We start from the raw sequence: 258,148 nt of genomic DNA, 5'->3' as shown, positions 1-258,148 counted from the left end.
AATAAAATGCATCTAATGATACCCAACACCCCAAGATTGAATGAGCTCAAAAGAAATAACTCATAAACCACTTCGCGTGCTACTTCCCTTCCCTTCTGCTCAGGTTTCTTTCGGGAAACATGAGGCCAGCCACATAACAATAAATCCACAAATAGAAGCAAAATTACCTTCTTTGGGTATGAAGTAGATTATTACAGACTAGATGTGGAGAAAATCCTAGACGATATCAAGGGCCTACCATTTCCTGAGGTCGCTAGATTTTTCCTTGCTTTCTTTTTTTTCTTTTTCTTTTTTTTTTTTTTTGAGGCTCACTATGTTGCTTAGGCTGGAGTGCAGTGGCAGAATCTCAGCTCACTGCAGCTTCGACCTCCTGGGCTTGAGTGATCCTCCCACCTCAGCCTCCTGAGTAGCTACAGGCATGTGCCACCACACCCAGCTAATTTTTGTATTTTTTGGAGAGACAGGGTTTCACCATGTTGCTGGTCTCAAACTCCTGGGTTCTAGAGATCTGCCCACCTTAGCCTCCAAAGTGCTGGGATTGCAGGCATGAGCCAGCGTGCCTGGCAGGATTTTTCTGCTTCAGGACTTCATTCTAGTTGAGGGCACTTGATCCCCAAAAATAATTCTCTCAGCTATTAATAGATGAGTTGAGAATGTCACAGACTTTTCAGACTGAATGGCACTAAGTGCCAGATGTTCTTCATCAGGGTCCTTAGGTAATTTCTAGCCTTTGAACAGGCCTATCTGCGCCAGTGCTTCCCACACCAGTATCACCCCCCTGCTTTGTAGCCAGAGCCCTTTTTCTTTTTTTCATGAAAAGTTTTCTGGTAAAAGGCAGAAAACCTGCTAACCAAATTCTAAAAGAGGGTGTGGCGGCTCATGCCTGTAATCCTAGCACTTTGGGAGGGCCAGGCTGGAGGATCGCCTGAGGCCAGGAGGTTGAGGTTGCAGTGAGCTATGATCGTGGATTGCACCACTGCCCTCCAGCCTGGGTGACAGAGGCAGACCCTGTCTGAAAAAAAAAAAAAAAAAAAAAAAAAAAAAAAAAAAAAAAATTGTATAAGAGCTGGAACACTCAGAGCTGTTTTTCTAACACATCTGATGGCACTCAAATGTGTCATCTCTGAATGGCCCCTTATTGCTGTCAGGCAGGAGCAACTGGCAGCAGCTCACCTACACTCCAAGGCTGGTTGTTTATGACCCACATCTACTTCGACTGGGTGGTACCGGGGTTGTACTGGTGGTTAAATATTTTGAACATCACCCCTGCTTATAACATAAAGTCCAACTCTAAGAAGGGAAGTAGAAAAGAAAACACATTCATTTGGCATCTCTGTGTCAAGCCTGGACTTAATGCTTTCACAGCATTGCCTTTTTTCATTTCCAGAACAGCCCTGGAGGCAGCTACTATCGCCATTACAATAGAGGAAGAAACTTTGTCTCCAACAGATTCAGTTACGTGGCCTACAAGGTCCCTAACAGCCCACCGGCTCCCCCTCCCAACATTGTTTCTACTCTAACCACACTGAGCTTTCGATGGTCCCTGAGTCATAAGCACCTTCATGCCTCCAGTGTTGGAATGTGCTCTCCTCTCTGCCCCTCTGCTTCCTTTTCACCTCACAGATCCCATTCAGCCTTCCATGTCACCCCACTGTGGGAAATAACAGGGCAAAAACAGTCCCATGGGAGTACTGCTATGAATCTTTATGAATTCAGCCATATACTGTGCAATGCAACAAACAAGCAACAGACACAATCAAGCTTGAAACTGCGGGGCAGGGAGAGGGGTGTGTAATGATATGGAAATGATTTTAAGAATTTCCCAATCACTGATAAAGAAGTAAAATACATTATCAGGTGACCAGGCAAGAACACACTTATGACTTGGTCTAAATCTTAAGGAGGACAATTAACTGGGAAGCACAGAGCAACAATGAGTATTAAGAGACAGAGGAACTGATTTAGGGTTGCAATACAAAACTGTACGAATAATTTAAGAGCTATTCAAGGAGAATTTGGAATACAAACTAATTTTGTCTCAGTGCCAAAGTTAACAATCCCACATAAAATTCAATTCCCTATACAGTAGTTCAGCCTTAACAGTACTTTCACTTTCCACAGTTTCAGTTACCCAAAGTCAACTTAAGTCAAAAAATATTAAATGAAAATTCCAAAAATAAACAATTCATAAGTTTTAAATTGTGCCATTATGAGTAGTATAATGACATCTTGTGCTATCTCACTCCTTCCCACCTGGGACATGAATCATCCCTTTGTCCAGAGTATCCACACTGTCTGCACTATCCACCCATTACTCACTTAGCAGCCATCTGAGTTACCAGATCGAAAAAGCACAGTATACGTAGCGATCCGTACTCTGTGTGGTTTCAGGCATCCACTGGAGACTACTGTATGATACAGTGTGGTGGGAGAATAGATTTCACACCCCAATTCTATCAGATGGAGAGGCTGGATCGAAGTCCCCCCAGGTCCTGGCAGCTTCCCCTGATCCACGCTATTTTTAAATGATTCCTGCTTAGTTGCTGAAGGCTAGCAACGTAGACCTCTTTGTTACTGTGTCTCTCTGATAGAAGGGAGTGGGTAAGCCAGAACTGGAGGCAGGGTGGTCAGTTCCTCCTGAAACAGTATCATCAATACTACTGTACTGTAGGAAACCGGAAGGGTGTCTAACCAATTTGCAGGGAGGGGTAAAGGGGATGTCAGAGAAGGCTTCCAGGAGAAAGGAGGAATTAGCCAGGTAAGAGGAACAGAGAAGGGAAAGGGAGTTCCAGGCAGAAGGAACTTGCGCAACCAAAGGCTCAGAGGGAAGGAAGGGAGCCACAAGAAGGTTGGAATGGGGAATACGAGGGTGGAATGTTAAGAGATAAAGAGGGCCAGGTGAGGTGGCTCATGCCTGTAATCCCTGCACTTTAAGAGGCCAAAGTGGGCGGATTGCTTGACCCCAAGAGTTCGAGACCAGCTTGGGCAACATGGCAGAGCCCTGTATCTACCAAAACAAAAACAAATATAAAAATTGGCTGGGGCGTGGTGGCACACATCTATATCAGCTACTCGGGAGGCTGAGGTAGGAGGATCCCTTGAAGCTGGAAATGTGGAGGCTGCAGTGAGCCATGGTTGTACCACTGTTTTCCAGCCTGGGCAACAGAGTGAGACTCTGTCTCACAGACACACACACACACACACACACACACGAGATAAAGAGGGAACATGTTAGAGAAGGTGGTAGGGACAGATCATAAATAGCGTTGCCAGCCATGTTTGGATTCCCCTGAGGGTAACAGGTATCCACAGAAGACTTCTAGTAAGGGAGTGACAGGACCAGACTTGTTCAGTGAATATTGAGAAACCCTACTCCAAATCCAAGACAGAGGAACACAAAGGGTTGCCACAGTGAGGCCTCAGAGAACCCTTCCGAGTTAGCCAGCTCCAAACTGGGAAAATTGAGGTAGGCAGCTTTTGTTGGGTGCCCCACACCCTCTTTTCTTGCTCCCTCTCTGCAGTTGCTCTTTTCCCCTAGGCTGCCCACTAGCTGCCCAGGATCCCCAAGGCAGTATCTTCACCCAGGACTCTGCTTGCTGACCTGCAACAAGCTCCCACCCTCTCAGCCTACTTCCTCACAACCTAACAAGCACTTACCACGGGTAAGGCAGTGTGCTAGGTCCCGTGGGGAGAAAAATGCAAATACGCAATGGTCTCTGCCCTATAAGATCAGGCCCCGTAGCATAGTCAGGGTCCTCACTGACCTGTTTTCTGCTAAGGAGTGCTAGTAAAAGGGCAAAGCCCAAACATTAGGCTATCTTAGGTATTTACCTGTGTCCTGGTTTTGATTCCATCACTTACCTTCTCTGGGGCTGTTTCCTTATAAAGAAAATAAAAGGGTTAGCCTGGCTGGCTGTTTTCCAGTTGGGGCTTCTTGAACACTTCAGTCCTCAGAGGCAGTGCCCAAGAACATTCTTGGTAGTAAGGGTTAACAGAAATCACATACCCAAAGGTGGCAGGGCTTCACACCATCACTCCATAACGAAAGTTTTTATATTGATTTGTTTTTGCGTTAGCTTCTGGCAGGAGTTACTTGGTGCAGTAACACTGCCTATTTCCTGCTGATCAGAATTTCTAGGTGGCAGCCATATAGATCCGATTAATAAAAAAGGCAAATTACTATTTTTACAAAATCATGTTCATTAGACAAAAATATTTCAAGACATGAGGGACAAGGTGATGAAAAGATCGGGAATTATTAAGTTAATAGATAGCTGAAGCTCCCCTCCAACTCTAAAAATCCCACGATTCTAAGCCGATGAAGTATGCTATTATGTTAATTTATTATACTCATCAGGTAACATGATTTTGATACAGAGTCTCACTCTGTTACCCAGGCTGGAGTGCAGTGGCATGATCTCAGCTCACTGCAACCTTCGCCTCCTGGGTTCAAGCAATTTTTGTACCTTAGCCTCCCAGGTAGCTGGGATTACAGGCATGTGCCACCACACCCGACTAATTTTTGTGTTTTTAGTAGAGGCGGGATTTTGTCATGTTGGCCAGGCTGGTCTCGAACCCCTGACCTAAGGTGATCCACCCACCGTGGCCTCCCAAAGTGTTAGGATTACAGGCATGAGCCACCGTGCCCACCCACATAAACATTTTAAAGGGAGGTGTTTGTAATCTAATGATAAGATTAATTGTGAAAATGCATGAATAAATTTGGCGAGATCAGAATTTTGAGATCACTTGTTGAATGACACTGATGACCTCCTTAAAGGGTTGACCCAGTGGCCCTCCTCCCTTAGGCCTGGGACCATTTCAGCCTCAGAAACACCTGTCACTGTTTTGGAAACTTAATTGGCAATACACTTTGGCGGTGCCTTCAATGACATGGAAGCAGGGAGCACCCCCATCACAGACCTTGCCCTCAGAAAGCTTTAGGGAACCCAACACTTTGAGGAGAGTCTTCTTAGATGTTTTCCTCCAAGACTGCAGCTCCTTACCCTTCCTTTCCACTGGTTTTAAATCTAACACCATAGGCAGGTTGAACCAAGGGGAGCACATCCAGACAAGCCCCTTTCCTCTGCCTCCCTCAGGGTCTCTACTTAGCTCTATCATTGTTGTTAGCCCTGACATACACTTCAGGGTTGGCTTGGCAGAGCCTTTTTGGGGAGCAGGGATAGTGTAAGAGGCCAAAAAAACAAAAACAAAAACCCACACTCAACACACATTTCTGTGACCAGATGCAGGGGTGAGGGACCCTGGGGGGTAAGTTCCTCACACACCAAGCGATTCTCCAGTGGACATTGGCTGAGCATTCTATAATTCAAGTCGATTCTGATTCTGACCCTAGCCAGCTGGAGGTAGTGTCAGATTCCATGGGGTAAGGGCTTGATCCCACTAGACTGCTCCTCTTCAGATGCCAATTGCAAGTAATAGATTTCACCTATACTTCTTAGCAGCTATAAACTGGGGCTCCCACTACCCCCTCCTTTGGTCTGATTAATTTGCTGAGAAGGCTCATAGACCTCAAGGAAACATTTACCTGTTTATTATAAAGGATAGTACAAAGGGTACAAATGAACAGCCAGATGAAGAGATGGATAGGGCAAGGTGTCAGGGGTGCAGAGCTTCCATAACCTTTCTGGGCAAGACACCCTCCTGGCATCTCCACATGTTCAGCAACCCTGAAGCTCATCAACTTTTGTTGTTCCAGCATTTATAGAGTTTGATGTCCAGCTCCTCCCCTCCCCCTTTCCTGGAAGTTGAAGGGTGGGGATGAAAGTTCCAATCCTCCAATCACTTGGTCTCTCTGGTGACTGGCCCCAACCTGAGGTTATCTAGGGCCCCCATCCTAAATCACCTCCTTATTATAAACTCAGGTGTTATCAAAGGGACCCATTATGAATAACCCAGGAAATTCAAGGGTTTTAGGGGCTGTGTCAGGAACCAGGGACAAAGCCCAGATATATTTCATATTATAAATAAATAATATGATAGTTAGCTATGTCACACCCTCATCTCAGGAGTCCATGACGGTGGTATAAGATCAAGAAGGTCTTAGCACATCTAGCTCTGAGAAGGCATTGGGAGTGAGGCTTTAAAGTTTCTGCCAAGTGGAAGGATTGGGGGTGGGGGTGGGGGAACAGATCACCTGTTCCCAAATCCTTCAAATAATCTCTTGTTATCAGGGAGATTCTTTGATAACTTTGGCTTCACTCCGCAACTAGAATATTTCATTTAAAGGTCTGAACATTATAAAATCAAAGTATGATACAAACGTTCTTCAAGACGCTTTCAAATTGACCCAAGACATGACATCAACACCTTATACTGCGTTCAAATCTGCTTAATGTCCCTTTGGAAAAGTTTTCTCTTGTCTCTCTCTAAAAGACAACCGCACTTTCCCAAAGCTGTGCTCTTAAGAGTTGGTAAAGGGACAATTTGGTTTACCCAATAATCAGATTAATAAAGGTATACCATTTCTAAGGCACGAGAGCAGGAATCTTAAGCTGAGGTAGCCCTGGGACTAAATATGCCATCCTCTTGCAATCAAGATGGAGAAGACGGCCGAGGTTCAGGGAAAGAGCCCAGTGGAAGAAGCCAACCTAGTGAGAGGAAAACGGGCACCTGGTGAAGGTATCTGCCTCTAAGCTAGGGATGAGGGGACAGGCCTCTCTGCCTAGAGACAGGAGGAGGAAACTGAGGCATTCACACTTTCATGTGACGATCACATTTCCTGCAGAGTGTAGCAGGGCCAGGGAGCGGGAACCAGATGTATAGTCCCACGCCCACCCACTCTCCCCTCCCCTCCCTCCGCGGCCCCGCCTCCAACAAGCCGCTTCCGGTCGCGAGGGGTCGCCTGCGGGCTCCAGCTGCGCCTGAGCAGGAAGGGAGGGTCAGCGCGCCGGCGCAGTGCCGCGGTCACAGGCTGAGTGCCGCGGCGCGATCCTCGCTTCTCTGAGTGTTGGCCCGGGAGGAAGGAAGATGGTGCTGGATCTGGATTTGTTTCGGGTGGATAAAGGAGGGGACCCAGCCCTCATCCGAGAGACGCAGGAGAAGCGCTTCAAGGACCCGGGACTGGTGGACCAGCTGGTGAAGGCAGACAGCGAGTGGCGACGATGTAAGTACCGGGACGGGCGGGTTACCTCCTTGATCCTAAACCCAATTTTCTCTCTCAAATCCAGCCACCGTTCCTGAGGCCACAGCTTCCACCCTTCGTCAGACCCCCTCCCAGGGTAGGGTGGCTTCGAGGTTCTCCCCATCCCCGAAAACACAGCCTAGTAGCCGGGGTCATCCCACTTTCTCCTCCACCCGGGCGGAGCGAGGTCCCTTCCACGCGTGCTCAGTGCCGTTCGCTGCCAGTGTGCGTACGCACGCGCATCGGGAGCTGTCAAGCCTTCCTGTCCCAGGGGTTGCCAGAACATGCCGGGGCGGGAGGTTGTGGGGTCTAGGCGGCTTTCCTAACAGGAATCTTTGCTCCCCCCGAGTCTTTTTCTGATCTTCAGCAAGGCCAGAGTGGTTTTCCTTTGTTTTGATAGGATCAAAGGCTCCTCCTGAGACTGCGTCACTTCTGCAACACAGTAGATTCATTCGGGCGTTGGAGGCCGCTCTTGGCCAAAATAAATGACCCTGAAGCTTTTCGGAAGGCCATCCCCCGACCTATGGGCATACCTTTAAGAATTAGAAAAGTCTTTTCCGTGGTAGATCAAACGTGACGGGGGTGAGGAGGCGAGAAAAAGATTGTAATGACTGAGGCTGTTTAATTGTGATTTGTGGACGTTTTCCTTTAAAGACATTGGCAGAGTTGGGCTAGAACCTGAAACTGCCGGATCTTGGAGTCATATCGGGCATCTTTCATGAAGCTGAATAAAACCGTAGAACCATCTGCCCGTAAATCTCTGCCTATATTAACTGGAGTGGTCGCTGGTTGGGCGGATGCTGTCAAGTACTTTGTCTGATGCAATAGGTCTGCAACCATCTGGGAGCTAGGTTGATGACAGCACACTGCAAAAGCAGCCGCTATCCAAGAGTGTGATGGATTTCTATTAGGAAAATTGATTTTCTCCTGTTTATAAGGATCTTGGATGTCAAAAGAGTATTTGTTTAACTTGAGTTTTGTGCTGATTCTGTGTCTTAGGCCCTCTATTGTAGTAGTTTGATTGTGAGATTCCACACTTGACCTGAAGTTTCGAGTTGCAATGGAATTTAATTTTGCCACATTTTTTGTTTAGGATAAAACTAGCCTGAGCACTGTTCTACTGAATCTGAAGTCAGGAGTATCAGATTTTTGTGTCAGTCCAGCCCTTGGCCAGTGCTAAATGACTTTGAATGTGTTAGCTAGTCTTTTGGGTATAATGTCTACATCTGAGGGATTTGTCCCTTATCTGAAAAGTAGATAAGTGGTGAGTTCTTCAGGGACAAGGATTCAGTTTTATTCATACAGTATATATGTGGATATACATATACACATTTATACATGAAATCCCAGTATCTAGCACTGTACCTGGTCCTTGGTAAGGCCTTGATAAAGGTTTGTTGGAGGTGTGAATATTTTCTGTGTTCAGGGCACTTTACATTCTTTATGAAAAGCAGTTTATGTAGTTTATGTTCTTGTTTTAAAAAACTTAATCCCAAATGTGAAGTCATTTCTTTTCTTTGTTTTGTTTTGTTTTTGAGACGGAGTCTCTCATTGTCACCCAGATTGGAGTGCAGTGGCACCATCTTGGCTCACTGCAACCTCCATCTCCTGGTTTCAAGAGATTATCATGCCTCAGCCTCCAAGTAGCTGGGACTACAGGCATGCACCACCACACCCAGCTAATTTTTTTTTAGTTGAGATGGGGGTTTCACCATGTTGGCCAGGCTGGTCTCTAACTCCTGACCTCAAGTGATCCACCCTCTTCAGCCTCCCAAAGTGCTGGGATTACAGGTGTGAGCCACCATGCCTGGCCAGTAGTTTATTTCCAATACATCTATTAATTTGATTATTTTCTATTTGACAACGCTTTCCAATATTCTCTTTGCATCCAAATGGAATTTATATTTTTTCCCAAGTTCCCAACTGCCCAAGGTAGACACTGGCAGATTTATATCAAGGTTCTTTGACATCTTGAACTTCAGATCAGAGGATGGAGTTCTTCTCTCATTGCCTTGAACAAGGGCTTATAACCAGAGCCACATTAAGAACTCAGATCATGCTCCCTAACACGGTGAAATCCCATCTCTACTAAAAATACAAAAATAATTAGCTGGGCATTATTATGGGGGGCGCCTGTAGTCCCAGCTACTCGGGAGGCTGAGGCAGGAGAATGGCGTGAACCCGGGAGGCAGAGCTCCCTAATTGAGGACACATAGCAAGCTTCACCAAGCCCTCCACTACAACTATACCAATTTGTCTTCCTGTAGACTTAGAAGGTACCACTAGGGTTCCTTGGAGAACACAGGAGTCCAGTATAACTTGGAGTCATAATACCACATTGGAACTTAGAACTCTTGTAACTCCAGGGATTTGAGCTGTGATTTCTTCTTTTTAATTCAGAGTAGCGTAATGATCCTACACTTGGGCATATTTGTCTTGGCCCCACTCCCGAAGCAAATAGATTTCCATGTATCTGGAAATCTGCTGCAAACCCCAAGAATTTTATCCTCCCTCAAAAAGTGCTATCCTGAGTGGTTTTTTTTTTCTTTTTACTGTACATTGAAAATTGAAGTTGTTGTTTCCTGTTTTTTTAATATGAGACAAGGTCTCACTGTGTCACCCAGGCATGATCACAGCTCACTGCAGCCTCAATCTCCCCAGGCTCAGATGATCCTCCTGCCTTAGACTTCTGACTAGCTGAGACTACAGGCACAATGCCACCATGCCTGGCTAATGGGTGTATTTTTTGTAGAGATGAAGTTTTGCCATGTTGCCTAGGCTGGCCTTAAACTCCTGGCCTCAAGCGATCCTCCCACCTCGGCCTCCCAAAATGTTGGGATTACAGGCATGAGTCACCATGCCCAGCCTAAAGCTGTTATTTCCTCATGACCTTTACTGCACATGTTTTAAAACAGGTTCTTATCATTGTTTGCCCCAGCAACTGGAATAGCTTTCTGTCTGCTTTCAATCTTAACCCAGTCTCACCAGGGCATATAATCTTTCTAGAATGCAAATCTGATCATTTTACTTGAAGGCTTAAGTTTTGCAGTGACATACTTCAGAGCAGCACTGTCTGATAGGAATAGAATGTTAGCTTCATGTATACAGATGCTCCTTGACTTAGGATGGGTTTATGTCCCAATAAATCCATCATAAGTTGAAAATATTTTAAGTAAAAAATGCATGTAATACACATACCCTACTGAATATCATAGCTTAGCCAAGCCTACCTTAAATGTGCTCAGAACACTGACGTTAACCTACAGTTGGGAAAAATCATCTTACACAAACCCTATTTTATAATAAAGTGTTGAATATCTCATGTAATTTATTACTATTGATCATAAAGTTTAACCATTATAAGTTGGCGATAGTCTGTAATTGTTAATTTGTTTGTATCTAATCTAAAAAATATAAACAGAAACAGATGAAATTAATTTTAGTAATACATTTTATTTAACCTAGTCTTGTATACCCAAAAGTTTTATATACGTAAATATATATATATATATATATATATATAATTATTATTATTATTTAAGTGTAAAACATACTTTGGAGTTTGACAGCATCTTGTTCTGTTACCCAGGCTGGAATGCAGTGGCATGATCACAGCTCACTGCAGCCTGGACCTCCTGGGCTCAAGTGGTCCTCCCACCTCAACCTTCTAAGTAGCTGGGACCACAGGTGTGCACCACCATGCCCAGCTAATTTTTTAATTTTTTGTAGAGACAGGTCTCACTTTGTTGCCCAGGCTGGCCTCGAATTCCTGGACTCAAGTGATCCTCCCACTTCGACCTCCCACACTGTGGGGATTACAGGTGTGAACCACCACGCCCAGCCCCAAAATTATATTTTCAACATATAATCAATATTTTTAAATTACTGAAACTAGCCCGGCGTGGTGGCTCACCCCTGTAATCCCAGCACTTTGGGAGGCCAAGGCAGGCAGATCACGAGGTCAGGAGATCGAGACCATCCTGGCTAACACGGTGAAATGCCATCTCTACTAAAAATACAAAAATAATTAGCTGGGCATTATTATGGGGGGCGCCTGTAGTCCCAGCTACTCGGGAGGCTGAGGCAGGAGAATGGCGTGAACCCGGGAGGCAGAGCTTGCAGTGAGCCGAGATCACGCCACTGCACTCCAGCTTGGGTGACACAGTGAGACTCTGTCTCCAAAAAAAAAAAATACAAAAATTAGCCAGGCGTGGTGGCGGGTGCCTGTAATCCCAGCTACTTGGGAGGCTGAGGCAGGAGAATTGCTTGAACCCGGAAAGCGGAGGTTGCAGTGAGCTGAGATTGCGCCATTGCACTCCAGCCTGGGGGACAAAGTGAGACTTCGTCTGAAAAAAAAAAAAAATTACTGAAACTACTGAGATATTTTACTTTTTTTTTTTTTTGGGTACAAGTCCTCAAACTCCAAAGTATGTTTTACACTTAAAGCACCACTCTGTTCAGGTGCTCATTTCAAATTTCAAATGCTCATAGTCACATGGTATTAAAAGCTACTATATTGGACAGTACAGCCTTAAAGTATAAAAATCCAAATTTCTGAACACAATTTACAAAGTGCCCCACGCCTTCCTGGCCTCCCGTCTACCACTCTCTGCATAGGGCCTCCCGCTCTTTGCTCTAGCTTATTGCTACTCATAGACTCTTTCACACTTCTGTGACTGTTGCCTCTTCCTGGAATGCTCCTTATCAGGGTGTGCCACTCCCACTTCCATCAGCCCTCTTTGCCACTCAGCTACTGTCATAGTGCCACCTCATTTGTTGAGTGCTCTCCTTATATTGTCTTACAAATCTCTTACAGCATTTATACTATTCCTGTATATACCCTTCAAAAACTTATTTTTATTGACATACATACAGTAAAGTACACAAATCTTAGTGTACAGGTTGATGAGTTTTCTAAATCTATACACCAATGTAACACTCAGATCAAAATATAAGACATTTAGGCCGGGCGCAGTGGCTCACACCTGTAATCCCAGCACTTTGGGAGGCCGAGGCGGGCGGATCATGAGGTCAGGAGATCGAGACCATCCTGGCTAACACGGTGAAACCGCATCTCCACTAAAAATACAAAAAAATTAGCCGGGCGTGGTGGCAGGCGCCTGTAGTCCCAGCTACTTGGGAGGCTGAGGCAGGAGAATGGCGTGAACCCAGGAGGCAGAGCTTGCAGTGAGCCGAGGTCATGCCACTGCAGTCCGGCCTGGGCGACAGAGCGAGACTCCATCTCAAAAAAAAAAAAAAGTATATATATATATGACATTTGCAGCACACCAGCAGATTGCCTTGTGCTACCTACCAGTCAGCCCCTTCTCCAAAAATAATAGTATTCTTACCTCTATCACCATAAATTTCTTTGCCTGATTTTGAACTTCATATAAATGGACTTATGTAGTATATACTTTTGTATATGGCTTCTTTCTTCTTTTTTTTTTTTTTGAGATGGAGTCTTGCTCAGTCGCCCAGGCTGGAGTGCAGTGGTGTGATCTCGGCTCACTGCAAGCTCCGCCTCCCGGGCTCACACCATTCTCCTGCCTCAGCCTCCCGAGTAGCTGGGACGACAGGTGCCCACCACCACGCCTGGTTAATTTTTTTTGTATTTTAGTAGAGACGGGGTTTCACCATGTTAGCCAGGATGGTCTCGATCTCCTGACCTTGTGATCCACCCGCCTTGGCCTCCCAAAGTGCTGGGATTACAGGCGTGAGCCACTGCGCCTGGCATGGCTTCTTTCTTTCAAGATTATGTCTGTAAGATTCATCCATGTTACTAACATGTAGCAGTAGTTGGTTCTTTTCATTGCTATGTAATACTCCATTATGTAAATATGCCAATCAATTCTACTGGCATATTTACTTTATGACATTTGGATAAAATGGGTTGTTACCAGTTGAGGGCATTATGAATAAGCTTCTAGAGACTCTTTTTTAAAAAATGTTTGATTGGCAATTAACAAATTATAGTTGTATATATGTATAGGGTACAATGTAATGTTATGATTTATGAATACAATGTGGAATAATAAAAGCAGCTAATTAACATATCCATCACCTAAAATACTTATATTTTGTGATAAAAACATATGTACATTCTTATGTGTGTCTTTTGGTAGACATTAGCACTCATTTCTGTTGGGTACGTACCAAGGAGTAGAATTGCTGGATCATAGGGTGGGCACATGTTTAGATTTAGTAGATAATACCAAGTAGTTTTCCAAAGTGGTTGTAATGATTGATATTCCCACCAGCAGTATCTAAGAGTTCCAGTTGCTTGGCATTCTTGCCAGTACTTGACATTGGCAGTCCTTTTAATTTAGCCATTCTGGTAGATATATAGTGGTGTCTCATTGTTATTTTAATTTGCATTTTTTTGATGACTAAAGATATTGAGTGCGTTTTCATAGGTTGATGGCATTTGGATAGCCTATTTTGAGAAGTACCTGTTCAAGCCTTTTGACCAATTTTTATTTGTCCTTTTCTTAGTGGTTTGTAGGAATTATTTATATAGTGTGGATAGAAGAATACCTGTCAGCTAGATACCACAGATCTCCTCTCCCATTCTGTGGCTTGCCTTTTCATTCTTGTGATGAGTAGAAGTTCCTAATTTTAATGAAGTCTAATTTATTGACTTTTCTTCTATGATTTGTATATTGTGTTTCCAAAACACAATAGATAAATCACAGAATTTGTATTCTGTTTTGAAAATCATGTTATGTCTTAACCTTCAGAAGACATTCTCCAGTTTTTTTTGTAGACATTTTATTCCTTTACCTTTTACATTTAGGTATAAGATTTACTTAATATTAATTTTGGTGTATTATGTGAGATAGATCAAAATTTTTTTTTTAATGTGGAGAGTCAATTGCTCATGATAAAAATGCAATAAACTGAGAATAGAAGGGAGCTTTCTTAATCCGGTAGTAGATACTTACAAAAAAACCCATAGCTAATTTTTCTTTTCTTTTCTTTTCTTTTTTTTCTTGAGACAGAGTCTCATTCTGTTGCCAGGCTGGAATGCAGTGGCGTGACCTCAGCTCACTGCAGCCTCCGCCTCCCAGGTTCAAGCGATTCTCCTGCCTCAGCCTCCTGAGTAGCTGGGACTACAGGCGCGTGCCACCATGCCCAGCTAATTTTTGTATTTATAGTAGAAACAGGGTTTCACCATGTTGGCCAGGATGGTCTCGATCTCTTGATCTCATGATCCGCCCACCTCGGCCTCCCAAAGTGCTGGTATTACAGGTGTGAGCCACTGCGTCCGGCCACATTTTTCTTAATGATGAAATATTGAATGCTTTCCCCTTGAGGTTAGGAACAAGACAAGTATGTCTGTTATCACCTCTACTAATCAACATCATGCCAAAAGTTCCAGGCAGTATGAATAAGGCAAGAAACAAAAATAAAAGATTGGAATGGAAGAAACTGTCATTATTTGCAGATCACTTGATTGTGTATGCAGAAGCTGAACTATTAAAATTAAATAACTTTAACAAAATAACTGGATACAATACACAGAATCAAAGGTACTTCTATATACAAGTAACAGTTTAGAAGCACCAAGTACATAGAGATATACCTAATAAATAACATTTAAGACTTATACACTGAAAACTACAAAACATTGCTGAGAGAAATTAAAAATAATGAAGGGATATACTATATTCATTGAAACATTCAGCATTGTTACAATATTTGGTTTTGTTTTATTTTCTTTTTGTTTCTTTTCTTTTTCTCTTTTGAGATAGAGTCTTGTTCTGTCACCTAGGCTGGAGTGCAGTGGAACGATCTTGGCTCACTGCAGTCTCTGCCTCCTGGGATCAAGCGATCCTCCCACCTCAGCCTCCCGAGTAGCTGGGAGTACAGGCACACACCACCATGCTCAGCTAATTTTTGTATTTTTTTTTTTTTTTTTTTTGTAAAGGCAGGGTTTTGCCTCATTGCCCAGGCTGGTCTCGAATTCCTGGGCTCAAGCAACCCACCCACTTCAGCCTCCCAAAGTGCTGGAATTACAGGCATGAGCCACCACACCTGGCCTTATTTTCTTTTATGCTCCCAATACCTACTGTGATGCCTTGCAAATAGGAGGGAATCTCAAAACGATTATAGATTTATAGGAAGTTGGAAAAATAGTAGAAAGGTCCTGTTTTCCCCAATGATAACATCTTATATAACTCTAGTACAATATTAAAACCAAGAAATTGACATTGCTACAATCCACAAACCTTATTCAGATTTTGCCAGTTTTACACACGTGTGTGTAGTTCTGTGCAATCTTACCATGTGTAAATTTGTATAACCACTGCCATGCTCAAGATACAGAACTGTTTCATCACCACAAAGATCCTTCTTGCTATCTCTTTGTAGTCTACTCCCTTTGCCCTTTGCCCTCCATCTCACCCCTAGCAACCACTAATCTATTATCCATCTGTATAGTTTTATCAATGTGAATAAGTGAATGAGAAAATAGTGATATCATTTTGCATTGAAGTTTCGTTAAAGAGGTATCAAAGAGGAAAGCTTCTTGGTAAAGCCTTAAAGAATGGCTCTCTAGGTGCTATCTCATTTCTAGTCATCAATTTTGCCTCTTAAAAGCTTGAATTTGGCTGGATGCCATGGCTCACACCTGTAATTCTAGCACTTTGGGAGGCCAAGATGGGTGGATCGCTTGAGCCCAAGAATTTGAGACCAACCTGGGCAACACAGCAGAACCCATCTCTACAAAAATAAAAATAAAAAAATTAGCTGGGTGTGGTGGCACACACCTATAGTCCTAGCTGCCTGGGAGGCTGAGGTGGGAGGATCACCTGAGTCCAGAAGGCAGAGGTTGCAGTAAGCTGAGGTCGTGCCACTGCACTCCAGCCTAGGTGACAGAGTGAGACGCTGTCTCAACAACAAAAAAGCTTGTGCTTGAATTTTATCGTATTGCCCCTAACGTTTAGATTCAAGAGGTCCAAATTTTACTAATCAGAGTTAGACTGATGATCCATGATACCAATATACTAATTTGGGCCAATATATTGACTAGTTAGTGCCTGTCTTCCCCAAAAGGAAACCAAATTATAAGAGACTAAATCATTCTCAAGGCTGCCAGATGAGCATTATATCAAAGTAAAAGGGTAACATTAGCTATTCCTAGCGTGGAGAGGTAGCAATCATGACTGCACTCTTTATAGACTCCTATGCATAGCACCTTTTCCTTAAATGAGTTTTAAGATAATTGGGCAGGTTAGTTACTTGAGTGTCTTCCAAGTTTTTCAGATGTGTTACTCTATAATGGCATCATACAGGTTATGATACTTTTTAATTTTAACCTCAGAATGGTCTTTTCCTTGTCACCAAATGCTGGGGACACCCTATTGTAGTCACCATTGTATGCCAACTACATTTGGGGCTCTAAAGCTCTAAGATTAGGCCGGGCACGGTGGCTCACGCCTGTAATCCCAGCACTTTGGGAGGCCGAGGTCAGGAGTTCAAGACCAGCCTGGCCAACATGGCAAAACCCTGTCTCTTCTAAAAACACAAAAATTAGCCGAGTGTGGTGGTGGGCACCTATAATCCCAGCTACCCGGGAGGTTGTGGCAGGAGAACTGCTTGAACCTGGGAGGCGGAAGTTGCAGTGAGCCGAGATTGCACCACTACACTCCAGCCTGGGCAACAAGAGCGAGACACCGTCCCAAAAAAAAAACAAAAAAAAGCTGTAAGATTTTATAACTTCATGAGGCAGATCCTTCAGCTCTGCCGGCATTTGGGCCTTAACCTGAAATCAGTACTAAGAAGTCAGGATCAGGAGAAGGCAGTATCTTAATTATGGGCATTTCTTTGGTATATTCTTGGATTCTTTATTCCTAGGTAGATTTCGGGCAGACAACTTGAACAAGCTGAAGAACCTATGCAGCAAGACAATCGGAGAGAAAATGAAGGTAAGAGAACTGAATAACAAACAGCCGTGAGAACTTGAGCGGAGATGTTTGATCTTGCTCTTAGCTAATGTTCACAGAAGGTCTAACTCACTGTTTAAGTCTACAAGATGTTCAATTTCTTACCAAAGGGGAAAATATTATTTTAAAAAGATAGGGAGGCAGGGAACTTGGAGGCATTTTCATATACTTTACCACAAGTCCATCTTCTGTGTTCAGGTAAGATTCTTTGTTGTCTAGCCATTTGTTGTCTATTCTGTTCTTATATTAGAAATATAAATTCCACCAGTCATCTTTTTTATGGCAGATTTCAGATTTGTCGTCTCAGTGTAGTTATGCTCCATAATGAAAACTACAGATTCAGAGTTCAAATCTTGCTGTGTTATGTGACTTTTAGGCAAGTTAATGTCTCAGCCTCAGTTTTCTCATCTATAAAATGACAATACTAACACTCACCTATAGAATGGAATTGTTAGAACTTTTTTTTAAAATTTAAATGCCAAGCAATGGTTATGGATAGAACTAAATTTCTTTTAAATGTAGAAAATTTGGCACAATGTCTAGAACATGTAGTTGTTCAGCAATTGTGAGTTATAATGAATGGCAAGTAATGTTACTGGCCTTCATCCAAAAAAAAATCCTTCCTATGCCTGAAAAATGTTATGTTTCAGCTCAGCTTTTGCTTTGGTATCCAGAATAGTTCATGTTTTTAACCTTTCTTCAAAAATACCTGTTTAGCCCCTTAATCATATTACATTACATAGTATAGCTGGGTGCGGTAGCTCACGCCTATAGTCCCAGCACTTTGGGAGGCCAAAGTGGGAAAATTGCTTGAGCTCAGGAGTTCAAGACCAGTCTGCACAACATGGTGAAACCCCATCTCTACAAAAATAAAATGAAACAAAAAAATTAGCCAGGCGTGGCGGCCCGTGCCTGTAGTTCCAGCTACTTAGGAGGCTGAGGTGGGAGGATCACTTGAGGCCAGGAGGTAAAAGTTGCAGTGAGCCAAGATTGCACTACTGAGCTCCAGCCTGGGTTTCCAGTGAAACCCTGTCTCCAAAATAAATAAATAAATTAATTAAATGCACTTTACAATCTAGATAACTTTTAAGTTGTAAACCTCAAAACTAAACAACAACAACAAAAAATTATAGAACTTTGGAACTGTACCAGTAAAGAGCATAAAAAGATGACCTTGGGATTCTAGCACCTTACACTTAACTTCATGGCAGTCGGCATCTTTCTCTTTGACAATATTTTGTTATACTTTCAGCGTGTAACACTTTTAGCTGTGGAAAGTGATATTGATAATCATCGAGTTTCTTTCTGTGGGACTTAGTCATTCGCATACTAGAGGCCCCATAATTATGTTAATTCCCATGCATACTCCTCCTTGGGTGTTCTTTGGGACCTATGTGCAGTCAGTGCCAGCTGGGTATTTTTTGTAGCAAGAAGATGGGATTGTGAGTGTTGTCATTCACAATAACATTCTTAGATCTGATTTTGTTGCTAGCCATGCAGGGAGTGTTCACTCCCACTGCCATTGAAATGGTAATGATAGTGCTTTAATTTGTAGAGCACTTGAAAACACTGAGATACTTTCACAGACATCTCATTTTGGTTTTGATCCTTACTGCAAAGCTGGAGTGCAGATAGTACATTTGTCAGCCTTATTTAATGGGTAAGGGAATCGGCTTAGGAAATTAAAGAGCTTGCTTAAAATCATACTGTAACTTAGTTGCAGAGTCAAACCTTGAGCTCAGAACTTGAATTTGCTGCCCTGAGGGATCATCAAATAGCAAGGGAGCCTGGTAACTATCTTGCGAACATATCACCCTGCCTATGATGCCGTTGCAAAAATCTTGAGATTTAGTCCATTTTTTCCCTACCTCTGTAGTCTGTTCTTATCAAGACTCATTCTGATAGTTTCACATTTTTCCAACTTTTTTTCTTTTTTTTTGAGACAAAGTCTCATTTTGTTGCCCAGGCTGGAGTGCAGTGGCACAATCATGGCTCACTGCAGCCTCAACCTCCTGGGCTCAAGCAGCCCTCCTGCCTCAGCCTCCCTAGTAGCATGCCACCACACTCGGCTAATTTTTTTTTTTTTTTGTAGAGATGGAGTCTCCCTGTGTTGCTACTGCACCTGGCCAGATTTTTCCAACTTTTTAGAGATGATTTTGCTCTGAGTCACTGAAGGGTGTGAGTGGAGTTATGGTTAGAATTTTGATTGTATGAGAATGTGTAATGAACCTAAAGGATTTCCATGCTTTACATTTAGGAGATTTAGTCCTTTTGTTCTTTTCTTTTTTTTTGACACAGTGTCTTGCTTTGTTGCCCAGGCTAGAGTGCAGTGGCATGATCGTAGCTCACTGCAGCCTCCAACTCCTTGGCTCAAGCAGTCCTCCCACCTCAGCCTCTCAAGTAACTAGGACTATAGACACATGTCACTGTGCCTGGCTAATTTTTTAAAAAGTCACCCAGGCTGGAGTACAGTGGCACAAGCATAGCTCACCACAGCCTCTAATACCTGGGCTCAAGCAATCCCCCTGCCTCAGCCTCCCAAGGAGCTGAGACTACAGGTGTACTCCACTATGCCTGGCTAATTTAAAAAAATATATATATATATATATTTATTTATTTATTTATATTTAGATATTTAGATATGGGGTCTCACTCTGCTGCTCAGGCTGGTCTTGAACTCCTGGGCTAAACTGATCCTCCCCTCAGCCTACCATGTAGCTGGGATTACAGTTGCAAGCCACTGTACCTGGCTATACTTTGTTTTATTTATACTCACAAAGCAGATGCTAAATATTCTTATGCAAGTTTTGTTGAAGTCTCATGTATCTTATTATAATGACCTTTGACTAACTTTCTTTAACTCTTTTTTTTTTTTTTTTTGAGACGGAGTCTTACTCTGTCACCCAAGCTGGAGTGCAGTGGTGTGATCTCAGCTCACTGCAACCTCCGCCCCCCCAAGTTCAAGCAAGTCTCCTGCCTCAGCCTCCCGAGTAGTTGGGATTACAGGTGTCTGCTACTGCGCCTGCCTAATTTTTGTATTTTTAGTAGAAACGGGGTTTCACCATCTTGGTCAGGCTGATCTTGAACTCCTGACCTCGTGATCCACCCACCTCAGCCTCCCGAAGTGCTGGGATTACAGGCATGAGCCACCGTGCCCTGCCAACTCTTTTTAATTTAAGAAGAATTTAACTCTTTAAGTGATCTTCTTAAATTCACCTGGTTTTGTGCAAGGATTAGAAATGATGATTTAGCAGAATTATCATACGGAAGGATGAGAAGAGAAACTAGAGAGAATGAAATCCAGCCCTGGTTACACCCCTGCCATTTTGTCAAATTACATTGGTTGTTCTAAACTGAATTCCAGATCTTGTGACTTTTTGTTTGTTTGTTTTCCTTGGCTGTCTGATATTTCATCATTCCATCCATCTTTCCCCCTTAGCCTCAATGCTGGGATTGTTGTTAGCAGGTAGGTAAGAATCTACGCTCGGGGCCGGGTGCAGTGGCTCACGCCTGTAATCCCAGCACTTTGGGAGGCCAAGGTGGGGGATCACTTAAGGCCAGGAGTTTAAGATCACCCTATCCAACACAGTGAAACCCTATCTATTAAAAATACAAAAAAAAAAAAAAAAAAAAAAAAAAGGAAAAAAAATTAGCCAGACGTGGTGGCACACTCCTGTAATCCCAGCTACTTGGGAGGCTGAAGCAGGAGAATCACTTGAAACCGGAAGGCGGAGCTTGCAGTGAGCCCAGGGCACGCAAACGGCACTCTAGCCTGGGTGACAGAGTGAGACTCTGTCAAAAAAAAAAAAAAAGAATCCACACTCAGGTGTGTCTGCTCCAGGGCTTGCTCCTGAGCACTGCACTACCTCTCCAGCGCTTATAGCTCATGAGCATTTCAAATAAATTCTCTTCTGATTCCTATGATGATCTATGTACAGGGAATGACATTCTTCTCATATTCTTCAGGATGTTAATTCTCTGACCCAGACAGATTAATTGATTTTAGGATCAAAAAGCTATTAAGTGGCAGCATAGGGAGGGGCTTGACACTTTGACTTCTGGCTTCCAGTGTACTAATTTTTTTCCTACATGTTGTATCTTTTAGAAAAATTTATGTAAGAAGTTCTGTGATTCATTTATATAATATGTTAATTTGGTGTACACTTTATAAATCAATGCCAGAGATTTTCTTTTATTTATTTGTGTTGGGTTTTTTTCCTTCTTGCAGAAAAAAGAGCCAGTGGGAGATGATGAGTCTGTCCCAGAGAATGTGCTGAGTTTTGATGACCTTACTGCAGACGCGTTAGCTGTAAGTTATAGTTCTTTTCTAAGTTAGGATCTTTGCTATTTTGTCTTAATTTTATTCCTAGACAGCAAGTGCTCTCACTCTGCTCCACACAGCATTGTGACATCCTTTCATTTCTGCTGCTGGGAAATGTCCCCACCCATTCTTGTTATATTCTATATTTGAGTATTTATTAGACAGCAGAGATGGAGACAGATGGAGTGGGAGAGTCAAGGGTAGGAAGAATAGAAAAAGGAAAGGAACTGTGTTTGGTTTATATAACTCCATATTCTACTCTTTGTTACACAAAGGCAAGAAACTTCAATTTACTCTAACACAGTAAATATTCAGTATGCTGGGCAAGAGCCGTAATTTTTGAGTTTTTTAGTCACTGAACCCTTTCTTGAAACCCTTAACATTTAGCAAGAACATAAACCAAAAAAGCAAAGTTGCTGTGCTTGAAGGGCTCGGATTGGGGGCCTGAACCTGCCTGGCCCTACTGCTAAAGCGCTTGCCTCAAAGAAATAAGAGCATAGTTTGAAACAGCTGCAATACAGAATACAAAATATGCTTCAGACAAATCTCTTACTCCTAATAAATTTATAATGTTCCTAGAGAACAGTTAAATGCAGCACATCAATAGAGTGCTAAATTGGTTCAGTCAAGAAAATCAGAAAGTGCAAATTAAGGGAAAGTTCTCATAAGAGAGCGGCAGTACTAAAATTTCTGCAATGTATGGGAACAATAGATAGTGGCCAGAACTATCTATCTCTGCCTCAAGCACCCCCAAAGAAAAATGCCGATGGATTTGTAGGGCAAGACTGTATATATCTGTGTGTGAAATAAATCTCAGTTCTTAAAAGTCTTCGTTTCCAGTTTTTAAAATGCTACCACAAGGGCTATCTTGAGAGCACAACAGGGTTAGGGCAACCGAATCATATTCCTGTGCTGTCCTTGCCTCACTGTCCTGCTTATGGGCCTGGCCTGTTCATCTACAGAACCTGAAAGTCTCACAAATCAAAAAAGTCCGACTCCTTATTGATGAAGCCATCCTGAAGTGTGACGCAGAGCGGATAAAGCTGGAAGCAGAGCGGTTTGAGAACCTCCGAGAGATTGGGAACCTTCTGCACCCTTCTGTGCCCATCAGTAACGATGAGGTTGGTGGCTGTGACGCAGCAGGAGGCTGCCTTAGGTCGCTGCTGTCTCTGCAGGGGTGGGGACAGGAGGAGATCTGTGGAACACTGGCACTGTCTGTCAGAAGCAGGTTCTTTGTATATTCCCCCTGCCCACCAATTGAGAATTGCAGGAGTCAGATCCTTGTCTGATTGGGAAGTAGCAGAGATAGCAGGTAGGAGGAGACTCCTGGCACAGAAATCTCTTCTAAATAGGGCTGCTGTCCTCCACTGCGTGTTGCCCGTGGTAGCAGGCGTCTCGTGGGAGGGATCTGCTAAATCAACCTAACCCCCTCACCCACAGCCTGCTGAGAAGCTGCAGGTTGAAGGGAAATCTGCATGATAAAAGTTTCCTGCTGAGCGGGAGCTTCCCCTGCACAAAGCTGCTCTGAGCCCAGCCTTTGTTCCCTGACACCCCAGCCGTAGCAGGGCCCATCTGTGCCTCTTTCATTCATTCCCTGGTGAACATTAAACTCACTGCAGGCTGGGGTGTGCAGGAGGCTGCAGAGCACAGACCATGAGACGACTCAGGAGGTCAGGGCCCTGAGTCCGCCCTCATGTGGCCCTGGGACCAATGAGAGCCTGGAAAAAAAAAATCTACATTCTCCTCTGCATCCCAGGCGATGTCGATTGTCTGGGAAGGGTTGTCCTTGTGCAGGATTTGAGGGGTAATTTAAAAGGGTAAAAAAAAGAAACAAAAAAACCCCCAAGATAATACTATAGACCTCTTGGAAAATCATCACTCGCAGTTTCATGGCTAGAATCACTTCTCAAACTTTGTAAGTTACTACTTCTCCATTGAGTAGGAAGTTGCCTTCTCTAGTTATGAGACACAGTAGTGTTTGAGTTAAGCGATGACTTCACAAAGCCAAGTTGTTGGTAGAATAAAGTTTGGAAAGATGGAGGTTGTAGAATTAAGAAATCATATATCAGGCTTGGCGCGGTAGCTCACGTCTGTAAACCCAGCACTTTGGGAAGCCTAGCCCAGGAGTTTGAGACCAGCCTAGGCAACATGGCAAAACCCCGTCTCTACAAAAAATGCAAAAATTAGCCAAGCATAGTGTTGCACACCCATCTGTAGTCCCAGCTGAGGCTGAGGCGGGAGGATCACTGGAGTCTGGAAGGTTGAGGCTGCAGTGAGCCAAGATTGTGCCACTGCACTCCAGCCTGGATGACAGCGTAAGACCCTGTCTCCAAAAAAAAAAAAAAAATTTAATTTAAAAATAATAAAATCATATGTCTTGTATCTCTCTTTCTTGCTGTGTTTCCTTAGGATGCGGACAACAAAGTAGAGAGGATTTGGGGTGATTGTACCGTCAGGAAGAAGTACTCTCATGTGGACCTGGTGGTGATGGTAGATGGCTTTGAAGGCGAAAAGGGGGCCGTGGTGGCTGGGAGTCGAGGGTACTTCTTGAAGGTAAGAGCTGGGAACCAGTGAGGATAGGATTATGAAAAAGAAACAACAACAACAAATATATATATATATATATATATATATATATATATATTTTTTTTTTTTTGTGTGTGTTTGTGTGGAGAAACATAATCTACTTAAAGAGGCCCACAAATCTACCAGTTGTACTCGCCTTTCTGCAAATGTATTGGCAATTAGATGCAATTCTCTTTCTAAAGCAAGAGAGGGCTTATCAGGATTCCACAGAACAAAAGCCACTAAGTGGTCCTCCATAATGAATGTCTGTTTTGCTGACTGAATCAGAACAGTCTCTGCCTTTAAGTAGCTCAGTATAATTGGACAGTCAGACAAGTAACAAAGAATCAAAATCCACTGTCATAAGCCCTGTGGTTTGTGTAGGCCCAAAGTGCTTTGAGAACATCAAGATAATTCTCTTAACGGTGTGCCTGGATGATTCACTGGGCTTCAGTGTTCAGAACGAATCTCAAGGTTCAGAATGTCAGTTGCTGGGATCTGTGGTCTTTTATTGGCCTCCTGCTTGCCCCTCGGTAGTCCTGTTCTCTTGGCCCAGGTGCCTTTAGGTGTCAGTTCTAGCTGAACATGATGGTGACAAGACCCAATCAGACAGTACTGTGTCTCTGCTCCTCTAGGGGGTCCTGGTGTTCCTGGAACAGGCTCTCATCCAGTATGCCCTTCGCACCTTAGGAAGTCGGGGCTACATTCCCATTTATACCCCCTTTTTCATGAGGAAGGAGGTCATGCAGGAGGTGGCACAGCTCAGCCAGTTTGATGAAGAACTTTATAAGGTGAGTAGCCTGGGTCAGGTGACAGAATGACTTCTTAAGTTATGTAGCTTAACTTCAGTGATGCAGAGTGGTGCTGTCCAATAGGACTTTCTGCAATGATGGAAACGTTCTCTATCTGTGACTCTTGAGCACTTGAAATGTGGGTGGTGCAACGGAGGAAGCACATTTTTTATTTTAATTAATTTTAACTTAAACATGTAGCTAATGACTACCATATTAGACAGTGAAGCTGCAGAGCCTCTTTTACCTTTCCCTGGGTAATCTGTATGATGTATCTAAATCAAGCATACTTGAACACCATGAGCTTACAAAAGAAGCCCATTCCTTGGGTGCTTGGACAAAAGGAAATTACAGTAGTGGCACTGATCTCCTAGCCCGCTTTCCATGTCCTCCCACTCCTAACCCCAGTCTGGAAGCTTCCACAGGGTGAGACATACTTGCCTTGGGATGGAGGTGGCGTCCAGTTTGTGGCTGTTTCTCAACCATGGACCATGTCAGGGAGAGCCAGACAATTCAAGTCAAGGTTCAGAAGGTCATTCTGATCAACTGGCTCTAACACCAATAACAGCACCCCACTCCGTGTTCAGCACTCAAGATTTCTAGAGCGTCTCTGCTAACAGCTGTCCAATGCAGCAGTGTCTACTATTCATTTGTCCCTCCCTTTCAACTCTTCTGTCAGAAATAGGGACTTAGTTCCTACCGGCTTATTTCCTCTCCAGACAGTGGAGGTAGAGTTAGACAACTGCTGTTGGACTCATCTGATTTATTTAGGGAGATAGTTCAATAATTAGAACGATCTTTCCATTGTTTCTGTTGATGAGGTAAAAGTTAAGTTTTCATTCAAGACGCACTGGGAAACAAAGTGCTCTCCCTAAACCCTGAGCATTAGTATAACCTTGACCTCCTCCCTCTCTTATTTCTTTTAATGAGGGGAGGAGTGTGTTCCTTTACTGACTAAAACCTGTTTTACCTTTTCTTTCTTTTTCTAATTTCAACGCCTAAGATTAGATAATCACTAACAGAACATTAGAAATATCCACTGCAGGTAACACTAGGGAGAAACCTATGTGGAGTATTATGGAAACTGTTAGGTAGCTGGTGCTCCCTGAGTCCTGCAATCTCCATCTCTTATCCAGATGCTTCTTGGACCCACAGGCAGGAAGAATCACAGGTTTCAATAGTGAAGAATTTTGGCTGGCACTTCTTGTCTGATAAAAACCTCAGTTCTGTAAGAATGAATGTAGTGCTGCCTAATAGAACTTTCTGCACTGATGGAAATGTTCTAAGTCTGCATGATCCAGCATAGCAACCATCAGCCATATGTGACTTGAGCACTGAAAATGTGGCTGATGCAACCAAGGAACTAAATTTTAATTTGTTTTTATTTTTTTAAATTAATTTCCTGTATAGAGACAGGGTCTCACTATGTTGCCCAAACTGATTTCAAACTCCTGGGCTTAAGCAATCCACCCGCCTCAGCCTTCCAAACTGTTGGGATTACAGGTGTGCGCCACTATGCCCAGCCTAATTTAATTTAAATAGTCATATGTGGCTGGCTATACCATATTAGGCTGCACAGCCCTAGAGCTTTCGTATGTTGTACGTGAATGGCCCCACAGCGGCTAAATTCCTACTGCCAGGTAGCAAGGTAGTTTTCCAGGCCTCTAAACACCGACCCAGGGGAACCTTTCTTCCTTCCTTTTTTTTTTTTTTTTTTTTTTAATTAAAATGCTGCTACATAACAGAAAATTTAGAAATGGCAGAGGGAATTATCTGCTTTCCCATTGACCTAATATAACAATTGTCATCTTAAAATATTCACTTTGGGATTTTTTTCATATATATGTTGTTTTCACATACTTACAATTGCCATGTACATAAATTGCCTTTTTATTTAGCATTATTTTTAATTTTTATTTTTATTTATTTATTCATTTTTTGAGACAGAGTCTCACTCTGTTGCCCACGCTGGAGTGCAGTGGCACGATCTTGGCTCACTGCAACCTCCGCCTCCTGGGTTCAAGTGATTCTCATGCCTCAGCCTCCCGAGTAGCTGGGATTACAGGCGTCACCACCACACCTGGCTAATTTTTTTTTTTTTTTTTTTTTTTTTTGAGACGGTGTCTCACTCTTTCACCCGGGCTAAAGTGGCATGATCTCAGCTCACTGCAACCTCCACCCACCAAGTTAAAGGGATTATCCTGCCTCAGCCTCCTGAGTAGCTGGGACTACATGCATCCACCACCATGCCTGGCTAATTTTTTTTTTTTGTATTTTTAGTAGAGACGGGGTTTCGCCATTGGCCAGGCTGGTCTCGAGCGCCTGACCTCAGGTGAATCACCCGCCTTGGCCTCCCAAACTGCTAGGATTACAGGCATGAGCCATTGCGCCCGGCCACACCTGGCTAATTTTTGTATGTTTAGTAGAGACAGGGTTTCACCAAGTTGGCCAGGCTAGTCTTGAACTCCTGACCTCAGGTGATCTGCCTGCCTAGGCCTCCCAAAGTGCTGGGATTACAGGCATGAGCCACCGTGCCTGGCTGCCTTTTTATGTGGCATTATATCAAAAGTGTTTTTCTGTGTTACTGCATGGTCTTCATTTTTATGGTTGTATAATATTACATAAATAATGTTACAGTGAACTTTGTCCTGTCTGAACTTTTTTTTTTTTGCATTATTTTCTTCAGCTGAACAGCAAAGTATATTCTTTAAGGATCATAGCCACTAACCTATAAGCACCAAGAAAGCAGAGACTGGTGTCCCTTTTTGCTCCACACTGGTGTTTAGTAAACGCCTCACAAGGATTAATGTATGTGGCTACCAGCACAGGTTTATTGCATACCTGCCAGCATTGACCATTATTCATCATGGATGAGTTTTCTTTATTAGATAAGTGGAAAATAGCTGGGCACAGTGGCTCACGCCTGTAATCCCAGCACTTTGGGAGGCTGAGGCAGGTGGATCACCTGAGGTCAGGAGTTCGAGATCAGCTTGGCCAACATGGTGAAACCTTCTCTCTACTAACAGTACAGAAATTAGCTGAGCGTGGTTGTGCGTGCCTGTAATCCCAGCTACTCAGGACGCTGAGGCGGGAGAGTCTTTTGAATCTGGGAGGTGGAGGTTGCAGTGAGCAGAGATTGTGCCACTGCACTCCAATCTGGGCAACAGAGTGAGGCTCTGTCTCAAAAGAAAAAAAAAGATAAATGGAAAATATTCTTTCCTCTTAATTTACATTTCTTTGATCTCTGTCAGGGGACCCCATTTTGGACTGACCCATTCCTTTATCTTTTTAGTATTCTCTCCCCACTCCCAGGCAGGGATTAAAGGAAATTTTTCCTGCACTATTATTGATCTCTTTCTTGTGATTTCTTATTCTAGCCAAGGTCCTCCCCGCTTCCTCTTAACTGGTATAGCTCCTTCCTTCCACAGGTGATTGGCAAAGGCAGTGAAAAGTCTGATGACAACTCCTATGATGAGAAGTACCTGATTGCCACCTCAGAGCAGCCCATTGCTGCCCTGCACCGGGATGAGTGGCTCCGGCCGGAGGACCTGCCCATCAAGTATGCTGGCCTGTCTACCTGCTTCCGTCAGGAGGTGGGCTCCCATGGCCGTGACACCCGTGGCATCTTCCGAGTCCATCAGTTTGAGAAGGTGAGTAGATGGGTCAGGGTAAGGAGTGGAACTTTCTCTGTCTCCAGAATGGTTAGACGAGAGATAGGATCTGTGTTGCTGAGGCCCATCCTGGCTCCAGCTTTTCCTCTCATTGCTTACCTCTGTATTTCCGGGGAAGTGCATGGTGGAGTGGCGTGGAGTATGGACCCTGAAACCAGGCTGCGGCTTTACCACTCACCAGCTGTGTAACATTGGGCAAAATGCATAAGCCCCCAGTGCTCCATTTCTGCCTTTGTACGAGGAGGATAACAGTAACGGTGCCTGCCTCACCAGGACTATTGTGGCCTATTGTGAGGATTATCCCAGTCAATATATGTAAAGCACTCAGAACAGGGGCTGGCATGCATGTGGGAAGCTCGCACCATAAGCATTTGCCCTTGTGATCCAGTCCCAGTTGCTGGGGGCCCAGCCTTGCCTGCCTCCCAGTGGTGTGGAAACGGGTCTTCATGGCAAGGATGTCTCCCACGTCAGTCCTTTATTCACCCTATACCACTGTCACCGTCTCCTTGGGTCCCTCTCTGCAGATTGAACAGTTTGTGTACTCATCACCCCATGACAACAAGTCATGGGAGATGTTTGAAGAGATGATTACCACCGCAGAGGAGTTCTACCAGTCCCTGGGGATTCCTTACCACATTGTGAATATTGTCTCAGGTATGGGACCCAGCCTCTTCTCAGCCTCCCTTTCCTGCAATCCCAGACGCCACCCTTACCAGCTGAGCTGCCACACAGAGAAACAGCTCACAATTCAACTCATTGCCCACATTAATTAAAATATTACACTCTTCTCACTTGGGAGTATTTGGTGTTAAGAATATCTGGATGTGATTTCACCTCTGGAGACAGGACATGAATTAAAGAATTCTTCAGGCTTGCTAAAGGTTAGCCTTCTGAAATACCATCCCTCCTTCACGAGTTCTAGGGGTTTTTCCTTACAGGTTCTTTGAATCATGCTGCCAGTAAGAAGCTTGACCTGGAGGCCTGGTTTCCGGGCTCAGGAGCCTTCCGTGAGTTGGTCTCCTGTTCTAATTGCACGGACTACCAGGCTCGCCGGCTTCGAATCCGATACGGGCAAACCAAGAAGATGATGGACAAGGTAGATGGCCCCCGGGGAGGTGGGAAGCAGAGCCTTCAGTACACTGCCCATCCATCTTATTTCTCAGCCTTTGGGGTGCACTGGTCCCCAGGATCATGGGAAAATCTGAGCTTCTCAATCTAGACCAAAAAGGGAATCTGAAAATGCCTTCTACTGAGTCAGGACTGAGTTCTTTTAGCTAGAAACCTGAATCTAGCTCTCTTCTATAAGGTAATTCTAGCTTTTCTCTTTCTGGCTTTGTTTTTCTTAACTCCAGAGAAAGAATAATCTCCATTTATCTACACAGAACAAGTTGGAGGCTTCCCTCTTCTCACCCAAGAAGGTCTGGGTTGTAAGCTGCTCTCTTCAAACCCAATTTTCAGGCCCTACTCTTTTCCAAGTCAGGAGCTTGAAAGGGGCAAAAAGGAAAGGCCACAATAGTAGTTTCTTCCTTCCCTCAAAGGGCCCAACTCCTCAGAATACCAGAAGCTACCACTTGTCACTCGTGGAAACATGAGGGATCTTTCTGCAGTTATCTAATAGGCAATAAATACCAAATAATTCAAATTGAGAAAAAAGTTGCTAAGGGGTAGAACCCATCATTTTGATTTGGACAGTTGTGGTTGGGGAAGTCTGGTTGAATGGATGGTTCCTGGCCGTCAGTAAGACCAGATGAGAGTTGAGCTCGACTTCCCCTCTGGGACCCTGTCTTCCCAGGTGGAGTTTGTCCATATGCTCAATGCTACCATGTGCGCCACTACCCGTACCATCTGCGCCATCCTGGAGAACTACCAGACAGAGAAGGGCATCACTGTGCCTGAGAAATTGAAGGAGTTCATGCCGCCAGGTAAAACTCCCAGCTCATCTCATCGTCCTCCTCTTTTCTGTCTTCACACTCTTCTAAACAGCAGGCCCCTTTCAGGATATACCAGGTTTTTTTGTTCAGACACAGCCCCTGAAACTCTGTCTGCCCTCTCGGGCTGGGCAGGGCAGAGGGCTTGGTTGAGAAAGTAGCCAGTGCAGGTATGATATTGAAATGCTGCTAAAATTCAGACTAGGGAAGAAAAGAATAAAGGAAACCGGTGCCTATCAAAGGGACCCCTCTGTTCAAAGGGATCATTGTCTTGTTGAATTCTCCCCAGAGGTCTTAGGGCTTTGACTCGCTGAGAAACAACAGGTCATTTGCTTGGCTCTTCCTTCCCAGGACTGCAAGAACTGATCCCCTTTGTGAAGCCTGCGCCCATTGAGCAGGAGCCATCAAAGAAGCAGAAGAAGCAACATGAGGGCAGCAAAAAGAAAGCGGCAGCAAGAGACGTCACCCTAGAAAACAGGCTGCAGAACATGGAGGTCACCGATGCCTGAACATTCCTGCCTTCCTGTTTGCCGGGCTTTCATTTCTGTCCGCTGAGATCTCAGAGCCTGCCCAACAGCAGGGAAGCCAAGCACCCATTCATCCCCCTGCCCCCATCTGACCGCATAGCTGAGAGGGGAACAGTGCCATGTACCACACAGATGTTCCTGTCTCCTCGCATGGGCATAGGGACCCATCACTGATGACTGATGAAACCATGTAATAAAGCATCTCTGGGGAGGGCTTAGGACTCTTCCTCAGTCTTCTTCCCGGGGCTTGAACCCCGCCTCTGATGGTTCTCCCTGATACACACTTCTGCTTTTCCTTTCAAATTAGGCTGCTCCCTCCAGTTAGCAAGTCACAGAGCCTTTGAACAGGTAAGCAAAGGGAGGGGTACACTTAGAAAAGGCTCAAGGGGAAGGTGGAAAATGGAGTCTGAATCACACAAGCTTGCAGGGCAAGGGCCAGGATCCTCCTTTACAAATATGTTCCTGCTTGAAATCATTGAGGTAGGACTAGCTTAGACACCAGAACTGTTTTAAAAGCCTTCTAGCACTTCTGTTCCCTACGAAGGACTCTGTGGAAAGGGAGAGGCTGTATTTAATCCAGAAGAGCCCCCAGCTTCTATGCCTAGCATGGGTTGGGGACTTATTAACAGCAGTTTCTCTCGTTACAGCCATCCCCACATGGGGAGACCAACGGCATACCAGCTTGCTGCTGCACCTCCAAAGGATTGGGATAGCCAGCAGGGCAGAGGAGAGGAGAAAACGTTGTAGTCCCTTTGTGGAGCTCCCACTGTTGCCCTAATAGCCAGTTCCTTTCTCAGGGGAGGGTGATGTTCAGGCTGTTTATTTACCTGCTGCCTTTCATCTGCAATCTACAAACCCTTTACTTTAATAACAGCTTCTGTTAGTTTAGTGCCTGTCTCCTAGGAGGTTAAAATACTCCCTATAGACGATCTCTTTTATCTTTATGATGGTCCCAGAAGGTAGGGTGGGGACACGATTATATGATTATGCCTGTTCCATCCTTTGGAAGACAGAAATACAAGGACGGTAAGGGAGATGAGACAACGTGGCCTGGTGGAGGTCAGAAGTCCTGACTCCTCGGCAGTGCTTTATGTTTCTTTGGGAGGTTGAGAGCTGGAATGTGAACTGGGCTGTCACTTAGGAGCCTTTATCTCACCTCAGCTTCCTTAGTCCCTGAGCAGCAACTTGGGCCCGTTGGAGCGTGGTACCAAGGAAAGGGGCCATGTGCTCCATTTTCCAACGGGGGCTTGAGATTGATCCTATTAATCTTGCTACTGGAAACCCTGTCAAAACTGAGGTAGGTGCGTGAAGGGGTGACAGTGGCTCTCTTGTCTTGCCTGGCCATGCCAGCTGGGGGCCCACAGGCAGACCCAAGCAGCCTGCCTGGGCTATAGCCCATTGCCCCAGCTCTGGGATAACAAAGCCGGGACAAGGGGACAAAGAGCAAGCTGCTCCCATTTGTAATTCAGAAGGACTAGAAACTCACATTCCTGTGGCCTCAACTATTTGGTTTGAAGAAAGGCAGCGTACACAGTGCGCAGGAGGCTAGTTTTGCCCCACCCCCTATACTATTCCAGAAGCCCACGGGGAACTCTCACAGGACCCTGAACGCCCCTGCTCTGCCTTAGCTCTGTCTTAGAAGTCCCTACAGCTGTCTGCACCACTCCCCATGCCTACCTGCTTAGGCTCCTGGTGCCTGTGACCTTCCTACCAGTAGGAGGCTCTGCTTTTTGCCATGGCCCTGAGAGCTCTGTGGGAGGGCAGAAGCTGGGGCTCTGAGTCCCTGGGGACTCAGCTGACTTACCTGCAGGAGCTGGCTGCCTGGACTCCCAGCTGCTTTGTGCAGAGAGACCCTCCTGCCTTGGGCAGCCCAGCTTCCCCTGCCAGCCTTCCTCCTGCCCGTGTGGGGACTGGTGTAGGAGCCTGGCTAGGAAGACAGCTGTATGGACAAACTGGCCTGTTAGTAGAAAGTAACTATAAGGGACCCCATGCTTCCAGAAGCCAGAGGAGAGGAAGTCGATGGTAGTGAAGGCAAGGATGACTGTGGCTGAGGTCCTCCCCACAGGTCATACCCAAGAGCACAACAGCAGGAGGGCACACACGGTCACCGAGTGCTTACCTTGTGCCAGGCACCATTAGGAGCAGAGTTTACAGAAAGAAGGTAACACAGTTCCTGCTCACAAATAACTGTTGGGAAAGGTGTGGTTCGCCTTCCTTCAGAGAGGGAAAACCAGACACTCTCCCTCCCTGAGGCAGTGGGATGGGGCTGATGCGAGCTTCATTTAGGAGGGGCTTACCCACCTGGAAGCCGAGCAGTTGGGAATCGGCCCAGTAGCCTTGACTCCACCCTGGTAGTTGCCTCCGCATCCCACGCCTGATGCCCTCATCCCTGGCACCTTGACCTGCCCCATCTCCAACCTCAGCTACCCAGGTTACCTCAGTTAGCAAACACCCTCCAGAGGCCTAGTGGAGTGAGTCAGAGCCCTGGGTCCCTCACCAACCCTGGGTTCCCACACCCAGGTATTCAGGGCCCAAGATGCAGGTCTGGGTGCTTTGGGCAGGGAGTGAGGACACACTGGGACCCACAGTCTGGCCTCTCCACCAAGAGAGACAACCATAAGCCAGACTTCTAGAAACTCTAAAGGCTGGTAACTGGGGACCCAATGTAATACCAAGGGAGCTGCCTGCACTCAGTCCAGGCTGGGCAGGGCAGCTCATTAGCCAAACACTGAAACCTCACTCCTGGGAACCAACATTCTCCTAGCCGCCTGTCCTGCTTTTCCTCCCCTGAAGCTTTTCCGGTTTACCCCAGGTCCTGAGAATGCCTCCTCTCCCCAGTCCCCATCCTTCCCCGGGGCGGGGCGGGGGCGGCCCTGGCTGCACTCCCAGGATGAGTCTGACAGGCAGAGCTGGGATGGGCCCCAGACAAATGTGCTGCATGTCGGAGCCTGTGCCGGGATGATGGGCCTGCGCCGCTCCCCCAGTTACCTCCCAACATGGGGTTCCCCACCAGCTCTTCCCAGGTACAAAAGGGGAGTGCATCCTTGCAGCCTGGACTTGGCCAGGTCCTGGTGGGGCTGATGCCTCGGCCTCTGACATTGCCCTTTTAAGAGCCCTCCCCGGCGGGGCCAACCTGTAATCCCAGCACTTTGGGAGGCCTAGGCGGGCGGATCGCCTGAGGTCAGGAGTTCGAGACCAGCCTGGTTAACATGGTGAAACTCCGATTCTACTAAAAATACCAAAAATTAGGCGAGCGTGGTGGCGCGCACCTGTAATCCCAGCTACTCAGGAGGCTGAGGCAGGAGAATCGCTTGAACCCGGGAGGCGTAGGTTGCAGTGAGCTGAGATCGCGCCACTGCATTCCAGCCTGGGTGATAGAGCGAGACTCTGTCTCAAAAAAGTAAAAATTAAAAAAAAAAAGCCCTCCCCATGGGGGTGGGGTGGGGGGTGCTGCAGGCAGGTTCATGTTGCAGAAACCCAGCAATGTGCAGCTCCCCATCCACCTGCCAGGAAAGAAGCCCTGAACTCCAGATCTTTATCTCTCTGGGACCTTCCGGCAGAGATAGGGTGTCCTAGCCACCTCCGAGAGAACCTCTTGTTATGGAGGGGCGGGTCCTCTTCTGCTGCTCTGACTGGCTGATTCACAAGCCCTGCATTTTGGAGATTGGTCCCTGTCCCTCCATGGGACTTGGTTCCCTTCCCCCTACATGAACCTGCTGTCAAAATGGTCTGGGAGTTTATTTTCATTGGGGTGTAAATTGCTGATAAGATGGTGTGACCTTCTGGGACAAGTCGTTTTTAAACCTGAAGAAACTGAAGAATTAAGCTCCCATTTGGAATAGGCTTCATCCTTGCCTCCTTCCATCTTGTCTCAGAGAAAACCTTTTTTTTTTTACTCCTCCAAAACCAGGTCTTGTCTACTTGTGCCCTGGATCTCACCACCATCCTGCGTCCCCTGAGTCCTTGTTCTTGAGCTAGCTCTCTGCTGAACCTCGTCCCACTTCCCCTCAGCCCCGACCTGCTTACATATTCCCCATCTGAAAACAGCCATCCTGCAGTCCTGCCGCTCCTGTCAAATTGCGATCCCATCTGGCTCCTCTCCCTCAAAGATGAATGAACAGTGGACACTTGCAGGCTCTGCTACCTCATTAACATTGCCGGCCCTCCTTCACCCCATTCCCCTCAGAGGGAAGGTGAACTGTTCCAGAGGGAACTGCACGAGGGGACAGGAAGAAGGCCTGAATGGCTGGAGCACGAAGTAAGGGCGATACTGACTGGAGGCTGGAGACGTGGGCAGGGTCAGGAGATGGCACCTGACCCTAATGCTGGCCTCCACCTCCGCTTTCCCTGCTGCTCTGTGACCTCCACATGCAGGGCTCTCAAATCCATTCTCTCTCATCTGAGCATCTCCACCCACCCCCAGCAGACACATTGGGCATCTCCTCTTAGTATTCAGGCACCCCAACACACACCTGAGACTCACCCTGGACAACTCCCTCCTCTTCATCCCCAGGGGCCAGTCTGTTTTGCAGCGCCATTGAGTCTTCATGACTCAGGTCTGCCTCTTTGACAGCCTGCTCCCTGGCCCCAGCACAGGCCCTCTTCCTCCTGGACTATTACAGCGGCCTCCTTGCTAGTCTGTTGGACCTCAGTCCCTTCTTCCGGCGCAGCCTCCTCACTGTGCCAGATTAGCCTGCCAGATGGCACAGCCATGATTATTCCTCCCCTGCCAAAACACTTCAGATGGTTCCCCTCAACTTATAAGGTCCAGACTTCTCAGCTGGAGCCCCAGCTCATCAAAATGTGCCGCCAGTTCAGATTAGCGGCTCTCTGCTCCTTATTCTCACCGCCCCCTTGTCTCCTCCTGTGTTCTGGCAGTGACTGTGTGTTGCACCTCTCCACGCTTGCTCACGCTGTTCCCCCTGCCTGGATGCCTTTTCCTCCTGCCTATTAGTGGAATTCTTCCTTCCTCTTCAAGATAGCTCAAATGCCACTTTCTTTTCTTTTGAGATGGAGTTTCATTCTTGTTGCCCAGCCTGGAGTGCAATGGTGCGATCTCGGCTCACCACAGCCTCCGCCTCCTGGGTTCAAGCAATTCTCCTGCCTCAGCCTCCCAAGTAGCTGAGATTACAGGCATGTGCCATCACGCCTGGATAATTTTATATTTTTAGCAGAGATGGGGTTTCTCCATGTTGGTCAGGCTGGTCTCAAACTCCCGACCTCAGGCGATCCGCCCATCTAGGCCTCCCAAAGTGCTGGGATTATAGGCACGAGCCACCGTGCCCGGGCAAATGTCACCTTCTTTAAAAAGCCCTCCCTAACTCCTCCATCCCCACACAAAAATGTTAGTGACTATTGCTCTGTGACAGCTTTTGTCTCTGTCCAAGGGACTGGCTGTCCCTTGGGGACATAGCTCATCTGTGTACCTCTCACACTTAGCCACCTACCCCTGTGGCTGGAGCATGGCTCTGGCCAGACAGGGCCTCCCTCCTTGGCCTGCTCTGACAGCCTAAACAGCCACATCATTCAGAGGGTGCTTAGGGATTTGCCGCTCGAAGCTCAGCCCCAGGTTCCATCTCTTCCCGCCCTGTGGTCAGAGCCAGTAAGTATTTTCAGCTGGATCTTAGATGGCTTTACATCTTTATGGAATGCTGACCTATTAAGCCACCCTTGACAAAGAACACTGGCACTGTGGGTGGAACCTATCACTAGGATAAAGCATCTAATATCATCTTTTAACAAGCCCCAAAGAAGGTCTATCTCACCGGGCTGGGACATCAAAACCTCTACCCCTGGCTGCAGCAGGCATGGGGAATGCAGTTTTGTGGTTAAAGTGAATGAGTTCAGGGCTGCCCTTAGAACAGCCTAGAGACCCAACTGGCCTACCAGATGGTGGCTCCAGGCATAAAGGGACATGTGGTCACCCCTCTCTTCCATCCATCCATCCATCCATCCATCCTCCATTCATGTATTTATTTTATCTTTTATCTTTTTTTTTTTTTAAGACAGTCTTACTCTGTCACCCAGGCTGGAGTGTAGTGGCATGATCTCGGTTCACTGCAACCTCCACCTCCTGGGTTCAAGTGACTCTCGCATCTCAGCCTCCCAAGTAGCTGGGATTACAGGCGCATGCCACCATGCCCAGCTACTTTTTGTATTTTTTGTAGAGACAGAGTTTTGCCATGTTGGCCAAGCTGGTCTCAAACTCCTGACCTCAAGTGATCCACCTGCCTTGGCCTCCCAAGTTGCTGGGATTACAGGCATGAGCCACCGTGCCCGGCCCATGTATTCATTTTTTGACCAATATTTTCCACGTGCCTACTGTGTGTGTCAGGCCTGTGCTAGGTGCTGGGTGATAGGCATTCAAGACATATGTGTTCTCACTGGTCCTGGAGCTCACTGCCAGTGGGTAAGACATGTTAGTCAAGTAAATACTCTAATTACAAGTTGTCATACGTGCCAGGAAAGTGGGGGCACTTAAGACTGCCATGTTCAACAGCTGGAAGGAAGCCAGCATGTCCAGAACAGAGTGAAAGGGGAGGAGTGAGAAGAGGCTGGGCCACTCCACACTGGACTTTGTGGATAAATATAAGGACGCTGGATTTTATTCAAGGTACAGCAGAGGCCCAGGGCAGGGTTTTCAGAAGGGGAATGACATGCTCGGATCTAAGGCCGTGCAATAGTACCCTGTGAAGGATACCATTAGGTATCCTTTAATCAGATAAATCCAGAATGTGGCACTTCAACAAGAAAACTGGACTCTTCAGTTGATGTCACCAAAAAAGGAAAGAAAGAGAGAGAGAAATTAAAAAAAAAAAAAAAGAGTGACATATGACCAAATGTAATCCACAAACTTGAAAGCAGCAGCTGTCTAAGACCTTTGGGAGACAGTAAGGAATTTGGATTGGACTGGATGTTAGATGATACCAGGAATTCCCCTTCATGTTCCTGGTCGAAGCAGCAGTCCTGTGGGTGTGCAAGAAAGGGAAGAAGGGGAGGCACTTTGAAAATACTGGTCAAAAAATGAATACCTGAAATGAGGAAGGAAGGAAGGAAGGATGGATGGATGGATGGATGGATGGATGGATGGATGGATTGATGACTGGATGGATGGCAGAGAGCGCTGACCAGATGTCTCTTTATACCTGGAGCCACCATCTGGTAGGCCAGCTGGGTCTCTCTGCTACTCTAAGGGCAGCTCTAAACTCATTCACTTTAACCACAAAACTGCATTCCTGGCTGGGCGCAGTGGCTCACACCTGTAATCCCAGCACTTTGGGATGCCAAGGCGGGTGGATCACAAGGTCAAGAGTTCAAGACCAGCCTGGCCAACATAGTGAAACCCCATCTCTACTAAAAATACAAAAAATAGCCGGGCATGGTGATGCATGCCTGTAATCCCAGCTACTTGGGAGGCTGAGGCAGGAGAATCACTTGAACCCGAGAGGCGGAGGTTGTGGTGAGCCGAGATCGTGCCACCGCACTCCAGCCTGGGCAACAGAGCAAGACTCTGTCTCAAAAAAAATTAAAAAAAAAATACTGCATTCCCTGACTCTCAGGAGCTGCCTGTGGAGGGGCCCAGGGCTCAGGCACCTCATTTTCCTCTCATTCTTCAAAAATTGAGAGACATAAAGCAGAGTGTCAACAATTATTGAATCCAGACACCAGACACAGTGGCTCACGTATATGATCCCACTTGAGACCAGGATTTGAGATCAGCTTGTGCAACACAGCAAGACCCCCTCTCTAAAAAAAAAAAAAAAAAAAAAATAGCTGGGCATGGGTGGCCTGCGCCTTTCGTCCCAGCTAGCTATTCAGGAGGCTGAGGTGGGAGGACGGCTTGGGGCTGTTCTCAAGCAGTCGAGGCTGCAGTGAGCTATGATCACACCATTGCACTCCAGCCTGGGCAACAGAGTGAGACCCTGTCTGAAAAAAATAAAATAAAAATTGTTGAATCTAGCAGGAGAATATCTGGGTATTCATTATACCATTACACCATTCTTTTGATTTTTCTGAATGCTTGAAATTTTCCCAAATAAAAACTGGGGGAGATTTTTTAAACCTAAAAAATGTTTATTTGTTTTTAAAAAAAATTACTTTGGCTGCCGAGCAGAGACTGGCTGGGAGGGGAAGTGACCACATGAAGAATCCATAAAATCCTGACTGAGTATCCCCTTCTGTGACAGACCTGAAGTGGGGAACTGAGAAACAACAGAGCCCCCACAAGGAGTGCACCTTCCAGCCTTGAAGAAAGTGGGGAACAGTGGGCGGGGCATGGTAGGCAAGTGTAGACCGAAGGGTGTTCAGGTTTCTGGCCGCCCCCATCCCCCAGTCTGCTGGCTCCTGGTCCCTTCATGCCACCCACCCCACAGTCCAGGAGCTCCAGGAGCCCCCCATGGCCAGGTTCTCTCCTCCTGGTTTCTGTGCCCTTTCTAAAGCAGCACAGAGCCCAGAAATGGGATCGGGTGCCAGAGCCTCTTTCTCTTTCCAGAGAAACTGCCCTGCCCACCCACAGAAGGTCACCATGACTGATCCCATCAGCGGCCTCCCTCCCCACCCCTCCTTCCCAGCAGGCCATTGGTTCCAGAATTTCAGGCCACAAGGATCTGCCCAAGGCAGAGCTCACCTTGTTCTTCCCAATGTGGCCCCTGTCTGCCCCTCCAGTGTGCTGGGCCACAGCAGATCCACCCCAATCTCAGCTCCAGCCAAGCTGATGCTTGCATTTCATTCATTCCTTTCATTCATTCATAGTGTACTGCTTAAGAGAGTGGGCTCTGGGGTTAGATTGCCTAGGTCCAAATCCTAGCTCTTCCATTACTAGCTGTATAATCAAGGAGAAGACACTTAATGTGTAGATTAAGTGACTTAACTGATGAATTCCTCTTCCAAGAATGCTGTTCCTGATTCTTGAAGATGCAGCCCAAGTCCCGTCTCCTCTAGAGGCCCTCTGGGATTTCCTCCACCCTCACTGCTCTCTCCTCTGAATTCCTTTAGCCTTTTCTGTCTCAGTCGCTTCTGGAGCACTTCACCCATGCAACCCTGTTGAGTTGAAAGCCAGGGCCATGCCTTATCCAGGGGGCCCTCAGGAAGCAACCTGAGTAAGGAAATCCCACCAGAGCTAAAGGACAGCCGCAAGGGTAGCCAAGCAGGTTTCCTTCCTTCCCAGAGCCTCCACTGTGAAGTGAGAGGTTTGGACTAGAAGAGCAATAAATTCTCTTTTAACAGACCCCAAGCCCTTGCTGCCCCTTGATAGCACCTAGAAGCTACGCAGAAGGGAGGCCTAAATGTCCTTTACACATAGGAGGGAGGTCCATAGGTTCCTTACAACTGGAAAGCTCCATGAAGCAGGCACCCCTTCCCTGGGGATCAGGGAGGCCTCCACCAGGGCAACCCCTCCCTCATTTGAGACTCTCAGTGATGCATATGAAACTTGGAAATTTCCCTCCTGTTTTGGGAGTTGGAAGTATCTGAGGAAGTGATGGGGAGAGAGCTCTGTCCTGTGCCCCTGGAGGGAGGACTGGGGGGGATTAAGGACTATTTGCCAAACGTGCTTGGGGATGAAGGGAAGGGTTCCTTGGATCCCCCAACCTATCTGCCCTTGGGTGGAAAGGCCACCCACCTGGAGGGGGCTTCTGAGCTCATGCCTTCCCTGGCAACCCCTGCCTCAAGGTGCAAAGCTCCAGAACCACATTCCGTGATCCAGAGCCAGGGCTACTCTTTCCTCCCACCCAGAAAGCTTATTTTAGCAACAAAGGGAGAGAGATGAATGGAGAGCTGCAGCTTCTCCACGGGTTGGCTTGGGCCTTCACCAGAAATGAGAGTCTCATTACCCAACCCCAATTCAAAGGATAATTAACAGATGGTATAATTTCCAAGCATTCTCTGCACCACATGGCTATTAGGTGAAGAACAAAATGCCCACGCAGCCCCTAGATCCTTGCAAACTCCAGAGTCTGAGGAAGTCTGGAGATGCAGAGCCCTGCGGAGGCTGTGTAACCCACGCCTCCATCTCAAGAGCTGCCCTTGGCCTTGCTCAGAGGAAGAAAGCTCCTGTTTGGTCAAAGGGGAGGGCATCTCCTTGAGCCATGGGTCCTCCTCCTACCTACTTCTCTCCATCCTGCCGGGAGCACACTCTAACCCTAATCTTTCTTGCTGTACCCAAGGCCCATCTCCTTTCGTGTTTCCCCAGGGGAAAAGAGAAAAGCTGATTTCTCATCCTTGGCCTCACTGTGTGGTCACACAGACACTCCTTGGGCCTGGGGCTGGGGGATCCTCTGCTGTGACCCAGTGAGAGTGGCACCACTGTGACCGGGGGCAGTGGTAGAAGGGAGCACCTGATCCAGTGCTTTTGAGATGGGTTCCTCCAGACCCTCGAGTTCCACAGAGCAGCCCAGGGATTTCTTGGTTGGGGGAGTGGTGGAGAGGGGCAAGGCCCTGACCCCCTCACTTCAACCCAGCAGCACTACTCATCTGTTCTATATTCTGGCCTTCCACTTCAGATTTCTTTTGAAGAAAAGGATTCTACTGCTAAATAAACATTTGAGAACCATTCACCTTATTCAATCCCCTCATTTTACAAAAAGGGACATTGAGGCACAGAATTTGAACAAGGTCACACAGCTGTGGGGTTGGAGGCTGGCACCCAGGCCTGGGCCTCCCCCCAGGCCAGCTCTCTACCACCTGACTGGGCCCCTGGCTGCTCCAGGATGTAGGGAAGCCTTTTCTGGGTCGCCTGCACGGCTCCTCTCTGGCTCTCCGTGTGGTCCAGCTTCATGTCTGGTGCTCTTGGAGAACCCCTGGAATCCTGCACACCCTCTCAAGTGAAGCTGCCTTGGAGAGGGTCAGGAGCCTGGGTACCAGGTAGGCCTCCTCGGTGGTCACAAAGCTGTGGCGGAAGGAGGGGGTAGCCGCAGGACACGGAGGCAGGAGGGGATGAGAGGCCGCCTCTCTAGACAGGACCTCAGGGGGTCAGTGCAAGCCCCTTGTCTAGGATCCAGGAAGCCTGTGTTAAAGCTAGGCTCCACCGCAGCCGGCCTCTGTATCTGGTGATAGTGTGTTTACACCCCCTGGCTTCCACCCACTCTGATCCTTCTAATTTACCTCCCTGGAAAAGCCCAAGTGGTGTCCAACATGAGGCTGGGATCATTCTTCCAACAGCCCGACCCCAAGGGGCATGCTGGTCAGACCACAGCCTCGCTGGTGGGTTGGGGGTATGGTAGGGAGGGAGTGGGCTCGGTAGCTCATTGTGGGTGCTTCTCTGGGATTTTGGAGGCTTTGTGGTGTTGCTCAGGGCCCTTTTAACTCTGTCTGACCTATGGAAGGGGACAGCAATGAGGGCTCTTATGACTGTCATGAACTGGGAACTTGGCCTCTGAGAGCCCTTAAATGTTTTGGAAACCTCTAGGCATACTTAGGGTACTTCCACCATGATTATCATCAGCTGTGTGGCTTCCGATCGCTAATTCGCACCGGGCATCTGGCGAGGCCGGCCTGGGGAAATTGGGATGGAGGGTCCTGCTGGAGGGAATCCTGGTGCGTCGGCGCGGAGGAGTGCGCTAGGTGGGGCCCACCTCCTCCAGCGCGGCCGGCGTTGCCGCTTTAAGGCGGCCGCGGCGCGAGCAGGTCTATGGTAATGAGCCGCCGCCGCGGCTCTGCAGAGCTCGCCCGCCCGCCCGCCGCGGAGGCGAGGGAGCGCGGGGCTGGGCCCGGGGCCGCGGCGACAGGCAGCAGCCGCGGCGGGGACGCGGGGCGCGAGCGGGCGGCGCGGGACCGTCGGGGGCCGCCGGGGCCGGGCAGGGGTCGGGTCGCGCGGCTACGCGGGCGCAGGTGGGCGATCCCATAGGGGCGGAGGGGACACCCCGGCTCCGGAACCCGGGGCCCGGGAAGGCCAGGGGCGCCGCGGGGCCCGCGGGCGCAGGTGGTGAGTGCCCGGAGCGCAGGTGGAGGCGCGGCGGCAGCCCGCGGTGCTCAGGGTGACCCGGGAGCGGGTCTGGCCCCAGGGGCGGTGGGAGCCCGGGCTCGTCGGAGGGTGCAGCGGGGGGTCCCGCCGAGCCATCCAGACGCAGGCCCCGCGGAGCGCACGGGGAGCCCCCGGGGACTGGCGCCCTGGCCCGGGCATGAGGCGCGGCGGGGCAGGCAGGAGCCGGAGGAGGAGCCGCCGCCGCTGTTGACCCGGCCGCCGGCCGGGAGCTGGGAGAGATGCGGAGCCCGGCCACCGGCGCCCCCCTCCCAACGCCGCCGCCGCCGCCGCTGCCGCCGCCGCTGCTGCCGCTGCTGCTGCTGCTGCTGCTGCTGCCGTCACCACTATTGGGAGACCAAGTGGGGCCCTGTCGTTCTTTGGGGTCCAGGGGACGAGGCTCCTCGGGGGCCTGCGCCCCCATGGGCTGGCTCTGTCCATCCTCAGCGTCGAACCTCTGGCTCTACACTAGCCGCTGCAGGGATGCGGGCACTGAGCTGACTGGCCACCTGGTACCCCACCACGATGGCCTGAGGGTTTGGTGTCCAGAATCCGGGGCCCATATTCCCCTACCACCAGCTCCTGAAGGCTGCCCCTGGAGCTGTCGCCTCCTGGGCATTGGAGGCCACCTTTCCCCACAGGGCAAGCTCACACTGCCCCAGGAGCACCCGTGCTTAAAGGCCCCACGGCTCAGATGCCAGTCCTGCAAGCTGGCACAGGCCCCCGGGCTCAGGGCAGGAGAAGGGTCACCAGAAGAGTCCCTGGGTGGGCGTCGGAAAAGGAATGTAAATACAGCCCCCCAGTTCCAGCCCCCCAGCTACCAGGCCACAGTGCCGGAGAACCAGCCAGCAGGCACCCCTGTTGCATCCCTGAGGGCCATCGACCCGGACGAGGGTGAGGCAGGTCGACTTGAGTACACCATGGATGCCCTCTTTGATAGCCGCTCCAACCAGTTCTTCTCCCTGGACCCAACCACTGGTGCAGTAACCACAGCCGAGGAGCTGGATCGTGAGACCAAGAGCACCCACGTCTTCAGGGTCACGGCGCAGGACCACGGCATGCCCCGACGAAGTGCCCTGGCTACACTCACCATCTTGGTTACTGACACCAATGATCATGACCCTGTGTTTGAGCAGCAGGAGTACAAGGAGAGCCTCAGGGAGAACCTGGAGGTTGGCTATGAGGTGCTCACTGTCAGGGCCACGGATGGTGATGCCCCTCCCAATGCCAATATTCTGTACCGCCTGCTGGAGGGGTCTGGGGGCAGCCCCTCTGAGGTCTTTGAGATTGACCCTCGCTCTGGGGTGATCCGAACCCGTGGCCCTGTGGATCGGGAAGAGGTGGAATCCTACCAGTTGACGGTAGAGGCAAGTGACCAGGGTCGGGACCCGGGTCCTCGGAGTACCACAGCCGCTGTTTTCCTTTCTGTGGAGGATGACAATGATAACGCCCCCCAGTTTAGTGAGAAGCGCTATGTGGTCCAGGTGAGGGAGGATGTGACTCCAGGGGCCCCAGTACTCCGAGTCACAGCCTCAGATCGAGACAAGGGGAGCAATGCCCTGGTGCACTATAGCATCATGAGTGGCAACGCTCGGGGACAGTTTTATCTGGATGCCCAGACTGGAGCTCTGGATGTGGTGAGCCCTCTTGACTATGAGACGACCAAGGAGTACACCCTACGGGTGCGAGCACAAGATGGTGGCCGTCCCCCACTCTCTAATGTCTCTGGCTTGGTGACAGTGCAGGTCCTGGATATCAATGACAATGCCCCCATCTTCGTCAGCACCCCTTTCCAGGCTACTGTCCTGGAGAGCGTCCCCTTAGGCTACCTGGTTCTCCATGTCCAGGCTATCGACGCTGATGCTGGTGACAATGCCCGCCTGGAATACCGCCTTGCTGGGGTGGGACATGACTTCCCCTTCACCATCAACAATGGCACAGGCTGGATCTCTGTGGCTGCTGAACTGGACCGAGAGGAAGTTGATTTCTACAGCTTTGGGGTAGAAGCTCGAGACCATGGCACTCCAGCACTCACTGCCTCTGCCAGTGTCAGCGTGACTGTCCTGGATGTCAATGACAACAATCCAACCTTTACCCAACCAGAGTACACAGTGCGGCTCAATGAGGATGCAGCTGTGGGCACCAGCGTGGTGACGGTGTCAGCTGTGGACCGTGATGCTCATAGTGTCATCACCTACCAGATCACCAGTGGCAATACTCGAAACCGCTTCTCCATCACCAGCCAAAGTGGTGGTGGGCTGGTATCCCTTGCCCTGCCACTGGACTACAAACTTGAGCGGCAGTATGTGTTGGCTGTTACCGCCTCCGATGGCACTCGGCAGGACACGGCACAGATTGTGGTGAATGTCACCGACGCCAACACCCATCGTCCTGTCTTTCAGAGCTCCCACTATACAGTGAATGTTAATGAGGACCGGCCGGCAGGCACCACGGTGGTGCTGATCAGCGCCACGGATGAGGACACAGGTGAGAATGCCCGCATCACCTACTTCATGGAGGACAGCATCCCCCAGTTCCGCATCGATGCAGACACGGGGGCTGTCACCACCCAGGCTGAGCTGGACTACGAAGACCAAGTGTCTTACACCCTGGCCATTACTGCTCGGGACAACGGCATTCCCCAGAAGTCCGACACCACCTACCTGGAGATCCTGGTGAACGACGTGAATGACAATGCCCCTCAGTTCCTGCGAGACTCCTACCAGGGCAGTGTCTATGAGGATGTGCCACCTTTCACTAGCGTCCTGCAGATCTCAGCCACTGATCGTGATTCTGGACTTAATGGCAGGGTCTTCTACACCTTCCAAGGAGGCGACGATGGAGACGGTGACTTTATTGTTGAGTCCACGTCAGGCATCGTGCGAACGCTACGGAGGCTGGATCGAGAGAACGTGGCCCAGTATGTCTTGCGGGCATATGCAGTGGACAAGGGGATGCCCCCAGCCCGCACACCTATGGAAGTGACAGTCACTGTGTTAGATGTGAATGACAATCCCCCTGTCTTTGAGCAGGACGAGTTTGATGTGTTTGTGGAAGAGAACAGCCCCATTGGGCTAGCCGTGGCCCGGGTCACAGCCACTGACCCCGATGAAGGCACCAATGCCCAGATTATGTACCAGATTGTGGAGGGCAACATCCCTGAGGTCTTCCAGCTGGACATCTTCTCTGGGGAGCTGACAGCCCTGGTAGACTTAGACTACGAGGACCGGCCTGAGTACATCCTGGTCATCCAGGCCACGTCGGCACCTCTGGTGAGCCGGGCCACAGTCCATGTCCGCCTCCTTGACCGCAATGACAACCCACCAGTGCTGGGCAACTTTGAGATCCTTTTCAACAACTATGTCACCAACCGCTCAAGCAGCTTCCCTGGGGGTGCCATTGGCCGAGTACCTGCCCATGACCCTGATATCTCAGATAGTCTGACTTACAGCTTTGAGCGGGGAAACGAGCTCAGCCTGGTCCTGCTCAATGCCTCCACGGGTGAGCTGAAGCTAAGTCGCGCACTGGACAACAACCGGCCTCTGGAGGCCATCATGAGCGTGCTGGTGTCAGGTAAGGAAGGGCCCAGGTGGCGCTGGGGTGGGGGTAGCTCGCGGGGAGGGTCTGGGCCGCCACTGGAGGTAGGGCGCGATCCAGGAAGCAGCTACAGACCCACCTCCCTGCCCAGTGCCTGGCACAGAGCGGGAGGGGCAAGAGCCAGCTTGGGAAGAAGCCCCAGGAACCCTGGCGGCTGGTGCAGGCCCCACCTTCTGCCCGGCTGGGCTGGGCTGCTTCGGTTGGCTGCCCCCACTGTCTACCAGCCTGTGACGTGGTCGGGGAAGTGTTGTGAGGCTGCCCCGGCTATGGCTGCCAAGAATTGTGAAAAAAGGCGCGTGGAAGCCTGGGGGGCCAGGAGAGCTGGGGGAAGGGCAGAGAGGACTGTGGCGTAGGAGAGGAGGCGAGGCCGGGGCCCCTTCACCCCCATCAAGATATTCCTGCAGTCTCACACAGCCTTTGGCAGAGCTGGGGACCATGGGAGCACAGGGCTGCCGCCACCCAGGGGTCAGGACCCTGTAGTCCTCTTCTGGCCCCTTTCGCCTCCTGGCTGAGCTGCAGAATCGGCTGACATGGACTTTGTCGAGCGCATTCTTTTCCCTCCAGGCAGAAAGAGCCTGGCCTGGCTCCCCCCTTCAGAGCTCCCACAGGAAGTGAGGCCAGAGCTCATTGTCTGTGCAAACAGACCCCACTTTCAGAGTCCGTGGTTCGGGTCTGGCTTGGAGGGGGGGCTGCAATGAAGCTGGGGGGCAGGCTGAGGGCTCTTGGGCCCCCCTTGCCACCTCACAGGCCGTTCTTAGGGTGCCAGGCCTTCCTTTCCTGCTGGCTGTGACCAGCCCAAGCTCCAGGAATGGAGTGTAGGGACCAGGACAGGCCAGGGGACTGGTGAGCTTTGAGGGCAGAGACCCCAAGGCACCTTATCTGAGGAGAGAACAGAGTCCCAGGGCGTGGGAGCCTGGCCGGAACCCAGGCTGGGGCATTCCTGCTGCTTGGCCAAGCACTCAGCTTACAGACTCCCTGGACAGCAGGACTGGGGGAGGAGAGTTGGAGGGGGTTGGTGACAGTATTCTGTCTTTTTTTATCAGCTGTGGGGAGCCAGAGGTAGCGGCAGGGAGAAGACCACACCCAAATTGCTGAGTGCCTTCCCCAAGCCTGGGAACAACTGAGACCCTCATGAGGGGATGCTGTTAGCTGCACCCCAGGGGTGGGTCAGGTCACGCCCCCTCTAGGCAGCCTTCAAACCCATCAGGGAAGGGAGGAAAAGAAGAGGCTGGCAGGCCCCTACTCCCACCCCAGGGAGTGTGGCCTGAAGGGGAAGGAGGGGTATGCGAGAGTCAGGGCGTGACCTTGCTCAGGGTCCCTGCTGGACAGATGCCTCCCTGCCCCACCCCTCAAAGTAGCCACAGGAGCCAGGAAGCAGGAGCTTTTCAGGACTGTGGCTGAGGTTCCGAGCCTCCTGAGACTTCAGTTTCCCCTCCAGGAGGCGGAAGTGGGAGGCTGGAGCTCCTGTGTCCTCGACTGTGCCTGGGAACTTGAGACAAGTGGGAAGGAGGTGGGAAGGAGGGCCTCTCCCTCTGGTCCTCCACACCCAGCCTGCCTTTGGTGAGTGTGGCCAGACACTGGCAGAGAAGCGCCCCCATTAAGCCTTCAGTCTCCCACCAGGGCAGAGCCCCAGACCTCGGTTCTCTAGTCTAGAGAAGGCTTGGGACAACATCCAGGACGGCTCCTCCTGGCCTCTGGCCCCACCCTCTCCCTTCAGCCCTGACCCTTGGAGGCAGTCACCACGGCAACCCCAAAGTTCAGGGAGGCCGGGGTGAGGGGGAGCTGACTCCCACTGCCCCTTTGTTTTCCTTCTCTTGTTCTTTGTCTCTTCTTTCTTTCCCGCCCCTGCCCATGCGGGGCCCTGCAGCACTGCCTCTCTTCGGTGCCCTCTCACTGCTCCTGTGGCTCTCCAGCTCTCCCACTTGCGCATCGCTGGCTCCTCTCCTGAGGCTTTGTCTTCCCCTGTTTGGTCTCCGTGTTTGTGCCTCCCCTCTCTTCTTCCCTATGGCTGCAGCTGCCCCAGCCTGGGCCGATGGCTCCCCTGGAGGCTGAATTCTCCTCGCCTCTTTCTTCCTCTGCTCAGACACACAGCAGCTCCTGTCCATGGTCTGGGCAGCTCCCAGAACAGCAGAGCCCTCTTGGCCTCCAGCCTCTGCTGGCACATCTGCCAGGGGAAGAGAGACTGGGAGACTAACCGGGACCTGGCACTTTTCCAGGTGTGCCTGGCTAAGCTTGGGGCACAGATGGCATTTCCTGGGGTCAGAGGCCATCCCAGCTCTTTCTTTTCTGTCCAGGAAGACAGCTCAGGCAGCGCACTCCCCACCCCTGTTCCCATCCTGCCTTTGCACCTGAGGGGTGACCTAGGTCAAGGCAGAGGGGGGTGATATAGAAAGGAGGGAGCAGTGGGTTGACTGTTGGGGATGGGGGACAACAGCAGAGGGGGCAGGTGGCCACAGATGGTGGACCAGATGGGAAGCAACAGAGACATGCTGGGAGAGGGGACCAGGCGGGGCCTAAGACAATGGCGGTGGGGGACACAGGGAGAAGTGTTTGTTCCCAGGGCTGAGGGGTGGCAAAGTTTCTCCCGCTCCATGGCCTTGGTTGCCCCCTCTCCGCTCTTAATCAGTTATGGGCACTGTGTGTGGAGTCTTGGGCTGCTTTCTGCCTGGAGGGAATATCCCGTCAAGGAATCATTAGGCAGGTGTACCAGGTATACAAGAGCTCTGTGCCAGCTGAGCACCCTAGTGTGGGGAAGTCTGAAACAGAGAGGAAAGTAGAGCCTGATGACATAAATCTGGGCAGGCTTCCTGGAGCAGGTGAGCTAGGGCAGGTTAGAAGACTCAGAGGACTGTGGGCTGGTGTCTGGGTGGGAAGGAACAGCCTGTGCAGCAGCTTTGAGATGAGAGCAGGAGGAGCAGAAGTGGATGATGACAAGCAGGCTTGCTGGTGAGAGCTGGTGAGAACAAGCAAGTGATGAGGCTGCAGGGTAGGTGGGCAGTGGGCTGAGGACACGGCTGAGATGGGGGTCTGCCTTCAGCCTTCCCGGCTTCAGCTGAGCCACCGCTGGTACAGTCAGCCACCGCAAGTAGGTACAACACAGATGCAGAATTTGTTCCCATGTCCCTTGCCTACTCCCACCCCACCCCAGAAACATGGGCTCCTGCCCCATTACTGCTAGGGTAAGCATTTGCTTTTTATATCTAGTTGGGCTCCCCCTGCTGTGTGGTTTTGTTTGTTTGTTTGTTTGGAACAGAGTCTCCCTCTGTCACCCAGGCTGGAGTACAATGGCGCGATCTCGGCTCACTGCAACCTCTGCCTCCTGGGTTCAAGCAATTCTCCTGCCTCAGCCTCCTGAGTAGCTGGGACCTCCTGAGTAGCTGAGATTACAGGCGCCCACCACCACACCCAACTAATTTTTGTATTTTTATTAGAGACAGGGTTTCACCATGTTGGTCAGTCTGATCTCGAACTCCTGACCTCGTGATCCACCTGCCTCAGCCTCCCAAAGTGCTGGGACTACAGGCATGAGCCACTGCGCCCGGCCCCCCTGCTATGTTTTAAAGTCCATTTATTTTTTATGGAGACTGAATAGATTGTCATCCACATCTCAGTGTTTTCTGAACACCTACCATGTGTAAGGCATTGTAATAAATAAAAATATGAATATGCCAGTAGCTCATCCCTGTAATCCCAGTGCTCTAGAAGGCTGAGATGGAGGATCACTTGAGGCCAGGAATTTGAGACCAGCCTGGACAACATAGCAAGACCCCATCTCTACACGCAAACAAAAATTAGCCAGGCGTAGTTGTGAGCATCTGTGGTCTCAGCTATTTGGGAGGCTGAGGTGGGAGGATCACTTGAGCCCTGGAGTTCGAGGCTACAGTGAGCTATGATAGTGCCACTGCACTCCAGCATAGGCGACAGAGGGTCTGTCTCTTAAAAAAAAAAAAAAAAAGACTATCCCTTATTGCCCTGTAAAGCCATTTCCTCCTTCTCCAGGCCCCCAGCTTTCATTTTTTAGCCAAATAAAATTCATTCCCATGTGTATGTGCATTCAGGTGTGTATGGTATTTCTGGGCTTAGGGTGTGTGGGTGGAGTGAGACACCAGCAAGTGTGTGTTAGTGCTTAGCTGTTTATAAGTGAGTGTGTTGCCTGGGGGCATGGCAGGCATTTGGGTGTAATGCTTGAGCCAAGTGGGTGATGGGCAGCTAGAGGCCCTAGGGCCAGAGAAGAGACTGACTCAGTGGGGCTCTGGGGTCTCAGAGTGGAGAGCTGCCTAGGCCCTTCTATCTCTGCCCTCCAGTCCCCACCCCGACTCACCCTGTCTCCAGCATGGGGCAGTGGGTGATGTTGTCACTGGTTAACGTGGCTCAGCTGGATTTCCTGGGGTGGGGCCCCCCAGGCTACCCACAGCAGCCCAGAGAGTTGGGCAGGAAGAATGCTTTGTGTTGGGTGTTGCCATGGGGATAGCAGGTCTGCGCCCAAGCAGCCATGGGGCTCAGTGGGAGGGGGACTAGGTGGCCCACTGACCCAGTTTACCCCCCCAGCTCCCTGCTGCTGTGGGGGAGTGGAGAACACAGCCATGGTTGTGATTATCGTGGTGTTGAGGTGTAGAGGCTGAGAGGGCAGGAGGACGATTTTTGTGGGTCTCAAGATGCTCTGGGCCCTGTAGAAAAGTATGAAAAAGACAACATAGGGTTCCCGCGCAGGCAGCGCAGACTCTGGGGGAAGGGAGCAGGAGCCCTAGCTTGGGCAGGGAAAGGTACACAAACATTAAGAGGTGTGCCGTGCATCAGCGACAGAAGGTTTTGGGAAAGGATGCAAAGAGAACTACAAATCTCATCCCCTGAGCCCTGAAGGAGTGATTGGCCCACAGGTGACATACCTGGCTCAGCACCCTTATGTCAGTTGGAAAGGAGAGCCTTTCTTGGCGGGTGGTGCAGGAATATGCAAGCTGAATTGCAGCCCTGGCACCTGTGCAGGGTCTTCCTCACGCCCCTGCACGGGTCTGTGGCTTGGTCCCCCACCTCAGGCTGGGTCCTGACTGTGTCCCTCTCCACAGACGGCGTACACAGCGTGACGGCCCAGTGCGCGCTGCGTGTGACCATCATCACCGATGAGATGCTCACCCACAGCATCACGCTGCGCCTGGAGGACATGTCACCCGAGCGCTTCCTGTCGCCACTTCTAGGCCTCTTCATCCAGGCGGTGGCCGCCACGCTGGCCACACCACCGGACCACGTGGTGGTCTTCAACGTACAGCGGGACACCGACGCCCCCGGGGGCCACATCCTCAACGTGAGCCTGTCGGTGGGCCAGCCGCCAGGGCCCGGGGGCGGGCCGCCCTTCCTGCCCTCTGAGGACCTGCAGGAGCGCCTATACCTCAACCGCAGCCTGCTGACGGCCATCTCGGCGCAGCGCGTGCTGCCCTTCGACGACAACATCTGCTTGAGGGAGCCCTGTGAGAACTACATGCGCTGCGTGTCAGTGCTGCGCTTCGACTCCTCCGCGCCCTTCATCGCCTCCTCCTCCGTGCTCTTCCGGCCCATCCACCCCGTCGGGGGGCTGCGCTGTCGCTGCCCGCCCGGCTTCACGGGTGACTACTGTGAGACCGAGGTGGACCTCTGCTACTCGCGGCCCTGTGGCCCCCACGGGCGCTGCCGCAGCCGCGAGGGCGGCTACACCTGCCTCTGTCGTGATGGCTACACGGGTGAGCCAAGGGAGGGGACTCATGGGGCAGCCCTGGAAGGCTGACTCTGTGGTGCAGGCACAAATCAGGACAAATGCTGGCGGCTGCCTCGTTCTCTTCCCAAGTGAGGTGCAGCTACGCTGAGAGGTCATAAATCCGGCCTGCTCCCTGACAGCACCCCACTGAGGAAGGCAGTGCAAGGAGTGCTTCTCCCTGCTGTGCACAGGACACACAGGCAGTGCCATTGCGGGCAGAGCCAGTCGGCCTGGGTTCGTGTATCAGCTTTGCCACTAGTAGCTGTGTGACCTTGAACAAGTTACTTAACCTCTCTGGCCTTCAGTTATTTGAAATGGAGATAATGACCGTACTTAGGTCATAAGTTGGTTGTGAGGATTAATGTAATTAATTTGATACTTGGAAACAGCTGGTGGCATGGAAAGTGTTGGCTTTGATTTAAGGGAACGCTGAGATTGGGTGACTTGCTCCTGGTCTCATCACACTTGCTTTAGAGGTGGGGCTGGGCCTAGAACCTGGTCTCTCTGCCGCTGAGTGAGTTCCCTTTCTGAGCTGCAGCAAGTACTTTTTTACCCAGGCATTAAGGGGAAGACACAGAAGAGCTGGGGGAACTGGAGGGGGTTGAGTTCTAGATGAGGTGCTCCAGAAAACCATTGCACCTGTGTGGGCCTGGGCAGAATGGCTCCACCTCTGCCCAGGTGCTGGTAAAAGAGGGTCCTGGCTAGGTGGCTTCCCTGTTGGCCTGTCAGCCAAGGTCTTTACACATCCTGCTCCCTGGGATGCTCACTGCCTCTGCTCTATGCTCCTGACCCCTCCCTTCAGGCTCCTGCGTCTTCTCAGCACATCCCCTGCTCCCCTTCCCTGTGGGCCCTTCCTTCCTAGATGCCCAGGCTCTGCTCCTTGTCCTCCAGGGCCATGCCCACTGGCTCTGCCAGCAGCCATAGGCAGGCCCCACTCCTTCCCCACTGCATCTTCCTGCCCAGAACTTGCCAGACTTGACTTCTCTCTGCTGCTGCTAGGGGTGGGGGGAAGGGGAGGGTCGGGCTTGGGGGAGGGGAGAGAAGTCTTTGTCCAGGAGGATGGTGGGGGGGTTGGGAGTGGGGGTTAGAGTAGGCGAACAACAGTTTCCATGGAAACAAGAGCCAGTCACTAGGCACAGGAGCTGAGAACCTATCTCTAGAATCTGGGAATGGGGAGGGAGAGAAGGGTGGATTTTCCCATCTGATGTTGGAGTTTTCAGCTCCTCTGTTGAATTCTTGTCTGCTCTCAGAGCTCAGTTTCCCACTCTCAGCATGTCCCAGGTGCACAGAGGTCCTCAGTCTGGACCCCAGGGCTCAAGGTGGGAGTCCTCTGCCCCATTCCTGGGGGCTCCCCAGCTTCTCTCTCTTACTCCTCCATAACCCAGACAAATCTAAGTGGAAGCCTGGTCCCATCCCCAGGGAGGGAAACTGATCTCAGTGCCTGAGAGGGACAAAAGCACCAGTGGGAAGGAGGGAGGAGGGAGGCTCCCAGCCCTCCCGCTCTCCTGCAGGCCCATCTGCTTGTGCACATTTACCCTCTTGGGGGCCAGGACACCCCCAGGCGTGCTTGGTAGCGTGACATCGAAGTCTTCCGGGATCCGGGCCTTACAACCAAGTGTCCCAGCAGGCCTGTGCTTATGAAACCCAAATGGGATAGGGAAGGGGCTGGGAACTCCAAGGAACTTGCAGGGGAGCAGTGCGTGGAGCTGTGGCGAGAGCAGCTCAGTGAGCCAAACAGGGTGCCCACGAAGGGCTGGGGACCATAGGTCTCAGAGAAGATGGCACACGAGAGGAAGTGGGGATGCCTGGGAGGTTTGGGGAGTATTACGCGGGTCACGGGAGGCCATGGGAGCTGTCACTGGGTTGTGGGGGGTCTCAGTTCCCCTCCCGTCCTCAGGTACTTGGTACTCACCTGCCTTTCCTCTTGTCCAGGTGAGCACTGTGAGGTGAGTGCTCGCTCAGGCCGTTGCACCCCGGGTGTCTGCAAGAATGGGGGCACCTGTGTCAACCTGCTGGTGGGCGGTTTCAAGTGTGATTGCCCATCTGGAGACTTCGAGAAGCCCTACTGCCAGGTGACCACGCGCAGCTTCCCCGCCCATTCCTTCATCACCTTTCGTGGCCTGCGCCAACGTTTCCACTTCACCCTGGCCCTCTCGTGAGTGGCTGGGCACTGGGGGTGGGGAGCGGGCCTGGTGGGCGTCTGAGGTGCCTCCTGTTCTGTGGTTGAAGTAAGAGGTCAGGCAGCGAAAGAGTGTGGAGCAGGCTGCTGGCAGAGCCAGGTCTGCTCTTGGAGTTGCCTGTGGTTCTGCCAGCAGGTCTTCCTCCCCTACGCTGGTTAGGTGGTGGGGGTGCTGGCATCCAGGTGGGTACCCCATTCCCTGCCCCCATCCCCAACTCCTGTTCAGGTTTGCCACAAAGGAGCGCGACGGGTTGCTGTTGTACAATGGGCGTTTCAATGAGAAGCATGACTTTGTGGCCCTCGAGGTGATACAGGAGCAGGTCCAGCTCACCTTCTCTGCAGGTGATCACAGTTGCCCCCCATCCTTGCCCATCTTCCAAAGGCCCCAAGTCTTCCAGCCCCTGACCCCAAGCCACATACTCTATCAGCCAAACCTGGGCCCAGCCCCAGCCACTGGCACCCCACACCCTGCCATTCCTAGCCCTCGTCAGGCATCCCAGCTCACCTGGTCCTTTCCCCAGGGGAGTCAACCACCACGGTGTCCCCATTCGTGCCCGGAGGAGTCAGTGATGGCCAGTGGCATACGGTGCAGCTGAAATACTACAATAAGGTGGGTGTGGAGGGCACAGAGGGTTGGGGGTTCTGTTCTTGCCTCAGGTGCTTACCCAGCCCTGAGTGGCATTGCCTCCAGACTTGGGTGGGCTGGTCAGGGCATTTCTGGCTGAGAGGAAGGGAGCAGCTGGGAATGCCCAGCATTCCCACCCCACTGGGCACTGCTCAATGCTCTCTGTTCCACTAGGCAGCCGCAAACTTGGACACTGAGGAAGGTAGTTACATGCATAAACCACGTGAGCACACGTGTGTGTATATGCATGTGTGTACGTGTGTCTGGGCGTGTGGGTGCACACAGAGGCACCCAGTGTGTGCTGGCCATGAACCTAGTGGGCTCCGTACTCAGTGTCCCCCTTCTCTGCTCTTTCCTGTCCACAGCCACTGTTGGGTCAGACAGGGCTCCCGCAGGGCCCATCAGAGCAGAAGGTGGCCGTGGTGACCGTGGATGGCTGTGACACAGGGGTGGCCTTGCGCTTCGGATCTGTCCTGGGCAACTACTCCTGTGCTGCCCAGGGCACCCAGGGTGGCAGCAAGAAGTGAGCAGGGGAAAGGGCCAGGGATGGGGTGAAGTGAGGGCAGGGCCAGGCAGGGAGGGAAGGTGGAGAGGGTGGGCTTTCGGGGTCTCCCTCCCTTTGCCTCTCTTAGCCCCTGCTCAGCCCTGGGGATGGGGTCAAGACTGGGGCATCAGAGCAAGGCCCTGTGGGGCAGTCTGGGAAGGGGGCTGAGTGTTCGACAAGAACAGTTCCAGGTAGGGGTGACCCCCTTCCTGAGCACTGCTCTGCAGGGCCCCTTGGACACCTGCCTACGCCGTTCCTGTCTCTGGCCTGGCGGCAGAGCGAGCGGAGGACCAGAAGCTCCCAGCCCTCCCTTGTGCCACCACCATCTTTGCTCCCCCAGGTCTCTGGATCTGACAGGGCCCCTGCTACTAGGCGGGGTGCCTGACCTGCCTGAGAGCTTCCCAGTCCGAATGCGGCAGTTCGTGGGCTGCATGCGGAACCTGCAGGTGGACAGCCGGCACATAGACATGGCTGACTTCATTGCCAACAATGGCACTGTGCCTGGTATGGGGGCCCGGGGTGGAGCCAGGCTGGGATCCCAGTGCTGAGAGGAGGGGCTGTGCCTGGTGTGAGGATGCCAGAATGGAGGGTCTCAGAGGCCTCTCTAGCTGCCGCCACAGGCTTTCTCTTTACAGCCCCAGCTCAGGTCCACTGAGCCACCTTCTCTCCATTCCAGGCTGCCCTGCCAAGAAGAACGTGTGTGACAGCAACACTTGCCACAATGGGGGCACTTGCGTGAACCAGTGGGACGCGTTCAGCTGCGAGTGCCCCCTGGGCTTCGGGGGCAAGAGCTGCGCCCAGGGTAGGAGGGGTGGCTGTTAGAGGCCACGGCCTGAGTGCCATCAACAGTCTGGGAACTGGCAGGGTTGGGGCAGGCACTGGGCAGGGCTCTGCTGAGCCGGGCTGTGGGTGGAAAAGCGTGTCTGGGCAGAGCCCTGAGAGGGCAACACAGGAGACAAAGGGGCCAGTCAGAGGCAGGCCTGGGCACAGCGTGGGGCGGGCCCAGGGCAGGTACGCACTTTGGAGGGCGGGGCTGATGAGGGGAGTGGGCTCTGCCTCCCATGCAGCCGCCACCGCTGAGCATCAGGCCCCCAGGGCCCTCCGAGGCTCCACCCGTCACAGTCTGCCTTTTCCTGCCTCCCCAGAAATGGCCAATCCACAGCACTTCCTGGGCAGCAGCCTGGTGGCCTGGCATGGCCTCTCGCTGCCCATCTCCCAACCCTGGCACCTCAGCCTCATGTTCCGCACGCGCCAGGCCGACGGTGTCCTGCTGCAGGCCGTCACCAGGGGGCGCAGCACCATCACCCTACAGGTGATGCAGGGAAGGGCGGCTGGCCCTGGCCTGGCCATAGGGCCCTGGTGGCCTCTAGGGGGCTGGACAGAAGTGGCTGGGCAGGTCCTGGGCGGGAGTGGGGACATATAGAGGCCGCAGGATCCGTTGGGAAGGTCAATGCTGCCACCTATTGGGCCTGAGGGAAATAAATACGCTTTCCTCTTTATGGCCTCAGCTGGGCAGCAGGATGGGTTTGGTGGTCCAGAAAGGGGAACTGTGGGCTGGAGAACAGTGATTAAGGCCATCTGCTGACCCTGTTTTCTTTCCTCCTGGTGTCAGCTACAAGAGGGCCACGTGGTGCTGAGCGTGGAGGGCACAGGGCTCCAGGCCTCCTCTCTCCGTCTGGAGCCAGGCCGGGCCAATGACGGTGACTGGCACCATGCACAGCTGGCACTGGGAGCCAGCGGGGGGCCCGGCCATGCCATTCTGTCCTTCGATTATGGGCAGCAGAGAGCAGAGGGCAACCTGGGCCCCCGGCTGCATGGTCTGCACCTGAGCAACATAACAGTGGGCGGAGTACCTGGGCCAGCCGGCGGTGTGGCCCATGGCTTTCGGGGCTGTTTGCAGGTGAGTGTCCTGCCCTGCCCTCCCATCCCCCCCACCACCTGCAGCCCCGCTCCACTGAGGGCAACACTGCTCCTGTCCCTCCCAGGGTGTGCGGGTGAGCGATACGCCGGAGGGGGTTAACAGCCTGGATCCCAGCCGTGGGGAGAGCATCAACGTGGAGCAAGGCTGTAGCCTGCCTGACCCTTGTGACTCAAACCCGTGTCCCGCCAACAGCTATTGCAGCAACGACTGGGACAGCTATTCCTGCAGCTGTGATCCAGGTATGCTAAGAATCCAGGGCAACGGGCAGGTTATCAGGTGCCTGGGGCCACATGCTGGCTCTGCTGTGTGACTTGGGGCATGGAGCATCACATCATCTCTCTGAGTCTTAGTTGCCTACACAACAAAGCCATAGCCAGCTGATAGGACGCTATGTGGAAAGAAACAGATGAAGGGTTTGATGGCAGACGGTGCCAGGGGAGGGTGGGGGAATGAGCCTCTCTGGTCCTTCTGGTCCCAGGTTACTATGGTGACAACTGTACTAATGTGTGTGACCTGAACCCGTGTGAGCACCAGTCTGTGTGTACCCGCAAGCCCAGTGCCCCCCATGGCTATACCTGCGAGTGTCCTCCAAATTACCTTGGGCCATACTGTGAGACCAGGTAAGCAGACCAGGGCTTGTGGCAGCAGGTCCCAGTGGCTGCTGCTCCTCTCTGGTGTGTCCCTCAGAGCCCCGAAAGCCTGGCTGATCCACAGCCAGGGTCAGAAGGGCCACATAGGGCTCACCTAGGTTAGGTGGGAGTGGCAGGGGGAGCTCATGCCTACCTGGGTCCCTCTCTGCAGGATTGACCAGCCTTGTCCCCGTGGCTGGTGGGGTCATCCCACATGTGGCCCATGCAACTGTGATGTCAGCAAAGGCTTTGACCCAGACTGCAACAAGACAAGCGGCGAGTGCCACTGCAAGGTGACAGCCCCAAGCAAGCCTCCACTGTGGCCACTTGGGCCTCTGTCCACATCTCCTGGGCCCTAGAGGGGAGGCTGTAGAGATGGGTCTTCCTGCAGAGCTGAGGGCCTTGTGCCTTTGCTGTCATAGGCAGGGTAGTTGGCTGCTTACCTTCATGTGTCTGAGGCGCAGGGGGACCCTGGGCCAATGTGTAACCCATGAGCTCTGGCCTGGTGTGGTGCTGGTTTGCAGCCTGTTCTGATTCTGTGACATCTCGCTGATGGGCTCAACTCCAAAGCTTTGCTAGTGTTAATTATTTTCAATACTGCTCCTGAGAGGACCTGAGGTCGGGACCCTCTCCACAGGGGCCACAGCTGAGAGGACCCATGAGCATCCTGGGAAGAGAGCCTGGCCAGTGACACCCTTCTTCCCTCCTTTCTCAGGAGAACCACTACCGGCCCCCAGGCAGCCCGACCTGCCTCTTGTGTGACTGCTACCCCACAGGCTCCTTGTCCCGAGTCTGTGACCCTGAGGACGGCCAGTGTCCATGCAAGCCAGGTGTCATCGGGCGTCAATGTGACCGCTGTGACAACCCTTTTGCTGAGGTCACCACCAATGGCTGTGAAGGTGGGGCTCCTGGGATGGGTGGGAAGCCCTCCTCAGAGTGTGTGCTAGGCACCTGCACCCCAGGAAAGCCAGGAAGGGGCTGGTTGCAGGCCTGGGGAGGCCTAGGGAGGGCTGGGGAGCCTGGGCAGGACCGCAGAGGGAGAGCTCCTCCTGGGTGACCATGTGCTCTTCCCCACAGTGAATTACGACAGCTGCCCACGAGCGATTGAGGCTGGGATCTGGTGGCCCCGTACCCGCTTCGGGCTGCCCGCTGCTGCTCCCTGTCCCAAAGGCTCCTTTGGTAGGTGTTGGAGGCCCCGATGTGATATCGAGGACATGGCCTCTGCCGTTAGTGGGATGAGGGCAGGAAGCTCCTGGCTGAAGATCCGGGCACCCCACTTTCTGGCCTCCAGGTCCTGGGATTTCATTTCCCATCTTCCTTGGCTCACATTTCCCCTTCCCCATGTTGCCCAGGTGTGCCTACATCTTGGACTGTTTTGTTTTGTTTTGTTTTGTTTTTCTGAGACAGAGTCTGTCACTGTCACCCAGGCTGGTGTGCAGTGGCGTGATCTCCGCTCACTGCAACCTCCGCCTCCTAGGTTCAAGCAATTTTCCTGCCTCAGCTTCTGGCTGCCACCACACCTGGCTATTTTTTTTTTGTATTTTTAGTAGAGACAGGGTTTTACCATGTTGCTCAGTCTGGTCTCGAACTCCTGACCTCATGATCTGCCTGCCTCAGCCTCCCAAAGTGCTGGGATTACAGGTGTGAGCCACTGCACCCCACCACCTCTTGGACTTTTTTTTTTTTTTTTTTTTGAGATGGAGTTTCGCTCTGTCATCAGGCTACACACAGTGGCATGATCTCAGCTCTCTGCAACCTCCACCTCACGGGTTCAAGCGATTCTCCTGCCTCAGCCTTCTGAGTAGCTGGGACTACAGGCGTGTGCTACCATGCCCAGCTAATTTTTTGTTATTTTTTTAGTAGAGACAGGGTTTCACCATGTTGGCCAGGATGGTCTCAATCTCTTGATCTCGTGATCAGCCCACCTCGGCCTCCCAAAGTGCCGAGATTACAGGCATGAGCCACCGTGCCCAGCCCACATCTTGGACTCTTAACAAAAATGCTGAAAAACCTGCACTGTGCTTGGCATAGGACTGTGCTAGAGATTCAAAGATGAATCATGCAGGGTTCCAATCATCAGCTCACCACCAAGTCCTGGAGTTACGCCACCACAAAGGCAGACAGTCTGGGGAGTAGGGGTGTTGGCTGCTAACCCAGGAGACCCAGTCCAGGATGGGGGCTGGCGCTGGTCCTGGACTGGCGATGAGCAGGTTCATAGGCAAGAAGTGGTGGAGAGCACAAAGTGGTGGCTGGAGACAGGCAGGATGGGGGCTCAAGGAGGTTGTATGCCCTGTTCCCCTAGAGCCCCTGTGTGGATCGATCTTGTGGCGATTTTTGGCCCTGGTGTTCTACATACCTGTCTTCCTGTTTCACCAGGGCCCTTGTTTGCTAGTTGCTGTCCCCGGCCCATGAGGTGCTGGCCTCCAGCAGAACCTCAGCCAGTCACAGGGGCTTCCTGTGTGTCTCCCTGAGGCCAGCCCTCTTGGCTTCCTTCCCCCCAGGGACTGCTGTGCGCCACTGTGATGAGCACAGGGGGTGGCTCCCCCCAAACCTCTTCAACTGCACGTCCATCACCTTCTCAGAACTGAAGGGCTTCGTAAGTGAACCCCCTCATCTCCATCTTTTCCCTCTCCTTCGTCCTGAGTCTCTCTTGCCCCCACTCCCATCTTTGAGAACGCGGATTCTGGAATTCCAGCCTGTGTGTTCCTGGGCTCCCAGCTGGAGAGGCCATCTCTCCCCTCCTGAGGTCCTTTTGCTCCAGAGTTCCTGCCCTCACTCCTGCTCCTCCGCTCCGTCCTGTCTAGGCTGAGCGGCTACAGCGGAATGAGTCAGGCCTAGACTCAGGGCGCTCCCAGCGGCTGGCCCTGCTCCTGCGCAATGCCACGCAGCACACAGCTGGCTACTTCGGCAGCGACGTCAAGGTGGCCTACCAGCTGGCCACGTGGCTGCTGGCCCACGAGAGCGCCCAGCGGGGCTTCGGGCTGTCTGCCACACAGGACGTGCACTTCACTGAGGTGGGGCTTGGAGGATGCAGGGCTGGCTGGTTAGATAGGGGTCATGGTGAGTGAGCCTGCTCATGGCAACCTGGGGGGCAGAGGGGGCCCTCCCATCCACCTACAAGGAGCTCCCTGCTGGCAGGAGGCCTCCATGAAACCCTGTGACCCCTGGCCCAGCCCTCTTCCCAACCCTTATCATAGTAGGATATGTGTGTTGGGGCATGGTCTGACCCAGAGCAGAGGCCTGCCTGTGGTACCATGGGCTGGGAGGAAGCAGTATCTCAGGACATCTGTGTGGGTCCAGGCACAGGGCTGGGAAGCTCTTATGTAGAGAATGAGGAGGAGGGCTTAGGGGCAGAGCATCCAGTGACCTGAGTGGGCAGTGTGATCCAGGAGCATTTCAGGGGAGGCAACAGTGAGCGCAGAGGGTGGGGCCTGGTGGGGAGCGGGGGCTGGCCCGGGCACAGGCCGGGGCTCCATGGTGGGGATGTCAGGTGTGGGCTGTGAGTACACCCCCCGTGACCTTGCCCACCCCAGAATCTGCTGCGGGTGGGCAGCGCCCTCCTGGACGCAGCCAACAAGCGGCACTGGGAGCTGATCCAGCAGACAGAGGGTGGCACCGCCTGGCTGCTCCAGCACTATGAGGCCTATGCCAGCGCCCTGGCCCAGAACATGCGGCACACCTACCTGAGCCCCTTCACCATCGTCACGCCCAACATTGGTGAGGCTGGTGCCTGGGTTGGGGAGGGGTTTGTGGAGGGAGTCCCCGACAAGAGCAGCTGTGGTGGGGTCCTGCCTGCCTCACAGGTCCGATCTGTGACCATCCCCTTCCTTAGTCATCTCCGTAGTGCGCTTGGACAAAGGGAACTTTGCTGGGGCCAAGCTGCCCCGCTACGAGGCCCTGCGTGGGGAGCAGCCCCCGGACCTTGAGACAACAGTCATTCTGCCTGAGTCTGTCTTCAGAGGTCAGTGGTGGCTATGGATTGAGTTGGGAGCTGGACCCCAGTGTCTGTGCAGACTCCACAGAGGGCAGGGCCCAGCTAAGTGTGACAGTGTCCCCTCCCAGAGACGCCCCCGGTGGTCAGGCCCGCAGGCCCCGGAGAAGCCCAGGAGCCAGAGGAGCTGGCACGGCGACAGCGACGGCACCCGGAGCTGAGCCAGGGTGAGGCTGTGGCCAGCGTCATCATCTACCGCACCCTGGCCGGGCTACTGCCCCATAACTATGACCCTGACAAGCGCAGCCTGAGGTCAGTGGCAAGGGGACAGGTGTGGGTAGGGGTGTGGGTCGGGCGGTGAGTGCTGAGGCATGGAGGGGGTCGGGGGCGTCCCCCCAGTCATGTGACTGCCGTGGTGACTGTGCACCTGACTGCCCCACATCAGAGTCCCCAAACGCCCGATCATCAACACACCTGTGGTGAGCATCAGCGTCCATGATGATGAGGAGCTTCTGCCCCGGGCCCTGGACAAGCCCGTCACGGTGCAGTTTCGCCTGCTGGAGACAGAGGAGCGGACCAAGCCCATCTGTGTCTTCTGGAACCATTCGATCCTGTGAGCCTGCACTGCCCTCGCCCCCCAGGCTTTGGGCTGAAAGTCCAGGCCCCTGCATGCCTCACCCTCCTTGTCTCCCTGACCTTGCCTTCCTCACACAGAGTCAGTGGCACAGGTGGCTGGTCAGCCAGAGGCTGTGAAGTCGTCTTCCGCAACGAGAGCCACGTCAGCTGCCAGTGCAACCACATGACGAGCTTCGCTGTGCTCATGGACGTTTCTCGGCGGGAGGTCGGGCCCACAGGGGCAGCTGCAGAGCCGTGGGTGGGCACCCAGGGCACGGGGCTGGGTGCTCAGGTCCTGCCCTTCCTAATTCCCTGGCCCCCTGCCGCCCACTCTGCAGAATGGGGAGATCCTGCCACTGAAGACACTGACATACGTGGCTCTAGGTGTCACCTTGGCTGCCCTTCTGCTCACCTTCTTCTTCCTCACTCTCTTGCGTATCCTGCGCTCCAACCAACACGGCATCCGACGTAACCTGACAGCCGCCCTGGGCCTGGCTCAGCTGGTCTTCCTCCTGGGCATCAACCAGGCTGACCTCCCTGTAAGATGCTCTTACTGCCCAGAAACTGTCCCCACCTTCTCAGGCTCCCTCCCCAGCCCCCACTGGCAAACCCTGCTCCTGCACCATGAACTCTAATAAGGTGCCTAGTGCAGCGCCTGGCCCAGGATTTCCTCTTCTCCAGCTCCCCCGGGATCCCCCAGCACGTGCCTCTGGCCCAGGCTTCCCTGGAAGCAGTTCCCAACACCCAGGCCCTCCTCCCTGCCTGACCCGAAGTTGAGCCTGTGCTCTGGGCGGGTCCCGGTCACTGACCTGCCCTGGCCTGGGCCCTTAGTTTGCCTGCACAGTCATTGCCATCCTGCTGCACTTCCTGTACCTCTGCACCTTTTCCTGGGCTCTGCTGGAGGCCTTGCACCTGTACCGGGCACTCACTGAGGTGCGCGACGTCAACACCGGCCCCATGCGCTTCTACTACATGCTGGGCTGGGGCGTGCCTGCCTTCATCACAGGTACCCCCACCCATTCCCAGCCTTGGAGTCCCACATCCCTGGGTCCACCTTTGTGCCATGTTCTCTCCACCCACATACAGGCCCTGAGGCCCCACATCCCCATGCCCCAGGCCACCTTATTCACAGGTGTCCCTCTGGTTTAACCCAGACTCTGCGGCCGCCACCCAGGCATCACTCCCCTATCCTGGGGAGGATGGCAGGGGCTGATGGTGGGCAGAACCCTTTTCCATGCTTTGTGCCTGGGCCTGTGAGCCCACCTGCCTGCAGCCCTACTTCCGAGGCCCCTCATCACCCCTCCATTGCTCCCGTCTGTATCCATGCTCCAGGGCTAGCCGTGGGCCTGGACCCTGAGGGCTATGGGAACCCTGACTTCTGCTGGCTCTCCATCTATGACACGCTCATCTGGAGTTTTGCTGGCCCGGTGGCCTTTGCCGTCTCGGTGAGTGCTAGCAGGTGGGTTGGGTGTCAGCTGTGGCCCTCCTTTGCTGTCCTCCTGCTGCTGGGGCTGCGTGTCCTCAGGACTCCCTTTAGGAACAGCTGAGGCCACAGGGCCCTGTGGGCTGGGTGGAAGCTGTTTGTCCCCACTGAGCACCCCACGCCCTCTGCCCCTGCCTAGATGAGTGTCTTCCTGTACATCCTGGCGGCCCGGGCCTCCTGTGCTGCCCAGCGGCAGGGCTTTGAGAAGAAAGGTCCTGTGTGAGTATAGGGTTGGGGTGCCTGGGCCGTGGGCAGGCACCAGCATGGGAGGCCTCATGGCCGGACTCATGGCCTGTCCCTATCCCCAGCTCGGGCCTGCAGCCCTCCTTCACCGTCCTCCTGCTGCTGAGCGCCACGTGGCTGCTGGCACTGCTCTCTGTCAACAGCGACACTCTCCTCTTCCACTACCTCTTCGCTACCTGCAATTGCATCCAGGTACCTGGCCCAGCCTGTGGAGAAGGGAGACACCTGGGCTGTGGGTGCCTGAATATGCACAGACCGTTGCTGCCTCTTGCCTGCCAGGGCCCCTTCATCTTCCTCTCCTATGTGGTGCTTAGCAAGGAGGTCCGGAAAGCACTCAAGCTTGCCTGCAGCCGCAAGCCCAGCCCTGACCCTGCTCTGACCACCAAGTCCACCCTGACCTCGGTGAGGGAGTCAGGGGTCTTAGGCGGGTGGTGAAGGGAGGGAGAGGTAGGAGGCCCAGTGAGCCTGTACTTTTGACCCCACTCCCCTTTCTCTTTTCTCCATCCCTTCCTGGAAGGTGGAAGGGGAGGTGAAATGGCATGTTTGGCCTGGGGAGGAGATGTTGGAAAGGGTGTGTAGGATTCTGACTTGAGGGAGATGGGGCTGAGACAGATAATCAGGTAATAAGTGCCTTGCACCTGAGAATCTCTCATGAATTTTAGTAAATTTTCTGTCTCCCAAGGTGCTCTCAAGAGACAATTTCTGGTCTCATCTTTTACAGAGCCATTATATAGTGAGTCCAGGATCCCTGGGGGCATGCAGGGGTAGCACAGCTGTGGCAGAGCTGTAACCACTGCCAGGCCTCAATATGGGGGCAGTAGAGAAGCAGGGCCCCCTCTTTCAGACCGGAGCATGTGGAAGGTGGAACTTAGGGCAAGTTCCCTCCACCCTCCTTCTTCCCAGCCTGGGGCCAGCCATCCCACTCCCCACTTACTGACCTCTCTGTTCCCTGCCTAGTCCTACAACTGCCCTAGCCCCTACGCAGATGGGCGGCTGTACCAGCCCTACGGAGACTCGGCCGGCTCTCTGCACAGCACCAGCCGCTCGGGCAAGAGTCAGCCCAGCTACATCCCCTTCTTGCTGAGGTGAATCCCGGAGGGTGGAGGAGGGGAGGAGGGGCCCATGCATGTTGGACCCAGGCCAGCCAGCCGTTGGGAGTTGGGGAGCACACACTGTGGCTGACATGGGGGCCAGCTTGGATTAGAAGCTGTAAGGGACCCACAGCAGGAACCAAGATCCCACGGGAGAGGAGAGACTGGGACCCTGGGCAAGGGGCCAGGCTGACCCCTCCAGCATGGTCTCATCTTCCTAGGGAGGAGTCCACACTGAACCCTGGCCAAGGGCCCCCTGGCCTGGGGGATCCAGGCAGCCTGTTCCTGGAAGGTCAAGACCAGCAGCATGGTGAGGACCGAAGGCTCCGGCCGCCCAGCGGGGCAGTTGGCTGGCTTTTACTGAAGGTGGGTGGAGGTGGCTGGGCTGGCTGTGATCTCTCCCTGGCCTCCTAGATCCTGACACGGACTCCGACAGTGACCTGTCCTTAGAAGACGACCAGAGTGGCTCCTATGCCTCTACCCACTCATCAGACAGTGAGGAGGAAGAAGAGGAGGAGGAAGAGGAGGCCGCCTTCCCTGGAGAGCAGGGCTGGGATAGCCTGCTGGGGCCTGGAGCAGAGAGACTGCCCCTGCACAGTACTCCCAAGGGTGGGCCAGCACCGGGGCTGTGGCCTTTGGGGCCAGTGGGAGGACAGTGGGCCTGGGGTTCTTGGGAAGCAGGACTGGGGTGGTGGCCTCCTGGCTATCTGCCCTCTGTGGGCCTCATCTACTTCCTTTCCCCACCAGATGGGGGCCCAGGGCCTGGCAAGGCCCCCTGGCCAGGAGACTTTGGGACCACAGCAAAAGAGAGTAGTGGCAACGGGGCCCCTGAGGAGCGGCTGCGGGAGAATGGAGATGCCCTGTCTCGAGAGGGGTCCCTAGGCCCCCTTCCAGGCTCTTCTGCCCAGCCTCACAAAGGTCAGTGGGGCACCCCCAGCTGCCGAGCTCCCCTAGTCAGCAGCCTCATGCCTCACATTCTCCTGTGGCCGCACCTCACAGCCCCGCCCTGGCCCACAGGCATCCTTAAGAAGAAGTGTCTGCCCACCATCAGCGAGAAGAGCAGCCTCCTGCGGCTCCCCCTGGAGCAATGCACAGGGTCTTCCCGGGGCTCCTCCGCCAGTGAGGGCAGCCGGGGCGGCCCCCCTCCCCGCCCACCACCCCGGCAGAGCCTCCAGGAGCAGCTGAACGGGGTCATGCCCATCGCCATGAGCATCAAGGCAGGCACGGTGGATGAGGACTCGTCAGGCTCCGAGTGAGTGTGGCTGGGTGGGCGGGACGGGGTGCAGCCCCACGGAGGCCTCACCTGGGCCCAGAGCTGCCTCTGGGCCTCCCCGGGTGACTCTGGATGGCATTCGGAGGACAAATGGGCAGAACTGGCCCAGCTCCCTTACTATGCCGTGCCCACAAACCATGGTGCCTTGCGGGGCGGGCCACCCCTCCTGGGCTCTACGCGGTGCAGCCCAGCCTAGGGCAGAGTGCGGGAGGATGGGGAGCTGGGGGTGCTTTCCTGTTTCCTTCGTCTGGTGAAAGCTTTCACTCTCTCCTGTTTCAACTAACCCTCTGTCTGCCTTTTCTGCCACTTTCCTTTCCTGCCTCTCCAGATTTCTCTTCTTTAACTTCCTGCATTAACCCTGGGCCGTGGTTCCTACGCCCGAGGCTCCCTTCCCTTCCCCAGCCACACTCATGCCCTGCTCCTGTCTTGTGCTTTATCCTGCCCCGCTCCCCATCGCCTGCCCGCAGCAGCGACGAAACGTCCATCTGAGGAGCCTGGGCCTTGCCGGGAGGGGTACTCACCCCACCTAAGGCCATCTAGTGCCAACTCCCCCCCAACCATTCCCCCCACTGCACTTTGGACCCCTGGGGCCAACATCTCCAAGATAAAGTTTTTCAGAAAAGAGGAAAAAAAGAATTTAAAAAAGGATCTCCACTCTTCATGACTTCAGGGATTCATTTTTTTTATACGCTGGAAATTGACTCCCCTTTCCCTTCCCAAAGAGGATAGGACCTCCCAGGATGCTTCCCAGCCTCTCCTCAGTTTCCCATCTGCTGTGCCTCTCGGAGGAGAGGGACTCCTGGGGGGCCTGCCCCTCATTCGCCATCACCAAAAGGAAAGGACAAAGCCACACGCAGCCAGGGCGTCACACCCTTTGGGCTGCACCCGGGCAGGCGTCAGAACGGTGAGGGCCAGGGCAAAGGGTGTGCCTCGCTCTGCCCGCGCTGCCTCTCCCAGGAACTGGAAAAGCCCTGTCCGGCGAGGGGGCAGAAGGACTCAGCGCCCCTGGACCCCCAAATGCTGCATGAACACATTTTCAGGGGAGCCTGTGCCCCCAGGCGGGGGTCGGGCAGCCCCAGCCCCTCTCCTTTTCCTGGACTCTGGCCGTGTGCGGCAGCCCAGGTGTTTGCTCAGTTGCTGACCCAAAAGTGCTTCATTTTTCCTGCCCGCCCCGCACCCCGGGCAGGCCAGTCATGTGTTAAGTTGCGCTTCTTTGCTGTGGTGTGGGTGGGGGAGGAAGAGTAAACACAGTGCTGGCTCGGCTGCCCTGAGGGTGCTCAATCAAGCACAGGTTTCAAGTCTGGGTTCTGGTGTCCACTCACCCACCCCACCCCCCAAAATCGGACAAATGCTACTTTGTCTAACCTGCTGTGGCCTCTGAGACATGTTCTATTTTTAACCCCTTCTTGGAATTGGCTCTCTTCTTCAAAGGACCAGGTCCTGTTCCTCTTTCTGCCCGACTCCACCCCAGCTCCCTGTGAAGAGAGAGTTAATATATTTGTTTTATTTATTTGCTTTTTGTGTTGGGATGGGTTCGTGTCCAGTCCCGGGGGTCTGATATGGCCATCACAGGCTGGGTGTTCCCAGCAGCCCTGGCTTGGGGGCTTGACGCCCTTCCCCTTGCCCCAGGCCGTCATCTCCCCACCTCTCCTCCCCTCTCCTCAGTTTTGCCGACTGCTTTTCATCTGAGTCACCATTTACTCCGAGCATGTATTCCAGACTTGTCACTGACTTTCCTTCTGGAGCAGGTGGCTAGAAAAAGAGGCTGTGGGCAGGAAAGAAAGGCTCCTGTTTCTCATTTGTGAGGCCGGCCTCTGTCTTTTCTGCCGTGGATTCTCCCCCTGTCTTCTCCCCTCAGCAATTCCTGCAAAGGGTTAAAAATTTAACTGGTTTTTACTACTGATGACTTGATTTAAAAAAATACAAAGATGCTGGATGCTAACTTGATACTAACCATCAGATTGTACAGTTTGGTTGTTGCTGTAAATATGGTAGCGTTTTGTTGTTGTTGTTTTCTCATGCCCCATACTACTGAATAAACTAGTTCTGTGCGGGTACAGCAGTGTCACTGTCCGCTTCTGTGTGGCACCCTGTCCTCCCAGAGAGGAAGGTCTGGTCTCTGGAAAACAAAAGAGCTGGCAGGGCCCAGAAGGCCCCACCGGGAGGTCGGGAGACTCAGACACCACTGGCTGATAAGCCTGTCCCTCGGCCTGTGTCCATGACACTGCTCCCAAATAGCTGGATCAGCACAGAGCCCATTTCCTGGCATTTCCAAGGAAGACATGGTGGGGGAGCAGGAAAGTGTCCTTTTCACCAGGACCAGGCTGCCCCGTGCAGCCTTCCAGCCCAGCCCCTCAGGGCTGAGTCCTAGACAGGGATGAGTTTTCTGGGGCAGAATTCAAGAGGCAGGGAGGGCTGCATTGAGAGGCTGGTTGGAATTGAATGGTGCTCAGTGACTCAGTGCCTCCTAACTACACTGCTCAGGGTTGTTTTTTGTTTTTTTTTCCCATTGGAAAATGAAGCAGCTACTCATACTGAAGCCAAGTGTGTGCTTTGCAACATTACTTCTCATCCTAAGTTTTGTTTTTGTGTGTATATATGATATATATTTAAAAGTATATATGCTTGTCAAATTTAATAGAGACAGGGTCTCACTATGTTGATCAGGCTGGTCTTGAATTCCTAGGCTCAAGTGATCCTCCCACCTTGGCCTCCCAAACTGGGGTCATAGATGTGAGCTACCGCATCCGGCCTAGTTCCAAGTTTTGTGTTTGTCAAAGTTCCATTCAATAAACTAGAAAGGCGGCTGGGCACGGTGGCTCATGCCTGTAATCCCAGCACTTTGGGAGGCCGAGATGATCTCAGATCACCTGAGATCAGGAGTTTGAGACTAGGCTGGGCAATATGGTGAAACTCCGTCTCTACTAAAAATACAAAAAAATTAGCTGGGTGCGGTGGTACATGCCTGTAATCCCAGCTACTCCAGGGGCTGAGACAGGAGAATCACTTGAACCTGGGAGGTGGAGATTGCAGTGAGCTGAGATCGCGCCACTGCACTCCAGCCTAGGTGACAGAGCAGAGACTCCGTCTCAAAACAAACAAAAAAACTAGAAAGGGAGTTAACCTGGGGACAATATAGGGTGATGATTAAGAACACAAACCCTAGCTGGGCACAGTGGTTCACGCCTGCAATCCCAATACTTTGGGAAGCCAAGGCGTGTGGATCACTTGAGGCCAGGAGTTAAGAGACCAGCCTGGCCAACATGGTGAAACCCCTATCTACAAAAATTACAAAAAAAGCCAGCTGTGGTGGTGCATGCCTGTAGTCCCAGCTACTAGGGAGGCTGAGATGGGAGGATGGCTCAAACCCAGGAGGCAGAGGCTGCAGTGAGCCAAGATCGCACCACTGCACTCCAGCCTGGGTAATAGAGCCAGACCTTGTCTCAAAAAAAAAAAAAAAAAAAAAAAAAGGACACAAACCCTGGAACCAGACTGAATGACTTAATCTTTCTGAGCCTTAAGTTTCTCTGCCTGCAAAATGAGGATGATGATAAAAGCATCCACCTAATTGAGCTTTTATGAGGATTAAATGAGTTAACAAATGTAGAGTGCTTGGAACAGTTCACAGTACATAGTAAGAGGCCAGTAAACACCGGCTTTCTGTGTTGTTGCTACTGGGTGCAATGGAAGAGTGCATATACAGAAAAAGTAGAAAGCCAGGCCCAAAGGAGAGGAGACAGGCAGGTGGCTGAACAAGAAGGGCAGCCGTGGCAGGAGGGCCTCCTCCCTGACTGGCACTGCCTACTGAAAGTGCTGCTGAAGCAGGTTTGGAGTGGGAGGAGGTGGGGTGGGGACAAAACTCAAGGCTGACCAAGAGGGTGAACAGGATGTGCCATGCCCTCTCCAGCCGCCAGGTGGCAACAACACATGGGTCTGCAGCTTGTTTTGCCTCTAAGGACCCACCCTGGACATGGCTCCACACAAACATGTCACCTTCCGGCCTCGCGCAGGTGTGTACCTAAGCCTGCTGACCTTCCAGTGTTTCTTGGCCCAGGAGCCACCAACAGGCCCTGCTCACTAGACACCAGTGCAGGGCGCAGCTGGAAGCACACCTGAGGTTTCTTGCCTTACGCCAAATTTCTCCAGAGCTGAATACTCCGTGTCTGTCTGCATACCCCTTCCCTCCCACCGATTCCTGGAATCCCAGAGGCTGCGGAGTTGCTGCAGAACTCAGGGAAAGGTGCATATCTAGGTACTGTCACTGAAGTAGGTGAATGTGCCAGGTGAACCTTGGAATCAGCCACAAAAAGGGGAAAGCAGTGATGGGCCTCTGGCTCCAGGGACAGGGCAAGGACACTTTGGTGCCTAAGTCAGGCATTTATGGCCAAATAGGCATGGGTGGGGGCACCAGCTGGCAGTCCCACTTCTCTTTGCCCACTTACCTGCTGCCTTTCTCAAGTCATGGCCTGGCCTTCAGGGAGGGAAGTTTCCTCAAAACTCAGAAGGAGTTGAATTGGTTCTGATTACTAGAGTTGAAGGCTGCAAAAAAAGGGAGGCCCTACACCAAATCTGTTAAACGTGTCTTTGTTATTCCTTCAACAAACACCATCTTGCACTGGAATATCTTCTGAATAAATAAACTAAATGCTCTGCTACACACAGGTCACAACACTAGGGTACTGCAGAGGTTTCCAGATCCTGATGCTCGCCCCCAAGTCTAACAGGGGAGATGAGGAGAGCACGGGCAACCCCAGTGATGTTAGTTGGAGCGTGACTAGGTGTTCCAGCAGCTCTGGCTGAGGTGATGGGGGAAGATGAACACCACCAAAGGGCCTTCACGTCTCACAGGGAGAGCAAACAAGAAGCTGGTACGTTTCTAGGAGGCTCCATTATTTTGCCAGTAAAGGACATTCAAGTTTAGGATATAAATAAGAATCTACCTAGATCCTAGCTTAATAGCCTCACATACTGTGAATTAAGCTACACTTAACTTTCATCTGGACCTTCCAATGATACATGAGACCTGGGGAAAGGCAGCCTGTCCTTGTCTAATGCCAACAAGGGGAGCAGTCACAGCCTGATGAGCCGGAATCTCAAGGCCCTAGGGCCTATTCAGGCCCCTGCCTAGGAGGCCCATCCTGGCTCCCTGCCTGGAATTAGAGATTTACTCCAAATTTGTTAGAAATTGGAGCAGGGGGCTGGGCGCAGTGGCTCACACCTGTAATCCCAGCACTTTGGGAGGCCGAGGTGGGCGGATCACGTGAGGTCGGGAGTTCAAGACCAATCTGACCAACATGGAGAAACCCCATCTCTACTAAAAATACAAAATTAGCCAGATGTGGTGGCGCATGCCTGTAATCCCAGCTACTCAGAAAGCTGAGGCAGGAGAATCCCTTGAACCCGGGAGGCAGAGATTGCGGTGAGCTGAGATCGTGCCATTGTGCTCCAGCCTGGGCACCAAGAACAAAACTCCGTCTCAAAAAAAAGAAAAAAGAGAGAAATTGGAGCAGGGGCTGGGTGCGGTGGCTCACACCTGTAATCCCAGCACTTTGGGAGGCTGAGGCGGGTGGATCACCTGAGGTTAGGAGTTCGAGACCAGACTGGCCAACATGGTGAAACCCCATCTCTACTAGAAATACAAAAACTTAGCCGGACGTGGGTGGCAGGTGCCTGTAATCTCAGCTACTTGGGAGGCTGAGGCAGGAGAATTGCCTGAACCCAGAAGGTGGAAGTTGCAGTGAGCCCAGATCGCACCATTAAACTCCAGCCTGGGTGACAGAGCAAGATTCTGTCTAAAAAAAAGAAAGAAATAGGAGCAGGATCGACTTCCAGATATACAGAGAATATAAAAATACATTCACTTTATTTTAGAAAAATGAAGACTCGTAGAGTAAGCTTATCACAAACTGGCCTATTAGGAGTCACAGAATTCACAGGAAATAATTTCTGAAGACCAGGTGCCTGCTGCCACCTCTCCAAGCAGGCCAGAGTCCAGTAGAGAATGCGATTCAGGAAGACGGCTCCTCAGAGGGCAGGGAGGTTAGCTACAGAGGCCACTCACATGGAAATGTCCAGTGAACCAATGCCGGGGAAGAAGATAAAATTCTCTGGGGCTGACCACAGCAGTGGGGGTGGATAAAGACAAACCACTTGCCTGTACTTCTCACCTTCTATTTGTTCATTTCACTGCTGGAAGGTGACCTCTTTTCCCCTAATCTTCTTTCAACCCAGAGAGTTTAAGTCTTCTCCAGCTCAATCCTAATCCACCCCATTTCCCATGGTCTCTACTCCTGGGAGACCAGCCCTGGTGGCATCTCTTCCTCCTGTCCCTGGGCCAGAATCTGCTGGAGTCAGGGTCTGCTGGGTAGAGGCGAGTCCAGGTACTGACTGTAGTGGTTTGCTACTGAAGTCTTGCTTGCTGTCCTGATCTCTTTACCTAAAGAGATAGAAGGAATAACTGCTTTAAAATGCCCTTCTTCCTCACGCCCATTTGTCACCCAGCAGAGTTCAAGCTCCTCAGGGTGGGAAGAAATGGGATCCCCCTTCCCCTGCCCCAGGCTCCCCTCCTCTCTCCATCTTTCCATACAAAATTCAGGGCTGATGTGCATAACAGCTTGGAATCCCAGATGATGGTGGGGTAGGGAGACAGGACGGGCAAGGGAGGACCAGACTGACCTGGTAGGTCCTGGGACTGCCACTTTCCTGGGGGGCTGCAGATTGCTGCGAGTGGCACCCATGACAGGAAGATTTAGTCGCTGGGAAACAGGAACTTCATGGGGGTTAACAAAAGAAATGAGTTAGCAGCAAGTTTAACTGACCTTGAAAAGAAATACTGGATGAAGGCAGCGAGTGTGGGATTAGTACTCTCCCCCTGACCATGAGATATTTGAAAACTAAGACTCAGACTCTGTCCAGCCCCATATCCTCTCTGTAACTCAGTCTCCCCATCTTCCAATTGAATTGCAATAAGGATGGCAAAAGTGGTCACTGTTGCCAGCCCTGGGAGGGTGAGGACACGCTGGGCAAGGGCAGGAATTCTTCCTCCTGACCTCTTACCCTTGTGTCCAGTTTCCCGCACTCTGTGTCCTGCAGTGCTTGGTCTTGGAAGCCCTTTTCGAGTTGACAGAGAATCCGGAGGTAGGGCACCTCTGCTAGGTGGCACACTCCGGCTGGTGAGTGGCATTCGGCTGGCAGGCCTGGGGATGGCCGAGGGAATGGGCAGTTGACTGGAAGATTTAGCAGCTGCTCCCTGTGGCCGGGGCAGGCGTTGAGAGTTGCTGGTAGAAGGCTGTGGGGCCAGGACGGATCTGACAGGGGTGGGTGGGCCTGGTGGAGAGGAGTGGAGAAATTTCAGGGTCAATCCCACAAACTCCCCACTCCCACTCACCCGCAACTTGGCTGCTCTGGTCTCCTCACTGGCTGCTGCTCTCCCACTGGGCCCGGCTCTCCCCCGGACTGGGGGGGTCGATCGGGTAAGAGGAGAAGATGCTGGGCTTTTGGGTGCAGGGAACAGATTGCAAGTGGGTGACTCCTGAAACACAAAGAGAGAGAGAAAAAAGACTAGAGTGGAAAAAATATCTGTTCTGTGGCTTAAGGAATTAAGAAATAGAGGTGGAGAGTTGTCTACATCCCAGTAAGGAAGGGTAGAAGTTAGCTGCTAACATCACCGTCACCATCACTATTGCCAATACCATTTATTGAGTTTATTATAGACATTACAGAGCTTATACTCAGACACTGCGGTAAGAGTTTTGGTTCTCTTTTTTCATGGTTCTCATTTAATTCCAACAATTCTAGACGTAGAAATACTATCCCTGTTTTACCAATAAGGAAACCACTCCCTGCCTGCATCATGGCACGCACTATGTCTGGGGCACACCTCCAACTCAACCCTCTCAACTCACCCTCTTCATGTTGGAGGGCCTCTTTCCAGATGTTGCCCGGAGAGCCCTGACTGACCCCTTCCTATCATTGCTCCGGAGTCGAGGCATCAGGCTGCTTGGGGAGGGGGTGCTCCGAGTCAAAGAGTTCACAGTGGGCAGCAGGTCTCGGACAGGACTGTCCTTCAGCACAAAGGTCTCCCGCCGAGGACTGGGCTTCACTCGGCGAGGCCCCAGGCCCTCGCCTGCGCTCTCCCGCTCCTGCAGGGCACACTGCTCCAGCTGAGCGGCCAGCCGGTTGGCCTCATCGAGGATCTCCTCCAGCTTCTCTGGGCTGAGGGGGCCTAGGCTGAGCCTCACACCCTGGGGGGCAGGTGCCACTGCATTTGGGTCACTTCGATGGGAGAGGCCCCGTCGAAGTGGTTTCTCTGGAGTCAACAACACTGTTAGGTCTTCCTCCTCACGGCTGAGACAGGAAACAAACCAGGCATCATGCCCATGCAAAAGGGAACAGGAGATTATGCAAGGGAGACTGCACAAGAGCCCCACAACAGAGCCAGGGACATGACCCTAGGCCCTGATGCCCATGCTGGCTGTGAGATGTGGCCTCTGGGTGATGAGATACCTGGTTCTATGGGGCCTAATAGGCCTTTAGCGTTTACAGACATCAGAAATGATGCCAGGATGGAGATGCAGCAAATCCACTTACCCTTCTTCTTAACACCCTGAAATCTAACTCCAGCTTCTCCCTTCTCTCCCCACTACCAATAGTGTCACAGAGGCCCGAGTCAGCCAGCCGCCCAGCAGCCCCAAGTGCGCCAAATCTTGCTAAATTACCAACCCAAGCCAATAATTCAGCAGTAAGGGGTTTGAGACAAAGAGGTACTGTCAGAGGAAAATAAGTGGGATAAAGAGGCTGGTACCTGTCAGATGGTGACAGCCCCACAAAGTCCAAGGTCTCATCCACAATAAACCTTACATCTGAAGGAGAAAGAAGAATGAAGGCCAGTCAGGGGTCCCTGATGCAGTTCTCCATCGCTGGGTCTCACTCCTCCCTTTCATTCTTCCCTCCCTCCTTTCCTTACCTTCCTCCAAATCCTCCATGTCCAGCCAGCAGGAGCGAGAGTCCAGTTAGATCTGAGCTGGAGAGAAACCACACCTTTCCTCAGGTATCCATTCTGCCCAAGGCTCGCAGCTAGATTCAGGGTGCAAGCCAGGGTCGGGGGTCATGCTGGAGGCAAAGCAAGCGCCCAGGAGTGGCACCTCCCGCACAACTACTCCTGCTACCTCCGGGAATGATACGGAGGGCTCCCCCAACTGCCCAGATTGTCCTGGAGCCGCCCTGCATCCTGGCCTCTCCTCACTGGGGGCGGCCTGCACGCCCCATCTTCCTCCCCGCCACTATCCTCAGGGTTCTGCACTCCCCAAGCCACCTTTCCACTCCCCTGGCATCACACGCAAAGCACACCTCCAGCCCACTCTGTTTCCACTTCCCGCGCCGCCTTGTCTTCCACGCAACAGGCTTTCTCCCGCAACCTAGTCCCGGGAATCAGCTCGGAGGGGGCGGGGATCCTTTCGAATCCCTCAGGCCCCACCTACTCAAGCCACACGCGCACCGTGATTGGTGAATCCTCAGGGGGAGGGGCTGCGGAGCTGCCGACCGGAAGTCAGCCGGTGGGGGCGGGGGGAGAACCGTTCCGAGAAGACCCCATCCCGGGTGGCCCACGCGGAGCCGAGGGTTGAGGCCGCGAGTGCGCGTGCTCGCGGGCCCGGAGACCCTCTTGCCCGTAGGCAGATGGGAGCGGAGCGTGGCTGGCCGGGAGGGAAGGAACGGACCCACGAGTATGGAACTCGCGCCCCGCCCCCCTCCCGCTGCTGGGCCGCGGAGCACCCAGTCTCCAGGACTGTTGTGCTGCCTAACGCGGCCGCTAACCGACGCTCTACGGGAGGAAATTCGTTTTCTTGGGCGCACTCAGTATGCAGGCGCCGCATTGGCCGGGGTTCCTCAGTTGTGGGTTTTTTCCAAGTTAAGGGAGCACCTAAACACTTATTGAGGTTCTCTAAGAAGTACATCCTCCATCGCCTCTTCAAGAACCTGAGGCAGCTGAGGTGCAAAGAAAGCAACGGGCTTTTCACTCAGGCAGGCTTGGGTTCAAGTTCAACCCAAGTTTCGCTTTGGAGGCGGCTTCCTTGAGCATATTTGCCTTCTTCTCACCTCTCTTCGCTTATCTGTGAAAGGAGGATGGTGGTCCTCGCAGTTACGGTGTTAGGAGGATAATTATGAAGGCGTTTTCTACTGTGTGCCCTTAGGGGATTTAGAGGGGGTGTTTGTAAGTAGCCCCCTCTGAACCAAAAGCAGTATTTGTAAAATGCTTAAACCAACTTGTTAGGAGTGTTGTCTCTGTTGTTTCTAAATGTTGCCCGGGCCACCAGTGAACTTGTCAGAGGCTTCAAACCAGAACGACTCCATCTTGAATAGAGGCTGGGTAAAATAAGGTTGAGACCTGGGCTGTATTCCTAGGAGGTTAGGCATTCTAAGTCACAGGATGAGATAGGAGGTTGGCACAAGATACAGGTTACAAAGACCCTGGTGATAAAACAGCATGCGGTGAAGCTGAAGAAGCCAGCCAAAACCTACCGAAACCAAGATGGCGATGAAACTGACCTCTGGTGGTCCTCACTCATTATATGCTAATTATAATGTATTAGCATGCTAAAAGACACTCCAGACAGCACCACCACAGTTTACAAATGCCATGGCAACATCAGGAAATTACCCTACATGGTCTAAAAAGGGGAGGAATTCTTAGTTCCAGGGAGTTGCCTACCCCTTTCCCGGAAAACTCATGAATAATTCATCCCTTGTTTAGCATATAATCAAGAAATAACCATAAAAATGGCCAACCAGCAGCCCCGAGGGCTGCTCTGCCTCTGGAGTAGACATTCTTTATCCCTTTTCTTTCTTAATAAATCTGCTTTCACTTTATGGACTTGCCCTGAATTATTTCCTGTGCAAGGGCCGAGAACCCTCTCTTGGGGTCTGGATCCGGACCCCTTTCTGGTAACAACAGGAGGAGATAGCAGGTCCGCACAAGATACAGGTCACAAAGATCCCTCTAATAAAACGGTGCAGTAAAGAAGCCGGCCAAAATCTGCCAGAAACCAAGATGGTAAAGAAAGTAGGCCAGGCGCGGTGGCTCACGCCTGTAGTCCCAGCACTTTGGGAGGCCGAGGTGGGCGGATCACGAGGTCAGGAGATTGAGACCATCCTGGCAACACGGTGAAACCCCGTCTGTACTAAAAATACAAAAAATTAGCCGGGCGTGGTGGCGGGCGCCTGTAGCCCCAACCACTCGGGAGGCTGAGGCAGGAGAACGGCGTGAACCTGGGAGGCAGAGCTTGCGGTGAGCAGAGATCGCACCACTGCACTCCAGCCCGGGCGACAGAGTGAGACTCCGTCTCAAAAAAAAAGAAAGTGACAGCTGGTCATCCTCACTGCTTATTATATGCTAGTTATAATTCATTAGCATGATAAAAGACACTCCTGCCAGCGTCATGACAGTTTACAAATGCTATGGCAACGTCTATATGGTATAAAAGGAAAAGGCGCCTTCAGTTCCAGGAAATCATGCTCCTTTCCCAGAAAACCTATGAATAATCCACCCCTTGTTTAGCATATAATCAAGAAATAACCATAAAAATAGCCTACCAGCAGCCCTTGGGGCTGCTCTATGGAGTAGCCATTCTTTTATTTCTTTACTTTCTTAATAAATTCACTTTCACTTTACTCTGTGGATACGCCCTGAATTCTTTCTTTTGAAAGATCAAAGAATCCTCACTTGGGGTCTGGATGAATCAAGACCCCTTTCCAGTAATAAACGGAGCTCCTAGAAAGGTTCTGAATAGTGGAAAAGCCCTAATGGAATGGTTGAGGAACTTTCTGGTAAACAGAGCCTGAGCTTTAGTCTCCAGAGTTCATGCCCATTTTTTTGGCCATTTATAGGCTTTCTTGTTTTCTTTCTAGTTTTTGGCTGTGACGTTGAGGTGGTGAGGTCTGTAGGAGTGAGATGTCACTGTAATAAATGCCACCAGAGACCAAGAAGCTGGAAACCAAAAATAAAGTTCTAAACCCCCCAACCAACTGAATGGACTCCTTCTCTCTGACAAGGGCATTCCAGATTTAACCCGGAAAACTAGTTCAGGCCATAATGGAAAGTGGGGGTTGGACACGCCTCATTATACTCTCTGCCCTTTGGGATTCAGGCACAGCTGACCAACATTAACATTAAAACAGAGATCTGGCCAGGGGGCGGTGGCTCACGCCTGTAATCCCAGCACTTTGGGAGGCCGAGGCAGGCAGATCATCTGAGGTCGGGAGTTCGAGACCAGCCTGGCCAACGTGGCGAAACACCGTCTCTACTAAAAATACAAAAAAATTAGCCGGGCATGGTGGTAGGCGCCTGTAATCCCAGCTACTTGGGAGACTGAGGCAGGAGAATCGCTTGAACCCAGGAGGCAGGGGTCGCAGTCAGCCGAGATCACGCCACTGCACTCCAGTCTGGGCGTCAGAGCGAGACACTGTCTGAAAAACAAAAAAACAAACAACAACAACAACACCACCACAAAGATCTTAAGGCTAAGGAAACAGACTTTTTTTTTTTTTTTGAGATGGAGTCTCACTTTGTTGCCCAGGCTGGAGTGCAGTGGTGCAATCTCAGCTCATTGCAACCTCTGCCTCCTGAGTTCAAGCGATTCTCCCGTCTCAGCCTCCCGAGTAGCTGGGATTACAGGCACACGCCACCAAGCCGAGCTAATTTTTGTATTTTTAGTAGAGACGGTGTTTCGCCATGGCCGTGATCTGCCTCGGGTGATCCACCCACCTTGGCCTCCCAAAGTGCTGGGATTACAGGGATGAACCACCATGCTTGGCCAGAAACAGACTTTTTGTAGTAATAATATTACTGGAAAGGGGTCCCAATCCACACCCCAACTGAGGGTTCTTGGATCTCACACAAGAAAGAATTCAAGGCGAGTCCATAAAGTGAAAGCAAGTTGATTAAGAAAGTAAAGGAATAAAGAATGGCTACTCTATAGGCAGAGCAGCCCGAGGGCTGGTGGTTGCCCATTTTTATAATTATTTCTTGATGATATGCTAAACAAGGGGTGGATTATTCATGCCTCCTTTTTTTAGACCATATAGGGTAACTTCTGGATGTTGCCATGGCATTGGTAAACTGTCATGGTGCTAGTGGGAGTGTAGCAGTGAGGTCACTCTCATCATTGTCTTGGTTTTGGTGGGTTTCAGCCGGCTTCTTTACTGCAACCTATTTCATCAGCAAGATTTTTATGACCTGTATCTTGTGCTGACCTCCTTAGGATCTCATCTTGTTACTTAGAATTCCTGTCTGGGAATGCAGCCCAGTAAGTCTCAGCCTTATTTTACCCAGGCCCTATTCAAGATGGAATTGCTCTGGTCCAAACGCCTCTGACAATAAGACGCCAAATTCCAGCCTGATTCTAGTATAGTATCACATGACAGACAGTAGGCCCTGAAAGAAATTATTTTACCTCAAAATATATTTTTCTTTACTTTTTCTTTTTTTAGAAGCAAATGAAGCACAAAACTTATTGTTCTTTTTTTTTTTTCTTTTGTTGTTGTTGTTGTTGAGACAGAGTCTCACTGTGTTGCCCAGGCTGGAGTCCAGTGGCGCGATCTCGGCTGACTGTAAGCTCCACTTCCCGGGTTCGTGCCATTCTCCTGCCTCAGGTGGCTGGGACTACAGGCGCCTGCCACCACGCCTGGCTATTTTTTTGTATTTTTAGTGGAGACGGGGTTTCACCATGTTAGCCAAGATGGTCTCAATCTCCTGACCTCGTGATCCGCCCCCCTTGGCTTCCCAAAGTGCTGGGATTACAGGCATGAGCCACCGCACCCGGCCCACAAAATTTATCGTAAAAGATGCTGCAAATTCACTCATCTGCTCTAAATAACTCCTGTCCTTTGGGATCCGGTTATGGGCAATGTACATGAGACTTCACCAGTGCAATATATATATATTTTCAATAGGTCTTTGGGGAACAGGTGGGGTTTGGTTACATGAATAAGTTCTTTATGGTGATTTCTGAGATTTTGGTGCACCCATCACCCAAGCAGTGTACATTGCACCCAATTTGTAGTCTTTTTTTTTTTTTTTTTTTTTGAGACGGAGTCTCGCTCTGCTGCCCAGGCTGGAGTGCAGTGGCGTGATCTCGGCTCACTGCAAGCTCTGCCTCCTGGGTTCACGCCATTCTCCTGCCTCAGCCTCCCGAGTAGCTGGGACTACAGGTGCCCGCCACCACGCCCGGCTAATTTTTTTTTTGTATTTTTAGTAGAGATGGGGTTTCACCGTGGTCTCGATCTCCTGACCTCGTGATCCGCACGCCTCGGCCTCCCAAAGTGCTGGGATTACAAGCGTGAGCCACCACGCCCGGCCTAATTTGTAGTCTTTTATCCCTCACCCCACCCCACCGTTTCCCCTGAGTCCCCAAAGTCCATTGTATCATTCTTATGCCTTTGTGTTCTCATAACTTAGCTCTTACCAAAATATATTTCTTTGACATATTTTGAAATGGCCCTGCAGAGCTGTCTCTTGTGGGGAAGATCTACATTCTGTAGAGAATTCCCATTCCTTCCCACGTCTTTTCCCTGATCCAGGAGAGAACTAGGAGTCTGGCACCTTTTTAGGTCTGATAAGAGCTCTGAAGTCTGCTACCTGGAGGCTTCACCTGCATAATAAATCCTTGGTCTCCATAACTTTTTATCTTAACCCAGACATTCCTTTCAATTGGTTCCAGGTCTTGGATAATAACTCTTTTAACCAATTGCCAATCAGAAAACCCTTTTTTTTTTTTTTTTTTTTTTTTTTGAGATGGAGTCTCACTCTGTCGCCCAGGCTAGAGTGCAGTGGCGTGATCTAGGCTCACTGCAAGCTCCGCCTCCTGGGTTCACGCCATTCTCCTGCCTCAGCCTCCCAAGTAGCTGTGACTACAGGTGCCCACCACCACACCTGGCTAATTTTTTGTACTTTTAGTAGAGACGGGATTTCACCATGTTAGCCAGGATGGTCTCGATCTCCTGACCTCGTGATCTGCCCTCCTCGGCCTCCCAAAGTGCTGGGATTACAGGCGTGAGCTACTGCGCCCGGCAGAAAACCTTTGAATCTGCCTATGACCTGGAAGCCCCTCCACCCACACTTCAAGTTGCCCGGCATTTCAGGCTGAATCAATGTACATCTCACATGTATTGATTGATGTCTGATGTCTCCCTGAAATGATTAAAACCAAGCCATAGCCCAACCACTTTGGGCACATGTTGTCAGGATCTTCTGGGGCTGTGTCAGGGGACCGTGGTCACTCATACTTGGCTCAGAAGAAATCTCTTCAAATATTTTATAGAGTTTAACTCTTTTCATGGACAGAGCCTATTAGAATTTAGGGTGGGAAGACCCAGAACTTGCAAGTTTATGTGAGGAAGAGCAGAGAGAAGAGGATTGCCTCTTCTGCTAATGAAGATGGAATGTCAGTTGCTTGCAAGATTTAGGGTACATGGAGGGTGGGAAAATCAGAGCCAAGTAGGGCTTCCCTCTCTCCAGGCAAGTAGTAGCAAAGTGGAGATCAGAGGGGAAGAAGCTGTTAATGAACTGCGTTCCTTCTTCCCCTCAGAGCATCCTGAGTAGAGAAACTCAACACTTCATCCATCCTTAGATGAGTAGAGGAGGAAGTTTTAGCAAACTGGAAGTTAATTTCTCCTAAGGAAACTCCACCAATTTATGATTTTTTTTTTTTTTTGAGACAAGAGTTTTGCTCTGTGGCCCAGGCTGGAGTGCAATGGTACGATCTCATTTCATTACAGCTTCCGCCTCCTGGGTTCAAGCAATTCTCCTGCCTCAGCCTCCTGAGTAGCTGGGATTACAGGCATGTGCCACCACACCCGCCTAGTTTTGTATTTTTAGTAGAGACGAGGTTTCAGCATGTTGGTCAGGCTGGTCTCGAAATCCTGACCTCAGATGATCTGCCCACCTCGGCCTCCCAAAGTGTTGGGATTACAGACGTGAGCCACCGTGCCCATCCCAAATTATGATTTTGAAAGCTGTTGCAGTACCAGGAAAAAAAAAAAGGCAACAGAACTACTTTTACCTCCATTAGAAAGACAGCAAAGCCAGAAAGTATAGCTTTCAGGCACGAAAATTCTTCGCCCAGCCAGTAATCTGGGAAATATTGATATTTGTTTTCCTCACCTCAACCCCAAAATGACATGTAGGAATAGGTGTTTAAGTTTTTGGATAAATAATGAATTAATGAAGAAATTCTGGCCAGGCGTGGTGGCTCACGCCTGTAATCCCAGCACTTTGGGAGGCCGAGGCAGGCGGATCACAAGATCAGGAGATCAAGACCATTCTGGCTAACACAGTGAAACCCCATCTCTACTAAAAATACAAAAAATTAGCCGAGTCTGGTGGCACGTGCCTGTAGTCCCAGCTACATGGGAGGCTGAGGCAGGAGAATCGCTTGAACCCGGGAGTTTGAGGTTGCAGTGAGCCAAGATCATGCCACTGCACTCCAGCCTGGGTGACAGAGCGAGACTCTGTCTCAAAAAAAGAAAAAGAGAGAAAAGAAAGAAAGAAAGAAATTCCACCTCTCCCAGCCACATAGTAGGCCTGAACTCAGAAGTCTTCCTTAAGTGTCAGATGCATAAATGAGAACAGTAAGGACTCCAGCGTGCTTCTCCTTCAATGCAGAATGTGGCTGGAGGTTTTGGGCAGTGTAATTTTATTTCTTCACCATGAAATTTGGGAATATATAATCTTTAAGGGATGGCCCTTGAGTAATTCAGGGAACAGCAGAGGGAAGGGGCTGTGAGCTGAGGCCAAAGGTCTGACTTATCCTCAGGGCATCGTAACTGGGGGTATTTCACCCCTTCCTGACCTAGGTCCTGCTTCCACTGGAGGGAGGCCTCTTCGCCATTGTGTACATGGCTGGCTGTCACTGGACTCTGGTCCCTCCCCCAACACTCTCAAGCAGGGGTTCCCTACTAATGATTTACATGGCTATTTTCTCAGTTTCCAAAGGGATAGTATATACCCAGTAACATTCTAATTGCATAGAAATAAGTTAATTTATGACACCAAGGATGCCTTATGGCATGGAGGCTTAATTCTTGTGGAACTTCAGTTGAGGACTGGAATAGATACTTTGCCTCAACTGAAAATAGACCTTTGGTCTGAACAAAAAAGCCGTTCACATTCTGCTCAGCCAAATCACTTCCCCAACCTCCTCAAAACCTTTCCTAATATGTATTGCCTCATGGAAATATTTTCTTTCTTAAACGCATGATTCCAACCCAGACCCTCTACAGTGGGGATTGCCAGATAAAAGGGATGAGGGAAAACAGGAAAGCCTTGGAGTCAGACAGACCTGGTTCAAATCCTAGCTCTGCTGCTTACCAGCTGCATGACTGGGGACAACTTATGAGCTTCAACGTCCTCATTTGTAAAATGAAGATTAAAAGAGATAAAGCACTTAGTTCAGTGCCTGTTGCATAGAAGGTTGTTTCAGTAATCTATGATTATATAGCAAACCACTTCAAAATTTAGTAGCTTGAAACAACAGCCACTATTTATTTGCTCATGATTTTATAATTTGGGCAGGGCTCTCCAGGGGTGATTTGTTTCTACTCTACAAGGTGTTGATTGGGCTTGACTGGGGTTCTAGGGTCCAAGGTGGCCACGTGTGTATGGGGCCATGGTGCTGGCTCTCAGTGGGGATGCTCGGTTGTCTTCCATGTGACCTCTCATAATTTGGTAATCTAGCCTGAGATCCTTTACATGGGAGCTTACTTCTAAGAGCAAAAGCAGAAACTAAGGTACCTCTTAAGGCCCAGGCCTGGACTGGTGCCACATCACTTCTGCTACATTCTTTCTGTTAAAGCAAGTCACATGATTCAAGGGAAGGGGAAATAGACTCCAACTCTTGTTAAGAGGAGCACCATGCTCATACAAAGATAAGAGGAACTGTTATCATCTTCTGCAGATTCTATCACAGAACACCTTCAATATCTTATTTGTCATCAGAATGAAAACAAAGATAATCAAGGGAACTTCACCTTTATTCTTTCCCTGAGTTTAATGAGACACTGCTCCAATTTCTTTGCTTTTTTTTTTTTTTTTTTTTTTTTTTTTTTTTGAGGTGGAGTCTCGCTCTGTCACCCAGGCTGGAGTGCAGTGGCATGATCTCGGCTTACTGCAAGCTCCGCCTCCTGGGTTCAAGCAATTCTCCTCCCTCAGCGTCCTGAGTAGCTGGGATTAGAGGCGCCCGCCACCATACCTGTCCATTTTGTTGTATTTTTAGTAAAGACAGGGCTTTACCGTGTTGGCCAGGCTGGTTTTGAACTCTTAACCTCAAGTGATCCGCCTGCCTCGACCTCACAAAGTGCTGAGATTACGGGCATGAGACGCCATACCCAGCCTAATTTTTGTATTTTTATAGAGATGGGGTTTCACCATGTTGGCGGGGCTTGTCTCGAACTCCTGACCTCAAGTGATCCATCTGCCTTGGCTTCCCAAAATTCTGGGATTACAGGCATGAGCCACATTGCCCAGCCCTCCAATTTCTTGCATATCATTCCAGCCCTCAGTTCTTGGGGCTCTGTCTATAATTAGCTATGTGCATATTTGTGTTCTGCTGTTTGCCTCTTTGTGGTGGATGTGCGTCCTGTTATCCCAACTTAAATTGGAAAGCCCATAGAGGCAGAGAGCAAGTCATCTTCGGCATCTCTTTCCAGCACTTAGTACTGAGGAGGGTTGAATTCAGTTGTGTCGTAGATGTCTAGGGAAAAGGACAGTGTTAGAAACCTCTGTGGAAGAGAATGTGGATGTGGGAAGATAAAGGGGAGTCTTAAGGCCCTGTGGTTCCTTACAGCCTGGCTAAAGGATGGCAACTTTCCAAATGTTTCATAGAAAGTCTCAAATACAGGGACACTTAGGCACTGGGGAACCACATATTTATTTAGATGAATCCAAACCAGACATGGTGCCGAAGCTCCTTGAGGACACAGTCTCACCACTGGCGGGCTTCCTGGAGGCACTGAAAAGAGGGAGCACTTTGTAGCCATGACAGCAAATGGCCAGAGGACACCAGGCTGCTGAGGGCACTGTTGTCACGGTACCTGGCTCTTGTGCCATGAATTCACTTCATTGCTGGGCACTGGCTGTGAGAGAGGGAAAGGAGCAACTAACACGAACACAAGTATCATTAACACAGAGAGGGAGGTGAGGGAGGGAGAGCTGTCTCTGCAAGCCGACTGTCAGAGAGCGCTTTCCTGAGAAGTCTGTACTTGTAACGCATCCCTTTAGGCTTTCATTTGCTACATACCAGTGAGAGCCTTAAATAAATGTCTTATGGGATCAAATTCTTTTCCAATTTCCATCAGCCAGCAGCTACAAGTCAGAGAGGACACTGGGAACTTGTTCTCTTTAGTTCTGTCTCAAACTTCTTTTTCACCTTATGCATCACTTTGTACACAACATAGCTACTGTGAATGACAGAAAATCTAAAAGAGTTGTCAAGTTCTAAATGATGAGCTGAGTTGCCTTTTGCCAATAATGTGCTGCTTGGGACCACACACCTAAAGGTTAAATTATAATTGACATAAATGAGAAGGAGGATTTTCTTCTCTTGGAAGGGCAGGAATCCATAAGCTTCAAAGTAAAAAACAAATATATTAATCCATTTTTTTTTTTTACCATGCTTATGATCCTGAGGTGTTTACTCAGTCAGCAGGAGCAGCCTCCCCTGTCCTTACACACCCCACAGGCATAAGGTGCTGTGACTCTTGTGGGTTCCTGCACTCTGAATTGTTCCCTTGACATCTTTTCCTACAATACCTGCCCAGCTCCCTCCCACAGAACCTCCTTATGATTAGGTGGATGCTGTCACTCTTCTTCAGAGGACCATTCATTAGGTTTAATTCCTACCATCGACTTGAGGAGTGCAGACGTAGAAAGGATATGACAAAAGCAGACTGCATCCAGTATAATTTCTCTCCAGAGGGATGACAGTATTCGCTTTTAAAAATGGTTACAACAGGCTGGGTGCGGTGGCTCACGCCTGTAATCCCAGCACTTTGGGAAGCCAAGGTGGGTGGATCATGAGGTCAGGAGCTCAAGACCATCCTGGTCAACACGGTGAAACCCCGTCTCTACTAAAAAAAAAAAAAAAAAAAAAAAAAAAAAAAAAAAAGCCGGGCATGGTGGCGGGCGCCTGTAGTCCCAGCTACTCTGGAGGCTGAGGCAGGAGAATGGCATGAACCTGGGAGGCAGAGCTTGCAGTGAGCCGAGATAGCACCACTGCACTCTGGCCTGGACGACAAAGTGAGACTGTGTCTCTAAATAAATAAATAAATAAAAATAAAAATAAAAATAAAAATGGTTACAACAGCTGGGCATGTCAGCTCTCACCTGTAATCCCAGCACTTTGGGAGGCCAAGGTGGGTGGATCACTTGAGGTCAGGAGTTCGAGACCAGCCTGGCCAACATGGTGAAACTCCATCACTACTAAAAGTAGAAAAATTAGCCAGGCATGGTGGCGGCCACCTGTAATCCCAGCTACTCGAGAGGCTGAGGCACCAGAATTGCTTGAACCCAGGAGGCAGAGGTTGCAGTGAGCCGAGATGGCACCACTGCACTCCAGCCTGGCCAACAGAGCAAGACATCATCTCAAAAAAAAAAAAAAAAAAGGTTACAACAAAAGCGGCCACCAGTGGATACGTGACCAAAAGGCTCAGGAAATGCACCTCTGTCCCTGACTCAACAACACAGGCCATAAACGGAACTAATCCAGTGAGACATCTTGCCTCTCTTTACTTACCTTTGTCAGAGTACCACGCCTTCTTCGGTGTCCTCAATTAGGAACTGCAATAATTCGGACATTTCTCAGTGTTAACATCTCAGAAATCTCTGAGAAACCTTCTTTCAGAGCATTAGGAATATTCTATTTCAGGTTTTTGGGGAGTCAATGGTGCTAATTAGGTAGTCTATACATAGAGAAGAACAGGACATGTAAGGGCTCATTCATTCTCGATTCATGCAACAAACATTTAGAGTGCCTACTGTGTGTCAGAAACTGGGCTAGACACTGGGGGGACAAAGGCACATAAGACAATGTCCCTACCCTCAAAATGCTTATAATTTAATAGGGAAACATATCTATAAATAGATAATTATAAAACAGTATGTTAAACATAATGATAGAGATCTGAACAGGTCACAGGTATAGATAAGTGATTAAATACTTTAAGGAAGTAGAGAGGATATGCAATATTACCTATAAACAAACCGGAGGGGAAGTGAAATAAAGCCCGACAAACAGCTGCAGCTTTCCTAGGCTGAGTCGGAAGATTGCACAGCATAAAGAAAAATGAGCTGAGCGAGGACCGGGAGACCTGGGCGATTTCCACCAGTGCCAGGTGATCAATTAACTGACACTGGGAATCTTGGGCAAACCAGTTCCCTCCCTGTACTTTCGTCTTCTCTTTTGCAAAATGGAAATAACAATTCTTCCTATATTATTGAATTGTGATGGAGAGAAATGAGATAGTAGATAATTAAAATGTCTCCCTCAATACATCCTGATGATGACAGTGATGAAAGAGTCCAGCGGAGGAACCCCTTCTCCACCTAGGCTTGCGTCTCTGTTCCCTGACTCTTCCACCAGTGGGGAGAGGAGGTGACTGGCACCCTAAGGCACTAGTTCTCCTCTTGCCCTTACCTTTCACATCCACCCGACAGTCCACAGATGCCTCCCCTAGGGGGTTCACCGCCTTGCAGGTATAGATGCCTCCATCAAAGGGACCGGGCTTGCGGATCTCTAAGGAGCAGATTCCCAGGTGAGTCAGGGCTCTGTACTTAGGGTTGCCTTGGATATCCATCTTGTTCTTCAGCCAGATGATCTTGGGCTGGAAGACAAAGATGAGGGAGGCAGCAAGGAGGGGCGAGGGTAAGAACCAATAGTCTTTCTGTGCTCAGTTTCTGGGACTCTGTCTACATAGAGATAATGGCTTTCTGGAAGGCTCCCTGTTCCTTATGTTGTGGGAAGGGGGTTCCCCTTCCAGTACCATCAGCAGTCCCCCAAGCTCCTTCTCTTGGTTGAAAATAGCACCTGAAACTTCACTTTTTTCACCAGTACTTCTGACTGGAAGAAAACTGCTAACTTTTGTTCTGTGCTCTCAGGCAGCCCCTTTATGGATCAGAAGCACTGAGCATCAGGCTCACCTCTTGTGAACCATTTGTATTCTGTTCCCACTGCTGACTTGTGAGTTGCCTCTGTCCCATCTGGTTAGAGAGTAGCTTCTAGAGTGGGCTCTTGATATGCCCCTTCTGAGATGTTATCTCCATGTAGTCTGGCCCAGACTCAAAACCCAAAAGATTCTTGGTACAGGTTGTTAATGGTGTTTATGCTGTGTGTGGAGCATGATGACTAGATTATAAATAGACAGAGAGCCTTGCTCAGGGTTGTGGCCAAAGGCTGAACTCTAGGCAGCTTGCATCTGCACGGCCCTGATGGGATGAGGTATGCATGGGAAGGAGAAACCACCGGGACTCTGTCACTCCTACCAGAGAAACAACTTGAAGCGCATGCCTAATTGCCAGCAGGTCAGTAAGCAACACCTTCATATATGAGAAACAAACATTCAAAAGGAAATGTCATTCTCATCAGTCCGTCTTGGACTCCAAGCACCCCGACTGTTCCTAAATACCGTGCTGTAGAAGAGGCAGATGGCGGTGATGGTAACAGATGTTATGTTACAGTGCTCTGCAACTCAGCTTAGGTTAGGACAGGCAGGAACAAGAAGCAGCTCAGCACAGTGCCCCCCAGAGCCCCCACTCACCCGGGGAGAGGCGCGGACACAGCAGAAGAGCTGGGTATTATAGCCGGTAACTGTAGTGCAGTCGGCCAGAGGCTGGGTAAACTTTGGGGCTTCAGAGAAGTCTCGTTGGGCAAACCCCTTGGTCTTGTAAACAGTAGCTAAGGGCACCAAGAGGGGCTGGGATGTAGCTTTTGAGATCCCAGCCCTCATCGACTCTTTATCCTTAGTATTTTTTTTTTTTTTCTTTTGAGATGGAGTCTCATTCTTTTGCGCAGACTGGAGTGCAGTGGCACAATCTCAGCTCACTGCAACCTCCAACTCCCAAGTTCAAGCAATTCTCCTGCCTTAGCCTCATGAGTAGCTGGGAGTACAGGCGTGCGCCACCATGCCTGTCTAATTTTTGTATTTTTAGTAGAGATGAGGTTTCACCATGTTGGCCAGGCTGGTCTCGAACTCCTGACCTCAGGTGATCCGCCTGCCTTGGCCTCTCAAAGTGCTGGAATTAGAGGCATGAGCCACTGTGCCCGGCCTATCCTTAAGTCTTCCCAGCTCATGGTCCCTGTGCCTCCCTTACCTGCTTTCTGGATGTGGGCGAGGTCCGTGGTGATGGGGGCCGTTTCACTGAGTCCGCACTGGTTTTCAGCAAAGACACGGAAGGCATAGGAGTTGCCGATGATGAGGTCAGAGACGATGCAGCTGGTGCGGTGATAGTGCTCTAGCACCGTGAACCACAGCTGCGGGGCCGAACATGATGCCAGAAATCAGCCACCCCATGTGGAGCTACCAGAGGCCTGTCCCAGCATGCCCTCTTCCACCCTCCTTCCTTCTCAGCTGGCCTCACCCCGGATTTTGTGTCAGCCTTCTGCACCGTGTATCCCAGAAGTGCTGTATTCCCCGTATCTTGGGGAGGTGTCCATTCCAGCGTAGCGTTGAAGCCCCAAACGTCCACCAGCTTAATACTCTGAGGAGGGCCTGGCCTCTCTGAAAGGGCAAAGCCATGGCAGTGGGCGTGGAACATCCCACATGCACTGAAGTCACTTCAGGAGTGCCCTGGCCCGTTTTTCTGCTCAGCTACCCCTCCTGCGCCCACCCTGTGTCCCAGACACGATGTGGGAGCCTTGCCCCAGCTTCCCCAGCTCTCTGAGCTGGCTCCTCTTCAGCCTGGAGAGGGAGTTCCTGAGGACCCCCCCATTTCCCACTTCCCCCACCGTACCAATCACCAGGATGTCAATGGTGGCGGTGGCCTCCAGCCCACCCAGCTGCACACGGAGTTGGTAGCGACCTGAGTCAGCACGTTGGGCTTCTCGGATGAAGAGGATGGAGTCTCGCTCCCCATTCCGCACACTCACACGCCTGGTGTCCAAGGCACAGCCATCATGTGTCCAGATGGCTTGAGGTTTGGGCTTGCCCTGAGGAATGAGGGTAATGCTTTGAGCAGCCCCAAGAGGCTTCCCGACTCTCCCTGCTGCTGTAGGGGTCCTGTCCATCCCAGGTCCACAGGGAGGCTTGACTTGGAGCTGCACATTCCTTGATTTAGAAGTTGGTGGACCCTCCCGGGGGCCTCCTCCTTTCAGCAACAGCCTAAGGATCTTGGGAAAGAGGGATGGCTTTGAGTCTCCCAACCTCTGAGAGCTTAGGTCATGAACACCCGGGGCAGCTGGGACCAATTGAATAGCCACTCAAACTCCCAAGAACCCTTCTAACTGCAAACTCCGAGGCTTCTGCAGACTGAAGGGCATGGATTAGCCTCACACCATCTCATGAGTGCACACCCAGTCCTATCCAAACCCACCTTCAGGAGTGCAGAGGTCATTTGGCCTCAGACTTCTGGTGGTGTGACCCCTTCTATCCAAGGCTGGGAAGATTGCCCCTCTGCTAGCAGGACTCTTGGTATCTGTTTCCAAATCCAAAACCTGCACTGGCCCCACACATGGACCCAGCATGGGGCTGGCATGATCACCTGGAATGGGATCAGTAGGTTCACTGTGTCCCCAACCTTCCGGATGTAGGTCTGCCTCAGGGCCCGAGGTAGCCAGATCTTGGGGTGCTCTGAGTGATGGAAAGAGAGAGAATAGGAGATGGATACTCAGAGAAACTAGATCCTGCATCCAGCTGCCTGCTGTGGGTGAGTAGCCCAGGAATCGGTCACCAAATTAAGCCCTTCTTAGAGTGGAGGGGAAGAGTGCTCCCATCATCCTGCTGGGATTTGGGGATGAGGGGTTGGCTTAAGGAACGCCCTGGGAAACATTAAAGTCTCAGCAGAAGGAACACTGGGGCACGAGTCTGACGGTTCTCTTAATTTGTAACTCTGAAGTGCTGACTTTCCATCATCTGGAGGCATTCCATCCTGTTGGAGGCATTTTTATTTTTCTGTTTGTGTACAGACCAGCCTAGTCTGTGCGGTTTGTCTTTCCACCCTTTTCTACATTTGTCCTTAATACCATTCCTTTTATCAAGGCCACTTTCCATGTCAATCCTGACCTCCCAGTTAGGTGTGGGTCTCAGGAGAATGCTCTCCATTCTGCAGGCAGAGTCAACACCCTGGCCTCTCCAGCCGCCCACGGAGACAACACTGATGTCACTGCAGAGACAGCATGTGTCTGGGTCCCTTCCTCTGCATGGCCACTCTGCTCCGGGGTGCCTGCACGGTCTTCTTCCAGTTTTCCGGGGATCATTTTGTACAGATTCTGGGACAGATTAGGTCTGCCACTCATTTCCCTTTGATCTCACAGGTCTGTCCCAGTGAGAAGTAGAGATTAGATGATGTGTATGGGCTTCCAGGTTGAAGACAGGAGATGCTTAGAAAAGTGCTGAGTGTAGGTTTGGAGAATGACCAGGTGTCATTTCTCTCCTCTTGGGATGCCTCACACTGTCTCAGCTGCCGAAGCACAAATATTCCACCTGCGTTCCCTCAGGGGCCTGGCTGAGACGGACACCATTTTCTGGCCTTTTCCTGGCTGCTGTCTCCTCCTTTCTCAGGCACAGGCAGTCGCCTGGCTGATATTATCTTCAGTAGAATGTGATAGTGCTTCAGTTCCCGACAACCCAGGATTCCTGCCACAGTACATTCTTGGCAGTTGGAAGAACTTCACCCCGGTACATTCCTGTGGCAAACAGCATGACTGCTTGATAGTGGATTCCAGACTCTTTGATAACACACACTTCTGTGAAAATACTTCCCTGAGCATTCACTATGACATATGTATGTTTACTTATAGATGAACTGTTTAAATACGTACATTACATAACACAAACATGTAAGTGACGCAACTGAAACAGAGCTTCTTCTGTGTCCTTCCTCCAGCTCAATCGGCAAGCGTTGTCCAGAGAACCTCACTCCCAGAGTCTCCCCATGATAACCTCAAGGTCGCGAGACCTTCGCAAATGAAGATCAATAGCAATGTACAGTGCACAGGGTCCATTTGATTTCTGCAGTTTCCTTTTGTGCTGTGTGGCTTATGTTTTCACCTAGGCTGTGCCTGTCTTAGACTGCACCTCAGGAATATGTGATGAGGGGACTTGACGGGCCTGAGTGCCCGTCCCCCCTGCCCTGCTCAGGGCTTGACTGCCTCAGCACAGAGGCAGCAGCCCCAGGCGGCTGAGTGACCCTGCTGTGGCTGCCCTCGGCTGGGCTCTGGTGGCTTGGGAGGGGAGGGGCATGAAGAACAGAAGAAGCGTTTGTGTGATGGCCTCCTCTCCTGTGGCCATCTTGGCAAGCAACCAAGGAGTTGAAAATGGGCGGATATGACTTAAGAGTGTTTTGAAAAAGAGGGCCGTACTTGGAAAGGAGGGTCAAAACCTCGTCTTGTCGGGCTTGGTTCCCGACTGTTGGGGGAGGAAATAACCCTTCCTACGTTTGCTGGGGAGAGGGCTGTCCCTGTGCCGCCTGCCTACTGTAAGCACCAGAACAAGGATGCTGGGAGCAAGAGGGCTCCGAGAAAGAAGCCGGTATTCTGGAGACCTCCCGGCTAGCGGTGACGATGTGCCTGGCACCAGAAACTCCTGCCTCCCCATCTAAGACTGTGTGTCTGAAGGACCCATTCTCAGAGCACTAGCTGTGTCTTGCCCACCAGTGTCCACCCAGCACTGAGCACCATAGTCAGGGCTTGGACAGTGGACTGCCCCTGGAGGGAGGAGGCCCACAGGGAAGGTGGGGGCTAGACATACCCAAGAACTGCAAAGTGTTGAGGCGGGAAGAGGAACCCAGGCCTTCACACCCGGCAGAAGTGCCCGCTGAGCCCCGCCCTGCTGATACCTCAGGTAGGGAATGGGCTGTTATGGGTAGCTGTGAGCTGATGTATGTGTTTCCACCTAGTGTTTCTTTTGTTTCTTAGAAAAACACCTTGGACAATGTTAGCATTCTTACACCTGAACTAAAGAGAAAAATGAAAGGAATCGGTTTATGTGGAACATAAGCTAAGGTGGGGGAGTTAGGGGAAGAGGAGCAGACTGGCCCTTGAGATCTAGAGGGGATCCTGGCTGGGCAGAGAGAGTAAGGAAGGAGGCTGCCTGCGAGGGTGGCGGTCTCTCCCTCCCTGGACGGCTCCATTGCCGGTTCTCTGCTTATCAGTGGGTTTCCTGACAAGATGACGAAACTTAAGTCTCTAGAATGGACTCTGAGGATGAGTAGGTGAGGCCTCTGCTCCCAGCAGGCTCCCGGCTCCCTGTGGGAGGGCAGAGGATGGACGTGAGGCTAACTCAGCTGATTACGTGCAGAGGTGGCAGGAGAGAGTGTGACAGCTTCAGATGCCCGGTCAGCAGGTCAACAGCATGCTCTCCAATCACCTTCCAACCCAACCCAGGCGCAATCTGACTCTTTGCTAAGAATGTGAATGCTGGGGCTCATTTGAGGCATCTCTTTTCACACATCCGCAGTCAAGCGAGGTGTAAATTGTACTGACCTTGGGGAGGCATGGCTTCCCCTGATGCCCAAGGTCTTTCTCCTCCTCAGATGACAGGAGGGATGTGAACCAAAGCCTAGGGCCTTTAAGAGCCCAGGTTTTCTAAGAGCAGGTCTGTGAGAGTCACAGTTTGGTTTTCTCCCTTCATAGGGTCTTAGAGAAAAGGCATCTTGAAAAGTCCTTTGAGGGCCTTTGGTTCTGAGTTAGGCTGCTCTCAGTACAATGTTTCTCTCAGACAGAATGCTGTCTAATTCTTTCTCAAAAATTCTTAGAGAAAACTACTACAGGCCGGGTGCGGTGGCTCACGCCTATAATCCCAGCACTTTAGGAGGCTGAGGAGGGTGGATCACCTGAGGTCAGAAGTTCAAGGCCAGCCTGGTCAACATGGTGAAACCCCATCTCTACTAAACATACAAAAATTAGCTGGGTGTGGTGGTGGGCACCTGTAATCCCAGCTACTTGGGAGGCTGAGGCAGGAAAATCTCTTGAACCTGGGAGGCAGAGGTTGCAGTGAGCCGAGATTGCACCACTGTGCTCCAGCTTGGGCAATAAGAGCAAAACTTCGTCTCAAAAAGAAAAAAAAAAAAAAAAACCTATTTCAAGTCCAAAGATCTTGACTTCTGATTAGAAAATTCCTCCTAATACCTACCCTACTTTTATCCTGCTAAAGTTTATGCCTGTTTTACTATTCTATAATTGTTCCTATCCTCTCATAATTCCCTTTTATGGTATCAGTCTTTCTCCAGCAGCTCCCTAGGGACTGTATAGTTCAGACGGATGTTACTATGATCTGGAGAGCCAAGAACCAAGATGGAAGCACTGAAGAAGTGGAGAGGGTGTGTGTGTGTGTTTGTATGAGTGTATATGTATGTGTGTGTGAGTGTATGTGTATGTGTGTGTTTGTGTACATGCATGAATGTGTGTATGGGTGTGTTTACGTGTGTCTGTGTGTGTGTGTGAATGGTGTATGTGTGTGTATGAGAGTGTGTGTGTGAGAGAGAGAGCCTGCATACACACATGCCTATGTGGGTGAAGGGTTACCAAAAGAGGGTGAATGCAGGAGGCTAGCTATGGCTTTGAAACTATCCAGAGGTTTCCAGAAATCCAAGAAGTACCAGGATTTCTTAGAGAAACATTACCAAATGCCTAGGATGTGGCCTTGGTCTACTCAGAAACCTGTCTGGAGGAGTGCAATGGGAAAGGAGTGGAGCAAGAGTGTCACTTTCTTGAAGGCCATGAAACTAAGGTCAGAAAAAATAAAAGGACATAGGAACAGGCAACACTTCTCTGAGGAAAAGACTCCACCCCACCCCATCCCTGTGTTACAGTCGTCCCCCTAGTGCTTGATGGTTTTAGCCCTGGCTCACTGTCTCTCCAACACTGCTCCAGGCATAACTCCTGCTGGTCCCAACACCCATGTTTCCAGTCCCTGTAGGGTCTCTCGCATCTGGCCCACCACTCCTCCAATAACTTTGTCCTCTCCTAATTCAGCCACTGGTCCCTGTGGCCATTCTCTAGACCAAGAGCTACAATCCTTCTATGATCAGAATTACAAGCATCCCACTATCTCATCACCACCTCTATAACAGAGATGGCTAACTGGCCAACAAAATGTATGTTACCCCTTCCATAGTGTAGCTATCTCTGAGAAGTGGCTGCCCGGCCACCTTTTGCTGGATGGCCACGAGACTAGTTTTTGCCAATGAGATGTAAGTGGCAATGGTGAAAATCACTTCTGGTCCCAGGCTTTGAAGAAGTTAGATTTCTATTTTCCTCTTCTGCTAGCTCTACACAGATGATCACGGGCCCTAAGGAATGGCAAAGCCCCAAGATGAAGGAGGCCTGGGTCCCTGAATTACCACATGGAGGAGAAGTATCTGCAGAATACAGTTTTTAGTTCTTACACTAGTGAGAAATAGATGTCTGTCATTCCTGAGACCTATTTGTTTCATTCACTAGTATACCTAATTAATATAATCTTTATCCCTTTAGCTCACTTCCTCTAATGCTCCAACACCAGCAATTCTTTGGCACCACTGAGATCTGTGATCCATTGTCCTACCACCCTCTCACTACCTAGCACCCCTTTCATGTTAGCACTTTCTTCACCACCCAACTTAGATTGCACGGTCATTATTATACTCTCTCTCTTGCACTCACTCAAATCCCTGAGTCCTCTTTGACTTCACTGCACTCTCCTGGCAATACCTAACCCTTGTTAAATAAACTTCCCACTCACTCAGTGCCTGTATCTGCACAGAGTCACAGGACTGGGGGAAAATACAAAATTATGTGGAGTTTAACTTGAGGGCCATTAATAGTGACCACCACCTCCAAGTGGACTCTGACAATTCTACTAGACTTCCCGAGTTCACTCGGTCTCCCATTCTCCTGGGTGACTATTGCACACCTTTCTCTTCTAAAACCTCCTTACCTTCTCCCTCATTCTCATTCCCAGTTGTTGATCTTGCTAGTGTCTAAGGCCCACCTACAGTCTATTCTTAACATGGCCAGCTGGAAAAATCCTTAAGATCTACACTTGGTCCTGTCAGTCCTTACCCCCAGTCCCTGCACTGGCTAGCTGTCTGTCTCGTAGACAAACCAAAGTCTTCACAGCGGCCATGCTACCCCTCGGACCGAAATACTGCCACTGTCTCCCTCCCTGTGCTATAGCCACAATGGCCCCAACCCATAAAGCACACTCCTGCCTCAGGGTCTTTGCAGTTGTTCTCTCTGCGTGGAAAATATTCCCCCAAATATCTGCATGCATTGCTTTCTCACATCCTTTAAGTTGCTGCTCAAATGTCACCTTATTAGTGAGAACTTCACTGAATATTCCATTTGAAGCAGGAAGCCTGCATGCTTCCTACCAGCAGCACGTGCTATCCCCGTCCCTGCATTAGTTTTGGCACAGCATTTCTCACCATCTGACATATTAGATATTTTACTTGTTTATTTATTGTCTAGCTCTCTCCACTAGAATCTAACTTCCATGAGGGCAGTTATTTTTACCTGTTTTGTTCATTTCTGTAATTCTGGCACCTAGAAGAGTGCCTGGCACATCATAGGCACAACCTAAATATTTGTGGAAGGAAGGAGGAGGAAAGGAAGGACGAAAGGAAGGAAGAAAGGTCACTCCTAGGCATGAGATTCAGCTTCCCACGCCTGGAAGACACAGAACAGTTCAGATTGAAAGAGAACACAGAGTCAGTTGGAGTGATGACGCTGAAGTCAGCAGATGGGCTCTTCCTCCTCCATCTCAGGGTCCCATCTTCTCCATGGGAGGGATGCAGCTTGTTCCCCAGCCTCTCCCTGTTTTGGAAGCTCTTCTCTGGCCCCTGCCAAGCTTTGTCTCCAGGACACAGTGCTCAGTGTAGTGCTGAGGACAGACATAGAACTGTTTACCAATGCCGGCCACCTACTCCTGCTTATTTAGCCACGTAGCAGGCTTGCCAAACTAAAAGCTCATTGTTGGCCATTTGCAGTTGGTTTTGATCTTGCAAACTAATTTCTATTTCTGATGCCTGCTCTAGTTCCCATGTTTTCACATGCTTACTGTGATGCTCAGTCCCAGAGCTCTCTGTAAGGAAGAGGAGTTAGGAGGAAGAAAGGCTTTGGAGCTCTCAGGGGGCTTAGGGGTCATCTAGTCCAGGCCCATGGCACCCTGAAGGATCTTTGGTGGGGGTTTGGGGCTCTGCAGGCCCTCTGAACTTTTTTGTGTATTTTTCCTGGGGCAAGAGTCCACAGCTGTCATTAGATTTTCCTAAGGGTCCATATCCACCAAAAGGTTAAGACCCTGATTTAGTTCAACTCCTCAATTTACAGATGAGAAAATAGGAGTGGATTCACTTGCCTAGGGCCACAGAACAAAGATTTAAACTCACGACTTCTTTTTTCCAAGTAGTTAACAGATGCACATATATTTTGCAAAGTATTCAAAGGTGTTCTTATTGCCAGTGACTTCTGGGATACCGCTGGGTTGAGCCACTAGGTGCTAGTGGCCCCGAGGCCTGCAGTGTACAGAGCTACTGCACACAAGAGGCTTTGGGCTGCATTTGTGGGCCGGTGACTAGCAGCTGTCAGGAGCTGGCTGCAGCCAGAGGGGAGAAGCATGGGGGAGATGAGCGCCCTCCCTTGTGGTTTTGGGAAGACCAGTAGAGAGAGCCGAGACGGCAGCAGTCCTGGCTCTCATTCTCCTGCTGCCTGTCACTTATTCTCTGGGCCTTTTAAGGGAAGAAACTGGTTTTCTGCCTCAATCACCCCAGCTTAATATATTTACACTAACTTCTGCTCCCTTCATCTTCAACGGGACAAACTTGGCCAGCTCTCTGCCCTTGACATTCAAATAGTTTCTGGAAACCTGGCCTCTCCCATGAGGATAAGAGGCAGAGAGCATCTGCTACACAACCCTATGGAGGTAGAACGCAGCCTTCACCTCTCACTTGGAAATATTTGATCATTTACTTACATCTTAGTTTGGCCTCTTCCAAGGCACTCTGGATCATCTCAGCAATCCTTTCAACTACCCTGAGAGGTAGATGTTATTAATCACCATTTTACAGAGCGAAAATGGAAACTGAGCAGTCCAGTGACTTGTCCAAGGTCACAGGGCTGTTAGAGGCAGCACTGGGAATTGAGCCTAGAGCTTTGCCTCCAAGTCTGGTACATTTTTTCCCCTGCCTCTTCCTGCCCTAGGAGTCCACGTGTTTCTTGTTTGTGGTCTTTTCATCCTCTTCACTTAAGACTTTCAGGTGAGCGCCACGAAGTGGTTAGCTACAGAGGCCTCAGCCGGGGCATTCCGGGATGGGCGGCAGGAAGCTCGGGGTTGGAATTCGTGCCAACCACCTCCTCACTTGGGAACGCCTCTTTGCTGAGAGGCACACAGAGACCATCGTGAAGGGGAAATCGAATGCTTCTCCCAGGAGAGCTCCACTTCCGTGGAGCTCAGACTCTGAGAGGTCAGGATCTCCTATGGGAGCAGTGGGGGGTTGGAGGAGGTCCTGACCCCGTGGCACTGCCCAGCAGGAGGTCAAGTGTCACTGTGCTGCCCCACTCTTAGCCTCCCCATTGCCATAGCATTTGATTTCCCTGTTCCTTCCGCAGACAGTCACTGTCTCTCACCCCTCAGTCCCTTCCTGACTGGCCATTGGCATATCAGGTCCTCTCAGTCCCTATGACAATTTTTTAAAAGGTAAAAATATAAACAGATCATTTTTAGTCACTGTAAAGTGCCACCAACACCATCACTGACTTCTCAGCTAAAACACAAAAACATAGCCAGGACATTTGAGCAGCAAGTCAGACTCCCTCAAGGACAGGGGATGGGGGCTCCCACGAATGATCTCCAGCCTAAGCACCAATCCTATAAAGTCTTTAGCTCTGCAAAAAACCTGAGGTGCCGTCAGGAAGGTGGGGATGTCTTCCCCAACTCCCACCACCCGGCCTCCCCATCCTCCCCACCTGCCATGGGTCACCTTCTATAGGGGGCAGGAGCTGGGGAGTGGGGCTGTCAGCCCCCTGTCCAGGTGAAGCCTGGGGTGGTTCAGCATCCGCTGGGCTGGCTTCTTTCACCTTCAGCTTGGATCCTGCGGCCACCTCCGGAGATGTGGCTGCCTCCATGCTGGGCCTTCCCAGAGGCTGAGCTCCAGCTCTAGATTTTCACTGCTGGTGATGAGGGAGGGGCTGAGCACCTGCTCCCAGGCTGGCCTCCCGGGTCCCAGCCACAGGGTTACGTAACTGGGCTGGACTTCTCCACTCAGCTACGCCCAGCAGAAAGGCTGAAGTAGGGGCTGGGGGAGAGAGGAGGTTCAGAGAGCAGCCCAGAATAGCCCCTGGAGGAGGACTGAGGTGCCCTGTTATCTCGGGAGAGAGACGACACCCCCCCACAGCACCAGGGAGGGAGAGCTTGAACACAGACCATCCAAAAGGGACCTCTGATTTCTGTCAGGTGGGTTGAGTGACATCTCTGCTCCTGACCTCCAGTTCATCCCGCAGGGCATTCAGTTCCCAAAGAAGGGGCCCGGGATTAGCTGACTCACAGCAATGCCTGAACTGCTCTTTCTCCCTCTGCTCCCACATTCAATGAGTTGTAAAGTCTTATCAACTCGACCTTTACAGGGCCTGTCCCATCCTCCCCCGCTCCCCGGGGGCAGCGGGCACAGTGCAGTGGTAGGTGGAGACTGCACTTGCACTGGCTGCCCGGGCGCCACTTGGGGCTCTGTCACCAACTAGCTGTGTGACTCACAACACCTCACAGTCTCTCTTCAGTCTGTTTCCTCATCTGTAAAATGGAGATAATTATAACCATAGGGTCGTTGTGAGGATTAAAGAGGTAATCTCTGTAAAGTGCTTAGCAGAGTGTAGCTGACTAAGTGCTTGATAAATGTAAACTATTTTTAGGTCAGGCCAGCACTTCCCCCTTTGAGAGCTGTCAATGGCTGCCTTGCCTATGAGATGAAGTACAAACAGAGGGAGAGGCAGCAGTGGTGGAGGGAGGCGAGCTCAGAGACCTGCGTGACTTCTGGCTGTACCACTCACTCACCAGCTGGGACTCTGGGCAAATGGCCGACTCGGAGTCTCAAGTCCCAGTCTATGAAACAAGGGATGATGCCATGATTGTGTTGAGGATAAAATGATACAATCTATAGGAAAGTGGCCAGCTCACAGCAGGTGCTAGTCACATACTACAGGTCCTACATGATTTCCAGATTTAGCAAATCATCTTTCTATACGTGTTGTACATGCCATGGACACTGCCGCCTTCCTATCATACTCCTACCTTCTTATCTCCAGAAGCCAGCATCCCTCTACATTTTAAAATGCTTTAATTTTAGAGCAGTTTTAGAGTCACAGCAAAGTTGAGTGGAAAGTACAGGGTTACCATAGCCCCCTACTCACCCCTGTACTTTTTTCATGGAAAAAAATGGGTGCAGTTGAATGAATGGACTGACTTCTTACTCATTTTTGCCTTCAATTTTGGGGTAATTGGTAAGATCCTAGGAGCCTGTTATCTTGGGGTGACAGAAGCTCAGCCTCTTTGTAACTGGTATAGGGGCTGAGGTCCAGGACAATCTGTTTACTGGGGCCTTGGATGGCCTATGGGGTTGGTTTAGTTGGCAGAAGACTGGGTTTTTGCCATATCAGAACTAGTGTGAAGGTCTTTCTTAACTATTTTTCCTGCATGACCCAGCCAAGGCCCGTAAGTGTGGACAGTCTCCTAGCCAGGAGACCCCAAATACACCCCCTTTTACATAACAAGTAACCCATCTTTTGGTGAGGAAATTGGCCCAGGCTGAGTCTTAGCCCTTTGTTGGAGCGAAGGTGTAAAGAATCAACTTTAAGATGCAGGTTCCTAAGGTTTGTCCATCAGAAAGTCTAATTCAATAGGTCTGGGGTGCTATCCAGAAATCTGCACCTAAAAAAACCAACCTAGTGACTCTGGCGCAGGAAATCTTGGAATACCATGTTAGATAGAATTCCTTCAAATAAAACAATGACCTTAGATAATGTCCTGGGGTAGGAACTCTCCCATCAGATGGTGGCCTCAGGAACAAGGGCTTTGCCCTGTCATCTTCAGACCAAGATGCTGGAGTATTACATGGAATATTGCCCCAGGCTAGCAGGGTAGGATGGTTAACGGTTCCAGACGGGTGGGCAGGAACCTCTCTTAAATGCTTTGCAAGAGAGGAAGGCTGCAACTCTCCAAAGGTCCTTAAATGAAATGGACAAGAAAGGGCCCGTAAGAACAGCAAGAGAAATGTAAGAGGAGCAGATGGGAAGTTACAAAGCTGAACTTCTCAGTGCCGCCAGGGGTCAAACCTGCTCAAAAGAACACAGAATTCAAGGAGTAATTATCTGTTGCTGTGTCCAGAAGGAAGACTGTAGCAACTGAAACCTGTGAAGGTATGTGGGGTGGGTGCCCAGACTTTCTAGGAGGAAGAACAAGAAAGCTGGTTGTACACACACCCACGGGAGGAAGATCTGTATGAGCACTAAGAGCAAGAAAATGAATAACAAGAAAATTAGGTAATTTACGGCTCACATTTTTGTGAGCCATTTTTCTCATAGATGACCGAATACATTTCATGCTATAAATGTACGGTCCTGGCTCTTTAAATGGCTTGTTCTCTGGTTGCTGGAGTCTGATTCTGAAGCTAGAAAACTGGAAAAAGTATATCAACAAATTGTAGCTTAGTCGTTTCAGTAGGTCAGGTAACAAAGTCCAGTCTGTTTTATTTTTAACCCAAATATTCCAAATATACAGAAAATTACCAGTACAAAGTTAAACACGTTCAGATTTATTTACACAATGCTAAAGAAATTTGAGTTTTATTTCCATTTTGTGGAATTTTATTATGGGGTCTGGCTTTAATGTGTAACTGACGTGGGTCACTGAAACTCGATTATCCCACCTCACATGCAATTTTCTGTCCCAAGGGAATAGAAAACTTCGGTTTTTAGGGCACATGCAGTAATGATCTTGATACTGCTTTACACTTTCGTAGGAAGGCAGCTGTCCCACAGCTTGGGGAAGGACCACATGCTCAGAAAGGGAACAAGAGAGAGGGTTGAACAACAGGCACATGGGGACCCTGAGCATTTCTGTGCACGAGGATAAGGAGAGTATGACCAAAACCCTCCTCCCTAGAGGTCCAAACACAGGAGGTGGGCCAAATCATCAGGGAACAGTCAGTCACCTGCTTGTGGCTGAGGGCATGCGGAGGATGAGAACTACATTAAGTATCTGGGGCATAGGAATAAATCATTACCATGTACACTATACAGTTTATATATGTATATATGTACACACACATATATATAAAGGTACAGATTAGTTTATGTTATTCCTTATAAACAAGTACACTTAAGAATGTACTGGTGTGAAGAAATGCATACTGCAAGTTGTTTTGAATTAATGTTCTGACTCCTGTTGTTATAATGCAACCTAACCAAGAAATCAACATGCTCCTGCTATTTCAATGATGCTTCATGAGGGCAAGGCCTGGGCTCTGCTAGGGCAGGATGGTGCTCCTAGAGCTACCTGAGCTGGACAAACCCGTGGCAGATGGAACAGAAAGTCTGCCACCTGCTGACTCTGGCCCTCCTTGTCACTTCATCACACAGCAAATCTTAAAACTTTGGTTTTTTTCGAAGGACATTTAAGTCCATGTTCATTTTCCTGCTTCAGGCAAGATGGTAGCAAAGTTGAAAGCCAAATCCCTTCCTATTTTAGCAGTTCCAAGTATCCTGGATGAATATAGGGGCGAGCGGCTACACTGACAATGAGCAGGATGCACTCTAGGTCATTGTGGACAGGCACGGAGCTCTTGAGAGCACTGCTTAAAGGAAAGAGGGAATTTCTACCTGGATGGTTGGCCTGGAAACTAAATAATGACTAATGCCAGGCCAGCCTTGTTACCCTGGGGTGGGTGTGGATGGCCCTGGGCTCCTCTCCGTATCCTGGTATCGTGACGAGGGCCATGAGAACTAGCTGTGGTTTACAGACTCGATGCAGGAGCTGGAGGTGGCCAGCACATTACCAGCCTGTCAAGGATGAAAGACCAGCTTGGGCATGGAGAGGCCCAGAGGCAAGCCTCAGAGCAAGAGAGAGGAGGTGGGAAGTCCATTCAGAGGCAGATGTAGATTCTAAGTTCCAGTTACGGCTGATCCATGGACTCTCCTGAGCCCGCCCCCAGAACTGCTACAACTCTCCAAAGGCTTTTATTCTTCGAAATAGAGTTGCCATTGAATTAAGAGCCTACAGGACAGACCGGCCTGGTCTGTGGTCTCACTAAAGCCCAATGCCCAATTAGGTCCAGAGAAGAAAGAAGAGTGAGTTCCCTACCTGGATTTAAGAACTCGGACCACTTTGGACTGGTATGTCCAATCTCCCTTATAATGCTAAATTCCACTGCTGAAGCCTCCAGAAATGATCTCTTCTGCTACATCAAGCCTGGGAGTTTACACAATGCTACACTATGTTTTACCTTCAAAGATAATGGTTCTAACATAAGTAGGACAAATTAGAAATCTATTTTTTTAGAAGCTGTAACGGATTTGGGCTGTCTTACTCTCTGGCTGAGGGCATACATTTGTGAGTGAGCAGGTTGATAAAGAAAGCTAACTAGCCAATAATGAGAATGAGCCAGGCTGGCTGTCAGTCTTCAAATCAACGGAGCTAGCCAGCCCGGGGTGGAAACCAGGATGGGGAGGGAGACCCATCAGTGGAGAGTCCACTCCTGCACTCTTGAGCAGTGACCCTCAATGAGGGGAGGGGCAGTTTCTGCAAACATATTTAAAATTCCCATTACTTTTGTTTTCAGCCATGAAAGACAGGAAAATACAATTTTCTGTTCACCAAGGTGGCAAAAAGGTGCTAAATACTGCTTGGAAACAAATGCCACTGATCCCTGTCATAAAGAACAGTGAGTCATCTACAAGAAGGCAGCCCTGCTCAAAGTGGTCAGCACTTGCATGTGTAAAGATTTCCAAGAGTTCTGAAGACAGCCAGCCAGCACTGCTTATCACACACACGGGGACCCTGAACAACTGACTCCATCCCAAGAACACTGTGAGGTTCAAATGACATTATGTGAGTGAAGGTGCTCCGAAAATTTGCCAAGTTCCACAGAAATCCCAGATATCACTAAAAGCAAAGAGCCCTATCGTATATGGTTAGAGAATATTAAGTTTTCTACATCTTAAAACGAGTAAGAGGATTACCAAGTATTGATGCATCTACCCACAGTGAGTACATGCTGGGAGAAAGGTGAGTGGTGTAAGCAGTTCTTTTCTGGGTACCAAATTCACTTTGGGCAGGAGGGAGGGTGGGACAGAGGCTGATGTTTTCATTTGTGAGCTGGTGTATCTTTGGAATTACTTTTAATTTTAAAACCATGCAAAATGAATAAGCAAAAAGACTAGTGCACTCCAGCCCTAACCATAGTATCTTCACAAAAACTGCCTTAACTTTATTTTCTAACTGAAGCTCCCTGACTCATTTAATTCTACTGCAGTTTTAACGTCTCTAAAAGTCTCCATCCACTCTCTCCCTCACTTTCCACGCAGCTGTTAATCCATTCTGGGGAGGAAAGAACTTAGCCATCTGCTCACATTCTGACAAAAGTTAATTTGGCACTTAAAAAAAAAAAAAACACACAAAACTGACTTCCTAGCCACAAAATAAACTAGTAGCAAATGGTATCTACCAAAGAATGTCCCAGTCATAATCATTGGGAGAAACTGTGACCCGCACAGTAGCTACATTAAGACCAAAAACTTTCCATACTATATTTCTATATAGCAAATATTCAAGTTGTATTAAAACTAATTATTGCAGCTTTCCATTACTATATGGCCACCCCAAAATCCACCCAACTACATTCTATAATTTATTTAATTTAGAGAAGTATCAAATGGAAAACTTCTTTTAATCCAAAATAAGAACTTAATGTATCACACAAAGCATCATCTAGACTGGAAGTGTGTTTTCAATTGGTTCCTCCAAAATTTTCATGTCAACAAATTACTTGGCAAAGCCAGAAAAAAGCGGTGAGGAGAGCCTGGTAATAAAATTCTAATTTTTTAAGTCTATAAATCTGAAAAACTCTCTAGTCCTGGTTCCCTGTACAACAGCAACCTAAGAAGCAGCAGATAGGCAGCCATTGTCATGATTTAGCAACGAGCCACACGACAGTTAAGAAGGGAACATGGAAGACTGTGAGGTTCCGTCTTCGGAGGGCCACACTGTGTACCCGACAATCAACTCTAGGGAAGAGATCATTCAGCCTGGGCAGACTTCCAGCTAAGTTTGTACCCTGTCCTTGAGTAAGTCCACTGGCACACGCACAAAGCACAGCTTGAAAGATCTCAGAAGAAGCAAGAGTTTCTCTTTTAATAGGTGCTAAATCTAGTCAATTCTCTGCTGTTCCCTTCTTCCTGCCCCAAGTTAAAAATATTGCCCTGTAAGTTTTCCTGATGTACTGTGTGGGAAGCACATGGTTAAGTTAGTTGCCAAAAGGCAATTAACAAGGGTATTGCCTAATTAAACAAGGAAAAAGAAAAATCACTGTGGTCTGTGGTCTCTGGAAAAAAAAAAAGAGGAAGTGGGATCTGTGTGAGGAGCTGGTATGCAGTGTTCTTGGAGTAGGACTGTCCCCAGATGGAGAAAAGCCGGCCAGGCTGTGCCAGCCTCTGCAGCCTGTTTTCATCTCTACAGCTGTTTCGTCTCGCCAGCAGAGCCCAGGGATGCTACCAAGTACACTGTGAGAGCTGATGCTGGAGTTGGCAGATGCCCTGGGGCAGGCGCCATGCAGAACACACAGAAGTGGGGTTAGTGAAAAGGTCCCTTCGAATTCCATTTCATTTCCCTTAAAAAACAAAAACAAAAGCCCATACTTTGCAAAGAGACAGGACGAGAAATAAGAAGTTAAAGAATTTAAAATGTCCCCCTTTTTCTCGGAGCCAATTGTAAAAAGGTGCTCAGGGTTCCCCACCCCCACCCTGCATTTCTTTAGTGTAGGTCCTTTTGGCTTTGATGGAAGCAGCAGAAACAGAGCTGGGTCCCTCGCAATGGGAAATTTATTTCCCGAAGTTGGAGCCACAGGGAGTGTAAGAGGTACTGTGGTTCCACCATCCATGCTGGGTCCAGCTCCTTTGAAGAGCTATTCCAAGAGGTCCTGAAAAAGACATGCACCATATTACCGACAGACCACAACACTCCTATTTCAAAAGCAATCACCTAGTTTCTGGGCTTGCCAAATCTTATAGTCATTAAGTTGCCTTGGCCCTGGCATATCTTGATCATGAATAGAAGACAGACTTTATTTTCTTGTATTTTTTTTGGGGTGGGGGGGTACTACCATTCAAGAAGAAATAGCCTCACCTCATCTGAGTCATCATGATAACCACTTTTATTAGTGTGGGAGGCTGTGTCCAAAGCATCCACACCATCCACACCATTGGCCTCTGCATGCTGCTGCAGCACAGAGTATCGATGCACCAGGAACCTGTGAACAGAAACCTCCTTAACACTCGGTGGTACACAGCAGGGGTGTGTTTCTTACAGGACTGTGGACTTTCTCAGTTTTATACACTCAGGAACGCATCACAGACACAGAAAGCACAGTCCATGGTTGACATACGAAAAATGTAAGACATGAGAAGATTTGGGCCTGATTTTTCAGGAACAGTACTGCAAGGACCTAGTTTTTGCCAAGAGTAGACTCAGCCATATGCCCTAGATCAGCCTTCTGGCTTGAACTCAGTACCTTGGATTGACTTCTGTGTTCCTTACCTTCCCCCGCAGACATATTTCTTCACAATGAGCACTCCTGCTACGACTGTGACCAGCATCAATCCCACGATGGCCAGGATAATTGGAACAGAATTTGACTTGGAATTCTTGAGAAATTAAAACATAAACACAAAAGTTTTAGGCATGCATATCCTAGGACTGAGGTCAAGGCAGCCACTCATTCTCCTCATCTCTTTGTGAATGATCTGCAGTCCTGATGCGCTTAATGATGGCTCTTTTCCAACCCCCCAAGATTAACCATCTCAGTGTTACCAGGAGAATATTATAGCTAGCAGAGAGTCATCTTAGCTCCAACTGCCTTGAACCTTCAAATTCCGTGGCTTAAATGTCGAAGTTACACTGGAAGCCTGGGCAACTGCCTAGATCAAGTATGACTGCTCCACACTACCACTGTTCACAAGTCTTGGGGCTTAAGGGTGGAGTACGAAAGGGAGACTACTATAACAGTGGGCCGAATGACTCTAGAACAGGGCCATTATCTGGGAAGAAGCTGTGTCAGAAGAACCAGACAGGCCATTATATGACACCAAGATTTATTTGTTTACTTAATTTTTTATATATTGTTACAAATAAGCCTTATCATATCATTGTTTGCATGTGACCTACCTGCTTCTGGGTGGGAAATAGGGAGTGTGTGTTTTCAATGTATCCCAGAGGAGGCGGAGCTGGATTCTAGGACAAGCTGTGTCCCTGTGGGTGGGAGTCCTGTGCAATCACACACACGAACACTCTGAGGAGAGTCACCAGGAGCCCAGGACAAGAGTGCACAGAAGGAGGAACTGGCCCCCTTACCAATACACACACCCACACACTCCTCTCCCATCATCTCCTTAATCCCACCCCTTGTCAGTCCCTCATCCCTTAGAACAGCAGAGAGGAGGGACTGCAGGTGATCCAGCTTGACCTCTCCTATTACGAATTGGGAAACGGGCCTGCTGTTTAGCATCTGAAGTCATGCTGTTGGTCTAGTGTCATTATCAAGAGGTTTCCTCTTTATACATCTCCAATTCCACAGGTAGTTCAGTGCTACAGATTTGGATGCAGCCTCATAACCTTTTTTTTTTTTTTTTTTTTTTAAATTTAGACAGGATCTCACTCTGTCACCCAGGCTGGAGTGCAGTGATACGATCATGGCTCACTGCAGCCTTGACCTCCCAGGCTCAGGCGAGGAAGGGGAGGCAGTCCCTCCTGAGCAGCTGGGACTACAGGCACACACCACCACATCCGGCTAATTTTTGTATTTTTTTTGTAAAGATGGAGTTTCTCCATGTTGCCCAGGCTGGTCTCCAACTCATAGCCTCAACTGATCTGCCCACCTCAGCCTCCCAAAGTGCTGGGACTATACAGGAGTAAGCCACCATGCCCAACAGGTAACTTGCTTCATTTAAATGAAAACCAGCCCATTACCATAGCTCAATTTTTCACTTTGAACATACTTAACATGACTTGGTCAAAGATCCACCCTACCTATTGCCCAGTGCTCTTCTCTTCCACACATGCACAACTCCAGGTTATGGCCCTTCACAGACAACCTTTTTTTTTTGGTACGGAGTCTTGCTCTGTTGCCCAGGTTGGAGTGTAGCAGCACGATCTTGGCTCCCAGGTTCACACGATTCTCCTGCCTCAGCCTCCCGAGTAACTGGGACTACAGGTGTACACCACCACACCCAGCTAATTTTTGTAATTTTAATTTTTGTATTTTTAGTAGAGACAGGGTTTCACCATGTTGGACAGCCTGGTCTTGAACTCCTGACCTCAGTGATCCGCCCGCCTTGGACTTCCAAAGTGCTGGGATTACAGGTGTGAGCCACTGCACCCAGCCCACAGACAACCTTTTTGAGCTTTCCTAAATGACTCTCAGCCTCAGAAATTTCCATAACTGTATGATTTTAAGAATTTTACAGCTTTACAGAATATCATCCCCCGACCCTCAATAAGAAAAGAGCTTTCAGTAGGGTGAGCTTATCACTGGGTTACATGACCCATCCTTCATGCTAACAGCTTCCTGTGTAAAGGGAAGCCTGACAGAAGTAGTTTGACCACTTTGTATCAGCAACAAAACTCTTGATGCTTTAACTTTGATTTTTCTTGGCAGAACACAAAATCCCATTTGTACCTGAAAACTAGACCTATTTTAACATACCTGTTTTTCCGGACTCAAAAAGTTGCTTGTGCATTTCTTTTTCAAGTCTTTTACTTCTCGAACTGGATTTACCCCACCCTGGCATTTGTCCCCTGGAATTTTCCGGTACCTACCAGGCAGAGAAGATTTGGTAACAGAAGATAAGGATGTATTCCTGGGTACCTGCCTATTTCTTGGAAACAAGATTTGAAAAGCTGCCGAAAAGCTTCCCATCCTTACGTCATCTTTCAGGCCTGGGGGGAATGTCCACAGGGATGTTTTGGGGGATATTTTGTGTAGTTTCATGCCTTAAGCAAACTAAGCATCTCTGTCCCCTGCTGTCAGAAACATGCCTGTTCCTTCTACCTAAGAGACTGTGCCAAAGAAATGTGACCCCAAAAAAGCTCATTAACAAGTGGTACAAAATGGGAGAGGGGAAGTTATGAGGGGAGCGAGGTAATGAGGCCCCTCTAGAGCAGCACTGTCCAATATGGTGGCTACTTAAATTAAAATTGATTAAAATGAAAATTTCAGTTCCTCAGTTACACTAGTGTCCACAGCTACGTGTGGCTAGTGACTATCATATTGGGCACAGCAAATTACAGAACACTTCCATCACCAAAGAAAGTCCTATCAGACAGAGCTCTCCCTGGCTGTGCCTAAACTGTGCCAGACGAGCGATGGACATTCATTGTGGATGGGACGCTTCTGTCGTTCTGCCTGTGGGTCCCTCGCCTCTCCTCCCTTCCTGGGGGTGGTGGGCGGGAGGCAGGGGTGCAGGATCTGGCCGAGCTTGTTCTCCTGCCCTCTGCCTCGTGGTGTTGGTGGGGTTGAGTCCTCTGACACCAAGCACCCATGGCTCACCTCCTGTAGTTGACCCTTGAAGGAGGCCTTCACATCCTGCCCCTCCCCAACCCCACCAAAAATAGTGCTCTAAAGTAGGGCTTGGATCTCAGGTGGAGAGAAGAAGCAGCTTTCACTCTGAACAAGAACACCTCATCCATCATGACAAGGGAGAAAAGGCCACCTCACCCATTTGTTGTTAGGTGCTCTTCTCTTCCGTACAGACAAAACTCCAGGTCGTGGCCCTTCAGTTCTGGCTGTTCCACACACTTGGAGTCATTTTCTGGACGGTAGTAGCCAAAATCACTGCAAGAGTCAGCAAATAAAGTACCTTTCAAAGCAGCTGGAAGACTGTAAGTGACTAATAATGAAGGGTTATGTGGGGTAGTGGATGGTTAACATTCCAGTCTTGGGTTGTTAGAAAGTAGCTCAGGAAGTCCTGTGACACCTCTGAAGGAGGTCGATTTAGGAAAACAGACATGGAGAGGGCTTTTTTTTTTTTTTTTTTGAGACGGAGTCCCGCTCTCTCGCCTAGGCTGGAGTGCAGTGGCATGTTCTTGGCTCACTGCAACCTCCGCCTCTGGGTTCAAGCGACTCTCCTGCCTCAGCCTTCTGAGTAGCTGGGATTACAGGTGTGTGCCACCATGCCTGGCTAATTTTTTATTTTTAGTAGAGAGAGGGTTTCACCATGTTGGTCAGGCTGGTCTTGAACTCCTGACCTTGTGATATGCCCACCTCGGCCTCCCAAAGTGCTGGCATTACAGGCGTGAACCACGGTGCCTCGCTAATTTTTGTATTTTCTGTAGACAGGGTTTTGCCATATTGCCCAGCCTGATCTCAAACTCCTGAGCTCAAGAGATCCACCTGCCTCAGCCTCCCAAAGTATTGGGATTACAGGCATGAGTCACTGCGCCCAGCCAGCAATTCTTTTCTTTACCTCCAAATGTCATTATGTTGCCCTTGTGGTACACGGCAAATTTTTCTGTCTTCCCCACTTCTGTTCCTCTTAGCTTCTTAGATAGTCTTTGCCTTCCATGTAAACACCTTTTTCTGTCCTCCATTCCACCCCATCTCTTCATAGTGCCACCCACTGCTCTCCTTTTCCTGTTTACCCCAAAGAAACAATGTCTGCTGACAATCTCCAGGGCTGACTCTATGAGCATCCTTGGTTCCCCTCCTCCGACCTGCCCTGGGGTCTTGCTTCCCTGAGTATGAGGGGAACAATCAATCTCTCCCACTTAGCTGGCAGCATCTCCTTAGCCTGCATGGCTTGACCTTAGAAATTACTTCCTTAACCCACCTCTCCCTTACTACCCACATTTCTCAAAAGAATATTTTTTTACTTGTCCTATTTTACTCATTTATTTTTTCTTCCATGCATTTTGGCTTCAACCCCTTCTGCAACTTTGAAAATAAGTGTCTGGGCTGGGCATGGTGGCTCATGCCTATAATCCTAGCACTTGGGAGGCCGAGGCAGGTGGATTACCTGAAGTCAAGAGTTCAATACCAGCCTGGCCAACATGGTGAAACCCCGTCTCTACCAGAAATACAAAAAATTAGCCGGGTGCAGTGGTGTGTGCCTATAATCCCAGCTACTCAGGAGGCTGAGGCAGAAAAATCGCTTGAACCCGGGAGGTAGAGGTTGCAGTGAGCCGAGATTGCACTACTGTACTCCAGCCTGGGCGACAGAAGGAGACTCCATTTCAAAAAAAAAAAGAAAAGAAAAGAAAAGAAAATGAGTGTCTGCAGTGCCCCCAAGGCTCAATAATCCTCAAATTCAGTGGAGCCCTCTCGGGTCTCATTCCCCCAGACCACCCATTCTGCAGCATCTGACATACTGTTGTGCCCCTGCCCACCTTGGCATTGGTAAAGCTGTACTCATCTGTTTCTCTGCCCTCTGCTGCCCCTGCCACTGCTTGCTCTTCTTTCTTCCTAACCCATAAATGTAGTCTTTTGCTGGGGGCAGGGGGCAGGTATAATGCATTCTCTTACTTTTTCTCTATCTGCTCTCCCTTAGTGATCACAACTCTTTTTGGTTGCACAACTTCCTCTTTGCTCCTCTACCTCTCTTGAGTTCTAATCCTACATTTCAATCCTATATTTCAAATCCTATATTTCTAATCCTATATTTCAAATACATGCTGGATATCCCACCTAAATATGCTGACAAAACCTCAAAGAAATAAGACGTTCAAAATACATCATGTTTTCTCCTTTGTGCCAGGCTCTCCTTATCATTTCCGTATTTGTCCATGACATTACCTTCCTTCCCACTATCTCAGTGGAAAATTTAGCCTGAGGATCCTCCTTCTGGGCCCTAGTTACTTCTTTATCATGACTATTATGACTTCCCCAATGGCCTATCTTCCAGGACACCCTTCCTTGATCATGCTGTTGGTGTCTCTGCTTGCAGCAGTCCACTGGCATTGATGACCTGCTTCTTCCCAGATGCTCATGGTCAAATCCTACCATTTGTCAATGCTCAGCTCTCACACCACCACCTCAACAAGGCCTTCTTTGACCCACTTCCTTTCAGCTCTACATGAAATACTCTCTTCCTTTTCTAAATCCCCATGGCACCTGGCACCTTCTGTTTTGCAACAAATTTTCCATTATCGCTTTTCATTACTTGTGCACAGCTGGTATTCAATGAGTATTTGGGGAATATATGGATGCTGCTTGTATTTCAAGGTTTTTCTGGTAAGTATTTAGGAGAGAGGGTATGGAGAACAAAAGATGCTGAAGATATCACCCTTCAAATAACAGAAGCAAATTTGGGTATGAGTTTTAGGTATTCAATCAGAAATTTCTGGATTTTTGTGAGTACCCTTCTCACTCATAAAGGACCCACTTCCTAAACATGTGGGCTCTGGAGTTGGGATGCCAGTTTCACATCCCAGCTCTGCCACTTCCCACGGGCACATCAGTCATGTCCTCTCTGTTGTGAAGTTAAATGTAAATTGCTTAGGACAGTGCCTAGTATAGAGTTAGTGCTCAATAAATGTTAGCTGCTATCATGATTACTATATTATTATAGAATAGAATATGCTTCCAAGGAATTTGGGGCTTAATGATGGAAGCAAACCTATAAATAGTAATTAAAACATAGTAAGTGCTATAATAGGGGAACTCTGGGGGTCTAGATGAGGGAAAGCCCATCTAGTGGTGATACCTGAGCTAAGTATGAAAGGCTAAGTGGGAAGTCGCCAGACTTGGGGGTGAAGCAGGGACTGTGGAAAGACTTGTCAGGCAGAGGAAGCATCATGTGCAGTGGCATGGAGGTCTGAAGAACCATGGCATTGCTGGAGAAGAGCAGAAGCACAGGTGAAGAGCTTGGCATATTTGGAGTCGAGGATAGGAGAGAACCCTTTAGAGTGTTACAGGTTTATCGATGACCTCCAGCCCTACTGGAACACCAAAAGTGATCCTTACTGAAACAGAGAAGGGAGGACCCTTAATCAGGCCACACACAGGTGTGAGCCATGCAGGAGGAACGACACTGGGTCAGACCTGCATTTTGGTCAGACCTGTATTCTACTGTCACCTGCGATTTGAGAGAACATGATGTAAAGGGCCATGGCTGCTATCTGCCTGCCTTCTTTGTCCAAATCCTTTAGGATCTACTTTTATCTTGTGTCAGTATCTTTTGCAGGTAACAAGTTCCATAAGATTATCATCTGTGATGTGAAGCAGTTCCTCTTATGTGCCCCAAAATTACCTCATTTAAGCTATCCAGGGACTCATGCCCTTATATAATCAACTAACCCAATGCCAGCCAAGTAACTAATCCTTAAGTCTGGATGGTCCTGAACTCTAGGGAGTCCACTTTGATGGCCTCTAAACCTTGATGGGACCATGACTATATTGATGTCACCTCTAGTCTCAGGACCAACCACCATCTCTCTGCCTTGATTCTTGCAGAGGATCCAGAATCTAGTGTCCGCCTGCTGAGCTCATGCTGTCAAGGGGCTTTTTCTTTCTTTCTTTTTTTTTTTTTGTTTGAGACGGGGTCTCGTCATATTGCCCAAGCTGGTCTCAAACTCCTGAGTTTAAGCAATCCACCCGCCTCGGCCTCCCAAAGTGCTGGGATTACAGGCATGAGCCATTGTGCCTGGCCTCAGGCTGTTTTCTAAAGTCCAATTTCCTCTTTGCTCCTCTACCACTTCTTCTGGTGTTTTTGTCTTTTCATTTTCTACGGATTTTTGTTTGTTTTATTCTCTTCTTTCTTACATCACTCCTCTCCTTCACACCACTGTCAACTCAGGATTTCTCAGGTTTGTTGCTGGTTCTGCCCAATAATTAACTGTCTAATATATGTTATCTGTCTCATTATTAACAATTCTGGTTTCCTTTCTCTGTGCCTCAGTTTCCTTGATAAGAAGCAGCAGTTCTCCACTCTTGGGGAAAAGGGTTTCAATTTTTTTTGGGACAAGAGTCTCGCTCTGTCACCCAGGCTGGAGTGCAACGGCATGATCTCAGCTCCCTGCAACCTCTGCCTCCCAGGTTCAAGTGATTCTTGTGTCTCAGCCACCTGAGCAGCTGGGATTATAGGCGTAAGCCACCAAGCCCTGCTAAATTTTTTTGTTGTTGTTGTAGAGTCAGGGTTTCACCATGTTGACCAGGCTGGTCTCGAATTCCTGGCCTCAAGTGACCCGCCTGCCTTGGCATCCCAAAGTGCTGGGATTACAGGTGTGGGCCACCGCACCCGGCTGGATTTCAATATTTGTTAGCCATATAAGAAAACTGTCTTTCACCTCCTCCAACAGGGAAAGGGAGACAGAGAAATCTGAGGAATGCTGATACCAGAGAAAGTCCTCCAGGGAACAGAGGCAGATGGAGGGCTGCTTGGTCACAACATAGTCTCGACCATTCTGACACACGGATGACTTGCGAAGCCGCAGAAACTGTTCTTTGTAGCCCAAAATGCAGCCATCTTCATAATCTTCAGGGTCTGTGGAGTGTGCCAGCCATATGGTATAGTCCTTCTCTTCACCTAAAGGAGAGAAACACTGTTCAGGAAAGTGCACAGCACAGAACCCACCCACGGGAAGCAGCTGCCAGGCTATAGGAAGAACAAGGAGAGGGAAAGTGGGCATGTCTGACTCAACCTATTCCTTCATTTTGGAATTGCAAACAAAAAGTTACACTAGTCTAGAGCCTACTAGCAATCGCATTTCCTCATGCCAAAAGAGTATTCTTTCCATCTCAACATCCATCTGAGCATTAGGAAAAACCCTATTTGTTTTGAAGTGGGAAGCTGGATAGAAAATCTCTCAAGTTACTTCCAAACTAAGAGGCTGCTGCATGTGTCTTGCACATCTACGCCCTCAGTCAGTAGGAGCTGTCAGAGGTAAGCAACCAGATATTCTCCACTCAGGGCCAGGGAGCTCTTTGTTTAGGACAAGATACTAATTAGCCAAGAGCACAGGTTCAATTTCACCATGTGTTCATTGGCTTAAGGCAGAAGGGAAAACATCCTCTTCCTAGACTTCTAGCTCAGTTGACCGGCTCTCAAATGCAGATTGCTGATAAACCTAGTTTCTGGCTTAGTATGTCGTATCATCTACTGGAAAAATGACTCAAAGGCTGTGACCTAAAGACAGTGGATTAGGTTTTACCCTTTGGGATATGAAGACCAGCATAGAGCCTGCTAAAGAGCAGGTGCTTAACAAATCTTTTAATGACATTACACTTTAGGGGTAACTGGAGAACTGCCTGCTGAGGGGAGAACTCCCAAGCCAGCTTCTGTACAGCCTACTGAATGGATTTAGATGACAGCGACCCTCAGGCATTAAATCTATTTGAACGTCTTACGGAAAAGTAAGGTCCAAACCAAGGGTCTGCTCCTTCAGGAGTCACTAAATCAACACGCTGAGGAAATGAGTCCATGACAGTCTTAAAGGACCAAATTCAACTAAAGTGTCTAGAAACGTTAAGTCTTTTATTGTATTATGCCAATACTTAACTACAGGTCATCCTTTTTCCAGTGTGTTTCTTTATCCCCCTTCTTCTTTTGAGACGGAGTCTTGCTCTTGTCGCCCAGGCTGGAGTGCAATGGCATGATCTTGGCTCACTGCAACCTCTTCCTCCAGGGTTCAAATGATTCTCCTGCCTCAGCCTCCCAACTAGCTGGGATTATAGGCACCCGCCACCTCACCTGGCTAATTTTTCTATTTTTAGTAGAGATGGGGTTTTGCCGTGTTGGCCAGGCTGGTCTTGAACTCCTGACCTCGTGATCTGCCTGTCTTGGCCTCCCAAAGTGCTAGGATCACAGGCATGAGCCATCGCGCCCGGCCATTCCCCTTATTTCTTAGTATAATGTCAGCACCTTTGTTTGGCAGTGAGGTTAGGGTTTGCTTGTGACACTTCGTGAACACTGTGCTATGAACATTGTGAATCCTTTTCTGAAGCTATTTTCTGGGCCTTTAATATTGCTTAATGTTGAAATGATAATATTTTGGATATATTAAGTTTATTTTATTAATATCACCTTTCTTTTTACTTTTATAATGTAGCTGACAGAATAATTTAAATGACATATGTGGCCCTCATATTTCTCCTGGACAGTGCTAGCACCAAGGAGGAGGCTGTTTTTCTGATGCCATTCCATTACTTAATCACCCACACAGAACATCTGTCAATCCTCTTTCATATGCATATGCATCTGCTGATTCCAGCTAAAAGAAATTAAACCATATTGATTATTTAGGAAAATGGGCTTACAAGTTTCTGGTGGAAAAGGTCAAAGGAGACACTCACAGTTCCTTTCAAGGATATCTTTAAAATCAATGGTGTAGGAGACCCACTGGCTGGTCAGGAAAGATTCTGTGAAACCCCAAATGCTGATATTCATGGACCTAGCTCCAGGTTCTGAAGCTAGGCCAGTGAAATAGATGGGGTCCCTGGTGAATGTGTAGGTTTGCCAGCATTGACCTTCGTCTGTGGAGAACCTGAAATCACAATTAGAGAAAGATCATGACAGAGGATCAATGTGTACTGGGAATTCAGAAAACCACTCTGGCTTTTTGATCTCAAACCAGACAAAATCCCTTACATTTAGGTGATGGCTTATTGGCTGACAACTATTTTAACTTTTCTTTTTTTTTCTGAGATGCAGTCTCGCTCTGTCACCAGGCTGGAGTCTCGCTCTGACACCAGGCTGGAGTGCAGTGGCGCGATCTCAGCTCACTGCAACCTCTGCCTCCTGGGTTCAAGTGATTCTCATGCCTCGGCCTCCTGAGTAGCTGGGATTACAGGCACGTGCCACCACACCCAGCTAATTTTTGTATTTTTAGTAGAAATGGAGTTTCACATGTTGGTCAGGCTGGTCTTGAACTCCCGACCTCAGGTAGTCTTCCCGCCTTGGCCTCCCAAAGTGCTGGGATTACAGGCGTGAGCCACCGCACCTGGCCAACTATTTTAACTTTAAATGTCTGTGGTTAACAGGATAAGGAAAAGAGATTTGTTCAGAGAGAGTATGAAAGTAAATACCTTTACAGAAATTATTTCAAAGGAAAGATAGGAGAGTGACCCAGGTAAGAACTGGCTTTTAAATTAATAAATTTAAGGCTGGCTGTAGTGGCTCATGCCTGTAATCCCAGAATTTTGGGAGGCTGAGGCAGGTGAATCACCTGAGGTCAGGAGTTCGAGACCAGCCTGACCAACATGACGAAACAAAAAAAAAAACCCCACAAAAATTAGCTGGGTGTGGTGGTGCATGTCTGTAATCCCAGCTGCTCAGGTGACTGAGGCACAAGAATCATTTGAACCTGGGAGGTGGAGGTTGCAGTGAGCCAAGATTGCACCATTGCACTCCAGCCTGGGTGACAAGAGCGAAACTTCATCTCACTAAATAAATAAATAACAATCAAATTATTTTATAAGAACTTATACTTCTTTTTTTTTTTTTTTTTTTTTTGAGACGGGATCTCACTCTGTCACCCAGGCTGGAGTGTAGTGGTATGATCTCAGCTCATTGTGGCCTCGACCTCCTCAGGTGATCCTCCCACCTCGACCTCCCAAGTAGCTGGAACCAAAGGCGTGCACCACCATGCCCAGCTAATTTTTCTTTCTTTTTTTTTTTTTTGTGGAGATAGGGTTTTGTCACATTGCCCAGGCTGGTCTTGAACTCCTGGGCTCAAGCGATCCACCCACCTTGGCCTCTCAAAATGCTGGGATTACAGGTGTGTGCCACTGCACCCAGCTCAGAACTTGTACTTAAGAAGTCATTTTCAATCTAGAGTGCTTGAACACTTCCATAATAATTTTGTAGACAGAAAGAATATATATATATATATATATATATATATATATATATGGTTTTTTTTTTTTGATTGAAATAATATTAGAGACAGGGTCTCCCTATGTTGCCCAGGCTAGTCTTGAACTCCTGGGCTCAAGCAATCCTCCTGCTTTGGCCTCCCAAAATGCTGGGATTACAGGCATGAGCCACTGCGCCCAACCCAGAAAGAATGTTTTTAAGAAGTGACAAGTATGTTACCTAGATGCAGTCAGAAGAAAAAACAATGCCATTTAATCTGAGTTGCCAATTAAAAGCAATCCTTTCTAGAATCTTATCTATAGTTCTGTCAAATGCAAAAATTTGAATTATAGTCTGTAACATCCCCCCAATAAACTGAAGAACATTCCCCCAGTTGCCCTCTATGCAGACAGTGTGTGTGAGATGAGTTCATGCATACTTAATCACATTGATAGGACGGCTGCTGTGCTCAATGGCCACAATGATGCCTCCAGAATCCAGGATGGTGTAATAGTGGGGTCCTTCCAGCATCTTTGTCCAGGAGTAGCCCCCATCATCTGAGATGTACACATCTGGAACCATCACTGAGATGGCATCCCCCACGCTACCTGCAATATAATCCACCATCTCATTAGCACAAATAGGCAATGAAACAGACAGCATTTACTCCAGAGAGAATAATTTTGAATGAATTTATTCTGATTATTTCCCATCAAGCCTCTTTTAGTAGGAAAGAAAACCACCAAAAACTTGGGAGAAGTTGTGTTGCTCTCTCTGATAAAAGTTGATGAAAAACCCAAAGTGTTGTTATAATGTAAGAAATTCTACCAAATGAATGTAAAAGCATCCACAGTGTTTCTTCTCAGAGCGTTCAAAGCCTGCGGCTGAGTTTCAGTGTGCTCAGCCACTGTTCCAGTTGGAGGTGGTGAGTGGGAGGTTCCTTACCATGAGCAATGACAATGCCTACAGCATTCGGCTCTGAGAGTGGGGCCATTGGAACATTCAGTTTCTGGGAGATGCTGTAGGAAGCATGAATATGAAGGCTGCACTGTGAAAAGAAACAAAAGCTTAGATTAGAACCAAAGATAAAGATACAATTTCTTTAATCATTTCACAAAGCCCTTCCAATAAAGCTTTAAGTTAACCTAGACCTAGGTAAAAGTACCATCTTAACTGTTTATTTACTATTTGGGTGTATAGTTCAGTAGTGTTAAGTATATTCACATTGTTGTACAACCACATCTCTAAACTTTTTCATCTTATAAAATTCAATCACCAATTAAGCAACAGTTACCTACTTCTTCCTCCTCCCAGCTCCTGGAAACTACCATTTTACTTTGTGTTTTCTACGATTTTTACCATATTACTTTGTGTTGGCTACTCTAGGTAGCTCAAAAAAGTAGAATCATATAATATTTGTCATTTTGTGTCTGACTTATTTCACTTGGCATAATGTCCTCAAGGCTCATCCATGTTGTATTAATAGCATATGTCAGAATTTCCTCCCTTTTAAAGGCTAAGTATTATTTAAGTGTGTGTGTGTGTGTGTGTGTGTGTGTGTGTGTGTATCTGTATCCACACACACCCCACACTTTATTTACTCATTTATCTGTCAATAGACACAAGTTGCTTCTACCTTTTGGCTATCATGAATAATGTTGCTATGTACACGGTTGTACAAATATCTTTTTGAGAAACTGCTGTCAACTCTTTTGGATGTAAATCCCAGAAGTGGAATTGCTGGATATGATAATCCTATTTTTAATTTTTTTTAGGAACTACTATGCTGTTTTCTGTAGCAGCTGCACCATTTTACATTTTCACCAAAAGTGCACCAGGGCTCCAATTTCTCCATATCCTTGCCAACACTTTTTAAAATAGTAGCCACCCTAATCTGTGTGAGGAGACACCTCATTGTGGTTTTGACTTGCATTTTCCTAATAATTAGTGATGCTGAGCCTCTTTTTATATGCTTGTTAGTCACTTCTATATCGTTTTTGGAGAAATGTCTATTCAAGTTCTTTGCCTATTTTTTATTCAGGCTGTTTGTTTGTTGTTGAGTTGTAGCTCAGTGGCATACTCTTGATTCTGAAATGTACTACAATATCTGGAAGCAAATATTTCCTCATGGGTAACCTGTCTCCGTTTATTTTATTTTTGCATTACATCAAAGCCTCTGACCAATGTTTAAAGGCTGACTCTACACAAATAAACTTGATAAGCACCTGATGTACTTCAGACACAGTACAAGATGTGATGGTGGTTCGAAATAAGATCCAGTCTTGTCTTTAAGAAACTGGTGCCTTAGGCTCCAGGCCCACTCTCATGGACCCAGACAAGTGGACCCCTGCATCAGGCCAGCCCCTGCAGGCTCAGGGTAGGGCCCACCCCTGCACCAGGCTGGCTCCTGCAGATCCACTTACCGGGCTCCAGGTGTTTCACCTGAAGACCCACTTAAAAGGTCCACCCTAGTGGATTCCACTGCCAGGCCTGCCGCAGAGGACCCAGCCTCCAAGCTACCCCCAAAGACCAAGGCACCAGGCCCACCTACCTGCAGAACCTGTCAGTTGCCCCCCAAGAATCTCTGGATGAGCTACCTGGTAAGGGCTTCCCCTGCTGAAGCCATCTGTAAAGGCCTATGTGTGTAAGGGGACACATAGGCTGAAAGTAGAGATCAAAAAAAAAGATATTCCACACAAATGGTAGCCAAAAGAGAGCAGGGGGGGCTATATTTATTTTATTTATTTATTTATTTATTTATTTGAGACGGAGTCTCGCTCTGTCACCCAGGCTGGAGTGCAGTGGTGCCATCTCGGCTCACTGCAAGCTCCACCTCCTGGGTTCATGCCATTCTCCTGCCTCAGCCTCCCAAGTAGCTGGGACTAAAGGTGCCTGCCACCACGCCTGGCTAATTTTTTGTATTTTTAGTAGAGACAGGGTTTCACCATGTTAGCAAGGATGGTCTCGATCTCCTGACCTTGTGATCTGCCCGACTCGGTCTCCCAAAGAGCTGGGATTACAGGCGTGAGCCACCGTGCCCAGCCAGGTGTCTATTTACATCAGACAAAATAGACTTTAAGTAAAAAACTATCACAAGGGATAAAGAAAGTTACCACACAATGATAAAGGTGTCAACTCATCAAGAGCATATAACATTGGTAAATATAAATGCACCCAACATTAGAGCACCTAAATGTATAAAGCAAACATTAACAGAACTGAAGGAAGAGGTAGACAGCAATAAATAATAGTAAGGGACTTCAATACTTACTTTCGACAATAGATAGATCATCCAGACAGAAAACCAGTAAGGAAAGAGCAAACTTGAACAACACCATACAAATGGGCCTAACAAGACATATACAGAACATTCTATCCAACAGCAGCAGAATATACATTCTTTTCAAGTGCACAGAGAATATTCTCCAGGATAGTCCATATGTTAGGCCACAAAACAAGCCTTAACAAACGTAGACTGAAATCACCTCAAGTATCCTTTCCTTTTTTTCTTTTTTTTTTTTGAGACGGAATCCTGCTGTGTCGCCCGGGCTGGAGTGCAGTGGCGTGATCCTGGGCTCAAACAATTCTCTGCCTCAGCCTCCTGAGTAGCTGGGATTACAGATGCCCACTGCCATGCCCAGCTATTGTTTTTGTATTTTTAGTAGAGACCAAGTTGGCCAGGCTGGTCTTCAACTCCTGACCTCGTGATCCACCCACCTCAGCCTCCCAAAGTGCTGGGATTATAGGTGTGAGCCACTGAGCCCAGCCTCAAGTTCTTTTCAACTATAACATTATGAAACTAGAATCGGTAAAAGGAGGAAAACTGGAAAATTCACATGAATGTGGAAATTGAACAACATATTCTTGAACAACCAATGAGTCAAAGGGAAATAAAAAAAAAATCTTGAGACAAATGAAAAGGGAACACAACATACCAAAACTTAAGGGATGCAGCAAAAGCAGTTCTAAGAAGTTTATGGTGATAAATGTCTACATTAAGAAAAAAGAAAAATCTCAAAAATCTTACTTTATACCTCAAGGAACTAGAAAAAGAACAAACTAAGCCCAAAGTTAGCAGAAGGAAGGAAATAGAACAGAAATAACTGAAATAGAAGTTAGAAAAATAATAGGAAAGATCAATGAAACTTAGATTTGTTTTTTTTTTTGACAAGATAAAAAAGTGACAAACTTTTAATTAGAATAAGAAAAAAAGAGAAGACTCAAGTAAAATCAGAAATGTAAGAGGAGACATTACAATTGATAGTACAGAAAAAACAAAGGATCCTAAGAGACTACTATGAACAATTATACATCAACAAATTGGATAATCTAGAAAAAATGGATGAATTTCTAGACACATACAGCTTACCAAGACTGTATCATGAAGAAGAAATAGAAAATCTGAACATACTAATATGAGTAAGGAGGCTCAATCAGTAATCAAAAACCTCCCAACAAGAAAAGCAGGACCTGATGGATTCAATGGTGAATTCTAGCAAACATTCTTCAAAGAAGAATTAAGATCGATCCTTCTCAAACTCTTCCAAAAATTGGAGAAAATGGAACACTTCCAAACTCATTTTATAAGGGTGGTATTACCTTGCTACCAAAACCAGACAAGAACACTAGGAGAAAACAAAATTACAGGTCAATATCTCTGATGAACACAGATGCAAAAATCCTCAACTAAATACTAACAAACTGAATTCAACAGCATATTAAACAGATTATATACCACGATCAAGTAGGATCTATCCGTGGAATGCAAGCATGGTTCAACATATGCAAATCAATAAATGGGATATGCCACATTAACAGAATGAAGAATAGAAATCATATCATCTTGATAGATCCAGAGAAAGCACTTAACAAATTTCAACACCCATTCATGATAAAAACTCTCAATAAATTAGGCATAAAAGGGATATACCGGCCGGGCGCGGTGGCTCACGCTTGTAATCCCAGCACTTTGGGAGGCCGAGGCGGGCGGATCACGAGGTCAGGAGATTGAGACCACAGTGAAACCCCGTCTCTACTAAAAATACAAAAAAATTAGCCGGGCGTGGTGGCGGGCGCCTGTAGTCCCAGCTACTCGGAGAGGCTGAGGCAGGAGAATGGCGTGAACCCAGGAGGCGGAGCTTGCAGTGAGCCGAGATCGGGCCACTGCACTCCAGCCTGGGTGACAGAGCAAGACTCCGTCTCAAAAAAAAAAAAAAAAAAAAAAAAAAAGGGATATACCTCAACATAATAAAGGCTGTATGTGACAAGCCCACAGCTAATATCATACTCAAACAGTCAAAAGCTAAACCTTTTCCTCTAAGATCAGGAATAAGACAAAGATGCCCATTCTCACCACTTCTGTTCATTATAGTAATGGAAGTCCTAGCCAGAGCAATTACACAAGAAGAAGAAATAAAAACAAAAAGCATCCAAACCAGAAAGAAAGAGGTAAAATTGTCTGTCTGCAGGTGACATGAGCTTATATATAAAAATCCTTAATATTTAAAGACTCCACCAAAAATCTGTTAAAACTAATAAATTCAAAAAAATTGCAGAATATAAAATCAACATATAAAAATACAATATACACTAACAACAAACTATCCAAAAAAGAAATCAAGAAAATTCCATCTACAATAGTACAAGAAAAAAACTTAAAAAAAAAACAAAACTTAGGGATAAATTTAACCAAGGAGGTAAAAGACTAAAAACTACAAAACACTGATGAAAGAAACTGAAGATGAGAAAAAAAAAAAGGAAATATATCCTATGTGCCTGGATTAGAATAATTAATATTGTTAAAACATCCATAATACCCAAAGTGATCTACAGATTAAATGTAATGCCTATTATTTTGACTGTCTTTTTTTACTATTATATGGTTATAAATAACCCTTTTTCTGTAACAACACAGAACAATCCAAACACATTACTTAATTCATCAGATGTTTACTGAGTACCTGCTATATTTCAGGCACTGTTTTAGGTACTTAAGGTACATCAAGAACAAAACCACCAGTTGTGGTGGCTCACATCTATAATCCTAGCTGAGAGGCTGAGGTGGTAGGATCACTTGAGGCCAGGAGTTCGAGACTAGCTTGGGCAACATGGTGAAACCCCATCTCTACCAAAAAGTACCAAAATTAGCCAGGTGTGGTAGTACACACCTAGCTACTTGGGAGGTGGGAGGATTGTGTGAGCCCAGGAATTTGAGGCTGCAGTGACCTATGACTATTCCACTGGACCCCAGCCGGGGTGACAGAGTAAGACTCTGCCTCTTAAAAAAAAATTCCAATGGTATTTTTCACAGAAATAGAAAAAATCCTAAAATTTATATGGAACCACAAAAGACCCTGAATAACCAAAGTAATTGTGAGCAAAAAGAACAAAGCTGGGGGTATCATGCTACCTAATTTCAACATATACTATAGAGCTATAGTAATCAAAACAGCATGGTACTGGCATTAAAAACACAAATAGACCAATGGAACAGAGTAGAGCGCACAGAAATAAATCTATGCATTTATTGTCAACTTATCTTTGACAAAGGTGTCAAGAACACACAATGTGAAAAAGCCTCTTAAATAAATGGTGCTGGGAAAACTGAATATCTATATGCAGAAGAATAAATTTCAACTCTTCTTTCTTTCTTTCTTTCTTTTTGAGACGGAGTCTTGCTCTGTCACTAGGCTGGAGTGCAGTGACACGATCTCGGCTCACTGCAACCTCCGCCTCCCAGGTTCAAGCAATTCTCCTGCCTCAGCCTCCCAAGTAGCTGGGACTACAGGTGCACACCACCATACCCAGCTAATTTTTGTATTTTTGGTAGAGACAGGATTTCACCATGTTGGCCAGGATGGTCTCGATCTCCTGACCTCATGATCCGCCCTCCTTGGCCTCCCAAAGTGGTGGGATTACAGGCATGAGCCACCACACCTGGCCTCAATCCTTATTTCATGTCATGTACAAAAATCAACTCAAAATGGATTAGAGACATAAATGTAAGACTTGAAACTGTAAAACTACTAGAAGGAAATATAGGGAAAAAAGCTTCTTGACATTCATCTGGGCAATGGCTTTTTGGATACAACCCTAAAAGCACAGGCAACAAAAAACAAAAACAGACAAATCAGATTGTATCAAACTAAAAAGCTTCTGCAAAGCAAAGGAAACCACCAAAAGAGAGAAGACAGACAGTACACAGAATGGGAGAAAATATTTGCAAACCATACATCTTACAAGGGGTTAATATCCAAACAAATCAGTAGCAAGAAAACAAATAATCCAACTAAAAAATGGGCAAAGGACCTGAACAGCCATTTATCAAAAGAAGACATATAAATGGCCAACAGGAATATGAAAAAATGCCCAACATCACTAATCATGAGGGAAATACAAATAAAAACCACAATGAGATATTATCTCGCCCAAGTTAGAATGGCTATTATCAAAGAGATAAAAGGTAAGTATTGGCAAGGACATGGAAAAAAGGGAACCCTGTACACCGTTGGTGGGAATGTAAACTGGTACAGCCATTATGCAATACAGTAAGAAATTTTCCCAGAAAATGAATACCAGCAGGGTTGAGCATGGTGGCTCATGCCTGTAATCCCAGTACTTTGGGAGGTGGAGGCGGGTGGATCACGAGGTCAGGAGTTCGAGACCAGCCTGACCAACATGGTGAAACCCCGTCACTACTAAAGATACAAAAAATTAGCCGGGCATGGTGGCACGTGCCTGTAATCTCAGTTACTTGGGAGGCTGAGGCAGGAGAATCACCTGAACCCAGGAGGTGGAGGTTGAAGTGAGCCAAGATCGTGCTATTGCACTCCAGCCTTGGTGATAGGGCAAGACTGTGTCTTAAAAAAAAAGAAGAAAAAGAAAATGAAGGACAGAACTACCAGCAATCCCATTTCTGGGTTCATATTCAAGAGAAATGAAATCGGTATGTCCAAAAGATATCTGTGCTCCCATGTCCACTGCAGTATTATTCACAATAGCCAAGTTACAGAATTAACCTAAGCGTCTACAGATGGGTGAATGGATAAAGAAAATGGAATATTATTCAGCCTTAAAAAAGAAGGAAATCCTGTCTTCTGTTGAAAACATGGTGAACCTGGGAGGCATTATGTTAAATAAAATAAGCCCAGCACAGAAAGACAAATACTGCATGATCTCACTTATAAGTGGAATGTAAAAATGTCAAACTCACAGAAGCAGGAGTAGAATGGTGGCTTTTGGGGCTTGGGGTATGGGAAGATGAAGGCCAAAGGGTACACAGTTTCAGTTATACAAGATTAATAAGCTTTAGAGGGAAAATATACATGGTGACTACAGTCTAGAATACTGTATTGTTACTTGAAGTTCGCTAAGAGAATAGATCCTAAATGTTCTCACCACACACACAAAAGATAATTGTGAGGAATGCATATGTTAGTTAGCTTGACTGTGGTAATCATTTCACAATGTATATATATATCAAAACATCACAGTGTACATTGTAAATATACAATTTTTGTCAATTATGCCTCCATAAAGCTGGGGAAAAAAGAAATGAATTGTCAGAAACTAGTTGAGGTATGCAGCCGAATGAAAGTTAATGCTCTAAAAAAGCTTCAAAATGGCTAAAACGATAATAAATATATTATGTATATTTTACTACTATTTTTTTAAAAAAGAAGAGGTTCAAGCAAACTATTAATGAAATGAAGAGGAATGATTAGTTCTAACTGGATCTAAAGTCTCCCAGCTGCCATGCTGACCCCTAACTAATCACCAGCCACTCTGGCCATTGTTTTAATTCAGCAGTTTAGTGAACCACAAATTGTTAGCCCTCAGTTTTGTTCTTCTTTATTTTGACCTTTCCTCAGTTCTTACTTCCGAAATTCTAAGTTAATTTCATTACTCTCATCTCCAAACTTTCCATCTTATGCTGAGGACCCTAATCAAATATGAAACTTCATCATCCAAAAGGCTGGCACTGATCAGAGCACAATGGAAAGGCTGCTGTGCTCTGCACACATTAAACAAACCTCATTCTTGTTTTTTGCTGTAGCATCACATTCACTGTTTTCAGGCTTCCTCAGGTGCGTCCACCTTCCTCCTTGGTCAAAAGTGATCATGGTCTGGATAGAATTATCTGAATGGGAAGAGAATGACATTAAGTCTGATACACTGGAAGTACCTAGTTAGATTCACTTTATCATTGCACAACTCTCTCCTGAGACCGTATAGCACCTGGAGTCCGACAAGCTTGTAACACCTCACAAAACGGCTCATTGTTGGTAACAATGGAGCAGCACTTTAAATATGATATTTGAGGCCAGGTGCAGTGGTTCACGCCTGTAATCCCAGCACTTTGGGAGTCCAAGGCAGGTGGATCACCTGAGGTCAGGAGTTTGAGACCAGCCTGGCCAACATGGTGAAACCCTGACTCTGCCAAAAATACAAAAAATTAGCCGGGTGTGGTGGTGGGGGCCTGTAATCCCAGCTACTCGGGAGGCTGGGACAGGAGAATCACTTGAACCCGGGAGGTGGGGGCTGCAGGGGGCCAAGATCATGCCATTGCACTCTAGCCTGGGCAACAAGAGTGAAACTCTTTCTCAAAAAAAAAAAAAAAAAAAAAAAAAAGATATTTGAAGAAGGTGTCCCACCTGAACAGGACCCAATTAATTCCACAAATTATTTAGGACTGATACTCTTTGAAAAAGATACCTTTTAACTCCTTACCAACATGAACAGGCTGATGTCCATTCTCCTTCCCTGTTTGCTTGCCTGGGAAGTAAAATCTACCACAGGAAGGCATCCTAATCTTTATTCAGACAAGGCCATGACACTAGGCTTGTTTTAGGGACTCTTGAGAGTCAATAAGTGTGCAGAGTTCTGGATTAATAACTGAATTATTGTCTCTCCACTACTCCATATCCTATCTTTCTTATACCTTTCTTTTTTCCCTTGTCTCTTCCCCATTCTTATTTTCAATGATATAAACTGTTGCAGGTTTTAAATTCAGAGATAATATCCTTTGAGTTTTCCTTTATTTTTATTGATTGATTGAGACGGAGTTTCGCTCTTGTTGCCCAGGCTGGAGTGCAATGGCACAATCTCAGCTCACTGCAACCTCTGCCTCCTGGGTTCAAGCAATTTTCCTGCCTCAGCCTCTTGAGTAGATGGGATTACAAGCACCTGCCGCCCGGCTAATGTTTGGTATTTTTAGTAGAGATGGGGTTTCACCATGTTGGTCAGGCTGGTCTCCAATTTCCGACCTCAGGTGATTCACCCGCCTCAGCCTCCCAAAGTGCTGGGATTACAGGCGTGAGCCACTGTGCCTGGGTTCCTTTGAGTTTTCTAAGAAAAAGCAAACAAGAAAGCAAATGAAGGAAAATTCACTTACTCAACAAACATTTACTGAGTGCCTACTATGTGAAAACTCTTTTTTTTTTTTTGAGACAGAGTCTTGCTCTATCACCCAGGCTGGAGCGCAGCGGCACCATCTCGGCTCACTGCAACCTCCGCCTCCTGGGTTCAAGCGATTCTCCTGCCTCAGCCTCCTGAGTAGCTGGGACTACAGGTGCATGCCACCAGGCCTGGCTAATTTGTATTTTTAGTACAGACAGGGTTTCACCGTATTGGCCAGGCTGGTCTCAAACTCCTGACCTCAAGTGTTCCGCTCACTTTGGTCTCCCAAAGTGCTAGGATTACAGGCATGAGCCACCACACCCAGAGTGAAAACTTTTTAAGCCTTTGGTAACGTATCAGTGAACAAAACAGACAAAAAGATATTGTGAAAAATACATTCCGGTAGGGCGAGACAAGCACTAGACATAGTAAATAAGTAAATTATGTAGTATGCTAGAAAATAAGTACTATGGAAAATACTTGTGCAGCTAAAGGTGGATTGATAGTGTGTGTGTGAGGAGGCGAGGGCAAACTGGAATTTAAAATAGGATAGTCAGGGAAGGTCTCATTCAAAAAGTAATACATGAGTACAGACATATCAGCTTTGCGGACATCTGGAGAAACAGAGGGAACTGTCGGTGCAAACTCTAATCTGTGCATGTGCATGTGTACCTGGTGTGTTAAGAACTGGCAGATGGACAGTGTGATGAGAGTAGGGCAGATGGAAAGAGAAGCGCTGGAGGTGAGTCAGGGAGGAAACCGGGAGCCATATCTCCAGGACCTTGTAGGCCACTGCCAGGACTTTACAAAATAAAAACAGAACCTACCTCCTACTGAAAATAAATATATAAATAAAATGACACTTTAAGAGTCTTTGTACTTGAGACTAATGTGTTTATTTGTATAACTGGGCCTAAGGAAAGGTGAGCTCTGTAGAGCCACTGAGTAGAACACAAGAAGAACCCTGGCTGGCTATCGCTATGCACCCTTAACAAGAAGAGCAGGAAGTGGGTCAAATTCAGGCTTATTCTTATAGGCCTACATCTCCCAATATAGAAGACTCATTTTATAACCCAAACAACATAGACTCAAAACATCTTTTTTTCTACTTGCTGTTGCTCTCCTCACTCCTAGTTCTATTTATCATAACTTATTTAAAATAAGGAGCCAGAATTTGCATGGGTTTGGTCTGTCCCTGCTGGACTCTCCTCCTGATCCCTCCCACCCTGGCATCACCCATTGTCTCACCACCACCACCAGGCCAAACCCTCCTGTGACTCTGACACTTTTTTTTTTTTTTTTGAGACGGAGTCTTGCTCTGTCACCCAGGCTGGAGTGCAGTGGCGTGATCTTGGCTCACTGCAAGCTCCGCCTCCCGGGTTTATGCCATTCTCCTGCCTCAGCCTCCCCAGCAGCTGGGACTACAGGTGCCCGCCACCACGCCCAGCTAATTTTTTGTATTTTTAGTAGAGACGGGGTTTCACCGTGTTAGCCAGGATGGTCTCGATCTCCTGACCTTGTGATCCGCCCACCTCGGCCTCCCAAAGTGCTGGGATTACAGGCGTGAGCCACCGCGCCCGGCTACTTTTTTTTTTTTGAGATGCATTCTCACTCTGTTGCCCAGGGTGGAGTGCAGTGGCGCGGTCTTGGCTCACTGCAAGCTCAGCCTCCCGGGTTCACGCCATTCTCCTGCCTCAGCCTCCTCAGTAGCTGGGACTACAGGCGCCCACCACCATGCCCGGCTAATTTTTTGTATTTTTAGTAGAGACAGGGTTTCGCCATGTTAGCCAGGATGGTCTCGATCTCCTGACCTCATGATCCACCTGCCTCAGCCTCCCAAAGTGCTGTGATTACAGGCGTGAGCCACCGCGCCCAGCGACTCTGATACTTTGCATGTGTAGTTCCTTCAGCTGAAAATGCCCTTCCCTCCCCATTCCTGCCTATCATACTTGAGGCTCAGTCTTAAATGTTTTTCAAGTGTGTTCACTGTATGGTTTTGAGTGCAAGGCTGTTTAGTGGTTTATTTGTAGGCTCATTCAGCAAGTATTACTGAACATTTACTATGTGCAAAAATTGTCATAAGCACCAGAGGAGCATCAGTGAACACAACTTTAAAAATCACTGCCATCCATAGGACTCAATTAGAAGCTTCTTCAAAGAAGATATTCACGTGGCCAACGAGCACATAAAAAGTTGTTCAACATCTTTAGTCATTAGAGAAATGCAAATCAAAGCTATAAACGAGATACTACTTCACTCCCATTAGGAGTGCTGTTATAAAAATAAGAGAATATAATGTGTTTGCAATGAAGTAGAGAAATTGGAATCCTTTTGTGTTGCATGTAAAATGGTACAACCATGTGGAAAACCCACTGGTATTTCCTCCAAAAGAGAAACATGGAATTATCATGTGATCCTGCTATTTCACTCCTACATATATCCCCAAAGGAACTGAAAGCACTGACTTAAACAGTTACATGTATAACAATGTTCATGGCAGCATTCGGTATTCATAAGAGCTGAAAATGGAAACAGCCTAAGTGTCCATCAATGGAGGAATAAAAAACAGGCTGGGCATGGTGGCTCACGCCTGGAATCCCAGCACTTTGGGAGGCCAAGGCGGGCAGATCACCTGAGGTCAGGAGTTCGAGACCAACCTGGCCAACATGGTGAAACCCCATCTCTACTAAAAATACAAAAATTAGCCGGGTGTGGTGGCACACACCTGTAAACCCAGCTACTTGGCAGGCTGAGGCAGGAGAATTGCTTGAACTTGGGAGACCGAGGTTGCGGTGAGCTGAGATCATGCCACCGCACTCCAGTCTGGGCAACAGAGCAAGACTCCATCTCAAAAAAAAAAAAAAAAAAGAAAAAACAAAAAACAAAAGGCGCTATACTCAAACAAAGGAATATATTCTAGCCTTAAAAAGCAATAAGTGAAATTCTAAAACATGCTGCAATGTGGTTGAACTTTGAAACAATATGCAAAATGAAAGAGGCCAGACATACAACAACCAATAGTGTATGATTCTGCTTACATGAGCTACCTAGAATAGGCAAATTCATTGAGACATAAAATAGAATGTTGGTTACCAGAGCTGGGTGACTGGGTGGGGAACAAGGAGTGGCTGTGCACCTGGTGCAATTTCTATTTGGGATGACGAAAAAGCTCTGGAAATAGGGGTGATGGTTGCGCAACATTGTGACTATGCTTAATGCTACTGAATTGTACCCTATACAATGTTAAAAACTGCAAATTTTGTTAGACATATTTTGCCACAATAAAAAAAAGGAAACAAAAAAATGTACATGGGTAGGCTTGTTGGCTTGGCAAGCAACATTACTAGGGGACAGGTTCCCCAAAGGCTCAAATCCTACCACATGCAGCTGAAGGCACAGCGCAACACTGCGATGCCGAGACTCACCTTCGGAGAGCACGCTTGTTATGTAGACGCCGCGGAGGGAGGTCACGTTGGTAAAGTCCGTCTCTCCGCCTGTGGTAGTGTAGAGATGTCGGTCCAAAGACTTGGAATAGACAATGCCTCGATCATCTGAGGTAAAGATTGTGCCAAACCCAGTGTCTGAAATAGGCAAACAAACAAAAATACTAAGTCTTGGGTGGAACCAAAGAGAAAAACAATAGTCTAACCACACACGTGATTATCTGCCTGACCAAACACAGTAGCCAATTGTGTCTCTTCATGATGAAGACTCAGACCTGAGAATTAATCAAGGTTTCATACTCAAGATCTTTATGCCCATCTTTAATTCTAGTACCCACCTTAGTGCCTGGAATATGGCAGATGCTAAGTTTGTTGAATAAATTAATCAGATGCTACAGAAAAACGCTTCCCAGATACATTTTGGTGGGAGAGGCCCTGTGTTTAGTTTACATATTTTTAAATCTTTACACTCTAGAACAATGCTTCTCAAACTATCTGTAGTGAAGGATCAATTTGTAAGATTTCCAATATGTCACAAACTGATGCTTTTGTAAAACATAATAAAAACTAATCATTAGAAAATGAAAAGGCAAATAAAATATAAGCCCCTAAGTTTTTTTTTTTTTTGAGACGGAGTCTCACTCTGTCGCCCAGGCTGGAGTGCAGTGGCATGATCTCGGCTCACTGCAAGCTGAAGGCACAGCGCAACTTCCAGGTTCATGCCATTCTCCTGCCTCAGCCTCCTGAGTAGCTGGGACTATAGGCGCCCACCACCATGGCCAGCTAATTTTTTGTATTTTTTGTAGTAGAGATGGGGTTTCACTGTGTTAGCCAGGATGGTCTCGATCTCCTGACCTCGTGATCTGCCCACCTCAGCCTCCCAAAGTGATGGGATTATAGGCATAAGCCACCGCGCCCAGCCATAAGCCCCTAATTTTATCATTAGATCCAACAGACATAAAATTGCTTTGTCGAAAGGCTAGAAGAGTTTCCAAACTCTTGCTCTCAATTTCTGTACTTATCTGGTAACAGAGAGTTTGCAAATCAGTACCAGTCTGCTGACCATTCTTTGAGCAGCTCTGCTCTAGAACACCTGAACATACACATAAGCTACCTTAGAGTACCAAAACAAGTGGCATTTTTAACAGGGGCTACAGATTATCCCTAGGAGAGAATAATCAGTAGGGCACTAATAAATTTCTAGGGGTAAGAGGAAAACTCGACACGTAAAAAGAAAAGCTGCTCAAAGCTTACATCTCTATGCTTTTAAGGGTAAGCCACTAAAAAGCTCTTACCTCCAGGTTCATCTACATGCATGAATACCATGTCATCATTTGCTGCCAGAATAGAATAGAACTGTTCCTGTCCCACGGAGGGGAGCTGGGCCATGCTCCACGTGTCCCCTTGATCTGTTGAAACGTGGATCCTTCTTGTTGTATCCTAGAACATATGTCAATATTTATCTTTCTAATTTTCTGCCAAGATGCCATGGGCAGGGACATGAACAAGAATGTTTTAAATAATTACTATTATCCATTTCTCTACTGGGTACAATTGCTATGAATGAAAGGTCATAGTACCAATTACCAAAGCAATTTCTAGCCTCTAGCAAAGTTCTAGGTAAAGGAACAATCCATTCTATTCTAAGTAAGGCTATCTTGGCTTTCTCTTTGAATTCTTCATTCTGATGTGGCCCTGTAAGATAGTATAGTCTTGGTCTCTGATAGCCCATCTCCTTCAGTAGATCTAAGGATTTGATGAGAACATTATTAGGTTGGCTTTATAGCCATTTGCATACACTCACTCAGATAATTCTTAAAATGATGACTACTGCGTAAAAGGTTGGTCCCTTTCAAACAGTCCTTGCATAATTTAAAGAATTATATAATTAAGGGCCTAAAAAATAGAGATGAAACCCATGTTTGGGAGATCACAAGGGAAGTCAAGATGTAACACGCCTTCTCTCTAAGGAAGTCTCTCAGAATAGCCAGGATGAAGGGAACAGGCATGGGCTGGAAAGAGGCCAAGGAGAGTCAGAAATTACTATAAGGAAACTGATCAGGGAGTATTTGGCTGACGAAGAGAGTCTGTTAAGAAAGCAATTAAAACTTATCTCTCTGATAAATAGCTTAACATCGCTACTAGATACAGTTAGCCTGGGCATGAGAATTAATGTCAGTGTTTCCTTAGATTAAATACTCTCTAAAGTTCAGTGATAAGTACATTTAACTTATTCAACTTATACCAACATGTCTCATTACTTTGAATCTTATTCTCATTACTGTAGGTAGAAACCAGAGTTCAAAAGTACATCGCAAAATTTTAATTCTATAGACAGCATTATACCATATATGCAGTACAGCATAGGAAGCTACCTCTGGAATTTGAGTCTGATTTCCAGCAGGATTCCACTACTGGTTGACCCTAGGTAAGTTACTCAATTTCCTCACCTATAAAACTGAGGTAATACTATTAGCTCACAGGGTTACTGGGAGGATATTACAAAATGGCTCTGGAGAGTTATCTGTACTTACTGCCTACTTCTTCATCTCTAGTTCTCACTGAAGTCACTCCAATCAGCCTTTTAACTTCCAATGAAGTGCTTTTGTCAAGGTCACCAACAACCTCCACTTCGCCAATTCCAGTGGATAATTCTCAGAATGCACCTAACTCAATGGTCCTGATTTCCCTCTTCCTCCTTGATCCCTCCCTCTCAGTCTTCTTTGCTGGATTCTTCTCTTTCCAACCTTTCAGCTGTGGGTGCTTCAGGGCTTGCTCAGTCCTCCCACCTCTTTGCTACCTACTTACTCCTCCAGAAGATATCATCTGGTCACATGGCTTCAAATACCATAGCAATTAGGGAGATTCATATACCCAAATGCTCACTTGACATCTCCATTCAGATATCTAATAGGTGTCTCATACGCAGAACTGAATTCTTTTTTTGTTTTTTTTTTGAGACACAGTCTCACTCTGTTGCCCAGGCTGGAGTGCAGTGGCTCACTGCAATCTCCGCCTCCAGAGTCCAATTAATTCTTGTGCATCAGCCTCCCAAGTAGCTGGGATTACAGGCACGTGCCACCACACTTGGCTAATTTTTTGTATTTTTTAGTAGAGACAGGGTTTCGCCATGTTGGCCAGGCTGCTCTCAAACTCCTGACCTCAAGTGATCTGCTCACCTTAGCCTCCTAAAGGGCTGGGATTACAGTCGTGAGCCACCGTGCCCGGCCCAAAACGGAATTTTTGATTTTTCTCCCACAACCTGCTCCTCCTGCAGTCTTTGCCATCCTAGAAAATGGCACCACCATTCAGGTGCTCAGGATAAAGACTCTTAAAGGTACCCTTGATTCTGCTCATTCTCTCACAACCCACATCAAATCCATCAGCAAGTCCTATTAGCAATATGTTTAAAAATATATCCACAGTCTCACCACCTGCCCCCTTATCCAGTGCCAAGAGCCTAGCCAAGCTACCACCTCCCCAGCTTGGACTCCTGAGAGAGCTCCCGGCGCTCCCGCTGCTTCTGCATGTGCCCCTGTTAGGCTGTTCTGCGCACACCTATTCTTCAAAAGAGAAGCCAAATCTCAGCATACCCCTGCTCACAACCCTCTCACAGCTCCCAACACAGGAAGAGTAAGGCCCACATACTAATTGTGATCTACAAAGGCCGCATAAGGTCTGGCCAGGCCCCCTCTGGCCCCACTTTGGACTATTATTCTCTGTGCTCCCCCCATACTGCCCTTCTCCCCTTTGCTTGATCGGGCATGCTCCAGCCTGAGGGTCTCCGCACTGGCTGTGCCTCATCCTACTCTCCTCCCAGATGGCCACATGGTCATGTTCTTGTTTCACTTAGGTCTCAGAGAGCCCATCCTAAACACTCTGTCTAAAAGAGACTGACTCCTGACACTTTCTGTTTTCTTACTGTTTTAGATTTCTTCATAGCTTTATTACCTGATACACACACACGCACACACACACACACATTTATATTTATTTATGACACAGGGTCTTGTGCTGTTACCCAGGCTGGAGTGCAGTGGCATGATCACAGCTCACTGCAGCCTCAACCTCCCCAGGCTCAGGCGATCCGCCCACCTCAGCCTCCCAAGTAGCTGAGACTACAGGCACACGCCACCATGCCTGGCTAATTTTCTTATTTTTTGTAGAGACAGGGTTTTGTCATGTTGCCCAGGCTGATCTTGAATTCCTGGGCTCAAGGGATCCACCCGCCTCAGCCTCCCAAAGTCCTGAGATTACAAGCATGAGCCACTACCCCCAGCCTTCATATTTATTTTTTGAGTATTTATTTTCTCCCTTAAACATAAGTTCTGAGAGCAGGAAATTCATCTGTTTTGTTCACTGCCATATTCCTGGGACTTAGAATAGTACCTAGCATATAGTACGCACTCAATTAATGTTATCTAATTGTATTTTCATTCTTGGATAATGAGCAAGAGATTGCTTTCTACAGATGTCCATGTCTGAGTAATGCCCAAACACTGGATCAAAATATCCTGGCCGGGCGCAGTGGCTCACGCCTATAATCCCAGCACTTTGGGAGGCTGAAGCAGGGGGATCACCTGAGCTCAGGAGTTCAAGACCAGCCCGGCCAACATGGCAAAACCCATCTCTACTAAAAATACAAAAATTATCCGGGTATGGTGGTGCACACCTATAGTCCCACTTACTTGGGAGGTTGAGGCAGGTGAATTGCTTTAATCTGGGAGGCGGAGGTTGCAGTGAGCCGAGATCGCGTCACTGCACTCCAGCCTAGGCAACAGAGCGAGACTTTGTTTCAAAAAAAAAAAAAATCCCCAAAATGATACCAGAATTCACATGGTGACAGAAGGCCAAAGTGCAGAGTAGCCTATCAGTCAATCAGCCTTTGCAAAAAGAATCACCCCTAACACTCACAGTGGTACTAAATATAGCAAAAAGACAAGAAACTCTGTCAGTGCCAAGTAATAAAGAGAATCTATATGAGAGATATCTGCAGAAATATCAGACCCCAAAGGGGAGAGGGCAATACCTACCTTATCAGCCATCACAGAGGCAAAAAGGAAACGTCCCCCAAGACCAAATGAGTAGATTTTCACGCCAATAGTTTTGAAGCTTTTTCCCAAGTCTGAAGTTCTCCATAATTCCAGAGCCCCAAGGTCAGCTTCTTAAGCAAGACAAAATATTAATTAAAATTTCACTTACTGGTGAGCCTAGTTCAAAGCAGTTGTTTTAGAATCAGTCTTAATTTTATAGCTAAAGCATTTTAAATACTATGCATGTTAATCAAGTGACAACATAAAATGCGATACAGCGGCCAGGCACGGTGGCTCACGCCTGTAATCCCAGCACTTTGGGAGGCTGAGGCGGGCAGATCACGAGGTCAGGAGCTAGAGACCATCCTGGCTAACACCGTGAAACCCCATCTCTACTAAAAATACAAAAAAATTTAGCCAGGCATGGTGGTGGGCACCTGTAGTCCCAGCTACTCAGGAGGCTGAGGCAGGAGAATGGCGTGAACCCAAGACGCAGAGTTTGCAGTGAGTGAAGATCGCACCACTGCACTCCAGGCTGGGTGACAGAGCAAGACTCCATCTCATAAAAAAAAAAAAAAAAAAAAAAAGTGATACAGCATTAGATATAGGAAATTTATATTTGTGTTTTATTTTATACATTTCAGATTTTATGCTCGATGGAAAGGTAAGAGATTACTTAATTCCAATACAGTGTTTCATAAAAACATCAAAGCCACAGCAGACAGGTGCGGTGGTTCACTCCTGTAATCCCAGCACTTTGGGAGGCCGAGCCGGGTGGATCACGAGGTCAGGAGTTCGAGACCACACTGGCTAACACGGTGAAACCCCATCTCTACTAGAAATACAAAAAAATTTAGCCGGGCGCGGTGGTGGGCGCCTGTAGTCCCAGCTACGTGGGAGGCTGAGGCAGGAGAATGGTGTGAACCCAGGAGGCGGAGCTTGCAGTGAGCGGAGATGGCGCCACTGCACTCTAGCCTGGGGGACAGAGCCAGACTCTGTCTCAAAAAAAAAAAAAAAAAAAAAAAGCCACAGCCACATGCTGCTTTACTTTCTTCATGGCACAGTTTGGAATTATCTTATCCTATTTTAAATTGTCTTGAGTTTTCTTTTCTTTTTTTTTTGAGACAGAGTCTCGCTCTCTCACCCAGGCTGGAGTGCAGTGGCGCGATCTCGGCTCACTGCAAGCTCCGCCTCCCGGGTTCACACCATTCTCCTGCCTCAGCCTCTCCGAGTAGCTGGGACTACAGGCGCCCGCCACCACGCCCGGCTAATTTTTTGTATTTTTAGTAGAGACGGGGTTTCACCGTGGTCTCGATCTCCTGACCTCGTGATCCACCCGCCTCGGCCTCCCAAAGTGCTGGGATTACAAGCGTGAGCCACCGCGCCCGGCCGAGTTTTCTTTTCTTTTAAGAGCTGGGGGTCTTGCCACATTGCCCAAGCTGTCCTTGAACTTCTGGGCTCAAGCAATCCTGCTGTCTCGGCCTCCCAAGTTGCTGGGACTACAGGCATGCAACCATCATGCCCAGCTGGAGTTTTGGTTTTCTTGAATTTACATTCCATGAGGGCAGGCCTTGGGTGTTTTGTTCTCTCCATCCTTAGAATAGTGTTTAGCATATGAGCAGGTGCTCAAATATCTGTTGAATGAGTAAATGAAAGATTTTGCTTTCTGTTTTGAAATTGTGTCATAGTTTGGGAAGCCAGTTGCTTCTGCAAACACAAACACAACCCTTGCTTTCCTGTAGAAATAACCATGCATTTCAATTTGCTATTGTCTGTAGCATAATATTTGCTTTACATAAATACATTGCCAAGATTAAATATTGCCTCTACGTATAGCCTATATTTTTACTTGATCTGGGTAGTGTAGTAATTTGGTTTTACTTTCAAGATTTTAATAACCACTAACAGCTTTCTTTAGCTATTACAATTTCAGGAGAATGGAGGGATCTTTTATGTTTCCACCTTGCACAACCCAGAAAATTCTACCATGAATGGACAACAGGACACTATTTTCTGGGACTAAAATATACTTACTGCAGGAGCCATTTGCATAGGTGGTAAAGAAGATGGTGCTGTCTGATCCCCTACAATGAGGCAAAAATGGGGAAAAGAAATGGTTTAAGACTGCTGAAGGACTATGTTGACCTTACTCACAAACTTCCTAGCAGGTCTAACAAGCTTCATTCACAGGCACCGACAAGCACCACTTCTCAGGTGCTGAGCCCTGGTCCTTCACAGCTCTGCCTGTCAAGCTCCCCACTGCCTGGCCCACGTGTTCTCTACAGTCCACCACTTCTCTACGTGAACTCTTTCAGGCAGTCATGCTGGTCTACTCACCCTCTCCACATTTGCCTCTGACATTTTTGATCGTCACAACTGGGGGGTGGGTGGGGGAGTTGTTACTGGCATCTAGCAGGTACAGGCCAGGGATGCTGCTACACATTTTATGATGCACAGTACGGTCCTCCACAATAAAGAATTCTTTGATCCAAAATGTCATTAGTGCTGAGGTTGAGAAACTCTGTTTTAGAGCACTGTACCGTCTGCACAGCCACTTGGCATGCACTTGCCTCCTGTTTTTTATTTTACTTGCATAGTATATGCCTTACTTTTCCTACTATATAGATTAGCTTCTTCAGGGCAGGTACTATACTTTGCTGATTCCCTTCAGAATCTAGTTCAATGCTTTGTATGAGTTAAATAATTTAGTTCTTCCATCTCAAATAGACAACTAGGTCAGAGGTTGAATTATTTAAAATGTAAACTGGAAAGGGAGTTTGCAGGGAACTAGATTCAGACCCTCCTGGCACTTACTGGATTACAACCAAACAAAGGTGTTGGTTTTGAGCATGTTCTTTCAGAACTTTCGGTTGTAAATTCCTAGAAACTAGAGATCTAAAAAGGTGAGTAAACAGCAGCAGCCTGGTTATTCAAATTTATACACTAAACAAAAAAAAAACATGTTACAAAAGTAAAAACCTTGCATAGGATACAAAACAAAATCCTATTTTAAAATAACCTTTTAGTTTTAAAGATAAGGTTTTATTTATTTAAGTGACAGAGTCTTGCTCTGTCACCTAGTTTGAAGTGCAATGGTGCAATCACAGCTCACTGCAGCCTGGAACTCCTCAGCTCAAGCGATCCTCCCATCTCATTCTCTTGAGTAACGAGGACTACAGGTGTGCATCACCATGCTTGGCTTTTTTTTCTTTTCATCAATTTTTTGTAGAGACGGGGTCTCACTATGTTGCCCAGGCTGGTCTTGAATTCCCGGTCTCAAGCGATCCTTCCATCTCAGCCTCCCAAAGTGCTTGGATTATGGGTATGAGCCACTGCACTTGGCTAAAGATGAGTTTTAATGATTAAAATTTAACAAAAATTAGCCAAGTGTATGCCTGTAGTTCCAGCTACTGGGAAGGCTGAAGTGCAAGGATCACTTGAGCCCAGGAGGCAGAGGCTGCAGTGGGCAGAGATTGTGCCACTACATCCCAGTCTGGGTGACAGAGCCAGGCCTTATCTTAAAAAAAAAAAAAAAAAATTACACATGACCTACATGTTTTAGTTCCATCAGGAGTGAAACAATTTAACTTAGTTATCTTAAAAATTACTTCTGCCTGGCGCAGTGGCTCACGCCCTATAATCCCAGAACTTTTGGGAGGCTGAGGTGGGTGGATCATGAGGTCAGGAGTTTGAGACCAGCTTGGCCAACATGGTGAAACCCCGTCTCTACTAAAAATACAAAAGTTAGCTGGGTGTGGTGGCACACACCTGTAATCCCAGCTACTCAGGAGGCTGAGGCAGGAGAATCACTTGAACCTGGGAGGTGGAGACTGCAGTGAGCCGAGATTGCACCACAGCACCCCAGCCTGGGCAACAGAGCAAGACTCTGTCTCAAGAAAAAAAAAATTACTTCATTCCTGATAAAACTGTATAAGGTACAAACACAATTCATCAGAATACATAAAATGAAAGCAAATGTGGCATGTGTACCAGAGTGGTGCTATAAAAACTTCATTAAAAAAACATTTCTGGGGCTAGGCATGGTAGCCCATATCTATAATTCCAGTACTCTGGGAGGCTGAGGAGGACGGATTGCTTTAGCGCAGGAGTTTGAGACCAGCCTGGGAAACACAGTGAGACCCCCTATCTCTACAAAATAAAAATACAAAAATTAGCTAGGCATGGTGGCACATGCCTGTAGTCCCAGCTACTTGGGAGGCTGAGGCAGAAAGATCGCTTAAGTCCAGGAGGTCAAGGCTGCTGTAAGCCATGACTGTGCCACTGTACTCTAGCCTGGACAAAAGAGCAATACCCTATCTCAAGAACAAGGAAGATTTCTAGAAAAGGCCTACTTTATTTAAGCAATATATTTAATATTTTAATTAATCTTGGTAGACGTATTTCAAATCTGTATTCTACATTTTCCTGATTCCTAGAGTACAGGAAACTCTTGGGATTGTGGGTCATCATCGTGAACATCAATTCTATCAAACTATAACACAGTGTTCCCATTAGAAATTACTAACGCAGGTGTACTTTCTTGATCTAGCACTAAATAACTTCATACTGTTTATTCTCTAAGTTTTTGTCTGCTCTTTTAGAGTAATTCCACCTCCTTCCAGTTCTCAGGCTGTAATTCTAATGCTGTTACGTGCTTATTGCAGCAGTTACATATCCCACCTCTGGAACCAATCTGCTATAAACTGGGATTCACAAATTAGCTGAAATTAGTCAAAGGGAAAGGAGAAAGAGGCTGTAAACAACATTCTGAGCCTAATCAGATTTTGGAGGCATGAAGCCTCTTAATTCAATTCTTGCTTAGCCATCCCCACATTCTCCAAATAAGCCTCCTTTCACAAAAGGAAAAAACTAAAGCCCAGAAAGGTTGAGCCCCTGACTAGCAGCAGAGTGAGGACAGAACAAAGGTGACAAGACTCCCAAGTAAGAGCTCCCTCCATTCCATCCTCTTTAAGCAGGCACCCGGAGGGGCAGGGAATCTCTCCGAGGAAAGTGAATGAGTTTTGGTGCGCAATGTGACTTCAGGAGTCTGGAAGCTCTTTCAGCTTTCTTCCTGATTCCTTGCCATGTTCTACATGACTGAAATGGAACTCTAGACAAGAGGGTAAATCTGGGCATGGAGAAGCATTTAAATCCCTAAATTAAAGCTATATTTTATTGTATTTTAATTGATGTCACCATTCATAAAGAATGAACCCTGGGCAGGCAGCAGCAACTCAGTCACATGCCTTGTTTTATACTTTGTGTTCTAACATTTAAGTGAGACTAAGTCTTCTTTTCCAGCAGAATGACAAGGTCCTCCAGGTCAAGGCCTGTGTCATACTCCTCTCCAATACCTCTTACGGCACCCTGAAGAGTACTTGGCACGCAGTACGTGCTCAATATTCATTCAAGTGATTTTTGACAGCACTATCAGGAAGGGTTTAGGGCTCTGCACAGATGGAGTCTTCTGTTACTCACCATTTGGCCAAACATACTGCTTTGTGGATTTCTTCCCATTTTCCCCCAAAATTCTTGGACACCCACAGGCCATTCTGAAAGATTATAAATGACTTATCAAAATTCTAGCTTTATCCTGTGCAGTTGCTTGTATGACCTTTAATATTTCATATCCAATCACTCAGGACAGGAAAAACACACACTGAAGCTCCATCAGAGCTGCCCGAGCTCCACAGACGCACATACGGTTTATCTGGGCCCTTTTGGGGTCTTGGAAGTTCAGAATAACAAATGGGTATGAAGTACCTATTATGTGCCAGGCACTGTACCAGATGTTGCACTGGGGATACAAAGATGAATAAGATACACTCCCTGCTGAGAGAAGGGGCTCAAAGTTTAACAAGAGGCATAGATAAGAAGAAAGTTCAACACTATGCAGAGTAATAAAATATGGTCTAGTGTAGAAGTGAGGAGAGGAGGAACATTGCATCAGAGATAGTTTCCTGAAGAAGACAGGTGCACTGAGTTTTAAATGATGAGCAGTGAGACCAAAAGAAGGCAAACAGGGAGATGAGGTGTTGCTGCACAAAGAGAGACTAGTATTAGCAAAGGCAAGGAGGTCATAAACCCTGCAGTGTGTGCAGGGAGCTAAAAGCCATCAGGCATTACTAGAGTGCAAATTCCAAGGTAAGCAAATGAGGAACTAATGCTAGGCAGAAAGGTGAGGCCAGCTCACAGAGAGCCTTCCTTCTGTGCCATGGTAAGGACTCTAGGGTTTACTGCATATGAGGTGCTCTCAGGAGGAATGTGTGCTAAGCAGGAGGATGACACACTCCATTTCACTTTCTTAGGTGGAGTACTTGGATGAGAATGGGAAGGATGGATCTCAGAGGGTCCAGACTAGAGGCAAGGAAAAGCAGTGAATGACTGCCACATTAGTTCGGTAAGAGCTAATGAGATCTCGAACACTGGCCATGAGGAACACGCTCTGCACGAATTTAGAAGCTAGCATAGTAGAACTGGATGACTTTTCCTGCAGGGCAGGATGAGAGGTAGGGGTGTTTGTGTGCGTGTGTGTGTGTGTGTGTGTGTGTGTGTGTGTGTGTGTGTATGCGCGCGCATGCGCACGCGTGTAAGTTGGTCACTAGTTTCCTGGTTGGGGTATAGGATGCATTGTGATATCATTAACTAGTATAAGGATTAAGGGAAGAAGATCAGGTCTGAGAGAAGAGTAGGGAGGAAGCTCAGTTTTAAATTGATTTAAGGTGCTTGTGGAACATCCAGCTAGAGATATTCAGGGGGCAGCAAGACAGGAATATGATGCATTAGGGGAAAGCCAGGGCTAGAGATAAGGATTTGAAAATCTTATACATTATAGGTGGTGGTAGTTAAATGGTAAGAGTGGAAGAGACTGCTCAGTGAAATGAGGAGTAGGCATTTAAGGGTAGGCTGAAAGGAGGTTAAGGAAGATACTAAGAAGGAATAGCTAGAAAGCTAGAAGAACTAAAAGGAATAATGTCACAGAAACCAAACAATTAGAGTTCTCAGAAGGAGGGATTGGCCAATAGTTTGAAATGTAGCAGAGACTTAACAAAATTCTGACTGACAACATTACACCAGCAATGTGAGCTTACTGAGCTCCGCCTCAGTGGAGATGGGACAGAGATGTCCTAGTCTAGCTGAAATTAAATGTAACTTATTTAGGCAGAATTTATGTTCAGTCCTCCTGTACTCTCACCCACCATTCTCCTCTAACTTTTTCTCTCCTGGTAATACTCACATCCTAGCATTTCTAATTTACCTAATTCTACTTATAAAGACAAGGCAGAATTTGATACCACCTATTTGCACTTTAGTACAAATCGGTCCCTCTTCTCCATCCCAATTATATGTACTTCAGACTTACCCTTAAATGGAAGAAATTTCAGGTACAGAAGTAGAGTGTATCTGTCTCTTCCTGAGGACAGTGCTGTTTTAATAACCTTGAGACACTTGGTAAGGAAGATGCAGTAGTCAAAGGGGAGCTCTATGGGTCTGTTCGTTCCTAGCGAGGGCTCCTTGCTCCCTTGTAGTGCTTTCAGCTTAAGCTGCTGGAGGCCAATTTCCAGGAATTGTTGTTCTAAGATCTGAAGCTTACTCCCCAGCAAGCTAGTTTCCTTCCCCTGGCCTCCACTGCTAAGCATAACTCTTAGGCCAGACACAGTGGCTCACGCCTGTAATCCCAGCACTTTGGGAGGCCGAGGCGGGCAGATCATCTGAGATCAGGAGTTCGAGACCAGCCTGGCCAACGTGGTGAAACCCTGTCTCTACTAAAAATACAAAAAAATTAGCTGGGCCTGGTGGCACATGCCTGTAATCTCGGCTACTCTGGAGGCTGAGGCAGGAGAAGCACTTGTACCCGGGAGGCGGAGGTTGCAGTGAGACCAGATTGCGCCATTGCACTCCAGCCTGGGCAAGAAGAGCAAAACTCTGTGTCAAAGAAAAAAACAAAAACAAAAAAAAAACATAACTCTGGCCCTCCTGGAGCCCCTCAGCCTCACTTCTGCTCAAAAATCTCCCCACAGAAAGCCCAGAACCCAGATCTCTCTTCCAGTGCCCTTCGTCCTCCTATGTCACTCTTTGCTCAGCCTGACTAGTTCACAGTTGATGATCTAGTTTCGGACCCCAAAACAGTCAGTACAGCAATGACTCTCAAACTTTGGTGCTCAGGCTCAGCTGGGGAGCCTGTTAAAAATATTAGCCACCACACAACAGAAGTCATTGATTATATCTGGGTTTGGGCAAAGGGATGTGCCTCTTGAACTAGTTCCTCAGGTGTTTCTATCTGATGAGAGAAGGCCATAAAAATGTAAAGTATAATTCTGATTATTATAGTCTAGCAACTCAGCCACTTTGGGCCCTTAACCACAGTAAAGGAGACTGGTCCTCCAGGAAAGGAGAAGCTGAATGTGTTCCTCAGAGAACTTTGAGAAGAGAAGTGGGAGGGTTAGGGAAACACACTGGTTTCTGGGGTAAGTATAGGAACATGGTAGGGAGAGCAGGGATTTAAGACTTTGGATATTTAATACATGAGTGTCAAAGATAGAAATCAGTATGTTTTATAAACTGAGGACCTAACAAAAAAGAAAAAAATTAGAAACATGTTGTTTGATCATAGAAAAGGAACAATGACAACATCAGGAGTTTGACAATTTATGCTTGTCCCTTGTAGCACAAGAATGATTAAATTAAACTGTTTTCTAGTTCATTACTCCAATACCATACATTTAGTCACTTAAAAAAATTACAATGACAACTAGGCATCATACTTACCTGGAATAGATAGCACGTGGAAATTGTGTCCTTTACCAAATAGGAAAAAACATTAAAAAAATACATACTTCATGCCATAAGGAGACTCTAGAAAGAAGTCCAATATTAAAAGCATTCCTAAAGGATCCTTCTAAGACAGTACATTTGAGACTATAAAATGCAAACCATGTTCAACTGGACTTACTTCAGTGCTGAGAGCTAAAAGATAGTCAGAATTCTGAGGGCTATACATCATCTGAGTGAGAGGATGAAAAGGGAGATCTGTTTGCACAAAGTTCTTCGCAAAATCTGATGATCTGAAGATTCTTCCTCCACGACTTCCTCCAGACACCTCTGCTGTTAATACCACCTGACAGGAAGAGGAAAGATCTGATTCAGGGTATGATATTATCTATGCAAGCACAGGAGTTTTTACATCATTTTCACCAGACATTAGTTAAGAAATTTTAGTTCTAGAAGTAAGAAGAATTATAAAAACTGATTAGTTGTTCCACTCTACTCTTTGGGTCTTATTCTTATCAAAAAATAACACCCTGAACTGAGCTGGGACATCGTATCTGTGGGTTTAAGCCTAGATTAGGCTGAGATTAGTTTTCCAAAAGACTAAAATGTTGTCATAGGGTATATACATTGTAATGTTAAGCAACTGCTGCATAATTATTAAGGGCTTTGGTGCACCTTGGGCAGGGAACAAAAACAAATAAATCTGTGTGCTCAGAGTTCCATTCTTATATGATCAATATTAAATTGTGTTTAAGGCAGGCACAGTGGCTCATGCCTGTAATCCCAGCACTTCAGGGGGCTGAGGTGGGTGGATTGCTTGAGCCCAGGAGTTCAAGACCAGCCTGAGCAACATGGCAAAACCCTCTACAAAAAATACTAAAATTACCCAGGAGTGGTGGCAAGAGCCTGTAGACCCAGCTACTCAAGTGACTGAGGTGGGAGGATCCCTTGGGCCTGGAAGGTCAAGGCTGCAGTGAGCCGTAACGGTATCACTGCACTCCAGCCTGGGAGACAGAGTGAGACTCTTAAAAAAAATTGTGTTTAATTTCAAAATATAAATATGGCAATACTAAACTAAAATACATTACTGTGAATCACTGGACCATGCCAATACTAATATCTGACAGCTCTGCAGCTCTGGTATCAAGTACAAGCTTTACGTATACAAGAATGAGTCTCACCTTTCCAGAGTTCTCAGGACCAATAGCCATGCCAAATTCAGTCCGAATAAAGGTGTTATTGATGAGATTTGTAATATCCTTAAAGTTCTTCCCATAATCCTCACTGAGAGGAAGAAAAAAAGGGCAAATTTAGGGTGCAGTGGTCATGGATATTACTGAGTTCCTACTCAGCTTTCATCCTCCCTTTCCAGCAATCATGCTGAGAGACTCGGCTCACCCTGAATAGCCACATTCCTAGCTCCAGAGGTGCCCTGGTGAGTCCGAAGAACATTCCACCCCCCCGCTCACCAGTGATGGGGGTTCAGGAATCGGGGAGTGACTCAGGATAAGCCAATGGGAGACAAAAGGTGGGCGGGAAATTTGGGGTATTCTAGGAAGCACATTGCCTCCCACTTATGATAGCCACCTGATAAAATGGTCTATATTCCTTCAGACCAGCAGTTCTCAATCAGGGTGTTTTTTGTCCCCTAAGAAACATTTGGTAATGTTTGCAGACTTTTTTTTTTTCTTTGAGACAAGATCACACTCTGTTACCCAGGCTGGAGTACAGTGGTGCAATCTCAGCTCAGTGGTGCAATTCCCAGGCTCAAGAGATTCTCCAGCCTCAGCCTCCCGAGTAGCTGGAATTACAGGTCCGTGTCACCATACCTGGCTAATTTTTGTATTTTAAGTAGAGACGGAGTTTCATCACATTGCCCAGGCTGGTCTTGAACTCCCAAGCTCAAAGTGATCCGCCTGCCTCAGCCTCCCAAAGTGCTGGGATTATAGGCATGAGCCACTGAGCCCGGTCCTGGAGACATTTTTGATTATCACAACGCAGGGCTGAGGTGCTACTGGCATTAAGTGGGTAGTGGCCAGCGATGTTGCCAAACATCCTACAAGGCACAGGACAGTCCCACAATAATAAAGAATTACCTGGCCCCAAATGTCAAGAGTACTAAGGTTGAGAAACCCCAATGATGCAGTATGTGAACACACAGTAAAGACTGCTATCGTCATTCTGTCACAATGGGAGCACAGAGAAGGTAATTTCGGAATACCTGAGAAGCACAGCCTATGACAATGAATTGAATTGACCCTGAAGCCTGTCATTCCTCTGTACTTAGTTACAGAATCAACTATTCCCTTATTATTCAAGTTAGTTTAAGGTGAGATCTATGCAAAGTGCAGCCAAAGGCTTCTAACTAATCTATTAATCCACAGTACTTATGATAAAGCTGTAAATGAAGCTGTAGCAAGTTCTTGAAGTTTTCTCCCCTAGAAGTTACCATCCCTAGGCACAAGTCTCTAAGGCACTCAGTACATGAAATACAGCTAGGAAAAACAAATAAACAATCTCAACTCTCAGGGTTTCAAAGCTTTTTCCAAAAGTTCATTCCAACAATATCTTTGAGAAGTATTCGAATCCATGTTTAGATTCCGGAAAATAAAAGCAAAAATTCCATAGCTGTCTAACCCTGACAGGTTTAATACTATGTATAGCTCTCTTACACAATACACAATGCTAAATCTCAATGTTCATTAAATTTAAGTATCCACCAATGAAGACTGCTGTGCACTGCAAATTTTTGCACACAGATAAATGTAATCTGCAGTGGTCTTCAATGATAGAATATAGTTACGTGTTGCATGAAGATGTTTTGGTCACCAATGGACTGTTTATATGATGGTGAGTCCAGAAGATTATGATACCATATTGTTACCATGCCTTTTCTATGTTCAGATATACAAATACTTAGCACTGTGTTATAGCTGCCTATGGTACTCAGTACAGTAACATGCTCTACAGGTTTGTTGCCTAGGAACAACAGGTTATACCATATAGCTGTGGTGTGTAGTAGGCTATACTGTCCAGGTGTGAGTAAGTACACTCTGTGATGTTTGCACAATAATGAAATCACCTAATGATGCACTTCGCAGAATGTATCCCCATCAATAAGCAAAGCTTGAATGTACATGACGTAAATGATGTTACAGGTGTTGGTAGCGGCCTCAACAAATAAAGAATTGCAGAACCATGAGCGATGTAAGGGGCTGAAGTGAACATCTTGTCCAACTCCCTCATTTCACAGATGAGGAGTTGCAAGGGAAGACAATTTATCAAAAGTCAACTAGTTAATTAAGGGCAAAATCGAAACTATGGTACAATTCTCTGAACCTTTAGCTCTAAACTGGAGATAACTTTTAATTATCTGTGAGGATTTTTTCCCTTACAAACTGGGGTCTTCCTCTATCTTGCTGGGGGCTTATGACCTGGCAGAAGAGATCAGCTAAGAGAAAGCTGGAGACAGAAGGGAAGTATCCATGTGTGTATGTAGAGGTCCCTGATAATATGCTTAAACAAACTACACGTCTAAGTTGTCTGAATGACTCTATCCTTCCTTAAGTACATACACACACATAGAAAATTCCTAGATAAATGAAATAGCATTGGGCACCACCCAACAGAGTCCTGTATTACCCTTTCTTTGGCTTTGCAGTAGATCAGCTCTTATCTTCCTGACAGCTGGCCAAGAGATGTGCATAAACAATTCCCAGCTCTACAGTGCATATATCATCAACAGCTCTGTAAACCTTCCAAAGGGGTTGAAGCAGCCTGATTAGTACTAGTTTACAAATTGGTCCTCCTTCATGACATCCCCAGAGAATCTCCACAAACCTGTTGGCAAGCCTGCTTGCTTTTTAAGAACTTGGCACAACAAACACATCCCTGCCCTTCAAAAAAAGAAACCAGCATGAGCAAAACAAAAAATCACCTGCTACAGCACTCTGGTACTTTAGTCAGTTAACTAAATGGAGAAAATGAACTAGTATCAACCTGTTGGGACTTAAGTAGGGTTCTAGCAAGGCCACTTTGGGCCCAGGTGTATATTTTTTTAACATAATACTTTATTTAAATGTAGCTTTATTTTCTATCAGCATACATATCATGAAGATATGTATGGTCTCAAACTCCTGGCCTCAAGTAATCTTCCCACCTTGGCCTCCCAAAGCGCTAGAATTAGAGGCATGATCCTAGCACTTTATTTTCTATTAGCATACGTCATGAAGAGGAAATCGATGAAGCAACTTTGATAAATCAAATTTTCAAATTCCATATGATAATTAATAGCATTATGAACAGCCATCAAATGATAAGTAAACAATTAAAACCCTGTGAAACCAACTGCTTTAGAAACAAGTCTTTTTGGCCAGGCGCGGTGGCTCACGCCTGTAATCCCAGCACTTTGGGAGGCCAAGGCGGGTGGATCACAAGGTCAGGAGTTCAAGACCAGACTGGCCAAGATGGTGAAACCCTGTCTCTATTAAAAATACAAAAATTAGCCAGGCGTGGTGGCAAGCACCTGTAATCCCTGCTACTCAGGAGGCTGAGGCAGAGAATTGCTTGACCCCGGGACGCAGAGGTTGCAGTGAGCTGAGATTGTGCCACTGCACTGCAGCCTGGGCGACAGAGCGAGACTCCGTCTCAAAAAAAAAAAAAAAAAAAAGAAAGAAAGAAAGAAAAAGAAACAAGTCTTTTTAATAACAATTCTATGCATCAACACTAATATACTAATATCCACTTTCTGGTTACCAAAAATAAATGATCATTTTTGCATGTATCCACGGTGTAAACATGCACGTTTATAACTCTAGAAAATAATGCTAAAATACAAATATATTTGGAATAGAGCTTATTTTAGCTTGGGCTGCTATAAGAGAATATTATAAACAGGGTGGCTTATAAACAGCAGAAATTCATTTCTCACAGTTCTGGAGGCTGAGAAGTCCAAGATGAAGGTGCCAGCAGATGTGCTGTCTGGTGAGGGTCTGCTTCCTGCTTCACAGATTACCCTCTTGTCACTGTAACCATACATGACAGAAGGGGCAAGGGAGCTCTCGGGGTCTCTCTTATAAGGGGACTAATCCCACTGTTGGAGGTTCTGCCCTTATGACCTAATCACTTACAGAAGGTCCTTCTAATACCATCGCACTGGGGGTTAAAATTTCAACATATGAGTTCAGAGGGAACACATTCAGTGTACGGCATCCTGACACCCCCACCCTGCCCCTCCACTCCATTCCTCCAAACTCATGTCCTTCTCACATGCAAAATACATTCATTACATCTCAGCAGCCTCAAAAGTCTTTTTATTTTATTTTATTTTATTTTTTTGAGACAGAGTTCCACTCTTGTTACCCAGGCTGCAGTGCAATGGCAGGAACTCGGCTCACTGCAACCTCTGCCTCCCAGGTTCAAGAGGTTCTCCTGCCTCAGCCTCCCAAGTAGCTGGGATTACAGGTATGTGCCACCACACCCAGCTAATTTTTGTATTTTTAGTAGAGACAGGGTTTCTCCATGTTGGCCAGGTTGGTCTCGAACTCCTGACCTCAGATGATCCACCCTCCTCAGCCTCCCTAAGTGCTGGGATTACAGGCGTGAGTTACCGCGTCCGGCCTAAAAGTCTTAACTTGTTCCAGCATCAACTCTAAAATTGAAAGTATCATCTAAGTATCATCTATATCAGACTCAAGGTATGATTCATCCTGAAGCAAACTGCTCTTCAGTTGTGTACCTGTGAAACCAAACAAGTTATGCACTTCCAAAATACAATGGTGCGACAGGCACAGTATAGACATTTCCATCCCAAAAAAGGGAAATGGGAAAGATGAAAGGTGACTCCAACTGAGTCTAAAATACAGGCAAATTTCATGAGATATATTTATTTAGTTATTTTTAAAGAGTAGGTCTTAAGGCTGGGCATCCTCCCACCTCAGCCTCCCAAAGGCAACACAGTGAAACCCTGTCTCTACAAAGTATACAAAATTTAGCTGAGCATGGTGATTTCCAGCCTGTAGTCCCAGCCACTGCCACTCGGGAGGCTGAGGCAGGAGGATCACTTGAGCCCAGGAGGTCAAAGCTACAATGAGCCGAGATCATGCCACTGCACTCCAGCCTGGGCAACAGTGTGAGACCCTGTGTCAAAAATAAATAAAGAGAGGGTCTTGCTCTGCCACCCAGGCTGGGGTACAATGATGAGATCATAGCTCACTACAGCCTAGAACTCCTGAGCTCAAGCAATTCTTCTGCCTTAGCCTCCCAAGTAGCTAGGACTACAGTCATGTGCCACTACACTCCATTTTTTTTTTTCCGATAGAGATAGGTCTCACTATGTTATGTTGCCCAGACTGGTCTCAAACTCCTGGCCGCAAGCAATCCTTCCACCTCAGCCTCCCAAAGTGCTGGGATTACAAGTATGAGCTGCTGCGCCTGGCCTAGATATTAAAGCTTGAAAACAATTCTCTTTGGCTCTATGCTCTGTCCTACAGGTCCAATATTGGGCAGGGGGTCCCTCCTCTTCCCAGACACGCTGGGATTGTTTTCTTGCTCTGCAGCCTTGCCAGAAAGGGGGTAGGCCCCCAAGGACCTGGGTGGCCCTTCTCCCATGGCTTTGGGTGATGGTCCCTTCTTTTGAAATTGAGGAGACAGCCTTGGTGATCCCTGAATGGCCTTGTCTTAAAGAAGAGCATACATACGCAATTGAATAGCTCTGTGGTCCTTGAAATCTGAAAGCCTTCCCTCATTGGGTTCAAACTGGCAGTTTTCCTGTTGGAGTGACTGATTGAGTTCTTAGTTTACACCCATGCTAATCTCTTTATCAAATGGTCACTTGGCCACATCCTAATTATTCACATCCTTTTACTGCAGTCTGTGCAATTTAGATAGACTGAGAATTTTCCAAATCTTTAAGTACTGCTTTCTTCTTGCTTAATAATTCTGTCTTTAAGTCATTTCTCTTTTCCCACATTTTACTACCAGCAGTCAGGAGGAACCAAGCTGCAACTTCAACATTTTACTTAGATATTGTTTTAGCTAAATGCACAATTTCATTGCTTGCAAGTTCTACTTTCCAAAGAAAAAACACTAGAACATGAACACAATTCAGCCAAGTTCTCTGCCACTTTATAACAAGGATTGCTTTTTCTCTACTGTCCAATAACAAGTTCCTCATTTCTGCCAGAAACCTCATCATAATGGCCTTTGTGGTCCACATTTTTACGAATATTCTGCCATGGATTACTTAGGTATTCTCTAAGATGGAATTTTTCTCTACAGCCCTCCTCTTTTCTTTCTGAGCCTTCACCAGAATCATCTTTAAGTTTCATTAACAGCTATGTAGGCTTTTTCAAGCATGCACCTCAAAACTCTTTCTGCTTCTACCCATTTTCTTTTGTTCATTTTGCCATGATTAAGCCACTATAAATTATAACATAAAAGTAACAAGGATGATGGTAAACTCTTAAAAATATTATTGTTTTGTGGTTTTTACTAATTGAGAAAGCTTATACAATCTTCATGGATTCTATATTTGTAAATTTGTTTACCTTCTTAAATTTATTTGTAATCCCCAAATCAATACTCATGGTCCCTTGCCAGTCATTTATAGACATTTATAGAGCAGCAAAAATGTGAGTCACCCAGTGTACCCATTCCCAGCTGAGGTCAAACAAGGTGATGCTTTGCCTTTGTGTTCAGTTCTAATACTATAAACAAGTGTCCTTTTCACGGTCTACTTAGTTTTTTTCTACTTAGGTTTTTGCAAGTTTATGCTTTTTTTGGGGGGTACTTTTTCTGTTTAAATGGCCTCCAAGCGCAGTGTCAACAAGCTGTTTAGTGTTCCTAAACACAAGAAGACTTTGATGTGCCTCATGGAGGAAATACGAGTACATGAGACAAGCTTTGTTTGGGCAAGACTTGTAGTGCTACTGGCCATGAATTCAGTGTTAATGAATCAATAATACACATTAAATAAGGTATCTTTAAACAGAAACACACATAAAACAAAGTTATGTATTGATCATTTGATGAAAATGAGTGCTGTGACCAGAAGTTTGCAGAAACCTAACCCTATATGTCCCCCTAGGAGCAATGGTTCACTATTAACTAATTCAGTATTCATGACAACTTTACAGAACATAACTATCACTAATAATGACAACCAACTGCACTGAGATTTCCAGGTAAAAGATCAATAGGGAGAATGTAGTTTATTAAAATGTATCAAAAGAATCATGGACCTGAAACTACTGCTGGGTAAAATTGGCAAGATTTGAATTCATAATAAACTTAATTCCCAATATTTCAGTCTCTTTTTTCCCCACTGTCTGATATTACCTTGTGTTTTTATTTAACTATGTTGTGTTTTATCATTATTGGGAAAGGATGCATGTTTTCTGTAGAAATTTTGAAACTACAAGCGGGAAAATAACGAGAGTAAGATATTGTAAATAAAATCACAGAACTTTTAATCAGAAGGAAAATGAATATGTATTTGGGGGTCTTCATTTTACTCTGATTGACAACTTTACATGTATAAAAGTGAAGTTGTATTAAAGGTAAAATGCCATCATCACATTTTAATATACTTTTTCTTTAAAAAAAAAAAAAGCAAGAAAATATATGTTGTAAATGGAATTTATCCCAACCCTGTAACTGAAATATGCAGTCATTGTTAACAATCTGCTGCAGTGAAAACTGAACTAAGCATATCATTAAAAAGGTTGTTACACAACATGCCTTGAAGAAGCTGGTTTACTGCACTAGCAGCACTTTGCGTTGTATACCTTTAAGTTATCCTTTTTAAAAAATCTCAAGTAACATCCTGAAAAACTTACATTGACTATGTAATATATTTTAATGCAAAACCTCTTAATAGGGAAATCTGAGCAATTCTCAATAGAAAAACCAGAAATAAAATAGCCCAGCAGTCTTTGTGATATTAATAATTAGGTATATAACATTGGTGTAGAATAATGCTTACATTTGCTTCACTAAGTAAATTATACAATGAAAAGTTGGACTCAAGACATCATAAAACAAAAAGATGGAAAATATCGCTAGTTGCCAAAAATCAAATTATCATCTTAATTGTAGCTAGTTTATTTCTTTAACTTCATATGTGCAAATGAGAGATAAACATACTCTATAATCCATTATAAAACTAATATTCCTTATAAGAAAATCAAAATTTATACTATACAAACACAATTCCTTTAAATGGAAAATATGTATGTGTGTGTATGCATGTACACACGCACAAACATATGTATACAGAAACATATGTATGTACATACATACACATACATATAATCTCCCAAATCCTTCAATAATTCTTTTTCACAGCCTAAAGACAGAAGTATACTCCCTCTAACTCTGTATATCAACAGAGACAACTTCCTTCTATTCTTGTGAGACTTCATGCTGTAATACACAGAGCAGGTGGCATGTAATTTGCTGTTTTTTATTTGAAATCCAAACGAACCTTTAACCATATAAGATTTAGTATGCAAAGATGGTCTAACGAATAATATAATCACCAATGCTGTGAAAAACAGAAAAATCTTCGGAGTGGGTTCAATGGACTTTTATCGGTAATTGGGCAACTTCAGAATACTCAGGACCCATTTTGATCAAACTGCTTCTTTCCTTTTCTCATTTCTGAAACAACAGTTGTCTTTTGGTTGGCATGTTTGACATGGTTGACTTGGTTGGCCAGTCACTTTAGGCCAGGCCAGCCCAGTTGGAAAGGCAACAAGGCATATTTACAGTTTCCGCCTAAACTCTGGAAGCGGGTACACAGTCAGTTTCCACTTCATGGCAGGGAAGAGATAATTAATATTCAAAGTCAATGTGGTTAAACAAACAAGAAAAGAAACAAAAAACTGCTGGGTAACATGAAAAAAAAGTACCTTGGTAACATTATACTATATCAGAAACAAATAGAATTACACTCTAGTAAAGTATATGTCAGGAAAGCGGGGTTTTTCGCAAGACTAGACAAAAACAGGCTGAAAAAAGGCTGAGTCTGATGGTGGTGGTATTTAAACAGTGACATGGCAGTATTGGTTCTTGTTTTGGTTTTGATTGTCTTAAGTTGTTGAGGCATTAGGTATAGAAGATAATTCGACCCAGAGAAAGAGGCATTTAACAAACAGCCTTTAAAACACGTTGACATCCCTCAGAGCGGAGGTTTTCCTTTGCTACTAAAGAGTGAACTGGAAATAAACATCCCCTATGACATAAATATGTATGATACTGATCACAGTAGTATTAGTTACAGTGAAAAACCAGCTACAACCTAACTATCCAATGGAACAATGATTAAGTAAATTATGTCAATCTAAAAAAATGAGGGGTTACCAGCAGAGTGAAGGTATGAGTACTGACCCATCAGCATGGATGTAGGTCATAATGCCAGGTGTTAGTAACATTTGCATGTTGGCAGGGGCTAGGGGGTGCAGTGTGCATTTGTAGAAGACGGGGAGGCATCTGGGGGCAGGCAATCTGCCTGAAGGCTTCAAATTCATTTTAACAACTGGTACAGCAATGCCAGTACCTGCTGGCTACATGCCATCCCTGGTCATTGGCATGGCAGCCGCTAACAGCACCAAGCTATTCCTCCATGCCAGGCACTGCAGAGCATACCTCACAACAGCTCTGAGGTGGGCATTATTATTGTTCTTCTACAGATGACAAAAAAGACTTAGGAGGTTAAATGACTTTCCCAAGTTCATTCTGTTTGCAATGACAGTGCTGTGATTCAATCCTGAGCCTACTTGCCAACAAAGCTTGGCAACATTTTGCTATTCCACATTGCCTCCCAATACTCTACGATTATATGATACAACATTAAAGGGGAAGGTCAAGATAATAAACTGCAAACAAATTAAGATTAGACTTGGCTGTATGGTGAACTTTTTTCTTTCTTTTAAAATTTTCAAATGTCCTATAATATGATTATACTGCTTTTATAATGAAACACAGGTTGGTAAGAAAAACTATCATGAGGAAATATTTTATTTTTTTGAGAAAGGGTATTGCTCTGTCACCCAGCCTGGAGTGCAGTGATGTGATCATAGCTACTGCAGCCTCAACCTCCCAGACCCAAGAGATGCTCCTACCTCAGTCTCCCAAGTAGCTGGGACCACAGGTGTGTGACACCATGCCCAGCTAATTTTGTGAGGAGGGAATTTATAATAGCAAACATGCTTAAACACTGGAAAGAGTTACTGAAGCAAAGTTACACATTTTAAAATGCATTTTTCTCTCCCTAAATAGGATGCTTTTCATCTAAAATGGTTCAATTACTGTTCTGATTGAATAAACAGTTACCTATTATAGCGCTTTCTAGCACCAAGAGTCTAAAATATAGTCAATCCTATATCAAAAAAATTTAATTAACCATCTAAAAATTATAAAGAGCCAAGACATTCATTCATTTATTCAATTATTATTTGCTGCCTGCCTACTACATGTTAGGCATTTGGCTAGATTCTGGGGAACCCAGTTAGTCAAGAACCTTGCCTTCATGGAATTTACACTGTAGTTCTAAGATGGCAATTCCTTGTTGGCCTAAAGGTATTTGCTGCCTCTCTGGGACCAACATCAATGTATTGAAGGGCAGAAACCTCTGGCTCCATGCCCAGGAGATGTAGTCAAAGTTCATACCTCATGGGGAAGAGAGGTTAGGCTAATCCATTTCAGAGCTTGAACATGGGTTCACTCCCACTTGGGCCAAGAACAGCAGTCAAATAAAGAACCTTGAGAAAGTACCATGACTCCTGGGAGATACCCTGACCCTAGGGTAGTTTCTATATCATCTGCTGGTATGTCATTATTTCTTTAGGTCCCTAGGGGAAAATGAGACAGACATAAATGATTGAGAAGACACAATCATTCAGCAATCTCTAGGAGTTAGTTGGTCTTGAATCTTACTGCTAAGGAACGGAACCTACTTTTTAACCAAGTCATACCTTTGAGAATACAACTCTAAAACTTCACCAATGTCACAGTATAGGTTGTGGTTCCAGAACACATGTTACCATCATCATCACCAGTGTGAACACTACAAAGCATTTTGGTAGGTCTGACCTGAGAGCCTCCTTCTTACCTAAAAATAATCTGCTTAGGCCTCAAAATGCTGTATAAATATTTGCTGGGAAAGTACAATGAAGATTTTCATTTCAGGAATATAAAAAAGCATTTTGTACTCATACTAAATAGAAAGACTTTTTAAAGAGATACTACCTTCCCACAAATAAATATCCATACAAATGAACACAAACACACAGCACTATAGACTCTTTCTTCATCTTCCTTTATTGTTCTGCCCCTCAGTCAGGTCAAACCAACCTCCTTGGAACCAGGTCCCTTCTCATACTTTTTTCAGTTGCTAATTAGATGCTAAGGCCAGGCACGGTGGCTCACACCTGTAATCCTAGCACTTTGGGAGGCCGAGGTGGGAAGACAGTTTGAGCCCAGGCGCTTGATACCAGCCTGGGCAGCATGGTGAAACCCTGTCTATTCAAAATACAAAAATTACCCAGGCATGGAGGTATGTGCCTGTAATGCCAGCCACTTGTTAGGCTGAGGTGGGAGGATGGCTTGAGCCTGGGAGGGAGAGGTTGCAATGAGCTGTGTTTGTGCCACTGCTCTCCAGCCTGAGTGACAGAGCCAGACCCTGCTCAAAAAAAAAGTAGACATTAAAAAGTGTGCTGAGGGCCGTGTGCAGTGGCTCCCGCCTGTAATCCCAGCACTTTTGGAGGGAGGTGGATCACTCGAGCCCAGGAGCTCAGTACAAGCCTAGGCAACATGCGGAAACCCTGTCTCTACAAAAAATACAAAAAATTACCTGGGCATGGTGGTGTGTGCCTGCAGTCCCAGCTACTTGGGAGGCTGAAGTGGGAGGATGGCTTGAGCCTGGGAGGTGGAGGCTGCAGTGAGCCAAGATGACGCCACTGCACTCCAGCCTGGGTGACAGAGTGAGACCCCGTCTCAAAAAACAACAACAACAACAAAAACATGTGCTGAGTGTGACAGTCTGGTGAAAATTTAAGATGGCTAGATCTTTTACATCAACTGTTACACGCCATCATGTCTAGAAAAGGGAGAATCTACATTCTCAATATGTTACTTAGTCAAATGCTCCAATGCGTGTTATTGATCTCACCTTCGATATAGCTTGGACTGTCCAAAAGTCATAATTACCAGTGGTACATGAAAGGTAGTCAAGACTAGAATGACCTGGAGAGAGAAAAAAGCATTCTGTAAATAAAAAAGATATTCCAATCACATGCTGATATGTGTTCGAGATTAAGCCAACACCTAAAAGACTTTGGATATCCCTACTGTGTAGTACTCCCCAAAGTCTAGAAGGATCTAGTTACTAGGGCTGAGAATGATGAGAAAGTCCTCAGCTCATTTTGTTGGGATGATCCCCATTGCCTCTATTGAAGCAGTGAGGCTGACTACTCAAATACACATTAAAATAAAAGAAGGCTTTAACTATTTTGTATCCAAATTATTGTAAGATGCTCTCAGGCAAGAACCCTCTCCCTTTTCTCCTTACAGAGTCTAGAACAGCGTGGGTGTTCTCACAGACGTCACTGTGTCATGTATGTCTGTCTTTTTCTTCTCCTTGCCGTTGGTTCTTCATGAAATTCATTTTTTCAGTACTTTATCTACCAAAAACTATGCATGAGGAAATGATTCTGGATGGATTACTACAAGAGTCTAGGGAGTCTCAGAAAGCCATATGAGAAATCTTGGAGATGGCTGGGCACGGTGGCTCACGCCTGTAATCACAGCACTTTGGGAGGCTGAGGCGGGCGGATTACTTGAGGTCAGGAGTTTGAGACCAGCCTGGCTAACGTGGTGAAACCCCATCTGTACTTAAAATACAAAAATTAGCCGGGCATGGTGGCCCTTGCCTATAGTCCCAGCTTCTTGGGAGGCTGAGGCATGAGAATTGCTTGAACCTGGGAGGTAGACGTTGCTGTGAGCCAAGATTGTACCACTGCTCTCCAGCCTGGGTGACAGAGCGAGACTCTGTCTCAAAAAAAAAAAAAAAAAAAAAAAAATCTTGGAGATACCAACTATCTAAGATAAATGGGTAAATCATGGAAATTACGGTACAACTCAAATTTTAGAAAAAACTGAGCTATGCTTAAAGAAATTCTACTAAAAGTTTAAAAATTAATCAAAATAAGAAATTTACAATTTGCTTTTCAGCACCAAGATTTTATTTCTTTAGGCTTCTAATATAACTATCATGTGCTTCAATGCTATGACACATGCATTATGGAATACCAGGAGGCAGGAGATGTTGCCCCTGCTCTTGTTCAAGCAGGATAATAAGACAGCCAGGCAACAAGTCCTGATTTAAGACCAGAGGCCAGTGTATCCTCAGCATGCCCTCCTAGTGGGAGCCCAGCTGTATATCAGGAGGGATAAGGAGCTGACTCATCCTCCTTCCATTCTCCCAATCCTGGAAGTACCTCCTTTGTGGTAGGGGCAGGGATCAAAAGATGAACAAACATGAGCCCATGGGCACCACAGTCCCTCAACACAACTGTGGGAAAGGACACAGGAACAATACAATTTGGAGGAAAAGTGCCAGGATGTTTTTAATGGACATTTTCTGTTTCTATATAGGGGTTTCCCCAAGTATTGTGAGCTTCCCTCCTCAGTACAGAGCACTTTCACCTTTCTTCTTGCTCATCTTGATGCTAAGCAGCCACCAAGGACTGAAAAGGTGTCCATCTTCCCACTGTGGAAGAAGGTGGTCAGAAGATGTTCCCGGCCAGGCGCAGTGGCTCATGCCTGTCATCCCAGCACTTTGGGAGGCTGAGGTGCGTGGATCACCTGAGGTCAGGAGTTCAAGACTAGCCTGGCCAACATGGTGAAACCCCATCTCCACTAAAAATACAAACAATCAGCTGTGCATGGTGGTGGGTGCCTGTAATCCCAGCTCCTCAGGAGGCTGAGGCAGGAGAATCGCTTGAACCCAGGAGGTGGAGGTTGCAGTGAGCCAAGATCATGCCATTGCACTCCAACTTGGGCAACAAGAGCGAAACTCCGTCCCTACCCCTCCCCCCCGCAAAAAAGATGTTCCCAATTCTAAAGCAAAACCAACACAACTACAACTTCCTGAAAGTCTGTCTTGCAAACATGCATTTTCTGTGATTGAGGCTAAAGACAGTTTCAGGAAGAAATGATATTAGGTGCTTAACCCCCCCCCAAAATCTGTTATCATCTTGCTGGGCTGAAATAACAGACTCAAAATATGACTTACCCCAGTGCTATCTCCAACCCAGGACAAGGATACTGAGCCTCTGAGATCATCAAACACATGCTATAAGGGGAAAAAAAATTAATTTAGAAATGACAGGTACACTCCTTCAATCTTTGGCTTCTTTAAACATCTGAACTTTATTACTGTTCAGAGTAATTAAGTTCATAAATATAAAGCGGATATGGATTCCCAGTACAAAATTTGGGAGAGATGGGATTTAACTACTTAATGTGAATCACAAATAACTTGGAAATTTAAATTCTCTCTAACACAAAGTAAGCCAGGCAGATGAGTTTTCTTTACTGCACCAGATGGGGAGATGGGAGATGGGATAATCTAATTGCTTTCTCCAACAGAACTAAATATAAAGGTATAGCAAAGTATTTTTAGGATGCTTTAAAACAAGAGATCATAGCCCACACTGGCAGGCATAATTGTAACCAAATCGGCATAATTTAAATTTTTCTGGGCATCCTTTACAGTATAGCTGAAAAGTTCGTAACTGGATTCCTTTTACTTCTAGTCTAGCTCACTCAAAATGACAAGGGGCAGAAGCAAGAAGCAAATGCCTTTGTTTCACCTTTTTATTTAATAACAATAGTAATAATGATAATAATAAAACAACCTTACCAGAGTTGCAGTGAGAGTAAGGAGGTAAAAAAGGGAAAGCTGGTATATTGTATCCAAAATATAGTAAGCATGTTAAAATATAGTTATAATAATCATTGTAGGTGGTTTTGGGTTTTGTTTTTCAAATACTTCCTTTCTCTATTTATACAATAATATATATTCATTAAAGAAGATGTAAACAACTGTAAGAAGGTATAAAAAAGATAAGTCACTCATAATCCTACCACATGGAGATATTCAAGGTTAATATTATACATATTAATACAATCTTCTGTTCTCTATAATTTTTGTAACTGATAAAAAAATAAAAATTCCAAAGAGGTAATAACTGCATTTGGTAAAAATTTCAAACCATATAGAAATTACATACTATATACAGTCTATATAGCAAAAAGTGAAGATCCTTCTCTTTTCCAGGCCACATGCTCACCACCCAAGCCCCATTTCTTAGACAGTTTAATAGTTCAGTATATATTTCTAATAAATGTGGATGATTACGCTTTTTTCTTAAGACATATAATCTTACTAAGATTTTAAAATCTTAAACATGCCTTGCCCTGTCAGATATGAGAAGCTCCTTGGAAGCTGGGGAATGTAACTTTATACTTGTTGGTACTCCCTGTGCCTACCACAGGAATACTTTGCACGCTCAATAAGCATTTGTTGAAAATGATTACACATCCTTCCCAAACCACAAACTCAACCTCAAAATAGAACATGTCTATAAATGGTTGGGATGCCAGCTACTTGGTCACTCAAGCCACCAATCCCAACATAGAAATCTAAAGAAACAGAACTCAAAACATGAACTGTTTTGTTTATCTTCGAATTTTCTCTTGTAGTCTTGAATGGGCTTCCGAATTCACTTATGTGATTTCCCCTCTGGACCGTAAGTACCTTTGATGCCAAAAGAATCTCTTACACAATTTCTGTAAGTTAGTACAATCAGTGCCTCACGCAGGTCTTGCTCGGTAAATAATGGTTAACTCTCAAATGCTCGGCAGAGCTTCTCACAGCCTCTGCAGGACAGAAGGGCTATTCAGACATGCAGGCTTGCCAGGCATCTGAGAAAAAGTAGGGCTGCCAGAGCTTCTGAAACCAGAAGCTTAAAAGCTGACATAGCAGTGTGTCTTATATGATATTTCACACATAGCAAAACCACACATTCTCTTGAGTGAGGATAGTGCCTGAAATGACATCAATGAGGTCCTTCAGGAAAAACAGGAACATCCAGAGCTACCACAAGCACCAGGCAGATTACAAGGGCTAAGATCACAGTCATCTAAACATAGGTTATCTTTCCAAGGAAGGTCCTTGTAATAACTGACTAAGAGAAAAGAAAAAGTCCATCAGTTATGGCACTGGAATTCGTGGTTGTCTTCATCAGGCTGTAAGATATCAGTCTTGAGCCAATCAGGACTGCAACTTTTACTTTTCAGGCAATGCTCTACACAGCTGACCCAGTCAATGCAGACTGGCATTACCCACATTTTCCTATTACTCAACTACAGAATGAGGAGGATTATCACGTGTCACTGGCAACTCTCAGCTTCACTGAAACAACTGAAATGGTAATGGACCTCATTCATCGTCCAAAGAGCTCCTTTGGAAATGTAGGCCAGATTCACCAGCAAAACTGTGGTTTTCTGCTACCCTTAAGCTGTCCCTCCCACCCACTCCAAATAAGCAATGAAGATTTGCTTTTGAAAATGGGCAAACTCACTGAAAAACTCATCTACCTATAGCAAATGCAATTAATTTTTTAATATTTCAGTCTCTAACATTCTTATACTGGTGAAAGTTAAAAAAGAAAAATGAAATGAGATGTTACAGCAGGCCCAAAGGTTAAGCAGAAAGAAAAGGTCATATGGAAAGCAGATAAATCCAGGAGAGCTAGGGACCCAAGAGTACAGATTCAATCCTGCCCATTCAATGGGAGAAAAAAAAATATGGATGTCCAGGAAAGGGTGGACAACCTGGTCATGGTTAGAAGACAGAATTCACAAGTCAGCACAAAGCCATTGATCCTAATCCAGAATCATTTCTAATATTTAAGACAACGTACATGTCATTCTACACTGCAGTGGCATTTTAGATCTTTCAAAATATGTATTATAGCACTTTTAATTGTAGCCACAAGAACCTTGCCTGTCCTCCCCACCAGACCTGAGGTCCATCTGGTAAAGGAATCAAGCCTATATATTTCAGCAGCTAACACACAGCATAGTGCACAGTGGGCACGCAATAAATATTGAATTCTTGAAGAACTACTTATGAAGTTCTGAAAAAGAGGATGATGAAGTAAAAAGACAAGGCTAGGCCCACTTAACTTCCCCATGACAGACATGAGTATGAAATGTAAAAGTTCATTTCTGGGTGGACTTCTGCTTCTGGTCAAGATGGAGTGACAGGGATCACATTTACCTTTCTACTGGAAACAGCTAATAAAAAAAAAAAAACAAAAAAAACCACACAGAATGGGCCCAGCACGGTGGCTCACACCTGTAACCCCAGCACCTTGGGAGGCCGAGACAGGCGGATCACGAGGTCAGGAGTTCGAGTGAAACTCCGTCTCTACTAAAGATACAAAAAAGTAGCCAGGCATGGTGGCGGGCACCTGTAGTCCCAGCCACTCGGGAGGCTGAGGCAGGAGAATGGCGTGAACCTGGGAGGCAGAGCTTGCAGTGAGCCGAGATCGCGCCACTGCACTCCAGCCTGGGTGACAGAGCGAGACTCCACCTCAAAAAAAAAAAAAAAAAAAAAGATACAAAAAATTAGCCAGGCATGGTGGCGCGCCTGTAATCCCAGCTACTTGGGAGGCTGAGGCAGAGAATTGCTTGAACCCGAGAGGCGGAGGCTGCAGTGAGGCAAGATCACGCCACTGCACTCCAGCTTGTGCGACAGGGCAAGACTCCATCTCAAAAAAGAAAAGAAAAAAAAAAAAAACAAACCCACAGAATATGTGAAATGACCGTTTCCAAGATATTGGACACTAGGCACAAAGGACGACGATTCCTGAAAGACAAGGAACTGAACAAGGAGGACCCTACAGCTAACTGGCTTACTGCCAGGAGAGAATTTCAGGTACAGTGCAGGGGAGGGGCACCCAGGCAGAGTCCAGAGTTCTCCCTAAACTTAAGAGAGGAAGCTGATAGTCTGGGGAGGCCAAAGAGGTTCACAGGGCAGAAGATTAGAGAAGAAAGACACAGAAAAAAAATTCTGGAGATCTGAGCAGGGGGCCTCCCCAGCCACCCCACCAAGTCTTCAGCTGAACACCGATCAGCACACGCATGTAAGGAAACTACCTGAGGCCAGTGAAATAATTACCTGAAAGGACGGCAGAGAACAATATTGAGACCTCACACAGGAACAGGAATAATTCCTGTTCCCAGCAACCATAATAGGAAACCTCGTTATTGCAAGGAAATTGGGTAGAGTACTCAGAAACATTTACCTCTGTGGTAATAACCCCAGACCTAATGCTGTGCCGGTCCCGCCTAAAAATGTTTAAAAGCAAGACCCAAAAGGATCAAACTGTTTCCAAGTAACCAGTGGTCCAGAACAAAGTTCAAGAATATTTAAAAGAACACAAAAATATCTAGCACCCAACAAGCTAAAACTCACAATATCCAACTGAAAAATCATCAGGTGGGTAGGTGCAGTAGCTCATGTCTATAATCCCAGCCCTTTGGGAGGCCGAGGTGGGAGGATCACTTGAGGCCAGGAGTTGGAAGCCAGCCTGGGCAATGTAGCAAGACCCCCATTTCCACAAAAACAACTTTAAAAAATCAGCTAGGCATGGTGGCACATGCTTGTAGCCCTCGCTACTTGGGAGGCTGAGGCAGGAGGATCTCTTGAGCCCAGGAGTTTGAGGCTACAGTGAGCTATCATCATACCACTGCACTCCAGCCTGAGCAACAGAGCAAGACCCTGTCTCTTAAAATAATTTTTTAAAAATAACCAGGCACGCAAAGAAGAAATCAGGACCCATAATGAAGAGAAAACTCAAACTGACTCAGAAATAACAAAGATAATTAGTAGATAAGGACACTGCAACAGTTATAACTGTACTCCACAAGAAATTAGAGAATGGATTGAGAAAAAAAAAAAAAATTTTTAAGACTTAAATCAGGCCAGGCGCAGTGGCTCATGCCTATAATCCCAGCATTTTGGGAGGCCAAGGTGGGCGGATCACTTGAGGTCAAGAGTTCGAGACCAGCCTGGCCAACATGGTGAAATCCTGTCTCTATTAAAAATACGAAAATTACTAAAATACTAAAAATTAGCCGGGTGTGGTGGTGGGCACCTGTAATCCCAGCTACTCAAGAGGCTGAGGGAGGAGAATCACTTGAACCCAGGAAGCAGAGGTTGCAGTGAGCAAAGATTGCACCATTGCACCACAGCTTGGGTGACAAGAAAACACCGTCTCAAAAAAAAAAAAAAAAAGAAAAAAGAAAAGAAAAGAAAAAGACTTATATTAGACTTGTAGAAATGAGAATTACAATGACTGAGATGAAAAGTACACTGGATAGGGTGCTGTGGCTCATGCCTGTAATCCCAGCACTTTGGGAGGCTGAGGCGGGCAGATCACCTGAGTTCAGAAGTTTGAGACCAGCCTCACCAACATGGTGAAAACTTGTCTCCACTAAAAATACAAAAACTAGCCAGGTGTGGTGACATACCCCAGCTACTCAGAAGGCTGAGGCAGGAGAATCACTTGAACCTGGGAGGTGGAGGCTGTACTGAGCCAAGATTGCACCACTGAACTCCACCTGAGTGACAGAGCGAGACTCCATCTCAAAAACAAACAAACAAAAAAACAAACACTGGATAGGCTGAACAAGAGATTAGACACTGTAGAAGAGGTGAGTGTGAACCTGAAGCCATACCAACAGAAACTATCCAAAGTGAAACACAGAGATAAAAAAAGACAAAAAATGAACAGAGCTATCAATTCAGAAAATGTTCTACAGTTTCTTTTTTTTTTTGAGACAGAGTCTCGCTCTGTCGCCCAGGCTGGAGTGCAGTGGCGCAATCTCGGCTCACTGCAAGCTCCGCCTCCCGAGTTCACCCCATTCTCCTGCCTCAGCCTCTCCGAGTACCTGGGACTACAGGCGCCCGCCACCACGCCCGGCTAATTTTTTTTTGTATTTTTAGTAGAGACGGGGTTTCACCGTGGTCTGGATCTCCTGACCTCGTGATCCTCCCGCCTCGGCCTCCGAAAGTGCTGGGATTACAAGCGTGAGGCACCGCGCCCGGCCATGTTCTACAGTTTCTACAAATGTTCTTGAAGTTGTTCTACAGCTCAGCGATGGCTCTGTTCATTCTTTTTGAAGTAGAACAACTTCAAGCAGCTGATTATATATACAATCAGGGCATCTAGAGGAGGCTGGGCTGGAGACAGAAAAAAAAGTTAAGCTATAATAACCACGGTGGCTCACGCCTGTAATCCCAGCACTTTGGGAAGCCAAGGCAGACAGATCACGAGGTCAGGAGATCGAGACCATCCACGTCTCTACTAAAAATACAAAAAATTAGCCGGGAGAGGTGGCGGGCGCCTGTAGTCCCAGCTACGCGGGAGGCTGAGGCAGGAGAATGGCGTGAACCCCGGGGGGCGGAGCCTGCAGTGAGCCGAGATCGCGCCACTGCACTCCAGCCTCGGCGACAGCGAGACTCCGTCTCAAAAAAAAAAAAAAGATATAATAGCCAAAATTTCCCCAAATGTGATGAAAAGGATAAACCCAGAGATCCAAGAGGCTCAGAAACCCTAAGCTCAAGAAACACGATGAAAAATACACCAAAGCACATCATATCATAGTCAAATAATCTAAAATCAGCAATAGAGAAAAATCTTAAAAGCATCCACAAAAAAGATGACATTACATACAGAGAAACAAAGAATGATAGCCAACTCTTCCTACAATACAAGCCAGACAGTGGAGTAACATATTTAAAGTACTGGGGAAAAAAACAGTCAAGCTGTAATTCTATGGCAAGTGAAACTATTTTTCAAAAATGCAGGTTTCACAATGAGATACCATCTCATACTAGAAAGAACGACTATTATTAAAACATCACACACACAAAAAAACAGATACTGGTGGGGCTGTGGAGAAAAGGGAATGTTTATACACTGTTGCAGGGAATCTTCAGCCACTGTGAAAAGCGATTTGGAGATTTCTCAAAGAACTTAAAAGAGAACTGTGATCTGACCCAAATCATTCTACCAAAAAGACACATGCACTATGTTAATTATAGCTCTATTTACAATAGCAAAGACATGGAATCAACCTAGGTGCCCATCAGCAGTGGATTGGATAAGAAAATATGGTCTATATACACCATCTAATACTATGGAGCCATAAAATGAATGCTATCACGTCCCTTGCAGCAACATGGATGCAGATGGAGGCCATTACCCTAAGTAAATTAACACAGAAACAGAAAACCAAATACCACATGCTCTCACTTATAATGGGAGGTAAACACTGGGTACTCATGGACATAAAGATGGCAACAACAGAAATGGGATTATTAGAGGAGGGATGGACGTGAGTACTGATAAACTAACTTTTGGGTACCATGTTCACTACCTGAGTGATAGGATCATTTGTATCCCAGCATCACACAATATACCCAGGTAACAAACCTGCACATGTACCCCTAAATCTAAAAGTTGAAAAATGCAAGTTTCAAAAAGGAAAAGTTCTGTGTTTCTGCACTTGTCCATTGCTCCTCAGCATTCTATTGTGGGTGTTTCTTTTTGACAGCCACAGGGGACAGACTATACCAGTGAAAAAGATCTGAAAGACAGCCAAAGTCCCATCTTTCACTGTAAAACCAACCATTCTGGTTTGTAATTATCACAGCTCAAAGTGATCTCCTCTTCCTAAGCATTATCCTCACAGCATTCACGGACACCCCTGGTACTATAACTATTTATATTTATATATAAATGTAAACTATACGTACATGTAAACTATACATGTAGAACTATTTACATGTTTGTCTCCCTCTCAAATTATGCTATAAATTCTTAATGGCAGACACTATATTTGGTATTACCCATCAGGCCTAGCACAAGGTCTTATACTTATTAGATGCTCCAAAACATCTCTGTAAAAGTCTATCACAAACTCCTGCTACTAACATTATTCTTTTTTTTAGTATTTTTTTAACTCATGATAGCTGTTTGTCCTGAACTAACATTATTGATCTGTATGTAATCTTCCTTCTAACACGGGTTACTGCTGTCTCAGTAAATAATGGCTGAATAGAGTTTATTCCTATGCTCTTCCAGCCAGCCAAGACACTGTTATACACTGGTATGTATTCTTAGATGTTCACACATGGTGGTGACCTTACTCCTCTCCTTCCCATTGTAGTTACCATTAACTTCATGTAGCTAAACATTGGTAAAGATGCCCTGAACACATTGAAGTGTTTAGAGGCATTGAGCAGGGGTAGTCTACACAGAAGAGAAATTCAAATTTCAAGTGAAGAAATAAAGGTCTGAATACTGAGGTTTAAGCAGAGTTTACAGAGTTGGGAGGCAGATATAAGCAAGAGCAAGGCAATGAGAGAAGGCAGCGGTGCAGGTAGAACACACAGGAAGATAATATGCAAGTATCTTGAAAATTTTCAAAGAACACCACAAATAAAATCTATTAATATCACCATCTAGTAAAATGCTGAATATACAGTAAATGCTATTAAGACTTGTTAAAATACAAAAATAATTTCAGGCTGAGTATGGCGGTTCATGCCTGTAATCCCAGCACATTGGGAGGCTGAGGTGGGAGGTCACTTGAGTCCACGAGTTCAAGACCAGCCTGGGCAATACAGTGAGACCTCCATCTCTACAAAAAATTTAAAAATCAGCCAGGCATGGTGGTGCACACCTGTAGTTCTAGCTACTCAGGAAGCTGAGGTAGGAGGATCACTTGAGCCCAGGAATTCGAAGCTGCAGTAAGCTATGATCATGCCACTGCACTCTAGTCTGCACAACAGAGACCCCGTCTATATTTAAAATAATAATAATAATAAGAATCTCAAGGTCAGAATAAAGAAAATTAAGGTTGAAATAGAAGGAAAATAAAAATAGTGAAAAGGAAATATATTTAAGAAGACACTTTAGAAATAGTACTCCTGCTTGAAAGACCCAAAGAAAGCTGAGAGAGCCCACTGGATCACTTAGGTAGGAATGGTGTCTGATGATATATAGGCCTGAAAATAATGGGCCAGTAAGTTATGGCTCAATTGCTGTAATCAAGGCAAAGTAAGAAGAATAAATGAAATATGAGCAGAGGATAAAGCTTTGTTGCTAGAAATAACTGAAAGGCAGAATAATCCCTATAGGAAGGGAAAACCCAAAACCTCTGACACAATATTACCGAAGAATGTTCTATAATATCAAAATAATGAATCATACAAAAACATCTAGTACTATGTTGGAGAGTCCAGCAAACAGAAGGTAGAGTGAATGTTATATATATATATATAAAGATGTTATGTGTTAGTTGTATAAATGATAATTCAAATGGAGAGTGTGGGGAGAGTTGAAGCATGTTTTGTTTCTGGTAAACAACAACTGGAGGCCAGGCATGATGGCTCACACCTGTAATCCCAGCATCTTGGGAGGCGGAGGCGGGTGGATCATCTGAGGTCAGGAGTTCAAGACCAGCCTGACCAATATGGTGAAACTCCGTCTCTACTAAAACTACAAAAATTAGCTGGGTGTGGTGGCACATACCTGTAGGCCCAGCTACTCAGGAGGCTGAGGCAGAAGAATTGCTTGAACCCAGGAAGCAGAGGTTGCAGTGAGCCGAGATTGCGCCATTGCAATCCAGCCTGGGTGACAAAGTGAAACTCCGTCTCAAAAAAAAAAAAAAGCTGTGTTGCTCTAATGTAGCATGCCTAAGAGGCAGATTATTGGGGTGTCCAATCTTTTGGCTTCCCTGGGGCACACTGGCAGAAGAATTGTCTTGGGCCACACATAAAATACATTAACACTAACACTAGCTATTGCTAATGAGCTAAAAAAAAAAAAACAACTCATAACGTTTTAAGAAAGTTTATGAATTTGTATTGGGTTGCATTCAAAGCCACCCTGGGCCACATGTGGCCCACGGGCTGTGGGTTGGACAAGCTTCATTTGGCACAAAGAGAACATGATCTGGTCACTTCATATTGCTAAGGAGTCAGCTAAATGTATGATCTAGAAACAGGTCAAAATTAAGGAAAACTATGTAAATATGCTGTTTCTTTACTTAACAGTCCAAAAGCCAGTACCCCGAGGAGCCCAGAGCAAATACAGTCATTCAGATGACCTAATCCTACCCTAGGATAGGAAGCACAGACGCCAAGAAGTTGAAGAGTAGTTGGGTGAAATGTCAGCTTGATTCTACCAGGAGCAGATGAGCATGAAATTATTGCCACTTTTGGAAAAATTTATTAATCCCATGACAGAGTTACTGGCGCAGGAATAGACAAATCAATAGAGCAAAACAGATCCAGGAATGGATGAGGTTTCTTTTAGCACATGATAAAGCTAGCATTTCAAGTTAGTGGTATAAGAACACTGGAAAAACTGGCTATTTGGAAAAAAATAAAATAAAAAGCTGAATTCCTAACTCCCTTCTTAAAATGCCTAAATAAATTCCATATAGGGAGAAGATATAAATGTAAAAAAATTAAATTATAAAAATACTAGAAATGGCCAGGCACAGTGGCTCACGCCTGTAATCCTAGCATTTTGGGAGGCCCAGGTGGGTGGACTGCTTAAGCCCAGGAGTTTGAGACCAGCCTGGGCAACATAGTGAGACCCTGTCTCTACCAAAAAAGAAAACAAACAAAAAAACAACAGCCAGGTGTGGTGGCATAGCATGCATTTGTGGTCCCAGAGACTCAGGAGGTTGAGATGGGAGGATTGCTTGAGCCTGGGAGTTCGAGGCTGTAGTGATCTGTGATGGCACCACTGTACTCCAGCCTGGGTGACAGAGTGAGACCCTGTGTCAAAAAATGATACTAGAAGTATAAACGAATATTTTTATAACCTTGGAATGAGAAGACCTTTACAAAAATGGTACAAAAATCAGAACCCATACTTAAGGATTTACTTTGACTATGTAAAAAGTTTAAATTGCAAAACACCAAAGAGAAAGCTGAAAAAAACTGGGAAAAATTATTTGTAACATGACAAAGTATTAATATAGAAAGGGTTTCAATTAATATAAAATTATTTGTAACATGACAAAATATTAATTTAGAAAGGGTTTTCAAATCAGTAAGTAACAGGCCAAAACCTCGAACAGGTTTTTGGAAAATAGGGAAAGAACATGAGCACCCAATTCATAGAAGGACAAAGAAATGGCCAATAAACATATGAAAAGCTATTTAATCTCTAAAACAAAAAAAAAAAACAGGCCAGTGCAGTGGCTCACACCTGTAATCCCAGGCTTTGGGAGGCCAAGGCAGGAGGATCACTTGAGCCCAGGAGTTTGAGACCAGCCTGGGCAACATGGCAAAACCCTGTCTCCACAAAAAAAAAAAAAAAAAAAAAAAAAAATTAGCCGGGTGTGGTGGTGTGCACCTGTAGTCCCAGCTACTCAGGAGGCTGAGATGGGAGGCTGGCTTGAGCCCAGGAGGTAGAGGTTGTAGTGAGCCAAGAAATAAAAAGAAAAATACGACATTTTTGCCTTTCAGACTGGCAAAGATTAAAAGACTTGACAAAATGTATCCAGTGAGGGCAGAGGGACCAGAGCACCTTCTTCTATGGTGGGTGGGAGTACATAAATTGCTGCAACTTTTCCAGAGAGCTATTTGGTGAGGCAAATAAAAACTGAGAACGTCCATATCATGTGACTGAGCAAATCCTATTCTTAGGAATTTGTCATAAGGGGATAATCACACACCTTTATAAAAGATGTCATATATTAGGGTGATTACTGCAGCTAACAACTATTGAACATTCCCTACATGTCATCTTCTGTGTTAGGTATATTATACACATTATTATTTAATCCACATAACCCCATGAGATATTACTATACCTGTATATTATAAATGAGGAACTGGAGATTTGTTAAGTAAATTATGTTATGCCATACAACAATATATCAGGTACTATTAAAAATGTTTCAAGAACAAGGAGAAAAAGAAGAAACGTTTAAAAAAACTTTAAAAACCCAAAACAAAAATGTTTCAGGTATTTACTGACATTGAAAGATATTCAGAGCATATTAGTAAAAAGCAGGCTACAAAACAGCATGTGACATCATATGTGCATATTTATGGTTACAATGATATCAGGGGCCAGGCACAGTGGCTCACACCTATAATCCTAGTACTTTGGGAGGATGAGGCAGAACAATTGCTTAAGCTCAGGAGTTTGAGACCAGCCTGGGCAACATAGTGAGACTTTGCCTCCACAAAACCAACAATAACAACAACAATAAAAACTAGCCAGGCATGGTGGCAAGCACTTGTAGTCCCAGATACATTGTTTGAGCCCAGGAGGTCAAGGCTACAGTCAGCCATGATTGTGCCACTGCACTCTAGTCTGGATGACAGAGCAAGATTGTACCTTAAAAAAAAAAAAGAGATCTGGAAGGATACCCTTTAAAATATCAATAGCAACTGTCTTTAAGTGGTATTATAGAATTGATAGGGGTGCATTCTTCTTTATAGTTTTTCTAGAGTGCATAAATTAGTCTCATCCCACCTCCAATTGGCAGAAATCGTTTTAAAAATAAAACTATATAAGTAAGCTATTTTTAGTTTAAAAAAAAAAAAAAGGAAAGAAAAAGTATAAAGGAAAGGGTGATAAAAAAGTACACATAGACCATGTCAGTTTATTTATTTTTTGGGGGGACAAAGTCTCACTCTGTTGCCCAGGCTGGAGTGCAATGGCATGATCACAGCTCACTGCAACCTCCACCTTCCGGGTTCAGGCAAGTCTCATGTCTCAGCCTTCTCAGTAGCTAAGATTACAGGTGCATGCCACCATGCCTGGCTAATTTTTGTATTTTTAGTAGAGACGGGGTTTTACCATGTTGGCCAGGATGGTTTCGAACTCCTGACCTCAAGTGATCTGCCCGCCTCAGCCTCCCAAAGTGCTGGGATTACAGGCGTGAACCACCATGCCTGGACGCATGTTAGTTTATTCTTATTTATATTACACTAGCTAACAGATATACCAGAAGGTTACAGGATAGGTCAAAGAGCCCCTGCTACACTGAGGCACAGGAACATAGGTGGTCTTGATGTAAGGTAGACCTCCTAATATCATTAATGACTGATAACACTAAGCTGCCTTTTCAGAGTCACATTCAGAGCCTTTTGTCCATTACGTATTGAACAGTGATTTCTGGTGTCCCAGATGGTACCAACAGCCATCTACTGCCCTCAGTAGGGGAGCTCTGGGAAGCAGAAGTAACTGGCTGGCATTTATAGTTGCCATCTGACTGCCAAATAGGTTTTCAGGAATTCATTATGTTAGAAAGCAGGGGACAGCTTGTACTACCTTCTCTAAAATGCATCCACCTTGAGAGCTGATGATATAAGACTCATCCAAGCATTTATTGCCTACCATCTTAAAGCAGGAGGCCCCCACACTTTAGAGTTAATGAATTAGCACAGTGTCCATTTCTATGATCATCTGAATACCCCCTAGGTTCTGTTCACAAGATTCTTCACGGAAACAACCATCTTCACATCTAATTAAACTAGAAACCAAATTAAATTACTGTTACCATAAGCTTGGAAAATTTAAAGTTGGTCCCAAGAGTCACTGTAGGTTGGAAAAAAATCCAGTCATGAGAAACTTCTATCTTTAGTTACGCACATGATCAAAAATAAAACACTGAAAAAACTAACACTGGCACTATTGCGTGTGGGTCAGTTTTCCCAAGGCAAGGCCCAGCTTAAAAGCCACTTGCTGATGGTCTGACCATGTCCCCATCAGGAGCAGCCTTTTTGACAAACAAAGAAGGAAGTGAATTCAATGATGGCATTCTTCACATACCTGCCCTCTTTCAACAAATATGTCTGCATGCCTACCATGTGCTGTGATAATACATGCTCTGAGCTACTGAAGACTATACCCTATCAACAGGCATCTTAGGTACAGAAATCTAAAAATAAAGGCTAAACATGTTAGACTTTTAATCTACAGAAGTCAGCCTGTCACAATGAAAACAAAACTACAAAAGAACGTTAAGCCTAGCTCAGTAACTAACTGGTTGGGAAGGTAGGCACAAATCATCTTATCTGTTGGGAATCCATTTCCTCAGGGGTAAAACTGAGAATTACAAAGGCAAGGCATTGGTGATCCCATAAAGACTGCGGATCTAGGATTAGGCTTCCAAACCCCAGTGAGGCCTAGAACACAACCGGAGTGATACTTTTGCAGGCAGGAAGAAAATCCTAACAGAATATAGTTCTGTTAAATTAAGCACTGCTAGAATCATAAAACATGAGCCAGAAATAAGATCACAAATGTCCCAGTTCTCATGAAGTCTATTCTTGGAAATGAAAAAATTAACTACAAAATAATTTACAAGTTTCCAAATCTATTTAATTATTCAGAGTTTTCTGAGGGAGCATGATACAGAGGAGAGTACCAGGCTAATAAACAGTCAACCCGAATTTTATTTCCAGCTCTGCAAAAAGCTGCGTGAAATTGGGCAGCACAACCTGACATCATTACCAAAGTGAGGGGGTTAGAATGACAATCTTTCCAGTCTCTCTAAGCTTTAAAATTCTATGACTCATCAATAATTTAGCCACTCAGTTTGCTTTTCAACTGCTATGTATCTGGGTTTTTGTTGTTTTCGAGATCAGCTCCCTGCTCCACAATAGGCCAGTGTTCAAAGGAGAGGGGCAACAGCAACTTCCATGATTCAGATGCCTCAGCAACCGGGATACTCACTGAAAAGAAGCAAGAAGACCCCTGATGTCACTATCATGCATTAAAAATCTGTGCATTTGACTTCTAAGAGAAATTTGCAGACCATCACTCTAATTCAATTTATTAAACTGGTTAGAACTGTCTAATATTAGAAATCTGCTTTCTCAGCATAGAGAGGAAGCAAATCAAATTTGAGGGTGATATACATAGAGACAGGGACAACAGCAAGATGAAGAGGATATTACAAGAGGAATTACAAAGGGAATATCATTTCTGCAGGAAAAAAGCAAACAGGCAGACGATGGCTTTAAGTTTATAATCCAGGACATCTGAAATGGGAGAAGATAGCCCCACATATCTCAATAGCTCTTGTGGGTCTTAAATGTCATACCACATTAAAATACTGTGAGTCATCGTCTTAGTCCATTTTCAGTTGCTATAAGAGAATATTCAAGACAGAGCAATTTATAAAGAAAAGATGTTTATTTAGCTCACAGTTCTGGAGGCTGTGAAGTCCAAGAGCATGGCATAGGCATCTGCAGAGGATCATCCCATGGCAGAAAGTGGAAGCAAGCACAGGAGACACAGAAAAGAAATAGGACCAGGCCAGGCATGGTGGCTCATGCCTGTAATTGAAGCACTTTGGGAGGCCAAGGCAGGTGGATCACTTGAGGTCAGGAGTTTGAAACCAGCCTGGCCAACATGGTGAAACCCCATCTCTACTAAAAATACAAAAATTAGCCAGGTGTGGTGGCATACACCTGTAATCCCAGCTACTTGGGAGGCAGAGGCACGAGAATCCCTTGAACCTGGGAGGCGGAGGTTGCAGTGAGCTGAGATCACAACCCTGCACTCCAGCCTGGACAACAGAGTGAGACTCTGTCTCAACAACAACAACAGAAAAGAAATAGGACCAAACTCTCCCCCTATTATAATTAACCCACTCCTGGGATAAAGGCCTTAATCCATTCATGAGTTGGTGCCCTCATGATATAATACCTCTTAAAGACCCACCACTTAATACAGTTACATTGACAATTAAGTTCCTAAAACATGAATTTGGGGAGGCACATTCAAATCACAGCAGTCCTGGTATAGCATAATTTATTCTCTTCTTAGTGACCTAGGCTCATACTGTTGACCAAGAAGACAGAGAAGTGTATTAGAAAGATTTCCATTTAAAAAGCAAGCAAACAAAAAACCTTTGGCACTTATAAAAGGGTAGGCTTAGTTTTTGAAAGTCACTTCCATGAAACAATTCATTTCTCAATAAATAGCTACATTTCATAATTTTTGCATTTAATTGTTATAGCTTAGTTCATTTTAAAGAAAAGAAAGTGACAAAGAGATATGCTCCAGTTGCCAGCTGACTGAGCCGAGAGAACCATAAAGGCTTGCCGCTTATCCCTTGGGTGTGGGCGCTAACCCCTTCCCCCATTCCCTCTGCTACAACCACACTGGCCTTCTTCCAGATCCTGGAGTATGCCAAGCTCTTTCTAGACCCAGGCCTTATGAACATGTTGTTCTCTATGCCTGAGATACTCTTCCTGGCAAAATTCTATTCAAGTATCAGTTTAAATAATTTCGCAGTGAATCTTTCCTAATGCCCCAGACTAAAAAAGACCTGTCAATTATTCTCCTGTGGTTACTATTTTTCTTCTTGGTAATTACTACATTTATAATTATATATCGTTTAGTGCCATTTTCTCTATTGGTCCATAAAGTTCCATCAAGGCAGAGGTCTGGTGTTCTACACCAGTTCCGAGGACCTGATACAGTGCCTCGTGTGTAGGTGCTCGACGAACAACTGCTGAATTAAAGAAAAACAATAATATTTAACCTTTACTAAGCACTTATTATATTAGTATTATATACTAAGGTACTCACTGTTAATTTATAAAGAAAGCAGCAGGCTCAGAGACGTTAAGTAACTTGCTCAAAGTCAAAAAGTTGGGAAGTGGCAGAGTAAGGTTTCAATCTCATGTCTGTCTGACTCCAGACTACACATTTCATGACTACTCTTTCTTCAGCATTGTGGGAGGCAAAAGTGATAAAGGACTCATAGTACAAGCTGGGCCCTACCTTTAAGGAGTTTATCATTTAGGGAATAAAACTTCTATAAATGAAACTGAACACAAGAGAGAAGTGTTGTATTACATGGCATAGTCCAAAATTATAGGAGAGAACAGGAAAAACTAACAAGGGCTAGAAGGGCATTCGGACAGGAAGAAACCCGTGAAAACAAAGATGGAGAAGCAACAAACCACATGGGGAGCTGAAGGGACTGGTTAGAAGGTCACTTTAACTGGAACAGAGGGTTAACATAGGCCAGAAAGTGGTGAAATAGTAGGTTAAATAAACATGTACATAGGCCAGGTGTGGTGGCTCACACCTATACTCCTAGCACTTTGGGAGGCCCAGGCGGAAGGATCATTTGAGCGCAGGAATCCGAGACCAGCCTAGGCAGCATAGTAAGACCTCGTCTCTATTTTTAAATAACTGTTAGAAGTTTAAAAAAGCAATATGCACATAATAAAAAATAATTCCATCAACATTCTGGTCCGCTACTTTTTCAAGCAAAGTTCCTAAGAAGTACCTATCACATTTCACTAATATTTCTTGAAACTTCACAGAGATCAGTAGAGTGCAAAGCTAACAGTAGCTGCTCAGTTAAAGAAAGGGGTGAAATATGCAAGGTGCTATTTCAGAGCTATCATCTTAAACCAGAGTCATTAACTCTGTTAATGACTCTTAATGAAGGGGAAGAAATTAAAGCTTAATGAAGGGGAAGAAAAATTGTTATTATAGTCTTTAAAAAATAATTTGGTCAGGTGCAGTGGCTCATGCCTGCAATCCCAGCACTTTGGGAGGCTGAGGCAGGCGGATCACCTGAGGTCAGGAGTTCAAGACCAGCCTGGCCAACATGGTGAAACCCCTTCTCTACTAAAAATACAAAAATTAGCCAGGTGTGGTGGTGCACATCTGCAGTCCCAGCTACTTTGGAGGCTGAGGCAGGAGGATCACTTGAACCCAGGAGGCAGAGGTTGCAGTGAGCTGAGATCATGCCACTGTACTCCATCCAGCCAGGACAACAGTGAGACTCAGTCTCAAAAAATAAATAAATAAAAATAAATAACTTTAAGTTATTTAAACCTATTTACTAGCCAGGCACAGGGATATGTGCCTGTAGTCCTAGCTACTGCAGTGGCTGAGGCAGGAGGATCACTTGAGCACAGGAATTCAAGGTTACAACAAACCATGATTACACCCCTGCCCTCCAGTCTGGGTGACACAGTAAGACCATGTCTCTTAAATTTTTAAATTTTGTTTTAAAACAAAACAAAAACTAACCATATATGCTTGAAGCTATTATAACCAGATGACCAGGTATCTGATTACTGTTTTCTGATTATTATTCTGATTATTTTCTTCTCCATCTCCCATAGCTTCAAGAAAGGCATTTTGGACCGGGTGCGGTGGCTCACACCTGCAATCCCAGCACTTTGGGGCCGAGGTGTGTGGATCACGAGGTCAGGAGTTTAAGACCAGCCTGGCCAAGATGGTGAAACCCCATCTCTACTAAAAATACAAAAATTAGCCAGGTGTGGTGGTGGGTGCCTGTAATCCCAGCTACTTGGGGGGCTTAGGCAGAGAATTGCTTGAGCCCAGGAGGCAGAGGCTGCAGTGAGCCAAGATCGTGCCACTGCACTCCAGCCTGGGCGACAGAGCAAGACCCTGTCTCAAAAAAAAAAAAAGAAAGAAAGAAAGAAAGAAAGAAAGGCATTTTGAATAGATGATCTCTGCCTAACCCTATCTCCCACCCTCCTCTTTTTTCATCCTGAGTCCGGTGATACAAGTAGTACATTTTTTTTTTCCTTTTAGATATGAGACCTCACTACATTGCCCAGGCTGGCATACAGTGGTTATTCACAGATGCAATCACAGTATCCTATAGCTTTGAACTCCTGGGCTCAAGCTATCTTCCTGCCTCAGCCTTCTAAATAGCTGGAACTCTAGGTGTGCACCACCACCTACCCCTAATAAATTTTTTTGTTTTTTTGGAAGACAGTATCTCACTCTGTTGCCCAGGCTGGAATGCAGTGGTGCAATCATAGCTCATGACAGCCTCAAAACTCCTGGGCTCAAGTGATCCCCTCACCTCAGACTCTTGTGTGGCTAGGGCACCGGCATATGCTACCATACCAGGCTAATTAAAAAAATTTTTTTATACAGATGGGGTCTCACTATGTTGCCCAGGCTGGTTTCAAACTCATGGGCTCAAGTGATTCTCTCGCCTCAGACTCCAAAAATCTTTGATTATAGGTGTGAGTCACCCTGCTTAGCCAGGGCTAATATGTCTTGATCCAGATGTAGTTCTTGTGAGTACCTATAATAATTCTCTAGAAATATTAGAGATATGAAAAAAATTAAGCACATGTACAAATATTTAAGCATCTAACTGGTAATGTGTCAGAAGCTTTGTAGAGAAAATCATTACAAGAAATCCTCAACAAAAGAATATACACTAAATCCCGTACCATCTTCACAATGACTCTAAGAGGTAGTATTAGTACTCCCATTTCATAGATGAAAAATCTAAGGTTCAGAGAGGTTAATTTGTCCATGGTCACCACTGGTCTGAATCCAGATCTAATACCTGAGATCCTGTTCCCCCAAACCACTGCCTCAAACCATCATCAATTATATTAACAAAAGTTTGACATAATCACAAAGCCTTAAAAAAAGAAGAAAACCACTACATACACGTCTTACATTTCTGCCAATCTTGACTCACTTTAATTCTTGCCACCCCCGCCCAAGCCTGTCATCCAACTCTGCCAAGTGATAAACCAAACGCATTTATGCCTCATCCGTCTGCTTTAATACACATGCTCCTCAGGGTTTGGCTCAAGGGCTGTATCTATCAGGATCACCTGGCTGACAAGCAGGCCCTGTGGAGGCTGTGACACATCAACAGGTTTATTAAGGAATTATACAAATCATACTCATATGGTACTTCAAGGTTTCAAAATATTTTCACATATATCTTCTCTTCAAAACCTCATGATAATCCTCCATTTTATGTGACGGGAAACTGAGGCTTAGAAGGGCTAGTTGAGCTCTGTTGAGGGTACTATGACCTTGAGGAGAAGAGTAGAATTCACAACTATATTACTTATAACTGGGATCTTATAACTTTGCCTTATCCCCAAAGCAAATGCATTGATTTCAACACTCCTATGAAACACTTCCAAATGCAGCACCATGTTGGGACATCTGTGTTCTACTCCCAGCTCTTGGCCCGTAAGCAAGTCAGCCAGCCGCATCAGCAAAAGGGCTCTGACCAGCTAATCAGCGCAATAATCCATGATTCAAACCATTAAGCACATTATCAGCAAGAGTTCAACCTTATCCTTGTTCACAAATGTTCAGAAAAATCTGTTCATAGGCATCACTGTCTTACAGCTCCTGGCTTCCTCATACCTGGGCTCACATTCTTCTTCAACCAGGTCCGGAAGTTTAGGAGTGTTTTTTGGAAACGTTAGCACTTCAAGTATAAAGGATGGTCTGCCTCACCCTCTGTTCTGCTTTCCTCTGGAACCTTCACATCCAAGACCAAAGCAATGGCTGGCCTCTGAAAGGGGAACTCTTCTTGGCTCCCCATTTCTACCTCTGGTTCCTCCAGCTCTAGCCTCATATCTAGCACTATCTGTTAAAACTCTTTCACAAGTAAGTCCTTTTGCCAAACTCACTACCCACGCCCCTCCTCTCTTTCCATCCCCCACAAAAGAGCTTTTTTTTTTTTTTTTAACTTCCCTATATGTTTTACTGGAAACCTTAGTCAAACTCCCCACCAACTACCTCACCCTAAAATAAAGTTTCTATTGACCATCTCTTGAACATATCTTGGATTTTCCTACTTCCTTCATGCCGTTACAGATCTCCCTAAAAATCACCTCCACTTTGATTCTCTCTTCAGCCAGAGGGCTTTCCCAGAACACTGCACTGCAGTGGTCAAGCCTTCTTCCAAACTCCCAGTGAAACATCTCTGAACACCTAAATCCTTAAGATAGCCCCAGTGCTTTGCTTTGTTTATGCACAGGTCTGGACTCCACTCAGTACATGGCAGGCAGCTCAGTAAGTGTCTAAATGAATGACATCTATATAGTACTTTACCTTTAACAAAACACGTTGATAAAACTTCTCATTTGACCCTCCAAACAATCCTAAGAGCTGCTGCTCTAGTTTAAAAAACAACTGTAAAGATCACTGAAGTTAAGTGATTTTCCATAATCACACAGCTATGAAGCAGCAGAGCCAGGACCCAAATCTGGGTATTGAGACATCTCTTTGAAATTTTGTATACAACATATTTATGTTTTGAATCCTTTGTGACAAATAGCAAATACCAGATAAAAATGATTTGAACTAACTTGTCTGGGAATTATTGAAGTTAATACAAATTTTCCTTCTCAGTTCAATTTCTCCTGGTTCTTCAGAGCAATTGTACTGTGGAACGAGACTTGCAAACTGGCTTAAGCACAGTATTAGAAAGTGTGTGTGTGTGTGTGTGTGTGTGTGTGTGTGTGTGTGTGTGTTTTAGGACATACAGGAAGAATAAAACTCTTATCCAAAGCAAATATAAGACAGATAGTATTCATAAGCCAGAGAAGGAACATACATACGTTTTCTTCTGATAAAAATAAATCAAGCCAATTAATCACATATACGTTTCTACATGTGAATATATTTATGGTAAGCTGACCATCTATTTTCAAACACACAGGCAGCCAGGATGAAGAAAAAAAGCCCCAGTTTTGGCAGAGTACTATAGGAAAGGGAAAAAGAAAAATGAATTTACTGCTATCTATTGGGTTTGCTTTGGACTATTCAAGCTAGTAGCTTTTATTAGCATTAGATTTTTCAGCCAACAAGGAACAAACGATAAAATATTACCCCCAAAATAAAAGAGACAAATGTCTTTCATAACTATATGGAAAAAAGTACTTCTGCTATCTTTAAGAACACTCATATTTCACTGAAGCAAGTTCTGGAGGTGGTAGTAAATCACTTCTAAATGTGAAATCCATGCTATGTTCAAGTTTGACTGGGAAGTCAACAGCCACAGTTTGCTTCTAAATTTGGAATCAGCCAGTAAAACATTTGTGATCACAACCTCTGGCCTCTCCCATATGAATCATAGAATTTTTTAAAGAAATTTTAAAGCTAGTCCAAAACTTCTTGTGTTGTAGATGAGGAATTAAGGGCCAGAGACTAAAACACAAAACAGAAAATAAGTTACATTCACAGAAAACTTCCTCGGCAAAACACAACAGGTTCTGAATGGAAGGATTTTGTTTTTACTGTGGTTTCCTGGGATTGAGATTGGGGATAGAGAAGGAAAAATACCCTCCATCTTTCACCTAAAAATTTTCATAGGTATGAGGAATCTGTCATGAACATTCATTCAACCAAACTATCTCAAAGCAACATATTACTAACCCAACTTTGACTGTAGTCACCACTGAAACAACAACAAAAAATCTGCCTAGAACTGACTGAAATTGATCAGCTTGTTCTTCAAGCCCCATTAATCCTCAAATCCACCTGCATACAAATCACTGAGACCACATAGTGGGAAGAACAAGTTTTCACCACGTTTTTAAAAACAGAAGTAAAAGATGTAATAAAAACACTGATTACAAAAGGAGAGAAAGGGAACTGAAACTTGTAGAAATTTACAAATGCAGTATCTAGTTCATAATATTGTCAGAGCCATTGCCACAGTTTTGTTGTTTCTAGAAAAGCTGTATTTTAAATTACATGTCAAATGTGATGGCTTTGTCTGCCTTAATATTAGCTCCTAATTGTATAAAATATCTGAGCCTCATTTCTGCAGCCTCAAAACATAGTTCACTTTCTGTAAAAAAAAATTGAGGGGTAGGATTAGGTAGGAAGGAGAGAGAAGAACAAACGTTACTCCCCCGTTCTGACCACTACAACTTGGTGCTAAGCACTGCCCAGCATGTGATGGTCACACAAGGGTAACAGGCCAACTGGGACAAAGTTGGGGAACGCAGACTCTGCAGTCACCCACTGAGAACCCAATGCCTGTTGACAAGAGTTGACTGGAAACTGGCAGAGTGCAGAAGAAACTGTTAATAGTATCTGTGACCCTGACGTGAAAGATCTGATCAAAACAGCAGGATAGAAAGCCTATTATTGTTGTTAATATCACAAAAAGAAAACAGCCATTAGAAATTGAACAGAACATAAGCCTTCTTCCAATTATTTCCACAAGCAGACATGAAACTCAGATTTCTAATTAAAAATCACTGTGCACAGAGCCAAATATTTGAGTCAGCAGAGAACTTACCTAATTGTTAACACTGCATTCCCTTGGAGCCATCTGTCATACCTGGCTAGCTTTCTACTCTCATCCCAACCAAACTTCAGATGAAGACGAACCTTTCCCCAGATAAATTACACTTCATCAAATCTGCTGATACTTCTTACTGAAATATCCAATGCATAAGTCATTTTAACATCCCTCTAGGGGCTAAAGGTCTGTCTATACATTGCATAAGAGAGGACTCTTCGTGAGGGTTTCGCTCACTCTGCTCAACCAGGACCAAGGAGATCTTACAGAGTTCCTACTCCTTGATCCAAAACTGAATGGAAGAAACAGAACTCAAGAGAATATTAAATAAGCTAGACGGCTGGGGGTGCTAGGGAAGGTAGTATGAAGAGAGGCCAAGTATTGGAATAAATGAGGCAGTTAGGAAGTTCCGGGGCATTAAAGGACTGACCTTCAGACTTCCGGGTGTTACAAAGGTCTGGTGATCCACAACAGGCCGAGGGCTTCAGCGGCAGCTCCCTGAAGCCTCTGACAGGCACACTCAGTCCTGTCAGCTTGGACTCAACCCTGCCAGTGCCAGCAAACAAACACACGCATTCTTCCCAGGACTGACACCCCATACAACACTGCCTCTCTACAGGGCCTGTTTATTTAAGAAACCAGATGCTTTGAAGCTGGAGTAGAAGTTGGGAAGTTATGTTTAAAGAAGTAGTTAGTGACAGGAGCAGAGGGAGGACAGAACATAAGCAACAGTTCCTGGCTTTATTCATCATAAGTTTAAAAAGTTTTAAGGAAATTGTCAAATGGTCTGTACACAGGAATGAGAAGTAAGGAAATTATGTCAGCCACCACTACAACTCTGGCCAAGGCATTTCATCTGTTCCTTTAAGACAGTTTCATGCCTACCCTCAAAGGGGTGCTTACAGCAGAAATGTTTTGAGGCAATCCAACTTAGCAACTAACATTAATAAAGTCTTCTAGGCCTGCTCAATTTCACGCATGTACAAAGCTTATACATGTCATAAATACTCCAAGCAGCTGAAGGAAAGAATCAGTTAAAAATGTGGCATGAAAACAGCTTTGAGTTCCAGGCAAAGGAAGATTATTGAGTCTAAGAAAAGTGCATTTATAAATGATAGCTAATTGCTGAGTGCTAATTATGTGCCAGACATTGTTCTAATGAGTTATTACATATGTGTAGATTATACAACACAATGTGATATGTTGTAATACATACTATAACTCATTACAAAGTAATACAATATTACATATGCATATATTATGTAATACAAATATATATTATACAATACAATAATATACATATACGTATATATTATGTATATATAATTTAACACACACTCATTTAATTCTCACAACCACCCTACAAATTAAGTGCTCTTATCTTCACTTTACAGATTAGGAACTGAGACACAGAAAACTTAAGTAACTTACCCAAGATCACACAGTGACATGGCCAGGGTTCAAATGCAGACAGTCCAGATAAGGCAGTGCTATACGGCCTTACCATGGTATGTCAAACCCTTAGAACAAAATTAGGGAGCATAATTTTTGGAAAGTTATAACTATTTATCTTTCTCCTTTGTTTTCTTGTCATCCCTTTTGTTTGTTTTTTTAGTAATAGCCAGTATTTTTTATTTCCACTTTCCCATGAGTCTATTATAGCTAACTTGTAATACTATAACTAGAAAGGAAAATGTTTTCCTCTCCTGCCTCAACTCCTAAAATAAAGCACTTAATCATTAGGACTTCTATGTGAAAAAATATATGCTGTGTGTAATAAACCCAATACACTTTAAATATATTTTAAATTAATAGACTGAAAAGAAGTGATATGAGAAAAAAACCTTAGGGAGAAAAAGGGAGGCTTGGGCAAAGAGAAAAACCTGCTGGATTTCATGGACAGAGAAGCCTGAGTGGTCATCAGGACACCGGTCTCCTAAAACCATAATCTAAACGCACTATCATGCTTTAGCTTTACCGTGCTTTCTTGAGAAGACAGGTCAAATGCTAATATATCCTCATAAGCCACAGAAACAGGTCTAGTAGTTTGCTATAACCTTCTGAGGCTTTTCATTCTCCAGTCCGAATGATCTTTTCTTTGTATCTAGCACAGATCTAGGCATTTGGAGGGCATTCACATACATTGATGATATGAATTAATGTGGCTTGAAATGAAACAGGACCAAGTTAAAAGAAATAAGAGAACCATGAACTTTTGCTTTTTCTTGGGACCCGAATCCTGTCATGTTATGTAGGAAAAATGATTCTACATGCACTTTCCTTCCCCAGTTGTACAAAGTACAATATCTCTGATAAAAAGTTGTTCTGTCATGCTGATGCTTTTATTTCACACTGTTTTATAAACGGTCCAAAAATACTAGATCTCTTCAACATAGTTCAGGATTTTTTATGACTTCTAAAACCAAATAAATAAACAGAAGAACAGGCTACTACATAACAATTCTTGGTTAAGGAAGTACTACTTAACCATTTTTAAGGTAAAGGATATTAAACAAAGGCTCCACCTTTTTTTTTTTTTTAACCAGATACAGAAAGGATGAGATCTCTGAAGAAGAGAACACAGATGACTAACAAACGCAAAAACTTTTTTTTTTTTTTTTTTTTGAGACAGAGTCTCACTCTGTCACCCAGGCTGGAGTACAACGGTGCGATCTCGGCTCACTGCAACCTCTGCCTCCTGGGTTCAAGTGATCCTCATGCCTCAGCCTCCAGAGTAACTGGAATTACAGGTGCATGCCACCGCGTCTGGCTAATTTTTGTATTTTTAGTAGAGACAGGGTTTCACCATGTTGGCCAGGCTAGTCTCGAACTTCTGACCTCAAGTGATCCACCTGCCTTGGCCTCCCACATTGATAGGATTACAGGCATGAGCTACCGTGCCCAGCCAAAATAGCTATTTTAAATAAGGTCACTGAAAAAAAGACTGGGAGAGAAAAACTAAAATATATGTGTGTGTGTGTATATATATATATATATATATATATATATATATATATATATATTGCAAACAGCTAAATGAAAGAAATAGAAAGAAATTTCTTTACATATAGACTTCAAAGAATGAGTGGTTTTAGGTCTACTCTTCCATAGATTTGGCCTTAGAACCCCTGAGCCAGTTTTCTCAACCTCTTTCTTTGGAGTCAATATATTACAAATGACACATCAATTCAAACTAACCAAGAAGACTCTGACTCAAGGAATAAATCCAGGCAGGGCGCAGTGGCTCACGCCTCTAATCCCAGCACTGTGGTAGGCTAAGGTGGGCGAAGCACTTGAGCCCAGGAGTTCAAGACCAGCCTGGGGAACATGGCAAAACCCTGTTTCTGAAATAAAGAAAGAAAGGAAAGAAAGGAAGGAACGGAAGGAAAGGAAAGAAAGGAAAGAAAAGAAAGAAAAGAAAAAGAAAGGAAAGAAAGAAAGCAAGAAAGAAAGAAAGAAAGAAAGAGAAAGAAAGAAAGAAAGAAGGAAAAGAACAATTAGCTGGGTGCATGCACCTGTAATCCCGGCTACTTGGGAGGCTGAGGTGAGAGGATCACTTGAGCCCAGGAGGTCAGGGCTGCAGTGAGCTGTGATCATACCACTGCACTCCAGCCTGGGCAACAGAGTGAGACCCTATCTTAAAAAAAATAGTAATTATACAAAAATTAGCTAGGCATAGTGGTGCACACCTGTAGTCCCAGCTAATCAGGGGGCTGAGGTAAGACTCTATCTCATAAAAAAAAATAAATAAATAAATAAAAAGAAAAACAGGAGTAAATCTAAATCCAGGAGTAGCAGCAGACCTAAAGTTAGGTCAACCAGCGAGAGAAGAATTTGAAATATGGAGTAAGAATGCTGTGTCCAGCTAGCTCAAGGAAGGAAGTGGTCCAGTATAAATTAAGCATCAGTGTTGTAAAGCCTTTCTCAATCTCCCACTGTGAGAAGGAAGTCTATTCGATTTTTTTTTTCTCATCAAGTAGGACGACTTCCCAGTACTCATTCTACCCAACCTGTCCCACCCTCCAGCACTAGCTTGGCTACCTTTACACAGCTGCTGCTCGGGCTGCACTAAGCACAGTTATTCCTGAATACTTGTGTCTTGTGTCCTCAGATCAGAGAATTCTATCACAGGTAACAAGTATGGTCCAGATAATCAGGCAGTCCAAAGGGGGACTGAGGCTTGGCTGACGCTGAAATACGGTTACAGAAGGACAAGTGCTGGCACAGAGCCTTGGCCACCCATCTCTGCCCCCAAGTGCAATTCATTTTCTTTGAAAGAGGAAAACAGGCAAGGGAGAAAATATATAGAATTGGAAATACATTATGCAAATGTGGCTAGCAAGGATTAAATTGTTAATTTTAGAGAAATAGGAGAAAGATGCCCAAGTTGTGCTGAAGCAAGGAACCAGGACTTTCTTAATAATTAGTTTTGTCAGTCCAGTAGTGTGCAAAGTTTGAGCTGCTTGTCCCCAGGGACAGAAATCCCATAATTTTGAAAGTCTTTTGACCAAGAGCTGGCTCAAAGCAGAATGTGTGCAATGAGTTTCTTAACTATTGAAAATCTTGTCACCACGGGATATAGACATGCTAGTCAGAGTTCCGTACCATGACAGAAGGTCAAATCTGAAGCAGTAAGAGAGATCACATAAATATTGCCATCTCATTTCCAAGCTAGTCCCCTTAACTATTAAAACACGGTGACCAGATCGCTGCTTCGGGCCTCCTGAACTCCCGCCTCTCCCACCCGGAAAGTACTGACCCAGAGAGGACACACCTTTGCTTCTGCGCAGCCCAACTTCTGCAAGCGCTCAAGAGTTAATTACTCCTTCACCTTCCCGGGGCCTAACTTACTGGGTCCTGATTATTTATACAGACGAAAAACGATGTTCAAGAGATTTTGACAACTTAAAAAAAAAAAAAAAAAAGAATGCGGTGGAAGTCTAAGATTGCCTCTCCTGTGACGAAACACAGCCCCGCCGGCCGCCCGGGCCCGACTCCGCCCGCCCGCCGCAGTTTCGGGGCTGCGGTCCGGGGGACGCGGGCGCGACGGGGCTGGGGTCTCCTCCGGGAGTCGCGGGGCGCACGGGCCGGGAGGGGCACACGGGCGGCACCTCGCAGCCGAGCGGCTCCAGGGCCCGGCGCCCGCTCACCTGGTGCGTGTTGTTGGCCAGCTTGGCGACGAAGTCCCGTACCCGGCCGCACTCCTCGTCCTCGCCCGGCGCGCTGCGACGCCAACGGCCGCCGCGGGGAAACGCGCCACCGGCTGCGGCCGCCCGCAGCCCCCAGCTCACCCCGATGGGGCCAGACCAGCGCGACAGCGGCGCAGCGGGCGGCGGCGGCGCGTCCAGCCGGTCCTGGCTGAGGGTCGCCGGCGGCAGCAGCTGCAGGAGGAGGAGGAGGCCGAGGCCGTGGGGCCAGCGCGAGAGGCCGTCCGCAGCTCCCCGGGGCCGCTCCATCGCCGCCGAATGCCGCCGACGCCGACACCTGCCGCCCGGCGCGCCCGCCCACCCCCGCCGGCGCGCGCCACACCCCCGAGCCGAGCGCGGCGCTCCTTGGATACGCGCGGCCTGGCCTCTCCGCCCTATAGGCTGGCCGCCTGTCCCTCTTCCCTGGCCCACTCCTCATTGGCTCGCGTCGCCTCCGGCTTCGGGGGTCCTGGATTCGGATGCTAAGATGCGGGACTGATTGGCTGGAACGTGGCAGAGACTGCTGAGGTCAACCCCGCCTCGCCCGGCGTCTCCCGGGCCCCCTTGTGGAGTTCACGTAGGAGCTTCTCCCACCTTCCCGCCGAGCCCGGGGCTCCTGGCGTCGCGACCCCTTGCCGCACCTCTAGCGCCCTCAAGTTGGGGCTGAGTTACGTCCCTCTTGTTCCCCAGAGACACTCCTAAAATTCCTTCGGTGAGGCAGAACCTGGAAAACCTACCCTGAGCTCGCTCAGCTGGAAAAGGGGGCTCCATCATGAACCGGGGCTTCGGGCTTTTATAAACCCCGCTCACTGGAGCGCCCATTGTCTGCTAAGCAGCTGCCTTGCTGCAAGAAGGTGAATGCGAACTGGTGTGGGCCACATCCTACGGAGACAGACATCAGGACATCCGTGACTCCTGCAAGCCTGAAGAATAGTCTTTCCATATGTTTGGCCTCTCGCCTTCCTCTTCTGCGGGGAGGTAGGCCAAAGGCGGAATTACAGGTTTTCCAGGACTTCGAATGTAGCTTAGGCATTAGGGGCAGGTAAAAGGGGGCAAGAGAATGATCCAATGCCTACTGTACACATGATCATTTCCTAGATGCACATTTATTTTACCAAAGTGCCTTAACTCTGCAGTGAGAGCTTCGGACAAGTTTGGTTCCAGTATGTGATGTCCTCTAAATTAGCACCCCGATCCACCTCTAATGAATAAAATAAAACCCCTACGCTGTTCCCTTTACCGCAGAAGCTGCACACACAACTTATACAACACGTAGCACAGGTAAAACCAGTTCTGAATCCTTAAGCTTACTGACTCCATCCCTTTAGAAAGCTAGAAATTGTTCAGTAGAAAAGGTAGCAAATAGAAAGATACAAAATATGCAAGTCGTTACACTCAAAGCAAGTAAAGATTACTTTTAACTATAAACTGGCCATAAACCCAAATGAGGATAGAGTCATTGTAGAGCAAAATGATACAATGCACCCAACCCGATATTTACATTAAAATACTTCCAGTGACATTAACTTTCAAACAAAAAGACCTAACGAATTTACAAATTTTTTCAAAACAACCATAGTAAGACGTGAGAAGTGAAAAATGTTTTTGAATGCCATCTGAGCAGGATAGTAAAATCACTAGAATAGTCTTTTAAGTTCTCAGTTACTGGACTGACAAGATAAAGCTGATGAAAATTGGTGAACAATTTGTTCCTTTCCATAACTACTATCAGATTAATTTAAAAAAGATTATTTTTAAATCTATGCCAACTATGAGAGTAGATCACAAGACAGTCAGTTCCAGTAGCATGTGATTAGGTGGGGGGAGGAAAGGGGGCTATAAAGGAATATTTCTTTGTTTGGGTGACACAAAGATGAATGGTCTATTGTCTTACTGTCTGAAAATAAAAAAACAACTCAACAGTGCCACCTCCTGGCGAAACTACCAAATACACTTTTAAACGCTATTAAATTTGTTGCAATTATCTGTACCTTCACTTTTTAGTATGTTGCTTTTAGTTATCACAGGCTTACAGTACTTATATATTTCCTTCCTCAAACTGTATCAGCTTCCGGGACATGGTAACTTGCATATGGCACTGAGAAAATGTTTGAGTGAATATATTTACTATTTCACTTTTTTTTAAATTGGAAACCCTAGGAACTATATTTCATTTTTGTCTAATGAGATTGACATTAAATGTAAAAGTCGCACTGTCAGTTCTTTGTGAAATACTGGACATAAGATTTCGCCTTATTTGCAGGACTAAAGTAAATTTATCTTATTACTAAAAACCATACCTTTCTCCAGGAAACATTCTATAGCAGAAAGATAACATAAAGCAATTACACATCATGAAACCATTGCTATTCGCAGTAAGATCACTTCTTTAACCTAAGAAAGCTTGTTTTAATATTCTACAAAAAAATCAAAGTTCCAACTCTTTGAAGAATGCCAATTATAGAAGGTATGAAATTTACTGTTTTACCAGGTAAAACACAAATACGCTGCCCAGCCAGTGGGAGGGAAAACAACTTAAGCTGAGGCGAACAGACATAGGCTAAGAGCTACTCCTTAGTATTTGGTCATTTTTCCCCCTATGAAATGCATGTGATTCAGAGACACAACTCACCTCTCCCAAAAGCAACATGGGCTTTATCCATTTCTACATTAACCTAGAGTTAAAAAGGAATATTGTTTATTGTTTGGCTCTCCCCACTAGAAGTTTCACAGGAGCACAGATCATATCTACCATTTGAACAGCTCTCTGCCAGATGGCTAATACATTTCTTGGCATATAGTAGGTAGGTGCTCAATAAATTTGTTACAGGAATAAATGAGATAGGATTTTCAATGGTATTTTCTATTAGGATTTAATAAAACAAAGTGATCTTTAGAGAAATCTCCCAATCAACATGCTATACTTAGTAAGTGTTAAAATCACTAGAAGTCTCTGGAACATTGAGTAACAATATACTCTAATTCTCTACTTTCCTTATGTGTTATTCTAGGGCAAAATCCCTTTCTTCCAAATGTTTCCTGTCATTGCAGTTTCCAAATATATATAAACACGTTTTTTGCTGAACTACAGTATGGATTTAGTATGAATTCAGCCTACCCAAATAGTCATAATTTATTAACATATAGTACAACTTCCTACACATTAATATACCCAGAGCCCAGCAAATAATTATGGGGTCCCTGTTAGTGAATTAAATCAATTCTGCATCATCCACAAATGGATTAGCCATGTTGTGGCCAGTGCAAGTACTTTTCAAATCTCCAGATTTCCCGATTACTCAAGAGCTGGTGATCTGAAACAAGAAAATTTGAGCTGTTCAAGTCCCAACAGCTTAATTTTGTGCGTCCATGGGCACACAGCATTAGATTCTTCATCTGTTCAGTAGTGATACTGATACCATCTTCCCATGGTAATTTTTGAGGCTGAGATAGAATGATTCTTTAAACAATCTCCACCAATCACATGAGGGCAGCTCTAATAGGGAAAGTTCATCATTCATTCCAAAGTCTAATGTAAACTGCTTCTGAATTTTACAATTCTCTTACTGATATAGAGATTCGTAATTGATTGCCAGTGAGGCCAAGGTCATTAATTTAATTCATTCTTAGTCTTTCACTTCGTAAACAAGGAAATCTCTTTCCAAATTGTCTATCAAGACCCAAGAACTGGTACAACACTGTTGATGGCCGATTCCAACCCATCAATGTTTTGAGGAGGACCTCAAAACATGTTCTTCTGATAGTCAATTAGTAGCCTCTCCTTATAAGAAAAGCAGCAAAAATACATGTTTGCTCCAGAAATTATAGGGCCGAAATGGATTTACAGTGCTGTTAACATCTATTAACCACTGGGAAGAGCTGGACTAGTTCATTTATCAACACCATGGGATTAATGGATATAGTTGATTCTGTTATAGAGCATCACTAAAACAGTTTTAGAACAGACATCTTCATAGAATAGGGATATTAATAACACTGTCCTTTGGCCCACTAACATTTGCATTTCAAACAAAAGACTATTACAATGGCTGGGCACGGTGGCTCTCGCCTATAATCCCAGCACTTCAGGAGGCAGAGGCAGGAAGATCACTTGAACCCAGGAGTTTGAAACCAGCCTGGGCAATATAGTGAGACCTCATCTCTTTAAAAAAAAAAAAAAAGACTATTAGAAGAGAACAGTCTATTAACAAGTATTTTAAAATTTTCTTTATTTCAGAACTGCCTTTATGTACAGACATCATTAAAAAAATGCACATACAATGGAGATTTTCCAAGGAACAGGAGCTGGAAATAAAATTTACGGACATTATTAGAACTGAAATTGTCCCAGAGAAGTTCTGAGGATCAGGATTCCTTAAATGTCCTTGATAACCTCTTCAAGTTCTTCCTTTGTGAACATGTGGAAATTCTGGCCAGGCTGCACTGTAGCTAGCTGGAAAGAAAACAGAAGGGTTAATAAGCTGGGCTCAGTTACCCTGCTGATGGCCCTACCATGGTCAGGAGAAGCTGTGTTGGTGATGCAGCTATTCATTAGGAACTAAGGGATCTGCTGTCCCAAGGATATCCTTTCCAGGCAGCAGGTCCCTAAAATAGCTCTCTGGCTCCAAAATAAAAATGCTTATTGACCAAATTTTCTATTTTAAGGTTAACTCACCACATCATACTTAACCAAATGCCTGGCATCATTGTCACTTCTTGAAGTCACTTCAACAGGGATCACAAAAGCAGCAGCAAAGTACATGGAGTCAGTACTTTTTTCTGTTAAAGACTCCTTTAGAAATATATTTGAAGTATATTTAAATACTTAAAAGTTGAGCTTGTGTGTGTGACTTGAGGTTACTTGGCCACTCTGTGCCTCTATTTCTTCATCTGTACAATGAGGACAATAAGAATAGCTAATTCATAGAGTAGTTATGAGGATTAAATGTTAATATATATAAAGTGCTTAGACCATTGCCTACAACAAATAATCATTAACTATTGTCAGGTATTTTCTCTAAAATTGTTTATGTGGCAACACTTAACAAAAGCTTTTTTTGTTTGTTTTTGTTTTTGTTTTGAGATGGAGTTTCGCTCTTGTTGTCCAGGCTGGAGTGCAATGGTGTGATCTAGGCTCACCGCAACCTCCGCCTCCTGGGTTCAAGCGATTCTCTTGCCTCAGCCTCTCGAGTAGCTGGGATTACAGACATGCGCCACCACGCCTGGCTAATTTTGTATTTTTAGTAGAGACGGCGATTCTCCATGTTGGTCAGGCTGGTCTCGAACTCCCGACCTCAGGTGATCTGCCTACCTCGGCCTCCCAAAGTGCTAGGATTATAGATGTGAGGTACTGCACCTGGCCTGTTACATTTTTTTAAAAGAACTGGCCAAGAAAAGATTTCATTAACACTGGCATAGGAAATCAGCTGTGACTGCTGAAGATATCAGTAATAACTGGAAATCCAGATCATATTTACATTTAAAAGCAACAACAACAATAAAAAACTAGGGTCAGAAGATGGTTAATTTCAAATTTAACTAACATGACTAGGTTTTCCATTCTCTCTGCTGATCATGTCCCACAGTTTTGGGCAATACTGAGCAATAGGTGCCACTTCACATTTGCCTCAAAAGATTTGTGTTTTACATGTCATTTCCTCATAGTGTCTTTTTTTTTTCAATTTTTAAAATTAAACACATGGCTGGAAACAGTAGCTCATGCTTGTAACCCCAGCACTTTGGGAGGCCGAGGCGGGCGGATCACAAGGCCAGGAGATCGAGACCACGGTGAAACCCTGTCTCTACTAAAAATACAAAAAAATTAGCCGGGCGTGGTGGCGGGCGCCTGTAGTCCCAGCTACTCGGAGAGGCTGAGGCAGGAGAATGGCATGAACCTGGGAGGCGGAGCTTGCAGTGAGCCAAGATTGCGCCACTGCACTCCAGCCTGGGTGACAGAGCGAGACTCCGTCTCAAAAAAAAAAAAAAAAAAAAAAAAAAAAAAAAAAAAAAAAAAAAAAAGTTCTTCTCTCAAAGCTTGTAGTCTCCTCTAGATTCTCCTAAAAGATATATCTCTAATTACATGAAATGTCAGAAAAGTCCCAAATATATTTGCAAAATATAGGTAAACAATTAGTTTACCATGTAGACCATGAGTTCCATTCCAAGGATATTTAAACATACAAATATTATTACTGCTTCTCTTGGCCAGGCATGGTAGCCTGTAATTCCTTCAATTCTGGCACTTGGGGAGGCTGGGGAAGGCAGATCACTTGAGGTCAGGAGTTTGAGACCAGCCTGGTGAACATGGCAAAACCCTGTCTCTACTAAAAATACAAAAATTAGTCGGGCATGGTGGCACATGCCTGTAGTCCCAGCTAAGGCACAAGAATCGCTTGAACCTGGGATGTGGAGGTTGCAGTGAGCCGAGATCACACCACTGCACTTTAGCCCAGGCAACAAAGTGAGATCCTGTCTCAAATAAATAAATAAATAAATAAATAAAAATGTTACTACTGCTTCTCTTAAGGTGTATCTTTACTCGATGATCAATGACATGAGGACAGAGAAATACAAGGGCATTAATCTAAAGAGTGAGGGCCTAAAGAATTTCACTCATGACTCAGGCTAGCCTTCTCAAAACATTACAGGGGCTAAAAAGCAGAAACTGGGAAAACTCTGAGTAGAACAGTCCTACAGAAGAACTGGAACGCAAATCAATACTATTAATAATAGAGTTTGAGCCAAGGTCTGCCTTCAGGAAGTTGCTCATCACTAGATAAGTAAAAATAATCCCTTATATTTGCATAATAATAAATGTATTTGTATAATATGAAAGATACTTTTCTATTTATTATCTCAATTTCAAAAAATATCTCTTTGAGGCAGGTAGAACAGATATTTTCTTTCAATTTATTTCACCAATAATTAATTACTAAGCACCTGTGTATTAGTTACATGTATTTGTGACTAAGGATCCAAAGATGAAGAAAGTCTTTATTTACTAAGTGCTAGATGCCAAATGTGTTCAATGTCAGGTAAGTGTTGTAACAGAACTAAGAATATGTGTAAGAGTGATCTGGAGGAGCCCAGGAAGGCTTTAGGGACAAGCAACTTTTGAGTTGTGTATTAAAGCATGGCAAGAATGGGTCAGACAGTCAAAGACAGGAAGGGCAAACAATGTGCAAATGCACAGAACCACAAAAGAACACGATGTATTTGCAAAACTGAAAGTAATTCTATATGGCTAGACCAGAGCTTGCACATGGAATATGACGTGAAAAGGAGGCGGAGTAGGGGGTCAGAGCTCATGGGAGACAGTACATTAAAATGGTTAAAAGTATAAGACCTAAGACCATACCTGGATTCAAATCCTGACTCTACCATTTACCTGTTGGCCCTACCGTCTCAAAGCCAGTTTCCTCTTCTGTAAAATAAGATTTTCGGAATAGGAGTATCTATCTCATAGAAGTGTTGTGAAGATTAAGACAAGTAATTGCATGTAAAATGCTTAGCAAAGTCTCTAATAGATTAAACAAATGACTTAAGAAGTAGTGAATTATGCCATGAAAAGAATTTTGGAATTTATCTCACCAACAATAGAAGTCAGAAAAGGTTTTTGTTTTTTTTTTGCGACAGAGTCTCGCTCTGGAGTGCAGTGGCGTGATTCCAGCTCACTGCAACCTCCGCCTCCTGGGTTCAAGCAATTCTCATGCCTCAGCCTCCCGAGTACCTGGGATTACAGGCATGTGTCGCCGTGCCTAGCTAATTTCTTGTATTTTTATTAGAGACGGGGGTTTCACCATGTTGGCCTGGCTGGTCTTGAACTCCTGGCCTCAAGTGATCCACCCATCTTGGCTTACCAAAGTGCTGGGATTACAGGCGTGAGCCACCATGTCCAGCCAGAAAATATTTTTTAAGTGGAGAACCATTAAGATTAGATATAGCTTAGAAAATGTACTGTAGTAGCACAATAAAGAAAAAATGGACTGAAATGGAGGAGGGCAAGATTAATTAGGAAGCCTCTGAAAATATACAAGGTAGGGGAAAAATGGGAACCTCAACAAAAGAAGGCACTGGAAGTAGGGATGGAGAAGGGACATTGATTTGGGAATTATTTATAAGGGAGCAAAGAAATGATTGAGTAAAAGGGAAAGGAAGTCAAAGTCTTCCAGGTTTCTCATGTGAATGACAAGTACACTGGGGGTGTCATCAACCAAGACTGGAAATATGGGAAGATGAAATGGTTTTTAGGAAAGATAATGATTTTAATTTTAGAACTGTCAAATCCGAAGTGAATGCTTCAAAAAGGTCAAATGATAGTTCCAAAGAGTGACCATGAAATCTGACAAATAAGAGTTAGCTTAGCAAGGAGCAGTCTCATGGAAATAATAAAAGCTGAAACAAATAGTAGTGATTGAGGAGTAAACGAGAGGTGAAGCAGTGGAGATAATACAGGTTCTGTTTGGAGGAGACTTGGCAATAAAGGTGAAAAAATAGGATGGATGAAATAGCACTCAGCAATAAAATGTAACAGAATTGATGCAACATGGGTGAATCTCAAAATCATGCCAAATGAAAGAAGTATAGTCCCTATAGTCACCTATAGTCCCAGTTACTCAAGAGGCTGAGGCAGGAGAACTGCCTGAGGCCAAGAGTTTAAGACCAGTCTGGGCAACATAGCAAGACCCCATCTCTAAAAAAATTAAAAAACATTAGGCAGGCATGGTGAGTGCACCTGTAGTCCCAGCTACTCGAGAGGCTGGGGTGGGAGGACTACTTGAGCTCATGAGTTCAAGACCAGTCTAGGCAATATAGCCAGACCTCATCTCTTAAAAAAACAAACAAAAACATTTATATGAAATTGTAGAACACAAAACAAATCTATAGTGACAAAAAGTAGATCATTGTGGGGGAAGAGACTACAAAGGGACATGAGAGAACTTTTTGGGAGGATCAGTATTATGACTGGGGTGACAGATACCGGGGGTAGTACATTTGTCAACATCCGCTGAATTGTAAACTTAAAATAGGTACATTTTAACTGTATATAAATTATATCTCAAAAAAGTTCATTAAAAGTAAGGACACTAGATAGAAGGAGGTATATATGAAGATTTTCTTAAAAAGAAAGATGTAAGATGTAACTTGGATATATATATATTTTTTGAGACAGAGTCTCGCTCTGTCGCCCAGGCTGGAGTGCAGTGGCATGGCGCGATCTCGGCTCACTGCAAGCTCCGCCTCCCGGGTTCTCGTCATTCTCCTGCCTCAGCCTCTGGAGTAGCTGGGACTATAGGTGCCCGCCACCACACCTGGCTAATTTTTTTTTGTATTTTTAGTAGAGAAGGGGTTTCATTGTGTTAGCCAGGATGGTCTCAATCTCCTGACCTCGTGATGCACCCGCCTTGGCCTCCCAAAGTGCTGGGATTACAGGCGTGAGCCACCACGCCTGGTCGGATATTTTCCTTTTCTTAGGGGAAGCAGTTCATGTAAGGAGGCTGGAGCTCCAAGGAACAACTAATGGACTAAGAACTTAAAGCAGATGGGCTCTAGAGCAGTGGCTCCCAAATGTCAGTCCTTCTTAGACTGACCTTTCACAGCAGCCTATGAAAGCTGGTTCTATGGGTAAGACATTCACCAACAATACTATCCAGTCCTCTCTAATCTTCTGTCCTTAACTAGTCAATCCCCTACCATGGATTAATCCAACCATCCATTTTCTCATGAGTGTGGTCAACAAATATCCTGGTAAGTACTGATTGGTTTAATTACTGATATATAATTACAGCCTTGGTTGGCCTTTAAATTTTATTTATTTATTTTTTGAGACAGAGTTTTGTGCTGTTGCCCAGGGTGGAGTGCAATCTCAGCTCACTGCAACCTCTACTGCCCAGGTTCAAGCAATTCTCATGCCTCAGCCTCCCAAATAGCTGAGATTACAGGCACACACCACCACACCCAGCTAATTTTTTGCATTTTTTTAGTAGAGACGAGGTTTCACTATGTTGGCCAGGCTGGTCTCGAACTTCTGGCCTCGTGTGATCTTCCTGCCTTGGCCTCCCAAAGTGCTGGGATTACTGGCTTCAACTAGGATTTTAATATGGCCCAGCAATCCTTTTACTCTTCCCTGTCTTCTCTTTTCCCTATCCATAATGACTTTTCCAAATATTTCCCATTCTCAATTTTACTGTTGCATTCACCTACCCTCGGCAGATGACCTTACAATCACTAGGAAAAATCTGGAGAAATGTGGGACATCTCTCCAGGTTTACTGCCAAACCCACCTATCTTTACTCGTCATTACTTCCTTTGCTCCTGTCTACTCTTAGCATACTAAAAAAGGACATTCCCAAGCTGGTCCATACCTCTCCAGTCTCATCCCCCACCATTTTATATACATCCCACACCTCAGCAGTCAGACAAAACCTCAAAGTTCCTTTACCCACAATATTATTTTTACATCTTGAACCCTGTGCACATGTTGTCCCGTCTTCCTGGAATACCTTTCTGCTCCCTTTTCCAGACATCACCTCTTCCAAGAAGCTTCCCTAATGCTTTAGTCTAAGTTATACATACTCACGGGAATCTGTTCTTATTGCTATTATAGAAGTATCACCCCGGGTTCTTATTATCTATATGTTCCCTGCACTACACAGTATACTACTTGAATAGGAATTGGATTTTCTGTGTCTGTATCCCTAGGCATCTAACATAATACCTGCTATATAATGGGTACTCAATATGATGCTGAATGAATTTTACTTTTCAAAACCAACTCCTTCATGTGTACCATGCCTTACCTCTTCTATAACTTTTCCATCACTATCCTAACCTCTCCTTTTATTTCTTTCAGCTTTTTTTTTTTTTTTTGAGACAGAGTCTCGTTCTGTCGCCCAGGCTGGAGTGTGGTCATGCAATCTCGGCTCACTGTAACCTCCACCTCCCAGGTTCAAGTGATTCTCATGCCTCAGCTTCCCAAGTAGCTGGGATTACAGGCGTCCACCACCACGCCTGGCTAATTTTTGTATTTTTAGTAAAGCTGGGGTTTCACCATGTTGGGCAGGCTGGTCTTGAACTCCTGCCCTCAAGCGATCCACCTGTCTCAGCCTCCCAAAGTGCTGGGATTACAGGCCACTGTGCCCGACTCTTTCAACATTTTTCTATACACTAGTTTCATCTCCGTTTATATTTTCAAGACTTTTCCACATCCTTAAAAAGACACAATCTTTTTCTTTAATGCTATCTTCTGCCAACACTAATCACACTTCTTGAGAAAGCAGCATACTCTTGTTTTCTCCACTCATCATCTCCCTTTCATTCCTTTTATTTTATTTTTGAGACAGAGTCTCGCTCTATCGCCCAGGTTGGAGCGTAGTATCACAATCTCAGCTCACTGCAACTTCCGAATCCTGGGTTCAATCAATTCTCATGCCTCAGCCTCCCGAGTAGCTGGGACTACAGGTGCGTGCCACCACACCTGGCTAGTTTTTGTATTTTTGGTAGAGTCAGGGTTTTGCCATGCTGGCCAGGCTGGTCTCGAACTCCTGGCCTCAAGTGATCTGCCTGCCTTGGCCTCCCAAAGTGCTGGGATTACAGGCGTGAGCCACCTCGCCTGGCCTCATTCTTTAACTCACTGAATTCTGGCTTCTGCCAGCACTTTACTAAAGCTGCTTATTATTCAAAGGCTGCTAAGAATTTCTTAGGAACTAAATATACAAAAATGTCATTTCCATGATCTATGTAGTCTTCAGCAATGCCAGCTATGATATCTGAATACAAAACAATAAAACAGCCAGGTGCAGTGGCTCTCACCTATAGTCCCAGGTACTCAGTAGGCTGAGGCAGGAGAATTGCCTGAGGCCAGGAGTTTAAGACCAGTCTGGGCAACACAGCAAGACCCCATCTCTAAAAAAATTAAAAAACATTAGCCAGGCATGGTGTGTGCACCTGTAGTCCCAGCTACTTGAGAGGCTGGGGTGGGAGGACTACGTGAACTCATGAGTTCAAGACCAGTCTAGGCAATATAGCCAGACCTCATCTCTTAAAAAAACAAACGAAAAAATCCAACAATAAAACAGAAAGTACCTCAATGTTTGTTGCATTCAGCTTCTCCTCCATTACTTGTTTGAGGATGATGAGTGAAGACTTGATGGCTTCTTTCAAAGTCATAGACTTGAAACAAAGGCAAGAAGATGCCTATTAATTATACACAATCCCTCCTTCCTTCAAAGATTTTCCCTTTATCTCACTGAAAAAAGTATTTAGCAAGTATGTCAAACATCTTACTTAGTATGGTGCATTACAAGTATCTTCAGAACTCAAGTAAATGGCAAATAAGTAGAATACATTTTTTCAGGAAAAAAACCCCCAAACCTTATTGTGAGCCACAATAAAGTCACCAACCAAAGTAATCTTTGAAGAAGGGGAAACAGATAGACTTATCTTGTGTACATTTGAATTCCTCTTTTAATTTAGAAGATAATATTATTGGTAATATCCTATGAACAATAATGCCCAAATGATCTAAGAGGTAGCCCAACGGTTTAGAAAATTCAAATTTATCCTGTTTTGTACCTAATTTCCTCCACATGTAAAACCAATACCACTAGGAGCCAATGTGAGCAGGCATCCCTGTATGAACCACCTGAATAAGTAGAGCAGCCTTCAATCCACCAATGAGTTACCCAAAACCAAATCTTCCCATCTCACAAAGAAAATACCAAATGCCCACTTGCTTCAAGAGCCAATTGTAAAGTGCTAAGTAAAGCTGTGAAGATAGAGGATAAACATACTGTGGTACATCCACACCATGGTATATTACTCAGCCATCAAATGGAAATACTGGAACAACATGAATGGATCTCAAAACAGTGTGTTAAACAAAACAGATACAAACTGACTAATTGTTTAATTCCATTTATAACAAAGCACAAGAACAGACAAAACTAATGGACTGTGGTAAACATGGTGGTAAACATGGTTGCAAGGGAGGGAAAGAGATTGACTGGAATGTGGATGAGCATTTTTCTGGTGGTGATGAAAGTGTTTTGCAATTGTTAAAACTCAGAACTGAACTCTTAAGGTTTGTACATTTTATTATATGTAAATTATACCATGATTTAAAAAAAATAGTAAGAGTTGTGAGAATACTTAATTACCTTGTGGTAAACTTCTTGCAAGGAGCTCTGGGCACCCTCTGAAGCAGAGCCAATTGCTCGAGCATCACACTGTACAAAGGTCCCAGATGGGTCCATATGAAACCTGCAAAACCCCCAAAATGAGGATTAAAATGCTCAGGAGTGGTGGCACTTTATGTAACAAACATCTCACTAAAACAAAGTATAAATACTTGGTCCTGCAGCCAGGAAACACCACTGAAATACTGAAGCACAGATCTAAAAGATGTTCTATGTGTGGAGAAACCAGACATTTTAAAAACTGTTTAAGAAAATTAGTACCTTCCTTAGGGATTTAGAAGTATAGTATGTATAAATATGGTACTTGTTTATGCCTATCTTAGAAAAATTTGAGGATGAGGATCAGATCAACATTCCAGAGCAAAGCTCTAAAACATACCCTGACTATAGTAACAAGTTACTTCTAATTCCTTCCAGAATTAGCACTGGTTCCAATAGGAGAATTCTTCATGGAATCCCCAAATTTGTGCAAATGGTACAGAATCACTAAACTTTAGTATTAGAAGCCATATATATATGTATATACATATACACACACACACACACTCTACAATAGCCCTTTTTACAATAATCTTTTTAAAATATATTTTTTAAAGAGATGGGGTCTGGCTCTGTTATCCAGGCTGGATTGCAGTGGCATGATCATAGCTCACTACAGCCTGGATAACAACTCCCAGGCTCAAGAGATCCTCCTGCCTCAGCCTTCAAGTAGCTGGAACTACAGGTGTGTGCTAATACCTGGCTAACAGTCTACAATAATCTTCTCTGTCCCCACCCCAAATTAAAATAATTCCCCGGAAAAGCATGGGGGAAAATTACAAATGGTACTTACAGCTGGGGTCCTTTCTCATCAACTCCTCCAAATAACAATGCTACTCCAAAGGGACGAGACTAGAACCAAAAAATAAGAGACATTAAGATAAATGGCTATAAAGTAAGGAGGTGAGAGGGGCTGGGAATGTTATGTTCACGGGACGAATGTCCTAAGTCTCACAGAACAATAAGAAAACTCGACACAAGTATCACACTCACCATGGCACCTGGATCTGCATCTTCTTCTCCAAACTGGAGAGCCAGATTGGACACAGCTTGGGTCACACTCTCCACTGTCATTGTCTCATTGTAGGTGAACCAGTGGTTCTAGAAGAGCAAAGCATGGTACAACCTTCTAATAAGGACATTAAAGCAGCCCACCATCTCACTAGGCACATCCCTTTAAACTGGGATTGAAAACTGAAGGCTCAAATGCGGTTTTCTTCATTAACATTAACCCTGAGTACTTGGGAATACATGAGAGGAAGAGAAATAGCTCTGGAAACATATCACAAGGACTCTAAGCAACGACAGACAAGAGAATTACTGCCTTGAAAAAGAGGATTATGCCTCAAAGCACCAAGTTTACTCTTTCAAAAACTAAAAGTGCCTCTTTCCCTCAAAGACTCTAGCTTATTCTGTTGATGTTTAAGTTAAATGACTTCTTACATAAGTACAGACAGCAAACTTGCAACTAAGTGCAAAAAATTTTACCGTGTGATACATTTTTCTTACTAGCCTATCTCCAAGCAGCAGCTACAAAGTTTAAAAAAAAAAAAAAAACAGTATCCCTGACCAGTATTTGTCAGTTGGTACAAGTTATTGCTCACCAAAGGAGGGCTGTTATTTGCAAGCCTGGCAGCAAAGGCAGCTGAGGGGAGAATATCCTTTAACTATGTCCACCTCCTGCCATGATGCTCCCACAGAAAGTCAATTAGGAAACAATGCATTGCAATGCATGCTTTATGTATAGGCAAAGCCAAAAAAAAAAAGGAAGACACTGTCAGCACTACTGACCAGAGCCTCTTTAAAACTGCAATGATTGGACAGCTAAACTCCAAGCCCAGAAAGTTCTAACTGGGAATTCTACCCAAAATTACTCCCAAGAGCCACATCTAATATTGACACAGGGACCTGCAGTATAGCCCAGGCAGCTAGATAATCACTAAACGAGGAACTCAAGCATCCTGGTAAAAAGGAGATAATGCCAATTTTACCTGTGTCTCCACTCTGGCTTTATCAATTAAAGTCTTAGCATCAGCAATTAGCCCACTCATGGCACAACCTGCAATGTAAAAGCAACAGTGACCCAGTGGCCAAATCCTTGTAGAACTCTTTCATCCACTCAGGAAATCCTGAAATTCTGGAGTGGAACCATGGCAGCCATTCAGCTACCCCATGGCATTTTATACCCAAAAGATTAGCTAGGAAATGATCTGCAATGAACCCAAGTATTAATGATGTTAGAAACAAAAAACCATCCACAATGACACAGAAGTCCAGACGATAAAAATAAGCCCAGAGAAAAGCAGCTAACCAAACATGAATTTCCACATATTACATCTCTATGCATCCCTTTAGCACTCTTTGTAGACGATGATACATTTTCAAACAAAGCAAATACTAATGCCCCAACCTGGGAAACAAGGAAAAGAAAATCACCTCACTGTGGACTACAGTGGAGGACTCTCGAATAAATCAAAAGGCTTTTGCCTCTCTGTCCCAAAGACAAAGCAACTAGTTATATCAGAGAGAGCTTGCCTGATGGCCCAAGCTGTCACGATTATGGCTATAACTGTTATTTTACATGCCATGGCTCAAATCTAAATCTCCAGCCTAAGTTTCTCTCCCAAGTTTCAGACATATAAAGCCAAATAACTTCCTTAATATATCTACTTGGACATATCACACACTCATTTCCCTTCTAGACCCCGTCTTCTTCCTTGGCCCTCACAACCAATCAGATCACAAGTTCTGTCAATTTCTATCTTCCTCTCCATTCTCTGGCTACTGTGTTGGTTAAAACCTTCACCATCTCTTTGTTTGGACTATTACAAGTTTTTTAACTGGCCTCCCTGCCTCCAGTCTCAGCCCTCTTTAGTCTACCTTTAATATCATTATCAGAATGGCCTTTCTAAAATTATAATGGGATCCTATTACCTCATTGCTTAAAACCTTTCCCATCCTTGCAAAAGGATTACATTGAAGCCCTTCAGTGTGGTAAAAAAGGAATTCCGCTCTCTGACCGACTCATCTGCTGCTGCAGTTCATGGCCCAGGCCTACAAAACTGCTTGTGCCATGGTATTTTATATTTTACACCACAATGGCTTCAGTCATTTCTATTCCCTCTGACTAGAATGCTCTCCCTTGCTATACCCAGACACTTGTTTGCCATGTGTACACTTCCTTATCTTTCAGAATTAAACTCAGCTCAAAATCACTTTCATGGAATCCTTTTCTGAAAGCCCCACTACCACTGCCTCCAGGCAAAACTAATTATTTCTTCCTTTGTACTCCTACTGAGAACACACTAGTCTTTCTTAATACTTTTGTCACTTAATTGCATTGACTTACTTACATGTCCACCACCACAATTAGACTGTATGCTCCTGGAAAACAAGGACTATGTCTTATTCCTTTCTATATCCTGGTATCTAGCATAAGGTCTGGCACATTGTAGGCTCTCAATTTGCTGAACATAGTGACACTGAGCTACCTTCAAAAGACAAGTGACTTGAGTTAAAGAAGACACAATGTTCCAATCTTAAAAGATAAAATCTCAGTTTCTGTATCTATGAAAGAGATAATATCAAGCTCCCAGAGTCACCATGGCATTTGGTTCTGATGCCTTCAAGCAATTAATTATTTTGCCAATGCTTCATTAATTAGATGACTAGACAGGTTAAGAAAATCTGGATAGCCAAATAAAATGCCATTCTATAAATAAGTAGAATTACTCACCCTGTAATACTATTATACAATGATGTCAGAAGCCAAGGCAGGGGAATTAAAGACCAAAAAAGTGGGTAGAGGGAACAAGGAATACAAAGATAATCTGAAAACAAAGGAGGAAGACTGATCTAGTCAAGTCTATATTATTCTTATAACTTGTAGTCACTTCAAAGATCTCAACCTTTGCGTATTTCAACAACCATTACATTTACCAAGTCTAAATTTGAGGGGAAAGGAACTTCTGGGAGTAGGTTAAACATAAATGAGTCCTGCAACAGCCTCCTACTCCTACATTTACGCATTCTGGCCTACTGCCTGGAAAATAATAGCTAACAAGGGGATAACGTGTTAATTTCATAAACCTTCCTTGGAACATCAGAGAGGACTAATTAATCCAGACCAGATCCTACAGAACAGCTTTCCTCCACTCCTTACCTATGTGAGCATCAATCTCTACAATTTTCTCAATGCTGCTGGGCTCCATCAGGGGGGAAGTAATTCTCTTCTCCACAGCTAGGCACACACCCTCTGATGTCTGGATCCCAATGGCTGTAGAACCAAGCTAAAGAGAAACATGTTATGATTACCATATACAGGTCAAATAACTGCCTCACATACTCACCAGATAGCTCTCTGTAAATCTTCACATGATAGAAACTTCAGTTGGCCACATCTTATAAGCAGAGAGAAGGAGCACCCTAACATACTGTAAGTAATTAATATACTATTCCTGTCAACAGCAAGAACATTGCTTTACAGAATTTTGTGATTCTAAAAAGTTTTTTTCTCCCTTAAATTTTTTTAAAGTTTTTAATGTTTTCTTTATAATTTACCCATGTAATTTCCAGAACCCCAAAAGAGTAAGTTCAACAAAGTCTTTCAAACATTGGAAAAATCCACTCTCTCATGCCAATATTTGGAGGACGGAGGATTCAAAAGTTCTAAATATAGTGGGCAAGAAAGTAATAAAACTCTTAATGTCTTCTCTGGACCTGGCCTCTTTTCACCTCTGCCATCTACCTTGGTCTGTCCCAAGAGGTGATATTCCCCAACCTACCTGACCTCCAAAAAGGTAATAAACGAAGGTAGAGAGGGATGAAAAGAACCACCACCATCATCACCACCAATAACGTAAAACTATTAATTATTTAAGGTCGCTAGAAGTCCACAATATACCTGGAATTCATCTCTTTATCTCTATGTAACTCCCAGTCATCTACTCCTCTATGCCCATTTCCTGCAAAATGAGGATGACAATAATAATAATAAGGGTAAACACATTATGTATTATAAAATGCTTAAAATGGTGCCTGCCAAATGTGAGCAAATGTTATTCATATTCCATGCCTAGATACTTCAATAGCCTCTCTCATCTTTAATCTCTCTCTCTCAATGTATTTCTAATGTTATAACCTGACTGATCTAACAAAATGCTATTATCATTATATTTTTTCTCTCAAGAATTAACATCACCGTATACTGCCTATAATATATCCAAATAAACTTCCAGAGCCTTCATATCCTGATGCCACTTTTCCCTTCCAACTTCACTACCCATTATTCTCCAACAAAATCCCTCAGGTACAGCCCAACCCACTGGCTCAAGCCACGTTATCTCCTACCCTTGCACCCCTCTGCTCATGCTGTCTCCCCTGGAATACATTCTTCCTTCCCCCGATCCAAATTCCATTCATCAAAGCCTTCCATGACTATGCTTTGTGCTTTGAATTCCCATTATATTTAGTTATTTCTACAAAGTAATCACGGCCAAGTGTGAGCATTGCAAAGGGTTCCAAAGAATCCCATGAATCTTTATGTATAACTTGCTTAACATGTCTGCAGACTGAATGATCATTTCACACACATATATATTATTTTTCAAATGTGTTGAGTTGTGACTTTATTTAGAAGTGTTATTAAATGTACACCAGCTTTTTGTCATATATTTTCTTAATCAGTGGATACCTGCATAACTACAGGAGATGAACTGTCAAAAAATTTTATGTAAAAAAATGAGTACTCAGGTTGGGCATGGTGGCTCGTGCCTGTAATCCCAGCACTTTGGGAGGCTGAGGTGGGCAGATTGCATGAGTCCAGGAGTTCGAGACCAGCCTGGGCAACATGGTGAGACCCTGTTTCTATAAAAAATACAATACTTAGCCAGGCTTGGTGGCATATGCCTGTACTCCCAGCTACGCGGGAGGCTGAAACAGTAGGACTGCTTGAGCCCAGGAAGCAGAGGTTGTACTGAGCCAAGATCATGCCATTGCACTCCAGCCTGGACAACAGAGTGAGACCCCATCTCAAAAAATAAATAAATAAAAATGAATGCTCATATTACTAGTTAAAGGTGCAGACTAAAGACATAACATTAGTTCCACGCCTTCCTTAAGTCTATTAATGTAAGATTAAAGGACTTTTAAAAAGGCATAAATCCACTATAACAGCGAGTGGGAGAAGACACAGCAACAAAACTTTGAAGCTAAAAAGAAGATAGGTTAGTGATACCTGGGTAATCCAAATCCTAAACCAGCAGTAAAGAAAGTAAAGAAACAAGCTGATTTTTATCACAGGACCTCAAAAAAGGAAATGGTAGCAACAAGGACCTCTGGAAATGGAAATGAACAAAGAGCTAAAAATTGCAAGATGGTTCAATGTTTAAGAAACAGATTCCCAGGTTCCCTCCCCTATGCTAGATGACTGTAAAGCTAGATGACTGCACCTCCCCCACTCCTGCAGAAGACTCCAGGCTTATTCTCTGGAGACTGTTTGGATTGGGGACACCAAGCACAGTCTAAGGCAGGAATAATGTACTGAAAATGGGGTAAATATCTAAAAATTTACAAACCAAATGTTAAGAACCTCAGCCTTCTTTCCCTACTCAGCTCTCAGAAGCCAGCAGCCAGAAATACCCTCCCAGAATGAAATGAGAAGAGGCAGTTTTCTCCTGAGCAATGTTTTTCAAACTTTTGGACCAAAAGCTACAGTAAGGAATACATTTGATTTCATAACTAAAACCCACAAATAAATATAAATACATAACAGAAACAAAATTTCATGAAAAAAAACCAGTCATCACTACTATGGGCAAGGCATTTTGATATCTACTGCTCTGTTTCACTTAAAAAAGAAATGTGGGCCAGGAGTGGTGGCTCATGCCTATAATCCCAGCACTTTGGGAGGCTGAGGCAGGAAGATCACTTGAGCCCAGGAGTTTGAGACCAGCCTGGGCAACATGGCAAAACTTTACCTCCACAAAAAATAAAAAAAATTAGCTTGGTGTGGTGGCACATGCCTGTAGCTGGGGGCTGAGGTGGGAGGATCACTTGAGCCTGGGAGGTTGAGGCTGCAGTGAGCTGTGATCGCACCACTCCACTCCAGTCTAGGTGACAGAGTGACACTCTGTCTCAAAAGATATGCTCCTCATGACCACTAAATTTATTTTAGTATCTCCTAATAGGTCTAGACCTGCAGTTTGAAAAACATAGCTCTAAACAATCTGACCAGTTCAAAAGGAAAAAAAAATATTTTAGACAGGGTCTCACTCTGTTGCCCAGGATGGAGTGCAGTGGCACAATCACGTCTCATGGAGCCCCAATCTCCCAGGCTCACGAGATCCTCCCACCTAAGCCTCTAAAACAGCTAAGACTACAGGTGTACACTACCACACTCAGCTAATTTTTTAAATTTTTTGTGAAGGTCTCACTATGTTGCTCAGGCTGGTCTTGAACTCCTAGACTCAAGCAATCCTCCTGCCTCAGCGTCCCAAAGTGATAGGATTACAGGTGTGAGCCTTGCCCAGCCTAATTTTTTAAATTTTTTCTAGACACGGGCTATGTTGCCCAGGCTAGTCTTGAACTCCTAGGCTCAAGTGATTCTCCTCCCTCAGCCTCCCAAAGTGCTGGGATTATAGGGATGAGCAACAATATCCCACAGGGCAAAGAATTTTCAAGAAAAATTAGAAAACTGTTGAAGAAAAATAAGATATTTCATCCATAAAACAAGAACGGGATGCTAATAAGAAGAAAAGAAACAAAAGAAGTTGGAAATTAAAAATTATTTCTGGCCAAGCATGGTGGCTCATGCCTATAATCCCAGCAATTTGGGAGGCTGAGGCGGGCGGATCACCTGAGGTCGGGAGCTCGAGACCAACCTGACCAACACGGACAAACCCCGTCTCTACTAAAAATGCAAAATTAGCCAGCGTGGTGGCGCATGCCTGTAATCCCAGCTACTCAGGAGGCTGAGGCAGGAGAATCTCTTGAACACAGGAGGCGGAGGTTGCAGTGAGCCGAGATCACGCCATTGCACTCCAGCCTGGGCAACAAGAGCGAAACTCCACCTCAAATAAATAAATAAATAAAGAGTTTCTACAATACTATTGGAAAATGGGTTCTACCAAATTGAACAAACAAATCAAAAAAGATGACATGGGGCCTAACACAGGAGGGAGTTAAAGGGAATGCCTAGAATGATCTCACAGAAAATGAAGTCCACGGCTACGCAGGAGGCCCAGAGAACAACCAGTCCAGATTGGAGCAGATTAGAAGGCTCCAAGATTTCATTAAGAATCCTTAACAGGGCACTGTGGCTCATACCTGTAATCCCAACACTTTGGGAGGCTTAGGTGGGCGGATCACTTGAGCTCAGGAGCTCGAGACCAGCCTGTGCAACATAGCGAAACCCCGTCTCTACAAAAAATACAAAAACTTAGGCCGGGCGCGTTGGCTCACATCTGTAATCCCAGCACTCTGGAAGGCAGAGGCAGGTGGATCACAAGGTCAGGAGTTCGAGACCAGCCTGACCAATATGGTGAAACACCATCTCTACTAAAAATACAAAAATTAGTCAGGTGTGGTGGCACGCACCTGTAATCCCAGCTATTCAGGAGGCTGAAAATTGCTTGAACCTGGGAGGCGGAGGTTGCAGTGGGCTGAGATAGCGCCACTGCACTCCAGCCTGGGTGAGAGAGTGAGACTCCGTATCAAAAAAACAAAAAACAAGCCGGGCATGGTTGTACATACCTGTAGTCCTGGCTACTGTGGGGGCTGAGGTGGGAGGATCACTTAGGCCTGGGAGGTTGAAGCTGCAGTGACCTGAGATGTGCCACTGCATTCTAGCCTGGGTGACAGAGCAAGACTCTGTCTCAAAAAAAAAAAAAAGGAATCCTTAATAGGACACTTAATTTGCCTGAATGTTTTGAGAGGATACATGTAACCTGGAGAGACTTTGGAATGCATTATTGATCATCCTAAATTAAGCAAATATTTTTAAAAAGAGAATTATTAACTCCAAGAAAAACAACGTTGTGCAGAAACAGAAAAATAATTATAAAACGCAAAATGGCTCAGCTGTGAAAAGCATTTACAGTCATACTAATGTAACTATTGACTAATGATCTTAAAAAATCATGATATTCAGGATACACATGGAAAGGGTCACCCTATCCCCACCTCAGAAGACAATTGTGTGTGGTGGGGAGTAGGGGTGTGGGGTTAGGGCAGAAATCTTCATCTTTCATAATGAAAAGTCCATGGATAATGCCTAACAAAAAAACCATAAATCTGTGTTATAGAGATATAGAGGTACATTCCTAGAACATTACTAGCTGAAACAATTTAAAGTGTTGCCTCTGAAAAGCTGAACATAGATGATGCAGGCCTCAAGAATTGCTATTTTTGTTACAAAGTTTATAGAACTACTTTGCCTTTTGACTCTGAAACTACATGCATGTATAACTTAAAAATCAAACAAATATATAATCAGAAACCATTGCCAGAAAACTTAATTTAGCAGTTAGTTGTTCTCTAATTATTTTATGTATAGTATACTGATCTTGAATCCCTAACTGAACGGAGTAGGACAGAATTCATATATACTTTTTATCTAGAAGAGTGATTCTCAATTGGGGGCCCTTTTGTCCCCACCAGACATTTGGCAAAGTCTGGAGACATTTTTGGTGGTCACAACTGAAAGAGTGTTACTGGCATCTAATGGGTAGTACCCAGGAATTGATAAACATGCTAAAATGCACAAGATGGCCCTCCACAACAAAGAATTATCCAGTCCAGGCCAGGTGTGGTGGCTCACACCTGTAAATCCCAACACTTTGAGAGGCTGAGGCAGGAGGATCGCTTGAGCCCAGGAGGTTGAGACCAACTTGGGCAACATAACAAGACCACATCTCTACCAAAAAGAAAAAAAAAATTAGCCAGGCATGGTGCACACATCTGTATTCTAGCTGCCAGGGAGGTTAAGGTGGGAGGAAAGCTTGAGCCCAGGAGTTAGAAGCTGCAGTGAGCTAAGATGGTGTCACTGTACTCTAGCGTGGGTGACAGAGTGAGACCCTGTCTTTAAAAAAAAAAAACTAAAACAAATCTCTTATTTAGTCCCTAAGGTGTCTTTACCAACAAGAATACAAAGGTGGGCTGGGTGTGGTGGCTCACGCCTGTAATCCCAGTACTTTGGGAGGCTGAGATGGGCGAATCATTTGAGGTCAGGGGTTCGAGACAAGCCTGGTGGTACTGGGAAGCTGAGGCAGGAGAATCACTTGAACCCGAGAGGCGGAGGTTGCAGTAAGCTGAGATCACGCCACTGAACTCCAGCCTGGGCGACTGAGCGAGACTCCATCTCAAAAAAAAAAAAAATAAAGAAAGAAAAATAAAGAATACAAAGGTGGTCAGATACATGATTTGCTAAAGAAAACAAAACAGAAAAAGTAATACAGGTGCTAATTCTGGACTTCTGTACCCCTCTTTATAGCTAAGAGGATCAAAAGCACAAATATGCCCTTCCATCCCCAATGAGAAAAAGCTATTTAGATAATTATGAAGCAGTTAACTGCTCAAAAAGTTTTAAAATAGATACTAGGAATAGGATTGAAACCGTTATAAAAATGGTTAACAGTGGTTGCTGAAAGGGATGTAAGAACATTTTCTAAAGGAATGGTTAAACCACATTTACTCCAAGTGTTCTGCCAGCAAAATGTTAGGTAGCCATGAAATTTCAGGAACTATGCTACTTGCTACTATACCTTGATAGCCTCAATGGCATATTCCACTTGAAATAATCTTCCTTCGGGAGAAAAAGTATTCACGCCCCTATAATTTAAAAAAAATTATTAATTATACTCATAAAAACTAGTCATGTAGACACTGAATTCAAGTTCCTTGACAACTAGCTCAGATAGCTACAGAATACGCATGCTGTCGTTATTCTCTACTTCGCCCACAACAATCTGTAGCATTTTTTTGTACATTAACAGTTTCTCAAGGCAATGGAACCTATATATAGAACACTTCTGCCTCACTCCCAGAAAGTCTTCCCAAATTGATGAAATGAGAGCAAGTGACTTTTCTGCCTCAATCCTGAATCAACCTGGATCCATTCTGAATAGACTTACCAATTCCTTTGGTAAGTTCATGCCCCAATACTATCAGCCAATTTCCAAGAAAATGTGCATTTTTCCTTATCCTCTTCCCATAACATGCATATGACGTTAATACTTGGGGTTATCACTCTTCTTTCCATTCTGAATGCCCTCATTACCTTTCACCTAACTTTTGTAATAGTCTCCTAACAGGTATTGACTCGTGGAGCAAGTCGGAAGTGTTTTTCCCCTAATTCAGACAATCTCTATAAAACACAGTTATTACCTTTTTTTTTTTTTTTTTTTTTGAGACAGAGTCTTGCACCGTCGCCGAGGCTGGCGCGATCTCGGCTCAGTGTAACCTTCGCCTCCTGGGTTCAAGCAATTCTCCTGCCTCAGCCTCCCCAGCAGCTAAGACTACAGGTGCATGCCACCATGTCCAGCTAATTTTTGTATTTTTAGTAGAGATGGGGTTTCACCATATTGGCCAGGCTGGTCTCGAACTCCTGACCTCGTGATCCACCCACCTTGGCCTCCCAAAATGCTGGGATTACAGGCATGAACCACTGCGCCTAGCCCTAATTACTACTTTTTACTAAAAGTCAGTCACAGGTACATTTCTCTACTTATTTGTATGAATTACTATTTTTATCTTAACAGACTGAGATCCATGTAGTTCCTAATTCTAACCTAGTTAATTCACTCAATATTTACATAACTTACATGTCAGACTGCTTTTCTCTCTAAAACACTTCCCCTTAACAGTTAACACTTTCCACCTTTCCTTGCTCAAGTGTGCTGGAAATCCCTACGGAGAAGAGGCACCAATCCTGGTCTCAGCTATAAAAGCCTTGAGCACACAATGGACACAAAAAATATGTGAACAAAGGAATGAGATGGTTGCAATCTGTGGTTTATGGAGTCTGGACTTTACAACAGGTAACATGTCATATAGTAGTGCTTTTGGCCTGGGGTGGTGGCTCACGCCTGTAATCCCAACACATTGGGAGGCTGAGGTGGGCAGATCACCTGAGGTCAGGAGTTCGAGACCAGGCTGGCCAACATGGTGAAACCCCGTCTCTACTAAAAACACAAAAATTAGCTGGGTGTGGTGGCAGGCGCCTGCAATCCCAGCTACTTGAGAGGCTAAGGCACGAGAATCACTTGAACCCAGGAGGCGGAGGTTGCAGTGAGCCGAGATGGCGCCACTGCACTCCAGCCTGGGTGACAGAGTGCTAAGCACCAGTTACTTCCAAATCTCTATTACCAGTTTTACCTCTTTCCTAACTAATTTAAATGTTTGCTGAACATTTCCACTTGCATATCCCATTAGCACTTAACATTTTCCAGTTGGAAATATTATCTCTTTAAATCCAGCCACCTTGCAAAATTGACTTCATCTCCTGCCATTCCTATTTCAGCTTTATTTTAAAACATCTCAAATCTTCCAGTGTTCCCAAGATAGGAAGTTCTGAATGATCTGACTCATTCCTCCCCATCTTTTCCCATATCCAACTATATGCTAAGTCATACCAATTCATATCAATTCCTCCTCCACAGTAACACATCACTCTTCCTTCTCAATGCCCTCATTACCTTTCACCTAACTATTGTAATAGCCTAACACTAACAGGTATTGATTCACTTTCCCCTAATTCAGACAATTAATCTCTGTAAAATACAATTATTATTTAACAGCACACAGTTGCCTATAGAAATAGGACCCAAACTCCTTAGCCTCGTATTAAAAACCATTCAATATCTAGCAGTATCCTGTTTTTCCCATTATCTCCTGCTGTTCCCATATACATATCATATGTGCCAGTCAGACTGGACTTTTCCCAAAATGTATTGTGCTTTTCCATTGCCCCTCCTTCATTTATCCCATATTCTCCAACTCACAACTATTGATCTCACTGTCTATTAAATTCTACTCTTTCAAGAGACCTAGTTTAAATGTCAGCTCCTTTGTGAAGTTTTCCATGATCCTCTCATATTGAATGCAGTCCCTCATCAAAACTTTCATAGTATTGATTTGAATTTCTTTAATGGCATTAATGTATTTCTGACTCACACTATAGTTACTTCTGTAAACAATTCTTTTTTTTTTTTTTTGGAGACAAGGTCAGCGCCACCACACCCGGCTGATATATTTTTATTTATTTTTTTATTTATTTTTTATTTTTTTTTTTCGTTCTATGTAATTTTTTTTTTTCCAAACCCTTGTGTCCAGGGCTGACTTTCAATAGATCGCAACGAGGGAGCTGCTCTGCTACGTATGAAACCCCGACCGGCTGATATTTTTTAATGTTTAGTAGAGATGAGGTCTCACTATGTTGCCCAGGCTGGTCTCCAACTCTTGAGCTCAGGCAATCCTGCCTCAGCCTTCCAAAGTGCTGGAATTACAGGCATGAGCCACTGTACCTGTAAACAATTCTTTGCGTCTCAGGCAGAGCGAGGTGGCTCTCGCCTGTAATCCTAGCACTTTGGGAGGCCAAGGCAGGTGGATCACGAGGTCAGGAGTTTAAGACCAGCCTGGCCAAGATGAGGAAACCCCGTCTCTACTAAAAATACAAAAATTAGCCGGGCGGGCGTGGTGGCACCGCCTGTAATCCCAGCTACTCAGGACGCTGAGGCAGAGAATTGCTTAAACCCGGCAGGCGGGCCAGGCGCGGTGGCTCACTCCTGTAATCCCAGCACTTTGGGAGGCCAAGGCAGGTGGATCACGAGGTCAGGAGTTTAAGACCAGCCTGGCCAAGATGAGGAAACCTGTCTCTACTAAAAATACAAAAATTAGCCGGGCGGGCGTGGTGACACCGCCTGTAATCCCAGCTACTCAGGACGCTGAGGCAGAGAATTGCTTAAACCCGGCAGGCGGGCCAGGCGCGGTGGCTCACTCCTGTAATCCCAGCACTTTGGGAGGCCAAGGCGGGTGGATCACGAGGTCAAAAGATCGAGACCACCCTGGCCAACATGGTGAAACCCCGTCTCTACTAAAAATACAAAAATTAGCTGGGTGTGATGGCGTGCGCCTGTAGTCCCAGCTACTCAAGAGGCTGAGGCAGCAGAATCGCTTGAACCCGGGAGGCGGAGGTTGCAGTGAGCCGAGATCATGCCACTGCACTGCAGCCTGGCGACAGAGCGAGACTCCATCTCAAAAACAAACAAAAAAAAACAAAACCCAGGAGGGGGAGGTTGCAGTGAGCCAAGATCACGTCACTGCACTTCAGCCTGGGCGACAGAGCGAGACTCTGTCTCAAAAGAGTCTCCTATATGAGAGCAAGGAGCTTGATTTTGTCCATTGCTGTAGCACCAGCACCTAGAACAGTGCCTTGTTCACAGTAAGCACTCAAGCACATTCAGAGAATAAAAAGGGATGTATTTTAGGCCGTCTTGGGAAGACAGAAAAATAAGTAACAAAGCACTCAATACATATGTTAAGTAAATGGCCACAAAATTTAATAAATGCTTTCTGATAAGCATAACAATTTCTATCATACACACCCTAACTCAAAATTATGTCACCCGAAGATGATTCTCTTCAATGTTCTGGAAGTTAAATATCGACCAACAAAGTCACTTTATAGGACACTGGGGAAATAGGTCAAAACTTCACACACATCTTCTATGAGTCAGTAAAAAAGATGAAAAAGTGATAACTGCAAGTGGTAAAACTTTGACAGGATCAGCATATACTTGACAGGAAATGCAACTTCTCATACAACTCAGTACAAAGAAAATGTCTGCCTTCTCTGACTTTAAAAAAAACTGAGTAGCTATGTAAAAACTTAACTGACGAAAACAGAAACTGAAAGTAAAAATGTCTACAGCATATATATGTACAACTTAATATTGTGAGCATTTTCATACCACAAAAGTTTTTTAAAACTTGCTTTAAACTTTTAAAAAGCCAGAAAAAATTTGGTCAATTGGAATCAGCATGATGAGAAATCTCTTGAACCATTCTAAATTCCAGTTCCTATAAAATCAGACTCCAGACAATATATCCGGCCAAAGCTACGACGGCCTTCGCGCTTCTGAAGAAACTATACACCGCAGCATGCCCTACTACAAACCAGTTGCTTTTTCTTCCAGGAGGCACGTTTAACTTTTTGTTTGTTTGTTTAAGGCAGTCATACTAGGCACGAAAAGTTGAACGGGGCAAAGAGTGGCCCTTGGCCTTCTCCGGGTTCAAGTTAGGAGTTTCGGCTCCTCACGCCTTCTTTACCAAGCACAAGCCGGAGTTTCTCGCTTCCGCACCGAGTTAGGACCCAGGGGTGACTCAGCGGTAGGACAAGTGCCGCCGATGTGGTCTAGCTTGGGGAAGGACAGCGGGCGCCCGAGGAGGGCAAAAGATCCCCAGGTCCAGCCAGTCTCGGGTTCCTGGGGAGCCCCATGACACGGCAGAACCCAGGCCGCGCGGCCAAGTCCCGGGCCCGCCCACCCATAATTCCCACCCGACGTCCCCCAGCCGCACGGACCTGTCGTACTCAGACCGGGTGAGAAACATGGCGAGGGTAGAAGGAGGCAGCGGCTACGCGGGGATTCTGAGGACCAACACTACTCCACCGGCACCCAACTCACCCACACCGCCGCAGCACTAAGGACCAACTGCGCGTGCGACCGCGACCTCTTTAGCCCGCCCTCCTGTGCCTGTTTCCTATTGGCTGGTAGCAGTTCCCGCCTAGGTGATTGGGCCAACGCGCTTCCTCACCAGGGCATGGTTGGTCCGGAGGAGGAGGAGGCGGACCAGTGAAGTACTTCCGCCTTAAATCGCGGGTGGTTGCTAGGGACCATCGGAACCCAAGGCGTGTAGTGAGTTCGCCTTTTAGAGAAGGTGTGAGCCCGCCCCAAGACTGGCAATTGGAAGGGCTTGCACGCAGAGCTGGGTTGTCTGAACCGTGACATAATAGGTCCCTCGCCGGCTCCCGTAATTCCGCTAGAGGACTTTGGTCCGGTTTCCGGCAAGGCCACCGGCTGACTTCTCTTCGCAGGATTCCCTTTCTTAGGGTTCCTCCACGGTGTTCTCCATGCCCGGTCGAGGGCTCCAGGACTTTGGGCGGTAATGAGTCGGCTACAGTGGGTCTGAGCCGGCGCCGCGGACGTGTCCCTTCGTTTCAGCCAGTTTGGCTCGTTTATTGAGAAAAGCGGGGGGCGAGGGGTTAGTATGTGAGAAAGTCTTCAAGTTTCCACATGGTTAAGGTAATTTTATCAACTCTTTCTTGCACCCCTCCCCCTAGTACTGGTTTCAGACCTAAATAACCTAGAGTTCAGGATCCAGACTTCAAAATATTCACTGCTTTTTCTGTTATTTGTGAAAAATAAGTGTTTTCTGAGAGCCCAGATCGTGCCATTGCACTCCAGCCTGGGCAACGGCCAAACCCTATCCGAAAAAAAAAAAAAGCGCTTTCTTTTTCGACGCTTCTTGCTTCCCTTCAATAAGTTGCTTGAGGAGCAACTTTACAGCTTCGTAATAACACTGTAATTCAAGTATTTGTTCAAGAAAGGCAAGTAAGAAGTCTTGGCACCGGGGTGGGGAATATAGGGAAATGTTGGTCAAATGATACAAAGTTTCAGTCAGACAAGGTGGATGAGTTCTATAGTTAATAATCATATATTGTGTACTTGAAATTGTGAAGAGGGTACACCTTAAATGTTCTCACCACAGAAAAGTAAGTATGTGAGATGATGGATTATGTTGATTAGCTTCATTTAATTATTCGCAGTGTGTGTGTGTATATATATATGTATATCAAAACGTCACTTTGTATACCATAAACATGAACAATTTCTATTTGTCACTTACACCTTAAAGCTGGAGTCGGGGGAAAGAAGTCATTTATCAGGCAGTATATGCTGGAAAGGGAAATGCCAGCATCTCATTTCCAGTTGTTAATGTGATACCACTAGTCAAGTCCTTAACCTCTCAAGGCCTGTATCTCTCCAGTAAAGTTCATTCTTGGTCCTAGATTAGGTTTGTAAGTCACCAAGGCATTTCAGAGGTGCAGGAAATGTAAAAATACCCCTTTTGAGTATTAACCAACATCAGTTTTCCCCACCCTTTATTTTCTGACTTCCTTCATGGACTCAGTAGGAATTTAGTTTGGTCATCCCTGGCCAATCAGATGTTTAGCACTAATAAAACTGAGGAAGAACTCCAAGTAGCAATCCTCTGGGATCTGTTAGATTTCTGAGAAAATAATGGTAATTTTTAGCTTTCTTGTCGGCTGACAAGTTTTTTTTTTTTTTTTTCACCTTATCAGTTATTTTCTATGGAAAAGTCTTGGTCCTAAATTCACTACAGCTGCTCTTTAGAAGTTCTTTTATGGCCAGGCAAGGGGGCTCACGCCTGTAATTCCAGCACTTTGGAAGGCCGAGGCGGGTGGATCACGAGGTCAGGAGTTCAAGACCAGCCTAGCCAAGATGGTGAAACCCTGTCTCTACTAAAAATACGAAAATTAGCTGGGCATGGTGGTGGGCGCCTGTGATCCCAGCTACTCGGAAGGCTGAGGCAGAGAGTTGCTTGAACCTGGGAGGCAGAGGTTGCGGTGAGCCAAGATCTCACCACTGCACTCCAGCCTGAGCGACAGAGTGAGACTCCATCTCAAAAAAAAAAAAAAAGGAGTTATTTTACTACATAGGTACTTGAGTGTAATATTTCCTGAGCACCCAGGGTGCCATGGTGCTCTGCAGACCCTATCAATGTCAGAGACAGTAGTGAATTGCTTACAAAATGTTCTTGAATGTAGAATCTCCTCTGGGTAAATGTGTTTGTGCTATATATAACATAAATGAAGGGGAGCCACAGGTAATTGTGGATAGGAAGGAAAATATTTTCTCCCAAGAGAGTGCATTGTAACAATCTAGCAGCTAGCATAATGTGTCTTTGAAAGAAATAAAATGAGAAATTAGCTATTTAAAAGTAATTGAAGTTCAAATGTGTCTATGTACAAAGGAATATTGTTCACCCTTTAAAAAGGAATGAAATTCTGATACATGCTACAACTTGGATTAGACTTGAAGACCTTACGCTAGGCGAAATCTCAAGACACAAAAAGACAAATATTGTATGATTCTACTTATGTTAGGTACCTAGAATAGTCAAATTCATAGAAACAGAAAGTAGAATAGTGATTATCTAGGGCTGGAGGAAGAGGGGAATGAGGAGTTAATGGGTTTAATGGGTACAGCATTTCAGTTTGGGATGATAATGAAGTTCTGGAGATGGATTGTAGTGATGGTTACACAACAGTGTGAATGTACTTAATGTCACTGAATTGTACACTTAAAAATGGTTAAAATGGTAAGTTTTATGTTAGGATATTTTACCACAACAGAAATAATTTTTAAGTTAAAAGGGGGAAAAAGGAAAATAATGGAAATGTGAGTTCTTTGAGGGTCAGTGCTCTGTCTTGTTCAGCCTAGCACCTGGCATATGCTCTAGATACATTTGTTTAGTAAATAAGTATTTATTTTTTTAACTTTTATTTTAAGTCCAGGGTGTATGTGCAGGATATGCAGGTTTGTTTTATAGGTAAACGTGTGCCATGGGGATCTGCTGTACACACCATTTCGTCACCCAGGTATCAAGCCTAGTATCCACCAGTCATTTCTCCTGATCCCTCCCTCCTGCCACCCTCCGCCCTCCAGTAGGCCCCAGTATGTGTTGTTCCCCTCCGTGTGTCCATGTGTTCTCATCATTCAGCTCCCACTTGTAAGTGAGAATATGTGGTATTTGGTTTCTGTTCCTACATTAGTTTGCTAAGGATAATGGCCTCCAGATAAGGATTGATTGATTGACTGATTGATTCCTATAAGCATACCAGTTCCATAGACATTAATATATGTGTGACTTGGAGAAGTAGAGTAAGTAGAAAATTCAGAATTTCAAATAGCCACTTTAAAATGTTTTTAAGTACTTTTTAAAATTATTTTTTAAATAAAATAGACAAAAGTTTGTTGGCTACACCTTTTTAGGTGAAATATACTGAGAGATGAGGACTCTTCCTCATTGGAGAAATGTAAGTTATTTAGACATTAATAAAAGTTCTGCGTTCACCCATAGAGTGAGAGTTCTCAAATATTTTGGTACTATTTTGCACATTTTTGCAAAGAAAGGAAAACCATCCCTAATTGAAAGCTGCCATGATTATTTTACAGATGAAATAAACTGTATTGCAGTAAAGATACTTTTTCAACTGTAGATTGGAAGCTTTGTCATTCCACTGGAAGTAAATGAAGTAGTTTGGTAAAGTTAATAGCCCGATAAATGTTGAAAATACTTACATTTGTTAGCAAACATCATATATGAGTACTGTGTGTCAGACATTCCTGGGTGAGGCAGAAAATATGTGGAGAATTTAAAAAGTGATTCCAAGTAAATTTAGGTCCCTTTTCTCTTTCTAAATATTACATTCCCCAAATCCATTTATCCACATTTATCTCTAGTAACTACAATTTGTTTACATAAAAAGACATTTTAGATTTGGCTGCTTCCCTGTGTATCATTTTTTACTTCAATCATTTTGTAGAGTATTTTTAAATAACAAAGGTTTTTAACTCAAGGATATAGAGAGGTTTAGCTAGCTTTGATTCTTGCAAACCCCTGAAGAAACAGAAATTGAACAGTTCTGGTCAGTGACTTAGCATGGCAAGAGTACTAATGCAGGCCCGTTGCTGCATAATTTGGGACTACTCTAATGGGAAACTTTGGCTTATAGACCCCCCATCAGCCTAGCTGAAACTTTCTTAGAACTGCGCTGCAGTCTGAGACCCTGCCTGTGCAATCCTTTCTTTTCTGTCTCCTTCATAGGTGCCAGACTTATATCACAGTCTAGAGCATCTCCCACCTTCTCCTGCTCTCATCCCTTTTATCCTTCATAGATGTTTCTGCCAATTGATGTCTTACATGTTTTTATGGGCTGAATTGTGTCTTCCCCCAAATTCAGATGTTAAAGCCTTAACCCCCAGTATCTCAGAATGTGACTAGAGCTAGGACCTTTAAGGAAGTGCTCAAGTTCAATGAGGCTGTTAGGGTGGGCCCTAATCCAGTCCTGACTGATGGCTTTATAAGAAGAGGAAATTTGGATACACAGATACCAGGGGCAGGTGCACACAAGAGAAACGGCCACATGAAGACACAACAGGAAGGTGGCCATCTTCAAACCAAGGAGAGAGGTTCAGAAGAAGCCAGACCTTCTGACACGTTGATCTTGGACTACTAGCCTCCAGAACTGTGAGGAAATACATTTCTGTTGTTTAAGCCACTCAGTCTGTGGTATTTTATTATGGCAGCCCTAGGAAACTAATACACATGTCAAATCTCACTTTGGCCTTTGCTTCTCAGAGGACCCAAACTAACACAGATGGCGCTAGGGGAGATCCAGGAAGACATAAGATGGGGTTTCAGGACTGACTCACTACTTGTTGGGCAAAGAGGATGCCATCCTGCACAGTATAGGAGCTTGGGTAGTTCCTAGCACAAAGTGGTGATCCAGTTGCTAAAGATTTTCATCAATGTTGACCTGGGAAAGTATCCTAGTGAACTTAAAGACCTTGCAGATACAATTTCAGGCATTTGAAATATATGGGGGAACAATGCCTACAAGGACAGTGGAGATGCCTGGATACTGCTAAGTTATAGCAATACTCTGAAAAGGGATGAGAAAACAAAGCTTACACTTGGTTAATGGCCAAATGTGAAAGACAGAGGGTCTCTTTAGTAGCCTACAAAGAGTCATTTATTTTCTGCAATGGAAAAGCTAACATGGATGAGTGACAGACTTTGGACATGATAGAGTCACATATTCCAGACACATTGAAATGTGCAGCCAAACAGGTCAGGGTACTTATTGGGAAAGCCAGAGACTGAAACAAAGGATGGGACATCTGGGTGGACATCCATATGGATGTTTGCTCTGCAGACCTCTGTGTACTTTCAAAACTTGCAGAAGTGGTCTACCTCTCTATATTGAGTGAGTACTTCCCCCAAACTGAAAGACACTGCAGAGCTACTCTCCCACAAAGAAACACAGGAGTTGCCCCAACTTCCTCTCCTAGCCCCTCCAGGCCAATAGCTAGAGGTTAATACTAGCATAACCCAGCTAGGAACGTGCTGTGCCTGACAAAGGAGGAAAAACAATAAGAATAAATTAGCGTATGCAGACAAGCCAGGGGAGGGAGCACTCAGGGATTGGATTTTGAGGTTGCTTGATCAAGGGAACTGAAATATAAAACAGTAATCAAGATTCATTGACTTGGAGGCACTTCTCGAGACACAGAATTGAACACCCTAGCAAAGACTCAGAGATAAAGTCACTTTTGGGGAATTCTTAGAAATCTGGAACAAGTGATGACCAATGCTGAGCAAAGTAAAAATGAGTTACCCTAGCATATGATAGAAGAATGAATTTAAAAATAATTTAAAATAATTTAAAAATTCATTCTTCTACCATATGGGGGAAGCGAGTGTTTTCAATTGATGTATTATGTGAGAGCAGAAGACCCTTAGAGGATTATAGTCCACAGAAGGGTTGAGAAGATGCACCATTCACCAAGTCCATCAGAAGTCCTCTGTTAAGAGGAACAGCAGCATCACCAAAGAGTTTTCTGCAGTCCTGGGCTGACAATTGGAGAAGCAGTCACTGAGTTGGGCTTATTAATAACTGTGAGAATTATATCACCCCAACTCCCAAGTAATAGAGGCCAGATGGTGGTGCTTAGTCATCAGAATCCAGAAGGTCCAATTACCAGTAAGAGCAGCAAGATCTGGGAAGAGTAGCAAAGTAGAAATGTCTGAATTTTTCTGATGTATGGTAGGGGCCATTCCCTACTTCAGTCATATATTTCTGTAGACTCTGTTGTGTTGTAGCTATCAGACATGGAAAGATGCAGTTTGGAGTTTGTGATGATTAATTTTTTATCAACTTCACTATAGGGTACCCAGATATTTGATCAAATATTCTAGGCTTGTCTGTGAGGGTGTTCCTGGATAAGGTTAACATTTGAATTGGTAGACTGAGCAAAACAGATTGCCCTCCCAATCATCTAATCAATTGAAGACCCAAATAGAATAAAAAAGCTAAGAGAGAACTCCTCCTACCTGACTACTTGAGCTGGGACATTGGTCTTTTCTGGCCTTTGGACTGGGACTGGAGCATCAGCTCTTCTTGGGTCTCAAGCCTACCAACTTTCAGACTTTAATTGGGCAGAAGTCAATGGTCTGGCCCTTTCACAGGGCGTCTGGAAGGCAAAGGACTGGAAAATCAAAGACAAGGAGGTCTGGGATACAGTTATGTGAATAAATATACAGAAGTAGTCATGAGGTGTGAAGTTTTTATCTCATGTATCTACAAGAGAAGCACTAAACAATCAAGAAGGCAAAATGAGTCAGTTGACATTACTAGGCTTAATCATTGGCCACCTTGGAACCAGCATCATGGGCACTTTTATGGGCTAAATTGCTGTATTTGTCCGTTCACACACTGCTTATTAGACATGGCTGAGACTGGGTAATTTATAAAGGAAAGAGGTTTAATGGACTCAGTTCCACATGGCTGGGTAGGCCTCACAACCATGGTGGAAGTCAAAGGAGAAGCAAAAGCACATCTTACATGGCAGCAGGCAAGAGTGTGTGTACAGGGGAACTCCCCTTTATAAAACCAGACCTTGTGAGACTTATTCACTATCACAAGACTTACTATCGTGGGAAAGACCCACCCCCATGAGTCAGTTATCTCCCACGGGGTCCCTCCTGTGACACATAGGAATTATGGGAGCAAAATTCAAGTGAGATTTGGGTGGGTTCAGAGCCAAACCATATCATTCTGCCCCAGCCCCTCCCAAATTTTATGTCCTCACATTTCAAAACCAATCATGCCTTCCCAACACTCCCCCAAAGTCTTAACTTATTTCAGCATTCACTCAGAAGTCCACAGTCCAAAGTCTCATTTGAGACAAGGCAAGTCCCTTCCCCCTATAAGCCTGTAAAATCAAAAGCAAGTTAGTTACTTCCTAGATACAATGGGAGTACAGGCATTAGGTAAATACACCAGTTCCAAATGGGAGAAATTGGCCAAAACAAAGGAGCTACAGACCCCATGCAAGTCAGAAATCCAGCGGGCAGCCAAATCTTAAAGGTCCAAAATGATCTCCTTTGATTCCTTGTCTCACATCCAGGTCATGATGATGCAAAAGGTAGGCTCCCACAGCCTTGGGCAGCTCTGCCCCTGTGGCTTTGCAGGGTACAGCCCTGCTCCTGGCTGCTTTCCTGGACTGGCGTTGAGTGTCTGTGACTTTCCTGGGCACACAGTGCAAGCTGTTGGTGGACCTACCATTCTGGGGTCTGGAGGATGGTGGCCTTCTCACAGCTCCACTAGGCAGTGCCCCCCTGGGGACTTCGTGTGGGGGCTCTGACCCCACATTTCCCTTGTGCACTGCTCTAGCAGAGGTTCTCCATGAGGGCCCTGCTCCTGCAGCAAACTTCTGCCTGAATATCCAGGTATTTCCATACATCTCTGAAATCTAGGCAGAGGTTCCTAAACCACGGTTCTTGACTTCTGTGCACCTGCAGGCTCAACACCACGTGGAAGCTGCCAAGGCTTGGGGCTTACACCCTCTGAAGCAATGGCCTGAGCTCTATGTTGGCCCCTTTTAGCCCTAGATGGGACACAGGGTACCAAGTCCCAAGACTGCACAAAGCAGCAAGGCGCTGGACCCAGCCCATGAAACAATTTTTCTCTCCTAGGCCTCCAGGCCTGTGATGAGAGGGGCTGAGGTGAAGACCTTTGACATTCCCTGGAGACATTTTCCCCATTGTCTTGGTGATTAACATTTGGCCCTTCATTACTTATGCAAATTTCTGCAGGTGGATTGAATTTCTCCTCAGAAAATGTGTTTTTCTTTTCTGTTGCATCATCAGGCTGTACATTTTCTGAACTTTCATGCCCTGTTTCCTCTTGAAGGCTTTTTCACTTAGGAATTTCTTCTGGTAGATACCTAAATAATCTCTCTCAAGTTCAAAGTTCCACAGATCTCTTGGCCAGGGGCAAAATATCACCAGTCTCTTTGCATAGCAAGAGTGACCTTTACTTCACTTCCCAACAAGTTTCCCATCTCCATCTGAGACCACCTCAGCCTGGACTTTGTTGTCCATATCATTATCAACATTTTGGTCAAAGCCAATCTACAAGTCTCTAGGAAGTTCCAAACTTTCACACATTTTCCTATCTTCTGAGCCCTCCAAACCATTCTACCCTCTGCCGTTTCCCAGTTCCAAAGTTGCCTCCACATTTTTGGGTATTTTTACAGCAACACCCCACTCTACCAGTACCAATTTACTGTATTAGTCTGTTCTCACGCTGCTAATAAAGACATACCCGAGGCTGGGCACAGTGGCTCACATCTGTAATCCCAGTACTTTGGGAGGCTGAGGTGGGTGGGTCACAAGGTCAGGAGTTCGAGACTAGCCTGGCCAAGATGGTGAAACCCCATCTCTACTAAAAATACAAAAATTAGCTGGGTGTGGTGGCAGGCACCTGTAATCCCAGCTACTCGGGAGGCTGAGGCAGAGAATTGCTTGAACCCAGTAGGCAGAAGTTGCAGTGAGCCAAGAACACACCACTGCATTCCAGCCTTGGTGACAGAGCAAGATTCTATCTCAAAAAAAAAAAAAAAAAAAAAAAAGACATACCCGAGACTGGGTAATTTATAAAGGAAAAAGATTTAATGGATTCACAGTTCCACGTGACTGGGGAGGCCTCACAATCATGGCAGAAGGCAAAGGAGAAACAAAAGCACGTCTTAATACATGGCAGCAAGCAAGAGGGCATATGCAGGGAAACCCCCCTTTATAAAAGCATCAGACCTTGTGAGACTTATTCACTATCATGGGAAAGACTCGCCCCCATGATTCAATTACCTCCCACCAAGTCCTTCCCACCACACACGGGAATTACAGGAGCTACAATTGAAGATGAGATTTGGGCGGGGACACAACCAAATCATATCAGTTGCCCCCTACTCAGTTCATACATTGAAGACCTAACCTCCAGTAGCTCAGATTGACCTTATTTGGAAACAGGATTGTTGCACATGTAATTAATTAGTAAAGATGAGTTTATGCTGGAGTAGGGTAGACCTGTAATTCACTCTGACTAGTGTTCTTATAAGCAGATGGCCATGTGAAGACAGATACACAGTGTGAACACCATGTGAAAATAAAGGCAGAGATCAGGGTGACACAACAGAAGCTAAGAGAGAAGCATGGAACAGATTATCCTTCATAGCTCAGAGGGAACCAACGTTGCTGACACCATGATCTCAGAGATCTAGCCTCAGAACTATGAGACAATATATTTCTGTTGTTTAAGCCACCACGTTTGTGGTACTTTGTTGTGGCAGCGCTAGGAAACTAATACCATCGCATAAATGGAGTGGCCACAGTGGCAGGGATAGAGGCTGTGTATGGGCTCCAACTTTCCAAGGCTGATCTAGCTACTGATGATCTTTACTGTCAGCATCAAAGACTAATGCAGAGTCCCCAGTATGGCAGTATTAAGGAGACCAACTGGCCGCTTGGTGACAAGTTGACAACACTAGGTCTCTTCTACTTCTGGGGGGTTCAATAGTTCATTCTCACAGTGATGGATGTCTAATCTGGGTACGGGTTTTCTTTTCCTGCCCACAAGTCCTCAGCCAGGGTTTAAAATATGGAGTTTAAAGTACAGGTTTAAAGTATGGGGGTTTACAGAATGAATGCCTGATCCACAAGCATAAAATTTTATGTAACATAGCATCCAACCAGGGAACTTGCTTCATGGTAAAAGAGGAGCGGGAGTGGGCCTGTGGCCATGACATCCACTGATCATACCATCATACCATACCATCCAGAAAAATCTGGCACTTTAAAGGGCTGGAATGACTTTTTTTTTTTTTTTTTTTTTTCCTGAGACAGCTCACTTTGTCGCCCAGGCTGGAGTGCAGTGGTGCCATCTCAGCTCACTGCAGCCTTGATCTCTCAGGCTCAAGCCATCTTCCCACTTCAGCCTCATGAGTAGTTGGGACTATGGGCATGTGCCACCACACCCAGCTAAGTTTTAAAAAAATTTGTAGAGACAAGGCCGGGCGCGGTGGCTCACGCCTATAATCCCAGCACTTTGGGAGGCCGAGGTGGGCGGATCACGAGGTCAGGAGATCGAGACCATCCTGGCTAACACGGCGAAACCCTGTCTCTACTAAAAATACAAAAAATTAGCTGGGCGTGGTGGCAGGCACCTGTTGTCCTGGCTACTCGGGAGGCTGAGGCAGGAGAATGGCTTGAACCCGGGAGCGGAGCTTGCAGTTAGCTGAGATGGCACCACTGCACTCTAGCCTGGGCGACAGAGCGAGACCCCATCCCAAAAAAAAAAAAATTTGTAGAGACAAGCCCTCACCTTGTTGGGCAGGCTGGTCTTTAACTCCTTGGCTCAAGAGATCCTCCTGCCTCAGCCTCCCAAAATGTTGAGATTACAGGCATGAGCCATCACAACCAGCCTGGAGTGACTTTCTAAAGGCACGGGTGACGTTACACTCAGAGGCAACACTCTGAAAGAATTGGATGCTATCATTCTGGATTTATTATACACATTAAATCAGAGGCCTTTGTAATTCTGTCATAGTTTGTTTTCTGTTGCTGTAACAGAAAAACACAGACTAGGTAGTTTACAAAGAAAAGAAATTTATTTCTTACCGTTCTAGAAACTAGGAGGTCAAAGAATATGGTGCTGCCATCTGGCAAGGTCGTTCTTGTTGTGTCATAACATGACGGCATCGCATGGTGAGAGGGCAGGAGCATGTGCGTCAGCTCAGATTTCTCTACCTCTTCTTTTAAAGCTACCAGTCCCATTATGGGGGCCCCACCCTGATAACTTTATCTGATTCCAATTACCTCCCAAAAGCCTCACCTCCAGATGCCATCAACATATGAATGTATAAATTAAGTTTTGTTTTGTTTTGTTTTGTTTTGAGACAGAGTCTCTTTCTGTTGCCCAGGCTGGAGTGCAGTGGCGCGATCTCCGCTCACTGCAAGCTCCGTCTCCCAGGTTCACGCCATTCTCCTGCCTCAGCCTCCTGAGTAGCTGGGACTACAGGCACCCGCCACCATGCCCGGCTAATTTTTTGTATTTTTAGTAGAGACAGTTTCACTGTGTTAGCCAGGATGGTCTCGATCTCCTGACCTCGTGATCCTCCCACCTCAGCCTCCCAAAGTGCTGGGATTACAGGCGTGAGCCACCGCACCTGGCCGAAATAAAGTTTTTAATACTTGAAATTTGGAGGACACATTCAAACCACAGCAGGCCCTAATAGGAAAAATACTTGGGTCCACTAACCAAGGAGTAGATGTGGGAATAGCCCCACTTCTCTTCACTATCAATGACCCAGTAGATTTTGTGCTTCCCATACTCACAAATGTGGGATCTGTAGGGCTGGAGGTCCTAGTCCCTAAAGAGGTTATGCTTCTATTAGGGATCACAGCAAGGGTCCCATCGAACTACAAGCTATGGCTGCTGCTGGGCATTTTAGACTCTTTATGTCTAGATATCAGGAGGCAAAAAGAGGAGTCACCATCATGACAGGAGCAATTGACCCTGATTAGTAAGAGGAGATAGTGCTGCTTTTTACAGAGCTGATGTGATTCCACTTGGGCATCTCCTGATACCTTCTTGCCCCATGTGGCTGAATGAACACATGCAGCAAATCTGGCCTGAGAAGGGTATGGTTACCAGGAGCCCAGACCACCACATAAACCACCAAGACCTGCTAAGGTGATAACAGATGGTGAGGGGAATTTGGAGTAGAGGAGGAGAGAGAGGATCAGTAACAACTGTGGCCCCCAGACAAGTTGCTATAGTGTGTCACACTAACCTTCCTCTTCAAGTTTTCCTTTAGCAAGAAAGGCCCATGGGAACCATAGAAAAATTTCTTCCCAAACCTGTGTGAAAAAGTAGATCTGTAGGGCTCAAAGAGTGGGCTGTGGTGGTTGTGAAAGTGGGCCTCTCAGATTTCCTGCTATGGGAGAATAGTTAATTGATGACCCCGACTGCTGACCTTCCGGATCAACCAGTGTGTTTGCAGCTGAGGCCATGCTTCTTAGGAACTATTTTTAGCCAGTGACTAAGCATGGTGGGGTACTAATACAGGCTCATTGGGACTTCTCTAATGAGTCACTTTGGTTCAAAGCTCAGAGGGAAATTTAGAGAAAGAAGCAGCAAATTTAATGCAAAGAAAACAAAGGAAAGGAAATAAACATCAGAAATCGATGAAATAGAATGCAGGTATCCAAGAGAGAAAATCAACAAAACCAAAACTTAATAATCTTCTAAAACAGAAATGAAAATTCATCAACTCTTACCAAGGGTAATCAAGAAAATGTGAAAGAAAACACATTACCAATATCAGCAATTAAAAAGGGGGACATCACTATAGGTCCTGTAGACGTCCTGTAGACATTAAGAAATATAGGAGGATATTATAAACAACTTTATACCATTAGAGTTGACAATTAAGATGAAATGGAAAATCTTAGTGAAAAACAAAATTTACCAAGACCAAAACCAGAATAAATAGAAAATTTTATATTTTAGAAGAATTGAATTCATAATTCAAACCTTCCTACAAAGAAAACTCCAGATGGCTTCACTGGTGAATTCTTTCCAAGATATATACTGCTTTTAGAAAGGCATAAAAGACATATTCATACTTTCTAATGCTTGTATATTACATACTCTATTTGTGGCTTAACTTCCCCCTGCTTCCATGCATCATTCATTGAACACCTACTATGTTTCAGGGCATGATGCTAAGTGTTATAAATACAAAGATGAATAAAGAGTTTTTGGTGGGGGAGGGACTTTGAGGTTGATGGAAGAAGTAGATATATATAATGTAAATGAAGCGAATTCTGTGCTAATGATGATATGTATAAAGTACTATGAGAGATGGTGATGAATCCAGGGAAGAGAAGGCTTCCCAGGCATGAGGGGTGAAAAAATATGGCATGTGGTATAGGCATAAAAATGACTAGAAAATAAAAGACATCCCTTCTCAGTCTTCCTTACTGAATCTTCTCCTCATATTCCCTTAATTTTTTTGATTCCTCAAGTCCTGTCCTTGGTTTCTGTTTTTCACTCTCCCCAAGCAGTTTTATCCACTCTCGCATTTGCCCCTTTCATATACAAGTTAATCATTCCAAAATCTATGTGTCCGGCCTCTACCTCTCTATTGAGCTCCAGGCCCAAATGTCCAAATACCTACAGAACTCACCTATGCAAGATTTTTGCCCTCACACTATGCCATCTCCTGCATCACCAACTTCCCTCCCTTAAAAAAAAAATCCTTCCCTTGATTGCATGTGTCTCTCCAGCTACTACATCATTTCTCGGCTCCTCTTTGTGTAGTGAAACTTCTCACTTTGTTTCTTTGTTAAAAGTAAGGTTTTTATCCCCATTACTTTTTTGAGACTGTGCTTATCAAGGTCACCAATAACCTTCATGTGGCCTAATTCAGTTCTTAACCTACTTGACTAAACGGCAGCATTTGACTAGTTGATCATTTTCTCTTTCTTGAAGGGACTGCCTTTCCCTGGCCTCCACCCTATACTGATTTTCTTCTCACTTCAGTGGCCACCCCTCCGTCTCTTCATTGGATCCTCTTTCTTTTCTCAACCTTTAATTATTGGGGATTCTAGTGTTCCGTCCCCAGACTTCTACTAATTTTTTTCTTATACTCATTTCTTAAAAATCTTAACCAACTCTGTCATTTTAAATATCATCTATATGTTAGTGATTCCAAAACATGTATATCTGCAACCTCTCCCCTGAACTCCAGACTCATATCTCCACTGGCTACTCCACTTGGATGTCTAACAGTATTCCAAACTAAATGTGTCCAAACCAAGCCTTTGATTCCTTGCTGCCCAAACCTTCAGCCTTCTCCATATCAGTAAATAGTTCTACCATTCGCCCTGTTGCTCAGGCCAGAAATGTTGGGATCATCATTGACTCCTCTGTTTCTAGTACCCTCATTTGATCCACTAGCACATCCATCATCCTACCTTCAAAATATATTCCAAATCTGATTGACTAGTTCTTACCACCTTGATCACTGTTGCTCTCATCCAAACCACTATCATCTCTCACCTAGATCCCTTCCTCCTAACTGGCTATCCTACTTCCACTTTCCCTCAACTATATTCTGAATGATCCTTTTACAATGTAAGTTAGGATATGCCACTCCCCTGTTCAGAACTCTCTAGTGATTCATGTCACACTTAAAATAAAATCTAAAATTCTTTCCACAGTCTGCAAGGCCCTAATGATCTGGCCTCTTGCTACATTCTGACCTTATGTCCTTCCACTCTCCCCTTCCTTTTTTTGTACTTCAGCCATACTAGCTTCATTGTTGTTTCTCAAACATATGCCAAGCACATTGCTGCCTCTGGACCTTTATACTTGTTTACTTTAGAAATACTCGTTCCACAGATATTCTTATGGCCCATTTCCTCACACCATTCAGGTCTCTGTTGAAATGTTACCTCCTCAGGGGGACCACCCTATCTAAAATAACTCTTTGATTTGCTGTGCTTTTACTCTACTCTATTTTTTCCCTAGCTTATAACCCTACAGGAGTTATATCACCTACACATCTGTTTATTGAATATTATCTGCCTCCCATATTAGAATGTAATTTCCATAAAGGCAAGAAATTTATCCATTTTGTTCAGTCACCAAGTCCTATCTATTCTACCTCTTTAAAATATCTTCTAGCTGAGCATTGTATAATCCCAACACTTTGGGAGGCTGAGGTGGAGGATCACTTGAGCCCAGGAGTTTGAGACCAGCCTGGGCAACATAGACCCTGTCTCTACAAAAAAATAAAATAAATTTTTTAAAAAATCTTCAGTTCATCTTCTTTCCATTCCTACTACCTCTGCCTTAATTCAGTTGCCATCATCACTTGCTTGGACTATTACAGTATTCTTCTACTTGATTTTGTACCTTTGTTTTCTTCTATCCAGGCCATTGTCCCACACTACTACAAATTTGATAGCACTATAGTTGATATCTGTTCATGCCTCTCCCCTACATAAAACCCTTTGTAAGAGATACCCTCTTTGCATATTGGATAAAGTCAGTCCCTTAACACAGCATCCAAGTCAATTTCTAGCCACTTATTCTGCCACCTCCTTGCCTTTCCTCTCTAGCAGTCCAAAATGCTTATATCTCATGTGTTTCTTCCCTCTGTCCTTGGAACATGCTAGTTCTTTTCTCTTAAATGTTCTTTGCTGACTCTCACAAAGATAAGTATTACCTCCTCTGGCCATGCTTCTATTGCATTTATTATACTGTGCTTGATTTTTTTTAATACTTACATGAATGTCCCATTCATGTGACACTGTGAGCTTCTTAAAGGGAGAAAATTGTGTCTTATTTAGGGCACAGCTCCTGTCACACAGTCAGGGACAGATGGAGATGGGAGGAAGGCACAGGAAGTGTTCAAAGTATAAGGAACTTTGTGTATGAACACTCTGAAGCATGAAGGAACTTGCTTCATCTTTAGGAAAGAGAGGAAGCGAGTGAGACTGGAGACCAGTGAATGAGGGGCAGAGTAACAGGAGAGCAAACTAGAAAGACTATGGGAACTAGATCATACAAGGCCTTGTTGGCCATGCTAAGGATCTTGAACATTATCCCAAGAGAAATGGGAACCCTCTGAAAGATTTTAAGTAGAAGAATGACAAAATAAGATTTGCATTAAAAAGTCAGGATGGCTGCTATGTAAATAATGGATTGAAAGGATACAAGAATGAATACAGAGACGAGATAGACACTATTTCAATAGTCCAGGCAAAAGGTGATGGTGGGTTGAACTAGAGTGGTAGCATTGGGGATGGTGAGAAGTAAATAGATTCAAAATATATCTTGGAGGTAGAATGAATAGGGCTTAGTGACAAAGTGAGGGGGTGAAGGAGATAGATTTGCACAACTGAACGGCTGGTGGAATCATTTACTGAAATGCAGATTTGTCAGAGTAAGGGTCAAAAGAGAAACAGTTAAGTTTTGAGAGGTTAAGTTTGAGACGCCTGGGTGTGAGGCATGTAGAGGAATAACATAGTTGAATATAGGGGTGTAGATTTCAGAAGAGAGGTCTGGACTGGAAAAATAATTGGGAGTCATGAGCATACAGGTTTTATGTAAAACCTTAAGAGTCAATGAGAGAACCTAGAGCTATTGTAGCATGAAAAGAGAAGAGGGCATAGCTTATGGGGAATTGAATATAAATTCATTGGATTAGAGGTAATGAGAACATGAAACTCAGAGGGCACAGGGACCTTGAAGTTGCCCAGGAAAATGGTAGAAGTTAAGGGTACAAGAAGGCTGTGAGCGAGGTGCTTGCAGGTCTTCAGAGAATGAGAGAAAATAACCAACAATTTGGAAGATAATTGCACTGGGAAAGGAGAAAAGATGAATAGATAGATGACACAAACCTCTAAAAGACAGAAAGATTTTCCAAGAGGTAGAAGGAGCAATGGGGACAGACAACCTAAATTTCCCCCTTAAGTATATTTTCTGTTTAGATAATGAGGATCTTCAAGAGTATCTTTGGATGTTGCAGGTTAAATAGATTCAAAGAAATTCTGTCTCTGCTGCTCCAGACCAAGCCAGTCCCCTGGGTCTTATTCAAGGCAGGACATCTGGTAGAGTGAGGCCAAAGCAGCGGGAACCTGGCACAGATAAGAGTGAGAAATAACAGGCTATACTGCATTCAAGTGAGAGGTGGTGAGGGATTGAGCCAGTGCAGGAGCAGAGGGGATAAACAGGGAGAGCTTGAGGAAATACCTCTGACATATCTGAAGACTGAGCTCAATTACATGGCTACTGATTCAATCATTCATTCCTACGTAAGGAAATCCCTGTAAAAACTCTGAACACCAAGGCTCAGAGGAGCTTCCTGGTAGGTGAACACCTCAGGGTACTGGGAAAGTGATGCATCCTGTCACTGTAGGGGAAAGGGGAAGGATAATCTGAAATCAGAAGCTTCCCAGATTTTGCTTTATGTGTCTCCTCATTTGACTGGCTCTGTTTTGTATACTTCATAATAAAACTATAATCACAAGTATAGCACTTTCCTGAGTTCTGTGAATCATTTTTGAACCTGAGGGCATTGTGGGAACCTCTGAAATTTTAGTCAGTTGGTCAGAAGTTTGGGATCCCTGAACTGTGGCTGGCATCTGAAATAAAGCCAGTCTTTCTGGGGACTGTGACCTTAAAAAAACCTGTGGAGTCTGACACTAACTCCAGGTGGTTAGCATCAGAATTGTATTGCAGTTGTAATTGGTTCTGACTAAAAGGTAACAGAAAATCCTATTCAAACTGACTTTAAAAACTAAACGGAATTTATTGGTGCACATTACTGAAAAATCCAAAGTATAAGACTTCAGGGCATGGCTTGATATAGCAGCTCAAATAGCATTACCAGGACCTGGTTTTTCTGTATCAGGTTTTCTGTTCTGCTTCCTTGAGATTGGCTTCATTCTCAGCAAACTCTCTCCAGTGCAGGATGGCTGCCAGTAGTTTCTGAGGCTATGTGCTTGTCGATTTACATCCAGTTGAGAAGAGAGGGAGAGAGAGAGGATCTTGATGACTCAAATAGATGTCCAATAATTATGATTGGTCTAAATTGGGTCATGTGACCATCCCTGAACAAACTACCGTGCCCAGGAGTATTGCCATAAGCCATCTAGAGCCTATCCCTAAAACCAGAAGTAAGGTCAGTCTTACCCAAATCATTTTGCCAAAAATGGCTTGCCTTAAGCAAAATCTGGGTACTGTTGTTAGGAAAATGGGGAAATGAATACTGGGGATACAATTTGTTATGTCCACCACAGTGTTAAATTGATATTTATTTAATTGACTCTTCATTTAAAATATTAACTGCATTTTGGAAAGCACCTCCAAATCCCTTTAGTTCTTAATTCTGCACTTAAAGAGTTTTCTATCTGAACTCTAGTTGGTTTAAGTATTCTGTGAGATTCTCTTTGCAACCTAGGGATTTGTTAGTGCAATTCAGTAAAAGAGAAATACTGCTTGCCAGATTATGGTAAAAACTCACCTTCTCTAGATGTAACTTATGTCCAATTTAATTATTCAGAGAATAAACCCTAAGAAATAGGTTGACAGAGTAAGATGATTCTGATAAAAAAAAAAAAAAAGGTTGACAGAGTCAAATGATTCTGCAAAAGAACATTTCTATGCCCTCAGCTCTGCAAGACCACTTGGAACTAACAAAATAGATATCACAAAGCTTATACACCAAAGCTCCTGGACTTTATTAATGGGAAACATTCTCAGATCTTCATTTACAGCCAATGTGCTATGATTCTAGATATGGTTCTAACAGATTAAGTTATCTGGTATAGTCAACCTATGTTGTTCACAATTCTCTTTTTTGGGTAATACTATTTTGATTTTCCTCTGGGTAAACTAGCTCTCTCACTTCCGGTTTTGTGGGTTTTGTAGGGCTGATACCACCCATAAGGTTGAGGAATTGTACATGACCAAGATCTAGTCAGTCCCTTGTCCACAGTAATTGATGCTGAAATGGGCAAGTGGCCCAATCTGGGCTATTGCGAGCCCTACCCAGAACTTTGCCTGCAACTCTGGTGGGGTTGCCAGATTGTTAAGATGTAAGCGCAGATCCATATGGGATACACTGAGGGAAGATCCTCCTGGAAAATTATGCCAATGTAGAGGAAAGAAGAGCAGAAAGATAGAAATAGCGATTCGGCTGGGCGAGGTGGCTCATGCCTATAATCCCAGCACTTTGGGAGGCTGAGGCAGGTAGACTGCTTGAGCCCGGGAGTTCGAGACCAGCCTGGGCAACATGGAAAAACCCTGTCTCTACACAAACAATACAAAAGTTAGCCAGGTGTGGTGGCTCATACCTGTGGTCCTAGGGAGGCTGAGGTGGGAGGATCACTTGAGCCCAGGTCGACGCTGCAGTGAGCCATGATCGCCGTCACTTCACTCCAGTCTGGGTGACCAGATTGAGACTCTATCTCAAAAAAAAAAAAAAAAAAAAAAAAGCCTGGCACAGTGGCTTACACCTGTAATCTCAGCACTTTGGAAAGCCAAGGCAGTGGATCATGAGGTCAGGAGTTTGAGACCAGCCTGGCCGAGATGGTGAAACCCCGTCTCTACTAAAAATTCAAAAATTAGCCAAGCACAGTGGCACGCACCTGTAATCTTAGCTACTCGGGAGGCTGGGGCACTCTAATCACTTGAATCCGGGAGGTGAAGGTTGCAGTGAGCCGAGATTGTGCCACTACACTCCAGCCTGGGCGACAGAGCAAGACTCTGTCTAAAAGAAAAAAAGAGAGAGAGAGAGAAACAGAGACAACTGAGCAGAGAGAGAGAGAGCGAGAAAGAGCGAACTCAATTCTGATGTTATACTTTGAGCCCCTGGAACCAGTCATGACTAAAAAATTCTTGGACTTTTCAGTTACAGGAGGCAATAAATAACATTTATAGCTTAAACATTTTTGAGTTGGGTGTATGTACTGAAAGAATTTTAACAAATTCATCTGGTTTTCTGGCTCAAACATTAGATTAGAAATAATAACAAGAAGGATTTTGCTTGAAGGCATGTAAAGAAGCAGCAATTTCACTTTTTTTTTTTTTTTTTTTTTTGAGCCAGTCTCTGTCTGTTGCCCAGGTTGTAATGCAGTGTCTTGGTCACAGCTCACAGCAGCCTTGACCTCCTGGGCTTAAGCGATTCTCCTACCTCAGCCTCCTGAGCAGTGATTTTTTAAGTGTTATAAATCCTGAACACTTAATGAAATAAAATAACAGTATTTTGGTATCTGGTGCTGACACCAAAAGAAGGCAAAATAAAACTACAAAACCTCTTTTTCTGTTTCATTAAACAGTTGGGGACCCTAATTATTATATCATATCTTATAGTTCAATATCTTACAGTTCAGGAAAATGTTTGATGATCCTAATGACATTCTCTATTTTTATAACTGCCTTCAATGTTCTTTCACACATAAAACCTTTTTTTTTTTTGAGGTGGAATCTCACTCTGTCACCCAGGCTGGAGTGCAGTGGCATGATCTCAGCTCACTGCAACCTCCGCCTCTCGGGTTCAAGCGATTCTCCTGCTTCAGCCTCCCAAGTAGCTGGGACTACAGGCATGTGCCACCACACCCGGCTAATTTTTGTCTTTTTAGTAGAGATGGGGTTTCACCATGTTAGCCAGGCTGGTCTCGAACTCCTGACCTCAGGCAATCCACTCGCCTTGACCTCCCAAAGTGCTAGGATTACAGGCAAGAACCACCGCACCTGGCCCATAAGACCATTTTTGATTTCTCTTTCAGTGAGTAGTTACTATACTGAAGCAAAATTATATTATTAATGTTTCTGTCTTAATTTTTTCAATTTTTTTTGTTTGTTTTGGTTGTTTGTTTTTGAGACTCACCTAGGCTGGAGTGTCTAGTTTGTAGTTTTATTCGAGATGTGGTTTTTGCCATGTTGGCCAGGCTGGTCTTGAACTCATGGCCTGAAGTGATTCACCTTGGCCTTCCAAAGTGCTGGGATTACAGGCGTGAGCCACTGTGCCTGGCCCAGCCTTTTTCCTAAGGAAAAAAAAAAAATAAGTGTAGTGGAGGATGGAAGCAGTACGGAGTTACTGAGACTGGGTGGTAAAAAGGGAGTGGGAGGGTTTGTGGTGAAGGTGTCAGTGATGGGGGGAGGGTTTGGGCAGAAGGAAGGAGGGTTTGAAGAGAGAATGAAGAAGAGTAAATAAATTTGCTGACCAGTGTGTAAAATAATGGTGTAACACCAACAAAAATACCTGAATTTCAGTGCTTAAAAATAGCACAGTATACTGGAACATGGTAATACAGAAAACAATAATGCAATGACGATTTCTTCTTCCTTCACCTTCAGTCAGAGTAGCCTCTAAATCTTGTTAATCCAATTGTAGAGACATATCATCCCACCTAGAGATTCTGCTTTCTGAAATATTCTTGGTGCCGACCTTGGAAGGCTCTGGTTCTGTTTTAAGAAGGAAAGCCATTTGCTTGTATCACCTTACATACTGCTGTCAGATTAATATTTCTGAAGCACAGCTCTAATCAGGTAGTCACTAATATTTATTGAGTGTTTGCTATGTTTCAGGCACCAGGCTCTACATACATTATCATATTTAACCTTCACAACAGCCATTTTAAAGTAGATACTATCATTAGCTCCATTCTGTAGATTAGAAAAAAAACTTTAGAGGAATCAAATCTCCTGAAAAGGAAACACAGCTCCTAAGTGGCAAAACCAGGTTAGGAATCCAGCTCTGTTTGGCTCTGGAGCTTGGATTCCTCATTACTATTCTATTTTATCTCTTCTGCTCAAAACCTAAAAGTAAATAAAGTCCAGGGGCTTATCATTCAAGGCCGTCACCCTCAACTGCCATTCCAATTATATTTTCTTTCTTTCTTTCTTTTTTTTTTGAGAAGGAGTCTCGCTGTGTTGCCCAGGCTGGAGTGCAGTGGCGCGATCTCGGCTCACCACTGCAACCTCCACCTCCTGGGTTCAAGCAATTCTCCTGCCTTAGCCTCCTGAGTAGCTGGGATTACAGGTGTGTGCCACCATGCCTGGCTAATTTTTTTGTATTTTTAGTAGAGACAGGGTTTCACCATGTTGGTCAGGCTGGTCTCAAACTCCTGACGTCGTGATTCGCCTGCCTCGGCCTCCCAAAGTGCTGGGATTAAAGGCGTGAACCACTGCGCCTGGCCCAATTTTATTTTCTACTGCTACACCTTCATACATCTGATTTTCAGGGCAAATAGAAGTATTTGCTGATCATCAATATACTGCAGTATTTCACACTACCATGCCTTTGTTTACATAAGAATGCTTTCTCTGTCTCACTGGTTCTAAAAAATAATAGAAATCTTTAAATCCTTGTTTCATACAATAGTCATGATTTTCATTATAATAAGAGCCATTGGATTTTATTGTGATACAGATATTTTTTCTTCTTCTGAAGCATATATGAAGATTAAGTGCTTTTTGAAATCTATTAGGCCTTTACAAATTATTTGTAAGTCCAAATCCTAGAGAATTAGGATTCTAGATAACAGAAGTCATTTTCAAAAGTCCAAGAACTCTTTAGTGTCTCCCAACATTATCTAATAAACAACAACAACAAAACCAATAGGACATAAATTTGGAAAGTGGTAAATCTCATTTTGTAGTTGGAAGTGCCTATATTCCTAACAGGCAGAATATTCAATAATTAAAATATCTGCTATGGAATAATTTTGTAGATTAAAAAAGGCACGAGTAATGTTACCTTGAGTATACAGTTAGTTTGGCTACAGTATGGTTTGAGCTTTTCAAAAAGCAGTAGCTCTTCAGAAAGTACGAAAGAAGAGAATATTTTCTAACTCATTTTAGGGGGCTATCATTACCTTGATAACAAAACCAAACAAAGATAGTTCAAAGAAAGAAAGCTATAGATCAATAGCCCTCATGGATATAGATGTAAAAATCCTTAACAGATATTGGAGAGTCCAATCAGCAATACATAATATATAACACAAATACATAAATACATATATATAACACAAATATATAAAGTACATATATATATATGCAAACATATATACAGAATAACACACCTTGACAAAAATGCAAGGCTGGCTCAATATTCAAAAATCAGCTGGGCATGGTGTTGGTGCACGTTTGTAGTCTCAGCTACTTAGGAGGTTGAAGCTGGAGGATCAAATCCAGCCTGGGCAACATAGTGAGACCTCCATCTCTACAAAAAAAAATCAGTAGACTCACAAAAATATAATCAGAAATATAATCTTTGACAAAAGAGCAAGGGCAATTCAATGGAGAAAGAATGGGCTTTTCAACAAATAGTGTTGGAACAACTGGACATCCACATGCAAAAAAATGTTTCTAGCCACAATCTTTACATCCTTCACAAAAATTAACTCCAAATGGATTATAGACACAAATGTAAAATGCGAAACTATAAAACTCTTAGTAGATAACATAGAAAATTTAGATGGCCTTCGATTTGCCGATTACTTTTAAAATTTACATTTATTTTACTTATTTTTATATTTGTTAGAGATATATGCCTCACTGTGTTGCCCAGGCTGCAGTCCAGTTCAGGCTCACTGCAGCTTCAAACTCCTGGGCTCAAGTGATCCTCCCACCTCAGCCTCCCAAGTAGGTGGGACTACAGGCATGCCACCACCCCCAGCTAATTTTTTTGTTTTTTGTAGAAACGGGAATATCACTGTGGTGTCCAGGTTGGTCTTGAACTCCTGGCCTTAAGTGATCCTCCTACCTTAGCTTCCCAAAGCACTGGGATTACAGGGATGAGCCACTGTGCCTGGCCTGATGATTTTTTAGGTACAATACCAAAGGCATAACCAGTAAAAGAAAAAAATGATGTTGGATTTTATTAAAATTTAAAACTTCTGTTATGCAAAAGATGCTGCCAAGAGAATGAGAAGACAAGCCACAGACTGGGAGAAAATATGTGCAAAAGACTTATCTGATAAAGGAGTATTATTCAAATATAAGAGGAACTCTTAAAATTAAACAATAAGAAAATGAACAAACTGATTAAAAAATGGGAAAATGATCCAAACAGACACTTGACCAAAGAAGATGGCGAATAGTATATGAAAAAATGCTCAACATATGTCGTCAGGGAATTGCAAATTTAAACAATGTGATACCAATACACACTATTATTATGTCAAAAACCCAAAATATTGACAACATTTAATGCTGGTGGGGGTGTGGAGCAATGAGAACTCTTATTCATTGTTAGTGGAGAAAAAAGAAATGGTACAGCCACTTTGGAAAATAGTTTGATGGTTTCTTACAAAAGTAAACATACTCTTACCATACAATCCAGAAAATCAGCCCTTGGTATTTACCCAAATATGCTGAAAGCTTATGTCCACACAAAACCTGCACACGCATGTTTATAGCAGCTTTATTCATAATTGCCAAAACTTAGAAGCGACCAAGATGTCCTACAGTAGATGAATGGACAAATAAACTGTGGTATATCCAGACAATGGGATATTATTCAGCACTAAAAATAAATGAACTATCAAGCTATAAAAAAACACAGAGCAACATTAAAGGTATATTATTAAGTGAAAGAAGCAAATTTGAAAAGGCTGCATAGTGTATGATTCCCACTTTATGGCATTCTGAATAAAGCAAAACTATGGAGGCAGTAAAAAGATTATGAGTTGCCAGGGAATTGGGGAAGGGAAGGATGAATAGGTAGAACACAGAAGATCTTTAGGGCAGTGAAACTCTTCTGTGTGATACTATAAGGGTGGACACATATCATTTATTATGCATTTGTCAAAACACAGAATATACAACACAAAGAGTAAACTCTGGCTGGGCACAGTGGCTCATGCCTGTAATTGCCGCACTTTGGGGGACTGAGGCAGGAGGATTGCTTGAGCCCATGAGTACAAAACCAGCCTGAGCAATATAGTGAGACCTTGTCTCTCCAAAAAATTAAAATATTAGCCGAGTGTGATGGTGCTCAGTCCCAGCTACTTAGGAGGCTGAGGTGGGAGGGTTGCTTTAGCCCAGGAGGTCAAGGCTGTAGTGAGCTGAGATTGCACCACTGTACTCCAGCCTGGGTGACAAAGCAACACCCTGTCTCAAAAACAAACAAACAAAAAAGACTGTAAACACTAATGTAAATTATGAACTTCGGTTGATGATGATGTGTCACTGTTGGTTCATTGATTGTAACAAATAAATATATTACGTTGGTGTGGGACATTGATATGGGAGAGGCTGGGCAGGGGAGGAGGAGGTGTACTCTCTGTACTTTCTACCCAATTTTGATGTGAACTTAACACTGCTCTCAAAATAAAATATATTAATTTAATTATATACGTAATTTTTTTCTTTAAAAAAATCAATTTAGGCCAGGCGTGGTGGCTCACGCCTGTAATCCCAGCACTTTGGGAGGCTGGGGTGGGTGGATCACCTGAGATCAGGAGTTCATCTGACCAACATGGTGAAACCCCGTCTCTACTAAATACAAAAAAATTAGCTGGGTGTGATGGCGCATGCTTGTAATGCCAGGTACTTGGGAGTCTGAGGCAGGAGAATCGACTGAACCAGGAGGCAGAGGTTGCAGTGAGCTGAGATTGTGCCATTGCACTGCAGCCTGGGCAACAAGCATGAAATTCCATCTCAAAAAAAAATCAATTTAATTTGCCATACTAAAAGTCTAAATAAGAAAGTGTAGCAGTCTTCCTGCTCCTTAGCTCAGCTAAGTCTGAGTTCTTGCCTCACAACCAGGAAGAATTAGGCACACGGACACCAGAGAGTGAGTGGAGTAGAATTTATTAAGCAAGAACTCTCAGTGGAGAGGGGACACAGTGGGACGGTTCCCCTACCTGAAGGTGGGAAGTCCCCTGTGTGGCTGGGTCTGGGGCCTTTTATAAACTTAGAATGGGGAGTGCATGCTAATTGGTTTGTGAGTATGCAAAAAAGGTTAAAGTGAAGACACCACTCAAAAGTAGGTATAACAATGTAGAAAATCAATTAGGAAAGGGTAGGTATATGTAAAATAGGTGAAGAGTGGGGACCAATCAGAGGAAAGCACACCAAATGGGAAGACAAGTTCTCAATCCGGTTGGAGGACTGAACTTGTAGCCTGGCTTCCAGGCTTTAAACTGTCTTTGGCTGGGAGGTGGGGTTGTACTGGGGACCTGCCCCTATTTGCCTAGGCATTTGGCTGCCTCCTGTCACTATCATTTCGCCCCTCTGAAGAGGTACATCTAACTGCCATTAGAATAGGGACAAAGTCCATTCTTAACTGCTTCCTGCTGACGGGGTGCTGTTTTGGGAAAACAGCAGTCAGATCTCCCTCAGAGGTCTAAGGGTCCCCAGTAAAAGGGAACAATTGTCCAAGGCTCTGGTTACATGATCATTTGGAGTTTGATGGCCTCTAGGCAAGAATAAACAATTTGGTTTATTAGAAGACATGTATCAAAATGAAACAAGGGGGTAAGGACAGCTCAAAAATCCCAAGGCTGCCAATACACTCAGATAGCTGGTGGCTATAGTTATGCCTGCTAAGATTTGGATACATGTTGGCTTTGGTTAGCTCCCTTGTTCTGATTTTCCCAAACAAAGAAACTTCCAGGTTATGAGCACCCCATTTACTCCTATCACCTGGCAGGATTTGCAGGAGAATTGCCCAGAATTAGAATATTGATCCAGATTTTTACATTACCCATCTCTTCTGTTTCTTCTGAGCTGCAGTGGGAGATGACTGATTGGTTCACAGGAACAAGCAGGATTAGTCTAAAATATAGGCAAAAACCTAAAAACAACTAATGAGATTAGAATTTAATGACAAGTGTATGATAAGTTTGAAACATAATTTCTTTCTCCAGTCCTTATTTTTGTTAAAGACAAATCATGATAGGACTGAGTTGTTTGCAAAATAAACTTTAGTCTTATACTTGTCTCTTATACTGATTATTATCTATACTTATACTGATTATTATCTATACTTATACTGATTATTTGCATAAAGTGTAGCAAGAATAATTATTTTTCACATAGGCTTTTTTAAAAAAAATTTTTTTTTTTTTTGAGGCAGAGTCTCGCTCCGTCACCAGGCTAGAGTGCAGTGGCGCAATCTCGGCTCACTGCAACCTCCACTTCCTGGGTTCAAGTGATTCTCCTGCCTCAGCCTCCCAAGTATCTGGGATTACAGGTGCCCGCCACCATGCCCGGCTAATTTTTGTATTTTTAGTAGAGATGGGGTTTCACCATGTTGGCCAGGGTGGTCTCAAAATCCTGATCTCAGGTGATCCACCTGCCTCGGCCTCCCAACGTGCTGAGATTACAGGCATGAGCCACCATGCCCGGCCCACATAGGATTTTAAACTTGGCTTTGATGGAACGCTGTTCCACAAGGGATCTCAGATAAGACCTTTTAAAGCCAAGCCCAGCCATGGGTTTATACCCTCATGTACCTATGAGTTGGGTAAATTCCTCTCTTCTTCAGATCCCAAGATAACATGGGACTCCTGTGCCTGTTAGAAAGTGACCTTCTTTACTCAACACAGGTTAGGAACCCTGTACAGGGACAGTGTGGACAAAGTATGTGACCAGTTTTCCCAGGGGGGTTTTATTGGCTCTGCAAGTTAAGCTTGATTCCCTAAAGGAAAGCATATCATTCCAGTCAAAGCCTTGGTGAAACAACCAGTTTCTCCAATTGTGTCCTGTTGCAAAAGAAAATATTTCTTATTGCACTGATGCAAATTAATTACTATATTGCTGTAAGTCAAGAATACTCACAAACAGTTTCCAAATTCTAGAGAAACCAGGCAGGGAGAAACAAATATGCTTCAAATTTTGTTCACAGGAGTATAATTTACTCAATTATTAAAGGCTGTAAATGACTCAAAATAAAAGTTTCCTTGATTCTGAAAAACAAAACAAGGATCAGCAATGTGTTAAGCAAAAAGTTATAAAAAGATTACTTGAGTTTTCTGTTAGTTCAGTCAATTCAGTGAACTCTTATTCTACTTGATATTCATGAACATTTTGGCTCTTCATGAGTCCTGTACGTCTTCCTCTATTCCAATGTCGCAATCTCCAAAGTTATCAGAAACCTGTATTTCAGAGCAGCTGTCAAAGTCCTATAGCTGATTATAAACCATCTTTTGAAAAGAATCAAAGCAAGACAACAATTGTCTGTGAATGACAAAATGTCCTCAGGGTAGTTAGGCTCAAAAACACAATTGACAAAGAAATTTGGTTATTTCTGTGGTTGACAATAACTTAACATAGTAACCTTAATTGTGATTGCTAGCACATAGTCAGACATTAGAATTTTAGAAATCCCATGCAATTCTGGAACATATGTTAATGTTATTCACTAAAATATAACCTGGAGAGAATTAAACATTATTTTGGCAATGCTACATAAATAAACATGTCAAATAACCCTGTTTACCTAACTTTTGGATGCCCCAGGGGCCCTCTGTGGCACCCAAAAGTTAGGGGTTGGAAAAGACAACCTTGAAACTGAAGTTTGATTTGGGGAAGGCTGTCAAGTATGTTAAAGGTTTAAAACACTTGATATTATGAAACAAAATTCCAGATTACTGTAAGTCATTTATTTAGCCAAAATGATGACTCAACAAGTTTAAACAAGGCAAAAACCTTTACTCATTAAGAGGGAAGACTTAGTTTTCCAAACAATCTGTCCTTAATATTACATTAAAATCCTGTTCAAAGGAGAGAAAGCCAAATTTCACCTTTGCATTAGTCTATTTTTAATGTCAACCCCAATTTTGTAATGAAACCTTATAGATAATTCTATCCAATCTTAACCAGTTTGACCATGAGGTGAGATTCTTATTAGCCTTTCGTAACTCTTTATAAATTTTTGTTAAAGAGTAGATCAATGCCTTAAGAAAATCTTGTGCTTTTATTCCAATGCTCAATTTGTGGAAAAACCCTATAATACCTTTGTGAAGTTAGTCAATATGTTCACACACAGGATTTCTTTTCAAAGATTAATTTTTACAAACTTTCCACCACTTGTTTAAGCCTTTAACTTCATCTTACCTAGTTTTTTAATCTTATCTAATTTAAAACAATCCTTTAACCCTCTAAACTAGGCAAAAATTTACATTCCCATGCCTTCTTATAATCTTTTACCAAAAACACATTTTACCTTCCTTACACACCTTGCATGTAAATCTATTTTCAGTAGTCTCAATTACGTTGTAATGGCAACTCTTAGCAATTGATATAGAAAAAAACATTTGATGAAATTCAACACCCATCCGTGGATTAAAAAAAAAACTCTCAGCAAACAAGTAACACAGAGAAACTTCTTCAACCTGATAAAGGACTTCTACAGAAAATCTAGAGCTAACATTGTACTAAATGGTGAAAGGCTGAATACCTTTCCCCTCAGATGAGAAACAAGGCAAGTATGCCAACTCTCACCACTCCTATTCAACATTGTACTGGAAAGTTCTAGCCAATGCAATAAGGCAAGGAAAATAAATAAAAGGCATACAGTTTGTAAAGAAAGAAGTAAAACTGTTTCTATTTGCAGATGACATAGTAGTGTACATAGAAAATCCCAAGGAATCACACACACAAAAAAACCTCGAACTAAAATAGGAATGTATAAAGGTCACAGGATAAAGGATTTTTTTTTTTTTTTGAGACAGAGTTTCACTCTTGTTGCCCAGGCTGGAGTGCAATGGTGCAATCTCAGCTCACTGCAACCTCTGCCTCCTGGGTTCAAGTGATTCTCCTGTCTCAACCTCCTGAATAGCTGTGATTACAGGTGCCTGTCACTACACCCAGCTAACTTTTGGTATTTTTAGTAGAGATATTGTTTCACCATGTTGGCCAGGCTGGTCTTGAACTCCTGATTTCAGGTGATCCACCCACCTCAGCCTCCCAAAGTGCTGGGATTACAGGCGTAAGCCATCATGCCTGGCCTAGGATAAACGATTAAAAGAAAGAAGTCATTTTTCTATATACTAGCAATTGTCAATTGAAAACTTCAATTTAAAACAATATCATGGCTGGGCATGGTGGCCCACGCCTGTAATCCCAGCACTTTGGGAGGCCAAAGTGGGTGGATCACTTGAGGTCAGGAGTTCAAGACCAGCCTGGCCAACATGGTGAAACCCTATCTCTACTAAAAATATAAAAATTAGCTGAGCATGGTGGTGGGCACCTGTAATCCCAGCTACTTGGGAGGCTGAGGCAGGAGAATTGCTTGAATCCAGGAAGTGGAGGTTGCAGTGAGCCAAGATCGCACTCCTGCACTCCAGCCTGGGCAATAGAGAGAGACTCCATCACAAAAAACAAATGAACAAAAAATCATTTATAATGGCTCCCCAAAAACTAAATGTGAGGGGACTTGAAAAAGTGAAATTAAAATATAAAAATAAAAAATATAAACTTTATTTATCAACACAAGCTCCATCAAGTTCAAGATACTTTTGTAAATGATAATATTAATATCAGCCATTGAGTCCATTCCTAAAGAACTGAGGGTCCTGGGAATTTAACCATGTCAGTGCAATATTTTTTACAGCATTAATTGAAGAAAAATAGGTGCCCTTTAAAGATTTTTTAAGACTGAGAAACAAAAAAGAAGTCAGAAGGAGCCAAATCACAACTGGAAGGTAGATGCTTACAGATTTCCCATGGAAACTCTTGCAAAATTGCCTTTGTTTGATCAGAGGAATGAGCAGGAGCATTGTTGTGGTAGAGAACAACTCTCTGTTGAAGCTTTCCTGGGCGTTTTTCTGCTAAAGCTTTGACTTTCTCAAAGCACTCTCATAATAAGCAGATGTTACCAAGGCAGGAGGATCGCTTGAGCCCAGGAGTTCAAGACCAACCTGGGCAACGTGGCAAGACTCTGTCTCTACAAAAAAATTTCAAAAAAAAATTAGTCAGGTGTGATGGTGCACACCTGTGTTCCCAGCTACTTGGGAACTGAGATGGGAGGATCGCTTGAGCCTGGGAGGCAGAGGTTGCAGTGAGCTAAGATTGTGCCACTGCACTTCAGCCCAGATGACAAAATGAGACCCTGTCTCAAAAAAAAAAAAAAAAAAAAAAAAGATGTTATCATTCTTTGGCCCTCCAGAAAGTCAACAAGCAAAATGTCCTGTCCATCCCAAAACACTGTTGCCATGACCTTTGCTCTTGACCAGTTCATTTTGCTTTGACTGAACCCCTTCCACCTCTTGGTGGCCATTGCTTTGATTGTGCTTTGTCTTCAGGATCATAGTGGTAAAACCATGTTTCATCCTCTGTTATAATTCGTTGAAAAAACGCTTCAAGATCTTGATTCTACTTTTAAAAAATTTCCATTATAAGCTCTGCTCTTATCTGCAGATAACAACAGTTTTGGCACCCATTGAGTGGAAAGTTTGTTCAACTTTAATTTTTCAGTCAGAATTGTCTAAACTGAACCTGTTAAGACATTTATGGTGCTGGCTATTGCTTGTGCTCTTTAGTCATTGGTCCTCTTCAATTAGGGCACAAACAGGATTTATTTTTTCCTTGCAAACTGATGTGGATGTCCTGCTGCTGTGGGCTACATCTTCAACATCTTCTCATTCATTTTTAAAACAAGTTATCCATTTGTAAACTGCTGATTTTTTTAGGGCATTGTTCCCATAAGCTTTTCATAAAGCATTCATGATTTTATCATTCTCTCACCCCAGCTTCGCCATTAATTTAATTTTTGTTCTTGCTTCAATTTTAGCAGAATTCATGTTGCTCTGATAGGGGCTCTTTTCAAACTGATGTCTTATCCTTCTTAGTGTCTCAAACTAGCTCCCGTTAAGATAGGTTATAACAAGTTAGTATGAGTTTATTTTGGTGCAAAAAAGTTTTGAGGCCAGGTGCGTTGGCTTACACCTGTAATCCCAATACTTTGTGAAGTTGAGGCAGGAGGATCGCTTGGACCCAGGAGGTCCAGGCTGCAGTGAGCTGTGATTGCGCCAGTGCACTCCAGCTTAGGTGACAGAACAAGACCCTCTCTCAAAAGTAATAATAATATTAATTAAAATTTTTTTTGAAATCCATGCACAGTATTTTCATAATGCACAGTGTGAACTTTTTTAAGACCCCTGTACTTATGTATAAATTTATCAAAACATGTGTATGATCAATATGCTTCAAACTGAAAAATGCTGATGAAAGAAACTGAAGACCTAAATAAATCGAGAGGTATATTGTGTTCATGCATTGGAAGGCTGAACATAGTAATGATGTCAATTTTGCCTAAATTGATCTATAGATTTAATGCAACTCCAATCAAAATCCGAGCAGAATTTTTAAATTTTTTTAGTTGATACATAATAGATATTCATATTTTCAGGGTACATGTGATATTTTGATAGTCATATAATGTGTAATGATCAAATCAGGGTAATTGAGATATCCATCGCCTTAAACATTTATCTTTTCTTCATGCTGGGAACATTCAAATCTTCTCTAGATATTTTGAAATATGTAACAGATTGTTTATTACAGTCACCTTACTGATTTATAAAACACTAGGTATTAATTCTTTTACCTAACTGTATTTTTTGTATCTTTTACTCCACCTCTCTTCATCCCTCCTTCCCTTTCCACTTCCTGGTCTCTGGTAACTACCAGTCTACTCTCTTTTTTTTTTTTTGAGATGGAGTCTTGCTGTGTTGCCCAGGATGGAATGCAATGGCGTGATGTCAGCTCACTGCAACCTCTGCCTCCTGGGTTCAAGCAATTCTCGTGCCTCAGCCTCCCAAGTAGCTGGGATTAAATGCATATACCACCATGCCCGGCTAGTTTTTGTATTTTTAGTAGGGACAGGGTTTCACCATGTTGCCCAGGCTGTCTTGAGCTCCTAGCCTCAAGTGATCCGCCTGCCTTGGCCTCCCAAAGTGCTGGGATTACAGGCGTGAGTCACCGCCTGGCCTACCAGACTACTCTTTACCTTCATGAGATCCATGAAGCTACTCCAAAAACGGTTTGGTAGTTTTTTGTTTGTTTTTTTCTTTTTTTAGCTCCCATGTATGAGTGAGAACAGCCAGCAGAATTTTTTTATGTAGACAAGCTGATCCTAAAATTTATTTTGAAAGGCAAAGGAACTAGAATAGCTGAAACAATTTTGAAGAACAAAATGGAGAAATCTTATTCTATTTTAACATTTATGATAAAATTAGTGTTCAATACAGTGTGGTATTGGCAAAGGTACAAACAGCTAGGTTAATGGAACAGCATAGAGTCCAGAATTATATTTACACTAACATGGCCAGTTGATTTTTTTTTTCACTAAAGTGCAAAAGCAATTAAATGGCAAAAGAATAGTCTTCAAAAAATGGTGTGGGACAATTGGACATTTGTATGTAAAATCTTTTCTATTTGTTATTATTTTTTGAGATGGAATCTCTGTCACCCAGGCTGGAGTGCACTGGTGTGATCTCGGCTCACTGCAACCTCTGGTCCCCAGATTCAAGTGATTCTCCTGCCTCAGCCTCCCGAGTAGCTGGACTACAAGCATGTGCCACCACGCCCAGCTAATTTTTGTAATTTTAGGAGAGAGGTTTCACCATGCTGGCCAGGCTGGTTTCGAACAGCTGCGATCTGCCCACCTTGGCATTGCAAAGTGCTGGGTTTACAGGCATGAGCCACCAACCCTGGCCATAAAACCTTTTTTAAAAAACCCTGACCTAGGCCAGGGGCCATGGCTAACACCCGTAATCCCAACACTTCAGGAGGCCAAGGCAGTCGGATTACCTAAAACCAGGAGGTCAAGACCAGACTGGCCAACATGGTCAAACTCCGTCTCTACTAAAAATACAAAAATTAGCCGGCTGTGTTGGCAGACACCTGTAATCCCCGCTACTCGGGGAGGCTGAAACAGAATAATCCCGAGCCCAGGAAGCAGAGTTTGCAATGAGCCAAAATCGCCATTGCATTCTAGCCTGGGAGACAGAGCAAGTCTCTGTCAAAAACAAAAACAAAAAAAACACCCTGACGTAGTCACAGCTACTCAGGAAGCTGAGGCAAAAGAAGCAATTGAGTCGAGGAGTCAAAGTCCACTGAGTCCACGATTTCAAGTCCAACCTGAGCAACATAGAGAGACCTCCCATCTCTTAAAAAACAAAAACAGAGAAAAACCTTGACCTGAATCTCATACCTTATACAAAAAAATTACTCAAGCTGTCTAAATATAAAGCATAAAACTATAAACATTTAGAAATCAATTTTTGTCCTTGTTTTTAATACGGACTCTCACTCTGTCGCCAGGCTGGAGTGTAGTGGTGCTGTGTCCGGAATTTTTTCTTTCCGGTGAGTTCTTCGTCTCGCTGACTTAAAGAATGAAGCCATGGACTCTCATGGTGAGTGTTACAGTTCTTAAAGATACTGTATCCAGAGTCTGTTCCTTCTAATATTCAGATGTCTCCAGAGTTTCTTCCTTCTGGTGGGCTCCTGGTCTCACTGACTTCAGGAGTGAAGCTGCTGACCTTCGCAATGAGTGCTACAACTCTTAAAGGTCTCATGTGCAGAGCTGCTTGTTCCTCCCTGGTGGGTTCCTGGTCTCACTGACTTCACAGCCCCACATCGTGAGGGTTACAGCTCATAATGTAGCATAGACACAAACACCTAGCAGCAGCCAGCTTTATTTTACTAGCTGGGGGGTGGATAGCTTTTATTCCCTTATTTGGCTCCACCCACATCCTGCTGATTGGTCCATTTTACAGAGTGCTGAACGGTCCATTTTACAGAGTGCTGATTGGTCCATTTTACAGAGTGCTGATTGGTGCATTTACAATCCTTTAGCTAGACACAAAAGTTCTCCAAGTCCCCAACCGACCCAGAAGCCCAGCTGGTTTCACCTCTCGGTGCGATCTTGGCTCACTGCAACCTCTGCCTCCCGGGTTCAAGTGATTCTCCTGCCTCAGCCTCTTGAGTAGCTGGGACTACAGGCGCTTGCCACCTTGCCCAGCTGATTTTTGTATTTTTAGTAGAGAGGGGGTTTCACCATGTTGGCCAGGATGGTCTCAATCTCTTGACCTCATGATCCACCCACCTCAGACTCCCAAAGGCAAAAAGTTTTTTAGACAGGATGCCAAAAGCACGATCTGTCAACATAAAAATTGGTAAATTAGAGTTCACCAAATGACAGTGTTAGGAGAATTAATAGACACTATAGATTGGGACGAAATATTTGCAAATCACATATCCAACAAATGACTTGCATCCAGAATATATAAAGAATTCTCAAAATTCAATAGTAAGAAACAAACAATCCACATTAAAAATAGGCTAAAGATTTGAACAGACACTTCACCGAAGAAAATATATGAGTGAGAATTAGCTAGGTGTGGTGGCACATGCATGTAATCCCAGCTACTCAGGTGTCTGGGGCACGAGAATTGCTAGAACCTGTGAGGTGGAGGTTGCAGTGAGCCGAGATTGCAGTACTGCACTCCAGCCTGGGCGACAGGGCGAGACTCTGTCTCCAAAAATAAGATAAAATAAAATAAACTGTGTGTGTGTGTGTGTGTGTGTGTGTGTGTGTGTGTGACAAATAAGCACAGTAAAAGATGTTTAACATTATCAGCCACTGGGGAAATGCATATTAAAACCACAATGAGTTATCATGACATACCTTTTAGCATGGCTAAAAACAAAGCAAAACTAAACTAATACCAAGTTATGGAGAAGATGCAAAACAATGGAGTACATTGTTGGTGAAAAACAATGCAATGCAAAATGCTAAAGCCACTGTGGAAAAAAGTTTGGTACTTTCATATAAAGTTAAACATACATTTACACATAACCTAGAAATTCCATTTCTGGGTATTTACCCTAGAAATAAAAAACACATCCACACTAAAACCTATATAAGAATGTTTACAGCAGTTCTACTCATTAGAGCCAAAAAAAAAAAAATGGAAACAACCCAAATGTACTTCTGCAGGTGAATGGATAAGCAAACTGTGATGGATCATATTTCCTATGAGGGAGTACTACTCAGCAACAAAAAGGAGCAAACTACAAAGAACAGTATGGATGAATCTCAGAAATATTATGCTGAGAGAAGCCAGACACAAAAGACTACATACTGTAAATTCCATTTATCTGAAATTCTAGAAAAAACAACTGATTTATAATGACTGAAAGCAGATCAAGTGGTTGCCTACAGATTGATTGCAAAAGGGCAGGATGGGGCTCTTGCAAATGCTTGAAATGTTCTGTATCTTTGTCGTGGTGGTGATTATATGGGTGTATACATTTGTCAAAGCTCAAAGTTGAAAATGTATACATCTTATGACTGAGGTGGCTCACTTTTAGGTATAGAGCAATGTTTATCAAGCTGCTGGTAGAGTCCTGCTATTAGTGAATCATCAAATTAATTCCAGTGTGTCTACCTAGAGAGGTATTTATCCTGGAACTAATGAAGTGAAGCTTCAGCCTCCCACCCTTACAAAACATCTTCCAAGTCCTGGTTACTAATTTTGTATTCAAAATTGTGTATGTTTTCTTTTTTCTTTTTCTTCTTTTTTTTTTTTTTTTTAGACAGAGTCTCCCTCTGACTCACAGGCTGGAGTGCAGTGCACGGTCTTGGCTCACTGCAACCTCTGCCTCCTGGGTTCAGGCAATTCTCCTGCCTTCAGAGTAGCTGGGATTACAGGTGCTCACCACCATACCCGACTGATTTTTTAGACAGGGTTGCACCACATTGGCCAGCCTGGTCTTGAACTCCTGGCCTCAAGCAATCCACCTGCCTCGGCCTCCCAAAATGCTGGGATTACAGGTGTGAGACATTGCGCCTGGGCAAAATTTTATACTCTTTAAAGGGGGCCCTCAAATTGTATTAACTTTAGGCTCCACAAAACCTGGATCTGCCTCCAGGTGACCAGAATTTTTTTTTAATGAAATGGAATAGAAAATATGAAGGTGTTTTGCAAAACGTTTGTTCCAGTTTATATAGTGGGTCAGGTTGTAAAATTTTATTTCTTACCAGGGTTTGCGGTTTAGCGCACATGTGTGCACACACAAACACACACAAAGTTGGAAATTCAGTGCTGTGTAGAAATCTATGTACGTGTGCACAAGGAGGTCTGTACAAATTAAGTGCAGCACTGTTTGTAAGAGAGAATCTTTGGAAACAACCTAAATGCCCATCAATATGAGAATAAATAGACTGCAGTATGCATATGTATGTAGTAGAATTCTATATAGCTAAAAGGAATGAACTAAAGCTACAGGCATCAGGCTAGATGACTCTCATAAACACATTAAGTAAAAAAGTGAGTTGAAGGTTACCTAAAGCATGATACCATTTAGATAAAGTTTAAAGCAATTTGAAAAACAATACTATATCTGATGAGTTTCTAGGTATTGCTCCTATAGTTATATACATAGAAAAAGCAGTAAACCATGCATGAGACTGATAAAAAAACAAATTCAGAATTGGATAGTGGGTATTTCTGGGGAAGAAGGAGGGAGGGAGTGATATGAGGTGATACATAGGGTTTCAACTTTATGCATTTTTTTCTTTTTCAAAGAATGGATTTAAGGAAAATAATGGATTGGAGGCAAAAAAAGTTAAAGATTATCAAGGCTGGTTGGTGTGTAAGTGGATTTTTGTTGTATTATTCTGATTCTTTTCTGATTGTGTTGTATTCTGTATGTATATTGTTGAAGACATTGGTAATATGTATGTTTTTGTGTTTGTGTAGTGTGGCATTCACATATATCACACTATTTAATTTTTATGACAGCCTCGTGAAGTGAGTGGAACATAAATTATTATCCCTATTCCATAGAACAGGAACCTAAGACGGCAGAACAATTTTTAAACTGTGGACTGGGGACTGGGCTAAGCTGTTCCTTGCTTAGTCTAGATTTGCATGGACATCCACTGGAGAAGTTTCCTTCAAGTCCATGTGGTCTGATCCAGCCCGAGCTGCCTTCCTCACCTTCTCTCTCTAAATCCCAAGGCTTTGAGAAGGCACTTACTCAATGGGGAAGCGACTTGTATAGGTAATAGCCAAATGTTTGTTCAAAAGGCATTCATTCTGATATGCGAGGTGTGGGGGGGAGCAGTGGGAGGGACCTGCAAGAATGACTTGGATGAGATGGATACATATTTACAAGCCAGTGCAGAGGAATTTGTCCTTGGACAAATCACTTAACCTTTTACTACTTATATTTATGCTCTCATAAACCGAGTGTGGAATATTCTCGACTGCTCACCCCTGCCAAATGCTTTTCGAAAGTTAGAGACCGAGTTACAGTTATCAAAATGCAACGACATCAACCCAACCCTTCCCTTCCCTTCCCTTCTTCCCTTCCCTTCCCGTTCTTTTTCTTTCTTTCTCTTTCTTTCCTCTCTCTCTCTCTCTCCCCCTCCTTCTATCTTTTTTCTTTTTCTTTTTTTTGACACAGTCTTGCTCTGTTGCCCAGGCTGGAGTGCAGTGGCGCAATCTCGGCTCACTGCAACCTCTGCCTCCCGGGTTCAAGTAATTCTCGTGCCTTACCCTCCGGAATAGCTGGGGGTACAGGCGCGTGCCACCACGCCCGGCTAATTTTTGTACTTATAGTAGAGACAAGGTTTCACCATGTTGGCCAGGCTGGTCTCAGACTCCTGGTTTCAAGTGATCCACCCGCCTCAGCCTCCCAAAGCGCTGGGATTACAGGCTTGAGCCACCGCGCCTGGCCAGACGTCAACTTTTCAGTACGTTTCAATATATTCTTTGCGCCTCATTCCTCAAAGACCTTTTTTCACTCTCATTTAAATGGTAATGACCATTTTAAAGGAGATTAAGTTTATACTTGTTAAAGATTAATAACTTTTTTTTTTGAGACAGAGTCCTGGACTGTCGCCAGGGCTGGAGTGCAATGGCGCGATCTCGGCTCACTGCAACCTCCACCTCCTGGGTTCAAGCGATTCTCCTGCCTCAGCCTCCTGAGTAGCTGGGATTACAGGCGCACACCACCACACCCGGCTAATTTTTTGTATTTTTAGTAGACACGGGGTTTCACTATGTTGGCCAGACTGGTCTCGAACTCCTGACCTCGTGATCTTCTGGCCTCGGCCTCCCAAAGTGCTGGGATTACAGGCGTGAGCCACCAAGCCTGGCCAATAACTTTTAAATCACTAACATACAAATGTCTTTTGTTGTTAAAAAAAAAAAAATCAAAACAATACCTAGCTAGACAGGATAAA

The 258,148-nt window shown here is 45.4% G+C and overlaps 6 protein-coding genes and 1 long non-coding RNA gene across 24 annotated transcripts; 2 read left to right on the top strand and 5 right to left on the bottom strand.

Annotated features, from left to right (window-relative positions):
• Positions 1-6,896: 6,896 nt before the first annotated feature.
• Positions 6,897-31,153, top strand: SARS1 (seryl-tRNA synthetase 1). 2 transcript variants are annotated; one of them, XM_012500449.2, is made up of 12 exons: positions 6,897-7,126; positions 17,003-17,073; positions 21,320-21,400; positions 22,375-22,533; positions 23,822-23,965; positions 24,613-24,768; positions 28,197-28,418; positions 28,964-29,093; positions 29,378-29,535; positions 29,792-29,857; positions 30,232-30,361; positions 30,719-31,153. In XM_012500449.2, the coding sequence occupies exons 1-12, from the start codon at positions 6,991-6,993 to the stop codon at positions 30,874-30,876; spliced, it is 1,611 nt and encodes a 536-aa protein (XP_012355903.1). In that variant the 5' UTR covers positions 6,897-6,990; the 3' UTR covers positions 30,877-31,153. The 2 variants fall into 2 exon arrangements, with proteins under 2 accessions (XP_012355903.1, XP_003267937.1); XM_003267889.3 differs by lacking the exon at positions 29,792-29,857 and having other exon boundaries at positions 6,919-7,126; positions 30,719-31,151.
• An 11,394-nt stretch (positions 31,154-42,547) lies between these two features.
• CELSR2 (cadherin EGF LAG seven-pass G-type receptor 2) lies at positions 42,548-68,763 on the top strand. 2 transcript variants are annotated; one of them, XM_030824920.1, is made up of 35 exons: positions 43,080-44,217; positions 44,698-46,423; positions 51,511-52,158; positions 54,105-54,327; positions 54,578-54,693; positions 54,873-54,961; positions 55,342-55,499; positions 55,861-56,024; positions 56,197-56,322; positions 56,666-56,832; positions 57,133-57,420; positions 57,506-57,680; positions 57,920-58,061; positions 58,243-58,363; positions 58,786-58,969; positions 59,148-59,249; positions 60,572-60,666; positions 60,875-61,084; positions 61,604-61,787; positions 61,903-62,031; positions 62,133-62,313; positions 62,447-62,614; positions 62,716-62,842; positions 62,955-63,155; positions 63,448-63,622; positions 63,949-64,061; positions 64,239-64,318; positions 64,408-64,534; positions 64,622-64,744; positions 65,300-65,427; positions 65,655-65,743; positions 65,848-66,042; positions 66,181-66,351; positions 66,451-66,685; positions 67,035-68,763. In XM_030824920.1, the coding sequence occupies exons 1-35, from the start codon at positions 43,093-43,095 to the stop codon at positions 67,060-67,062; spliced, it is 8,313 nt and encodes a 2,770-aa protein (XP_030680780.1). In that variant the 5' UTR covers positions 43,080-43,092; the 3' UTR covers positions 67,063-68,763. The 2 variants fall into 2 exon arrangements, with proteins under 2 accessions (XP_030680779.1, XP_030680780.1); XM_030824919.1 differs by having other exon boundaries at positions 42,548-46,423.
• LOC115837652 lies at positions 67,364-69,355 on the bottom strand. The gene is made up of 2 exons (XR_004032703.1): positions 68,661-69,355; positions 67,364-68,570 (listed from the first exon to the last, which is right to left on the bottom strand). It is a non-coding gene; the product is annotated as an uncharacterized LOC115837652 (long non-coding RNA).
• Positions 69,356-72,541: 3,186 nt separating this feature from the next.
• Positions 72,542-76,226, bottom strand: PSRC1 (proline and serine rich coiled-coil 1). 11 transcript variants are annotated; one of them, XM_030824914.1, is made up of 8 exons: positions 76,055-76,160; positions 75,672-75,728; positions 75,510-75,567; positions 74,611-75,052; positions 74,123-74,237; positions 73,763-74,032; positions 73,382-73,475; positions 72,542-73,142 (listed from the first exon to the last, which is right to left on the bottom strand). In XM_030824914.1, exons 2-8 carry the CDS (start codon positions 75,688-75,690, stop codon positions 73,139-73,141), a joined length of 1,002 nt encoding a protein of 333 aa, XP_030680774.1. In that variant the 5' UTR covers positions 75,691-75,728; positions 76,055-76,160; the 3' UTR covers positions 72,542-73,138. The 11 variants fall into 11 exon arrangements, with proteins under 11 accessions (XP_030680774.1, XP_030680775.1, XP_030680776.1 ...); XM_030824915.1 differs by having other exon boundaries at positions 75,672-75,723; XM_030824916.1 differs by having other exon boundaries at positions 76,066-76,141.
• A 9,381-nt stretch (positions 76,227-85,607) lies between these two features.
• MYBPHL (myosin binding protein H like) lies at positions 85,608-100,058 on the bottom strand. 2 transcript variants are annotated; one of them, XM_003267890.2, is made up of 9 exons: positions 99,864-100,058; positions 91,449-91,537; positions 90,702-90,897; positions 90,330-90,469; positions 90,063-90,222; positions 89,510-89,646; positions 88,390-88,576; positions 87,490-87,533; positions 85,608-85,831 (listed from the first exon to the last, which is right to left on the bottom strand). In XM_003267890.2, the coding sequence occupies exons 1-8, from the start codon at positions 100,006-100,008 to the stop codon at positions 87,523-87,525; spliced, it is 1,065 nt and encodes a 354-aa protein (XP_003267938.1). In that variant the 5' UTR covers positions 100,009-100,058; the 3' UTR covers positions 85,608-85,831; positions 87,490-87,522. The 2 variants fall into 2 exon arrangements, with proteins under 2 accessions (XP_003267938.1, XP_004090044.1); XM_004089996.2 differs by having other exon boundaries at positions 90,771-90,897; positions 99,864-100,029.
• A 2,533-nt stretch (positions 100,059-102,591) lies between these two features.
• On the bottom strand, positions 102,592-190,292 carry SORT1 (sortilin 1). Of its 2 annotated transcripts, none has more exons than XM_012500469.2 (20): positions 189,940-190,292; positions 161,871-161,930; positions 159,747-159,820; positions 147,757-147,859; positions 146,757-146,921; positions 143,282-143,355; positions 139,838-139,887; positions 137,804-137,931; positions 134,066-134,210; positions 132,753-132,908; positions 127,962-128,068; positions 119,875-119,977; positions 119,369-119,537; positions 117,429-117,619; positions 115,473-115,662; positions 110,859-110,975; positions 109,848-109,956; positions 107,684-107,790; positions 107,273-107,396; positions 102,592-107,066 (listed from the first exon to the last, which is right to left on the bottom strand). In XM_012500469.2, exons 1-20 carry the CDS (start codon positions 190,243-190,245, stop codon positions 107,052-107,054), a joined length of 2,493 nt encoding a protein of 830 aa, XP_012355923.2. In that variant the 5' UTR covers positions 190,246-190,292; the 3' UTR covers positions 102,592-107,051. The 2 variants fall into 2 exon arrangements, with proteins under 2 accessions (XP_012355923.2, XP_030680765.1); XM_030824905.1 differs by having other exon boundaries at positions 102,605-107,066; positions 137,804-137,934.
• A 1,083-nt stretch (positions 190,293-191,375) lies between these two features.
• PSMA5 (proteasome 20S subunit alpha 5) lies at positions 191,376-218,936 on the bottom strand. 4 transcript variants are annotated; one of them, XM_003267892.3, is made up of 9 exons: positions 218,788-218,936; positions 213,971-214,037; positions 207,373-207,499; positions 205,202-205,269; positions 204,204-204,311; positions 204,004-204,062; positions 203,133-203,235; positions 202,060-202,146; positions 191,376-194,428 (listed from the first exon to the last, which is right to left on the bottom strand). In XM_003267892.3, exons 1-9 carry the CDS (start codon positions 218,814-218,816, stop codon positions 194,351-194,353), a joined length of 726 nt encoding a protein of 241 aa, XP_003267940.1. In that variant the 5' UTR covers positions 218,817-218,936; the 3' UTR covers positions 191,376-194,350. The 4 variants fall into 4 exon arrangements, with proteins under 4 accessions (XP_003267940.1, XP_012355925.1, XP_003267941.1 ...); XM_012500471.2 differs by having other exon boundaries at positions 218,876-218,919; XM_003267893.3 differs by having other exon boundaries at positions 218,891-218,913.
• Between the last annotated feature and the right edge of the window lie 39,212 nt (positions 218,937-258,148).

The sequence above is a fragment of the Nomascus leucogenys genome, chromosome 12 (genome assembly GCF_006542625.1).
Source record: "Nomascus leucogenys isolate Asia chromosome 12, Asia_NLE_v1, whole genome shotgun sequence".
NCBI lineage: Eukaryota > Metazoa > Chordata > Mammalia > Primates > Hylobatidae > Nomascus > Nomascus leucogenys.
The sequence above is the reverse complement of the archived record's forward strand: the minus strand, read 5'-3'. Positions and strand labels throughout refer to the sequence as shown.

Coding starts and splice junctions, on each gene's coding strand:
- MYBPHL (XM_003267890.2), bottom strand. CDS start 100,008: ATGGAGGCAGCCACATCTCCGGAGGTGGCCGCAGGATCCAAGCTGAAG. Junction 90,898..91,448: donor ACCTACTGATCCCATTCCAG/GTGATCATGCCA, acceptor CTCATTCCTCAG/GGCAAGCCCAAACCTCAAGC. Junction 89,647..90,062: donor CGCCCACATCCAGAAAGCAG/GTAAGGGAGGCA, acceptor TGGTGCCCTTAG/CTACTGTTTACAAGACCAAG.
- CELSR2 (XM_030824919.1), top strand. CDS start 43,093: ATGCGGAGCCCGGCCACCGGCGCCCCCCTCCCAACGCCGCCGCCGCCG. Junction 61,788..61,902: donor CATCGTCACGCCCAACATTG/GTGAGGCTGGTG, acceptor CCCCTTCCTTAG/TCATCTCCGTAGTGCGCTTG. Junction 63,623..63,948: donor CGTGCCTGCCTTCATCACAG/GTACCCCCACCC, acceptor TCCATGCTCCAG/GGCTAGCCGTGGGCCTGGAC.
- SORT1 (XM_030824905.1), bottom strand. CDS start 190,245: ATGGAGCGGCCCCGGGGAGCTGCGGACGGCCTCTCGCGCTGGCCCCAC. Junction 128,069..132,752: donor AACAAGCGTGCTCTCCGAAG/GTGAGTCTCGGC, acceptor CTTCCCATTCAG/ATAATTCTATCCAGACCATG. Junction 119,538..119,874: donor AGGCATTGTCATTGCTCATG/GTAAGGAACCTC, acceptor ATTATATTGCAG/GTAGCGTGGGGGATGCCATC.
- PSMA5 (XM_003267892.3), bottom strand. CDS start 218,816: ATGTTTCTCACCCGGTCTGAGTACGACAG. Junction 205,270..207,372: donor AGAGATTGATGCTCACATAG/GTAAGGAGTGGA, acceptor TTTACATTGCAG/GTTGTGCCATGAGTGGGCTA. Junction 194,429..202,059: donor TGAATGCAACAAACATTGAG/GTACTTTCTGTT, acceptor TTTTCTTTCCAG/CTAGCTACAGTGCAGCCTGG.
- PSRC1 (XM_030824913.1), bottom strand. Junction 74,238..74,610: donor GGCCCTCCAACATGAAGAGG/GTGAGTTGAGAG, acceptor TTTGTGTTTCAG/GAGTCACCCACTTGCAATCT. Junction 73,476..73,762: donor GCGGGAAACTGGACACAAGG/GTAAGAGGTCAG, acceptor ACCCCCATGAAG/TTCCTGTTTCCCAGCGACTA.
- SARS1 (XM_012500449.2), top strand. CDS start 6,991: ATGGTGCTGGATCTGGATTTGTTTCGGGTGGATAAAGGAGGGGACCCA. Junction 7,127..17,002: donor AGACAGCGAGTGGCGACGAT/GTAAGTACCGGG, acceptor CTTTATTCCTAG/GTAGATTTCGGGCAGACAAC. Junction 29,536..29,791: donor CCAAGAAGATGATGGACAAG/GTAGATGGCCCC, acceptor TCTTAACTCCAG/AGAAAGAATAATCTCCATTT.